General features: G+C 44.4%; 2 protein-coding genes across 3 annotated transcripts; one reads left to right on the forward strand and one right to left on the reverse strand.

Moving 5' to 3' along the window:
• Positions 1 to 5,232: 5,232 nt before the first annotated feature.
• On the reverse strand, positions 5,233 to 24,370 carry SEC16B (SEC16 homolog B, endoplasmic reticulum export factor; the record flags this gene model as incomplete). Its single annotated transcript, XM_082002727.1, has 25 exons — positions 5,233 to 5,301; positions 5,593 to 5,661; positions 5,781 to 5,878; positions 6,462 to 6,468; positions 6,941 to 7,048; positions 7,225 to 7,371; positions 7,711 to 7,781; positions 8,343 to 8,582; positions 10,706 to 10,778; positions 11,475 to 11,588; positions 14,472 to 14,676; positions 15,177 to 15,278; positions 15,528 to 15,639; positions 16,245 to 16,362; positions 16,480 to 16,561; positions 17,246 to 17,343; positions 17,943 to 18,173; positions 18,734 to 18,869; positions 20,125 to 20,186; positions 20,779 to 20,936; positions 21,291 to 21,432; positions 22,165 to 22,279; positions 22,398 to 22,503; positions 22,992 to 23,098; positions 24,141 to 24,370. The coding sequence occupies 25 exons, from the start codon at positions 24,368 to 24,370 to the stop codon at positions 5,233 to 5,235; spliced, it is 3,000 nt and encodes a 999-aa protein (XP_081858853.1).
• A 31,762-nt stretch (positions 24,371 to 56,132) lies between these two features.
• On the forward strand, positions 56,133 to 240,871 carry RASAL2 (RAS protein activator like 2). 2 transcript variants are annotated; one of them, XM_082002903.1, is made up of 18 exons: positions 56,133 to 56,649; positions 140,186 to 140,313; positions 149,159 to 149,285; positions 188,237 to 188,343; positions 201,866 to 201,975; positions 212,031 to 212,184; positions 213,727 to 213,825; positions 214,640 to 215,194; positions 217,533 to 217,677; positions 220,961 to 221,105; positions 221,986 to 222,222; positions 222,926 to 223,127; positions 225,840 to 226,039; positions 227,016 to 227,877; positions 232,255 to 232,389; positions 233,762 to 233,964; positions 234,454 to 234,541; positions 239,386 to 240,871. In XM_082002903.1, the coding sequence occupies exons 1-18, from the start codon at positions 56,481 to 56,483 to the stop codon at positions 239,548 to 239,550; spliced, it is 3,831 nt and encodes a 1,276-aa protein (XP_081859029.1). In that variant the 5' UTR covers positions 56,133 to 56,480; the 3' UTR covers positions 239,551 to 240,871. The 2 variants fall into 2 exon arrangements, with proteins under 2 accessions (XP_081859029.1, XP_081859030.1); XM_082002904.1 differs by having other exon boundaries at positions 225,861 to 226,039.
• The last annotated feature ends 47,487 nt before the right edge of the window (positions 240,872 to 288,358 follow it).

Here is a 288,358-nt window from a genome sequence, read left to right on the forward strand (position 1 = left end):
CTAATCCTCTCCCAGGTCTCAATGTCATATCAATTTCCTGTTCGAAGCTGAGCACTCTCCATCAGGGTTTTTAAACTAATGAGATGCACCGAGGCCTTCATCTCTGGGAATATCAAATGCAGTGGGATTCAATTTCATTTGATTTTCATGTGGTTTTCCCTCTGTAATTAACACCAGACAGTATGCAACTTCTCTTCATCCTACCACCAGATACAATCTCTGCCCAAGACAAACATGTCAAGAAAGGTGATGCTTTTACCCTACACTGCCAAAAGCTTCTAACAACTTCCCCCCCACCTCCCCCCCCCCAATATAATCCACATCCTCGAGGTAATATTCAGAACGTTAGATCTCCGAGAGCAGCAGCGTAGGTCCCTGAGGGCTCGCAGGTATAGCAGCCCCTCCTGCTTCTTACTCACATGGATCATACTCCAGTAACACTGGTGCATGGGCACAGGCTCAGAGAGGATTTTGTAAGTCAGTCTTTCCTACCATCGTTAGGGGGCTAAGGATCTCCAATGTGTCTGAGCGGAGATGGGGAGGTACGAAACCATCTTGCATCCTTCACAAAGGCAGCCCGTTAGTCTTCCCCTACCACTGCAAATGTCCCTTTTCCTCTTATTTCTGCCACAGCCCTCCCAGGCCACGCTAGCCAGGTCACAGAACTGATTGTCAGCTCCCCAGGCACATAATGCTAAGGTCTACCACAAGACAATACCCACTTTTTTTTTAACCTAAATGAGCTCAGCTGTGGCATACCTGGCAGGACCTGCAGGAAAGGTAACACTCCTTTTGATCACAGGAGTTCGGAACAGTCCTTCTTTGGAGCAAGATGCTGCACAGCAACATAGCATGGTGCAAAAAGGGGGCAATTCTCACAGGTGCTGGTTTATGAAGGTTTTGAGGGAGGATGTGTGTAATGCCCACTACTACAACCGGACACTGCCGAAATCATACGGCTCTGACCCAGCAGAAATCCCTGCAGAAGGGCCTCTGTGATCTCTATGGCCAGGTAACGCCTGCAGTGGGAGGTGGAGAAAAGCAAAAACAAAAGCAGGGAGAGTTAAGTCTGCTTTACTCCAGGAGTGGAGCAGATTCTTCTCCACAGATAAGTAAGAGTCACCAACTACCTATCCCACACAGCTTGACCCTGGGACCTCATTTCAGAAGACACATAAGGGTTCAGAGCAAGATCTGGAGTTCTCTCTTGAAATTAATCTTTTGGGGAGCAACTTTGCTGCCATTTAAGCACAGATACTAAATATACCCTGTTTAAAGGCACAGTGCACTGTGTGATATATTCCAGATTAGTATGTAAAAAGCCTCATTTTTCCCAAGACAACTGTTTTATTTACCAGACCTCAGTTGCTACCCCAGCTTTTCCACACAGGGTCACCCGGATTAATGCAGCAAAAGCCCGCTTCCCACAGATTTAGAGTTCCCACAGATTCCCACATGCTCTTCCCTTACATGTATGTAACAGCTTCCATCCCATTCCTTATGCTGATTCACAGCTGGTACCAGCAGCCCAAAAAGGACATTTTAATAGATGTTGTGTTGTGTTGCATCTGTCCTCGCCCCGATCCCAGCTCAGAGCCTCGGAGAACATCAGGTTCCGTTAACTGTTTGCCACTTGAAGTTGCAACCAACAAACTCTCCCGTCCCAGCAGCATCCAACATGTCCCCACGAGTCCCTCCCCTGCTAAGGCTCAGGCCACTGTGCGAGAGCCTGCTTTAGAAAACATCAAGCCAGTCTCAACAGTGCTGTGCCAGAAGCCTGCAAGTTCAAAGTCCTGAGCAGCACTTCGGAGCAGAGTTCACAAACACTTTATTATCACTTCATCACGGAGTTCCCCGCACTGCCCGGCAGCTCCAAAGGGGCCCTCCACAGCCGTGACAGTTAGTGCCACAGGACCACCAAGGTTTCATTAATATTCATATCCCATTGGCACTCCAGCAATCAATGAAAGCTTGCTTTCTACAGCAGATCATTAAGCGAGGGGAAATGAGTGACCTCTTAAGACCAGCTATGTCACAGATGTCACCAGGAGCTGAAGGGACAGAGACAGGGTCATCACCCAGCACTTCTTTTAATAAATAACAGTTCTAAATGAGCGTGGCCTAGCCGTACCCAGTGGGACCCACGTGAGAATGAAACCATCGGGGAAGCGGATGCCTGAATCGAGGGCTGGGCAGGGCAGTGCCTCCTCTTTGCAGCCCTGCCCCAGAGAGGCTGGGCAGCAAGGATGCTTCCACGCGGCGAGGAAGCAACATCTCAGCAGCAAATCAGGTGTGTAATTCTGAAATAAGTCACAGTGTTTTGGGCAGAGTTAGCCCAGCTCAGTGGGAACACTCACCTCCCTCTACAAGCTGGTAGTGCTCAGGAGCACCCCAGGCCTTCCTCAGAGCATCCCAGCTCAGGGTATTTAGCAGAGCGCTCCCCCAGGCAGCAGCTACAACACTGCACACAGCAGAGACTTGATGTCATATTACAGACTCTAATTGCTGCTATCACTCAGAGGAACAATTAGCACCAGGTTAATGCATTCCCAGGGCTCTCAGGAGAGGATGGGAAAGGAAAAAGGAGTCTTAGTCCCGGGTTGCCGTGAGTTCACTGGGAGGCCACAAGAAAGCAACTCACAGGCAAACTTCCCAGGCACCCGGTTTTCCCCAGGATATTCACCACCTCTGAAACACCCAAAGCCGCACAGAAAAAATAAGCTCCCTCAGCACTCCTAGTCCAAGCAGACAGCTGCCCTACCTCTACATTTCCACAGAAAGAAGCCAACAGAAGAGCACATCTCACCCAAACCAAGCCACCCTCCCTGCTGACACCAACATCAGCCACAGCCTCTCCTTTTTTTAGCTCCTTCATTGAAGCCTGACACCAAACTCTTGCACATGGGGTGGGCACCTGCCAAGGCAGATTCAGTCCCTTAACTCTTTCATGACTCTTGGTCTGCATATCCCCATGGTACTGAGAGTGTAAGTAGGATAACAGGCCATCTGCAAGCAAGGAAACTCCTGTACCCCCAACATGCATGACTGCGCACTGAGCTGCCTCTCCTAAGTGGATTGCAGCACACTCTGCTTCAGAAAAAACTTTGCTACCTGACTCCTTACAACCTCTGGGAGGTCAAAAGTGGAGTCAGAAACTAAAAGACTGAAAAGTCATCCCAAAACCACAAGATTTCTTTCTAAAAGTATTTGCCAGACCTGCAAGCTTATACAAGAAGTCCCCTATGTTTTTAATTCTCCCTCAAAAAAAAGATTGCCTAAGGACCAGGACAGGGCACATTCGATCTCAGAAAAGCAGGATGTTTAAGGCCCAAGATGAGAGCTTTATGTACTGCTCAGACCATTTAAATCAGCTCAAAACACCAGAGAATGGCAAACAGCCCTTACAAAGCCAGGGAAGCAACATATCGACCCCACAAAGGGTTCCCTCATGAGCACTGCTGCCCAAAGCATCCTGCTGCTGGGACAGAAAAGTACGCAGACAGAGGGTTACAGCACACACAGCTGTCAGGACTCCCAGGAGAGCTGTGGCCCCAGTGCAGCCTGGGGGTCCCTCTCCCCACACTGAGAGAGACAGAAGGATCCCAGGACTAGACGCCCCAGGAAATCTGCTGGAATTGGGTGTTGTAATCGGGCAGACTCACCCCAGCGCAGCACCCCAGGCCTCGGTGAGTCACATCCACCTGTGCAGCCCTGCCAGCCAAACCCACAGGCATCCGGCCCTGGAAGGAGGGAGAAGCCAGTGAGCAGCGCTCAGAGCGCTGGTTTGCAGTGTTCCCCAGCCAGTAAAGCAAAGCAACCCCGACGCTACAGAGGCCCACGATTCTGGGGGTGTTTTAAAGTAATTCACCTGCATTCCCCTGCACCACCAACCCCACACTGACTGTAAGTCCCCTCTGCCACTACTCTCACCCATCAGGGGTGGTGAGGGATAGGGGCTCCCCGGGTGCTCCCCTGCAGGGCTGCACAGCCCCGGCTCCCTGCTCAGCTGGGCCCCAGGCTGTCCCGGCAGCCCTGTGCCAAGGGCTGCAGGCCCAGCCACTGCCTCAGCCCTCACTGCACCTCCCCGGGCCTGCCCAGGGCACGCTGGGCAGAGCGGCCCATCATGAGTGGGTCCCAACCCTACAGCCTGGCACAGGCAGGTGTCAGCCCCACAGCTTGACACAAGTGGGCCCCAATTCCACAGCCAGTCACGAGCAGGCCCCAGCCCCACAGCCCATCACAGGCACGTTTTGGCCCCACAGCCCATCACGAACAGGCCCCAGTCCCAAGGGCAGGTTTCAGCCCCACAAGCCATCACAAGTGGGCCCAAGCCCCACAGCCTGCTGCAAGCAGTTTTTGGCCCCACCTGTTGCCACAAGGGGGACCCCCAACCCCACAGCCTGTCACGAGTGGGCCCAGGACCCGCAGCCCCATGCCCACTCGGTATCGGGGGTGGAGGCGGACTCCAAACGCCAGACAGCACTTCACCTTCCAGCCAGGGCTGGCGCGAGGGCCCACCCCCTTAGCTCCGCCCCCGGCGGAGGGGCAGTTCTAAATTAGCATACAGCGCGGTGCGCGCTGGGTAGCGCTCACCCTGCGCTAGAGGCAGAGAGCGCAGTGAGTATATATATACAGCCCTCGAAAAAAGGCTCTGCGTCCGGGGGAAGCTCACCGCCGAGGCCACCTACTGGGTGCGTGTCACCCCCACCCTCCGCCTCGGGGAAGGTCTGAGAGACGGGCCACTCCCAACGGCTCTAGCAGAGCCCCGCCCGCGAGTGGGTGGGTGAGCCACCAGCAAGGGGGGGCGCCGCGTGTAGCGTAACTACAAGGGCCGGGCGTGGGCAGGAGAAGCCGGGCGGGTTTATATAAAAGCGATAAACCCCGGCGGATGCTCTATGGCCCGCGCGGTGCTTTGAGACAGACTCACGGCCGGCGATGGTTGAGTCCAATGGGTGAGGTGGGGCATCGCCCTACAACCCAATTCAGACTACTCTCCCCCGGACGCCACTTTTTACCCCCCCCCCGTCTGCCGTTTATAGTGACATTTAAACACCCCGACCCCCAAGCACCTACACAACAGGTGGCTGAGCCCGCGGCCCAGGGCAGAACTATGCATCTGCCACACCCTTACAAAATAACCACAAACAACCATTCTGGTTAAAAACTTTCAGCAAATGGTCACCGCTGTTGATTTCTGCCATCCCTCCCCCGGCCTTCTGCAATTCTCTCCGCTCACAGGGGGGTGGGGTAGCGCCGCTGGGAAAGCGGCCGGGGTTGTTTGGATCGCGCAGTAGCGGTGAGCTGAGAAGCAGAGAGAGATGGTGTAAGGGAGAGTTCTACCCCAAAAGGCAGACCCGCTGGGCTCAAGATGCAGCCACAAGCACCCCCTGCCCCATTTCCCTCCTCCATCACACCCCCCCCCCCACTGTCCTCCCCCAGTTAATTTTCTTATAAACACCAAACCTTTGTACCCAGGGCTGGTATCCCCAGTGTCCCCCTGCCCCTAGCAGATCACGGGCAGTCTGGCATCACCCCCAAAGCCAAGAGCCACCCCCAGCCCTACCCAGCCACACGCCAGGAGGCTGCTCTCACCTGAGACACCTGCACAGGGTTGAAGAGGGGGACTGTGCCCACTGGTGGGGGAGATCCATGGGAACTGGTCTGGAAGGGGTGAAGGGAGAAAAACTTAACAGCCACCCCCCCAATTTCAGAGCCACCCCGAGCAGAGAGGTGCCCTGGACCCCCCATCACACACAAATACACCTCCCTCCTCTCCTCACCTGCTCTCCCGCTGCCTCCCCACCATCCATGTCCCACGAGCCTTTCATCCCAACGGACACTGCAGTAACAGCAAAGGTATTTTCACCTTGCATTCCTCCTGCAACCAAAATAAACCTTAAAATTAAGAGGAGCATCTTCTAAGAGGCTGACAGGGAAAGGGGCGAGGGGACCCGCACGGCACTTACCGTGGTTTCTGGAGGGAGGCTGAGCTGAAGGGCCTGTCTCAGCTGCGAGAGGGGCATCGAGTGAGGATGGCAACGTCTGCTCCTGAAACCACATCCACCCCCTTTAGAGCAGAAGCTCCTTGCATGGAGAGGAGACCTCCGCACCAGATACTACACCGCATTTTGGGGGTACCTCTCTGCACCCATCCTGCTGGAGAGGTACCCCAAGAGCTGCAGGCAACCAAGCTATGGAGGGGCTACAGGGTCAGGGCAAGCAACCCCTGTCACAAAGCTAAACTGCCCAGAGAGCTTAAATTTAGGTGGGAGGTCGGACACCAAGCCTGTGTACAGTATAAGTGGCCACCCAGGGTCCACGGGTCACCCTCTGTTCCTCATCTCCTGCTAGTTTTGGAAGCATATCCCAACATTTCCTGCTCCAGGCACTGTAGGGTCATTCTCAACCAGGAGAAAACTTCCAGGAGAGGATCTCGCTCCAACATCTGCCTTCAAGCCCACCGTCCAGCTGCAGTTGGGGATGTGACACCCCGAGCACTCAGCCAGGACTGGGGTAACAACGCATGGCTGCTTCCCTCTCCCCGCTGCTTCCCTGTCTCGGCTGCTCTTCCAATTAAATATGTTTTCCTTCCCTTCAGCTCCTAAAACCTGCTGGAGCAGTGCCGCTCGCAGCTACCGCTCTGGTGGAGGGCAAGCGATCCCCGCAGAGTTTGCTGAGCTCTCAGAGAACATCCCAGATCAAAGAGGCTTCATAAATTTACAATTATTATTAATCAAGGATTCAATTCCAGGCTAAAAGGGCTCCTGGTCCTGCTCTGTCCCCGCACAGAGTGGCTACAGACATGAAGCGCTGTGCAATGGCACGGCCACTGGCATGAGGACGGAGGCAGAAATAGTGGAAGGTTGGGGAGACAGGTCACTCATCCTCATAGCTGTACCCTGGATGTCACCTGGGGACAGGACAGCCTTGTGTCCCCTACCTGCGGTCCCGGCGTGGGGGAGTCCGGGGCTGTCTCAGACACGGCTTTGGGAGAGGTTTCCTTGGTGGGCTTTGACCGAAACCAGCCAAACCACCTGAATCCAGAGCTCTGGGAAAATGGAGGTTGTCATAAAGGAAAACAGTGGAAACTGATGTGAAGAGGAGGATGCCATGGTCACCCAGATGCCCACTGGGAGCGGGTAGTATTTTGCCAGGGGCAGGCACGGCAGGCAGAGATGGACAAGCTCAGAGCACAAGGCTTCACATCAGCTCTGGCGTGCTCACCTTGTCCTCACCCGGCTTCACCGCCTCTGCTGGTGCCAGCTCTTCAGCAGTGTCCTCAGCCGCACTCTCCGAGGAAGGCCGGCTGTCGTCTTCCAAGGAGACAGTGGAGCTCTCCGAGGCAGTCCGAGCCCTTGCCTTTAACCCCTCCTGGCATCAAAGATGGGAGCTGCTGCATGGTGTTCCCGGAGGAGCCGCCCCAAACACGATCAGAGTGCCCGCCGGACACCTCCATGCCAGGCTTAACGGACAGCGTCCCCGGGGACCCCCGCGTCCCTTACACAGCAGGCGGGGAGCAGCGGGCAGCTGGGCACTCCGGTGGTAGGAAGCTGGAGAGGGCTACCCTAACCCACCAGGTCCCCCGAGGGGACAGCTAGCACCTGATGGGGGCTTGCTGTGTGACTTAAGTACATGAAAGGATGAGCCAGTGAGTCCCAAATTCCCCCAGGTCCCCCCTATGGGATAGTCTCCCTGACCCCTCTGACTCACCTGCTCTGCTGGGAGGGATGGCTGCACCCCCCCAGGGGACAGTGGGGCACCCCAGGGCTCCCCAGCTTCTCCTGTGGAGCAGAGGGAAGGACACAGGGTTTGGCCCGAGGAGCTCCTGCCGCATGTCAGGTACTGTCAGCGCTTCTATCATCCCATCCCAGAGAGCAAGGCCATGTGGCCAAGATGCCCCCCCAAGAGGTGCAAAAGGCCATTCTGGTCCCTGTCCCTGCCCGGTCACAAGGCTGCACGGGTGCATCTCAAAAACCCGGCTTGCGCTGCCTGGCGCGAAGCTGGTTTTCCCATCCGGCAGGGAAGCGGCAGCGCTGCCACCAACCCACGACTGCCCTCCCTCGCTGCTTTGGGCAAAGCCTTGTGAACATGAAGACCCACCTGCCCAGGCTGGCCGGCAGCGGTGGGCTTGGTTTGCATGCACAGCACCGGGCCAAGCGTGGCTCCATTTCTGGGGCAAGGTTGGGGGGAAACAAGGCACTGGGTGAAGGCAGCGCTAACAGGGAACAGCGTTCACTGACACACGTGCCATGGGGGATCACACCTCCCCAAGGGACACCCCATCCCGCTGCCACTAACTGGGGACAGGCATTTTTGCAGCGAAACAAGGCGGAAGCACTTACCTGCCTGCGGCACCGGCTCAGCAACAACCCCTCCCAGAGGAACGGCCGTCCCTGGGCCGAGTGCGGGGGGCTGCAGGTCCTGCCCAACACCGGGCACCGGCAATGCTGCGACCTGAGCGGCTGCCGGGGGCCAGAGGGACACGTCCTCATGGGACCTGGATCCATGGGGCGGCACAGGCTGGGTCCACTGGCCATACTGGTAGCCTTCGCTCCAGGGAAGCTCTTGCCTGGGCTCTCCATCTGCGAAAAAAAACTCCACACCTTAGGAGTTTACTCCAGTGTTTATAATTTCATCAGGCTGTCGCACAGAATTCTCCCGTTTTCCATCATACATCAGCGGGAGCCGGGGGATGAGGAGGGACCCCAGGGACCACGCGCAGGCAAGGGAGAGGAGGTAGGGCAGGGTGCGGCAGCAGGGACCTTTCAGAGGCTTCAAGGAAGGTGGGCTGTGAAAGACGGGGGGAAAAACCTCCTGGGAGCATGCCTGAGGCTGCAAACAAACTCAGAAGGGGAATGCTCTGGAAGCAAAGAGACCAAGCACGAGCAGCACATGCCAGCAGTTCAAAGGAGCCAGGGCTTCCAGTCTTTTCTTCCACTCCTGCTGCACACCCTGAGCAGGAAAGAAAATTCACCGGGAAGCCATAGCCTTCATTCCTGCTCCACAGGAGCGCCCACGGATGAGTTTCTTGCTTTAGGCAGGTTTATTCAGGGTTGGTTTTCTTTTTGTTTGAAAGGCAGGCTGAGCAAGTGGGGTTTGTTTTATTTAACACACACGTGTTGCTCTGATGTTAGACACGGCGCGGGCAGCACACTGCTGTTCGTCCCAGGTGCACGTCCTGCTTGTTCTAGCCCTGCAGCCTCCGGCCAAAAACATGCTGGGCACTGAGCCTAGGGACAGACTATTGCTGCTTTCGGATGCTCTGCCTGCCGGAATCACCTCCAGCCCGCTCAGGATCAGCTTCGCGCCCGTGAGCTGCTCCCACGCAGCCTGGAGATGCTTGCGGCAGCAGTGGGATCGCAGGGAGGATGGATGGATGGATGCTCAACGCCACACTGCCCAGCAAGCTCTGCTGGGGAAAGTCAGGGAGGAAAGCCCCGGCTGTAAGGACAGAGAGGGAGGTTGCTGTGACTGTGTGCATCCCAGCTTAGCACCTTGATTTGGGCTTTGTCTTCCCAAGATGGATGAATTCAGCATGAAACCAGCTTTCTCTGTGTGCAGGTCCCTCAGATGGCAACTCTGTACAGCCTTCTCAATGAAGAAAAGTACCAAGCATCAGGAAAGTGAGCTGCCAAGACCACATAGAACAGACCTGGCTGCTTGGAAAAGCCATCCCATCATACCTGCAACTTTTTTTCCAGAGAAGGATGATCATAGCCTCAGCCCTGATAGCAGCAGAAGGCAATCAGGGTTGATGATCCTTTTTACTTGCCTGGAAGAGCTCTTTGAAAAGGAATTTGGCAGCAGCAAGGAAAGCTGATAGGGAGAAATGGCTTGGAGAAATTTGTCATGTGTTATCCTGTCTGTACCAGCCTTTATTCTCCACCCACAGGTGCCGGCGTTCCCAGCAGAAAGCTAGACCTGAGCAGTGAGCAGCAGTGAGGAGCAGCAGGCTGTGCTGGGATGTCCTGCTGATGGAGGTGGCTGTGAAGCAACGCCAACGGGTCACCAGCCCCTGGCTTCTCAATGGAGCATCTCGATGGACACGTTGCCTAGCTAGGAAAGTCTCCAGCTCTTCCCTTGAGAGCCACCCAGGGGAAGCTCACATCCCTCATCTTGATGTCTCTTGACCCTCTGGGTGGACCAGCACTGGAAGAGACTCTTGGGGTCTCCAAGAGGCAAAGCAAAGGGATGAAAGAGGTAGCAGGGAAGGGGAATTACTGGGGCTTCACCAACAGGCATGCTGCAGCCCGGCACAGAGGGACAAGCTGTGCAAGTGTGAAATCCCCTTAGTTCAGCTCCAATTTGCACCCTCAGAGGACTGCCTGGGAATGGGGCTGTCTCCCTCGAGTCTCAGCTGGGAGGCACGTACTTCATCCAGCCGCCCTCCCTCAGCCTCCCTTCTCCCCCCACAGTACCCGCAGGGACTCCTGTGGCTGTGATATTAGGACAAATTACTCAGGCTTTGTGTGGAGGGCACAAGCACCAACCCCTTGGTTTGCAGCCCATCCCTGGCAGCCCCACACCAGAGGGATCCACCCAGGCAGGAACAAAATTTTGAGCTCTGGGGGATGTAAGGAGCGAGGAATAGCTGCTGAGAAATGCTCCGGGGAGCAGGGAGCTGCCTCACAGCCCGTAGCAGCACAACTCCACGCGCAGAGAAGCCCACCGCAGTGATTGCAACCTCCTGCTTCGTTTTCTTTACCTGCCATCGACACAGCAGCCCAGGAGAGCCCAGGCTGAGCAGTTGCCACCTCCGGAGAGAGGTCGTCTTCCACCTGCAAGTAGTCAGAAGGAGAAATGTGATAAAACAGGTGGAAAAAAGGATGGCACAGGGCAAAGACTAACGAAAGCACAAAACCAATGCAAAAGGGTTGCTGGCGGTCTGGGGCTCATGACTCCCCCCAGGCCGTGGGACCCCAGGTGAGACCCATACCAGCACAGTCACAGCTCTTTCCCAGCAAGTGAAGGGGGCTGCAGCACTGCTGCGCTGCTAAGAGCAAGCAAGAGGGGAAACTGGAGAAAGAAAAGGGCACAAAACTGAAAGCAGACACGAGACCTGAAGAAAGAGCATTAATCCAAGAACCAGACCAGAGTTAAGGGACAGGAGAGCACACATCTGCAGGGTGATGGCCCTCAATATCCTCACTGCAAGAGGAGATCTTCATTCACCCACCAGCCCCTACTGCCCTCCTTGAGCCAAGACAAGGAGCGTTTTGCCCCCATGAAGCTCTGCAGCCCTCGCTGCTCACACCCTCGGGCTCTGCAACCCCCCTGCTCCCGCTGAAGCTGCAGGTCCCACAGCAGAGGCCTCATCCCTGAGCTCACAAGCCAAGAGGAAAGGTGCCCGGATAACACCGGCCTTCGAACCTCCATAGCCATCCCCTCGGATTCAGGGCAGAGGAGGAGGATGCTCCTGCAGACAAACTACAACGCAGACCGGCTGCCCCCCCAGCATCCCTGCTCCACCTTACCTCCCACTGCCGGCAGCAGGCTCGGAGCTCTACCAGCCAGTCTGGCTCCAGCGTCTGGTCCTGCTCTGGCATCTCCAGGAGCAGCGGGTCGGAGAGCTTCAGCCGCTCGGCTAGCTGTGGAGCCGGGAGGGCAACAGGGCTCATCACACATCTCAGCTCCACAGGGAAGAGACCGACCCTGGCAGCAATTGCAGGTGGCCAGGCACACAAGCCCGGGGGAAAATAGCACCAGAGCTGCTGCACTTTATCATATGGGGGTAAAAGTAACAACAGCCTCTTATGCAAGATTTATTCCCTCTCCTGCATTGCTGTGGAGAGGCGCTGGCCCATCCCGTGCCCCACGGAGACCCCAGCAGGGCTGTCTGAGCCACCTCCGCAAGTGCCGTTGTCAAAGAGGCTCTTCATGTCAGAGAGGCAGGTAACTATTATCATCCTTTTCTCCTCCAAGGTAAATGAGCACCTTTAATCCCACTTGACAGCCAGCCCAAGGCACCAGCAGGTTTGCAGGACACCCCACCAGGAGCCCTGGAAACAGCCCAGCTCCCAGGGCTGTGCACCAACCCCATACCTGACATAACGCCACAAGCATTACCATCGCTCATAACCATGCAGAAAACAAATACAGGGCTGGGAGGGACCCACTGAGGTTACCTGCTCCATCTGCCAACGTTCTAGAAAATCCTGTGTGCCCAACACCAGCCCATGCAGCCTGTGTTTGTCTGATTTGCACTTAAATCTCCAAGAAGATTTCACAGCCTCCTAGGCCTGTCCTGATGCTTAATGTCCTTAGAGCCAAAGAGTTTTTTCGTAATATCTAAGTGAAATCTTCCCTGCTGCAAACTAAGCCTCTCGATTCCTGCTCCCACAGAAGCTGCGGGGACAGTCAGGCACCATTCCCGAAAAGCAGCCTCCTGCGTGCCAGCGGACTGTTATCACATCTCCCCTACCCCTTCCTCCCCCAGCATATCTTATCTGGAAAAAAATAACCCCAAGGCCTTCTTGGGAGGTCATTTCCCCCTCAATCTCTTATCACCCTGCTCTTCTCCTCTGCACTTGCTCCGATTTGGTCCTGAGCGCAGCATCCCCAACAGGGCCCAGTGCCCCAGCCAAGACCCCCGAGACCCGAGCATGGAGGGGTTATCACCTCCTTGTCTCACACATGCCATTCTTGCTCTCACAGCCCAGAATAACATTGGATTTTTTTTTTTTTTTTGCAACAGCATTCTGCTATCATGTTGCTGCTTGGTATTTTTTCCATGCTCCACTATCTCCCCCAGGTCCCTCTCTGCAGTATTGCTGCTGTGTGTTTAATTTTTCCTGCAAGAGAGGGCTTGCAACCAGGGCAGCACAGACCCACCTCAATCATGTGGGGCTCCAGCTACCATCAACAGCAAGAGGCTCTTCTGGGATGACCCATCCCATCAGCCCAGGGAGCAACGGAGGGCTCCCTGCAGAGCTAAATCCCAGCCTGGAGAAATTGCTTAGAAAAGGGTCCAGTTTTAAGACAGCTGGACCAGGGGAGAGGACACTCAAAGCACCGCTCTTCACCCAAGTCTTCACTGAATTTTTTCTTTCTGGTAGCAACCCACTTCGTGGAGATTTCTCAAGCTCCCTCGCACTCATTTATCTTCTATGCTTTGCTATGAGGCTGCCACATCAAGTGCCACCAAAAGCCATCCAGAGGGGACTTAGCAGCTCAGCCACCCTCTGCAACCACACGGGTCTCAGCTTTCCCCCCAGCACCAGTCCCCATTTCTTCCTATTCCCTAAGTTTTTAAGAACAAAGTCTAAACCAGCACAAAACACTTCCCGCCTCCAGGAGGTTACAGCGAGACACAACCCACATGGCTGGAGCCCGGCTCGGGACACGGGACAGCCACGGAGAGCGGAGTAACCCAGCACCCAGCCAGGAGCTTACGCTGCCAACAGACCCACCGTCCCGTCTTTTTGCAAACACACACGTGTTCATCCTAAATCAATTGCAGGAAAGAGGAAATTATAAGCATGATTACTCCTAAACGAGGGGAATGTTTAATCCAAAAGCTAATGTGCACTTTGATCCAATATTAATGCACCAGCACCTGGTTGTAGATTGTCCCCAGCTTCAAAAGAGGGGAAGTCTTAATCAAACCCTAATGTGTATCATAATTTGTAACACAGTCTAAAACATCAAAGACAGGAGTGTCTACGAATGCACTAGTTTTTCAGATGAAAGTGTTTTCTCCCAGGAGAAGCACTATCCCCAGCAGAACGGCAGATCTGAGAGCCAGTTAGGCAGTAAATAGGTTTCGATGATGGAGGGGCGGGGGGCTGCACCAGCCGAGTTTTGGGCGATTTCTACAGCACCTGCTTCAGACAGGCATCCCTGCTGCCCCTCAGCTCACAGCTTTTGACCCCTTCCCGACAGAGGAAGGCTTTGAGCAGCCTCGGCACTGCCCCAGTGATACACGCGGAGTGGGCAGACCCGCTCTCCTGAGAGCCCAACCTGCTCTGGGGACCTGGGACACTTTGCTTCTCCCCTCCCTGCCCCAGCACCCCACTCATGAAGCAGAGGGGCTGGGCTCAGTGCTACAAGCTGAGACTCACTCCTGTTCTCTGTCATCCCAAAAGAGCTGCCAACAGGTAAATGCAATTGTGGGATGATATGCTGGAGGAGAAATGTCAAGCACTCACACTTCAGCTCCTTAAGTCTGTGCCATTTAGAAGTTCAAAAAGCCCCTCCAGAACAGAAAACATCCTTTTCTTCCAAATAACTCTGCTCCTACTTGGCCGTCAACTCAATTCCTTTGTTTTCTACCCTAAATCTGTGGGTGTTAGAGGCCTCACGGAGGCATTGGCTTTGCTGTGCACAGCACATGCCAGGCAGCAAACTCTGGGGGGATGCTCAGAGCTGGCAAGCAGCCCCAGCCATGGGAAACCCCGAGGATCCTTCCCACCGCACCGGGTCCTGAATGGGTATCACACCCTGCCAATGATGCAGTGGGGTATGAGACTCACCTTCATCACCTGCTGGGCCAGGATGGGGTGGCTGGCCGGATCCTTGCCCAGGAGCACGGTGGCAATCTGCTCGCAGTATTGCAGGGCCTGGGCTGGGAGCCCGTAGTCAGCCAGGCGAGAGGCGTAGAGGAGCTTGTACACCTCAGGAGAAGGAAGCAGAGCAGACATAGGTGAGCAAGGAGGTGCTCGTGCCCATGGGTCCCCTCTGCCATGGCACATCATCCCAGCATGACTTGTCGTGAGTCTCATCGCCCAGAGGTCATCTGCAACTTGAGGACATCCCACTCATCCCCGTGGGGCCACACGGCCTCGCTCCCCGAACCACAGCACTGTCTCAAGGTCAGACCTGCCCAGAGCAAGCAGACGGGCTGTGGGGAGAGAACACCAGCCCACCATCTTCACTTATCCACCCGAGGCAGCAGCAGCCAGGCGCTTATTTGCATTATGAAAAGCCCATCCATTACCCAGAGAGCAGGACAGCAACCAGACCTGAGCAAGCACCTATCAAACACATCATGCCTCAAAATGTGCCCTGCCCTGACCTGGAGGAGCCCCTCGGCCAGGGCAGCCTCCCCATCGCTCCCAAAGCCCAGCGAGAGAACAAGCCTTGGAAAGCAGCCTGAATCCCTGGCTTCAGGGGGATGGATGCGTGTTTTGGGGCAGGTCTGAGCTGCTGCACCAGAGGTGCTTGTCCACCTCTGCTACCTGGAAGGGGAGCAGGAAGGATTCAGGCTGTCGTAGCTGCTGACAGTACTCAAAGATTTCCATCCGCTGGATGACCTCTGTTCTGGCAAACTGGGCGAACGCCTGACTGCGGAGGAGAGGGGTAGGTTCAGTGAGCAGGCGCAGAGCTGTCTCCCCAGGCAGCCCCACACAGATTCGCAGCTCCACCACCGTGCCAGCCTGTGGCTGGAGAGGCCTGGAGCAAAGCTCACACCGAGAGCAGTAAAAACTGACAAACAGGGATTGCTTTTGCACGAAAGTGAGTTCCCAGGGATGGGGATAAGGTGGGACACGTCACCCTGGCAAGGGCACTGCCTGCCTGAGCTCACTCACCGGTGGTTGCTGCCCAGTAGAGCCATGCGGTCTGCCTTTGTCCCGAAGTAACCAAAAGGGACATCTGCCATCAGGTAGCAGAAGTGAGCGGCTTCGACTGCTCCCCTGCCAGCTGGATGGGAGGGAAAAAGACAAACACTTCGTCCTGAGAGAGGTCACTGCATGGTCAACATTGCTTTGGAGACCCCCAAGCAAACCCAAACCCAACCACCCTACTTTCCTGCCCATTCAGACCCTGAGCCCTCTGTTATCTATCCCTGGTTTTTGTCTGTTTTCCCCAACTGCTGTTCTCTGTATCTAGGAAGGGGGTTCAGTTCACTGGTAGGACCAGGGAACCCTGAGCAGACTCCAGCTCTGCAGGGTGCCATTATTGGCATGAAATCCCCAAAAGTCCCCACGACAGGGAGCAAGTCTCAGTCCCTGCAGTTACATATGACCTCCCTGGGTCCAGCTGCTCCAGGTGTTTCCAAAAAAGCAGTTAATGGATGTGTCTGAGCCTGACTCATCTGCCAGCACAAAGAGCAGTAGGATCTATCAACCTCCCATCCCTGCCACTGCACAGGCACTGCAGCTCTCCAGGGGTACAGGTGTGCATGCCCCAGTTAACACCGATTCACATCTGTGCCAGTGCAGATGTGCACAGTGACGCTGCAGGTGTCCACCCACTACTGCTACAAGACAGCAGGAACATAAATGCTTACAACGGCCTCAGCTCACCCAAAGTGTCTCCCATGGTGACGATGGCTCGGTGGTTCAGCTCCACGTCTCCAACTTTGTTGGACAACATTACAGCCAGGTGGGGCCTCCAGTCTCCCCATGTGGCATCCCCACAGCACTGCAGGGAGACAAGAGGAGAGTGAAGGTGAGCAGAGATGGTCACCACAAAGGTGGGTGTCACAGCAGGTGACAGCACAGGGGCACACGTGCCAGGGCCAGCCTCTTGCTCACGGACCAGTGCTGCCTGGGGGATCCTTCCTGACATGAGCTGGAAGAGGGTCTGCAGGGGGTCATTGGTGGCCAGCGTGCTGGTGAACCTGTGAGGAGATAGCAAAGATAGAGTTGCCATGCCAGCACCCCAAATCCTCATTCACCTCCAAGGGCACATTCCAAATGCCCCAGGAAAGCAGTGTCCTGAGGGGTTGCCCAGAACACAGAAAGGATCATCAGCGCACCAGGCTGATGATCTGAATCACCTCCAGAGCAGGCAAGTCTCCAGGACAACACTGGATAAAACCTCCTTAAAAGGATTCATGTTGCACAAGACAGAAAATTTATGCTTAACTCTCCCTGAAGGGATCAACCCAATCCAGACTAAGTACATTAATTCCACCAGAAAACGTTCATACGAGTGGGCTGAGCAGCTCAGACCAGGCTGGATCATGAAGAAGATAACCCAGCTCCCTCTACTCTGGATGCCTTTGCTAGGGCAGCAAGGGCAAAGCCAAAGACTCAGAATAAATCCACCCTACATCCCCAGGGAATGGCTTTCCGTCTGCTTTCCAGCCCCCACCTTGGTTTCTCCTGTCCATCAGGAAGCTTGAAAGACTCAGGCCCATTCGGATGGACGCCTCCTTTTTCCCTTTGCCCCCCCTGCAAGGGTCCAGCTGAAATTAATGGGTTTTTTTCAGTGCACTGGGGCTGAGGGCACCCGAAGAGATAAAAGGCTTGGCAAAGCCAGTCACAGAGCATCATACGTTGCTTTAACCTCTCCAACTTACCCGGTGAGCACCCAGCTGTAGGTCCGAGGGTCCATCTTGCTGGAGAGGAAGAGAGCATGGCCCCACAGCTGGTTTCTCATGGCCCAGACCAGAGCATCCTGCAGCCAAGGTGGAAAAGAGAAAGGGTTTGCACTGACTTCACTTCCTGCCCTCCTTTTCTGCCAGGGGACCCCCTCTGCTCACCCAGCTCAGAAGAGCTCTGATGACTGCTCTGGCTTTAACTAATACCTCCCCCCCCCAAAAAAAAAAATCCGTATTCACAAAGGTCCCTTTGTCTTTTTACCTTGCATGATGACAGGAAATGGGACCTTCATAGCAATATTGTCATCCCTGGATTTCCAGGTCTGTGCTATCTGGTAGCTCTTGATGCCACCACCATGGAATCCCAGCCTGGGCACCCAAGATCCTCTGCATCCAACCCTCCACTCTTCCTGTGCCTTTGATATCCTTTGAGATCATAGCTTCAACTAAACTCATGGAGCTGGTGAAAGCCTCGCATCTTGTCTTCACTCAGGGCCCCATCCCAATGGTGGGAAATCACTGCCATAAGCCCTGCCGTGCAAACACAACTTGAAGGGTTGATCCCACAACCACGAGGCACCTCTTAACCACACTTCCCTGTAAAACCTGCCTGAAGAGGCCAAAGAGGCCAAGAAAAAAAGTCAGCCCTCTGTCCTGGACCCTGCTCACCACTTACTTTCTTCCTGCCATAGTAGAGGAGCTTGGTGAACTTCTCCACTATCTGTGCCTGCGTCTCCACGATGGGAGGGACCTCCCCTGTGATGAGGTCCAGCGTCCCCGGCTGACGCAACATCCACTCATCATCCGTCAGGCCGATCAGGTTTGCTGCAGGGTTTTGTCTCTTGTACTTCTCCTGGTGCCTGCAGTCTTGCATCAACAGCTCAGCCGTGTCTGAGCCCACCATAGACTGCGAAAGGGAAGGGGAGAAGCAAGGCCCATGGAGGCTGCCCCGTGTGCAAAGGCTGACAGCGCTTCCAGTCCAACACCCTTACACTCGTATCCTCATCCTAGCACATCTCCCCAACAAGACCAGCCTCAGCCACCAGCACGCAGTTTTGGAGGGCAAAGGATTCAACACAACTAGCAAGAGCTTCCCAGCACTCACTCTGAACATCATCTCTGCTTCCAACAAGCAGCTACAGAATAGATTGGGTTGATTTCATTGGGTTAAGGGAATAATCCCCTTAAGTATAAGTGCTGGCTCCTCAGTGAAGGTGGCAACAGTCCCGCTCAGAGCTGCTATGGCATTGGGTTGTTGGTAGTCCACAAGGATGAAAAGCAATCCAGGAGAAGGGTTTGCTCCAAGTACGTGGGCAGTGTCAAACTGATCGATGGTACTGTGGGAATGGGATGCTTTCATGATACACTCCCCTGAAAATAGCGACTGGATCAAGAGGCACTTAAAGAGCATATAACTTGTCTCACTTGTCAGATCAAAAGGCTCATCCCCTTCCACAGGGCACCTACCCCATTCTGCCGGCAGAGAAGGATCAGGAGTTTCCAGAGAAGAGCTGAATCTCTGCCTCTCTGTGTTGAGAGATCACAGCTCGTGGCTATCTTCTGCTGGCAAAATGTCATCACATCCACCTTGTGCAGATCTTCCCTGCAGCAGCAAAGAAAGGCATCAAAAGAAACACAAAGCAAAACAGTCTAGGACATTCAGACTCAAAGCATCCCCAGGTTCACCAATGGGGATGCCAAAGACTGAAAGTGAAAGATGAAGGAGAGAAGATACCCTGTGCCAATGACCACATACCTCATTGGCCACACCAAGCTCAAAAATGCTTAAATTTTATCATTATGACTCTCTGCAGATTTCTGTGTTTCAGGGATCCAGAGTGCATCTCAAAGCCTCTCTGTCCTCCTGATAATATTTTCATCCATTCATCTGCAAAGAACCTCAGTTTTGCTTTGCTGTGTGTTGCTGTTACAGCCGTGGATGTCCAAGGCTGCAGGAGCAGGAATACATACAGGCAGTATCCTTTATTTGATTAACTGGCATAGTGCAGGGAGGAAGACACACTTTATGGGTGATCACATAAACCCTTTGGGTCTGAAACAGAAGCAGAAGCCTTTAAGCTATGTGCAAGCCAGGCAGAACCACTGTCTTACAATAAAATAATCAGACTGTTGGAAAGAAAAGGTGGCCGAAACACAAGATCAGCCAGGGTAGAGGGCCTGGGGATGGAGGTGCTGATCCTGACTCCATCACACCAACACATCATATGGAGATTCCCAACGTCCCCTTTAGCCAAAGGGGTAACCTCCAGGTTTTCTACCCAGCTCTTTCACTCAGTAAATGCTTTTCCTCCTTTTGCACACTCCTTTTCTCCCCCCTCTTCGGTTACGAGTGACCAGAAGACAGGCTGGAATAACCAGTACGATACAGAGCCAACCTGATGCCATACACCACGATTCATCCCCAGGCTCACATTGGATGAAGGTACATACTGGGTCTGACCCTGCCATGCTCAACAGCCTCGGGGAACAAAAACCTTAGGAAAAGGTAAACCACAGGTTGTCCCAGGGCTTTAGACATCCAAACAGATCTCCCAAAAATCAGTTTTCTGGGGCATGAATACAAAATAAGGTCAGACATGCAAACCACACTAAACCCACAGCCTATGAATATTCAAAAAAAAACCCCCACATCTCCCACAATCCAAGCCAACCTACACCACAGCAAAGATGGGCTCCCAATCTGAACCTAGGCTTGGTCTTTGCAGATCTCTCAAAACCATGGGAGCCCTAAAGTCTGTCTTGGGGTCATGTCTCCTCCCAAAGGAGAGGTGCTCCTAGGCCAGCCGTGCCAGTACAGCCAGAAGGACACAGCTCCTGGACCTGCTGGTGCAGCATACCTGGTCAGGGGCCCTGGGAAGGCCTGTAGTTCCTCCAGCTCTTTCGTGTCATGAAGGATTACCTAAAAAACAAGAGCAAATTCAGCAGCTGGACTCCAGCGATCAGGCCGGCCTCAGCTAACCTTGGCCAAGGGTTCAACAGTGCCGGTGAAGCCTTCCTCTGTGCTGTCCTAAGGTAACCCCAGAGCATAGACCCTAAACTATCACATGGACCCCAATGCTAAGGTCCAGGAAAGAAATGCCTGTTGCAATGGCATCTGCTTCCTTTGGGAGGCAAAATAGGAGGCTGAAAATGCTGCGGTAGCTCAGGGGATGGGTGTGACTTCTGTATTGGAGCACTTCAGAAAGGTGAGCAGCATTACCCTTCGGAGAGGAATGGACCACGTCTGTCCCTATCAGAGGGCATCACTGTGAACAGATGACAAGGGTTACAGGGCTGAGGGAGCGGGATGCGGGGCCCGAAGGCTGGAAGCGACGCCCAGGCACAGGCTGGCACAGCACAGACTCAAGAGCCCACGTGGGCTGGAGGTAAGACGGCAGCAGGGGACAGGAAGGCTGCCGAGGAAGCCCTTCGGGTGACGAACGGTGTTTGCATCCCTCAGGACAAAAGGAGCCATTCCAGCGAGGGGACCGAGGGCGGGCTGGGGTGCATACCTCCAGGCTGCGTAGCTCAACGTGGGCTAGCTGCCGCTCGGCAGGGCGGTGGGGACACACCAGCACCAGCTGGCCTCCGGCTCCAAAGCACACCGCCACATGCGGCAGCGAGAACTTGAGGGGCACCACTGGGGCCGGGGTAGACACCAAGGGCCCCTCTGCAACGACACACAGGCCACCGTGAGTCCACCCACCCAGACCCCACATCTCCTCCACTATGGAGTTCACGACCAGGTCCCAACCTGGCCCCCCGACCTAAGTAACCCTCCCCTGACCCCCAGTGCAAGAACTAGCCCCTAAAACAGAAGGCATGCGTGGCAGCTCCTGCACCTACCAGGGCAGAGCCACTGGACCATGCACCCACCCCGCAGCCCCCCAGGTCATGCCCTGCAGCTGCACAACCTCCCCCAGGAAAGGGCCAGGCTGCTAGACAGCAAATCTCTGAACACCAGCCATTTAATTTCCTTGCTCCCCCCTTGTCAGAGCGGGGCCAGGGCCCCGTCACACCTCACCTGCCTGTGCCGGGCTCCAGGTCCCCGACGGCGCGGGGTCGTAGCAGTCGGCACTGTCGTGGAGGTACTGGCTGAGCTCATAGCTGCTGGAACTGAGCCCCGACTCGCGGTACTGCCGGAGCAGGCTGGACTGGCCCGAGGGCTGCAGGGAAGGGAGAAAATACAAACCTGGCTGAGAAACAAGGGTCACTGCTGCTGTTCTGCTCCTCCATGAAGATGCCCAGCGGGAGAAGCACAGCACAGATGATTCCCAGCCCAGCAGCTCACACCCTTCAGCATCTTATGTTCATCATGGCACATACCCTGGTCATAACCCAGTGGCTTTTAAAATAATTTATATCTGCCACCGATCTAGCCCAACAGCTTTCCTAGCCCTAACACAAACTCCTTAACACAGCCAGCAGGCAGGGCTTGAGAATCAAGAAAAACTGCTCAGGAGCAAAAAAACCACAGCAGCCTTTGATATGATCTTTTTAATTTGCTCTTTGGCAAAACACAGTGATCAGGACACGGGCGTGATGGAGCAGACTTTGGTGGACAGAGCTGACAACGACACACAGCTTTCAGCTACCTATGGAGGATGCAGAAGAGCGTCCCACCAAGCCGGGATTTCTGCCCTGCCCCTGGCCCCGTGAGGGGGTGGCATGCAGCTCCATGCCTGGGGGAACAACAGCCCAGCAGGTAGTTCATAAATACTAATGACCCACTATAATAATCCCCAGAGACTGCTAAGCACCAAATGCGACATAGCAAAGCAGCCCTTTTCTCCTCAGCCTCCTTTCCCAGCTGGAAGAGGGACACATGGATTGCTCCCAAAATCTCTGGGGAGATTCCCAAGACTTTTATCCTCCATCCCTGCCCATCTTGAGGTTACCTCTTGGGGCTGGCCCCCGGGTTCCCCCGAATTGCTGCTGAAGGTTTCTCCCCCTGCCCATTCCCGCTGGGCAGCCAAGACGTAGCTCTCCTCATAGGAATCGTAGGTCTGCGTCCTGCAGACAGGAGGAAAAAGAGACACCCCAAAGGTCAGAGATTTTCAGACCAGCCGCAAACCCGGTAATTTTGCAGCAGACAGTTGCACCAAGTGGTGCCCAGACCTCCCACCCTTACCTGTCCTGCCCCGGGGGGGTCACAGCCAAGTTGGGGTGGTAACCCCTGTAGTAGTGCTGGTCCCGGTAATTGGTACTCTTGCGGTAAGGCTCTCCCTGTCTCGGGTCTAGAGAGAGAATCAAGATTGAGCGTTGTCCCTCCAGAGCAACAAGGCCTAACGAAGCTGCAAAAAGAAAGGAGTCGGACAATTTGCCATGCACACCCCACTTGCTTCCAAATTAACCCGGCAAGTTGGAGGTACGATATGTTTGCCGACATAGCACTGATGTCCTTTCCTCCCTCCCTTTTTCTTCAGCCCAGGAACTCCAGAAACAGCAAAAACAAGGCCCCAGCCACCCTGGTCACACAGCACCATCAGGATCAAGTTCAGCCCGGAACAGGGAATGAGGCAGGTTTTTAGCCATGCAGATCAAGATTAAACATTCCCTTTGGTACACGTAATCCCTGCTCAGATCTCCCAAACGCACACTCGTGGCAGGAGCAAGCCCTGGAGATGTGCGAGCCCTGGAAGAACAATCCATCCTGGAGAAAGTATCACCTCTTCTCCTGCAAGCAAGTTGCCTCCATCTCCAGACTCAAAGGAGAACGACATACCTCTGTCATCCTGCCAGGCCACCAGCTGCCACTGGTGGCTGTGGTAGGTGTAGTCACCCCCATAGCCGGCTGTTGGATACCACCAGTGGGGGTCTTCATATCCTTGCCTGAAACATAACACAACGTAGTCTGAGAAAGGGCACCACGCCAGATTCTGGACCACATACTCATGCCCCAGATGGCAATCTTTGGAGGCAGAAAGGGTGATGGAAAAGCCAGGTCCTCTGCCCAGGTGCCTCGCTTATGCAGCAGGAGCAGGTCCAGCATCGCGCACAGGAGGAGCAGCAGGAGGTTTGGATCTTTTCCCATCCTGTTCTACAAGAAAGCTTTTGCTCCGCAGTTTCAAGAGATGCTCAATGGTGTGGACTTGTCATGGGGATCAACTTGCACCCACTTCTTAGGGGATGTCCCCCAAATACACCTTCTCCACCAAGCTCTGGAGCCGCCGTGTCCACCCCACAGCTCAGCGCAGGTCTATGCCCCAGAGCCCCGGCTCCAGCCCAACCTGCTCACCCGGCGCTCGCACACCTCAACCCTTCCCAAGTCACGCAGCCATTCGCTCAGCCCCATGCAACGTCCCCCGTCCCGTCAGCGCAACACCCCGCGCACCCGCGCCGTCACTCGCCGAGGGCCGTAACTCGGGCGAGGCCAGCCAAATCTGCGGGCGCGCTCGAAGCTCTCAGCGCTGAGAGCATCCTCTGGCCCATGTTTTACCCTTCTGCCCTCCGCTCTCTCGGCGGCTGAGCTTGCAGGCCCCCTTTTTGCTCCTACATGGCCATTTGTATTTTTATCGTTCACCTTGCACTTGGTAAAGAAAAACCGCATTTAATCAAACCTTCAAGAAAAATGCACCTCGGGCCCGAGATGAAGCCTGTAAAACGGCAACCGCAGAAGTCACAGCCGTAAGAAGAAAGGGGAGCAGCAACTGCTCCGCAGCCTCAGCTGTAGAAGTCACTGGCTGCTTTGATAGCCGGACGTCACCTAATCACACGCTGCCTCTCATGGCTGCGCACCACCCCGCCCGCGCCGTGGCGAGGGCAGCACCCGCGTGGGAAGCCCGGGAGGGCGGTGGGGCGGTCGAATCTTATTTTGAAGGAGCTGACGGGGAGGGGGCTGCGCGCCAGCACGGCACGGCGAGGCAGCTCTCACCTGGTGTACGGCCTGGGGGGGTAGCTGCTCTCGCAGCGCTCGGCACGGGAAGCCGGTCTGCGGGCGTCCCTCCAGGGAGGGTGACCCTCGTCCCAGGGCTGGCCGGGGGGGTGACCCCCGTCCCAGGAGCCAGGCCGAGGTGGGGGTCCCGCGCGGAGGAGCTCCCGCCTGGGCCGCGGTGGGGGGCCGCGGTGCGCCTGGGGCAGCCGGGCTGGGGCCCAGGGGTCCATCACAGGCTTGCCAGCGAGAGCCTCTCTGGTTTTGGGGTGGGGGGTTAAGTCCCAAATGACTTTAAGCGACCTGCAAGCAATGAGATAAACCACAACGTGTTTCTTCAGCAGCTTTCCGGCCCCCCTCGCAGCCCCCCGTGAAGCCTGTTGCTACCTGCTCTCTGCTTTTAGGAGCCTGCTGGAAACCCACCATCCTTTCCAAGATGGCCAGAGGCAAGGAAAAGCTACCTCCCCATTAGCCTCAACTTTGAAGCTCCCCTTAAAACAGCAGGATGAAGCGGTCCGTTTCCGAAAGCCACAGGCATCCCGCTCTTCCTGGAGCGAGAGGTAGCGTCCTCAGCCAGCACCACCGCTCGCGACCTCCCCAGGGAGGTGACAGCTCAGCTTTACCTCCCTGCCAAGGCGGTGAAGCCTCGTTTTATACGTGGCAGGGGAAGGAATATTGGCAAAGCTACGAGCAGGACAAGGAGAGCTATTCTTGAGGAAATGAGTGGGGACAGAGGCAAGGAGAAATGGAGCTTTGCTCACGTGAGCTATGAGATGGGGTGGAAACGGGGATTTCCTCCTGCCTTTCAGCTCCAGCAAGAATACGGCAGTTGAAGCAGACACCAGATTTACCTGTAACAGTCCCACGCAGAAGAGGAAACCCTAAGGAGAGCCCGGGGCAAAACATGGGTGAAGCCCCAGCTGCTGTGGGGACATGCCACCCTCAAGCCCCCCACATCTCTTGCACCATCGGTCTCCAAACTGTCCCCACAAGGGCTCACGAAACCTCCTGAGCGTTCCCCAACATGGGCAGATGTCTGGATGCTGTCTGAACCACTTGTCATTTCTCTCACACCCAAAGTCTAAGGCATTTTGGGGTCATTTCAGGGCTGGCAGGGGGGACACACTCAGGTCTGGTCAGAGGTGGCTCCATTTGTGCCCCTTCGAGGTGAAATCAGGGTTAAATCCTTGCCCCAAAGAGCCCCCGGGCACAGGCATCCAGACACCCATCGTTCTGGTTCCCACTGAGGACCCCCCTAATTTTTGGCCAGGGGTTCCCGCCGCCGCCAACCCCCCTCAGCAGCCGCACACACCTGCTCGGAGGCCGCCGGGGCCCTTCTTCCGCTCCCCGGGCGCCGCTGCCAAAGTCCACTGCCACATGGGCCGCCGGCCGCCGCGGCGGCCAAAGGGCAACCTCGGCTCCTCCGCCCTGGACCGACCCCCTCAGCTCCCGGCGGGGGCTCGCGCTGCTCTTTGCACCCCTGAGGGTCGCCTCCCCCATCGCTCGCGCCTCCTCTCACCCAAGAGCTGGAGCACGCAGCCCTCCGAGCTCCAAAAAAGCCCGATGTTCCCCCTGCGTTCTACTTCTTAGAGCCATGAGATAGGTATCCTCCTCTGTACAGCCTCACACTTCCTAAATAATAATAAATAAAACCTGCTGGCCGAGCTGTTGGTTTAATCTGGACCCAGCCACTGCTCGAGCAAATAACACCCATCTCACCGGGGCAGAATTCGGGCAGGATGGAGCTGGGGTCCACCCCAGCGCTGCCTCATCTAAGTCCTTATAGCGCAATAACGGCCTCACTCTATAAGCAACTGGGGACTCCTGCCTGGAGACCCTCTCCCAAACTCCCCCAGGTACCTTAAAAACCGAAAAAGGAGTATATTAAGGCAGATGGCATCACAGAAAGCCCAAGTAAAAGCCAGATATAAGAGCCAGCATCTGCCACCCAGCAGCCTAGCGATGTGCCACCTTCTCCCCCTTTGCCAGGGAAAGCACGCACGGTTTCCTAAACCCCCAAAGCCTCCGTTTGCTGAGTGCCAGCAGGCAGATTTCAGCTCAAGGGCAGCACGAGCATGGGGTGACCGGCAGAAAAACACCTTTATTTCCTTATCTTTTTTTTTCCCCACACACCTTCACAGTCATGGCTTTCCCTGGTGCTGCGTGAGCACTTCCAAATTACCTCTGCCACGACTCCGCAACACTGATTTGGGGTTCACAGACGGGATCGTATTCTTTGCATCGCAGTGGCACTGTCAGAAAAACCTTATTTTAATGATGTTGGGATAGTACATATATTATAGCTTCAGAGCTTGAAATTTCCACCCTACTGGGAGAGTAAGAAATTTTCCCTGGTGATGCTAAGAAATAAGCACTCACTCTCTGCAGAATTCAAGGTTTCAAATAAAAAAAATACCCTCAGCACTCAGCTGCACTGAGAGCCGACGGGAAGAAATGCAAACCAGGGAAGTGCTGTCTTTGTGCTGCCGAGGTGCTTCAGCAGAACGAAATTTAACATCTCCTATCCATTTCACAGCTGCCCTTCAAAACTTTGGGAGGCTTTGAACAAAGTAAAAGGTCTGTTATGGACAGGTCAGGTCTCCTGGGAAAGCTAGAAAGGATCCTTAGAGACCATGAGGATCCCACTTTCTTAATAATTATATATCATACTTCCACTTGGCTGCTGGCTACCGATTTTAGGTTTCTAGCCAAGAGGTGACCATTGGATGTTTCCAACCTGTTTTCTAGCAACCACACAAATTTATACTGGGAACCTGCAAGGGTTCAACCAGCATCACGTGAAGAAGCTGACAGCAGCCCCAGCTTTTAGGGCCGCAGTTTCCAGCCAAACCTGGAGGATTTGGGTTATGAGGAAGACTCAGGAGCTTGACTTGCGTAAAAGCAGCTGCAACTTATGACACTTGTGTTTGAGATGAGTGGGAACTCTGTACCGCTCCGTGCTAGGGAGGGAGATGCAAGAAAGACGACCAGCAACATCAAACTTCAAGCAAAAATGGCTTAAGAGGGACAGCTGGGGAACATCAATTTAAAGGAAAAAGAAAAGTGTGTTGGAAGAGGAGAGAGCTAGTGGAAGGAGCTGGGAAATGAAAAGTCAAGGAGAAAAAAGAGATAAAAGGACCAGATGGGCTAGAAAGAGGGAAAGAAAAGGGTAACCTTAACTGCATCGCTTCCAGCCAAGAAATTCCTATGTTAAAAGGATTCATAGCTTTCTTGGAAATCCAAGCTGTGCCATAGGACCACCATCGAGCTTACAGAACTATCGCAAAGCAGGCAGCACACACCACAGACAGCTTTTGTCAGACAGAGCTGAAGGGACAGCAATATCTCTTAAAAAAAAATCTTATTTTTCCACTTTAAAAGGTTTCACTGCTGTTGTCACAGTAACAAGATTAGGTGGAAAACATTTTTCTTCATGCCCTCCAGGTGTTTGCGCAGCACGTGGGGGCTTTGCTCGCAGCCAGCCCCAGACGCTCGGGCCGGTCTCCCTCACACCAAACCCAACGGGTGAGAATAATTAGCCAAGCCTCATCAGAACTTTCTAACCTTAGAGGAAAAATCCAGGTGCCTTCGGTACCTGAAGCTATGTTTAGGTGATTTATGCTGTTTGTAATTGGTTCTGAGATTTATTTATTTTTTTAAATAGCAACAATAGGAAGCTTTGTTCACCTCTGAGTGTTAGCCCCCCAGAAACGGGAGAGATTTATACACACACTTTTTTTTGTGGAGGTGTCAAGCATCATGTCTCAGCGCAGGGGAGTTTGAAAGAGCTGGCTACAGTCACGAGTAAAAACTGAAGCCAGCTCATCTCTCACCACATCTGCGGGGCGGAAATGCAAGGAGTAAAATGAGCTACGTAAAACATGAAAACACAGCTTAAATATTCCATACAGCGACGAGACCAGCCCTGAACACGCTGCCAGCTTTTGAGACATTTAACAGCGTCTTATGTGTCGCACACACCAAGAAAACTAAAACCACCCAGGAAACCTGGGAGCTCAGGCTGCCAGCCGGGCTGAGCACCTGCACCAGCATGGGGACAGCCCTCATCCTCCATCACAACGGCAGCTAATTAACTAATGAGCTTGATCCCAGGCTTACAGGAAAGGAGCGGTAAGAGCCCCTGCTCCATTTGGGGCCTTCCCAGGCCAGGGACATTCCAGGGATGGGATGGAAGGTGCGGATTCCAGCCGGCCGGCGCGGCACCGCTCCGCATTTTCCCACAGCCAGTTCACGTGCTTGACTTCTCACCGATGGTTCTGCACCTTTCTTCCCCGCGTCAGGTTGTTTGCGGCTTCGAGGGACCGAGCCACCCCCCACACACAGTCACACTTAACAACATCCAGACATGCCTATTAATTTTTGACACTTAGGCAAGAATACTAATTGCATTCCAGAGGTACTCGGCATACAGCAAATGAAGAAAAAGCATTTTACACCCTGCATCGTACCCAATGAAGAAACAGAGCTGCAAAAAGCTATTATTTGTGAAAAATCGAAGCACGTCTGTAGAGCGTGCGGTACATGTCCCCAGTCTGGCTGCGATGGAAAGGTAACTCCAGCCTTCTGCACGAGCCCCTGTTCGAAAGCAAGCCCCCAAAAAACCTTCCAGTCTTCACCCTACTTCATTCCCACTTCAGCAAAACCTCTTAACTCTTGGCTGGGGGTACTAAGCCCTTGCACCCCCCACCCCTAAAGGAAAGGGTCCTGCATCCCACCGCGGCAGGAGGATCCACCACGGCATCGCGCCCGGCTCGACCCACCACTGGAAAGGATTGGGGTGCACGAGGGCCAACAGAGACGCAAGAGCTAAACCCAACCGCGCTGAGGAGGTTGGAGGGTTTTCAGTATTCAGGTTCTCTCGTTCTTCTGTGCAACACCCCTTATGTTTTCCCAGCCATAAAATTGATGTTTATCTCGCTGCTAACTGCCTTACAGAGATCATTACACATGGCAAATTCAACCATTTGTAGATAAAACGAGCACGAGCAGCCTGGAAACTGTCACACCGGCCCCGTCGCCTTGCCACAGCGCAATGCATTACAACCTTTAAGCTGAAAATTAACATATAAAACCAAGAGACCTGGAAATATTTGCCGGGCAAACACTGAAAACCAAGCAGAGGTAATTCTTCCACCCACCCCACACCACCCCCTGCTTAACCAGGGAAAAATAATTTTTAAGTGAGGTGAATTCTGAAGCTGCCCTTGTGGCATTAAGCAAAAAATACAAGAGGAGGTTGTTCTTCCGTGTCTAAAATCTCTTTGCTGTACGAAATGTCCCTCTGGATCTGTGTCGCTGGAAAATACAGAGGGAACAGAAGGCAACGATGGGGACATAGATGCCAAAACAAGCCTCAGAAGAAGCACCAGCCGCTACGACCACATAGATGCCATGAACGAGCAGGGGAGGGATGCTGAGCCCACATCTGGATTGGACCATGCAGCCAGGGCTACCAGCCCTGCTTGTGGCGATGCCCTCAGAGATCTCCATCTCACCCCACACACCTTCAGGCTCCTTTACTGGTGGCTGTGGGGGGAGCGAGCTGAACACAGACCCTTTCCCAGGGTCTCCAGCAAGTGCCAGAGCAAGCAAAGCTGATAGCTTGGAAACCTTTAGCCCTGAGATTATTCCAGGGTGTCCTTTTGAAAAGATTGCCATCTTGTGTCTTTTCAGGCACTTGAACGTTGGTTGTCTCCGTATTTGAGACCACAGGTCTTGTTCAGCAGCTTTATTACACACAATCAGGGACAATAAAGACCCTTGACAGTTACAGATGGCTTTGCTGTGTCCTGTTCTTAGTGCTACCTTGTAAAGTTGGACAGTAATGTTTCCCTCATTTTTTTTCATCTCAGTTTATGACTCCTCTGCCATGAAAGGCCACTTATGCCCTCCACGGTTACATATACTGTATCCTTCAAGGCTGGTAAATCACAGTCTCAAGTCATGTCAAATTTTGTGAAATAAAACTAAATTGCAGTTGCCCTCTAAGGCAAGAAGCTGCAAAATTGAGAGAGAACAAGCTCTGTTTAAAGCGCAAAACCTGGCCAGCAGCCTCCCACAGCACGCAGGGACAAGGATCACCAAAAGCCTCCAAGTGAAGCTGAGAAGCCTGATACCAGGGAGCCCGGGGACCCTCTGTGCCACCCCAGCAATCTGCCTCCATAGGTACTTCTGTGGTCTAGTGTCAAGTGTTAAAACTGTTCCAAACTGGCAGGATTTCTCTATATAAGCTGACCCCCCAGCTCCCTGCAGCCAGAAATAGAGGGCTGGGAGCAGGACAGAGCCAGGCTCCAGCAGCGTTTATTCATTGAGGCTCAGTCCCTCAGCTGGATTTGCGCTTGGAAAGAAAACTGAGGAGCTGATCGGATCATAGCTTCTTGCTGTAAGGGCTTTTGGTGCAGACAAAAGTTAGAGAAGTACTAACACAGCAGGGTTTCGCTCAGCTGAGCCCATCCGGGTTCACTGAAAGTGCTGGGCAACTGCACCAAGAATTGGGGAAACCGAGGACAAGAAAAACCATTGACCCCAAACCCACCCTTTGCATTTTTCAGGGCCACAGCGACTTGACTTTCCCCTTCTGCAGAGTTAAACTTCCGTGACAGCTGAATTAACCTGGAGGAGAGCCAGTTCCAGAGCGCAGCACGCTGAAACAAGAGCAGGGAAGACCCGTACGACCGCTGTTCTTGCCGACTCCCCTCCCCGCGCGGCTAATCCGCAGGGTGCTCACGTTGCTCCACGCGCTGCGGAGCCGCCATCACACCATGGCGCAGCACCCAGTCTGGCACAGACAACGGGGCAACTCTTCCACCACGTGCCGTCACCTCTGAGCAAAACCCTTGCAATAAGCAGTGTTATTTTGGAAAACCCTATTTAGGAGTTTGTTCCGCGATCTAAGCCTCAGGAGGCTTCTTCGCTTCGTGACCTCACACCACGTCGCATGAGCCCAGAGCACGAATAAGGTGCAAGCTCTCCCTGTGGAACAGTGCCCTAGAAGCAGGAAAGATCCAACCCACAAAAAAAGAGGAAAATTATGAGCAGCCATGGCAGAGACAAGGAAAAATGCAAAACATCTCATGCCAGATCCTTAGCTGATAAAAAAAACAACGTGCATAACATACAGCTTCAGGCTGGGCTACACTCACCCATCTCTGAATGTTTAATGGGAGCATACACATCAGTTAATCAGCAGCACAAGACACAAAGCATTTTGTACCTCCTCTCCATGTGTTGTGCAATTAAAAGGCTTCTCATTCTGTCTCAGAGAGAAAAGTCAAGGGACTTCAGCTGTGAAACATCCATTATTCAGAAGTGTATCCATTATTCAAAGTTTTTCTTAAAATCCTATTGTCAGCTTGAAAGGAAAAAGAAAATGAGTTTTTGAAAGCTGTGCTCCGTTGATAGTCCACTCCAATTTTTGCTGATTGTAAGTACTAAAACTCCAGACATTTTGAAGAGCTGAAGAAATCCTTCATGGTTCCAGAGAAAGGCAACACCCTGTGGGTAGTCACAATTTTTTCCCCCTCACTTAACTCTACCTAGTGGGGATGTGATATACCCTGGCCAACAACATGCTCCTTTCCCAAATTGCTCAGCAACCCCAGCATGAGGCTGACAAGCACCTATTCAGGAGAAAACAGGAACAAATTACTCACCAAGCAGCAGCAGATACCCACCATCGCACCTGACCAGCTTATTGACATCCAGAAGCTCAGCTGAATGAAGGCTGGGTGGGATGCACAACCTTCTCACAGCACCTAGGAGCTTCAGTGTGGGGTGCCAGGACTAGGCTGCAGAAGGTCATATGGGACATGAGTACCAAGGGTGCCTTCCACCGACCAGATATAGGTGCAGAGGGGCAGCCCCACAGAGCCAAGGCAAGGGAAATCCCAGCCCTACCACAGCTCCTGCTGCAAAGGAAAATCCCAGCCAAACAGTGCTGCTCCAGGAAAGCCGTCACATAGGACCCACCTAGATGGTAGAAGACCTTCAGCAAGAACAACAAGCAGACAACTTCCAATACCACAATATAAAAATAAGTAGCAAAGCTGAAGATATGAGCTGGAAAACAGAGCCAAGAGTGCTGGAAAGCCCCCTGGTCCAGGCATCATGCATTTCTGTAGGGATGAGGTAGAGCTAAAGTCTAACGGGCAAGTCAGAACAATGTCCAGAGAAAAAATCCAGGTCACACACTTAGTTGGGTCCAGCACAGCAAGGTATAAGGCCAGGCTGGCCATACTGAGCTACAGAAAAGTGTTTCAACAACACAGGTCAAAAATGAAGAGAAGCTCCCAGGCTGAGCATATATAGGGCACCAGGGCCATGGGTGGGGATGCTCAGGTGAGGCCCATCAGGGCCACTAATGCTTATTAAGGCACTCAGCGGCCTAGAAAAAGCTTATGGGGAAGTGGAGCAGAATAAGGTGAGTTTTTGCTGTAGGCTCAGCTGCTGAAGATGATACTAGACTGAAATGTTTTTTTAAGCTACATGTCAGATCAAGAAGTGCAGCCTAAAACCTAAAAAATGCTCCAGAGCTATAAGATAATGAAGGTGCTTATTATTTTGTTGAGGAAAAAACCAGCTACCCTTGGAAGGCTTCCCTATACTTCAAGAGTTAAAGTTGTAAGGCACGGGGGCCTCTAAGAACTCTTTTCCTTGGGCAAAGGAAGATCAAGAGAAGATGTGACAGGTAAGCAGCAGTCAGTGGGACTTGTTTCTTTAGGACTTACTGTAATAACAATAGTATATAAAAAGCCCTCTGCTGTTGGACTTAAAAATCAGTTTGTTTAGGTTTTCTGTATGCATAGCATATAACTAAATCGTGGAAGCCCTGTAGTGTGACCTGAAGACACCAAAGATACTATTTCAACTAAGCAAACTGATGGAAGGTTGATGATTGAAGGCTGATAAATGTAGTAACCTAGGTATTATATGCCTTAAAGCCCTCATACACTGCTGGAAGCTCAGTGGGTGCAACAGGGCAAGGGTCCTGCTCTTCCATCATCACATTAGCTACTACCATCAGTCTACAAAATTTAGATGTTGTCAATAACTTAGGGGACAGCTTGAACATATAAAATGAAACCATTGTTCAGGGGTCCATGCTGAACTGCCACCTTTAAAGCAACATGTTTACCTAAAGCATGATGGTGCTCCAATAGTGGATGCTTGTGGAGTGCTTCCAGGACACTAAAATGAGCTGGATGTTGCCTACAGGACAGCTACAGCCCACAGCTTATTTGGATAAATTCTTTCCTGCAATAGACCATTTTCTGGTATTACCAGTGAAATAAGTGAAAAAAAACTGCTTCTTTTCTTCTGCAATGAGGAGCTGTGCATACCGTGATGAATTTGCAAAGCTTTTAAGGGATGGATGAGAGTTAAATAACTTCCTCCAGCGTGTAAGGCACCGCAGAGCAGGACTGGAGTTGCTGCTGTAATAAAGGCACACTAAGAAAGCCGGGAGGGTTATTGTAGCGGAGGAAATGCTTTGTAATCAGAGGCAGTGCTGAAGTGGCTGGTAGCCAGAGTCTAGGCAATGCCGGAACAGCACGGCGCAGACACATTTAAGTATTGTCACATGAAATGGTTTGACTAGTGTGTTGCCACAGTTCATCGTAGTTAAAGTTGCTCTCATTAAGCTTAAAAGAGTGTAGCTGGCTTGTTCCCAGAGCTTCAGGTTCCTTTTGTTTGCAGTGATGCTTATGAAGGTAACGGTATCTGTAATCGCTCCTCCTGGGACCAAGCTGGACTAGTGCAGGGTCAAGAGCACCCTCCTCCATGGTGGTGGACATGGTTGGGTGGGCAAGGGGGAGGGAAGGTAGGAGAGCAGTCTCCATTCCTTGCTGGTCAATGCTGGAGGCAGGATGGGCCAGTGACTTCATTCCCTGTTCAAAACATACACGTAAAACTTTATCCATCCCTCCATGTCTTTCTCATTTTGGTCCTTGTTTCAGATCAGACCTTCCTGTCAAGCTGCTGACTGGATGCCTGGTGAGGCACTGCTCTAATGTTCTACAGCAGTGGCTCCCAAAATGGGGATCGCTGGGACCCTGATTAGCTCAGTTGCTCTTCATAAAGCTCAAACTCTGAAAAGAAGCTGGAAGTGAGCTGCTTTTCCACTGCTCCTATAACTGATAACTACAGCCAACACATATTAAGCTGTTGTAAGTGAAGGGAAAGTGGTCAACAGCCTACTGATGGAGCTGGACAAATGTGTAAGAAGTCAGGTTACACCTGGACCATACGTGTGACTCTCTGCCACAGAGAAATGTTGCGGGGTCAGATTTTGAGTTCCGTGTAAATTTACTTTGGGGTAAAAGATAAGATTTTTGGAGGCCACAGGCAACCTGGTCAAAATTATTGCTGCTGCAGCTGTGGTGATAGAGGACACTCACAAGGTAAGCTTGATGCTGAGGGATCCTCAGGTTTACCACACAGCACACACACCTACAGTCATGCAAGAAATGCCTGGCAGTACGATGGGATGTCCCGGGCTGCGTGAAGGCACGAAGCGAAGCGTCAGCCGTGCCGCTAAGCGGTGGCTGCGAAGGCTTCCCCCTCTGACTCGGGCTGCAGAGCTCTGAGCCCTGGCAGGAGCCTTTCCAGCTGGTGGTTAAGCCTGGAAAGGAGGCAGGCGAAAAGCACACAGCCTTCAACAGCTACCCCTGCTCAGCTGACACGCAGCAACTTCTTAAGCCACCATAACCAAGTTGTGTCCCTGACTCTTTCGGCTTGTCCACTGTTGGGGTGGGAGCTCGGAGAGTCTCCTCCTCCAGCCGAGTCCTGGGGAAATAGCACATTTAATTCATGGAGGTGATGACAACCCTTCCTGCGACTTGTGCTGGAGTGTGTGATTGAAGGTTTCGTTCAGCTGCAAACACAAAGCCCCAGGTATCTCTGGCCACCAGGGCAAGGTCTTGCAGGGAAGGAAGGAGCAGAGTGAGGATGCATGGGAGAGGTCTGCATCTGAGTCTGGGCTTTCCATCCCCAGGATCTACTGTTGGGATGGAAATAACTCAGGATCACCCAAGCTCCTGGGTATTCCTCTGCCTTCTTACATCCCTGAGTGTGCTGGATGGAGGCTACATAAATATTTCTGAGGAGCCGAGACATTATTTAAGGATTAAAATATTATCAAATCAGGGAAAAAGTGTTTTGAACACCTTCAGAGGTGTTTGGGGGGAACTGCAGATGAAGGCACATCAGGATCCACTAATCCAGTTCTAAAACATTATCCTGGAACATGGTCTTTAAGACCACAAACTCTTTGGTATGGGAGTGAGTGGTTTTATATAGCTTTGCCATTGAGCACATCGCAAATCTGGCCTTGCAGTACCGAACCAGGAGTTAACGACTCTCTGGATCAAACCCAATGAAAAAAAGATTAAAAAGGGTGAGAGGAAAATGGGATTTCTTGATTTAATATTTTTCTTTCTTAGGGAAGCAGGACTCTGGAGGCTTCTGTGCCAGGGGCCTAATTGCACACAGAAACCTTTTTTATCTACCAAAAAAAAAAGCTTTGCTAAAGTAATCCGAAGGAATCTGTTCCACACTTACCTCTTCCACTTTGAAGACTGTTCCAAGATGCGGATGGATATTTCCCTCATGGCAATAGTGGAGGACAGAGGAGACAGAGGAAAAAAAATATTGGGAAATCATCTTCCTGGTACCAGCTTGGTACGTTCCTCTGTCAGACACATTCTGCAGAAGCAGCAGCTTGCTGGGAATTGAGGAGATTTATTTTTCTGCTGCAAAACCCACCCCCATAATCCTGCCCTCCCGTGCCCAACATGCAAGGAGCGGGGAGGAAAGGTGACAAATCTTGTGGAGGTCTTGCACCTTGTCTCCGGGCAGTACGTGCCCGCTGAGGAGGGCTGAAGAGCTTTCGGGTATGAAAAGCTCTGGGCTGGGCTGCTGTACTTTAGTGTGGTTTTTTTGGGAACGTGCTTAAAACCTTAAAAAAAGAAAAAAAAAAATGCAACAAGCCAAATTCCTTGGGCGGGGACCCCCAGGGTGGGGTCCCACCCACGTCACCTCTGCATGCACAGGGGGCTTAAGCACAGGCATTGCCCCTGGACCCTAAAGCAGCATCCCCTTGGCCGCATCTCTGCAAACAGAGCCCAAAGGGGTTGCTTAACCTCCCCGCCAAGGGCTGCAAAACCTTCCAGCAGGCCAACAGCATCCCCTCTGCTTGCACGGGTGTGTCACGAGGCAGAGCAAGGCAGGGCTTGTGTTTCAGTGCACCTTTGCAGGGCTGCCGTGAGGGTGTCCCTGCGGACAGCCCCGCCGGCCCCACCGACCGCTCTGCTGCGTGTGAGCTCCTCCACCTCCTCTCTCTGCTCCGGCTGTAGTTCATGCCGTGGCTTATACCCCACCTTGTTCAGAGCCAGCTCGTGTTTGGGGTCGCTTCCAGCTGCCACTATCACTGGAGACCAAAGGAGAACCCACCACCCAGCGTGAAAGCTGCTCCGCTCGGAGAAGCGCCGGCCATCTCAGGCTGGAGGTGTGTATCTTATTTTCTTTTATTTATAGCAACGGGAAAGGTGGAGCCCATGACTTAACTCCTTCTCTGTATGTGTTTAGAATGTATATATGTATATGGCACAACAGAAAAATACGTCATCGATTTCTGATATTTCCAGGCCACAAGAAGCCCCCCTGCCCTCAGGGATGTGCTGGGTACCAGACCTGTTCGAGGGATATCTCTGGAAAGGAGCTCTGGCCCCTTGCCTGGACTCAGCCAAACCCGAGGCGCTGGATACGCCCCAGCACAAATCTTTGATTTTTTTGTTAAAAAAAAAAAAAAAAAAGGAAAGTGAAATGATTTGCTAAGCAAGGATCTGCGTTTGCCGGCTGATTATTACAAGCAGAAGTACATTAACTCCAGGCTGTAGAGAAAATGTCGCGCCTGTACCGTTCAGACAGAGCGTGTAATTGCCTCCGCTGTGGGGCGGGGGGAGGACTGCATGAATCGGGGTGTAGACATGATTTCTGCAGGCTGTCCCCACCTCTGCTGTTGTCTTACCGTATGAATGTCGGGAAGTTGCTTAATCTCTATGGCTTCGTCTAGCGACAGCTCCATATTTCAGAGGAGCAAAGAACTTGGCGCTTCAGCTGGCAGCTGCTACTGAAAAACCCGGTGAGTTAGACATGGTCGCGAAGCGGCGAGGCTGTGGGCAATGCCACCGCATCCTCGCAGGACACCTTCGGGGATCGGCCACAGCACCGGCGTACAAAGATCCGCAACGCAAGTAACCCCCAGGAGGGAGGGGGCTGAAGGTCTGCTGAATTATGCCCACTGCGAGGTGCCATGGGGGCTTGGTATGTGAAAAATTGTGTTTTAATAGTTTTTACAGCTTTTAACAGCCGTCTGTTTGGGGAAAAACTCCCCCCAAGCATCCCACTCCTGTGGGTCGTGAGGCAGTGGCTCTGGCCAGAACTAAAGCCCTGAGCAAAGAGGCAAAAGTCTCTTGCAATTTTGGAAAACAAATGTTCCTACCTTCTGATCAATGACACACGCTGCTGCCGTAGCTTTCGTGCCAGTCACACCAATTACTCTGTATCCCTGCCAAAAAACCCCTTATTGGATGGGTGTCAGGAGAGAAATCGTGCTGTCCTGCTGCTCTCGCCGAATTAAGCATTTGATTTTCCTGTGTTTTCAGGAAGAACCGTGAACAGCTCAAGCTGTGTCTAATAACAGTCCACTTAGCAATTGCATTAACTGCACACATTTACCCCCTTCGTCTTCCGTGTTTGATTCCTGACGCGGAGCCTATGGCCTCTCCACCCGGCAGAGCTCTGCACCCCTCGCTCGCGCCCGCAGCCACGACGGAAAGGCTTGAGGAGGACAAGCCCCGTGACACGCATCCGGACCCCTGCCCGCAGCGAGTGATGCGGGGCCATGAGGCCGCCCCTCAATTCTTACCTTCCTGCGTTTTTCTCATCTCCCTTACCCTGCACGGGGGCAGGTCCGCGGGCCCAAGGGCCGGGGAAGTTTTTGGCAGCAAAGCGCCGGGTTGGCAGAAGATGGCAGCATCAGCCCAGCAGACAGCAACCGCTTCCTTCACTAGGCAGGGATTTCTTTTAACTGGGAATACCGATACATTTTTGCAGAGGCAAGGAGATGTTCTCACGCCTTTGGGCTTCAGAATTGTGATCGAGGCACAGGGACACAACGCTCCTGGACTGGCAAAGCTGAAGGAGACGGCTCAGCCTGAAGGGTTTAGTGCGAGAAGGCTCAGGGAAGCATTGCCCGTCCTGGCCTGTATCAGGAATAGTGTGGCCAGCAGGAGTAGGGAAGTGATTGTGCCCCTGTACTCGGCACTGGTGAGGCTGCACCTTGAATCCTGTGTTCAGTTTTGGGCCCCTCTACTACAAGAAGGATGTTGAGGTGCTGGAGCGTGTCCAGAGAAGGGCAACAAAGCTGGTGAGGGGTCTGGAGCACAAGTCTTATGAGGAGCGGCTGAGGGAACTGGGGTTGTTTAGTCTGGAGAAGAGGAGGCTGAGGGGAGACCTTATCGCTCTCTACAACTACCTGAAAGGGGGTTGTGGCGACGAGGGTGTTGGTCTCTTCTCCCAAGTAACTACTGATAGGACAAGAGGAAATGGCCTCAAGTTGCGCCAGGGGAGGTTTAGATTGGATATTAGGAAAAATTTCTTCACTGAGAGGGTGGTCAGGCTTTGGAACAGGCTGCCCAGGGAGGTGGTGGAGTCGCCATCTCTGGAAGTGTTCAAAAAACGTGTGGATGTGGCGCTTCAGGACATGGTTTAGGGGACAGGGTGGTGCTGGATTAATGGTTGGACTTGATGATCTTAAAGGTCCTTTCCAACCTAGTGATTCTGTGATTCTGTGATTGAAAGATGCAGGGCGTGAGGGCCAGAGGGGTTTTTTTGGAAGGGCTGAGGACGTGCCTTCAGCAGGGGAACAGTCCCTGTGTCCGTGCTGGGCCGGCACCCCTGCCCACGGTGCTAGGCTGGCCCATGTGCCTGTTGGAATTACTGCAGCACAGAGGAGCTCTAGGCTTAGGACAGAACTCAGTCCTGCCCAAAACCCCTCTATGCTTTGGGTTTTTTTTTTTAAGCTTTCAGGCAAGCTTAATATTTACTGTAGCTCTCCCCAGGCTAGCATGAGTCCTCTTTGTATACCACCTTGAAAATGCAAAATATTTTATGTTGAGTATTTTCAGAGAGGGTGTTAAAATGTGGTGGTCTTGTTGGCTCCAAGAAGGTGCCCTAAGTGAGCCTCTGCTCTACCTGCACTGGCCTGCAGTTCCCAGGGCTGCTCCTCTGCGTTTAACCTAGTGAGGATGTAATTATTTAGTTCGTTAAGCACGCTGCCCAGATCAGTCACCAGCTCCCCAGCAGTGAGGGGAAGAGGATGTTTCTCCTGATACAATCCCTGGCAGACCAAGGTACCAGCAGAATTTAACCTGCAGTAATGGACACCCGCTGGGACCTGCGGGAAAGAAAGGGACAAGCGTTAACTCCCTCCCACCCCACAGCAGCAGGTGAGTTTTAGGGACGCTGCCCTGAGTCTGCAGCAAAGCCTGAATAACCAAATCCTGACTTCTCGTGTTGTCACACTAACCGCTCCGCTGACCCATCTCTCAAACACTGGTGCTCAGAGTCATGGGGTCACAGTCTCAAGCAGATGAAACTGGGGACAGCGACTGGTTTTGCCGTGGCTGTGTGGTTTCTCTTCTGGGTTGTTGCCCCACGGCACCTGGTAGAAAATGGACAGCATGCATAGAGGAGCAGCTATTGTGCTGGCACAGTTTTGTTATGCTTCAGTTTGGTTGATTCTTATTCTTTCAATGTATGTTGATCATTACAAGAGACTTCTGTGGATTTTTCTCCTTGGTGCAGGTACACGAGGCCCTGTGGGTTTTAAGCTTGTCATCCCTTTTTCCCAGTGCAAATAATTGGGAATACAAACACTTTTTCAGAGCTCTGCTTTTTCAAGGGCATAGCAAATACATACTGACCACCCCACCGCCACGGCAGGGTGTGCACCATGTGTACATGGTGCAGATGTACCACGTGCATTATTGGATGGGTGTCATCCTAATGTACATGTACATTAGGGTGGGCTGGCAGATCCTGGACATATGGGAGGCGGGTGAGATCTGAACATCATGTTGCCTTGCATCTTGGATTTAACCTTCCTCTTCCCTTCTGTCTTCTCTACCTTTTGCAACCCGCAATGTAACCTTTGTCTGTTTGTATATCCTGGTTTTAGGCAAATTCACTGGGATGGGACTTAGATTTTCCAGCTCTGCTGCTGCTTCTGCAGTTCCTCTGCAACTAGAATTGGAGGGGGGAGGGGCTAAAACCGGGCTCACTAGAGTTGAACCTAGGGGTAGGTTCAACGTGCCAGAGTTGAAATCTATAGCCCGGCTCAGGTGCATCTACACCAATGCACGCAGCATGGGCACCAAACAGGAGGAGCTGGAAGCCATTGTGCAGCGGGACAGCTATGACGTAGTTGCCATCACAGAAACATGGTGGGATGCTTCTCATGACTGGAGTGCTGCAATGGATGGCTATAAGCTCTTCCGAAGGGATAGAATGGGAAGGAGAGGCGGTGGGGTGGCTCTGTATGTTAGGGAGTGTTTTGATTGCATAGAAATCGAAGATTGTGAAGACCAAGTAGAGTGCTTGTGGGTAAGGATGAGGGGGAAGGCCAATGAGGCAGACATCCTGCTGGGAGTCTGTTACAGGCCACCCAACCAGGATGAAGAGACGGATGAGACATTCTATAAGCGACTGGCGGAGGTCTCGCATTCGCTGGCCCTTGTTCTTGTGGGGGACTTCAACCTACCGGACATCTGCTGGAAGTATAACACGGCAGAGAGGAAACAGTCTAGGAGGTTCCTGGAGTGTGTGGAGGATAACTTCCTGACACAGCTGGTGAGTGAGCCCACCAGGGGAGGTGCCTTGCTGGACCTGCTGTTTACAAACAGAGAAGGACTGGTGAGAGATGTGGTGGTCGGAGGCCGTCTTGGGCTTAGCGACCACGACATGATAGAATTCTCAATTGTGAGTGAAGTAAGGAGACGACTCAGCAAAACTGCTATCATGGACTTCCGGAGGGCAGACTTTGGCCTGTTCAGGTCACTGGTTGAGAGAGTCCCTTGGGAGACAGTCCTGAAGGACAAAGGGGTCCAGGAAGGCTGGACAGTCTTCAAGAAGGAAATCTTAAAGGCGCAGGAGCAGGCGGTCCCCATGTGCCGTAAGAAGAGCTGGCGGGGAAGGCGACCGGCCTGGCTGAACAGGGAGATTTTGCTGGGACTCAGGGAAAAGAGGAGAGTTTATCACCTCTGGAAGAAGGGACAGGCAACTCATGAAGAGTACAAAGATCTCGTTAGGTCAAGCAGAGGGACAAAATTAGAAAGGCAAAAGCCCAGCTAGAGCTCAGTCTGGCCACAGTCGTAAAGGATAATAAAAAATGTTTTTACAAATATATTAACAACAAGAAGAGAGGCAAGGAGAATCTCCATCCCCTACTGGATATGGCGGGGAACATTGTCTCCAAGGACGAGGACAAGGCTGAGGTACTTAATGCCGCCTTCGCCTCAGTCTTTAATAGCCACTCCAGGTATCCACAGGATATTCAGCCCCCTGAGCTGGAAGACGGGGATGGAGAGCGCAATGTACTCCTCATAATCCAGGAGGAAGCAGTCAAGGACATGCTAAGCCACCTGGACATCCACAAGTCTATGGGGCCTGATGGGATCCACCCGAGAGTACTGAGAGAGCTGGCGGAGGAGCTTGCCAAGCCACTCTCCATCGTTTATCAGCAGTCCTGGTTAACAGGGGAGGTCCCAGAAGACTGGAGGCTTGCCAATGTGACACCCGTCTACAAGAAAGGCCGGAAGGAGGATCCTGGGAACTACAGGCCTGTCAGCCTGACCTCTGTTCCAGGGAAGATTATGGAGCGGTTGGTTTTGAGAGTGCTCACAGGGCATCTGCAGAACAGCCAAGGGATCAGGCCCAGCCAGCATGGGTTCATGAAAGGCAGGTCCTGCTTGACCAACCTGATCTCCTTCTATGACCAGGTGACCCGCCTAGTGGATGAGGGAAAGGCTGTGGACGTTGTCTACCTGGACTTTAGTAAAGCCTTTGACAGCATCTCCCACAGCATTCTCCTGGAGAAACTGGCGGCTCGAGGCTTAGACGGGTTTACTCTTCGCTGGGTGAGGAACTGGCTGGATGGCCGAGCCCAGAGAGTTGTGGTGAATAGCGTTAAATCCGGCTGGCGGCCGGTCACGAGTGGTGTTCCCCAGGGCTCGGTTCTGGGACCAGTCTTGTTCAATATCTTTATAGATGATCTGGATGAGGGAATTGAGTGCTCCCTCAGTAAGTTTGCAGATGACACCAAGCTGAGTGGGAGTGTTGATCTGCTGGAGGGTAGGAGGGCTCTGCAGAGGGATCTGGACAGGCTGGATCGATGGGCAGAGGCCAACTGTATGAGGTTTAATAAGGCCAAGTGCAGGGTCCTGCACTTTGGCCACAACAACCCCATGCAATGCTACAGGCTTGGGGAGGAGTGGCTGGAGAGCAGCCCGGCGGAAAGGGACCTGGGGGTGCTGGTTGACAGCCGGCTGAATATGAGCCGGCAGTGTGCCCAGGTGGCCAAGAAGGCCAACAGCGTCCTGGCCTGTATCAGGAATAGTGTGGCCAGCAGGAGCAGGGAAGTGATTGTGCCCCTGTACTCGGCACTGGTGAGGCCGCACCTTGAATACTGTGTTCAGTTTTGGGCCCCTCACTACAAGAAGGATGTTGAGGTGCTGGAGCGTGTCCAGAGAAGGGCAACGAAGCTGGTGAGGGGTCTGGAGCACATGTCTTATGAGGAGCGGCTGAGGGAACTGGGGTTGTTTAGTCTGGAGAAGAGGAGGCTGAGGGGAGACCTTATCGCTCTCTACAACTACCTGAAAGGGGGTTGTGGCGATGAGGGTGTTGGTCTCTTCTCCCAAGTAACTAGTGATAGGACAAGAGGAAATGGCCTCAAGTTGCGCCAGGGGAGGTTTAGATTGGATATTAGGAAAAATTTCTTCACTGAGAGGGTGGTCAGGCATTGGAACAGGCTGCCCAGGGAGGTGGTGGAGTCGCCATCCCTGGAAGTGTTCAAAAAACGTGTGGATGTGGCGCTTCAGGACATGGTTTAGGGGACATGGTGGTTCTGGATTAATGGTTGGACTTGATGATCTTAAAGGTCCTTTCCAACCTAGTGATTCTGTGATTCTGTGATTCTCTGCTTGGACCTCTTGCACAAGTTCACTTGCTGAAGTCCAGTGCCCACACTTGTAAAATGGGGACAAAGACCCCCTCCTCTGTAAAGAGCCCGGAGATGTATTGGTGAGGAGAGGCAGCTCGTGCTAATGTAGTATTTAAGGGGCCCATTTGAAAGCTGTGCTTATGTTGTTGTAAGGTGTTGCCCAAAAAATATGAAAAGCAGTGGTGCCTTGTGTGGTGGAGAGTCCCAGGGCAAGCGGAGAAGGGGCTGGAGATGCTGTCGGATACCCAGAGCAGGGCTTTCTCCAGTGCAGGAAGCTGTGGAGGGCTGATGGCCCCTGAACTCGCAATGAATACCTTGGTGTGCAGGTACCTGTCCCTGCACAGCAGGCATGTGGCAGCATGGCCACCACCTGGCAAAAAGTAATGTCCTCTGCTTCTCCTGAGCTTCTAGCACCAGGTAGAACCAACGCAGACGTACAGATGGGGCTCCTGTGAAAGCACGTGAGCACCCGGGCTTCAGGCTCTGGGGTGTGCGGGGATATTCCTGGAGATGGAGGGGGACGGCAAGCAAGCCTGTAGGAGGTATGACCAGGTAGATGAACTGCTCTGCCTGGTGGCTGAGCTTCAGGAAGAGCTGGGCGGATTGAGGAGCGTCCAAGAGTCTGAGAAGGACATCAGCCAGTGGAGCTGTGCTCTGCCATCTCTGCTACACGCAAACCAACTCAGCACGGCCGCTGCTGAGGTAGGTCCAGGAGCTGTTTTGCGTGAGAAGGCGGGCAGCACTGAGGGGTAGGGAGGGCTGGAAGCAGGTTACTGCCTGGAGCTTTAGGAGGACATCCTCCTTACCATCTTAGCTACCATTACGGAATAGGTACAAGGCTCTGGGTATGATGAAGCACGTGGGACAGAAGAGGAGGAACCTACGCAGGCACCCTCACCAAGGTCAGATTAAACCAACCCCTCGGCAACAAGACCTGTATTAAGACCAGTGCTGTGAAGAAACAATGGTGAGTTATGGGGATGGAGAAAGGAAAAGAGAAAAAGAAAAGGTGCCTCGGGGCCTTCCAGGGTGGCTGGAGAGGTGTCGGTGGCTGCCGCCCACGGCAGTCCAGCCCCAGGGCACAGGGGCCCACATGGCCGCGCGTCACTGGGGACCGGGCATTGAGTGCTGACTGATGCTTCCAATATCGGGTAAGTATTTAAATGCTGGGTAAATATTTAAATATCTAAGTAGGTATTTTCAGCTCCAGTGAACCACACTGGTGGAAAACTTTGCAGAGGAGTCTTTCGCATCCCAAAGGCTTGGGGGTTTTTTTGGTTTTTTTTTTTGGGTAGCAAGAGAGCATGCCTTTGCAGCAGCACATGGTGGTTCCCAGCAGCTATAAATGGCTGCGTGCTGCTGTTGCTGTGTCATCCCACTGGTTTTCCAGATAGGGAAACCAAACATGCATGAACCACGCTGGGGTCACAGAGCGAGTCAAAGCTCACAGAGCCAGGGGATGAGAAACCCCGATCTGCTGACTCCCCATCCCATGGCTTAACCACAAGCTCATCCTTTCCCCTCGGGGAATCTCCCGCTCTGAAGCTGCCTTGCTGTTTGCATATGATTTTCAAAGAAAAGTGTTTTCAGAGGAAATAATGTGCTGCTTGGGCTGAAAAATCTTGTAACTCTGTCCAGAAAGTGGATGGGGATGCATATGGGGGAGGAGTATGAGGCAACAAATTTGGGTCTGGAGAAATCAGTGTGGGTATTTGTTACTGTAGTGACCCTAAGAGGAAGACCATGGTACAGCCAGCAGTTACTGGTCCATGGAGCAGTTATGCTGTGAAGGTGCTGTGCTGCACATACACCGTGGCCATCCAGCCCGTGCCATGCCATACGTGTCCCTTGGCATGGGGTAAACTAGGGTTTACTGCCCTGATCAGAGATCCAGCTGATGCTGCAGAACTCAGAGTGCCCTGCATCTGAATGGATGTGAGACTTTTCTATGCTATCCCCTTTTTCCTTCTGGGATTAGCTACAAGAAATGGTATCTTAGGATATTAAGGACAGTGCCTTTCTCACCAGGGTCAAGACCACTAGGCCTGGGTGTGTTATGGTGGCTTGAAGGAGAAGGGAGCAGGCTCAGGTTGAATGCTGGTACCATTTTCAGATATGCCAGGGCATGTTGTTATAAGACATCACACACAACCTGCATTGGAGTCCTGCAAAAGGATCACGTACCGGCTCTTCTCCAGGGCAAGTGGATTTTAAAATATCAGCTATGGTCACAGAAAAAGATACAGTGCTGAGACTACATTTTTCCATGGAAAACACACAGGAAGGAGGAAAAATATCCTATGTATCTCCCAGATGCTTAGTATTACTCAAAAATTAGCACTCGTGCACAGAGAGCCATAAACGTTTTGGACTGTACCTGCAGAGACGACTGGGCAGCACATGTCTGGAGAACGGGGGCTTGAAGGAGCGTTAGCTGCGGCTTGGGAGTTCAGGCTCCTGAAATTAAAGCTGCGTGTCTGCAGGGCAGGCGTGGCGTGGGCTCTCCCTGTACACGCTGTCCTTCGTGGCCGCCCTTCCCAGGCATCAGCCCCTACCTGTGAGATGAAGCGGATGACTTGAAAAGCCTTTTGCTGCAATTTGCCAAGGGGATTCTGTCAGCTCATGTCATCCGTCAAATAAGCGTATGTCCAAAAGTAATTGCTGCTTGTCTTTGCTGTATGGGGCTGGTTAAAAAACAGGGGCACAGCCGTGGAGTGTTATTGTTGTAGTGTTATCTGGCCAGAAAAACAGTCGCTGCTTCCCACCAGCCTCAAGCTTCCCTCCTATACGCCATGGAAGGTCTCATGTTAATGTACTTGCCGTGAAGGCAGATACAGTCAAATGAAATGTATGTGAACGACTGCCCCAGCCCGGGATGACTGTCTGGGGAACGGACCGGTGTTTCTTGGCTCGCAGTGTAGGAAACATGATGGTCAGCGCTGCATTTTTCTCCTTGAAGCAGTTCAGATGCAATTCAAATGAATCCCTCGTGGAACCCTCCTGGCTTCTGCTGGACTATGACACAGATGGGTCTGGCTCATTGCGTGCAGCGAAAGGCGCTTAATTAGAGCAGCAGCTCAATTTATTTGTTTTGGATCATCTTTATTAGCCATCACTTAAGCTTGTAATTAAGGGCAGAATAGGGACTGTAAAAATGGTGCCATCCTGCACTGCTTGCCTTCTCCCTGTGCCGCAGCTGCCGAGCGTTGCTCCTGTCTGCTCAACGCCTTCAGGAGTCTCTCCCCTCCTGTATGGATGGCACTGCTGTCATCTGCACTCCAAATGCATGCTTTATTCCTTTTTTTTATTCTGGGACACTTTTAATTGACTGAGTTACAACATCTGATGCCCCAAAGGCCAGGCAGGCACAGCACGAGCAGCGGGTATGACTCCCAGCAGGATGTTGCTGCCCGTCTCTTAAAATAAATACCCAAGTACTAACACCCAGGGGAAGAAAGCACCAAAATCCTTGCAGAGACTCTGTCAGGCAAAACAAAGGCAGAGGGATTGAGACTTGTGGCTCACGTGCCAACCAAGGAAGCCTAGACTACCTTCTCAGGCGAGAACGCTGCTCAGAAATGCAAAGCTACATCATTGCTCCGATTGTGGCTGTTGATATTGTTGTGTGGTTATAACCTTGTGTTCAGTGGAGGCATTTCTGTTTGGGTGTTTCTTCTGAAGTGCCTGAATTGTTTTTATGGCTTTCAGTCTGCCTCTGTACCACTCCAGTGTCCTGAATTTCCTCCCTGCAGCCCTAAATCCTAGTTGCATTCTTTGGGCTGAAGGGCTGCTGTGACAAGCACCAAGAAGCCATTTTCCATCACAAGGCAATTCTCGATCCGAGACCTGGTTTTTCTTTTGTACAACCCAACTCTGCGATTCCTACGCTTTATTTGAAATGCAGCTTTAACCAGGACAAGCACGGGCATGTAGCTTTAATGATCTCTGCTTTTTTAACAGGGACCGAGTATAGTACAGCTACACATGTCTCCGTGTGCCTAGACCCACCACAGCCATAAACCCTATGGGGCAGACTCTGCTCCCAGGAGGTTTACAGGTGACAGGGATGCATCTCCATCCCAGCATCTTCGCAGGCACCCTCCCTGTGGGAGGCAGGACTTGTCTTTGAGAGCTGGCAGCTACAGTCGCTGCTTCCATGTGGTCCACAAGGGAAGTCCCCAAACGGGCATCCAGCCCCTGTAAAACCATGAGTAACTACTGTTTGTGGTGCAAGGTAATGTGTATCAACCGTCTGGGTCTGCTCACAGGACAGGGGAAAAACTGGACGTTGTATTTGCATGTGTGTGGGCCGTTAAGGAACGGCTGCCTTGTGCTCCAGAGCGGTGTTTTTTATCCTTTTTTTTTTTTTATTCGAACATCTAAAGGAACAATAGGTTAGAGAATTGGGAGGGGAGGAGAGCTTATCCATTTTGCTCCTCTCTTCTGAAATGTCAGCGTCTGGCAGCGCTCTTGATCAGTTCTGCTTTAGTGGATGCTGCCACTGCCGCCGCACCCGGCTCCAATGATAAACATTGAAGGGCAGCGTGGGGGACCCCACGGCGGTATTTTTAATGAAGTGCATCTCCAGGCTACACCCAACGAGGCTGTTTGTGTCCTAGGACGGCTTTTGTTTGCAAACAACAGCCTCTCTAGGTAACCACACAACAGAGCACAAGTGCCTACTTATTTGCATCTGTCTCTGCTCACAACAGCAAAGGAAGGGAACCCATCTGCTTGGGCAACGCAGGATGAAAATATAGGGCTGAATAAATCATTCCTTCCTTGTTGGCCTCATTTCTTGCCTAAAGATAAAACCCCAGCCTTTTTGGCCGAGCACAGTCCAGTAAACGTGCCCTTTTCATTGCCCCCCACGTCCATCCTGCTGCCTCCTCCGCACTGACTCATTGCAGCATCTGCGGTTATCGCCTCCCCGGTGTCCCGGGGACCAGCTTTATGGCAAAAAAAGGACCAGTTCAAAGGCTACATTCTTCAACGCCAGTCCTGTGCTCCCTGAAGATGATCCGATCCATGAAGAGAAAGCCGGCAGGTCTGTGAGAGTCTTGCCTTCGCTTGTTAGAGTCAGTTGGAGAGTTTTACAGATCGTTTCTGAAGGCTGCTGGAGGCTGGTTATTTTGTTCTAAAGTAGGGGTGGTAGCCTTCCTCCAGACAGGCGCCCACTCTTTAAAAAAAAAAAAAAAATTATTATTTTTTTTAAGTGATTTGTTTGGGCTTTAAAGCCAGCTGACTGTTTTTGACGAGCTGAAGGGTTTTTTGCACCTGGGTGTTCCTGACATACAAGGCGAGGGCACACGTTCCTAGAGCAGAGGATTTGAGCACTTCCAGCAGAGGGGAACCTCCACCTTCTTTACAAAGGCCCTGCACAGATTTGTGAGTGCTTTCGCTCAGACTTCGGGTGCCCTCACAAAGCCACATCCAGCCATTCCTCCAGTCCATTACTTGAGCTTTTTGTCCAACGGTGACACGCCGGAGCCCAAAGAAAAGATATCGAAAACCAGAACTTCCTTTCTCTATTCCTCTCCTCCTCAAATCCCAGCAGAGGCGGGGCGGGGAAAATCAGTGCTGCTCGTGCCTTGACATTTGCTTTTGATAAAGAAGGTGTGGTGAAGACAGATGCCACTGTAAGAGCATCCCGTTGGCATGGTAAAATGCCATTTTCTCAGGCTGCTCCTTTAGTCTCCTTTGGGTAGTTTTGCTCAGGGTGAAAGAACGTTTCTCAGCACTTAGACAGAAATTGGCCGGTTTGCTACACTTCCGATGCGTTTTAAAATGGTACTCCACGTGCAAAGGGGCTGACTCAAACGAGGAAAAAAAAAAAAAAAGTTTCCCAAACAGAAGAGTCCTGGACAAGCCTATGGGTGCCCACACCTGAAAGCAAAGAGCTCGGAAGGGCTCAAATGGTTGCCTCTGCATCCCAAGGTGTCCACAGAATTACCAGGGTTTATATTTGGACCATGTTCTCCCAAGACTGCATCATATTCCCTTCCTCAAGAGTTGCTCCTAAAGGGTGCTTTTTCGGGAATCGTACACGTTTCTGTTTGATTCATGTGATACGCAGGAGTGGCCCTTTCTGTTGCATTCTTACGGATCCCTTCCAACTTGAGATAGTCTATGATTCAGGTGGACTTGGGTTACCAAGCGCATATGAAAATTAGGCCCCAGCTGAGTAAACAAATATTGATCTACCCAACCTCAGGTCACTGTTGAGAATAGTATTTTGCAGGGGTGTATTGAAGGGGCAGGATCCCATCAGACGGTACAAACGCAGGGTGCAATTCAATCCTGCTCCAGGGAGTTTGCAACCTCGGTACAATCAATAGTAGCATCTGAAAACGCTGGTCTCATTTGGTTTACAAAAATCTGTGTCTCTGAGCAGCTCCTCCGTTCATAGCTGTGTATCAGAAAATAATTAATAAACAGCCCAGATCACCTGAAACAAGAAGGAGCGATGCTGAAATAGCCATGTTTCAGGGGCACGGAAGGCTAGAAGTGGATCGGGATGGGAGGAGAGGAACAGCCCATCTGAGGGAAAAGCAGAGCAGTGGGGTAGACCTTCCCGTGATGATTAATGCCGACCTACACGCAGTCATCATCCAGGACGTGAGCGTTCACTTTATACGGCGACTTGCACTGCTGAGCATGCGTTCTGGTCATTTTCCAGGTACTCAGGCATTTGACTTGAGGGTTTTTAAATATGCTGAATGAGAAGTGATGTCTTGCGAGTGCTGGAGTGGAGGGAGGCAGCAGAACGGATTTTTCCCACCGTGGTGAATTAAGTTGGACGTGCTGCCTTCCCAAGCGGAGTCTCTGACCCTCACGTGTCTCTGCAGGGTCACAGCTTATTTGTTAACAACTTGTAGAGAAAAGCTGGAGCCAGCCGGTCTCTTTTCGAGGGTCTGAATTTTCCTCCGAAATCCACATTGTGATTTCGGAGGAAAATTCAGACTGTCGAGGTCGGCTCATTGCAGGCCTCATCCCTGAGCAGCAAAATCTCTGGGGTTACTAGGCAAACTGTTATTATTTTCCTAGTCGGACTGGTTTTCCCCATTTTCTCACCACCAGATTGGAAGGACAGGAGCAACCCTGACCATCGAGGCACATTGTCACCAGCCCAGCAGACAGCGAGCGCCATGTGTGGAGAGGACAAGATCTCGCCAGTCCCCATTTTTAGGACCGGTTTCTGTTCCATGGCGCATCAGGCTGGCCTCGACCCGCTGCCTGCCCCAACAGAGTGGGACACGGCGGCTTGAAAGGGGCTATCAAGTGAAGAACAGCTGAGAGCTACAATGATCTTGGCGTGTGTATAAATAGAGACGGAGCTGTTATCCTGATGAAACGAGACCAGATGTTTCTCTGAAATCCCTCTTCTCCGCTAGTGAAAATTATAGTTTAGTTACAACAGGGCTAAGCAGGCAGCAACTTATTTCAGACCTACTAATGTTGGGAAGTCAAAGGAAACACCGGAGGAGCAAAATGCCTTGCTGGGGCAGTGGGTGCCGGGGTAGCCACCCTGCGATGCTGCAGGGGTGGATCGGGCATGGTTGGAGTGGCTGCAAGCCGGAGAAGCCCTTCGCTGCCTTGGTTTTATTTTTCTGCTTCCTATCTATCTCAGCTTTAATGGCCTGAGTTTAAAGCCCATGCTGCAGCCGCTTTTGTGAGGTAGAAATTCAGTGTCAGCATATGTATCCTGGAGGCACTTGGCATGAGATGAAGGAGGGACGGCAGCAGCAGTTAAAACTGGGCCTTGGCTCTTTAATATTTAACTTTCCCCAGCGCTGGGGTTTTTTTAATCAGTTTGCGCATTATCTGCCATTCCCGTTCAAAGAGGGTTTTAGCATGGAGATTTCAGCGCTTAATCCCAGGGGCAGGGAAAGCGGAAGAGTCTCTCTGAAGGTTTCAGGGCTCAATGTGGCCTCAATTACACCAGCCTAAACCCGCAAAGAGTGGCCACGATGGACTTTGCTGGGACCGCGTCGGGCTGGAGGTAACAAAATTAGGCGTCAGTCCCGTACCTGGCCAGGAGACGCCTCTGGTCCCTAAGGCTCCATTCACAGGGAGTGACCAGGAGGATATAAGCATTGCCGGGCTGGCTCAGAAGAAACGTTCACCTTGGGCAATAACCAGCGCCTGGCCGTGGCCAGCTGCAGATGCTTAGGAAGGGATATCGGAAGAGGGAGAGTATAAAGTGATCCTTCCTCCGGCGTACCCTCCCGGCTCCCGGTAATCAGCAGTTGAGAGACTTCCTGAGCCGGAGGTTGCATGAATTTGTCTAATCCTTTTTTTGAATTCATTTATACTTTTGGCCTTCATGACATCCTGTGGCAATAAGTTCCACAATGTAATTATGTGTTGTGTGAAAAAGTACTTCCTGCGTTAGACCGGGCTCCTGAACATTTCTCTATGCTCCTTCACTCTCGTTTTGTGAGGAACAGGGAAAAATAATTCCAGGTCCATACCAGACCTCTCTGACCTCTTCAGACTTCTCTATCTTCATTTGCCCCAAGGTTTTTTCTTCCAAACTGGAGCCTCTTAATTTTTCTAGTCTTTCCTCTTCGTATGGTATCTATCCCATCACTTCCGCTGTCCTTACCACCCTCCTCCATGTCTCTTCTCATTTTATTATCGCCTTTTTTTGAGACCAGATCACTGAAGTGAGACTTGCTCATTCCTGAAGATGCGAATTTGTTCTCCTGGGAGAAGGTCCACTCAAAAGCTTTATTTTCTCAAGTCAGACTGATGTAGTTCAATTTCTTCTACAACACATACAGTCTTTGGCTTAACAGAAATACATATTCAGCTCCCGTCAAACACTTTGATTTAACCTATTCTGAGTAAACCTCCAGCCCTAATTTAACTAGAGCCTGTGGGTTAAAGTGATGGCCACGAGTAGATCAACTAATGGGTCTGTTTTACACGACGGGAATTTCATGCATGTGCTTATATTACCGCTCACTTATGCCTGCACAAATCCCCTGTGCGCTGCTGGTGGAGAAGACCCCCAGCCAGAACAGCTGAGCTGATGAGCATGAAACTCGGGAGTCTCTGATTTCCAGGACATCTTTATTTATAAAAATATGTCTATTTTTGTTATTGTCATGCCTGCAAAACCAGCCTTCCTATTTTAGTCATCCCTACCCTTTATTATTGTTTGTATTCTACCAAAACCCAAAAATAAAGGCAGGAGAGTGCTTTTGTTTTCTGCAACCGTGTGAATTTCAGAAACCTCACTATCCAGTCGTTCCAGACCTTGCTGTTAGGATGGCTTGATCATACTTGCAGATACAACCGGTCCTCACTTGATGGGAACCAGTTGCTGGTGTCTTGCGCCGCTCCTGCGTAATTGTCGTCCCAGGATTGTGTGGCAGCTTTTTAAAACTCCACTGTTCCACTTTTGGCAGCAGCTCAGCAGCCACATCCTTCCCTTGCAACGTGCCAGCTCCTCTTCTTGTTCTCAAAGCAGTTTCATCCCCCTTTCCCCCTGCAGCTGCTTGTGCGAGCTCCCTGAAGCTGCAGCAGGTAAAGACCCCAGACTTGTGTGAGGGACAGAGAAGTCTCTGGGAGGCTGATGGCAAGAAGGGGGCTGCGGGGACAGAAGGAGGGGAGAACCTTGAAGAGTTTATTGGCTTGTGGCCACTAAATGATAAGCTTGGAGAGTATGTACGTTGTTCTATTAGCAGCAGCAGTGGGAATGAGCAGTGGTAGAGAGAATGCAGGAGGGAAAAATCGGTTTTCCTACTGCTTTATGGTATTATTATGGTCGATGTCTGCTCTGGAAGGAGTAGCCCGCACACCTTCAACTCCCAGTCCTTCGGAAACCACGGTGCAGAGCATGTTTTGGGGTGTGAGAGGAGCCAGGAGAGGTTACTGGGTGTCCCAGCTCTGCTGCTTCTGTGCAGAATCACCTGTCACAGAGATGGAGGGAGGAATCCTCACCAGATTTCAGCCTGGTTTAACTCTTCTTGGTTATAAGGGTAATTTAAAAATCCTTATTTCCCAGAGAATTGTGGCTGACACCATCAAGCTGACAGGATCTCTCTTTTCCCCTGAGCCTGTATCTCACCTCCAACAACTTCAAGAAGCGTTGAACTCACTGGTCTGTTTCAAACAAAGCAAACAGAGGGATAAAGATCCAAGAGCTAATTAAATCCCTGCAGGAATAATAAAAACTGGCAGTAAGATAAAGCAGGGCGATCCTACAAGCCTCTCCACTGAGGGTGTCCACCCTCTGCTAGACACCAGACAATCCACACTGCGGCATGAGTCTGTAGGAAACTGGGTTACACCAGTTCTGCCAATCACGAACCAACCAAACATTTTGAAGAAGGTTTGTTTGTTTTCAGACTCAGCTTGGAAATCGCAGCAGGGCGCATATTGCCACCACACAATGGAAAAACTGCACTGCGAACTCATCCCGTTTCAGAAAACAGGGCTCCCAACTGGGTAGAGAATGACCCAATTGTAGGGCAAGATTCAGGTCACGCTCTCAGTGAAGCATGAGAGAGAAACCCACAGGAAACGAGGTTTCATCAATTAATCATAGGGCTGGCAGGACTTTTTTTTCTTCTTCATTGAAACAGTTAATACACCTTCCAACGTGGACGCAACTACACCAGTATAAGGGTACTCCAATTCAGTTGGATCAGGAGGGCATCGCTCGCTGCCGCTTCGCAAGTCCTCAGCTCCCAAAAGGAGCTTTTGGGAACTCCTAAGACGAACCTTCAGGTTTGGGCAGCTAACCGCAACCTGCCAAGCCGCAGAGCTGCAAGAGTTACGGCCCTTTCAGAGGGAAGTTCCTGCTCTTCAACAGAGCTGCAGTAACTCGCTGTGTGAACCCTCTTACTCTGTTGTAGTGCAAAATAAACCCGGGCGACACAGAGCACGGTTAGAAAGCGGGGGAGCTGTATCTATTTTAAAGCAGCTTGGCGGCAGTATAACTGCTATAGGTCCACGCTAATTCAACAGCTAATTCAATAAAGAAAAAATTGTTAGCCCCTTGACACTAATGCAGGAGCTGTGTACAGAGATGAGCCCTTAGACACAGCCTGTGCCAAGCTTTAGATTTCAGTGAGAAATGTTGAGGAGATGGCCGATTTGCTAAATCCTCTATGCACCATGGAGATAATCACCGAATCTACACGCTTGGATGAATTTACCCAGTGCGTATTGATCACAGACGGGCACGAACTCAGACCACGAGATTACAGGGAAGGACCCCAAAGTAAGCTGAACCCCTTTGCCTACCCTCCCTGAAAATTCAAGTTACAATACCGTGATTTAAAAGACACCGTGGCATGCATGCTATGTTCACAGATATTTTATTATGGGTTTTTAAGAGCATGCACCTTTAGCAATGGGAACTTCAATGGGAAAATTAAAACCTTGTGTCATCAGGGAGATCAGGAAATAGGCATTCAGAAAACAGACCTGCAAATCTCCTAAATGCAATAAACTTTAATCAAGCCAGTCGTCCTCCTTTCTCTCCAGCACATCTCCTTCCCGTGTACCTGAAAGAAAGAGACTGTGTAGTGCATGAAAAGATTTAACGGTCTCGACTAGGCATGCTCCTGAAGTGCAGTGTGAACGCTGACAAAAGGTCTGCACCCCAGAAACCCGGGGAACCCCATTTCATACTGCTTTTGGAGTCTAAACCCACCATTTTCATCTTGAAGCCTGTGTTCAGTGTTGGGCCCCTCACTACAAGAAGGACGTTGAGGTGCTGGAGCGTGTCCAGAGAAGGGCCATGAAGCTGGGGAGGGGTCTGGAGCACAAGTCTTGCGAGGAGTGGCTGAGGGAACTGGGGATGTTCAGTCTGGAGAAGAGGAGGCTGAGGGGAGCCCTTATCGCTCTCTACAACTACCTGAAAGGGGGTTGTGGTGAGGTGGGTGTTGGTCTCTTCTCCCAAGTAACCAGCGATAGGATGAGAGGAAATGGCCTCAAGTTGCGCCAGGGGAGGTTTAGACTGGATATTAGGAAAAATGTCTTTACTGCGAGAGTGGTCAGGCATTGGAACAGGCTGCCCAGGGAGGTGGTGGAGTCGCCATCTCTGGAAGTGTTCAAAAAACGTGTGGATGTGGCACTTCAGGGCATGGTTTAGTGGGCGTGGGGGTGTTGGGTTGGTGGTTGGACTTGATGATCTTAGAGGTCTTTTCCAACCTTAATGACTCTGTGATTCTGTGTGATTCTGTGATTTTCAGATTCCTGCGACTAAGCAGGTCAGAGAAAGGGATGCTGTGAGATGCATGTGGCCTAGACCCCCAGCAGACCCTCAGTGGGCTCATCCCCTCATTTTTACGTCTTTGGGATGCTTTTAGCAAGACACAAACTCCACTTCCAGCCGCCTTTCCCGCCTCCCCCCGGCAGGCTGGCTCCCACCGCGGAGGTGAAGCCGTCCGGCGGGGAGTGCCCGCAGGGAGGGCGGGCACGCTGATGGCGCCGGGCCTGAGGGGAAAAGCCCTCGGGGGCCATTTTGAAACCCCTCGGGGCCCGCGACGAACAAGTCCCGCGTGAGGAAGCGGCCCTGAGCGGGGATGCGGGGGCCAGGGGAGACCGCTGCCCCCGCCCCTGAGGGGGGAGATGGCTGCGGCCGGCCCCGCACCGCCCGCCATCTCCCGCCGCCCCCCGCTCCCTCAGGGCAGGGGTGTGTGTGGGACGGGGGGGGGTGGGGGGTCCCGGTTCGCTGCATCGGCGGGCGATTACTCTAGCCTGGCCGAGCCCCGCCGTCCACCGCCTGCCCCGCCGGCGCGGGCGCTCGGCCCGCCACTGCTCGCGCCTGTTCGCCCGGGATGCCGCCGGCGCTGAGGGCGCGGCGGGGCCGCCGCTGCCGCCGCCGGGCGCTGGAGCGGGCGGGCAGCGGCCGCCGCCTCCTCCCGCGCTGACGCAGGGGGCGGCGGGGCCGAGGGGCGGGGAAGGGAGGGGAGGGGAGGGATGGATCCGCGCCGCGGCGCGCGCTGAGGCGAGGCGAGGCGAGGCCGGGGCGCAGCGCGGGCGGCGGCGCCTCGTCGTCCGTCCGCCCCCCCCCCCCCCCCAGCATGGAGGCGCCCCCCGCGGCGGCGGGCGAGTCGGCGGCCTGGGCGGCGGAGGAGGCGTTGGCGGAGCCGGAGCTGGGCTCGGAGGAGCTGGAGGCGGCGGCGGGCGGCGCGCTGGACCGCGTCCTGCTGGAGTCGGTCTGCCAGCAGCAGGGCTGGGTCCGCGTCTACGGTACGGGGGGGCCGGGGGAGGGGGGCGGGCCGGGGCCCGTTGCCGGCTGCGGCGGCAGGTTGGAAGCGGGCAGCGGCGGGAAACTTCCCGGGCGTAACTTTTTCTCCCCCCCCGCCCCGTCTCCTCTGCTGCCGAAGGTCCCCAATTTCCCGAGTCGTCCCCCACCCCCCCGGTACACGCGCGCTGGGATGCGGGGTGCCCCGCGCTGCCGCACCCTGCGGCCGCGGGGGCCTGTGGCGGTTCCACGGGGGGGACAGCCGGACACCCCCACCGCAGCCTTTTGTGTCGCCGGGAGTCAAGGACAGGACGCGCGTGCTGCGCCGGCTCTGATTAGTGTTAATGAGGTATTAATTACACGATGGGTCCCGTCGCCCCAAACTTACGGGTGTGTGCTAAATCGGCACCTTTATTATTTCTAAAAAGGCTGTTAAAAATCTTTCAGCAGTCTGGCCAGCGTACCGGTCCCGGTGTCTGTTCGCCCTCTTCTTTCTCAAAACTCGCCCTGGTATGCAACCTTTTAAAATTAGCTTGATTTATGTGGCCGGGCTCTGGTTTGTTCAGGCTCCCAACTGAAATGCAGTCAGGCTTTATCTCCCGATCAGCACCTAAATAGTGGGAATTCTGTTTTATCTTTCCTTCTTCTTTGTCTTGGCAATCTAACGATAATTACTCCCACGTTGCAGAGTGAAGATCACGGCGGACAGTATCTTGTGTTTTCCCTCCTGTAACCAATTTGATGGTCCATCCTTCAAAAGGCAGCGGTTGTGGTGTTTGCACGTGCAGTTACTCTGTTACCATTGCTTAATATTATGTAGAACTTGTAAAAACACTTTCTTTTATTGGTACTTTTTAACATCAGATCCTGTCACGGCAGCGGCTGTCCCTGTCTTCTTCCTCCCCTGCCCTGAATCCCAAAGAGGTTCTCCAGGTTTGCCCTGATCTAGGGGAAAAACTAGGAGCAAACGCTCTGTTAGTCATATCGTTGAGCTGTTACTGGCTGTATTATTCCTGAAACACAAAGATGACATAAATAAGTTATCTGCAAGAACTCTGCTGGATTTCTTGTCTGCTGGCAGTTAATTATTGTGAGTACCACCAGCGTTGGCCTTTGCACGTATCAAATGAGGAAGATCAGGCTACAGGTTTTCTGGAGAGCGCAGTCTGTTCAAAGACCTTTGTGTTTATTTTGGAAGCTTGAAAAGCTGGTGCAGTGGGATGAGGTTGTCTGTCTGCTTTCTGTCTGGGTGCATCAATGAGCTGAGTTATACTTAGTGCAATTAATTGTAATAGAAGTTTGGGATTTTTAGTAGTTTCCACTGTGTCTAGCTTTCTGCTTCTTGTGTGGCTTTCTTACTCTCAGCCTAATGCTGAGACTATAAAATGTGGCCTTCTAAAAAAAATACCTCTCAGGTGTTGTCAAGGGGAGCTCAGAAGCAAGCATATCGCCTTCAAATTGTTTGTTTAGAACACTTTCCAAAGGTAAAATGAGAATATACTTCAGAAGAGGATGTCTGGCACCAGCCTATCTGATTGTTACCCAAGGTTACATCTTACATGAGTGGAAGCAGGAATGTGGTTTCAAAATTAGCCACAGCAAAAAACATTGCTTGTTGATAAAGTCATATGTTGTGATGTGTTTGTAGTCTGACACTAACATGTAGATAAATGGGAAAAAATTCCCTGTGTCAGAGCAGCTAGCTCACAGGCTATAAAAATCAGCATAGACTTCAAGCATGTAAAAATACATCTTGTAGCCCAAGGACAATAACTAATTATTCCTAGTCTGTGTTTAAAAACAGCTTGTTATCTCTCTCCCTCATAAAGAATCTGATGTGCTAGTGTCTTCTCTCCTTCCCTATGAAACTGCAATCGGATTAGCTAGTATTTGTTTATTTCCTCCTGCTCATTAGCCTTTTTTTCTTGCATGAACACATCTGGAGAAGTTTGCGGACAATGAATCGAGCTGAAACCGTGCCATGTTTGTGCTCAACTAAATATGGGTTACAAACCTATGAGTGACAAGTGTTATTTATAGGATTAAAAGTAAAGCCTTGCACAGTTGTTTGAGGAACCACAGCAGCATAGCGAAAGAAAACAGGAGCAGAAAGCTTAGCCTTATTGTCTGTATTGTCTGATAAACAATGAGAACACTGACACTAATTACTTCACCATGAATGGCTGGGGGAGGGAAGGAATATCTAACACATGAAGAGTGGAGAAGCATTTTCTAGCATGGCAAGAAATGCACCTTTTGATGTCACAGCATTTCTTTTCGACGTGTCTTTACCAGTTGTGGACCCGCTGCATTGGGGAGCTGTGCCAAATGAAAGATGACTGTTGGAAAAGTGACTCGAGTAGAGGAAACACTTATTTGAAAGAAAAGGAGTTCAGCAGCTGCTTAAAGATGACTTTCTTTTATTTCTATGCGTCTCTGTTCTGCAGTGGTGTGCCATCCACTTTGTCTCTATCCAAGGAGGTAATTACTGGCATGGGGGGAGCTGGTCCAGTTGCAGAGCCTGTAAAACTTCATCTGTAAGTACAGAGAGAAGAATTTAGTAGTAAAGTACCATCATTACTGGTCTCTGTGGCTTGCCAGCAGTATGACAGTGATGTGAACACAGTAGGACTTTACAATGTCTGGGATGTGATTTCAGTGTGACACTGAGGTCTTGTCTGACTTCACGATGAGATCTAAATCATAGTCTGGCTATTTTTGCATTTCCTGCGTTAGCTGCAGTAGTTCAAGTGTGGCTTTTTCGTTCTGTGTTCTGGAGGTTCGGCAGCTTCTGGTTAAGTGAATTAATGAGGACATTATCAAACGATGGAAGTACAGTTTCCTTACTGAAGGACAGCGTTTGTAATGTAAGCAGTTTCCTCTAACTTGATGTTTGAATAGTGAACAGGAACAGCAAATCTACTTGTTGGAGTGATAGGTTTAATTGCTCGTGAAACACAAATCATGTGAGTCTTCTTAGATGATGTTTCCAAGAACTAGTTTTGACACACAACTAATGTTTCTGTAAAATACGTATCAACATGCGTTCTGGGTGATGGCTTCCTTTCAGACTCATGGCATGTATGTAATGGGTAGGAGGGAAGAGGTTGTCTTGCCTGGGTTAATGCTATGATTTTTTTTTTTCACCCTCTGTAAAAGGGACAGCTGACTTTTGAAAGCATCCACCAGTGTTTCAAGGTCTTTTTCTCTACTCTTTGAAACAGGTTTTGGGGGGAGGAGACAGGGGAATAACTGAATTTACAGCATTCTCAGTGCTAACTGTGAAAATAGAGCAATTATTGCCAGGCGTGGCTGACTGAACATTCATGGATTTTGTATCAATGAATTACAAAGCTAGCATCGCAGCATTGGTGTTAAATGTTGCATGTGATGGAGGCAGAATCGGATTTTGTCTGACTTACAGCCTGTGTCTAAACAGGTTGTAAACTTCTGTAATGGCGGTTGTCAAATTTGTTGTTAATATGCCTGCTCTAAGGTCACTGCAAATGCTCATGCACTAAAATAACTCATTTCAAAATAGGAGTTGCTGAAATACATAGAAAATAGCATGGGGAAGAGCTGATCTTTCTTGAATGTTCATCCTGCGAATGGACATTGCTGCTGCAGGGCCTTATCTGGACTAGGAAATGTCTTTCTCTTTTAGCAGTGGTGCTAAAAGATGATAGTAGTTGTACAAACTTGAGTGTAGATCGGACGTGGACATTTTCATCACCTTGTCCTCTAATCCTGCGAGCAGTCTGGAGGCATTCCTCACTGCCAGAATAGGCCTCCTCACCCCCCTCCTCCTAGCAGAAAGAGAAGACTCTTCAAACACAGGCTTGAAGGGCTCCATGTTTTTTCATGGGTATTGATCTACAGGTGGTGCTCTGCTGGCTCTGACTCCAGAAGAAGCACTAGACCCCTTGCAACCAGCCAGAAAGATCTTTTGGCTGCCTCAAACTTGAGTTCTAGGCTTTTAAGGGTTGGCCCTCAGAAAATATCAGACTCATGATCAGCGCTGAAGCTATGGTAATGCACATAGTGTCATGTGGAGATTAAAAAAATGGCTCTGTGTCAAGCACTGAATGGAAGCATCTCCTAATCGTGTGAAATTCTGTCCAAAAGCTGAATTGCTGTGAGTTACCCATTCAGCAATCCATCGTCTACCTTGCTCAACTCTGTTCTGTCAATGACTCCAACTCTGTTCTCAGGGTTTTCTCTTTACAGCCTGCCTCACTGTGGCTTTGTATGTAGCTTAATACCCATTCCATTTTATTTTTTCTGTTCTTCTTCCACTTCTTGCAGTTGTACCTAAAAATGCAAAGATTATCCATTTCCAAAAGGTCTCTCTCTGGTTGAGCACCAACAGGCTTTGGTAATGAATAGCATCTTGTCATTGTCAGCCAACCTTTCCTTCCAGCCCTGCTCATGCTGCCAGCCAGCTTTTTTCCTCGAGATGTCCATGTGAGGATGGCGAATGTGAGCTGTGACCCTCCCTGGGGTCCACCCAAGCTGGTGGAGATCCCACCAGGTGGCGGCATCTTCATTGCGGTGGTGCAGGAGCTGCTGGAGGACGCCTGAGGCTGCCCAAAACAGGCTGGGGGATAGCGTCCTCTCCACTTCTGAACCTTATCGCTCATCTCCAGAAGCCCAATTAAAATGTAATCTGGAGGCTGTATAACAGGGGATAGGTCGGAAAGGTGTATTTAATGTAAAAACCGAAAAAACCCTCGTAACAAATTGAAGCGGCGAAGCAGTCCGATAGTTGAGATATGGCTGTTACAGCTGTAGAGGGTTTTCTTCCGCTAGTGCAGGTAGTGTAGCTGGGCTGGGTTTTTTATACTGCTGCGCTTATGAGCGTGTACAGGGCTGCGGCTTGTTTGCTGTTATGAAGGACTTAACGTGAGATAAGCTGAAGGTGCAAGATGAGACCCTTGGAAAACTGGAAGGGAGCTGAAGAGCTGCACGACATGCCCGTACAGGCAGTCTTGTGTTGGGGAACAGAGAAGGTCAGTGTTCATGAGCATTTCTTTCCCTTCTGATCAATAGGCTTATTTTTAACTCGCTTAGAAAGTTGGTGCAAAAGAAGATAAACCTTTTTGGGCCGGGAAATGTCATTTCCTGTGTACTTGGACAATGCCTGCTACACTGATAAATGACCTTATCGTGGCCTTCAGGTACTGCTGCAGCGTATCAGGTACAAACATTAAATAATGAAGGCATAAAGCCTTTTTTCATTTTGTTGAGTTGATAAGTAACAATGACTTTTAGTTGGTGCTCCATTGTAAAAGATAGAGTTTAATCCAAACCAAGGTTTTAAGTGACTGCATTTTGCTACAGATTAAAAACGGACAAGTGTGCTGTGGGCAGAGATACCGCTTTCCCTTGGCAGCCAGCAGCGGAGAATATCAAAAGATGCGATGGAAGTGCTTTTACAGGTGATCTGCTCATACCTGCTGTATGACAGCTCCTCTGATAGCTCTTTTTGACAGCAGGGAATTCTTACAGGTGTGTAGGAGGTGAATTATGGGTCCTCGGTGCTACCGCAGCTATTGAATCTCTGCTGACTTGTGTATTTGCAGCAGGGATTTGGAGTGCAGCTGAGGGCTAGATATAGCCTCTTTTCTTCTTGGTTGCTTTACTCCCAAACTTTATTGCAGAATTAGCCCTTTGATGTAAAAACTGTTTGCCCTCCCTCTTTTTAAGGAATGTTGACATTAATTTATACATAAATGGATTTTTTTTTAAGAGCTTTTAGCTGGGCTCTTTCAGATGGCTGTGTTGTTGCAAATGTTGCCTAGGTTACTAATTTATTAAGTCACTTAAATATTTGGAGGCATCAACAATACTAGAGTGTGTTGGGGAAAACGAGGATGACATTATTTTAAAACACCAGTTTCCTGACTCCTGTATTTCAGTCACAGGATTTATCTCTGGCTGAACATTTTCATGTGGTGCTGTTTCCTATTTTTAAACAATAGGAAAAAAAGGGAAGATAAGAGGAGCATAACTGTGACCCATTGACTTATTATGAGATCATGGGTTCCTTTCAACTGATATTTATAGATTTTTTTTTTTTTTTTTTTAATAAAAAATAGCCGAGATTTCAGCATTTTCTGGCATATACGCTTTCTTAGTCCCAAGGTCACGGAGTTAAGTTCTCATCTGAATTCTTTCTGAGTTCTCTGTAAAGGCACACAGTAATCATGGAAATACAACTTGTATCTGCAAGGAAGGTAATTAAGTGAGAAGAAAAATTACTGCATTTTGGTTTGTAAACGTCTCACAAAGTCCTTTGTGTGTTTTGACACCTCCCTATCTCAGAAAGCATTTATAAAAGTGATCAGGCGGGAATAACATTTGTTAATTCTTTTTAATAGGGTTTCAAAAGGTCACAAAACTGTAGAAAGGCTCTTCTCCAAGAATCGGGATTATTTTTAATTATAAAGCGAGTTGGAATAGTGCGAGTAATGAGCTCCTGGAGGTGAAGGGGGTCTTTGCACTTAAGTAAATGTAAAACCAAGTCCTGTATTTAGATCCTTTATTATCTAAAGGGATTTTTTTTTTTTTTACAGCTGGGAATACCCCATTAAAAATTAGCTCTTACACTGCAAGCACTGGCAGGCACTTAGTTAAACACATTAATTCTGCAAACTGTGGGAAAACGACACCCATTTCAGCAGATGTGCAATGCGTCTGGTGTAGATTTGCATAAGAATGCATATGCTTCTCTGTTAGTTTCTGGCTTGATTAAAACTTGCAGGCACCTTTTCCAGTCCTGTAGTGCTGTGTCTGCATTCTTGGACATTAGTGGTTTAATTGAAAATGCCCCATTTTCTTCCATGTTAAGATAATTCATTTTATTTACACAGTACTGCGCTGTAGAGGTGCTTGGTGTTTTACAGACAGTGGCTGCTTTGCTTGCCTTTTGGAATGTGTAGACTCAACCAGAGAATAAAGGAAATAGCAGAGATGAAAAATGGCAAAAGCGTTTGGAAGTGGATGGAGGATTACATGCTAGAGCGTTATGAGGTGGGAGGGGATTGTGCATATTCAGTCCTCGCTTCCAAGGAGGTGTGGGAATGGAAATCAGTACTGTCGTGAGAGAAAGAGAAGTGTTTAGGAACCTGTGACTAAAAATGATCACCCATCTCTTAGACTTAACCCCCCACAACGTTAGGCTTTCATATAACAGTCCAAAGGATTCAGCAGAACCTCTTCACCTCAGTCCTGTTCCCAGTCTGGGAGGCATGACAAAAGCATTGAAAATTCTTTCGAGTAGACCATAGATACTGTAGCATTAATTCTGAGAAAGCTTTCCATGCTGTGGGTAGCAGAGAATTTAAACAAGGTACTGGGAGGCAGGATATTGGAAAAGGGGATGAGAACTTGGATTTCAATGTGAAGTTTCTGACAGGGAGGATAAAACTCATTAGGAAGCAACATTTTGTGTAGATTTTATCCGTGTGTGACAAATGTTGGATGCCCACCACCATGATCCAGGGCGTTGGGAAAAGAGGTTTTGTGTCAGGACTGTTTTTAGGGGTTTTTTTTTCAGGAAGAAACAAAAGACAATTTAGCACTATTCTAGACAAAGCTTAATGCTCAAAGAATGCAGGTCTGGAGCTGCACTGCCCCGTTTCCTCCTGGCAATGGTTTTGCGTAGGCCTGGTAGCCAGCAGAGCACTTTTGGGTTGGCCGGCACCGGAGGGAACATTATCTCACCAGATGAGAAGTGGTTAGCGTTGCCTGCGTGCAGCACCTCTAGCTTTGTCGTTTTATCAGTTGCAAGGTATTTAGAGGCGTGGGAGGGAAAAGGAAAGGAAGGAAGAAGAAAAGGAAGGAAATGCTCTTAGTAGGGAGCAGGGGTCTGCAGGGCTGTGAGCCGTCTCCGGATGGCAGTGGGCCAACGTGCACCCTTAATAGCTTCAAGCTCTTCTGCGAGAGGACTGGTGTTCCCCAACTCTGGAATAGCAGGGTTTATGCTTAGGCTGAATAAGCTGGAAAGCCTAGAAATTTGTCATATCCATTTTTTGGGATATCCTTCACAGAAGAACTTGAAGTGACTACGTGGAATATAACAGCGTAACTATATTTTTCCTCTTAGGAAAGACATCTCCTTTTGGCAGTGAGGGTTTGGAGGAAATACGGATGGGATTGGTACTTCTGGAGGGATTTCTTTTCCGTGGTTGGTACTTGCATGGCAGATAGAGTGAAAAACCTGCTTGCTTTCTTCAGTTTCTCATTACTTGAGTCAGTGGATTGGCTTGAGATAAGCAGAGGTAATTCACACCCTCATTTAGCTGACTCTTAGTGCACCGATACCCATCTCAACAAGATAGGGTACGGCTGCTGCACGAGTCAGCACAGCGTGTGGTACGAGGGATTTCAGTTTTGGGGAAAATGTGTGGCACGTAGTAGTGGCTGGGAGGGCCAAATCTAGTCTTTGAATCTCTTAAAGGAATTAAATGATCACTTTGCATCAGTTTTGTGTGCTATTTTGTCATGGCAAATGGTGACCTCTTTATTAGCAATTCCTGTGCTGCCCACTGGGGTGAAAGAAGGAAGGATCGGTTTGACACTCGGACCTTTCGTGGTCTGGCTATGTGAGCGCATCCAAAGCATTGATGATTTTATTTAAGAGTGCTGCCATGAGCTGGGAAGGTGAAGGAAAGAGTCACAAGTTGGTCAGATAACTTGCCCAAACACATACAACAAACTTGGCAACAGAAGTCAGATCTCCTGAGACCTCTACGGTGCTTTGCTTGCATGCCTGGAGTTGCACTGCTTTGCGTTTGGGATACCTTTAAGCCTGCTACTTTACTTGGATCCTCTTGTGACAATTAATCCTTCTCAAGTACCCTATTAGCTGTCAGATCTGTAGGTCGGCGAGGCATGATGCTCTCAGAGGGGAAACTTTCATTCAGGTGGTTCCCCCCCCCGCCCCCCCAAAAAAACACCAACAAACCCGAAGGTGAAGTTTTGTTGACATTCAAAATGTAATAAACTTGTCTCATTACAGTGATAGCAGGCTGGACTGCTGGTATGAAGGGGTTTGGGTAGCTGGCACCAATGAACTTCTCTTAATTTGTGGACAGAGCCGAGTGTTTGACTAAATCACTATTTCCAAGTAGGTAACTCTTCACTGTAGGCTGGGGGAGGAAAATATATTGCAGTTTGAGACTAGGAAACTACAGAGCAATGATTAAACTACCTGAAGCTCTAACATCCTTTCCATGGCATTTGGGACCCTGTGCCACAGGGTAACGCTTTTATGTAAGTTTTGTTGGCTTTGCCAGGAGAGTTGACTGATCCATAGTAGTTTTCCATATTAGTTAGGTATTTTATCTTGATGTGCACGTGTACAGTGGAGTGCGGGCACTAGGAAAGAAGGGGAGACAAGCTTCCTGAAAATATGTTTATTTACATTATAAGGTTATACCTCAGGCTGTACTGCCAAGCTGCTGCCTCTGCTGGGTTTCCTAGCTTGCTTGAGTATACTGGAACATGGACAACATACACCAAAAACACAATGTGCTCATGCTTGCTAGGAAATCATTAGACTTCCTCATCAAATAATACTGAGCATTTGCTATTTTGAGGTACGTCCCTGTAATTATTTTCTATCTTTTTCTTCAGGATGGTGGGTAGTTGATAGGTCTCTTGGTAAAGAAGAAATCAGGAAAAATGGAGTGGTATCACCAAAACGGATAGAGAGCTATGGCAAAAGGATATGTTGTGTTTAAAAAAAAATAGTAACAATTAAAAAAATTAACATCCTTTTAAATCTGATTTGAGAAGATTTATCTTCTTAGATGGCATAGGCTTATGGGGTCTCCTTCTCTCTTGTTCTCTGGCAGCACTTGTGTCGGATGTCGGTGAGGTGTGGGGTGATTGATTACCCCATTGAATGGATTTCATGGGGTTCTTCCTTAGCTCCTTCCATTAGCTAAGGCCTTGCTTGCTGAAGTTTTCAGATAGCCTAAAGTCCTTCGAGGTAATGAGTTTTATATCCCATGTGGGAAGGTAGCAAAAAAGTTTTATGGTCTTGCCATAAATATTTATGTCCATTTTCTTTCACATGCCCTTGGCTGGTGACTTCTCCACTTAAAGAAGCCCCCGTGGTTGTTCATGTCAAGATCTGTAAGTGACAGAGCAGTGTGAACCGAGGCCATTTCAAACTCAGCTATCCTCATTTTGATTTAATTTCTCAATTTATAACCATTAAATCATTATAACCATTAAATCAAATTAAGGAAGAAAGCCTCTTTTTTTTATCAGGCTAGACAAGCTTTATAGACAGAAGTTAAGCATTTTCCGCTCTAATTTCTTTTTTTTTTTTTTTTGGACTCACTAATAGGGAAGTCAGGAATGTGAAGTAAACAGCCTCTGTTCGCCGAAATGATGAATGTGTAGGAGAAAGGAAGGATGATAAGAAGGAAACAAATACTTTTGATTCCAGCCCAGTGCTGGAAAAGGGGAGTTTGCATGCTGTAAAAATGAAACTATGTCTGAAACTTTGTTGGAAAAAAAATAGAGAGGAATGCAGTAATAATAATTAAGCAGCTAAGTTGTATAAAAAGGCATTTATCTTCCCTATATTGGCACAGCTTGCTTTCTGCTATTTCTTTGACAGAACACATTGCTTTTTCTGTGTTAAGAAATAGAAAAGAGTGAAAATAGGAAACTCTCTCGAAATGCAGTATGGTAAGAAATAGAAAAGAGTGAAAATAGGAAACTCTCTCGAAATGCACTATGGCTATCGATGATAAACATATGTTTAGTGCAAGAGCAGCGTTCACCTGAGGCATTGTGTTTCAGAGTTATCTGGATCCTGACTTCATTGGGGTGTTAGGCCAGTTATCTCAAATTGTACATTTGGGTAATTTGGGTTTAATAGCTCTTTTGGCACCTTTAACCTGATGCTTGGGAGGAGGAGGCAGCCAGTCATATGTAATTTTTACATATATGAGCCAGTAAGCAACTGTGAATTATCGATAAGCAACTAGAAGGAGGTTATCTCCTTAGTCCTATATTCTAACTTAAACATCTTAAAAAAAAAAAAAATATTTTAAGCCCTGTCTATATGAAGAATTTGTAGTGCAATAGCTGTTACTATCAAGAGACAGTGACTGTCTTCCTTTGCAATGGTGCGACTCTTCTCAGAATGGGTTTGAAGCCAGATCAGCCCAGGACACAGCAAGCACTCTCATGGGAGTGAAGGTAGTTTCCCATATGAGTAGGTAAGGTGTTCTTGTAAACAGGTGCCAAGAATTAAATTGACCTACTTCTTCCTTGCTGAGAAACTACTTGCTATGATTGTGGGTCACATGAGCTTTGGCATTTCACTAACAATTTAGGGGAAAAAGTTAGAATGGACTGATGGACCCTAGATTTCTGTTGCCTTCAGGCTGACGACCTTGGGTAGCCGTCTCGCTGGCTCTGCAGGATTAGCTGAGGCACCCAGTAGCCTCCTGTCCCAGCCATGAGATCTCTTGGCTGCCATACCCATCCAGTTGTAGAACATAAGCACCACATCTGTGTACAGATCAGTCTGTACCTGGATGCCTCTAAGATAACTTTGGGGTGAATCTTAGATGAGAACTGTGGTGAGAGGGGTGTGTTGGGGGATTGATACGTAATAACATAAACCTTTGCTGTCAAGATTGCTATTGTTGCTGATAAAGTTTAGAAGGGTTATTGTGAGTTCGGTCTAAAAGGCATGCAATTATGTTTTAAACTATAGTAGCTTTGCAGGAGACTTACAAAGAAAAAGCTATACTGTATCACTTACTGTGTACTTGTATTTCATCCAAGAAATGGCTTACCAGTCAAAATGTTCTAGCCGTACTTTTGATGTCCTTTTATAATAACCACTCGATTCTGCAGCTGACACAGTATTCTTCTCTGTTTTGTTTCCAGACTTTATTGATGTGGCTTCTTGGTGACCTACTTTGTGTTCACTGCTTTAAGGTGGCTTTTTTTCATTCCTTTCCAAAAGGAAGTACCTTCCATGAGAAATGTTGGAAGCTCACTAGCCAGTCTTTAATACTGGCAGATGAAAACTTGGACCTGACTGATTGGTGGCCTTCCACTTACGCCCAGGACAGATGATATGACTGACTCTTAGGTACTTTCCTCACTAAGCTCTGTTGTTAATCATTCTGTGACCCAGGAGGTGGATGTTTGGAGAATTAGGGAAGGAAATGCCTGTATTTCCTTGGAGCTCTCATTAGTCATGAGTGAATTGGTTAGCCCTGTGACACTAGAGGCATTGCGTTTGCCTCTTGTCCTTGCAAGGAGCCAGCAGTATGTCATGTGCTTATTACTTAAGGAGTTGCATAGCTGGAGGAAGGAACATCCCAGTTCTTACTCCTTTTACTCATTCTGGGGTATTCGTCCTTTGCATTGCTCCTTGTGGGTTTTTTCAGTAATTTCCACTAGTGGTGATTCACTTGGAGGCTTAGCTGTATCTCTCTTCAATTAGTGGTGCTTTTGCTTTTTATCTGGGGCATGAGGTATGTGCTTGCTTATTTGTGGAGACACTTAAAAACCAGTTAATGTGATGCAGATGTGCAGTTTTCAGCTGCTACATAGCATTTAGCTAAGTCTTATGGAAGGATTAATACCTTGAGGTATTACATATCATTGGAAAAGAGTAATTCACTTCTGTAATTTTACAAAGTAGACATATCTTAGCATTTGTAATAATCATCTCATAAAACTTGCTGCTTCCCCACCCCATTTCACTGGGGTGTCATGTTGGTATAAACACTGGTTACTCCAAAGAAAAAGTCCACACCAGTCCTTTTCCTGGAACCTTGATGACTTCTTGGTTTCCAGAAAAAGAGTAGCCAAATCTTTGGGTTTTTTGTGTGTGTGTGTGTTTCTGTTATAAAATGAGCATGCTATTAGTTGTAACTGCACAGTTTTTGCTTGGAAGGACAAAGAAAACCACGAGGGAAGTAGTTTTTGTGTGTGTAAATGTCAAGGGAGTTTCCACAAAGGTGATATCCAGTTCCCATTAGGATCTGGAGATGAACTTGTCTTCATTCCACTGGTGTTGGGTGTGCAGTGCCTATTACCCTCTTTGGAAAACCTTTTGCAGGAGGTGAATGAAGAACTAAGCAAGAGATGTGCACCGGCGGTGCAGGTAGCAAGGCACGTGAGGAGAAATATCTTCTTGTAGCCCACTGTTATAGGTAATAATCCTCCCTTCCTTGTTGGCTTGTATCATGTTTAACTGGACACGGGCATGTGTGCTGGTATAAACATGAGGTGGAAAAGGAGTGCTGGAAGAGTCTGAGCTGCTAAAAACGTGGCGAAGAGGAGCTGTATGTGAGTCGCTTGCCTCAAAAGGCAAGCCTAGGGCATTGGACTGAGTGTTACCAGGACTCTGAGGTTAAATGAACCGTATGTGATTAGTGAGAAAATGAAGAATTCGGCAAATGTTGTGAATGCCAGCTGCAGTGTGGTGGCAAGCTGCGTTACCCAGTAGATTTCTGGATAGACCTGCTATTTCTCCACATTTCCTGCCAACAGGATATTGGGTGAAAGGGGGATGGTGCTGTTTTTGTTGGAAGTAAGCTGGGTATAGAGGCTGTGCTAGTCCAGAGGCATGGCATGTGAAAGATTTTAGTGGTTTCCAGTTTTTTTAGGATGTTCTTTTTGTCTGGTGGAAATATCCAGCAAGACAGGTGAAACATTGGCATCTGTGAGGGAAAGCTACTAAGTTTTATACTTTGTTTTTTTTAATCTTACCAGTTATCAGCAGATAGGAAACAACAAATGCAAATCTATTCCGCAACACGTGCAGATGTGTTTTGTTGCTTGAAAGCTAAGCAGGAGTTCTGATGAATTATCAGCATCCGATTCCAGAGCTCCCACAATCTGCAATCTCCTTAATATTCTGACGAGCCATCATGGGTATTATTCCTCTGCATTTTTCCTCCTTTTTGTACTCTTCAAACCCTTACTGCAATCTGAATGCTGTTGGCTTAGGATTGAAAGAGATACTGGCTGGCTCCATGCTTTGCTCAGTTTTCCGTTGACAGCAGAGTGGGAGAGTGGATAGTGTGATCCTTCACGCCCCACCTTGATGTAGTACAAATGGAGCCTGAATTAGGAGCGACTTTGAAAATTGAAGACTTATCTCCTGTTCTGTTCATAATTGTGTCTCTCTAAGGGTACAAAGGCACATAAATTATTCACGCCAGGAAGAAATCCTCAATAAACTTTTCTTAAGAAATCGCAGCACTTCCAGGGAAAAAAAAACTTTTTGCCTCTGAAGATTTTGAGCAACTCAGCTCCGGATTCTCTGGCAAGAGTATTATGCCAGTGACAGCTTATCTTTGGAAATAACTGCAGATTAATGTACACGTGCCTCTTAAAATGTAGCTTGCTTACCCAGATGGCAATTAGATTCAGGTTAATGGTAATGTAAAACAGCAGGATCTAGACTAGCTCTCCAGCCTAAGGGCTGGCCATTTTTACCATCCAGCTGTTTTCTAAATGATTTATTTCCTTTTCCCACGTGGTTTCTTTGCCTCACCCCTCAGTTTCAGTCCTGCTGCTCGCAGTACGGTGTGGGTGGCAGGACAGGGGAGGAACAGCTGCGCTTAGCAGCTTCAATAAATGACTTTATTAGAATTGTGTCTGTGTTACGCTAATACCAGACGTCTTAGTTCATCTTGTAGCTTCTAAACCAGATTGTCATCATTTCCACCCTGCTTACAGTGGGGAAGGACATCTCTGACTTAGCGCCCCGGATAAATGGGGATGTTTTTTGTGAATTGCATGCCGCTGTTCAGGCTTTGTTCAGGCTTTGTCAGCGGCCGGAAATGATTGTGCCTTTTTCCCCACTTCTTGTACGTTGAGTGTAATATGCAGGAGGAATGACATGCTCTCGAGCAGCTCAGAAAAAAGCATGAAATACCTTGCTGGACAAATGATGTGAAAATGTCCTTATGTTGTGTTGATTTAATGTGGAAATTTAGAGGAATGGTACAAATGTTATCTTAGGACACAGCAAAACCAGTGCTAATCCTCCATCTCAAACCTTCAAGCTCTTTGGCACTCTGCTGAGAGAGAGGAAAAACTAAACCGCAAAACCTTACACTTTTCAGGTTTCCCGATGAAGAACAGGCTCATGAGTAGGGAGTTGACTTTTATTTGTTGCGAAGTAGCTCATGTTTTGTATGGCAAGGTGAAAAACAATTTGTTGCTGCCTCTCCTCTAATTCTTTGAGCTTTACAGAAATCGGGGTACGTGCCAGATGGAGTAGTATTGTGTGCGATCCCAGGGAAGCCACGCCTGCAGTGTCTTAGAGATGGAGCAGAGCCAGCCACGGAGGCCAAACTCAACTCAAGGACCCACCTTGCTACCCCAAAGTCTGTATGAAAGGTCCGGAGGAGGAGGTGGTGCTTAGCCTGGAGAGGCTTCGCCAACAGACTCGCTTGCTCCGGAGGAGGCTTCAATTTGAAAGCCTGCCTCTGGGCTTCACTTTGAGGCTTCTCAGCTTTTCATATCTGCTGGTTAAATGCAGGCTGCTCTTTGCATTTGTCTGGTCTTTGGATCGAGGACGTTGGAAGCTCGCTGCGGAGCGCTGGGGAATCGCTGCTGGAGAAGCACTGTGCCCAAGTGGTGTTACTTCTGAGAGTAGCAGGAAAATCTATTTCCTCTTCTGCATTTTCTAATTTCTTCTACATTTTACCTGTAGCTAGTTATTTTCCAAACTAGTCTTTGTCTGAAGTACACCTGCATGGGCTCTTTAAGCACAATTTCTTCTGTTTTAGAAGTACAGGCCAAACAGCATATTAACATAATCTAATTTATTTTGTGAAGGAAGGGCTAAAAAGGGAGCAATTTGTGTCAGAGGTCTTGTGAACCTTATATAACATCAGTACTTAAAAGTATTTCACTGGGTTCCACCTTTATGGTAAGTAAATGGATGTTTTTCTGGCTGGTGGGCACGAGGTATGCGCTTCCATTCACACATCTTTGCCATTGCATTTTTCCCCTCGCTTCAAATACCACTTGTTTCTTTTGAGTAGCTTGTAGTGGCAAATAGAGTGGGTAGAAGAAATGGGGTTTAATTTCATCTTTTCTAAGGTGTGCCCCTGTCTTGAAGAAAAGAGATGTTGGTACTTATAAGCAGAGTAATGTATTTTCAAATGCAGTATGTGGTTTTGTTTTTTTTTTAACTGTTCTGCTTTTAACTGGAATTCTGTGGGTGAAGTGCTAGAATAAAACCCAGCAGCTGGATGCTGTACACCCACTTTAACGGTGAAGCAGAAAGAAAAATACCAAGAAAGCTGTGGAAACAGGCAGCAGCCCTAAAAAAAAACCTAAACTTTTTCTAATCCCTGCCTTATTCTACTGTGTTACTCCACTCTCGGGAGTTCACAGGCAGCCTGAAAGCAGAGACTGAAGTGCTTCAAGGGAGATTTGACAAATCCACCTGTCAGTGTCACCAGACAACTGATTTATCATCTTTGACAAGTAGAAAATTGCTTTGACTTGTCTGCGGGACAAGTAAAATTTAGTAATAGTGATGGGGTATTTTAAAAATTGTCATGATCATGTAAATCCTGTTATCTCTGCAACCCAATGCTAGCAAGTTCTGAACTGTAAAATGACATTAACTTTCTTTGGGGAGGGGGGGGAAAGAAAAGTCTAGTATTAACAGATAACTGGACATTTTTCCCCCTCAGTTCATTTTTAAATCCTGTTGCCTTTCAAAGGCTGACGCTTCTGTCTCTTAGTCCTAATTTCCCTGGTAATAGAATATTGAAGGAGATGTCTTTTAAGGAAAAAAAAAATAGCATGTAGCTACATCACATCATGAAATAAAAAGGAAGCAAAGTATGCTTAATCTGACAAAGCATCAGTGTTTCGACTATAAGCTCATTATAAGGCTTGTGTAGTGCGAGCTGACTTTCAAATTAATTTCTATGTATTACCATAATAAACATTTTAATAATATCCTTTCCTTCCCTCATATCCTCAGCAGCTGAATATTTCAGTAAGTTATCTGGTTTCTCGTAGCAGCCTTTATCCCCATCATCCCTGCATGATCTGTTTACAAGGATGCTTATAGGTATTTCTAGTTTAATTTAATGGTCCAGGTTATGCTGCTTCAGCAGTTTCTCTCGGTGCGTTTATGATTTTATTTGGGATGTTTCCATGAAATACTTGGGGAATATTGAGACTTCCTTTTTTTAATTTCTAATTTTATTTGATACTAAATGCCAGAAAAAAAAAAATACATCTCATTCTGTTTAAATCTTTCAAGTGTCTGAAAAATAACTTGCTGTAGCTAACATCCAACACCTCGGAAAAACAAGGCCTGCAGTGTTGTAGGGTTTTGTTTGGTATGTTTGTTATTTGCCTACAATAATCGGTAAAGCCTGGTGTTTTGCTGGCTGCTCTATCCGGAAGGTTGGGGGAATCTAGAAAGTAGGAGTAGGATGTTGTTGAAGTGCAGAAATTGGTAGGGATTAGGGATCTGCAGAGAACCCGAAACTGCTTCCAGTTTCTTAGAAGCTGGTGAAGTTTCAGGTTGGCACACCTCTTAGGTGTCGTTTGCAGCTTGGTATTCTGCTGTGGCTTTTCTTCACTCAGGGTTCATGAGCAACTCTCTAGAAATGTCCAAAAAAAATATCTAGGCATGGTTATAACATACGTCTGCTGGGATCCATCATTTCCATTCAAAACCTGTCTTAGTTACTGGCTCCACAGTTGTTGTTTTCCACAACAATCTCACCTTCAGTATGTTGTCCATGACCCCCCCATCGCTTTCAACACTCCTGCTTCCTGAGTTTCCTTCCCATCAGTAGCTTTGGATGTTTGTCATCTTGCCTCGAGTGTCTTTTTTGTGTCTCGCACTCCACCCAGCTGGTCGTCAGCAAGTAGGAGAGATGCGGCGCTCCGCTTGGAGATCTAGAAAGCTGTGTATGGGAAGGTTAGATGAGCATTTAAATCAAATTAAAATCTCCCAGCAAAATATTGGCTTAATCATGAATTCTAGTATGTAAACTGATTTTTTTTTTTTTTTTTTTTTCTCTCTACCTTCAGTTCCCCCCCACCTCCCATCCTTCGTTTGCCCCTTCTGTTGCCTGCTGTTTGGGCTTGGGGCACACATTTTTAAAAATAAAGATGCATTCAGTGCAGTAGCTACTGACCTAAGAAAGCTGCAGAAGAAGAATTTTAAAATTATCAAAATCTCCTATCAAAACCTCAGTAACAGAAATAAAGCGTTGTTAAAATGTATGACGGTTTGGCAGTGATTACATGCGTTAGTACTGAGATAGACAGCAAAATCCAGATATGCCTTTGATTTTTTTTTTTTCCCCCCCCTCTCTTTTTTTCGTTTTTGAAGCTTCTAGTTGGCTGCTGGTAAGTGACAGTAATACTGCTATCTTCAGGCTTTTCAGTGGCAGCTTGTTAAGAAATTATGTATTCCCAGAACTGCACTATTTTAAAAAAAAAAAAGGGAGGGGGGTGGAGGATTGTGTGCAAATGAGGAAGTAAACAGAAAGGCTTTGGAATTCCAGTCTGATGCAAAGAGGAACAGTTTCATTACTGCAGGAAGAAATTGTTTCTAAGCACTAAGAAACTTTTGAAAAATAGGAAGAAAAATAGCCACCCTTAAGCTTGTGACCTGGTACACACTTTAAAATTGTTTCGACATCAACATGGATACAAGCAGTAAAGATGGAAGATAGGAGCTAAAAGCACCTCTAATGAAAATACTGATAGGACTAGAAGAAACAGGTTTTGCTGTAGAGATGAAATGCCTTTGCACTTGCATTTTAAGCAGTGTTATGTTTTTTTTTAAAAGTGTTTATGAGGAAGGCAAAGATAAAGCAGTAGGAGACACGATAATCGCACGGAGAAGCTCCTTTACTTCTGGCGTGTCACACCAACCAGTGGGAGTCGGGAGATGTGATGAAAGCAGGTTTAGAAGATTATTTTGCTAAACTTGAGCCGTCATTGTCTTTCCATTTTGTTTTAGTTGTAATTTTGTTGTATAAAATCGGTGGAGGCGTAAATACATACAAATATTAAAGGCTTTTCAACTTGCCCTGTTCCCTAGTGATTGGTGTAGGAAGCAGCCGCTGCCTGTTGACCCTGTCCCGCTGGATGGTGTTACGTGCCTCGGTGGCTGTCGTGTGGAGTTGAGGAATGCGCTTTAAAAAGTTGCTTTTTGGAATACCAATAATAATAATACAGGCCTTTTTCCTGATCTCAAGTATAAAGTTGTTGATTTCAGTGTTTTGACCCTCATTTCCTGTCGGAACGAGATATCTTGGTTGTTTTTTTGGGGATTTTTTTTTTCCTGATGTGGAGAAATACCAGTGCCAATGAAGACAAAATCTGCTTGCATTTGAAAATTGACCAGCAGGAAGCAACATTTTTTGCTTATTTTAAGCTATGCAACACATAATCATTCCATGTTTTTTCTGTCCTCGGTTTCAACTTGCAATATCTCAGCTTCCTCCCCATTCACTCCAAATACATCCACATATGGGGAAAAAAAAAAGAGTTGCCTTTCCTCTTGCAATCTATAAGCCTTTAGTTACACTGATGCCATTATTATCACCAGGCTGAAGTTTGCAGGGTGATGCCTAAGTGAGAAATAAGCAGAGTGTAAAGGAATTACTTTGTTATCATGCTTAAAGCTTTTTCTCAAGTGGGAAAATAAAATGCCCTGTTGGAAGTTCAGTAAGCATCCGATCACCGGTGTGTGTTTTTAAAGATACATAATTAGACAGCAGGCTGACAGTGTGATAGAAAGAAGATGCACGGCATCTGCTGCCCTGCTTGAAATTGTACACATTCTGTTCAGTAAACTTGGTTACTTGGGTTAAATTTTACCATAGTTTTACTTATCCAGTTAAACATTTTAAGTAAGTTTTGGCAGATGCCTTAGTTAGTATACATATGATTGGTTTCTTCGTGTCTTCATTTTTGCCCTGCAGCCTTGTTAATCTGATCCTTCTTTCAGATAGCATCATTAAAATACGCAAGCTCATTAGAAAAATGCTGTTTTTTTAACATCTTCTTAAGATAGCCTGCGTGCATCTACTTTCTATAGTAATAGCGTATTCAAGCTTGCCTTTTTTTCTTCTTTTTTTTTTTTTTTTCTTTTTTCCCTAGTGTATGATCAGCTGTGTAGATGAACCCAGAGCAGGGATCCCTGCAGTTCACTGTTGGGGCTCAAGACTTTAGTAGCGACTTACCTGAAGCCGTGCCTGAGTAATGGCTCTGTCAACATTTGCTGAAGCAGATAAATTTTGCTTTCTTGGTCACAGGGTACCAGGTTCACTTTTCTGTTTACACCTTTGACTCTTTCTTTGCTGACTAAAAATGAAAAAAAAAGAAAAGTCCATCTACAGTAACCTCTAGCCAAGTTAGAGACAGAGGTACCTGTTTTAATCCTGCCTTCATTTGAACACTGTTTTGATTGTATGGGATGGAAAAGGTTTAATTGCTCTGTGTCTGCTAGGTACAGGGGGGTCACAAACTTTGTATCGCTGTTGATATGCAAAAGAACAATATTCTTCAAATTTAAATTGGGATACTTTTTTTCCTCTCTCTCGTGATCAGAGAGATTGGGGTATTTTCTCTCCCACTTTCCTCCTCCTCCTCCCCAAATTCTCATTGTTTCTTGACACTGAGAGATGAACAAGATATGTCAAAAACCTATTTCAAGTTTGCTTGCAGTGACTCGCCGGACTCTGTGGATGATGCTTCGTAGAAAGATTACCTGGGAATCTGTGTGCCCTCTTCTAGGATTGACCCACTACCTCCAAACTGTTCTGGCTCGCTGACCTTGAATAGTGTATTTGTAGGGCATTTGCTGCCCTTACGAAGCAAATGCAAATCTACCAGACCCCACATTTCCCAGCAAGAGGCTTTCTGTCAGTCTAATTCCCTTGTCATAGATACAGCAACTTCAGTTGTCCCTGAACCCTGGCCCAGCTCTCTCAGATTTACTAGAATAGTCTCATAGTTTCAATAATGTTCCTTCCATCTGTGGAAGCAAACATTTATTGTTTTATCTGCAGGAGGAATTGATCAATATTAGTATTTGCGAAGATAAATGACATTTTATCATGGACCTGTACCAGTAGTCCACCTGTTTGAGACAAAGTGCAGGGAATAAATGAGCAAGTTGACTTACAGGCTCAGAGGAGAGCCAGCACTGCTCTACCTCTTGAAAGGGCATGGTTTTAAGTGATTTTTTTTGTCTTAATTTGAGCTGTCTGTTTGAATTTGGGTTTTGTTTTTGTGGTCAAGTGCTTATCCCAACTCCTTTTCCCCACTTTTCTTGAGCATTGTTTTTTGCCCTCATGGGGAATAAAAAATGATAACGTGATTCAGCTTGGGGACACATACTGGTTTGAATGCTCTACCATTTGATTAGGCATCCTAGATGAATCAAACCTGTGGCTTTTTTAACCTAGCTAGCATGGAGCTGAACTTTGTTTCAGCTTGGGAAAGATTAACAAGTCCTTGATATTTGTGCTGATTTCACAGATGGTGAAACTTTATTTTCCAATTTTACAAGCTGATTTTACAAATATTAGGGGGGAAATCATCCTACTGTGTAACGAGCATGAATAAGCATGAAACCTTTCCTGTACCTTTCCAGTATCTTTTCTGCTGACAGTTTTTCTTTTTATAGTGATTTTTGCGATACTTTTATATCTACGTCATTGCTGGCTTGTAACAACTGTGAGGAATCTTTTAAAGAAGGACAGTTGTTTGTGTGTGTGGGCTTGAGAAACTATTAATTCACAGCCACTTGTGTATGCAGGAAAAAATACCTTTTTTGGGGGGCATCAGACATTTCCAAGGTCACTTCACCGTGCCGGATTCCTCTGCACCCTCCAGGTACGTCCCGAACAGCGCAGCTTGCGTTGGGTCCTCTGGTGGGTTTGAGAATTGTAAGTCACCGTTGTAAGACAGAATCAATGCACATACTCTGCTGCAGTGGAAAGTTTAATTAATTATCGGCTTCTCATAATTTTTCTCTGGACTTTGAGACAGAGCTGGACACAGGCACACACGGGTGCATGCTGTCGGCGGCTGCTGCTGTGAAGGGGTGCTGTCAGAGTCAGGGACTGCGCTCACATCCCTTCCGTTGCTTGCTGATCCTGGGAGGAGGTGGTTCCCCAAAGATATGACCTGAGGTGCAGCCAGTGGTCCTGGGAGGAGAGGTGCTAACCCTGGTTTTACTGCTGGGCAAAGGGTGTTGTGAATTTTACTCCATTCATTGATTTGCCGCTCCCAAAGAAATTAGTAGTCTGTCGTTGTTGGATCACCTGTTTACTAGCCAAAGTTTAGGAATAGAAGGTAAAAGTAGTATGTGTACTGTCAAAGTAGCTGCTAAACATTTGATTATAGGGTTAGAAAGAAAATCGTAAGAAAACATAAGTGCAGATCACACTCGAAAATGAGATCCTTCCTGGCAGCTTGCTCTCCTGCTCCTATTGGGGCTTGCTGGCTTTGGGATTTCTTCAGATTTATAACTTACTTGCTTCTATTGCTAAAATCACTGCTGAGGGCAGCCTTCTCCTTTAGCCTAAAATAGAATGGCCTAGTGCCTGTCCTCTGTCCAGGCTGGGCTTTGCAAATTCAGGCACGAGTGGGAGCAGGATTGTTCTCCTTGTGCTCTCAGCTGGGATAAGAAGCAGGATGAGAAACTTGCCTTGATTTTTCCGCTTCATTTGCACATTGCTCAGACTTGTGTTGGTTTCTTGCATGTCGTGGCATTTGTGGGGCTTCAGTCTGTCTTCAGCTGTTTCTCAAGGTTTGGGTCTTTGGTTGTCCATAGACCTCATACGCTTCCTACCTTACATCTCGCTGCCAGTGTTGCATGAAGGCTAAGTGACAGACTCATGACAGGTTTGCCATTCCCTGTTTGTTTTTTTTCTTCTAAGCTACCTTCCTTCCTTTCCCACCACCTCTTTTTAGCATTTTTAGCCACTATAGCTTTTCTGCTATAATTAGCTCTGAACATGACTGTTGTTATCTTTACGGAGTTTAATTTTTAAAAGACGGGTTGGAGGAAGTAATGCTCATTTGGCTGAAATCCTTTTATTGTTCTAGCCGAGTGGCCAGCTTGGTGATCATAACACACAATGCACGTTTTAAAAAGTTATCTGCTTGTTCTCGCCAGGTCCTCAGCTTAGGCAAAGGACCTGATGTACCTTGTGATGCACAACTTAAAAGATACGTTATATACACACACGCACATACACACCCCCAATGCATAAACTGGTTTATTTGGATTTAGTCTGGATTTGCATCACTATAATTTGTCTGTCATATCTAGGTCATTGGTGAAAATAAGCTCAGGGTATTATGCCCAGCAACTGTCAGAGCTATGTAAAGAAAATCTGATTTTTGACTAGTAACTTTTCTTCAGTAGGGAGCATGTTAGCTGTAGGTTTTGCAAAGGTCGGGGCTTGGTTCTGTGGAGGAAAGAATTTTTCCGTGCTTTGAAGCTTGTGCCAATTAAGGCTGAGATGTGGTGGCGAGACGGCGTGGTGAAAGCTCTGCTGCCGTGTTTCCGTGGGCTGCCATAGCCTGTGCCCTGGTAGCTCCGAGACTGCGCGCATCCCGAGGGACTCTGCTCCGTCTGCTTTGCCTGCAGCTGCTCATTGCTATTCATAAGCTCAGCTACGTTCCTTTTTGGTGTTATTTTGGTTTTTAGTCAGTGGCTAGTATAGGATAACTTTTTTCCTCCTTTCACCCTTTTCCTTTTAGCACCCGTACGAGTCAGTTTTGTCTCCGTGTTTACTAGTGTGAAATTATTAAAAAAAAAAAAAAAATTAAACAGGATATGGGATCACTAACTTTGACTTCACCTTGCACCATCTTGCAAACAAATCAGCGGCTATCGTAGTGCCCTTCCCAGAACTGGGTGTGGTGGTTGAAATAAAACATGTCAGGAGTACAAAGAGAACAGAGTCCTATTGTTTCGGGGCAGGCAGAAAGATGACTTCTGAAAGCTCAAGTGTGGTTTTTGGTGTTTTGTTTTTTTTTTTTTTTTTAAAGTAGGATATTTGTGCTGCTCTTGCCACTTTTTCTCCAGTCATCCTCTTTTGTTGATTATCTAAATAAAGTATTTCTACAAGGAGTCTTCAGGGCTGATTTCTGTAACTTGACGCTCGTTTCGAAGTATCTGCTCCAATTTAATTGAAGAATTTCAGTGAGTGGTAGCTTAGCTTTGAAGTGTTCCTCTGCACTGAGGAGGGATTTCACCGAAGCAGAAACTCCCTAGACAGTCGCCTTGATATTTAGCCTCGGAGAAATGTTCGTATCCCTTTCTCTTCCTCATTTTACACTCATGCTTACATCTATCTTGAATTTGATTTTTAGTTTTCAAGCCAGGCTTTTCCTTATGCACTTTGAATGCAATGCCGTGCAGGATTCACTCGTATACATTAGACCCAGCCTAGATTCAGTGCCTAAATAGCAAACAAGACCTTGGCCTCCTGTATATCTGATTTAATTTTCCTTTCTGAATAAAACTGTTCTTATTATCACTTCTTAACTGGCAGTAGTCCCAGAAGGTTTGTAGACGAGATGCTCACGCATGCCCATGTCCCGCTTTGTGACTTTTACCCACGTACGGGGTCTAACAGCGTGGCTGGTGTAAGCGTATTGCATACGTTCGTCTTGGAGAAATGCTGCGTACTGAACAAAATAGCTGGACTTGGCCTAAGGATGACTGGCTGAAAGCTTGAGGATTTGTTTTATGCAGGAAAAAAGCCTCACGGACTGTAAGGTAGTCCCTCGGGTCTCGGAGTGTGAGTGGCCCAAAGAACCCTAGATGGTGGTGCAGCATAACTGCAGATAAAAGGAAAATCAAGCCTAATAAAAGCGTAATTTATGATTGTGGCGTCTTTGTGCCAAATAACTACGTGCGGAGATGGTCATTCTCAATAACGTAAGGAGTGGGTCTTTGTGTTTATAATTTCATTTACTCAAAACACTAGTTGAGACTGAGTGTGTTTGAAAGGAGGTGATTTTGGGGTGGCTTTTCCCCCTGAAAATACGCCGGAGTGGAGCGTTACTTTCTTCCTTTGCAAGCAGCTACTTCCGTGGTGCATTGGGGTATGCAGGCACAGCCCCAAGTGTGGCATTTCATCAAATCTCTTATTGATGACAGTTTGCATAAACTAACACTTGACAGCGTGTAGCAACATTTTTCTTTTTTAAACTTCTGGTTTTATTTACAATCAGCGTTTTTCAGTGTGGGAAATGAAAAGGGTTTCCCTTTAAGCCCTGTTGTTACTCCTTTCATATCTGATCTTTTACAGATATCCTTCTGTGGCTTTTCTGTTTTCACTGTGTTTGCTTTTGGAGAAATTCTGATAAAAATGGTTGACTGAAAAAAAAAAAAAATTAATGCAAGTATCCTGCTTCACTATGGAGCCAATGATAAAAATTTTAGACAGCCAACAACTTATCAGAGCAGTTGTTTCAGGTTGTTTACCATGGTGGACTAACGTTTGATCTTTGAATCTCCTTTGGAAATATAAAAATACAAATTTTAAAAGCTTTCTCTCTATTTCGGACCGAAAGCTTAGACCATGTAAAATGTAAGTGTGCTACAGCAACATGTGCTAGTCAAATGAGATAAATATTTGATGTCCTTCGGCTCTGGTAACAAAAGGACCATAGTCTGTGGAATCCCTAATGCCAGCTGTGCTGAAAGTTGCTGACTGTTGGCCCATGGCTGTTTGCTGCTCGTACAGTATTACATTATCGTAGACACAGTCCAAGCTGTGTGCAGTTTTCTTTTTTTATAAAGAAAAAACAAACACGCACAAATATAAGCAAAGAAGTATGTGGAAAATGCAAAATAAAAAGCAGGCAACAAAGCATGTTTGTTTATGAGAGTTTCTGTGTGAGTAATCTTGGTTCTGACTTCGTCTGCCACGACTTCATTTCTTTATGCTTTTTCCCTTTCGTTCATCTTTTTAGCAAGTGCTGCAGCTTTGCCTAATTCCTTGAAGAGAGAGGTAATAAAGTGATAGCATTTCCAAGGAATGCAGCGTCACATCTCTGACTCTGCAGCCTTCCTCATGTTTGCACTTTGACTCCTTGGTCTCTGCTACATGCAAATAATCCTCCTCCTTCTTAAAGGGCTTTTCCTATGTGTTTGAATTGCATATAATATAGATACAGCAGCTCCTGACAGGTGCTATTTTTAATTTCTCCCTGTTGTAACGGGGAGAGGCGAGTACCGGAGAAGCGTTTCCTTTTTTTCTAACCACTGTTAGAAAAACAGAGCAATTCATAACATGTCCAGGATGCAGGTAGGACTGCTATTTTGTAAAAGATCGGGTTTTTGTGCCGTAGAGTGTTTAAACAGGGGTGATAGCCATGCATGGATTTGATGATATCTACATACTGGCTACTCAGAAAAAGAAGAACTTGTGATATTCTTTAGAAAAGTTAAGTATTTCCCCAAATACTTTCCGTTCTCCAGAATCACGGTCTTTTAAGTGTAGGACTAAGATACGATTGAAGTAATCTGAAGTTGTAGAAAACGTGCAAATATTTCTTGTGGCTAATTTTGGTAAGCTTGACCTGAGAAGGTAAACAGCTGTTTCACAGTGTCATTTACACAAGAAAACAGTGAGTAACACGTGTTTCTTTGAAGGGTGACTCTTTAGGCTACAACAGAATTTCATTAGGGGGCTCTTGGTATTACTTTGCTCTACAAAGTGCGTTGCGCTCCGGTAGTAATTGTCCCTGTGCGGAGGAGGATGGCTGGTAGGGTTAACGTTTGAAGGGCTGTTGGTCGGAGTAATTCACTGACACGTCTTCCTTACCGAAGGAGATGCTGCCTTCTGAAGTCAGAATCATTTTTACAACAATAAAACTGTTAAGAAGTGCAGCGCTGTGATTTTTACTTTGCTAATGCAGTTGGGAAACCCTTCGATTTAGGTGCAAGCTGAGAATTTCTGTCGCTAATCTGCTGTAGAAAGGCAAATTAGATTTAACTGATGTACTTCTAAACCCGGCCTGGCTGAAATGAAGTTCTTTGTAGTGAATTTTTTTTTTTTTTTAAATAGCACGATTTATTATTCCATAAGTAGGTAATCTCTTGTTGCTGATAACCACATGGCTAGTCTTCCCTTCTGCCATCACAGTTCCCTTGCAATAGCAACATCCTTTCGAAATACCATAGATTGAGTTGTAACCCCTTGGGGGGCTGTATTTAGACTCGCTGTTAATAGATCAGTTCGTTCATGTAATTACTGAGGTTTGACAGAGCAGCTTCTGTAGCTCAGTGCACATTATCGCTTTACATTTACTCTCTTTGAATTGCAGGACAAACCTTCATCCTTGGCGAGGAGTTTACGGCTCTAGAAAACGAAGAAACCGTTTTGTAGCTCCCAACAGACCTTTTAATAAGTTTTAGCGAGTTCCGTTTATCCATGAGATAGTAGGAAAATGTTTTCCTGTCTGATTCTGTCATGACTTCATTGGGTTGAAATGACACGTTGTGCTGTAAGCCGAAGTGCCTCTCCTGCTGGGATGCCTGCGTCGCTGTCTTTGGCGCTTGGAGTAACAAGTTAACTCCCGCCCGCGTCGGGAGCGGGCTTCACCGAAAATCCGCGGTGAAGGATCACGCGTGAAGCCGTACGTGGCTTTGCAGCCACTCCGTTCACTTGACTGCAGGCAGGACCGATGATGCTGGAGACGAGATTTTTTTTTTCTGAGGCTTTTTCTACGATTTTTAGTTCCGTTTCAGCATTACGGAGCGATATGAATGAGGCGCTGCGGAGACGGGGAAAGGCGCTGTGGTTTTTATTAGCAGCAACTGTGCAAGCAAACTTAATTTGGCATTCTTAAGTTCGTTGGTGTTTTTCCAACTTCACCCCTCAGCTGTTGCTAACTGCATTGCAGAGGACTGTGTAATCTAGCAATTTCTCATTGTCTCCAGTCCCTGCCATTTATAAGTGGGGATTCAGATTGCATAGCAGATTAAATGAGCATTCCCTTTTATTTTTAATTTTAATACAAGTATTTCCCTAAGTCCTTGGAAAAATATACCTGGCACTTACTAGCCTGAGGATATGTGCTTATTAGCTGAGGTGAAAAATACCTGTATGATCTTGTCCTGAATGGTTTTAGAGGAAAGAAACAGCTATATACATGTGATTTATTCCACTTCCTATATTTCATCTCTTCTCCCAACCCCCAAAACAACCAGTCTGGCTTTTTCTTTCTCTTCTTCCTCCTCTCTCATGTCCTTCTTGTATAGTTCATGGTATATCTCATCCTGTCTTTTTTGTCTGTGTGCTTCCCTTCTTAACACTGCCCCACTTGGAGCGGTGTGCCATCTTGCTGATATTTCTACCAAAATTCATATCCTTTTGATCATGATGTTCTCTAGGATGTCTTTTGCCCGAGCTCTTTTTCAGCCCATGAGAGAACTAGGAGTGTTTTCAGCAGCTTGCCACTGAGAGGTCAAGGCTTCTCTCCGTGCCAAGGAGACAGTCTCTCCTGTCTCCTCATTCAACTTCCAAGTTTGTACTTTATTCAGGTGAATAAATGCATGAGGGGATTTGTGGTTTTCACTTACCTTGCCCCTGCTCCCTTAAAGCGATCACTTTACATAAAACCATTTTGCACAAATTATTCTAGCTGGTTATTGACATATTGGTGGTGAATCAGCATTTGAAACCATACTTTGGAGGTCCAAAGTGCCTTTCTCCTTTCATGAAAATAGTATCCCAGAGCTGTTTTACAGTTGTGGGGAAGGCTTCTCTCTTGGTAAGTAAATTTTTGGCTGCATATTGCTTCCGTTGGTTGTGGTCCAACAGCCTGTCAAATGGCTGACTTACCCTCTCTTAGGAAAACTTGGGCAACTTTGGTATAACACTCAGCTACACCCTGAAGTTTTTCAGCCGACTGTTGACTCAACAGTTACACTCACAAGAAAGCAATGAGGGGTCGAGTCAGCTCTGCTTTAATAAACAAGGTAACTGTTGCTCATGCGTGAAGATGTTCCTAATTCTTTCTTAAAATGAGCATCTTTTTCATAAATACTGCTTCATGCTTTCACCCTCTCCAGACAAACCCTTGAAGAGGAGGAAAGAGGAATGACAGTGGGTTTTCTTCTTGCTGGGAGGTCACTGATTGTAGTTCAAACAAAAGCCCAGGACTACAAGCGCATAGGAGGGGCAAATTCAGTAATTTTCATTTAGTAACACAACTGGAATCTGATCCGAAGATGTGATTTGCTTTTTGGGGCTACTATATCTTGTAGTTTTTGTTCTGACACCTACCCTAAAATACAAGTGCCTGCCCCGTGGCAGAGGTGTGCGTATGCTCACGTAAAGATCTGTTCGGGAAAGCAGATGAGGAAGAGTTGTGCAAAGCAACTGAAAACAACTGCCTTTCTGTTCCACTAAGCAAAGGACAATTGCCCCGTTAAACTACGCATTCGGACTTTCACACAGCCAATGTATAAATCTGTGACTTTTTAAAAAATGGCAGTTTTGATTCCCACGATGACATGGGGCTGAAATGCTCATTTGAGGTTTTGTGAGGAAAAATACATTCCTTTGCACATGGATTGCCATGGGCTCTTAAGGTTATTTCGGAGAGCAAAATGCAAGATTCTCATGCAGTTCTGAACTGTTCTGTTCTCCTTACAAATGCGCCCAAGTTTAGGGATTAGGAGTGGGTCTCTGGCAGCTGTCGGCCAACTGCAAAAGCGTATGATCTCGTACACAGTCACTGCGATTAAAAATGTCTGATCTGCGGTGGGGGAAGAGGGAGATCCTGGGAGGAGAAAGGCAGAGACAGGTCAGTTTCTTCTGCTGTCCTGGAGGAGGACCCAAGCACCTCTCTCACGCTGCCAAATTCCTGTTGGGAGGAGACCATTCCAGGTGGAGGGTGGTTCCACAGTGTCCTCTTCCGCAAGTGCACGCTTCCTTTCAGGGACCATGTCCTGAGCATGGTTCTGCTTGTTGCAGATTTCATAACATGCCTAAATCGGTGTCGCGGCTCACTGCTACTGGAATTTTTCCCCCTCTTACACCAGCTCCAGAGCTCAGTAGCCCCTTTTATTGATTGGGGATGGAGGTTAGAGGGATGCTCAGGTACTGAGGAGTGACTTGAGTCAGCTGGTGGGGTGCACGGAGCGTAGGACTCTTTCCCTTTGGAGGAGCCAAGCCGCTTGGCGGGTGCAAGTTGGAAAGGTGGCAAGTGTGGGAGCTGGGGAGGCAAAAGCGCAGGTACCTCTTGCATTTTTAGAACTCAACCTTAAGACTTAGGGGGTATTTTAATATCTTAAGAGCCGTGAGAATTAGTTTAAACAGGTGAGAGAGAGACAAATTGTCATCTGTTGAGAAAGGTTTTTTAAAAAGAAAATGATTTTTTTGGTTGGTTGAGCTTCTTGGTAATGAAAACCTGTATGTTAAAGATTAAATTTCTGTGTCCTGCTCTGAAGATACTGACACCTGCAATAAACTGATTCCAGACTTCAGGAATTAGGAGTAAGGCTGCAAATGAGTAAGTTTGATATCATGATGTCACCGAGGGGTGCCTGAGAATGAAGGAGATGGGTACCTTTGAGTCTCTTCTCCCTTGCAGAGTAGACAAAACTCCAGTTATTGTCAGTTACTTTCATAACTGCATGTTTTCTTTTTTTAGAAAGATAAGGTAGTTTACTAACACAGTAATAGCAGTATTTTGTTATTTTAACTTGGCAATATCCTATGATAAAAGAGGTAATTTATTAGCATGCTAGTGAATGATGCGGAGCACCTATAAGTAAGCTAAGTGAGGGGGCACTTGTTCTTTTGTCTTTTTAGCATCCTTTGGCTGGAGATCCCCCTCTGAAACAGGGGCCTGGCGTAGGGTCTGGTGTTTTTCTTTGCACTGCTGCTGACAACAAAATCATTAATCTCGCCTCCCCGGCTGAGCCAGTGGCAAGAACTGGGAACAGTCCTGTGGTAACAGCGATCAGAAGTGAGGTGGATGTTCTGCAGGTGCGGATGGCATTTCCTCCCTGTGCTGAACATAGGTTTATAGAAATACACTTCTCTCGCCTATATGCACCCCAAAATTGTTTTTCTAGACAGATGCCAGGTCCATTTCCAGTTTATGTACATCTGTTTACGCTGGGCTAAGGACCACAAAATCCTGCGTGAGGACCAGGAGAGCATCTAAAGACAATCTGAAGTGCACATTTCTTCTGTTTTGTCCCCATTTCAACTGTTGTAGATATCTCATCTTTTTTTAGCTTCCCATCCTCAGTGTCCCTGACCTCCCCCTTTCCCTGCTTTCCTCCTTCGATTCTTTTAAATATGTGATTTGATTAGGAAGCTGCTATCTCTTCATTGTTCATTTCATTTAAAAGCACCTTAACCTCCAGAATGAACCACTGGCTGTTTCTCATTCGGCTTCCAATAAATTTCCTGTTTGTCTGGATTCTGGGTTATTCACTCAACAGTTAACGGAGGCAATTATGTCGCTGAAAGCTCCTTGCGGCTGAGATCTGCCAGGCTGGCGCACACAGCTATGTGTCAGCCACGAGGCTTTCCCCCTTTACTGGCAATGGCATGATTTGTGCGGTTCTTTTTCATCTTTCGTTTCAGATTTCCTGGCTTCTGAATTTAGCTTCTTGTCTTTTTCTTTTTTTCTTTCTTTTTTTTTTTTTTTTAATTGGTCTGGCTCAAATAGCAGCCCCAAAGCAGTCTTTAACATGTCTTTCCTTGCACGTTTATGCAGAAAATTGTCTGTGTCCCAGGGGAGGGAGGGCAGTGGGAGAGGAGAGAACAATCTGCAAATTCTTCCTTCCCAAAACCTTTCATTGACAGAATTTAAAACTTCACTCTTCTTCACAGACTGTTTAGTTAGTGCACCCTGAAATACTGGATAAACTCCAGCAAAGCTAATTTGTTCATCAAGGATGTAGTGCTAGAGGGGAGAAACACTTGTCACAGTGAAGCTTATATTTTGGGGAAATTTTCTGCCTTATCCTTTGCAGGTTTTGTGTGTAGACAGAACAGGCAATTGCAGGCAGTAGCAGACTGCCTGTTTTGTTTTGTGACTACCTGTAGCTGTCGAGATTGCCCTGCAGATCCCAACAACTGCTTTTCTAAGGACAGACACGAGACCCCTTCTTTTAGACTTGCTGTACTTGACCTCCACATCCCTCTGTCAGAGGACCTGGCCTCGTTTTCCTGTTCTCTGTTCTGCTATGGAGTGTGCAAGCATGGGTTAGAGATGCTGCAGGGAGAAGGGGACTTCTTCCAGAGGAGGTAGGGTGCTGGGGAAGAAAGGGAGACCCGTTTGGGGGAAGAACGCTGGGGTTTGAAAAAATGGAGACAAGACAGCTCTTGGAAACCTCAGTGAGGATTGTACCACACGCGTTCAGACCTCCGCAGCCGTGGGGAACATGATTGTTGAGGGGAGGATGAACCTCAGCCTCATACTGAGAACTTGCCGAGCTGCTGGTGAAAAGTTTGATTTTGCAGATAGCAAAATGTAGATCAGATACTGGGCTCTATTTTAGAGAATTCATGCTGCATGCAGAAGAGGGTGACTCCATGCTTGCAACTTTTTTACCCTGCTTTTTTGTCCTGTCAAGGAGTTACTGAAGCCATTTGTTTTTGACATCTTGAATCCAAGAAGATGGTATGTCATTTTATCAGCACGTTTCTAGAAGTGTATGTAGTTCTCCCCACATACACCCCCCCCCCTTGCTGTGGATGTCTTGTAAAGCATTATTGTTGTATCAGTCACAGCAGCATTAATAATGCCTGCAGTTACTGATAATTACCCTGTGTTTCAAATTTTGCTAAAGCAAACCAGAGTCACAGCTGCTATTGGCATTTAGATGTAGAAAATAAATATACTTCTGCTCTCAAATAAGGACTGTCTCTACAGAGAAATCTACAGCCATCTCCCATGTAGTCTCAGTACTCTTTTCCCTGGCTATCTTGATTCCTAGTTTATGTGTAGAGAGACATGGGACTGAAGAGGCTTAAAAAGTTGAATTTTTCAATTAGATTGCTTTTTCCAGATTGGACATAATTTGCAGGGGTTGGTGGTGGGGAACTGGTGAATATCTGTAGAGAGAAACTTTAAAAAAAATAAAACAAACACGTGAATTTTTTAAATTCTTCTTTTAATAATCCAGCAGTTCTTTCATCTGTGTTTTTTTCCCCCTAAAAGAAAGTCTGTGAATGCAGACTGTGCAAATACTTTGAGAATGATCAAAACTATTAATGCATCATTGATTTCCTCCATTGACTTGTTCGTTAGATATTTAATCTCTTCTTTTTAAAAAGTGTGTATTTTTCTGTTTCAAAAGCAACCTCCCACTGTCCTTTGCATAGCGGCAAGCATCTCCCGCTGGCTTTCTGTTGCTTTGCCAGCCTTGAGACTTTGCTTTCAAGGGCAGTTGAATGCTTTGGACTTTTTTTTTTTTTTGGGGGGACTTTTCCCATCCTTCTGCTGGAGCCAGTGGAGTTGGGGAGCAGACTCCCCCATTGCATGCTCTGCTTTCTGCCTGGCCGTGGCCGTCCCAGCTGATTTAATCTGTCTTGCCTGAACAACGCACGCTATGATCCCGTGGCTTCGTTGCCAAATCCGTGGCAGGAGCTCTCTGAAAGGAATCACAGCCGTCTCCTGGATACTCCCTGTCCTGCATGCCTTTTTCTGTACCTCCTTTCTCTTTACTTACGCCAGTTGGAATAATGTTTTGTTAGCTGGTCACTGATGATGAGGTTTTTTCATAGTAATGGCTGTTAATAAAGAATTGCCTGAACTGCATCTGTTTCGCAGAGTTCTGTAATAATTCTGTTTTTAAGAATACATTTCATTTCAGAAAAAAAAAATTACTTAAATGATTAGCTGTTCTAGGGTCTGCACAGGGACTCTGTTTTTGAACTTGTTAAGTAGAACGCCTGAGAAACAAAGTGATTTGACTCATTGCTTATATTTAGTATCATTACCTACTGCATTAGGTTCCGTTTTCTTCTGAGTATTAATGTTTTTGGTCAGGAAGGTTAACAGGGAAAACGCCCAGCAGAAGGTATTTGTGTGCTTATCGGAGAGCAAATGCATGGAAAACAACAGGTCACTGTGCTGGGTGTCAACTCTTTTCTCTCCCTCTCTCTTTTTTTTTTTTTTTTTTTAAAAAGAGTCTGTAGAAGGAGGAGTATTCAAGGGTGGGGAAAGGATGTCCTTCCTTTTTGGTAAAGCCTTTAAAATTGGAGGTGCCAGTGGATCTTTAGTACAAATGTGACCTGAAATCACAACACCCTCTTTATATCTTGATCCAGAATCACGTGTCGTAAATGTATGAGATTCCAAACTTAAAATATATCCTAGGATCCTAGCTACCCAAAGTTACAACTCCTCTGGTTTCGAGTATGTTTGTAATTGAAGCAAAAATTCTAAGTACTGGTTTTATATGCAGTATTAAAAATATGATTGATCTTGTATTTTGTTAGGAACAAGCGTTCACTACGTCTTTCCGTCATCCACATGGCAAACAAAGGGGAGATGCCCAGTTTTAAGGAGCTGCTTTTGAGTCTTTACTTAGACCTCTGAAGATCATTTGAAAGTCCTGTCTGCCAATACAGCCATAAACCTGGGCAGGCACAGCTCAGGAAAATGCACAACTCGTTGTGTTTCTGGAACCAGGTGAAGAGGTGTAATCGGCTTTCACCATAGAAGTATAAAATACACCACTAAACTTGGTGTGTGTAACAGGTGAAAACCCCTAATGCTGAGGAAGTGGCGTTGAAAATCAAAGGGAGTGGAAGAGTTTGAGCGCGGTTTTCCTGGTCTAAAGCCTGTGTGCTGCTCTTCGTTCTCCCGATTCCCATCTCTGTACCTTACAGTGTTGTTTATCCCCAAAAACCCCTTCGAGGGGTTAACAAACCAGGCTCCTCTTTTTTATGTGACCCTAAATAGATGCTACATTCAAGACAATTTTTCTTCCCCTTATGGGGTGTGAGAAGCAGCAGAGCTGCTATCGTATTTTTCCCTCTCTGAAAACATGAAGGGCTGAGACTCCTCAGAGGGCAGTTGGTGAAAGCAGCAATGTTTTCTTTCCCTCGCTCCCAAGCGGTCTCATCCAGGGGCTTGTTATTTTTATTATGTGGAACCCCCTCCGTAACCAGGCTGAGGAGCCACTGCTGCCTGAAGTAATCGCTCTTTAAATTGATAGAAATTTGAGGCATCTTGCGGCGTCTCCTGAGATTCCCCGTGGTAATCGCATCATCCCGCTGAGGAACCCCCGTTAATATTCATGCAGTAATTGTTTCAGTACTTGGCAGGGACGAGGGCGTTTAATGCGAATTCTTCTTTGGCTGACGCGTATTGAAGAAATGGTTTGTGTTCTGTACTGTAGCAGTGATTTCATTACACTCGAACAATGAAATTCTGGATGTCTTTCGGTAGATGCGCACATCAACACTTGTGTTAAGGCAGTTAGCTGGTACATTGGACTGTGTGAACCTTGTGTTATCTTATGTACAGATCAGTTTCCCAAAAGGAACTTGCACGGTGCTGGTCATGAGGTGAGCTTCCTGATCTCTCAAGGGCTATCCAAGAGATTGGAGATGGTCCTGAGCTGTCCCTGGATGTCCATGTATATGGACATATGTATCCAGGCATGGTCCTGTGGCATGGTATATGTCTGCGTGGCTGGGAAGTCCAGTTGATGTGGACTCACGTTTTGTTGCTGGAGACGGTTAATGTGTGTTTTGGTTTTGTTTTGTTTTTTTAATCATCACATTAGAGGTTGATCACAGGGCCCACTTGAAAGATTACCAGGGAAGAGTTCGCCAGAATAACAACTTGCATGATTGCTTCCCTGCCTGATATCTCAGGAGCTGTCAGGAGAGAAGGCCGAGAGGTGAGCCAAGGTCTGGACAAAGACGTCTGGCAGGGCACGGGCCAGCTGCGGCACACGGGATGGCTGCCGCTGGTCGAGCGAAGGGATGCGAGCACGGAGGGATGCTTTCTCAGTCAAACTCTTACGTGCTAGCGTGGTTTTTTTGGTTAAATGGAAATGAAGGTTTGAAACTATGTCCAGTTCTGTAATGAAGCGTCGTGCTTTGAGCTTGGATAGTGGAACAAGAAGCGGCAGCCCTTTGGCAGAAGACTAATGGACTCGCACACTGCTTGCCCTGTGCTCTCCTGCTTCTCTGTAATTGGACTTCTCTCTCATGTGGACGGGTGTTGTGAAACTTGTCCCATGCACCCTGGGAAGATTCATGTGAAGTCTCTGATTTTTAAGAGCAGCTCTATCTCTTTTTTTGACCTCAACCCTTTGATCTTGCAGTTACATGCCTTAAGGGGTAGCAGCAATTTAATTTTACTTTTATGAAAATTTGGTTTGTCTTGAAAGACAGGGTGGAAAGAGGAGGGGAAGAGGTGGACTGTGGAATCTGCTGTTGCTGTATTGAGAGAGTAAGATCCGGGAGATCTTTTAGTAGCCAACTTTGCAAGGTGGTAATAAAAAGGACATTTGTTGAATAGGCGCAGATCTTTCAGTTAGATGTAATAAAGCTCTTCTTTAAGAGATAAGAGAGATAAGTGGTCTTTGATAGAAAGATAAATAACATGCATCTGTCTGAAAAGGCATAAGACGGCAACTTTTTCAGACAGGCACTTCTTACCGTCTTGGGGCTAAGTATCGCCAAGCTGCCAGCTTCTCTTCACTCAGCCTTCTGTGCTGGCCACTGTGCGACTCTGAGAAACCGCACCGCAGTCAGGCACGATTTCATTACTGTTACCAGTAAAGATACTGGCTGCTGAAGATCCCAGACCAAGAACTACTAAAGCTTTGGTGTACTTTCAGAGCCAAGGAAAAGTTTCTAGTGCTGCAAAGCCCCAGCCTTTCCTGCCTTATGCGGCTGGGGAGAAGTCCACCAGACTTGCATTTTCCCACAGGCGGGCTGCTGCAAGCAGAAGGGCTGCTACGGCCATGTCCCGGCCAAGGGCAAGGATGGTTACTGTTCGGCTGATCCTTGGTGCTGGACCAAAGCTGCCCTGTCCATCCTCCCTCTTCTCTTCCAAGGATGCTTGGCTGCAGCAGGCCTCCCTGATGGCCGCACGCCTGCAGGTGCGGAGGGCCGCTGCTGCAGCCTGTTGCAATAGGAGAGGATGGGCAGTGACCTGTGTCTGGCTCGTTCCCTCCATAGACCAGGTAGGACATGCTCCGGAGCCACCCAGCTTGGCACAGGCTGCGGCAGGACATCAGTGAGGGCAGCGGTAGGCAGAAGCGGCTGCTGCCGTCTCTCTCGAGGGCTCTGCTTGCCCTTGCTCATCCTGCCTGCCAAGCGCATGGGCCTGCTGGAGATCCAATGAAGTGGTCAAAGCCATCGTCACCTTCCTTTGGAGCATTTTGAGTCAGGAGAGCTTGACCTGCCTGCTCTGTTATCCATGAAGAGAGTGTTTGTTGCCAGCTGTGGGGCAAATGTTAGAGTTCTCCGTGTCTGTGCAAAAGGCTTTGGTGGCACGTCTGCTGCATGCTGGTGGTGTGTCCTCCGGTCTGCTCGGAGGTGGAGCTGCCATGAGTTAAATGCCTCAGAATGGTGGAGAAAACCCACTGAAGACTAAAGGAGCCTGAAGCTGTGTGGAGTGAGACGGAGATCTCTCTAAAACACAAGTGTTTGTGAAACACCGTCGCAGAGGATGCAGTTGACTCCTGCCTAATCCCTACACACACGCACGCACTCCTGCCAGGCTGACCTTGTTCCCAAGGGCCGGTGGCTGGCTTGTGGGACAGGGCTGGTAGCCCTAGCCACGTGGTCTGACCCAGACAGGAGCTAAGCATCCCTTCCCTGCGTGTTGGTGGCACCTACACTGCAAGGCGCAGCACTTGCAGCTGGTGGTGCCTCTTCTGGGGCTGGTTTCTGCATCTGCTTCCCCCTTCTTTGCCTGCTGTCCCTGGAGCGACATGAACGCTGGTCAAGTCTTTCATCCAGGCGCTTGGGAAGCTTATGGGATGCTTCATACTAGCAATCCAGGAGACCTCTCCAGAGGAGGAAGCAGCGTCTCCTGTTTGTCTTGAGTTATTCTGTCACAACAATGGCTTCAGAATTTGCCTAATTTAAAAGCTAGTTTTAATCTGATGGGAAGATGTTTGTGTATTTAAAATAGTTATTCCTTGCTGGAGCCACTCCCTCCTTTTGTCCTTCGCTGCTGGACTTTTCGGCTTCGCGTAGCTAATATGCCGTGCTTGTTTACAGCAGAGATACTGGAGCATGAAGAAGGAAGTCGGTACGTTTAATACTGATTCGGTTCCAAGCTTCCCGTGCGTGTGCGTGCACACGCGTGTGTGTGTTCAGCGTGTTCATCCAGACGCTGTGCAGCCTCAGTAGAAGAAGCCAAGAGGCTGGCGGAGACGCAGGGACTAGATGCAGGGTTTTGTGTTTTTTTAGGGCTTTTTTTTTCCTTTTTTTTTTTTTTTTTAAACTCTTCCATCCAGTTTGGTCCTGAGCAGGTTTAGACAACGTGGGTAAAAATTCCAGTATGGCAAGCCTGATGAGGAAGATGCTAGTGCAGACAAAGCCGTTGAGTGGTGAGTATGAGAAACATCTTGCCTGATGGGAAAGATAAGTGATCAGAAAGTGTTGGTTTAGGTGCCTAGGAGGAGAAACACGGTAGCAGGCAGAGAGCTGTTGGCTATTGTTGTTGTTTTCATCTTCCATTTCCAATGTGAGATGGCTACCTGGAAATGCCGAAACCTTTGTCCGTGCAGAAGGTGGTTATCCAGAGGAATGCGCTAGTTATGGGGCACTGTCACTTTTAAAGCATGTTCTGTAACCTGCCCCAGGATTTCTGCCTTAGCTTGGCTGAATAACAGCAGCGGTCTGTAGAAGTAGGATGGCTTTTAATTTGGGAGGTTGTAGGAGGGAGTGGGGAGCTTGCAGGAGACGGGGATCTCAGGAGCATATAAACTGTTGTGTTGGCTGCGACTGTACCAGAAAGTGGGCTTGAGAAGAAAAAAATACTGATAAGCTGTAGGAGAAGCAATTTTATTTCTTTATTTTTATTCTTTTGATTTGGTGGTAAGTACCTAACTGGATTTCAGTAAGGTGCTCTCGTGTTGCAGTGGTCACAGAAATCGTCAGCAGCAGCGTTGTATATTTTGGATTTTAAAATATTCCAGTAGCAGCACCAGCCTGTGCCTGGGGTTTTTCATTTACATTTATGGTGTTTATTCAGGTCTTAATTGTGCAAATTAGACTAATTATGGAGTGTGATTATATGCATACCTGGTTGAGTGTTTTTAAGAGGCTGGCTCAAATTTCAGGAATTTATTTTATTAGCCTTGTATCTTTCTGGTGCAAGCGTCCTTTCTTCATGCTGCTGCTCTGCAAAGCAAACATCATAAACAGCCACGGCAGGAAACAATTTTTGCAGCGGCATATCTGAGTGAATCAGTCTTTAATAGGGCAGAAGGCTCTTCAGGCACTCGGGCTAATGAGGGCTGATTTGGGGAGTTATCGGAGACTGAAACAACCCTCCCCAAGCACAGCACCTTCTCTCTGCTCCAGGGTTTGATAAGGAAACCGAAGAGGAGATCTCCCCGATTTCTTTGTAAATAACTTGGGACTTTAGGTAAATTAACTGGTCTTAACAAAAGAAACTGAGTGACGATAAATAAATTATATATATACGTTAGGGGAGACTGGAATGATTCTAGTTGAAATTTCGCTTGGAAAAAAGGCAGTCTGAGAATTAATGTAGAGGGTGGGGTTTTTTTGTAGAGAAGTCTAGCAGATATTATATGACTAGTTCATACATTTACCTTGCATAGATTTCTTCAGAGAAGTTTTAGCCCATCAATGTTTGAAAGCACAATTCTTTGATGAGGGGGACAGAGCCAATAGAGAAACATGTAATAAGCATTGGCTTGATAACTTTCAGCATGATTTCAGAATCGCTGGCAAATTTGGTTTGGGGTTTTTTGTTTGGTTGTTTGGTTTTTTTTAACTTAAATCTCATTATTTACGCTGTGGGGATGTGTGTTTAAATGCATTTTTTTAAATACCTGCAGGGTGTTAGGAAGTTCAGCATGCTAGGAGAATGGTGTGAAATGCAGCTGGTGGGAGGGTGGCCTCAGGGGAGGCATACCCATGGAAAAGTTATTTGGATAGGGTGTATAAATACAAGCGCTCATTCTGCCCTGCGGAAAGCGTGTGCTTGAAGCCAGTTTGGTTTTTTCATTTGGGGAGGTTGGGTGCTGAGACCTCAGTTCTATAATCCCAGCCTACTGCCCAGATCTTCATACTAGTGCGTGGATAAAAGGAAGACTGCGGCGAGTGGTCAGATGGAAAAAGAAATGGCACAGGAAGGAAACGTTATAAAGTAGCATAAAGGACGTTTACAGTATTTATTTTCCAGCGTTTAAAGTATGGGGAGCAGCAAGAATATAGATCTACACCTTATTTTGTGCTATCGCCTGTAATTCTGGCAGAACAGTCACCAGGCTGATGAGCATTTTGTCTTTACTATGTAGGGTCTGTGTCTGTATTTAACTCTTCTCTTGCCATTAAAAAAAATAATCTTTTCATTCATTCTTCTTTCTTAGTGAGAGATTTGCTTATAGCATACCTAAAAATGATCTTGGGTTTGCGTGTCCCAAATTTATGTGTTTGCTTAGCCACCAACAACTCGGAAGAGCTTTCAGAGATTTTTAGGATTAATGAAAATCGACTAAATGAAAGAACGTGAATCTTTAGAAAGACTTCAGAGTGGTGACATCTGCATAAGAATAGGCATGGTCAGAGGCTATTTCAGCAGGAGTTATATTCCACTTTGAGACAGTTGGTTTTTTAATGACCCCTGTGTATAAATATGTTTCAGGCTGGTTGAGACAGAAAGCTTGTGAACACTTCGTGAAGTGGTAGTGAAACTGAACATCCTACGGTTTCAATCTTTTTTTTAAAACCAAAAGGTAATAAGAAGTCAAGGTCAAAGTAGGCAAATGGCATTTTGGCAGCTTAGCAAATGCTGGTTTATTTGTCTCTCCTCTCCCGAGATCCCTACACTTTTAAAATACTGTTTAATTTGCCTGCCTACTGGCCTACAACCATAGGAGAAAATGCAAATAATTTATTGGATTTGAGATAAACTGAAATTAGCTTGAGCCATGCCCTAGCTGAAGAGACATTTAAGAAATTGGCTGTTCTTTAACATCATTGTCTGCCTTATAAAATATAAAAATACAAACTGTATGGAAAACTCAACACGTTAAGGAACAGCAAAGTAGCAAAAACTTACAAAGAAGGACGTAGCTACGCAGTATCTGTTGCATTGTAACGGTATGCTGCATTTTCTTTGAGTTAACATTTGAAACGACTCCCACTATTTCAGCTGCATCACCACAAACGATACTGCTATATCATCTAAACATTGTGCAAGATGATGTTGGATGCAAGAAGCTGTTAAATAAAAGTTGTCACATCAAAGCTCTCAAATAGCAGAAAAGTAACAGCCTTAATGGTTGCACCATCTTAACATTACTTTCTTTTGGCAGGTAAATAGTGGTAGTCTAACAGGAATCTCTGGTACCTTGGATGATTTATTTTTTTTAAGTGTGAGGAATATCTTATATCTGAGACTGCTGAGGATGATACATTGGGGACCTTTACAGTAAATGGCCGTACATAAAACAGTATAGATTTTAAAGGTAGTAGCCCCTAAGCTGTAATATCAGAACGCCATGGCTAAGGGAGCTTCAATGTTAACTTAATCACCTGAGTGCAGTGACATTTATGCTGCCAGTTTGAGTGAGCGTGCTGTAGAACATACTTACTAACCAAAGCGTCTCGCTTAATGAAAATCTTGCAGTACAGGTGTCAGAATATTCTAAGTCTGGTTTGGATTTAGTAATGCTGTATTCTTTTGTCATGGAGCCATCAGAATCCTGTCTTCAGAAAGTCTTTTAATGTTCTTTTTTTAAAAAAAAAAATCTGTTTAAAATTAATGTGGCATTACCTTGTATATTCATTGTTCTTATAAACCTTCTAGCTAAGCACAGAATGTTGTGTGTTATTTCCTCTGCAGACAGGTAATTGCAGTAGGGAGAGGAAACTGAGCAGGGTCAAGTACAAAAATCTTAAATAGTGTGTATAAGTTCCTATTTCTGTTTCCTGGAAACTTAAGATATCTTTTCCTTTTAATTTTTTGAAATAATGAAAACATTTTAGCCTGTAAATAGCAAATTTGCCCTCAGTAATAAATTACTTAACATAAGGTATCTTCAGAGACAGTATTAAAAGTAAACTTTTTCTGTTCTTTTTATCTCTCTGTCTCTTCTTCACTAACCAAGGGGCTGCAGCAAGGCTACTTGTATTGCTCCGTAGTCGCTTTTCTTTGTGGAAGTAAATTTGCAGTTCCTTTCTGACGTGACAAAATAGGGTATTTCTTTATTCCTGGAGTGCAAGTCGTATTCTCTGACGATTCTGCGGACCAGGCTTTCCTTTCTAGCTCTGCAAGAGATTCGGGCTTAGATTCTTTACAAGGTAGTGGAGAGTTCCACATTGTGCAGTCTTTCCAGCTTCAAGAACTGGCGTAATAACACTCTTCAGTATCCTCCCCATGTTTCTGCTCTGAGAGTTCAATAGACGGAGCACTCTGTCAAGGGTATTTCTGAGTTTTGGGGGTCTGTGTTCCCTCCATCACACGCTGTAGATATCCCAACTGTGTGGGGACAGGCTTTTTTAGAAATGGATAGAATTTTTCCAAAGAATTAATTCCAAACTGAATTAAACTGTACCAAAGGAAAGCCACTGTAATTCTGAACAGGGAAGGTTCTTTAAATGTTTTGTTATCCATGTTAAATTATCTTAATTGCTTAACTTAATCATTTTTTTTTTTAAATATCCCTGTGTTTATCCACCTGAAGTTCACAGAGGGTGGTTGTAATATCAGCTGTAACATGAAGCTATTTTGCATTCTACTAACCAGCTCTCCACTAGTACCCTACTTGTGTCTGTAGATTTTAAAGCTTTAAAAGTCACTGTATGAATCTTTTGACATCACCAGTTACTTTCTGGGACAATCACAGGCAGCAACTAGTTCTTCTCTGAACTAAATTCATCTTTTTCTTGAGTAAGTGCTCAAAGTGCTGCTTTACATCAGCTGTCAAATTTGTATGGCCAGGTAATGGCAACGTTAGACCTAATGTCAGAAGAAGCTGCAGTGGAATTCCTTTGCTGCTTCTTTACTCTTTCTGGAACCCCTGGAGTTAACAACTTCAGATAATAAATACATGTTTCTTCCTTTTCTTTCCTTCCCTTTCCTCTCTATGTCATGTTTCCCCTCTTATTCCTGGCTCTGAATGTCTTGAGTTTTAAATATACATTTATTCCTCCTTTTTCTTTAGTGAGAAATTGTGGTGTGTGTCACTTATCTGGTTTGTATTGCTGCACTGGCTTTTCTTTCTGAATTTTCCCAGTAGTGTAGTTTGTGGCGATTGGCTTCAGTTAATTTACTAGGAATCCTTGCATTTGATTATATTGCATTTAATAATAGAAAAAGAATGTGAGAGCAGTGATATACACGCACACGCACACCAGCTTTGGTGGGATTACCCAGAAATTGCCACCTTCTGGTTCATTCAGAAATTCCCTTAGCTATCTAGTTCAAAATTTAGAGATCTTAATGGTAAAGGAGCTGAAGTTCTCATTTTAATATTCCTCTCACTGCCAGCTTTAAAAAGTATTAAAAAGAGAAGATTTGAATTAGTGTTGGAATAGGTATTTTTTGCATTGTTAAATCTATTGAACTGTAATTTTTGATAGTCTAGAGTTGTGACTGTAAGAAGGGCTTACAAAATTGGACTGAAAGCAGAAGTGCAGGTGGGTGAACTCTCCTGTTAACTTCAGTGATATGTGATCTCTTAAAATCCCTATAGATTGGAATGGAACGGGTATGGACTATTCAGGTGTGAAAAATACAGTGAATACAACAGGAAAGCTTGTGTGATTTAATCCAGCTATTGGTTGTGTTTGATAGTTGTTACCTGGGAAGAGCAGAGAGGAGAGCGAGTACAAAAAGTAACTTCTAGGAAGTTCCAGGACAGGAATAAAACCAACTTTTTTTCCAGTGAATGTGACAAAAAGATTCTGAATAAGGAACTGTTGTGCAATCATCTCTGTATAAATCTTGCACTATTTCTGGAAAACTTTTTGTAGCCTTGAAATTCCACTGTAGACTGATTTCAGTAACAAAGTCAGTTTAGGAGGTATTTGTCTGCGTCCTCCCGCCTTTGCTTACAGGTTCCTCAGATGTGCTGCCTTAAACTGTGGAGTTGCAAACCCACAATCACCGAAGCGAAAGGATTTAAACAGCTCAAAACAACAGAATAATCCCGCAAGGTCACTTCATAGCCAGGGCTTCGACAGGACACAACAGCAGCCCGCTGTGAGCAATGAGTTTCGGATTTGCTTGTGCTTGCTTTTGTACTTTTGCAATCCAGGATGCACAAGTAAATATAAAGTTGATTCTCTCTGGACTTGACAGTCTTAACAATACTCCTTCTGTCAAGCTGACCGCTGCAGCTTTACAAACTCGGTCTCGTAAAATCTGTGTACCTGAATTTCCGCCCAAACCACTAAGACATGCTAAATTGGGTGCATGTTCTAAGAGCTGAATGTGGTTGGGCAGGAAATGTGAAATTTTGTTCACTTGACAAAAGAACGCTTAATTTAGGCATGCTGAAAGTTTGCTAAATGGTTGGGATTTGGGGGGAAGGTGTGGGATATCTTATACCCTGTCTTGTGAGTACCCAGTGAATCATGATATCTGCTATGGGAACAGAGCATTCCTCTTCCCGGCTGGTTGGGGAACATCTTTCTGCGTATGGAACAAAGCAAGTAAGAAAATACAGAAAAACAGAGCTCATGCCTTTCTGTGCATGGGAAATAGAGCCGTTATCTAAACTTTAGTGACCCAGGAAAAGAAGACAGGGAAACTGAGACAAGACATTGTTAAAACAACTTTTGATATCTAAAGAGTGTGTAAGGGTTATTTTAAATAGCAACAATTAAACCTGTCTGAAGTGTAAAAGCGATGGTGTATTTACGTAGGACAGTAAATATCTGTAGCATTATCAGCTCTTTTCAGGCACTTTGGTATCAAGAATTTCTTGGTCATCTGTGAGAGCCTGAGCCAAAAAGTCGGATGGCAGGATACTCGCCTTCCCACGGTGACATCGCTGTGTCTGGTAGATGAGAGTCTCGTGCTCTGCAGAAGTTCAGTGAAGTTACGAATGATACAAGCTCAGACCTGAGACTTCTTGCTAGTTTAAGAATTAACTTTTTCGATAAAGAATCTTAGAATATTTGTCTTAATGGTCCTAGACACTAAGGTGTCTTGCACACTTTTTATTCTGGCTCCCCTGTTCATCAGTTGTGAGAAGTTCAGAAGTAGGTTTGGCAGATCAATTTAAAACATTAATACATGCATTAAAAAAATCCCCCAAATCAAACCACAGCTTATTAAACTCTTAAGGTGATTTGTTAAGGATTATCTTGAGGATTGTCTTTATATATTTAATTGCAGCAAATTATATTCCTTGAGGGGTTTATATTTTAAGAAGATAAGCTCTGATTTATCCCTTTTTTTTAAACTCTGTTCCAGTTTATTCGAGAGTAATAATCAAGTTTTCTTCTGTCAGTTATTTTAGACAGTCAAGAAGATAAAAGAAGGAGTTGATAGGCTTGACAGCTTTTCAGTGAGGAGAAACATGGTTTTGTTTTGGTTTCCATTGTCCTCATGTTCCTAGGCCTGTATTTATACAGGGAGGCGATTGTTGGCCTCTGTTGCTGGAAATCCTGCCAACTGCGTGATGGTAAACCCATGCGACTTCTCCCCAGGTCTCAAAATTGTGTGTTAATCCTGTGCCACCAGCACCTTTTAGTCTGAAGCTGTTCGTCCCTTGCTGTGCCGCTGGGATGCAGGAGGGCAGGAGGTTTGCACGGCCCCTCCGAAGCGGGAGCCCAACGTGTGGGTTGGAGAGGAGACAGTTAAGTGTGCTCAGCCACCTCTCCTGCTTTTTCACGTCTGGTATGAGCAGGAGCAGAGCTAACTGGGTCCCTGTCCCCCTCGGCCCCCCTATAGTGTGGTTACAAGTGGGGAGAGAGTTGTTATGAGCTTTGGGGGCTTTTTCCTTCCCTTTTAACCATTTATACCCCCAAATTTTCCTGGGTGGTGATGGTAAGAGGAGAGCCTTGTTGGCTTTTGCAGGAGGCCTGGCCAGTTAATCTTTGTTTGAGAGATGAGAAGGGTAGGAGAAGCTTTGCTGACCCTAAGACCTGATCTGGGTTTTCATGGTTAAAAAAAATGGATTGTTGTGGTTTAACCCCAGCCAGCAAGTAAGCCCCACGCAGCCGCTCGCTCGCTCCCCCTCAGTGGGACAGGGGAGAGAATCGGAAGGGTAAAAGTGAGAAAATTTGTGAGTTGAGATAAAGACAGTTTAATAGGGAAAGCCAAAGCTGTACACAGAAGGAGAACAAAGCAAGGAATCCATTCCCCACTCCCCATGGGCAGGCAAGGGTTCAGCCATCTCCAGGACAGCAGGGCTGCATCACGCATAATGGTGACTCACGAAGACAGACGCCATCACTCCGAACGTCCCCCCTTTCCTCCTCCTTCCCCCAGCTCTATATGCTGAGCATGTTGTCGTATGGTATGGAATTGCCCTTTGGTCACTTGGGGTCAGCTGTCCCGGCTGTGTCCCCTCCCAGCTTCTTGTGCACCCCCAGCCTGCTCGCTGGTGGGGTGGGGTGAGAAGCAGAAGAGGCCTTGACTCTGTGTCAGCACTGCTCAGCAATAACTAAAACGTCTCTACATTATCAATACTGTTTTCAGCAAACAGAGCCCCATAGTAGCTACTACGGAGAAAATTAACTCTATCCCAGCCAAAACCAGCACAGGGATGCATCAGTACAGGATAAGAAGTTGGACGTTATCCGAACAAATGGTATAACCCCAAGCTTGTGCAGAGGAGACCGACGGGGCTGCTTCTCCCTCTGTAGCGTCGCTGTGGGATCTGACGTCGGCACTGTCTGGCTCCAGCCTCGCTGGCTGCGAAGTGAGGAGGGAACAGGAAGCCAAGGCCTTGTATTTCATCCAACATGGTGGTGTTGGGAATGCCGAATTGGGAGGATTTCCTGGCCTTTCTTGTTTTTTTGGAAAGAAGAAAACAAAACTTTAAGGAAAAAAAAAATCCTCATTCTGCCTGCCTCTTCCCTTGCCGCTCCCCCCCACTTCTGCCTTGTGCATCGCCAGCCCGGGGTGGAATGTTTCCAGTTTTCTTTTCGAAGATATTTATAAATAAGTTGAGCTCCATATGTTTGTTTTTTTCCCCATATGATTTCTTTACTGTAAGTCATTGTATCTCTGTATAATTGATCTATGCATGGCAACTTGCGTCTAGGGAGGGAAGTCGCAAATGGGTTTGGCCTGTGCTGTGCAAGCATGGAGAAAGGAAATAAAAAAAAAAGTTTGACAATAACCCAAGCAATGGCAACTGGGGATAGAAACTTTAAAAAGAAAAAAAAAAAAAAACCCCAAACATTAGTTCTAACTTGTTTTGAAACAATAAGAATAAATGTGCTACGTAACTCCTATGAACTAAAAAAAGAGCGGCGAAGAGTGGGCACAGATTTCCCTCCTCTAGCCTCAGCCTGCCCTGCAAAATCGAGCTTTACTTTTGTAAATATCAACAGATCAAGCAGGGCAAAGGCACCTTAAGTCGTATTTTATTTTTAGCAAGAAGGAAAAGCATCTCAGCGGTGTTCCTTCCCATACGTTATGGTTATAAATCGCATCACCTTGCTGAGCTTCAGAACAAGTCAAGATTTCAGGTTCAGTGTCCTCAGTATGTAGATTTTGTTTCCCAGCGCAAAAAGGGGTGAATTCTACTTGTCCCTACGTGGTTTGGGGGAAGAGGGAATGTTTGGCTGGATGTATGCTGCAGTTGGGAGTATCTGTGGTGGAAGAACATCAGCCACAGCAGAGCGGGGGGAGCAAATGCCCTGCCATGCCCCGTGTAAGAAGATTAGGTTAATACTGCAGCATGGACTTAGCAAAAATTAGAAAGGATAATGCTGCGTTAATTCATAGAGGTCTAGTTTCTGTAGCACAATGACAAAACAAAACTAGTAATAGTCTAAAAATAGAACCCTGAATAAAAGGGTTATATAAATATATAAAAATATAAAAATATATATTATATATGTAAGTATATAATAAAAACCCCCTTTCTCCTCCTCCTTTTTTTTCTCATTCCCTCTCTCCCCGCCTCGTTTCCTGCTTGGGCACCCAAAGTTGGAAACTTAGAGTAGGTTTTGAGTGGGATATTTCTTTTCCCCTCCGTGCCTCCATTTAAAAAAAAAGAAAAAAAAATTTTAAAAAATCGAAAATTAAAAAAAAAAAAATAAATCCCTGTTTCTGTAGCTGTGACTCAGTCCTGCGGTGCCTATCTGCCTTGTGTCAGGCTTGGGGCTGTCTGGGGGAAGCAGAGTACGCGCATACCCAAACCGTGATGCAAGCTTTGAAATTGCACCAAGAGCTCTCGTAGCATCAAATGTGCTGGATCACGCTGCGTTTCCAGTAACAGCCAGAGCTCTCTTGGCTCTGAGTGGGAAAGTGGTCATGCAGCCTGGAAAGGGGAGAGAGGCCAAATTGCACATTCATTTGGATAATTAGGTAAACAGTAAATACGAGAAGTCTGTCTCCTGCTCAAACTCCATTGTTTTTTCCCTAAAAGTCTATATTTAGATTTGGCAGCCAGATTTATCACAATAATTGGTGCATTGTTTAAACAAGGTCACTGATGTGTGTGCGTGTTTATCTCTGCTTAACTGGATTGCTTATTTGAAGTAGAAATACCTCCAAAAATATCATGCAGACCTCTTGAAAACTTGCGTACTCAACTCCTGAGGCACATGGTCTTTATTAGAAAATAGATGCAATTATTCACGTTCGGTTTTGCAGCTTGAAGTCCCAAAGGATTTGTACATAAAACTGTGGAGATTTGATTACATCCTGATTTTATGTCTCATTGGTATATGAGTGTTTCATATGTGTAAAAACCTTTTTATAAGGCATAGATTAGAATAAGTTACTAAGTGAAGCCATATGAGTGGCGTCTCGTCTATTGGAATTGGAATACACGTGTTCATTAATTTAGTCTAGCTTTGGTGGTTCCTTATGTATTTATAAAACCTGACGTGGCTTTGTGTTTTATATTTAGAGCAAATACTTTCGGTTTGTTGGCAGGTTGGTTTGAAAAGTCAAGATACAATTTCAAAGTCGGACTTTATTGTTCCCAGTAGTTCTGTACCGCTCGGTGAGGATGGAGCACAGTTTACTAACTGTGCTGGGGTGGTCAAGGTAAAAATAGCAAACAGCAGCTCATTTTTACTTTTACATACTTTTATTGATGAAGTGGGTAAACACGAAGGCTTTGAAATAAGCTCAGGGAGTAGTTTGAGGAGGAATGTTTTAATCGGGTAACTTTTTTGACAATAGTTGCACGTCAGGAGTGAGTGGGACAAAAGTATCTTTAATGAAACTGCTGCCTCCCATGCCTTTGGTTGCAGCTGGATGTGGGTAGGTCGTTTCACAGGGCTGGCAGTAATTTGTTTTGTGGATAATTAGTGGCTTCTTTCTGAAAGCGAGTTTCTTTGTTGGTGTGATGGCTGTGATAGTAGCACCCTAAAGAAGCTCGTACAAAATAAGAAATATCAACTGGAGAGGATTTTGCTCTAAGTAAGAGCATGCAGTGCAGGGGTTTTGGTTTTGGTGGTGGTTTTTTTTGTTCCCTCCCCCCTTAAAACTTTTGGATAAAATTTCCATTTTTGCAATGGAAATAATTGAGAATATTCTTTTAAAAAGCTTGGTGAACAGTGTCTGTCCTCTGGAAGTGCTGCTTGCGCAGATGTACAAACTGGGCTTTGCACGCTCGATTTGGAAAGGATTGATCTCAGAAACAGGCAGTTTTGTCATCTGGTAAGCCAGCGTTCACACCTAATGAAACAAAACCACAGTCACTTTGGAACTTGAAAGAGAGGTTGTCTCTGGTACAGCAATAATGAACGAAAAGACACAAAAGAAATGAAGTGCTTGTGTTGTGGGCATGGCTAGCTATTATTTATATGTTATTCTCTATCTTTCTCTTTTGGGGAGAGCCTCTTTTTTACATGTTACCATCAGACACGTTTTAATATTAACTTTTAAGGGGTTTCATTTAAATTCTGGCTTCGGGCTTGGTGTTAGGATGTACGCGGTGTTAAAGCAAAGCAGTGTCCTGCACCGGACATCTTTAACGACTCTTTAAATTACAAAAACTGAGATAGATTGAGGGTGTGCTCCTTTCTTTCCCCCGGTCTCGTGCTGTTTTGGTGCCTGCAGGTCACCTTGCTTCATCTTTTGGCTCTGCACGCTGTTGCCAGTTGTGAAACCTCCTCCAGCCCTGGCGCCGGGCTCGCAGCTGGCTCGGGCGGGCTGGCAGAAGGTTCGTCTTCATTTCAACGCTTCATCACTGTCCCCGTCTTCTGGCTTTTGCGCCGATTTAAGACTGTTCCCGACAGACAACCTGTGGAGAAAGAACTCTTCTGGTTATAGAAGGTCATTTAAATTTAATAACTGCTCTTTTTTCCCCTCCCCCCTTCTCTTTTTCCTTCCCTTTTGGTTATTTCTTTTACTTCTTTCTCCAGTGCTACAGGATTTGGAATTTAACACAGACCCTCTTTCCAAGCTGGTATTATATGTTTTCATTCCAAACTTTCGGCATTTTAAGATACTGGCATGTTTCATCTTTTCTCCCCGTGATCCATTTCTCCATTTAGATGAAGTTTTAATATTAAACTCCTACTTGTCATTGACTTGTCAGTTGTTGCATTTTAATTGCTAATACTAATACAGCATTCTGGAGGGGCTCTGAGGTGGGTGTTAGGCTAGTTCTCATATGGCACAAGGGATTTCACTGCCTAAATTAATTCTGGATTTGTGAATTCTTCCTCCTGGACAGTTTTATACCCGGCTCCTGCTGCCCATCTCCGCAGCTAACACTTTAACGCTGTCATGTACACAAGTTCTCAAACTATTGCTGTTTGTAGTCCGGTCTAGCAGGCAGAAACACTGCTGGATATCAAAGCTGGCATGAACCGCTGTGCAGACTGGATATAAAACTAACCAGAATCTCAAGTTTGTCTTTAGTAATGTCAAAAATTAAGTTTGTTTGGTGACGTTCCTTCAGTTCACGCACAGATTCCATAGGTGCCAGACATCTTAGGAGTTAGATACGGCAGAAGCACGTTTTGGTTTGCGTGAGCTAATTGTTCACTTTTTTGTTGTGGACTGGACTCTTTAATTCTTGCTAGTTTGGCCATGGAAACCCCCAAGCCTGCCTGTTGGCATTTTCTAGCAGTGAAACAGACTCCAGAACGGGTAAGTGCTTGGCACAGGGCACTGGAAAAACATCTCTGCCAACGTCATGTTGCTGCCCGTCTTTCCACCCGAGCTACCGCAAAGTCTTGCTACTTAACACCAATGTGGGGAAGGGGCCATGACAGGAGACAGACTATTATTTAAATAACTGTTATTTCTAGTGTTTACATATAAATTGAAATGGAATAATTATAATTATGGATGTTGCTGCAGTTTGTTCCATATTTATACCATAATAGTACACTGATACACAATGATATTGGAGAATATTGTTAATTAGTTGGTGGTTATCTTTTGCTGCTAGTTGGCTTTACTGCAGGATTTCCAGTGTTTGAGAAGCTACATTTTAAAATATATTTACAAAGCTAGTATTGCGTGAAGGATTTGCTGAAATAGTTTAGTTTATCCACTCTGTCATAGGGAAGAGCAGGACAAAATAAGGCCAGCAGAGTTAGAGCAATTAATTTTTAAAAAAAGTATAGAATGAAATTATAAACTCAATTCCTAATGTCCTTGGTGGGCACTATTGTTGATAGGTCTTATTTCTGCAACAGTCTGCACTGAGGATGTGGTCCTTTACAGTTACATAAAGTGTGGGAAGTTTGAATATATGCACCTGCTGTTTGGGGATAGTTACCAAGACCATTTTGAGATGTTTATCCTTTAACATGCCTATGTACTATGACTTTTTCCTCTCTTAGTCATGTTTAAGCTGCAGTTGGTTTGGTGCACACAGGGATCACGTCTAGCAATACTGTGTTCTGCGGGTAAAACCCTGCTTCACGATTGCAGGAATAAGGCGCTTTTTTTTCCTCCCCTCTCTCCACAAAAATCCAAAACACTTCAATTGGAAAAGGAGTGGGGAGACAGAAAGGTAACTGTGCCTGCTGAAAAACAATGTCATGAAAAACCTAAATCAGTAGCTTGCTTGTGGTGTTTCAGATCGCATCAAGTCCAACCTGTAATCACGAAGAAATGGATTTCAGAGTGGAGATGAGAACTTGTCTTTAGATAGTCGAAGGAAGGTCTTGCAGAAGTCATCAGTGAAGTAGGTCAGTGCATTTGTCTGTCTTCAGGGGCTAAAGTTTGTGCTCTGTTGGCTCCGGAGGATTTCCTCCCAGCTTGAGCCCCCTTTTACGTGTCGGTGGCTTCCCAGCTCAGGACGGTGGTAAGCCCCCGGAGGAGCCGGACTGGTGGGAGCAGCTGTGTCGCAGGGCAGGGCCGCGGGCTCGCCTGCCTTACAGAAACCTGTAAATCTCTCCAAATTTCTCAGGCAAGTGCCGCCACTGACTACAAATGGGTCATCTTATGCTTACGACTTCCCGTGCTACCTAGTAGTTGCCGGCGTGTTTACCTTCGGGTTGTACATTTGCTTATTTGCAGCAGCGCGCGTCGCTAAAATACACGGCTGGCTCAGGGTGGCGTCGCTCACAGCCGTGTGTGGGCTCGCTTAGAGCTTAGCTGCGCGCGCTTGGCTAGCTTCTGAATGTACGTTTTTATGGCCCTTGAAACTTGGCATGAGCTGTGTTTTGTCGACGACAATAACAACAAAAGATTGCTAGCGAAATTAAACTCCGGCATCTCTGTCCTACAGGTTTATTAGCGATGTATTGAAATGGGATTTTCTCGCTAACTTTTCCTGGCATCCATCCAAAACCCAGCATCTCATAAATTTATATTATCTCTTTCTGCTCTGCTCAGTTGACAGGGCTGTAGCAGCTTCTCATGCAGATCACGGGAACAGCATGGAAAAATGAAGCCAGGAGACTTTCAGGTCGGGAGTTTGTATCAGCAGAGACATTGCAGGAGAAGTTTTGCCACAGAACTAGAGGGCAGAAATCCTGAAGAGTTTTTTCAGTATCTGCCTTCAGAAACTAGACCACCGCAAACGCAGAGCTGAGTCTGCGTTACTGCGGCTTTGGCTATAGTGAAAGGTGAAGGGCTTGGAGAGGCAGGGCAATGACCGTGCAACACAGCACGCCTTGGCACGGACGCTGCAGATCGGGAGAATGAGGTGCTCTCTGGCATTTAAGTGTGCTGGTATCACCCTTTAGCTTGTTCATAGATGCATTTCATTCTCAGGATAGCGATAGTGAAAATTGAAGACGTGGCACTTGGGGACATGGTTTAGTGGGCATGGTGGTGTCGGGTTGACGGTTGGACTTCATGATCTTAAAGGTCTTTTCCACCCTTAATGATTCTGTGATTCTATAAAATAGCATACCTTGTTGATTTATTTGGGACAGGTGAGCTTTCTGTGTGGTCACTGATACGCATTGCCAGCTCAAAGCTGCTCAGAGAAGCACGTGGCAGCTTTGCTCTCAAAAACTCTAAACCAGGCTTGGTAAGTTATCTGTGTTCCAGCCCTGCTGATTCCAAACTCCAGCACGCTTTGCCCTACCAGTCACTCTAATCCCAAATGCAACACTTTTTAAGGTACTATTTAATTTCCAAACTTTATGCTTTAAATATTAAGTGGTCAAGTAAGGCAGGTGCACTGGTCTGCGCTGAGCCGGGGAGAAGGGATATCTACCTGCAGGAAATGTTGCAGGGGGAAACAGATGCATCTTGGTGATAGGAGATGGGAAGGGGAAGTTAGGTCATTAATTACTTAGTCTTGCATAAACAAAACTTAATATTTTGAAAAGTTTCTAATTTAAAGGGAAGGAAAAATCTTTCATCTTCTCTGCTATTTAGCTACATGTCAAGTTGGGTCAATTGGAAGACTTCTGTGATGGTTTCTGCTTTATATATTGATTACTCCTCCATAAACTGTTCCAGTGCAGTGAGCATTAGACTAGTTTTAAAGGGGAAAAAAAGCTAAGGGGAGCTAGATTGCAAAATCGAGGATCCCTGCCTGACTGCATCCCTTCTGGGATTTAACGCTGTCATGTTAAATGTCCCTTCTGGTTTGTCTGGGGAAGACGCAGGGTGCAATTTGTTTTACTTTTCTACGTGTTAAAGAACTCATTTGATGACTGGGAGTTGGGGGACTTAGTCCGGATCTTCTGAGAAGTGGTGTTTTCTTAACCTGCTGTCTTTAGGATTTAGACTAGAGACTTGGTTGAAAACCCAAGTTTGGTGAATAAACGTTCAGGGTTTGTCATGGAGTTTGATTTGGGTTTTTTGTTGTGGTTGGGTTTTTTTTTTTGTTTTGTTTTGTTTTTTTTAAACTCTCTTCCATGTCTTGGCAAATGTTTTAAAAAATGAGAAGCTGCTAAGTTTGTGCTTTGTCAAAAACTGATTTAAAATGGAGTAGTTCAGTCATGGGAGTTTCAATTCCTATTTTTCTCCATATAAGCTATGCTAAAGATGAACTAAAATTTTACACGTTGTAGTGCCTTTACTCAAGCACTAGACAGCTTTCAGAGAGCGATCGAGCATTAAATATTAATTTTTATTATCAGGGACAGGTTCTCCCTCCAGCTGCTTGGCAATGATGCATTTGCTTTGTGTGGTGTGTTGCTTTTTTTTTTTTTTTAATTGGCTGGTAGTATTTATTAAACAACAGATACTCTGAGGAATATCTGAAGCTTCATGCAGCAGAGCTGCGTACTTTTTTGGAAAGCTGAATGGCGGCGAGCAGACTGCCCACGCAGGAGGTTGTTGCCAAAGAATTATCTTCATATGCTCGGTGAAAATGTAATGCAGTTTGTGTACATTTTCTGTGAAATGTTGTTATCAAGTTAAGAAAGATTGTTTTCCCAATATAATCCTAAAGATGAAATACAGTTACATTCCAGCATAGCAAATCTGCATTTTGTGCATAAATTACTCAGATATCTAGGAGTAATGAAATATATGCTGTTAAACATGTCAAATCGGATGATTAAATGACTGGATTCTTAGGAAGAAAATATTGATTTTCTGAAAAAGCTAAATGAATGGTTTGGCACAATGAACTGCAAACATTACCAGAAAAAAAAACTTCTGAGGAAAATTTGCTAGCCGAGGATCACGTTTTTATGCAGTAGGTATTAAAAACAGGAGGTATAAGTGAAAATATTCCAGTTTTTCTCAAGTTAATTGACAAGCTCCTTTCTTCTGCTGAAATAATTATACCTGCTGACAGCTGAGTGGGTGGCTCTGTATGGTTAGGGATTTCGCATAACCAGTATGTTAGCAGTCACTGCTGTTAAATTGATTTCTTTAGGATAGTGAGACCACATAAATGCTTCCCAAGGTAAACTGCTGCTCTGAAAGGACTTGAGTTTTCACATGAGTAACTGGACTGCGGATCAAGGAGAGAGTTCTGCTAGGTGGATTACTTCCTTGCATTTTATGTGTACACAAGGAATGGTGGAGCCAAGTGAGACCAATTTTAACGCAGAGGCGTTGGATTAGTACAGACGAAAGGTTTGTTTGGGCATCATCTTCGCTATTGATGGTGTGTATAAGAAGGAGAGAGTCCAGTTTGACTCAAAGCCCAGGCTAAAATTTTTGAGCTAGCAATTTAAAAGAATTGTCTTATTTGTAGACTAAGCAAACTCGTGTATCACTGATTTTATGTCAATAAACATGCAAGCCTTGTATGCTGTTTTTAGAAGCACTTTGAGAAAGACCATTTTACCCTCTGCAGAGTACACTGTGAAATCTCAGCTAAGTGAAGGCAGCTGGATAACTGTTTTCTTTGATCACAAAGTGCATTTGTCTGAGCACCAGTAACATGAAATCAGAAATCAAAAGTAAAGACCGTTCTTAACATTATTCAAACTTTAACTAACTTTGATGTTCCTGGGCTTCATGTTGAGTGTTTTTTGAAGCCTATCTTTTTCTCTGCTGTTAGTTTTGTACAGAACTGTGGTCCAAGCCATGGCCACACCAATAAAAATATTTTTAAGTAGAAGTTAACCCATAACTGGTTTTGCACATTGTTTCATGCGGTAACTTGATATGTGGTTAACCTTTCTGTGCGTTGTCTTGCTGAAATGGGTGGTCTGTGTAAGTCAAGTGATTGATGTAATGCAAGTTGTATTGGGAAGGAGATGAAATGATCTTTCCATACAGTCAGGTGTCTACAGGATGGTGGTGAAAAAGAGAACTAGGATGAGCGGAGTCCTAGTGATCATCCCTGTCCTCATGCAAAGACCAGTGTCTCGCCTAAAATCTCATTCTGTCCAAAGTGCTGTTGTGCTAAATCCCTGCTTCAGAATAACGTTGATGCAGCTGGTGTCATATTATCTGAGTTGAGTCTTTCCTGTTGGTCATACCGAGTCCTCTGATACAACAGATAAGGGCTTTCAAAATGCTGTTTCAAAACATGATTTGTATGGGTGCTCCGCTTGGTCATTGCATTTCAACAGCAGTTAGAAAGCGTGCTAGAGATCTACAGCAAGCAAATCCCAGGAGGACTTCAGCTACCAGACTGTCTGTCTCCATTTTCTGTCCTCTCCTGCCCTTCTGTGCTCCCAAACCAAAAGTAGATGTAGATGTGCTAGCGGAAACTTGTGCACACAAGGCTTGCAGAGCCAACCAGAAACCTACCTCACATTCTCAGTTTTCTCTGCTGATTATGGCTTGTGCCATTAGAGTGAACCACATCGTCGTCTGTCGTATTTATTTATACTTAATTCCTGAAGTTCCATAAAGCCTACTTGACCAGACTGGCTAATTCAAAGCATTTGTTCAAAGCACTACTGCCACACTAGTAGTAAAAGGCTCAACAAGGAACAAGAGGATCTGTTGCTGAAAGGGGTGGGTGATCCAGTGACAGCAGCCCCCGTTAAAGTTGGGGTCCTCCATGCTGTGTTTGCCTCACTCTTCAGAAACAAGGACTCCCAGGCCTCTGTGCTTGGTGAAAGGAATCAAGAAGGAGAAAAATTTCCAGCAGTGGATGATGAGGGTCAAGTCAGGATTTATTTAGAACTCAACCCATGCAAGTCCATGGGACCAGATGGGCTGCCTCAAAGATGATCAGCAACCCCTGCAATCAAGAAACAGAAGACAAGAGCCAGCTAACTTTTCTCCTGGTGAGCTTTCCATCTCATTTTCACGATGGGAGTACTTGTGTTTCTGCACATATTCACTGCTCCTCAGCTTCCTTGAGAGATCATTGCTCTCGATGGAAATTGTAGCAGAGTTCTTGATTAGGTACAGCTTGTCATTCAAGACTCGTGCTGAGCAGCATGACTTCCTACAAAGCACAAGAGTCAGCATCGTTATTTTTGATGCAGAATTTGCTTTGCAATATCTGAGCTGTTCTTGCTTCTGAGGTTCTTTGCTGTGATGTCTTAAATGTTTTAGATAGTCGCTTTTGTTGCTTCTAACTGAAGAGTGTAACCTGCTACAGAATAGAGAAATTATTTCTTGACCTGATGGAGGTTTTCGGGTAACTCCATCCCTTTTCTAGGGAGCAGTGACCCTTTGTCAATTTAAATACAAAAGTAAGGAAGTTTTTTGCATCTGCAACTGGCAGGAATGTACTTTGGCTGACAAATGCAGCTTAGCTTAAAGGCGAGATCCCACAGTGGGTCAGTTAAGCTTTATTGGTCTGCCAGACCAGATTATCATTTTATTTAACCAGAGAAGTAGTTTTCGTTGCCACTTGATTGCCGAGGGTCTGTCAGCGTTTCCATTATAAACCCCCTATTTTCAGGGATTTGAGTAGACTTCAGATGTAAGTGTTCTGGTCTAAAACTTGGCAAGCATGATCTGAGTTCACCAGCGGATATTTTCTTTATGAGATTTTAAAATAGTCAGCTGTTTCTTAAATTGTAGAGAAGGCAAGGTTGTGTTCCGCCCCCCCCCCCCTTGGTTAAACAGATAGCACTATTTTTTCCATTTCACTTATTCCAACTAGATTTATAAAAATAAAACCCTATTCTGTTGTTAAAAAAAAAAAAGGGTACGCAGTGGGAGAAAAAGGAAAATCTGCCTGCTGTCCTGTTCAGTTTTGCCAGAGGATCATGCCTCAAAACCTTCCCTTTGCTTTGGTCTATGTTTGATGAAGTCCCACCCACCCTCTCTGTCCCTTTTCCCCTCCCCTTTACTTATTTCCCTTCAGTGTATTTACACTCTCACTACATTAAGTTGCAGCGTTTCTTCTCCTTACTCCATTCCTCCCCTTTGCCTTCCTCTCTGGGGCTTCCAGCGCTCGATTCTGATGAATCTGCCTATTTTACCCCTTTCTAAAAGGCAACTCTGAGATATTCTTGAGTGCTACGACGTACCTGTGGTAAATATAAACTCTAGGAATTGTCTTTATATTGTGCATTACTCTGTTTATTTGATCTACTTTACTACTTAACTGAAGAACATAGCATACAGTATCGCAATATTTAAACCCTTTTCTGAGACTTTACTGTGACTCTGAAGCGAAGTACTTTCGCATTTATTTTTTTTAACCAAATCTTTAATGTAGACTGAAAAAAGTGAAGTGTGATTGGCGCAGAACACCACTGTGGGTTTTCATGGCTGGGCTCTTTTAGTCATTTCCTGAAAGCTTGGTGCAGAAATGTGACAGCGCAGGAAGCGGCAGCGAGCTTAGCAAGGCTTCGCGTGCCGTTAGAAGTCAGTTTGCTAGAGGTGAGGGCACGTCCTTCTTATTGAGATGTAGAAATACCTGGTTCTGGGATTGATGCTCAAGCTCTTCAGGAAGAACCTCTGCTGTCTTGCCGTCACAGCGGTGACTAAAATGACTGGGGCACTAAAATGGTGAGTGGTGAACTACAGCTCTGATTCTTAAGTGACAAGGAATTTAAGTTGAGAGCTGAAATTCAAGCGTTGGAAAATGAGTGCTTTCAAAAAGCACTCTAGCCTGTCTCCCAGGACCTTTAGAAGATCATTGTCGGAACAAGATGCTGGCACTTCTGCCTTGAAGGACTACCATTGGTACCACCAAATGAAAAGCAAGAAGATGAATAAACAAATGAGTTCTGACCCAGAGAAACCTCTCGGAGCGTACAGGTGGCAGACACATCCTCGTCTTCCCTGGAGGGTAAGCAAAAGAGAGCGCTTGTGCAGCCTGAAAGGGGAGTGCAATGATCCAGGACTTGCCAAGAGTTCTGCAAGCGTGGATGCTACCAGTGCTGATGATCTCCATGAAGACCCAACAGAGACACTTTTCCAGACAAGGACTGGACCGTTTCGAGCTCCCTTCAACCGCTCGCTCTCTGAACCCGTGCCACACGTCGGAAGCAGGAATGCGAAGCCGTTTCTGCAAGCCGTGCATTCGGTGGGCTCTGAACAGCAGGGCTATTTCGTCCGTGGCATTTTCTCTTCTCTTTCAAGTGGCTTTTCAAAGATAATGAGTCGAAAAGGAGAGCCTGGCAGTGAGTCAGTAAGTGAAGGGAAGACAGACCATAATCAAATTGATTTGAGTACAGGTAATGAACTCATTTTTGTTGTGTTCTATTTATGTTTGTGTAGCAGGTAAGTCTAGTGAGGCATTCCTTGAGACATTCAATAGTTGTTTAAATTTGTTTTTAACTCAGTTTTATTAAAACAACGTTGGTGACTTTGATATTTTATCTTAATTTAAAAAAAGCAACTTGAAATAGGGCCTTTCTTGATAAGGAAGTGGTGTGTGATGTTTTGGCACGTGCTTAAAAACTTGGAGGTCCTTTTAAAACAAGCATCATCTGGTGGTAACAGTAGTATTTCTCTCTCAAATGCACCCCGTGTGTGTGCTGTGTGCACTCCTGCAAGCACGGTGGCCTCTGCGGTGTTTGTAGTGCCCCGATTGAGATATCAAGCCTGCTGCTGTAAATGAAGTACTAGGGGGAGAGAGAAATAAAGCTGTCTTTTTAGCAGTGTTCAAGACAGTGGAACGGATCTAGTTCCTCATACCGGATCCACAGTTTTGTAATTAACTGGCTAAATTGATGTCTGCTCTCGGATAGATGCCAAGGACAGCAGTGTTGCAAAGGTTTAGCCAGCTGGGATTGAGGTCGGCAAGGTGCTGGTCTGAGATTTCATTTAAATCTCTAGTGGGGGAAAGGGGAAAAGGGGATAAATTTTGCCTTCTGTTGTCTTGGTCTTTCCTGTAACTTTCTAGTGGGCTACCCAGCCTGAACCAAGTAACTGATGATGCTTGGGGGGGGGGGGGGGCGGGGGGAAATAGAACCTCAAAGTTGAAATTGCTAATAAAACCAAAAATAAACCTTCCTTTTCCCCAAAACCTCAGCACTTTCCAAAGTCCTCCAGATTATTGTATTAAAAGCCTGATAACATCTGGGTTCAGTTGAGACTGCTGGACATCAGTATTTAACAAAACTCAGCTTAGTAGTAGAAGTAGTAAAAGAAGAATATACTCTGTCTACAGGGGTATTCAGTCTCTTAGTTGCAGTGGAATGTCCCTTACAGGCTTATTTTTGCTACTGGAAGCAGTCACATAGCTTTAAAACAAAAACAAACGGTCAAAAAGAAGAAATAACTGGGAAAAACGATATCCTTTGCTTAACCCTGGTTACCTACAGTCACTGATTTGTGTTCCTCCTAGACCTTTCTCAATTGGAATTTGGCTTGATGGTGCTTGTTAAATTGCATGGAATGTGTGGAATAAACAAAGGGATAGGATTTTTTTTTTCTGTTAAAGATTTCTTGTTTAAGGCGTTTATTTAGGGTTTTTTCCCTCTCCTCTAATCATTCACATTAGAAACAAAGCTTTCTACTGCAGGCTCCCACTGTTGCTGTGACCCCCTGGGAGACTGAATTACTGTTGCAGACTCTTTGGAACAGTTCTTCTGTTTGGTCTCTTCTGCCCACCAATATACGTCAGCAAGCTATATTGGGAAGGTATTCTGTGTGATATAAGCATTTTGGATCAAAATCTCACAGTGTATTAAGGGCAGAGCATGCTGTAGTTCCTTTTTTTCCTCTGTTCTGGTGTGCTTTGATAGCGACTGGTTCTCTCGTAATTCATAAGTATTGTCACTTGACTAGGTTATTGGGATGCTTTGCTTTTAGTAGCTTGAAAAATAGACAGAGGAAAAAGATTATTTGTGAGAAGCCAGCACTTGGTAAATACTTCATGTTAGTTATGCGACAAGAACCAAACCTTTTGGCTGTTTGGGGTTGGAGAAACCTCTGCCTGAGCCTGACAAAACTGGTTTTGCAAAGAGAATCACAGTTTAGGAACTGAGAGAAAAACAATGGGGCTCTAGATTAAAAGTTAAACTCTCTCGAGGGAGGAAGTTGTAGCTGGGAAGGTATTTGGGGAAACAAGGTTATGCAGTCACCCACAAAATTGCCTGAAACATCCAGGTCCTGCTTGGGCTGCTGTCGTGGGACCACTGAGTTTTTGGGGGGATGGACACCTCCGTGGAGTTTCTTTTCAGCCTTTGTCTTCTCAAAGGTTCAACCTCTGATCTTCAAGTAGACAACAGCTTAGTTTTAAGAGAACTAGTTTGCTCTAGAAGACATGCTGCCATGTGGCATATAGAGCCATAGGACAACTAGTTGTTTATCACTGGTTTTATTTTTCCTTAAGAAAGAGCTGCTTTTGCCAGAGTTAGCTGGAGCTGCTTGGTAGAGTCTCCTGCCCCAGACAGTACTGTAGGCTGAGACCTGATAAAACGGTGGCAAAATTTGTGAGCTCCTGGAGTTCAGATCCGAGGGAGGTAACTTGGAGACAAAAGGGGCAAGAGAAATAGACCTGGTCTGTCGTGTTCTTCGACTGCAGTCTGGATGCTCAGAAGCGATCAAATCTTCTGTTCTCCGCCCGTGAGTTTAGTTTAGCGGGGGTCACTGAATTGTCCACTGACAGTTTTGGGTCTTGGGCGAGTGGAAGGTATCTTCGCATGCCTACAGTCCCGTCCCACCTACTGTTCAAGGAAAAAATCCAAGAAAATGCCTTCTTTTTTCCTCTCCGAGAGAGGCAGAATTTGGGAATCCTCAGGCAACTGAACTCTGTGTTAAAAGCGCTCAGGCACTTCACTAGCCAAGAGATGTGTGAGACATGGGGTTCCTCCAAAGTATTCAACCAGTTGGAACGTATTGCATTGTTTGCAAGTATGCAAACTTGGAAAAGTTTGATCGGAAGTCTCCCAGGAAACATCTGTTTGGACAAAAATCCTTGTTACTGGGACCCAAACCCAAGAGGACCTTTTTTGTGTTGTTAAATACACAGTGGGAGAGGCGTGCTTTGGAGTTCAACCAAGAGAATCTGGAGGCACGTTTTCTGTCTCCCTTCTGTCCAAGGAGCCAAGCCCTGTACTTCCACAAGCTCACTTCATTGAAAGTATTTCCACTTTCCTTTGAAATGCTTGCAGATTATCAACTTCTTTAAAGTTACCTTCCTTCCGAAACTTGTCTGGCCTCTTGTGTGTTGTTTCATCTCTGCACCAGAATTGTAGAGGCTGGGTTGTCTGCATGGGTTTGCGTAGCGATTGGTGGACTTTGCTACTGATCTTTGTAAGTCTAGGGAAGAGCAATTCCCTTCTTTAAGAAATGGTTACCTCCCAAAAGAGGATTGGTTGGGTTGTTGGCAACTTGAAGACGGAAGTGGGATTTTAAGAAGAAAAATAGATCTGGATAAATATTTTCCAGTTGGTTTCACAGTCTAAAAAGCATGTTCAGACACTTCTTCGTCAGTTCTTGGCTGTAGAAATCCTGCTGGATGGACTTACTCATCCTCTTTGGTGATGAAAGGATGCTGGACCTCAGGAGAGCTTCCTCCTTTGGCTCTGGGCAGGGCTTTGGCGAGATGCAGAGGCTCCCCGATGCGTGTGGCATGCTTTCAGCAACACGCTACAGCGTGGCTTTCAGGAGGAAGAGGACAGATGGAGTGGACAGTTGGTGGGAAAAGCAGAGCTCTTCCCAAGTGTGCTGCATGGGTCTTCATGGGAGAAGCCTGGGCCAGGTTTGGGTGTGAATGAAGCGCTTTTGGTGCACGTGTGCTGACTTCTAGAGTCAGGCATTTTGAACTAGCGTTTATATTAGAATATGCAAAGCCTGAAGGTAAAAGGGTTTGCACTCAGTATTAAGTTATTATTTATAACTTAAGAAATCTAAGAACATTAGAATTTCTAGTAAATGTATCCGCTTGAGGAAGGAGCTGTGTCATTCTGATAAACTTCTTGTGAACATACCATGGTTTCGGTAGAAACAAGATGAAGAAGGAGCTATGCAGACAAAGCCTTGGATCCAAGGGTTGTAGGTGAGCTGCTGCACCGTTTTTAATTGTTTCTGAGTATTACCAGTGACCCTGTAACGCTGTTGAGAATGGGGTTGTGAGAGGGTTCTCAGATAACATTTATTTCACTGTTCCTTCTTACCTGGGTCTCAGGGAAGTGGAAGTTTACTTGTAGATTGACAACAAAATAATTCTTCAGTAGAATCAATTACCTCTGCCTTCCCTGGGTATCTCTGGTCTGGTTTGGTGGAGGGAGAGGGTAAATACTGATTTATTTAAGCATGCATTTAGCTTTCTTAGTTGCTCTCTTGTTACAATTTTTATAAAGATACTTCTTCAAAATTATTTCCTTCTCTTTCTTCACCTTGCTAAAAACGTTTCTTCAGCCTTTTCATTTTGAGTTCATGTTTTAATTCATTTTGTAGAGGTTTTTTGTGCCTAGAGTGAGAGAGAATATTTTCTATCCTTGCTTTTCTGGAATTGATTTGGGTTGTGGGGTGTTTTTTTTTTTGTAATTCACTAAAGTTATTCAAACTCTATTGTTCTTTTTAATATCTTTACAGTCTAGATTCATTAAATTTTATTTCTCATATCTTTCCATATAATCTTATTTAGAGACCTGTATTTTCACATTTATAACTGAAACCTGAGGCAGTTCCACATTCAGTTTCTTTAAGTGATTCCCAAAATACAAAACTGTTCCTTCCCATCTGAGATGGGAATTAAGTATTTATTACTCATTGGAGCAGCTTTTCTATCTTCATGTTTTTAAAGCCACTTTCTCATTTTAGAAGTCCTTCTACTGAATCATGTTCCTCCACCCCCAAATCTCTTTTGCTTTTAAGTAGTTTATTTTTGGTGGGGCTTTTATTAGGGATATTTTACACAGTTGAGCTTATTTTGTAATGAATGTGTTCGTTTAAGTGCTATGCAAATGTTAGTTCATATGCCTTCTGCTATGATCCCCTATGTTTCGTTGCAAGGTGCAGTCTTAACGTTAAAACTCATTCGCCTTTAATTGTCAGAACAGATTCAAGACAGATGCTTATACCTGATCCCTACGTTGCATTAAAATGACTGTCGTTTTTTCTAGAGTTATAACTATGAAAATAACACGTTGCAGTCTGGTATCGGTCTCTCTGTTTTCAACTGCAGTGTGGCTTTGCGGTAGTAAATATTGTGTTATGTGGTATATTGAAAATTACAGGGGATAGGGATGCACAGAGGAGTGTTTCTGGCATTTGATGGCTTTGACTATCACTTGAACACGCCACCACCACCCTGAACCCCGAGGTATTTCCTTTTGCTGGGGAGCCATGCCTGGTTCATCCCAAGCATTGTCATGTTTAATGTGGGCAATAGGCTAATAATATTAATCTGAATATTTATGAACACAACACAAAGTAATTAGCCATAATATCTGAAGCTAATAAAATTATGCTTATCTGTGTTAATTACACTTAATGAATGGTGTCTCTAAGCAGGTAGTTGTGCTTATTTCAACCTTGACTGTTGATTTTCATTTCTTTAATCCCTAGACCATTTTGTTTGAATCCAAAAATTAGCATCCAGTGGGATGAATGAGGACGTTTGTATTTGTAAGAGCTATTTTCAGCCTCATGAAATCATGGCAAGTGAATGGCAGAGACTTGCATTCCAGGTTGCTTTTTTTTTGCTTTTGCGGTCCCTATCTGTGGACTGTTGGGACATTATACTTCATGCTGCTTGTGCAGAGGAGGCTGACAGCTGGTGCTTGCAAGAATATTATCTGTGATTACCTTGATCATGAGAAATTATTGCGTGGGAATTACCAAAGGAGAGGGTAATTGTATACAGGAGACGAGACATCTCTAGGACTTTCTTTGCAGGGAGATAGGAGTTTGAAGAGATGCAGCTTGCTTAGAAACAGCCAAAGAGTGAAAGTGTGGGGATTAGGAGAAGGGGCTCCTGGTGAAGTAAAGATTTGGGGTTTTGGTGGGAGAAGCTTGTCTTTTGATAACAGGCCAGACAGGGTTGAAAGGAAGTGGCTGGAGGAGGAAAAAAAAAGTCGTTGCTTTCCAGAGGAGGAGCTATGTCTGGAGCAGTTGGATTCGGAGTCTTTTGGCAAAGCTTCACATTTTGACTGTTGAGTCTCTGGAAAGAGAAACTTCAGCTGCGAGACCCAACGGGGCAGGATCCGCGGGAGGGCAGTGGGAGATGCTCATGGTCTAGGGGGTGTTTGTGGCATGTCGGCACCTACCCCGCAGCCCAGGAGGGCAGCTGGTCCTTCCCATCTCCCTCGAGGGGTAAGCGAGCCCAGGCTTAGGAAGTATGAAAGAAACTATATTAGACTTTTCTCAAAATTCTGTATACTTCCTAAAGATAGACTTAAAGCGCAGCTGTTGGAGCATGCAGAAAGGGCAACTGTGCCCAGTGGTTCAGCTATCCTGGAAGACTCAGTCCCTGTTAAGCTTATTCGACACTGGAATTGGGAACCTTAACTCTTGTAGACGTGTACGTTTAGAGCCTGTAGCAAGAGGGTACGTTCTGCTGTGGTAAAATTCTCTGAAGGCAAAGCTCCCCGGTTTGCATTTCCACAAGTGCTGCCCATCATGGAACTTGGCGTGAGATGAAAATTGCCTGCATGCTTACACAACGAGCATTTCCTAGGCACGTTGAGCCTTTTCTCCTTAAAATAACAAACCCAAAGGAAAGTATTTGCTTTTTAGGTCTTTGTCTTTTTTTCCAAATAATGAATGGTGTAGATTTGTAATGCTAACAGTATGTGATTTAGGACTCAAAGCAATGGCATTTTAGAAGTAAACAAACATGCACAAGATTATCTTTGTGCCCTTATCTATACCATTGCTCTACTATAAGAGTTACTTGATCACTTGCTTTAACTAATTAACTTGTATTATTATTTAGCCTTATGCTTTCTGTGGTGATACTTTCTCTGTGTTACTCAAGAGACTCTTTAAACTCTTCTGAAATAAATACTTCATAATCCTGTAAAACATCACTTGTTTAAAGGAAGCTGTTTATGTAAACAACAGGCTAATGCATGAAACTCTTGACATGTTAGCATTGAAACCAACTGTCCCTCAGTGGTTTTGTTCTTACTATGAGGAAAGCTGAAGCTAGACATCTGGTCTTCTGTGGGCGAGAGAGCTTTTTACAAGTTATGGGACTGCTTGTTCAAGTGAAGTTAAAAAATATTTTGTACCAAGAAGGTGAAAAAAATTACTGAAATAGCTAGTTTCTCAAAGAAGCTTGTCTTTTAGAGAGCAGGCATTCTGGCTTTGTCACTTAAGGGGAACATGCTGACCATTTTAATGTGTGCGTTGGTATAGGAGCATCCTTCTCAAAACCTACTTGTCTGAAAACTGATGCAGAGAGGAGCCAGATCATTGACAGTGGCGTGTGAGAACAGGTAGTGAGCAAACACACTTGTCCAGCTCAAACCTTTGTATTTGTCAGCTGTCACCACACATAGTTATTGATGCTGTCTGTAGGTTTGAGACCTAGGGAATTGGAGTTCTGTGTTGTTTTAATAGTTTCTTGTCTTCGTATGAGGCTTGAATTCTAGTTCTTCAGATTTGTTTATTTTGCAAAGCTGTCTGATTCTCCTCTCCCCTCGTCACAGACAAACCCCCCTTTCTAAAAAGTGAAATACAAAAATGTACGCTTCCAAGTCCAATGGCAAGTTGTAAGCAGACCTGCTTATTCATTTTATGTCTGACTTTAGCTGCTTTTGTATGTTTTATAGGAACTGAAGCATTTTTCTGCATCCCATACTCTGACTACTCCTGAGTAAAACCTTAAAATCTTCTGAAATTATTGCATACTTCTGCGATTATGGTATGGTGAGACTTCTAGTTGCATCTCCCTCATCCTAAGCTGAGTTACTGCAGATTTTTGATGTCTTTGAGTTTACAATGCATTTTGATAGAAAAAAATAAAAGTCCTTTTAATGTAGTCACTCTTAAGAGCAATTTTCCTCGAACAGTCTATTTAGTGACACAGATGCTTTGGCAAGCGGTTTTGATAAATTACTACCAAAAAATCTGCCAAACTTTGAATTCTAGCAGTGTGTCTCCATCTATCTCACCACTCCGTTAGCTCTGGCTGCAGTTGTACATGAGAAGAGGCTTTGTCAGCGACACCGCTCCAGGTGCATGTGAGGGGAAGAAGGCAAATACATAGATCTGAGTGGCTCCCAGTTGCCTACAGTCATCTCCACCCAGGCAACGCTTTTTTTACATTACTGATCAAGTCTCTTGGCCGTGTCCTGTATAAATAGCCTTAGTAACCAGTTCCTCTGCAAGCTCTATTAAGCAGTGAAGGCTTGTGTGCTCAATATACTACAATGCTCACGTTCTCAGGCTGGGGTTGCTGAGTGCATGGTGCTTAGCAAGGGCAGGCTTCTGGCTGCAGTGTGGTTGGCAGTAGGTTTCCTGTCAGCCCTCCTGCAGCTTGATAAAATGGGTATGGTTCAAGCCACTGATGTTTTGAGATGACAGCCCTTTCCTTTATTGAGGTAGTACTAAATGCCACTGAGACTTATTCTTATCAAAAACAGGATGAAGTTTTGAAAAGGAATCGGAGAGGAAAGGGTAATCGTTCAGAGTCTGCTGCGACGGAACCGAATTGTTTGTCTCGACATTGGTTTTCGTGGTTTCTGACCGTGACTTCCACCCCCATTTGCACGTGTCACTGTCATGTGAAGGGTTGACTCTTATTTACCATGTCTTAATGTTAGAGATAACCTGTGTCAGTCAAAGCCTTTAATCCAGCAGACTTGTAGAAAGCACGGGGTACCTTGGAAAGCACCGAATACGCTGGCAGGGTGGGAGGTGAGGCGCTTGTGACTTTGTGGGGTTAGGCATTAAGAGGTTTATGTATCTTTTACTGTTAGTACATAATCTCGAGGAAATGGCTGAGCCCTGGTACTTAGAAGAGTCAGTGGGATAGCAGTATGTGTAATTAATAAGGAAAGAGCAAACCAACGTGTCAGTAAAAGATGGTGCAAAAGTTTCTTTATCTTGGTCCCGCAGAGACAAATCCTGCACAAAACCAGGCTGGTGCCCTCCTACGTGCACCTTCGGTGCCGGTGAGCACAAGCTGGGGCTGGGCGTGCTGGGGGGGTGCGATGGGCATCCTGCACTGCCGATAACCAGGCGTCTCCGCTTGGGCGCTGCCCCGTGCTGCGTCCAGGCTGGGCCAGCTCCTAGGTCTTACCCGTATGCCAAACAGCACTGCTAATGACTTATTTTTTTCCCTCCCCTCATACAGATATGTGATGACTGCCACTATTTTAGCTGTGCTAACAAGGTAGTTTTTAGCTGGCTTACCCGCAGCAGCGGGGAGCTCGGTGCAGGTTGCCACAAAAATCTGCCTGAGGAGCTCGTTAAAATGACAGGTTGTTAGCTCCTGCTTAGATACACTCTAATAGCTGCAAAAGGGGAAGACTTCTTTCCAGGAAATACATTCTTCCTTCTTCATCGTGGAGTTTCTTCTGAGCTTTCTGTGGGTTTGTCTGGGGGGAATTATATATGTAGAGCAGGAGTTTTGAGTTACTTTAACAAAAGACACGAATGGCTCCAGTGTACTAATAGAGAAATTTGTATTTGCGCAGCAACCAAAACAATTCATTGAGTGCGTATGTAGCATCTTGAATTTGGTGGATGGTAGCTCTACAACAGCCTCGCTGCGCTGTGCAGCGTATGTGCCCAGGTTCCTGACACCTTCCTACTGTTACTGTGGAAACTGTAATTTCTAACTCCAGACTTGTATGTCCCTGAAACGGGGTGGTGTTTTTTTTTTTTCTGCTGAGGCAAAAGGCGACAAAGTCTGCAGATGAGAGAGACATACCCCTGTGCAGTATGAACCCAGCTGGTGCGCTGGCTGCATTTGACTTACATGCTTGTGCTTGATGGGGAATCGCATGTTCAAATGCATGTGGATACATTTATTTTAATGGTGAAACTCCAGGCAGTCAGGCTATAAATGAACTTAACACGCGTGAACCTCAGGAGACCTGTCCTGAGAAATGGTAACTATAGGATGCAAGGGGAAGAAAAACATCCTTACTGAGTCTCGTTTTTTCTGAATCATCCAGTGTGTGGAAGGGAAAAAATAGTGACAGCGTAGAGCCTCATCAGTTGTACTCGATGATCACTGTAGGTCCCTTCCAGCTGAAATATTCTATGTTTCTGTATTTAATCAGACTCCCTCCCTGCCCCTAACAGGCCCAGGCTGAATTGAAAACACATATAGCAATCTCTGCTCTGAGTAACTTCTGCATGGCTATATAATTTCAAAGAGAAATGCTTTCAGGGTGATGATAGGTTTTGTCTACATCTGTAATGTCTCATTTGTCTTTGGATACCTAACAGCCTTTGCTTTGTTTATTCAGAGAGGAGCAAACATGAAGCTGAATGTACTTTTCAGTGATCAATGTAAATCAACATGAAAAATGGAGATCATTATAAAATATGTACACACATATATATTAAGGAAGGTTTACTAGATTGATTGCTCCTAAACCTAGAGCTTGACTCCTCTTACATGCAGAGAATTCGCAAAGAGACAGTCATAGCCCAGGGACAGTGAAGTGTGGTCACTGATGGATAAAATAAAATTCAAGCCTGTTTGCATTTTAATGGATTTTAATCACATGAGAGTTTGGGAAAGAAAAAACAGATTTATCCTCCCCGGGCTGCCTCCCCCCCCCCCCCCCCGCCCCGTCATCGTGTCTGCTTGCCTCAGGGCGAGCAAAACTGGCCTTAGGTATCAAGATACAATTTTCAGTTCGTGTACTGTTCTTAAAAGGCTTTTACAAAGACAAGGGATGTGCATGATCATCATTAGTCACTGGAAACGGAACAAATAGTACTGGTCTGTAGATGTGACAAGCAAAGAAGAGCTTAAAGTTTTTGGCAAACTAAGTAGTAAGGAGGAAATGAACAAGATGCCAAGCATGGTTTTTATCACCAGAGATTTACAAAAATAAGTTTGACATCCGTCAGGGGCTGGGGTGTGTAGGGTACCATCCTGCTCGAATGATGGAAGTGGCACAGTCTGTCTTGAACAAACTGCATCTCTTGAAAAAAGGGAGTTGTTCCTTAATCTTTCACTCTTTGGTGCTGCCCATCGTGTTTGTCATCCCTATTGTCTGTGACAAGATCTTCCTATGTATTTTGAATGTTCTTGCTCCGGACTGCTAGCGTGGGCCAGCTCTGCCTGCTTCCCCGCTCCCTCCTGCTGCCTGTACTGCTGTAGCCTCATGCATCCTTTGTCAGCTGCTGCTTCTTTCACCTGAAACTCCATTCCCTGTGTGACAGTATTGGGTGGAATTTATCCCTCGACCCCCAGAAACAGTTTTTGTTGAAGAACACCATTGCAAAGACAGCTAAGCAGGGGTATTTTGTGATAATACTGTAACTTAAAATAAAAGGGCGGGGGGTGGAGTGTGTTTAAAATGCTGAGATACTTCATAATGGGCAGAAAATAGAGAAGCTTAAGTTTTTTGCCCTGTGTTTTCTTTTGTTCTATCACTAAGTGGATGTTTGTGTCTGTTTGTGCTCTGATTTCGTGTGTGTTTTGAAATCTCATTGTACTCAGTGGTGGAAAATTGGCTGCTTAAGTAAAGGCATGTTAAGGACAGCTATCTACAGTAGCTGGAAGGAAATGCTTCTCAAATGTATTGTCCAAGTTGGTTGTAGTTAATAGTCTCTTGGGTACGTGAACTTTCCTTACCTTCTCCACCCATCTTCTGGCAGCAAACAGAATTCCTAGTACTTCGATTTAAAAATAAATTAATTAATAAAAGTCTGTGCTGCCCTTGTAAATTGTTTCCCAGTAGGAGCGACACGGATTTCAGCAATAACTTGTAAAATCACTTGTGCGGGTAGATTATTCCTACGGCGGGAGAACCCCACAAAACACTAACATAAAGCAAATCTCTTCAAACTGGATGAAAATTATTATATTTATATAAAGATTCCCCTTTACCTTTCCTGCCGGTCTGGTTGGATTTACTGTTACAAAATGCAGTTGCGCAGCAGCAGGACTGCTAATTAGATGTTATCAGGCCTCTTTCTGCAAGGTTGTGACCTATAAATTTCTGTTTAGTATTGCTGTAGGAAAGACATATTCTCTCCACTGGTTATTTATCCTTATTGGGTTCATTTGTTCTCCTTTTAGGATTTTGGATTCGCTCTGGGGGCATCATGATGTCAGGTTGAAAAACATATGGCAGAGAAAACATTTGGGAACAAGTGCCTGTTTGCGCTTAGGGAATTTGTGGCATTACCACTAAGCATCAGAAAAATCGGCTAAAAAACAGCGTAGTGAATAACAGAAGGTTTGGTCCTCACAAGCTTTAGATTTTGCAGGTTTTGTGGAACGTAGCAGGAATAAGGAGGAAAAACTAATGAGGCATGGGTTCTGGGGTGGAAGGTGTTTGGGGTGAGGATGTGGAGTTGCCTTTCTTCATACCCGAGCCTGCTGGAGAGAGAAGGAAACCCATTAAGTAGAGAGAAAACCCAGCTGAAGAACACCAGAAATACTGCACCCTAGCTACAAATCCTTTTAATTAGCTAGCCCATCATCAAAGGAGACATTAATCATGCTTATTTGGGTTTGCCAAAAGCATAGTAAACCTGCTCCACCTGTTCTGGTGGTATCTCGGGAGCCTTGATCTCAGCATGGCTAAGATGTCCAAACCCAGCTGGCCTACAAGGATATATTTCCCCTGACACAGTGTTCGCTCAGCACTTGCAATTTCTCTGCCCTGGCACTGTTATTTCTTCCCATGTTGCCTCTTTCTTTCGCAGTTAGTTTCCCTCAACGTCATATAGAGTAGGCAAGAAAAAAGAAATTACCCGCAATATTCTGAAATTTTGGATCAAAATTGAGCTTTGATCTGCAAATATTGGGGCAATAAGGAGAGCAAAGCGCTCTGAGTCAGGAGGCTCCTGAGCCTTGATCTGAGCCAGCAACTCGGTGTCCTGCCTTGACCAAGTTGGTGGTGATCTCCTTATGCTTAACTGAAGTGGATTTTTCTCCCGAAGCCAGCTCTCCCTCCCTAAAAACAGGTACAATAGCTGGGTTAAGTTACACAGGAAAACTAACCTCATATAACCTTTAACTAAAGGTTAAAGGGTAAAGCTGATCAAAGAGGTATTACAGGTTGTTACCTCGCCGTACTGGATGGATTAAACGTGGGATTCAGATTATTTGCAGTAAGACATCTCTTTGCATAAATCTAAATATGGCTCAGAATCCCCATTGCATTTATGTAAGATCCGGTCTCCTTCCTCTAAAAGGTTTTGTGTCTGAACCCTCTTTAAAGGATGAAAAAAGTCCAGTCCTTTGTATATTAGCATTGCGTTACTGACACGCATGAAGACTTTCCAGACATCAGGGACAAAAATGGAATGAGGAGCGTTCTGGTGCTTTTGTATGGGGTTTTGTTTTTAAGTAGGTCAAATCAACGAATTGGTGTATAATAGCTGGTTCCAGGTTCTTCTGAAAACACTTTGAAGATGCCAGAAGGAAGCAGAGTGGATCTTTTTAAATAGCATGGGGAGTACTGGAGGGCTTCTTTTACATTATATTTGAATCCCTTGAGGTGGTCCCTGACTAAGTCATTTGTTTTAAGTGGTTAAAATAAGAAAGCTAAGTTTAGCCTATATGCCTGAATAACGTGGATAATATGCAAAAAAAATGCACATCGTTCTAGTAGATTTTAGTGGCCTGTGAACTCTCTCTTTGACAAGGGAAATAAACTCGTCTGTCTGAGATGTCAGCGGTGGTTGGAATTCCTATATTCTCTTTTCCCAAAAGCCTGCTGAGGAAAAAAAAACCAAAAAAACCCAAACCCAAGCCCACCCCAAAAGCTCCTAATCACGCATGTATACTCAGCCTTCGAGAAATGTTCAGATTGAAAACAGCTAGAAGAGTACAGCAGCAACAGGGTGTGCAGTGATGGCAGGGTGACTGAGCATTTAAAACTCCTAGGTACGGGAGAGTTTTGTGATTATTTTTTTTTTTTAATTTTTATTATTACTGTTTTTTTTTTTTTAATTCTTTGTTTTTCCTTTCTTTGTCTCTCTCACCGTGAACCACCACCACACATGGGGAGGGTTGTTTTTTGAGACCACAGAGGCTATGTTTCTGTAAAGGTAAATCTATGAGGAGGGGAATTCAGCAATCCTGCCATTGCTCTGAGAAACTAGGTTTATGGGCTGAGATTGTTCAGAGCAGTGACAATGAATATATCTGTTTTCTTGAAGGAAAGCCAAAGAGGAAAGCTTCTAAAAGAAATAGCCTGCGTGATGTAATTCAAACTGCACCTGAAAGATGGCGTGTTTGTTTTTCAGTTGTTCAACTTGAACTTCTTGTGGTCACTATCTCGTCACCTTGTCTGTTCCTGTGGCTCGTTCTTGTCTCCGCAGAAATGCTTCTCTATCTTCGCTCTTCCCATACCTCCCTCCTTGGCAGAAGAAAGCAAAAGGGTCTTGCTCTCTTGAAACCGGTCTGTGGCAGATGAATGTCAGCTGGTTGATGCCTTGTTTTCAAGGGGGGAGGTAAAGCTGTCCATGAACCTTTGGTAATGGTGCTTTTGCCAAGCTGCGTGCACTGCTTGTGGTACACCTATGTTTAGCTTTGACCACAAATACACTAGTACATTTTTTTTGTGCACCCAAAAAAATGTGCAGGAACTGAGTGGTGTTTGCTTTAAGTTGTTTTGTTTGGTTTTGTGTGGGGTGTTTTTTTTTTTCCCCCACAGCTGCCATGGGCCAAGGTCCTTTTTAAGTTCAGGATGCTTTTCCTCTTGTCTTCTTCCTGCACTGCTGCAAAGAATAAAGAATTAAGAGGGAACAGCCTAGTCTGGATGCTCAGTGCTGAAGAGGCTGTAAGGTGGAGATTAGGGGTTGGTGAGAGCAAATACTACAGAGAAAAGAACAGAGAGAAGGCTATAGAGCTGGGTAAGAAAAGGACCATGCATAAATTAAGAAAAACTTAAGAGGGTTTTTTTTTTCTCCCACGAATAATTAACTTTTCTGCTATTCTCTGTTTCTGCTTACCTAAATCTCTCACGAAAGCTTCCCTTTGCTTTGGGGAGAAGTGTCACTTGAGAATCTTCTCAGAACTTGGCAGCTATGTAATACAGGCATGTAATCTTTTATAATCCTCTCTACAGGTTTGTAATAACCATTTCTGTTTTGAGATTCCAAAGCATTTTGTAGGCCAAGTGGGAATTTAATTGTGAGAGAAAAATGTACTTAATATTCAGAAGCAAAGATGAGTGGTCCTGGGCAGGGAACAAGAACTGAATAGGAAGGAAGGAAAACCTGCTTAGTATTGTAGGAGGGGTCACAGCGATGGTTTTGAGCAGCTGCAGGTTATTTGAAATCTTAAGTGTCCTGGGAACTAAATTGTTTGTTTTTTACCCTGATAGCAGCTTCTGTCCTGGTGATGTCATGAGGCAAGGCTGCACAATGAGCCGCTTGTTTGCAGGCGCGCACGGGAGGCTGGGCTGAGCATGAAGAGCTCCTGCGTGTTTTGTAAGGTCACCACCTTGATTAGCTTGTGTTTTCTGGTTCCACTCGTTGGGCTACGAAGCGCGCAGCTGATTGCGTGGTTTGAGGTTGCTGGCATCGGTCCATTCCAGAAGGTGCTGATGTCTCCCCGATAGACGCATCTTCCACGCTGTCTCTCACGAACCTGGCTGGGTACAGACCATGAGAACAGGGACGGAGAGGGAGGCGCAGCCGAGGGGAGCAAGAATGAGTTACCCTGTGGAAGTTTAGCAATCGGCTACGCAGCACGTAAGAAGCTTAGAGGAGCTCAGCGGTGTCCAAGCTAATTGGCAGCTTTAAACTGCTATTAAGAGCTCCCACACCTTTTGCTCACAGAAGCTGCACGGTGACAGCGAGCTGGTGCAACTTTCTGCTTTCTAATCAGAATTACCCTGCCAGGCCAATTTTAGCTTTATGCCTAATTTTTGCTTCTGCTGCCAGCTCCTTAGCTCTCATTTTTTCAGGACTTTGCAAGAAAGCTCGAGCCCGTTGGCACACTCAGCATCTGCTCGCTGAACTACTCGTAAGATTTTAAGACTTGCGGTTTCTTTTTTGGAACGACTCCATGCTTTTCCCTTTTGAAAAGAAAATCTTGGTGAAACTGCTCACATGGTTGTGGCCTAACTGAATTTGTGCTCTTGAGCTTCCGCAGAGCGCTTGGGTACCGGGGAACACTGAGCCCTTTGAGCAAATACGGGGGTCTGAGGGTGGTGAATGTGTTGGCACAAGCCTTGTGAAGGGTTTGGGTTTTGAATTGCAGTGTTACACGGAAACGAGAGGGGAGGTCTTGGCTGATCTCTACCGTAGTCTCAGCCTCGGTGTGAAAACTACTGAGCTTTTGATAGGCAAAGTGGCGACGTCGCGAGCGTAGGGCAGATGTACTGACTCGGGACCAAGTTAAACCGGCAGAGCCATCTGCGAGCCCAGCTGGGCAGTGAGCCTGCTGTACCTTGCTCGCTGCCGGCCGCCTCTTGTACGAACAAGTCAGATCTCTCCTAGGGGAGGAATGAAGGGGTGGGAATGATGTTAGCAACGGAGAGGAGAGGCAGCCAGAGCTCATCCTTCTGGGAGATGCCAGGTTTCTTGAACAGTAGCATTCTGTATTTTGTCTCCTGCTGGTTGCAAAGGAGAGAGCCTTTGGCTGGCTGTTAGGTATTCGCTCACCTGATGGCTTAGCCCCTTCCAAATAAAAATCACTCCTTACACTTTTTATGCAGATGATCTGTAGGAAATTCAAGAATCTGGCCTGGTGGAAAAAACATTTGATGCCCACTCTTGCAACTTTAAAGGTTAGTCTTGCTTTCTCTTTGTTGAGGTGAGGCTGCTGCATGTGCAAAATTCAGAGCAGAAAGGTGACTGTTCTCCCGCCCCATCACAGATCTCATCAAAGCTTTCCAGCAACTGGCAGAAAAAAGCTGTGCTCTGATCTGTTTGCAGAAGACATGCACAGTCCCCATTCAGAGGAGGGAAAAAAACCTCAAAACCTTATCCGTAAGCAGTGAGTAGCACACACCTTCAGACTTCACATCTCTAAATTTTAAGTTTCCTTCGCCCAGAGTAGGCATACTGATGGTAGGGAAATAGAAGCACACACAATAAACATAAAAATTGCCGTGGTGATATTTCTGTGAGGGAACAGGGCATGAAAACTGCACCTGACTGAACAGTTTTTACGTGAATCTGTCTGTGGCTTATGAATTTCTCCACTGGGATAATGGCAAACCGGTTTGTAGACTGTGCCTGATCGCTGCTGCTCAATAAGAGAGTAGTGGAAAGTTAATAGGCTAGATTGGCAAGGTTGGCCTGTAATAGAAAAATTAAGGATCTTGTGAAGAAATTGTGTTGCAGTGCCAAATGCTTTGGAATCTGAGAAAGTCATGGCGCTGGTCACAGCTTCTGCCAGCTTCTAAAATACCATTTTCACCTACTTAAACCTTTTATGGCATTATTCTGGGCAGAATGGATTTTCCAGGTAGCATTTTGGCTGTAACCAGTTGGTGTGAGAGCTTTTGAGATGACTGAAATCTGATGGTTTGACTAAGCTTTCTTTACCTCCTACCCACGATATTAGGTTTCCATACAAGAGTTTGGTTATCATTGCATGCAGCTGCTGGAGGAGAGCAACTGGATTCTGCTGAACTGAGGGCTAGTCGTTGCATGTATAATGAAGTTTGTTGAGTGTGGCTATTAAATATAACAGAAAGAATTCACACTAGATACTTACCTCTGTAATAACATCCTACATAAATAGCGTGCCTCTCATCCCAAAGGATCTGCTCATGCTTTCTCCACTTAAAATAACACCTACTTCACCAGAGATCTGTTGCTGACCACGAAAATGTAGGTACCTCTTAACTGAAATGGAGCTGTGCCACACAGTGATTTAGGGGGTAAAGTGAGCAATGCCATATCTCACAGTAGCTGCATAAAGCTCCCTAGAAAACCCACAGTTACTGCCCATGTTGTGGTTTGAAATAAAATGGCAGGATTAATCTATTTCTATAAGGTGTACTGGTCATATCTCTAAGTGTGGTGTGATTCAGAGAAGAATTAATCAACCCTAAAGGCGTCATGTTTTCTCTGTAGCAGTGAGTCTCTGAGTTACCACACACAGCATGTGCTGAATTTTCCTTATCGCATTATACGATTAGTCATGAGTGTTGTATGGTCTGTGTCGGGACATTGTGGTAGTTATCCTTACAGACCTGGACAATGAGTGTCCCCTACTTTTTCCAAGTAAATTTGTGCATCACCGTAGGTTTTCTTTGAACGGTTGTTTCTGATTGTGCCTGTCTGCAGCCCTGCTTAGATCAGTAACCGTTGCGTATGGCTGTGAGTTGGTTTGAGAAATAAGAAATGTAAACAAAAGCTGTAGACGTCAGCATGAGAGAAAGTGGAAGTTGTCTTGATTGTGCTTTTCCCAGTAGACCCCTCAGTTACTGACCTCTGTCGTCATCTGCTCTGTGGAAATGTTGAGAGCTTGTCCCTCTTTTAGCTGAGCCGGGCTTGCTCTGCCTGGTCTCAGGGCAGAGGGCTTGAATTCTCTTCTGTTTTAAATCCAGATCCTACAGATCTTCATCTGAACATCACACAGCTGACTGAAATAATTGTAGATACACACACAGCTGTACGTCGCATAACTGTGCTATTGCTGCTTATTTTCACTCGTGTTTGTGACTTATTTTGTGGAAATCCTGCCTTATTACAAGATGCAGTTTTAAGGGAACGGAACGTGTTGAGACATGGTGTATTTCCCTTTCTGCCATATCTTTCCCTTGAATCATAAGCTTCATCAGCCTTTAGAGATGCTGCAAGTTTAGCGAAGGAATTTTAGTTGCCCTTTGTCTTTGAAGCTTCGTGTCAATAGTAAGGCTTGAAGCTGCAGCTTCTGTGCAACGGTTCGATAAAGGTTCAAACTGATGATTATTGGAACTGGGCTGAGTACTCAGGCACAGCTGGGTAGGTTGGGGTACTGACAAGCTCTCAGACAGCAGCACTTACCTAAAGTTCTCTGAGTCCTGTCTCTATGGTAAGTACATAAAACACCATGGAAACATTGACACTGGGCAAGTAGACCTGTTGTCAAAAGGTGTTAGGGCTCCTATTAATCTCTCTTCAGGGGGGGAAAAAAAAAATCCTCCCTGCATACAAACTTGGCCACTACATTAGTTACTCAGCTGCTTGGCAGCTCCTTATTGGAAATACTAGGAGCAGAATATGGACCCTAATAAAGTTGATGAAAATTTGGCAAGTACTTCAGTAAGCCTTTGATTGCGCCATAGGAAGAGTGTGGTTCAAAAAAAAGCAGCTTTGACACATGCCAGGGGTGCTCTTGTCATCACTGGGATGGAGGTTTATTTTTGCGTTTTTATTGATGGTAGGTAGAGAGTGCTTTTTGGCAAAGAGACCGAAGGCATGAATTTACCTTGAATGTAGTTTTGTTGGCCTGATTTCTGCTAATTCTGTACTTTTCACTAGTTCGGAAAAGGAGAGGAGATGCCCTTCTGGTTGTAGAAGAGCTGTTGGGGACTAAATGACACTAGAGTGCTTGTCATCTCTTGGAAGTAATTTTCTGATTCTGCCCATTGCCTCATTTTTGGAAAGTATTCTCCACTTGTGAGTGCATTTGGATTTTGAAAAATAGAATTGTTGCATACTTGCAATGGAAGATTCAGAAATGTTCCCATCTGATAGCACTAGTGCTATTCCCTAAATACTACTTAACTGCCATCAGTTTTCATAACATGTTTTACCCCTTCTGTAGGGATCAACTTGTCCCTGGCTGCTCCTTTCCTTGTTCCCTCACCCTGTAGCAATCAACATTGTTGTTGTTGTTATGTGGTTATGGCATAACTGTTCCTTTTTCTCTTTTTCCCCTTTTTTAAAATAAGCTCTGTAGTTAAAGAATAATAAGGTACAAGTTGTCATTTGGCTGAGAGAAAGGGAGTTTTGTGGATATTTATGACGTGTCTAATGGCATTTCGGAACCCTGAGGAAAAAACAACGCAGTTTCCAATCCTCAGCTATATCGGATATGGCAGGCGGGCAGCGATGCTCTTCTCAGTTCAGCAGGGGAGGATGTACCGAGAAGGGGATTTTTTCCAAGCTCTTACTTAACTGATACTAGCATTTGAAGGCGCATAAGGCGTGACCTTAATCCTCTGTGTGATCTGCTTGCTTGAATGCCTTGTTGTAATGATGCAGAATGGAAAGGGTTGCGTCAAACCAGAGAAAGAAATCTTCTGTCACCAGAACTCGCATATTTAGGTGTGTGGCTGCATGAGCCCATCCCATAGGTAACATCTGCAAACTCAGAGCATTCAGATGCACCTTCCTGATCTCTGCACCAACTCCTGTCCAAAATTACATGCATCAGTGAGTTACCTTCCAAAGCACAAGCCTTCCTCTATGAGCTGATAAATGGTAAGTGAGAAAAGATAGCCCTGACTTTTGGTCTTTCCCAAAGTTGTAAGTGGTCCTAGTTACGCATGGACTTTTTGCCGTTCACTTCCATAGCGATTCAAACAGTGGTGGTAAATTAGTTTTATGGGGCATTAGTGGAAGAGGTCGATGGGTTTTGTTACATTCACGTGAAAAGTTTGAGCCAAGAATGTAAAATGAAAACTGAAGATGAAGAGTACCGGAAAGCAGAACAGGGTTTGTGAAGCAACCGAGTGTATATGCGATAGTGTGTAAAGTCCCAAAGAGTCTTCAGTCTAAACTGGTAACGTAGTGCAGAGCACGTTTCGAAGTTACAGCTGTTGTGAGAGGCTCCGGAGAGGTTAACCACCCAGGAAGGCTAGCTGAGAAATAATTAAATAGGTGGAACAAATGCACCAAAGCTACACTGCAGTTTTTGTGGCAATGAGTTTTCTTACAGCGTGTATTCGGCGTCCGTCTGGTTCACGAGGTGGGTTTGCAGCATCGGCCTCGGGGAGAGGGCTGAAGTTCCGGGATCTGATACATCGGAAAACTGGCTCGCAGCTGCTTCTCTTTGTGGAAGAGAGCGCTTGGTCAGCCTGCAGGGGTGGTGGGGCTGTGTCCCGACGTGTTCAAAAGGATACCAGTACGAACGCAAAATATTAATGCTGTGGTGTTCTCTAGTGGTGATTGACAGCTGCAGACAAACGAGATGGCATGTTACTCTGCCAGCAGCCTGTGGAAAGCTGTTCTGACGTAGCCAACCCACTTGGCAGCAGAGCCGTGGCTGGCCCGCAGCATCTGATGACTCAGTTAAGTCCTGGAGTTGTTATTGCAGTGGAAGAAGTCGTTCTGTTCTTTAATTCCTTTGTGCAGCCCATAGATCAGTTGGATGGTATCCTGCCAAGGCCTGTATTTAGTAGAAATTGTAATGCAAAAGTCTTGGGGCTGGGCAAGTCGTGACTGTGGATTCTGCGTTGGAGCTAATGGTCCAGAAGAGTTTTCTTTTGCCATGAGAAAGTCCAGTGGCAGTTCAAAACATAGTTTAGTTGATTATCACTCAGCGTAGCAGCTGGAGGCACTCTGTTGCTGCTAGCCCACCCATGTGAGCAGCATGGGGCATGCCTTCATCCTTTCTGGTCCTTGGTGATTTATCATGTGCTTTCATTACTCAAGAGACTCGATCCCCAGAGCTCTGGTCTTCACGTTTCTGTTGCACACTCATGCAAGGGGCCCGTGGCTTCGTCCTCCTCGCTCATCTTCCCTCTGTCAGCCCATTGCTCATGGGTTTGTCTTGCTTGGGTGCGAGTAGGGTTCATGTGCTGCGGTTGGGGAAACCAAGGTCTAAGCAGGAGCAACAGTGGTTTTATTTTGCATCTGCTTAGGTTTTTGGTTGGGTGCCATCATAAATGTGAGTTGCAGTTGTGCCAAAAAGCTACCTGAAGGGTTAATGTCTATAAGATGGACAAATATGTAACTTGTGAGAGAGTCTGTTGTGCTCCAGGCATTTGCACAAATGCACTTTTTCTTCACAGAGATTGTGGTGGTTCCCCTTAATTATGCTTATGCCTAAAGTAGTGTTTTGAGCAATTTTGAGATACACAGCAATGCTTGTCACTATTGGAAAACAAGCTTTCTTAGGAGAGGTAACAGTGGGGAGCCTGATTTTGAATCTCAGCTTCTTTCCTGAATTCTCTCATCTGAAATTATGAAAGCAAAGGTGCACTTTGCTATTATTCAGAGCAGACAGAGCCACACAGTCCTCCTCTTGTTCACATTGTGGGTTTCAAGCATTCTTCTGAATGACCACAAAAATCCTACTTGCAACATGAAGCTTAACTACCTACTGAAAGCCAGTTTTCAGGTTACTTCTCCAGTGTTAGAAGTTGACATGTTCCTTCCAATGCGGAGACGAAGTCGCTGTTATGTGCAGGAAAAGAGCATGAAGACGTTGCAGCTTTTTTAACAATTAGGTGGGATTTGGCATATGCAGGGTCTGCAAGGAGTGCACTCAGCTGGAGGGGTTCGTTACTGAACTTTTAATGCTTGTGTTTGGACTTGCACTTTGTTGCTGGGTGTTTGGGGATTCGCTGGCCTCTAGTGGTGAAGCTGGATAGGAGCTACAAGAAGCATCTGTGCTTCTCTGTGCAAGCACTGGGTTAGTATGTGTGCTAAAAGGAACCTAACGTTACAAAACACTTTGGTTTTGAAGGCTCAGTTTGCCTAATGGGCTCCTAAAATAGTTGAAGGAGGTCCTGGACTCCTATGCAGCAAGCCTCTGACAATATTGTGATTTTTGCAGTGTCTGTTTTAAAACTCTCAGTGGTAGGTCAGGGACTTCAGGAATCCACAGTGTATACATTGAGAATGGCTGATTTTTAGATCAATGCAGGTAAAATTGTATAAAACTAGGGTGCAGGATAAAACAGAAACTTAATGCTACAAAGCAGCCAGAACTTAATCTCAAAACTTTAGAAAGAGATGACTCGGAACTGTTTTCTAACTTTGTATAAATGATGCTGCCCATGGCCCTGTTGCATACATCCCTTTTTCTATTATTTATACAGCATTTCTGTCTCCTGTAAAGAGATTTTTATAAGTTCACTGCACATTTGAATTCCTAGGGTGGCCTTATTGTACCCAGTGTTCTCATAACACCAACAGCATACCTTGCTGCTCCACGGCTTTCTCAGTTTTTGGGCTTGGCTCCTTGGCAGTGAAGTCTGTCTTTCTGCTGCTATGCCTTGTTCGTGTGCTTTCCTTGCCCAGTTTTGGAGAAAACTTTAGTGAGAGGCACAATGTGATATGTAGCTCAAGCCTGAGAGACTTAAGGTATTTTGTTTTGGTTTGGGTTTTTTTTGTTGGGGTTTTTTTGTTTGTTTGTTAGTTTTAGTTTGAGTTTTTGTTACTAGAGTGGCTGTGGCTAAAGGAAAATTCTGGAAGACTGCTATCTGTCACAACTTAATCAGTTTCCCTACCGAAAGATGCTAGTAAGCCCATCTCAATTAAATGCCCATCCTTTGGAATTTCTTTCTCCCTTCTTCAAGCCTGCCTTCCTTGATACCCGCATCTTCCTGTGTGTTTCTATCCGTAGTCTCAAATAATCTAGTTTAAAGATTTAGAGTACATCTAGGGCCCTACCCATTTAATCACATTTTTGAGGAGGGAGCGGGGGGAAGATGAAGTTTGCGTGAGAGCTCTTGGTCTTTTCTTTTGATTATATTTCAATCTTTGACAGGAACATTTATATTCATCTTGGGTATTGCCATTTTTGTAAGTCATGCTATAGATAAATAAGTATTCATAGTGTAGCTTACGTAGCGTTCCACATGGGTGCCTCACAGGATTAGCATTTTGGCTTTTACTAAGCTGAAACAGGTACTGCTAAGTACGGATTGCAGTTTTGGTTCGCATCTAGCTGCAGAACCACAAGAGCAGAGGTGGTGGTTAATGACACGTGCTAATGATTGTGGCCTGGCGGTTTTCTGTTGGCAGATGTGAAAGGACCACCTACACACAGACTGTCCTGCGGCCAGTCCCCCTACACTGAAACGACGACATGGGAGAGGAAGTACTGCATCCTGACGGACAGCCAGCTGGTGCTGCTCAACAGGGAGAAAGAGGTGAGAGAAGCTCACGTTGGCCACTCAAGATTTACCTTTTGGCCTTTATTGGTAAAACAAGAAGGCGGCACTTTTCATCTCCCCTTTATTGTGTGCATGAGTCTAGTGAAAGGGGGGAAAAGGGGAGCTAACCTATTCCACGTATGGATGGCACGGTATGCACGGTTATAATCCAGCTGGCCCAGATGCCAGTTGCATGGAAGAGGTGACAGCAAACTGTGTACATCCAAAACTCCCTCATGGACTTTTACAGCCTGCATTTAAGTCTGCCACTACGCCTTCCTATGTTATAGCTGCTTTTAATGGCAGTTAAAGCCACCACAGCTATGTAAACCTACCTCCTCATGTCAGTGCCAACATAAAGGTAGGGAAAAGTGTGTTAACGGGAAGGGAAAAAGGGTTGGTTTGTGTCTGTATTGGAGTGCTGGGCAGAGAAGGTGTGTGCAGCCTTCACACTGTACAGTCATCCTTGCTGCAGTCATAAGGTAAATTGATTGAGGCGGAGGTTTGCCCTCTCTTGCTAAATGCAGCAAGGAAGATTGGGTGCCCCTTGGCATGGATGCTCAAAGCTATTGCAACCGTCTTTGCTTTAATTATAAAATTACTCTGTGTGTGGCGTTTGTATATATAACGTAGTATTTGGCATTGTGCCTTGCCATGAAGGTCATGTCAGTAGGGTTAAAGAATAGGCATGTTTCGGTTGATTGGAACACTGAACAAACAAATGGTGTTAAGTCCCTTCTCCTAGACTATGCCATGATACGTTTTTTCTTGTGATATTCGATGTCTACAGACTGTCATGAAAACATGAGCTTTATGAAGCATTTAATAATGCTCGTGGTATTGTTTGGTTTAATTATTCTGCTGTAGATTTACCCTGTTTAAATATTTCAGGAGGAGCTATGAAATAGGAATGATTTCAGGTTACTGAAATAGATTTTGTTACATATAAATGCCCATATTTGAGTCTAATACCATGGTTTAGTACATTTGGAGATGACCTGAATTTTCTGTTTTTTCTTGATTCTTTTGAAGCTTCTGTGGATGCTTGTGTACAGGCTGAGAGTATAAGACCTGTTTCTGATGTAGCACTAAATATTGTTCATCTTCAGTTATGAACAGGTTTATAAGGGCTGAAATATTTCCTTGTACAGGGAGAGTAGGAGGAAATGGTTTAGAGAAGGACTTGAGTTATTAGAAGGGAACAACATCAATGCTAATGCGTAGGAGAGTGATTAAATGCAGGGAAAATAGAAGGCCGGTATCATGATGTTGTTTACTATGTAATTCTTTTTCTAGTCTGACAGGACTGTCACCTAAGAAATTAAAGTATATACTGAAGAAACTTAAGGACATGTGAGAATTATTCCTAAAACTGTACTGTACCAGCGTAGCTGGGTTAAAAGGATGCATCTTATTAAAGAAGTGTAATTGAAAACAACACTAGCTCGTATCACAAATGATTGTCTGAAGGTGGTAATCATGCACTTATGGGTTCTTAATTTCTCCTGCCACATACAGCTAAAAGCGTTTTGCTGGGAGTAAGATGAGTCTTTTGCTTAGATCCTGAGGAGTAAATATGGGAAGTCTGTATCACTGCTGTATTAAATCAGTGTATACTATGCATAAATGTACTCTGTTGGTTTGGTTTGGTTTTTTTGTCAGAAGCTGGAGGAATTCAATATCAGGCTATACAGAACCTGGGTTTTAAGTATAGCGGTTACCCCAAAAAATCAAGCAGTAGAGTACATCTTTGCAGTGTGCTCTCAAAGGAGCCTGCCCGCGCTATCACAGCGAGAAATAATTTGTTTGGGGAAATGCTGCATGCAGATGGGCCAAGCAGACATGCCTTTGGTGCAGGTATGACTCCACATGCTGATAATGTGATTTGTTTCAGAAGCTAGTATCTGGATTCGGATTTGCCATTCTGATTTTCAAGTAATTTGGGACTGCTGTAAGTGAAAGGAAAAAGGGAACTCCTTGCAGAGTCATGAGTACCCTGTAGGAAAATAAAATATTGTTTTAATCTAGCTTCTGAGTGTGTATACATGGCAGTGTACATACAATCCCTTAGAAACACTAAACATGCAGGAGTAGAACTACTCGTTGAGAGAGACACAGAGCTGATACTCTGGATTTGCCCCTTCTAATTTTTCTGGAACAGAAGTATGCCTTGTAGCTTTCATGAAAAAGGGAAAGGGAGGCAACTCGGTTAAATTTTACTTGGCAAGTCATTCGGAGTTGGAAGAGCCTGTATGAAATGTGATCTAGGAGAGTGAACAAAGGCCTTAGGCAGCAATGGGGAGAGATGCTTGTAATGATTGAAAAGTATGTAGGAGGGGAATTGAAAAAAGCCCATGGGTGGGACCCACAGGTACAGCGAGCCTAAGCAAAGACCAGGTGAATGAGGAAGAGGGAGGTTACTTAAAGAAGAAAATTGAAGATTATGTTTAGAGTAAAATTATTGCAGTGGTGATGCTGGAGGAGGTTTTATTTAACCTGAAATGAGGTGAGATAGCAACAGGAAGCTGAGGATGGAGAGGTTCCTGCTCTGAACATGGAAATTGCTGATAGAGTGGGTAGGTCAGAATTTCTTTGGACTGCTGAAAAGGATCTTAGAAACGATATGAGGGACAGAATGATACCCATCAGTAAGGGGGTGGGTGTGGGGGAAAAAGGAAGAGATGTTAACAGCAGAGTGCCCTTGCAGCCAAAAGGAAGCACTTGCATCATCGCAAGGCTGGTGTAATTTGAAAACTGTAAGTCTGAAGCGTCTCATTTTATTCTCTGTGCATCTGCTTTGCTACTTCATGGAATAAAAATCCAAGAAGCTTAGCCTGGGTGAAATTGAAAGGGAACAGAAATGTCTGATGCTTATAATACTTTGTGAAATCATTATGCAAGTATGTATGTCAAAGCCAAAAGGTAGGAAAACATATACAGAATGCAAACAGGTAAATGAAAGATGTCTTAGTTGTTTCAGGTATATTGCTAAGTTCAGTTTCTTTCAGATAATGCTCTTAAAATACAGCACTATGGATTGCGCAGTTTTTTAAGACTGAGGGAACAGAGTAGTAAGAAAACTTTTCTTGTAAGATCCCACCACTATGGATTTACTGTCAAGGCAGTTTAGATAGAGTATGTGCAAGAGATTTTGCTCTGTGCAAGCACAAGAATAGGTTGGAAATCAGAGAAATTTTGAGGTACAATTTGATCAAAAAATATCTGTAATTACTTAGACAAAAATAGTCTGATGGTATCACCTTGTGCAGCGTAGAAAAATATTAATTACTTGACACCATATTGACTTCATAAAATGAAAATAGGTGAGACTGGAGAATGAAGATTATTAATGAAGGGAAGAGATTGATGCCCAAAAAGTAAGTAGAAAGAAAATGAAGCCCTGTAGGGACGTGAGAAACGACTTAGCAAATAAGGAGACATGAGTGACAGATGTGCAATTACTACAACATATCACGGTGTGGTAATATCTATCAGCATCTTCCAAGACTAGGAGAACAGGTCTAGATCGATTCACTTACAAATCAGGTTTGTTTTTTTTCTATGAGGAAGACAGCTTCCCCCTGTCAGGAAGAGGTAGATATTTTCATGGTTTGTGAAATCTGTTCCGTAGGGTATGAGCTGTGAGGGCACAGTAAAAGTGTCTGCAAAATCAGTATTTAAAGAGAGAAAAGGAATGAGTTAGTGTTTATGAAGTGCAGTTTCAGATAGGTAATCCATTGCACAGCACTTTCAATGAGGTATGTGACAAATGGCTGCATCTGGGTTTGGGCTGCTTTTTAGTTAGTCTTTGTCTGTAACTTGGCTGCTGTCCTGCAAAATCTTTTAATTTTGTGTTCAGTTGGAAGTGAAGTTGAAGAACACTTTTCATTGTGTTAGACTCTTCTTTTTTCCTCCCTGCACCCAAAAACCTCATCTTTCTTCTTGGATTTAGAGATGTTTTTAATCACGGGCAAACGATAGTAAAGACCTGTGTTTGCTGTGACAAGATCTACTTACTGCTGCTGGTGACAGAGGCCAGTAGCAGGACCTCTCTGATGTGTTTTCCTATTCTTCCATCTCCTCTGACTCACACCAGTAGTGGAACGACAGCGATGCTCCCGAGACAAAACAGCAAGAGCAAACACTGATGCTTGGGGGCCCAGGGGAGATTCTTCAGAAATGCCTTCTGCTGTTCTCAGAGGGCTTGTCATGGTGGTATCTTAACAGCAAATATGTTTTACCTGTAAATAGGAGTTTGTCAAAGCTGAACCCAGTCGTAAGAAAAGATTTGCTTCAATTCCCACATGCATTTATTTATTTTCCGAAAGCCCAAAGAAATGTTTGTTGTCAACATTTTAAAAGTGGATTTTTATGTCAGAATTTTTAGCCACCTTCTAACTTCCTTGAGGAAGGTAAAAATTCAAGTGAATTATTTACCTGGTCTTTGACGTGATTCCAAATTTCCTGGCTATTAGTTCAGAAGAGGTTGCAAGTTCTCAAGTTTTTGTCATGAATCAGTCTTTCCAGTCTGAAAAAAATCTGTTTGAAATGAAGAAACTTTTTTCCTACTTCATTTTTTTAAAAGAGCCTATCTCAGTTTGCCTTTAAGAGGCATTAAATGCTTGTAAAGCTCTTACTCCTATTTCTTCTGAAATCTCTTCATCATCAAACTACCAGAAATCCCAAGTATAGGCTTTTTATACTTCAAAAGCATGTTCAGTGGCAGGTGAGCTGTGATGCTGTTCAGGAGTTTAGAGTCCAAGCTCTGAACCTGTTGTTGTTAAATTGTGAAATTTGCCAGTGAAGCGTGGCCTATGATCAGAATTGTCAAGATTGCCAAAACTATCAGCACGGTGTCATTCTCTTCGATCCTTTGCTGAACTGCTTGCTTGGAATGGCAGAGGCTGGAGGAGGGTTGGGAAGATTGCACGTCTGGCTTGGGGTTTACATGTTATTTAGTTGTGCACTTGCTTGTGTTTTGGTGCCACCCGATCTGTAAATCTGTTTGACCTACAACGGAGCAGTTTATATACGTGGTTCGAAACATGTCCAGCCCCCAGAGATGCAGAGCTGCTGACTAAGCTCATTTTGCATGTTTATGACGCTGTATTTTTAAGAGCAGGCTGATCTTATGCTAAGCGATAAATGCTGGTCCTGCAGTCTTGGAGTTAGTTCTTTTTTGTCAATATAGACTGAGACTATGGTTTTGGAGGAGTGATACTTAAAATAACACAGCACTTCTAAGTCAGACTTAAAGGAGGATCGTTTTTAGCTACTTTGCTACTTTAATCTTGCCCATGAAATTGTAGGATGTTTGTATGTTCTCTGGTGTAGATAAGCTATGTGGCATTAAAATGTTGTTCCTTATACAGTTTATAGGATTATTGAGTGAAATAAACAGTATAAGGTTTTTCTCAAGCCACTATAAATATGCTCACAAAAGCAGGTATTTTGCTGGTGTGGACTGTATTGCACTAGATCAATGTAGCTACACCAGTGAACCTTTTTTTAGTGTGCAGCCTAGCTATGTTTTCCTAGTCTGGGCAAACGTTAAGTACAAAAGGCTAAGTGACCCCAAATTAGGACCTGAGCTCTCAGACAGTCTTCCTGTTAATAGCTCAGTTCCTCTTTGAAGATAAATCCTATCTCTGGTATGCAGAAGTAGATTTGGTTTTGACACCGACTCCGGTGTGCTGCAGCCTGTTTGCTTTTCCCAAGGACACAAAGGACAGCATGGCCTCAATCACCATTCTCCTCCTCACCCTCGGCAGCAAGTCAGGACACCCATAGCATCCTCTTGGCTGTCATCGCTGTTCTTATATACACTGTTATCAGGGTAGTAGTAGTGCTTTTTTTTTTTTTTTTCGTGTCAGTGGATTAAAAGTACATTTCTGTCATCCCATGTCTGAAAGCACAGATACTGAAGAGGTATATTTGAAAGAAAAGGGGCTATATTCATTTCTCAGTTAAAAAAAATCCAGTGGTGGAGAAATCTACCCCACAGGAGCTGTATTGGTAGAGCAGTTCGGTGTAGGTGCAACGAGTTCACTGAGAAAGGAGGATCACTGGGTGGTAGCTTGATGCTTTTAAGGTGTGCTGAAGCAGGCGTGTGGTATGACCGGTAATAGCTGTTCTGGAAATATGGCTCGTAGCATCCCACCAAAAAAATGCTGTGAAGGAAATCAGGAGAGGCAGAAGAGGCGGTGGAGCAGAAGAGCTTTTAGAAGGGAGTAAGACTAAATGGAGCCTCCAGATGAAAACTGAAAATCTAATATGTGATCTTGATTGAATGAACGTGGCATAAACTAACAAAATTAGTCTCTGCTTAACTTCCTAATGTGCTCTCACACGGAGATCGTTCAGCAAAGGAGCTGCTGTAAAAACCTACCAGCAAAGAAAGTAGTCTTAACAGAATAACCACTAGCGATTTGGGGAACTTGTTTTGAAAAATGAGCACTGCTTGAAAGAGAAAAATAGACTAGTGTAATAATAAATAGCATTAAAAAATGACCTTAAGAGAATGCTAAGTGCTTAAAAGTCAGGAAATGCCAGAACTAGTTTGAGAGAGCCATTGTAGTGCAGCCTGTTTCTAAAATAGTACAGTATCTTGTACATCTTTTACAACCTTCAGTACAAATGAATAATATCTTTTTGTTTGCTATTAATACTTGGTTTTCAGAGATGATTGAAGATATGAAAGGATAAGCAGCACAGGAAATATAACAGGCACTTCTATTTAGCTACAAGCTGTCTTTTACGTAGCTATATGAAAATAAATTGCCATATTGCATGTATCGCAGTGGTACTGTTGAAGCCAATGTCCTCATCAAAAGCGCGCTGAGATGTTTTGGGCACTGAGGGGTTGTGCCTGCCTGCAGCCCCTGGAGGCTGCATCTCTCCCTCATCCCCAGGGTTTCTTCCAGCTGTCGAATGTAAGGGCTTAAGGTGGCCCCCACCAAGTTACAGGATCCAGATATGCTAACAGGCACCAGACCAACAGCTTTAGGGATAAACAATTTATCTCTAAATAATGTTGAGGTAACAAATACAGATCAGGAGTACAACTATCTGCGTTGTTAGAAGAAATGCAGTAACTTGGTAGCACATTATCTAGGTCGAAATGACAGCAGATCCAGTAATTCAGCAATACTGAGCTAAACTTGATATCCAAGCAGGCAAAGACCTGCAAAACTATGGTCATAACCATGATTATCAGGCAGGCCAGCAGGAAGCAGGGCATGGCTTCCTCAGACAAGCAACTCGGACCAGCCAGCTGGCTCAGGGAATTCCCAGTTGCCCGACTGGGATGTCTTGTTGGTGAGATATGGAAGCACTATCTGGACTTGTTAATCGACCATCACATCCTCTCTCTGGCCCCGCTCTGTGACAATTCTTTGGGGCACGTGGGGCGCAGAAGTACTGTATAAAGCAGTACTGGCCCCAGGTGCCCACCCCTTGGTAGTGACTCAATCTAGGAAACGATGGTTACCATGGGCCAAGAGCCTGTTTAGCTTGGTTCTGGAGATGTGTTTTTCTCATGCAGTCTCCATCTTTGGTGACCAGCCTCTCACCAGTTTGAAGAATCTTTGCTATCTTTTGTCTTTTGAACTCTTCAGAACAATGTCTATTTTCTTCAGAAGGGTAGAGTGAAGGATGTCTTCCTCCTGCTGGAAGAAAAGTTTTCTTCCTGTTGGAAGGATGTCTTCTGCAGCCTGGGGCGATCTGGATTGAACCTCTGTTGAGCAGGTAGCTGTCTGAAGTTTTTGTCTGTCTGCCTTTCTATATGCAGCATAACTGATGCTTGAATTATCCCGTGCTGATCATGTAAATAAAATCAGGATGCACACAGATGTCCATATAAATTCATAAAGTAGTTGGGTTCTCTTCCTTATCCTCCAAATGCCTTTGTAGGTTTTTTGGGATTTGAGTACATCAGGCTTGTTTCTTATTCCCAGACATACATGCTGTTGGACAAATAGACTATATCGCTTAGGCTCTTTTAGAGCTTTTGGCTGTTGTCTAAATGCCCTGCAGCTCTAGTGATAGGTAGCATAATTTGCCACTTTTTTTTCCAGCGTAAGCAACTCTCTAGCAAAATGTAGTCATCCAGGAAGGTGTTTAAAGGCAAGGTTAGCAGGGAGCAAACCTTGAGGTGTCAAACTCTGCCAAAATTTCAGAAGAGAAACAAGATCTTTATGCATTCAGTACTTTTCAAGATAATTAGCGTACAGAATTTTATTACTATGAAATAGTGAGGACACCAAGCCTTTCTTAGAGCCTCCTGAGGTCCCACTTTTAGGATGAGTTTGACTTAATCATAGAAGATATCCTCTTTCTCCATGTGCCCGATATGACCAGCAGAATGTCCATTTTTCTCTGACATGCTGTAGCTGATCACTGAAGATGTGCTGAGACTGAAAAAATGCTTTTGTAATCTGAAAGTTTTGCATGTAGCCATCTGACCAGCAGCCTCTGCTTCCCTTTCCCAGCATGGAAACGGGCAAGGCTGGGTGGCAACGGGTCCTGTACTGGACAACCAGTTTCAGAAGGCAGGACTGCCTTGTTAGCCGGATAGCTCGGCTGTGTTGTGACTTGATACCTCTGGAGCGCAGGTTGCTGCACACCTGCATGCAGCCCTCTCCGGGCTGTGTGTGCATTAACACTCCTCACTGCTCCAGTTCTTTCCTGGTGAGCCTCAAGAATTTGGTGGTAAGGCCAGGCATGCCAAACTGTGCCTGAAAGTTATTACCAGACAAGTAGAAAATTAAGTTCTTATCAAGATGGCATATTAACAGCGTGGCCCAGTGGCAAATTAACATGGCTTGCCATCTTCTTTATGCAGGTGCCTATCGATGGGGTCCAGGAGCCACAGGTGGATGCTACCAAAGGGCGCTGCCTGCGCCGGACGGTGAGCGTCCCCTCCGAGGGTCAATTCCCCGAGTACCCACAAGAGGGGGCCACCAAACTAGGTAAGTGGAAACCTTGGCCTCACCAAGTTGATTTTAATTTATAGCTGCAAGCTGTATCAGAGGGCACAGCTTCCCGGGCAGCATCCTGGCAAAGCAGCCTGCCGGGGTGGCTAGTGTTGCAGCTCGATGGTGGTGGGAGGCCGTACGACCGTGGCGTTTGTAAGTGCCTGTCAGCAAAATGACTTCCAAACATCACGATTTATCCAAGCATCAGTGAGGTTATTATGGGGCACCAGAGGAGCTGGGCTGTTGCTGCACACAGGAAGGTTTGTAGCTGCGTTTGTAAGATTACTAGATAGCCCTGGGATTGACAACTGAGAGCTGCTGAACGCGGGTCAATAGGAATGCAGCTTTTGCAGATAGCTGTACGTGAGTCTCGATGGTTTTTAGAACTGTTATGTTTTACCTCACTTTGAGTCTCCCTGGAATTACCTTTGCTTCATATTTTCATAACAAGTACTGGATAACAGGGATTTTTTATGACTTACTTCATGCCTGTTCAGGGTGCAGTTCCTAAAAGAACCAGCCAGCTGCCTGCTGCTGTTGGCTATAATTATGAATGTTGAAATCTAGGGAAAGCAAAAGAAAGGGCAGGTATTAAAAATGACAGACAAAAGGTTTGTTGCAGTAGTTTCCCAAGTCCAGATTTGGCCTAGTTCCCCCTCTTTATTCCACCCCACCTGTGGTTGCATAAAGACCATCGTTCCAACTCTTTCCAGAAGAAAGGAAGAGTGCAGGGAGGCAGCAACCACACACAAGTGAACTCTTCTTTCTGTTCCCAACCTATGCAAGAAGCTTTCCCTGGCGTAGGCTGGTAGGATCTAGGAGCAGTTCTTCCTTAGATCAGCTGTAGAAAATATCAATCCTGGGAGAGGGTGAGCTGCATGCATGTCTAAACAGTAAAGCAGCCTTGATAATGTTGTTATCAAAGGTGAAGAGCAGGTAAAGTATCTTTCATTTCACAGGCTCAGCTGGTTTTTATGCCAAAGAATTTTATTCTGTGAGTATATTGCACACAAGTCACTAAAATCCCACTCTTCTAGGTAGTTAATTAACACATTGTGACTGTAGTACTTATTTATTTGTACTTGCCAATAGCACTATGTAACTCGTCCTTATTTGAGGAAGGCAGATAGGGTTCATTTTTTTGAATTGATTCCTGGATTAGAAGCCTGAGAAGAAACAGGGCAGGTTGGTGATTTAGGAAGGAAAACTGCAAAATACTTGGGGATGAGTGACATAAACAGACTCCTATTGGATTTGTTTGTGGCATTTCAGCTCTAAATGATGATCTTGTTTTGCTGTATGAACAAATGTTCATTCTTGTTTGGAACCAAAACCAGTATTAAAACATGTTTACACAGTGTTATAGGCAAAGCACTTACTCCATGCTAGTGTGGCTAGTGAGATGAATGACGAATCATATTGCAACCAGTCTGTGCTAGGCAATGAATATTATTTGCAACTTTGCAAGATAGGAAGACCTTTAAAATCTAGAATTTAAATGCCTTCTTTTTCTATACCATGTGCAAAAAATGTGTAGAAGAATTTCTGGACTTCACTCAGCATCTGAGCAGCTGGAAATCCCAGCATTACATTTTTAAATGTAACCTTGTAACTTTTCTCATTTTTCTTGAATTGCCATACAGAATGGATGACTGTGCTCTTTGGGTATATGCCTTACTATATATTTTGCTACAATTTTAGATGCATGCGGCATCTTGTAGCGTGCTACTTGATGTACGCCTGACAAGAATATATTAAAACTACAAGAGAAACTCATATCCGCATGCTCCTCTCAATATGAGAGCTGCAACTTGTAGAGTGCATAGACATCACAAAGTGCGTGGCTAAAGGAGCGGGCATGCAGTGGGAGGGGAAGAAGACATGAGCTGGAGAAAAATTGAGCAATGCTGTAAGGAAGGGTGAGGGTACGTAGGAGGGAAGGTTATATATAATCTCTGATCGCAGTGCCCTGGGTGGTTCCCTTGTTTTCACATCCTGGTTAGAAATGTCTCTTATCATGATTATGGAATTCCTGCTCATGGCAAAAAGGGGGTTGATAGGGAACAGTGGGAATGACTTTGTGTCAAGATGTTGAGCCAGAGGACAAACCAGTGAAGGAAACCACTGAACATCTTTTTATAAAGAGAAAGAAATGGATGGTGGCAGCCAGAACGTATCACCAGCAGTACAGATAACAACTGGACTAAAATAGCTTTGGAATGGACACCAAAAGCTGAAAAGTACAGCAGAGGCAGCTAAAATATCTAGTAGAGAAATTGCTATGCAGAGCTGATAAGAATATCTAGCTTGTCCTAGGGAAGCATGTGCATAATATGGCAACTGCAGGCATTGCATCTTATGATGATATCTGAAATTACTACTTGCAGAAGAGCTCCCTAGGGCTGGCTCTAGTGCAGAGGTTAAGGCATAGCAATGGCATTTGCTTTTTTCCCCTAAGTAAGGTTGCCATACCTTTCTTGTGATTTATTTATTTGGTTTTTTTTTTTTAAAAAGGAAAATCAGGTGATGGAACTCTTTTTCATCTGTAGCACTACAGTTTCACCTTGCATGAAACATCAAGAGTGTCTATGAGGTCAATCTTTCTGTTAATGGAGCAACTGGGATGATTGCATGTTCTTTGGGGGCTCTGCATAATCAGAAGTAGTACCCATTCTGCAAATTTTTGTGGCATTCTTTATAGCATTGTGCACACATCCTTGTAGCACCATTCCTAGGAAGTGCGTGGGAGAGAAACTACCCACGTTACAGCTGAGAAGTTGAAGCAAGAGATGTGTAACTCACCAGAGGTCAACATTAAGTCAAGTGTGCTTTACCCAAGGGCTGTTGTAGTCATTCTTGCCGTCTCTTTCATTTTTACCCTTGCTGCAGGGTTGGCTCAGCTGTTCATGAGGCAGCTGCTGAACCACCGTGGTTTACAGTCCCATGTACTAAGATAGACACCAATTTCCACATACTTTAGTACAGTAAGCTGTAATTTGTGATGGTTCAGCAGCTGCTAGGGGAGCAGCTGAGCCATCCCTTCTGTGTAGGCAGAAACCACTAGTCACCCTCGAATGAGAGCCGGAGGGGTGGACAAAGATAAAACACAAGATAGAAAGTGACTTGTTCAAACAGTGAAAACTAATAAGATCATTTGAAAACTGTAACTACTGCTAGCTTAGGAGCTTGCCCTGTGCTTGCAGACCGTGGAGAGGTAGTTTCTAATGCTGAAATTCTTAACTCCCATCTGGAAGGTACACTATACACTGAGTTGTGTCAGCAAGCCATTCGTTAAATATATGCCATGAAATTCTTTGGTACGTAATCTGTATCATGGTAGTAATACCTCTCTGTGAGTGAATAGGCACGCTCTAAATACGTGAGTCACTTACTAGGATTTCATCTTGGCACCACTTACTCAGAGGTGCTTCCATTCAGGGAAGCTAAAAAGCTGTAATTTCTCCCTAACGCCAGCTTGACCGCCTCTTCCCTTCTTGCAAGCTTTACTTTCAATGGGCTAATTCTGTTGTGAAGTGTGATATAGGCCCTAGAGACCACCACCTAAGTGTTACAGTATGAGGCGAGATGAAGAAAACTCGGGCTGGTCTCTCTCTCTGTTGCCTCCATTTCTCCTTCAGAGCCTGTTCTTTTTCCAACAGGTGTATTTTTTTTCCTGTTAGGGAAATTATATCCTTTGTAAAGGATCATTGTTTATAATAGCATATTGGAATTAACCATTCATGCAGTAAAAGCATGATTCATATTTCCAGCATTCATAACGGTTTGACAAACTAGTAACATTTATTGCTTCCTTTCCCAAAATAATCCTCTTCTCTCTTACTCTGCTTCCTTCTCACCACCTGCTCACACTAAATGAGAGTTGTTAAGCAGAATACATAGTGAAAGTTTTGATTCTGGCATCTGGGTTCATCTTTGTGGCATTAATAAGGGATTTTTTTTGCCTGCATATGTGAAATTATTAGGAGGGATTGAAAGTGAGGAAATGGTTTGGGTTTTTGTTTTGGTTTGGTTTGTTTTTTTTAATTTATTTCTAAATTATTAGGAAAGAGCATCATCAGGAAGAGAGTTTTTTGAGCTTCTCTGATGCGTAGAAAGGCTAGTGTTGATGCAAATAGATTTTCTTTTTATATTTTGAGATTAAGTCATCTGAGAAGAAAATGAAGACTGTTTCACTTGTTGAAACAAGTTAACCCTGTTGGTGTTTTTCTGTTGCATCTATGACTGCTGCATATGAAGGCTCTTGAGAAAAGATTGCTGAAAGCAGGTCAGAGGTGAAGATGCTCTTTGCAAATTTTCGTTTTGCCCTCACCTTGAGTCACTGGCATTGAGAAATTTTGTTTTGTATCCAGTCACTTGGTCTGATCAATGGGAAAATATAGTTTGTGTTGCTGACAAAGGTGACTGGAACCACACAATTAAAGCAGCTGCTTTTTTTCTTTTGTTTTTTCTCCACTCCCCCCCCAAATATATACTCCAGTTTCTTGGCTGGAGAGAGAATAGCCACCAAGAATGAGGACAGTCTGGGTAAGCAAGCCTTACATTACACCTTTTAGGATCTTCTACACAGTCAGCTCTGCATATACAGTGTCTACTGTGTGTCATTGTCTATTGACCCTTGCATAGCTCTTTAGCTCATTTTCTAGACCTTTGTGCTGCATCATCTTCACTTTATCAGAGAACCAACTCACCTTTAGTGCCTTAGCCCTCTCTGTAGAGCATTAATAGCTGTTACTCATCTGCTGACTAGTGTTGCGGCTCTACAGCTCTTCTCCCATCCTTTGGTACAGTTCCATCCATGCAACCTGCTCTTGTCGTCTGTTCTTCTCCTCGGAGCGAATCTCCTGTGCCCTGATGAATTGCCATTCTCTGAGCGTCTCTGCAAAGATTGCCTCTCCAACCACTACCATGGCAATGGTAGAGCAGTCATGCTGATGTCCAGTACTCAGCACTGCTGACATACTGGGAATACTGGGTCCAGTATTGGGCCCACCACTTGAAGAAGGATGTTAAGAATCTGGAGACAGTCCAGCAGACATCTACTGAGGTCATTTTGTTTATGAGCATGTGACCCATGAAAAGAGGCTGAGAGCACTGGTCTTGTTTAGGCTGGCAAAAAAAGAGGCTAAGGGTTTGATCTGATAGTCTATGGTTACTTGAAAGACAGTTAGTGGTAATGGAGCCAAACCCTTCTCAATAGTGGTAGATGACAAAACAAAGCGGGAATGGCCACCAGCTGCACTTTGGGAAATTCAGATTGAGGGATTAAGACAAAGTTTGGCACCAGGAGGGTAGTGCAGCACTCAAACAGGTTGCCCAGCAAGGCTGTACAAACTTTATCCTTCAAGGCTTTCATGGCTCAGCTGGACAAAGCCACAGCTGACCTTATCAGGTGTTGGCAAGGCCTTGCTTTGGGTGGAAAATAGGTCTAGATAACCTCCAGTGTTTCCCTGGTTCTCTATTTTACTTTCTATCCTTTTTTTACTCTCTCTTCCTAGCACGTGTTTATCTGCCTGTTGTCATAAAGCAACTGTAACTTGTCTGGTGCAGAGACTTCTCTGATTGTTTTCAACCTGTTTTTTGAATGAAGTAAAACTGGTGCTGCATCTGTCACACCCCCCTGCCCCTTTCTCCAATAATTTGTGACTCCCGGCCAACAAATGCTGAATTTGAGAGAGAGATAAAGGTCTCAGAGGTACTAAGTTCCTACAACTTTCATAAAAATACTTGGCTAGGGATCATAATGGGAAGGAGACTGGAAAACTTCTGATGAAAGCAGTATTGCAGTGTGTGCTCCGGTTGGGAAATACGCGCTGAAATGCAAATAGATAGGAAGCTAGGCACCCTTACTTTCCTGATCACACAACTGTTACGTAGTGGACATCTAATCTGGAATTCTAGCTCAGTGATAAATCACCTGAGTTGGAATTTTTCAAACCTGATTTTCCTCAAGTTAAGCACTTAAGTGAGAGGGCTGAGTTTCAAAGCAACTGCAGCTATCAATACCTTTTACAGAAAGGCTTGGGCTGCTAAAATTCATTTTAGATCTCTACACTCACTATTCAGGAGTGTACTTTAGAGCTAATAAATAAAATCTACCTTCATGTGTGGAATTACATGTAGAGTTTGGAAATTTGGTGAAGATGGAATTTTGAGTTTCAAACATTACTTTTAACGTCCGGATCCTCTGGTTCAGTTGCATAGTTGGCAGATTTTCATCTTGCTGATCACCCCCTTTGCATTTCCTCAAGCTCATTTTTTTAGTAAAACTTCCACTGAATTCAGAAAATTCTATGATCATGCAAACAAGGGAAGAAGTGATTAAAAATGAAGCATCAATCTGTTTTTGTGCCAGATCCATGCTGCATTGCTATCAGGTGACCAGTTAGCTGTGCAGAAATCCTGCCTCCGTACTGTTTTAAAAGTTTACATCCAGAGGCTTGGAAATGGAGTGAGCAGCAGAAGATTTGTTAAGTGACGTCTGGTTTCATTGCTGCCTGGTATGTACCTCTTACAACAGTTCCTGCAAGCGGCTGCGGAGCCCTCCTGGGTGGGGATGATTGCACCAAGAACATACACAGCCCATGCTCTTCCTCCAGGTAGAAACTGGGCAAGAGAGAACAGACATCAGCTGAAAGGTTTTCTGGGGTTATTTCAATAACTGCTGTTTCTAAGACAAGGTTGTCTGTAACTAAAGCAATCAAAGCTGAGCCTTGCTTTCTGTATATTCTAGATGGAATGAGTACTTTGTGATGAAAGAGTAAATAGATTTACTCTGTTGTCACCACATAATTACAATCCTTGTGCACTAAGGTTTAGGATGAATACCTGAAAAGGGTTACTACTTTGGGGGGGAAGGGAGGAGGAGGGAGACAGTCTGTTTTGGAAGAAGAGAAATTGTTTGTGACCTGGTCAATGAAAGCATCTGCAATGCACCAATCTTTACATACTCAGTAAAGATTTACTTAGGAAAGATGCAGGAATTTGAAATAATGGACTTCCTGTAACTTCTAACAAAACTGTATGCTGAAAAGAGAGCTGTCCCTTCACCTTCCACCACTCAACTTCGCCTACAAGGAATATCTGTTAGAAAGTGAGGGTGAAAAAATGCAGTTTACAGCTCCCTGTATTTCAGCTGTAGGGATTTATGATGTGTCTTGATGAAAGAATTTTCCCACTAGCACTGTCTGCTTTTTTACCATGTTGCTATGTGCAAAATGTCCATCTCCTGTCAACTGTTATTTGTGGCAGGGATGCAAAATAGGGCTTTGGGTTTAGCCCTCAAATTGAGGGGTGTGTTGTATAGCAGTATCTCTGGCAGGAAGATGGATTCAGATGTGCTGACTTTACTGGTTTGCAGCTCTTTGGGTTTGCCCAATTTGGGCTTGCAGGAGCGTGTTTGAATGTACGTGCACAATGTGAATCTTTGTCACGTGTACGTATTCCTTTGTGCAAACCCAGGAGTCTAAAGGATCATTACTGTCCATTGCCTTTTGCGTTTAAATTGTCAACTCTCCATGAGTGGTTTGGGAAATAGTCCTTTTTTCTTTTTGACCTGTGCTTTGTTCCAAAAATCTAAACTGCAAGGTCTCCAACAGTTGAAAGGTGATACTCTAATGAGATCAGTACAGAAAGCACTTGTGTGGTTTGACGCCGCTCGGTGGTGGCCAAAGAACTGGCTGTGTTTCTGTACTATGCACATTTAGCCGCACGGCTCTGTTCTTCCCTGCACCTCGGCCCTGACCTGACAGTGTTGCCAGAACCCTTGCACGTGAACCTTTTGTGAGCTGAGATCTGTAGCCTTTGGCTCACGTAATGGCACAAACGAGGGTTTGCTAAAGACTTTCTCCTTTGCCTGCTTCACTGTCTAGTGCATTGGGTCACGGTCTCCTAGTGCTGTGACCGTTGGGTATGATTAGTAGGGGTTGTAGCTACGCCGAGATCAATTGAAATTCTAAACTTGTAACTGTTTTTAGATGACATTGTTTACCCATCATGGTCTGTCCCAAAATGCAAATACATGCAAACTGTGTGTTGCAGTTTTAAAAATCTCCTGTAAAATACAGTTGCTTTTGGGCATCATTAAAGAACCAACAGGCTACACAGGGAAACACCTACTATGTGAAAAGTGTCCTGCTATCTTCCGCATCCACAAAAGAGGTTAGGAAACTTTGGGAAAAGCCCTGAAGTAATCTGAAATTTGGACAACGTACAGTGCAATTTGCCTGCCTTGGAAGGATGAAGAATTTAGACGACGCTGCTTGAAATTAAAACTGACTCCAGGGAGGCTCGATGTAACAAACAGGATGCCTGGATCTCAGTGACATTCCCTCTGGGCAACTGGAGTTATTTGTATACAGAAAATTGCCAAGCTGCTATCTTTTTCTTCTTCTGTAACGCAAGCAAAGCCAAAGGATTTTGTTTTGTTCTGAATGCTGCTGAAACTTTATTCCCTTGGACACAGATCTTCTGTGCTGAAAGCCACGTTTCGTCATGAAGCAAATTTTATCTGTTTGGATCTTAAACCTTTTTAGAGCAGCTATTAACAGGGATATGAATACATAATCTTAACTTTCTAGTATTGACACATAATCCATTAGGGGTTTTTTTTTCCCCCCCCTTGGAAATGTATTGTTACATCCCTGCTCATAACTTCTAGGACACACAAAAGATCGCTTTAGAGATTTTGGAATTTTGTTATGTGAGCATAAAGAACACTTTGTAAGTACAGCATGTTGTGCAATGTTGTAATTGCTAAGAACTGGTAGCTCTTGGACCATCTGGGGCAGATTTGTTGACTATGTTCTAACCAAGCCTCAGTTTATTATGAAGGAAGCTATAATTTTCCTTAGTTTTTCAACAACAACAACAATGAAAACTTCTTTATTAAATTCTTTGGAAGAATCTACCTTAAATCATGCATGAACTTACTGTGGATTGCTAAAATTTGTAGGTTCTCTTTTATAGTTGTTTGATCTTGTGGCAAAAAGTAATTACACTTCACCCAGCCATGTATACTTGCCTTTTTTCCTTCAGTAACAACTGGCTTAACACTTAATGGAAAATTAACCTTCCTTCCTACAGCCTGAATTACCTTATCTTAAGTCTTGTCTAGAGTTAATATGAACTGCTGAACTAAATTTTAAAATGTTGATGTAATTAAATGTCTCAGATTTGTTACTATTTACGGTATTAGTTGCTAATCAGTTTATTGCTTTAGCATAAACTGATACTCAACAATGCAAATACTTATGAAATTGGATTAAGTGCATCTAGTTGGAATTTTGCATAAAATTAAATATACAGAGTTCTTTCCGCTGCGCAGGGGTGTGCATGCTCTTGTCTCCCTGCTTTACTACCCTTTTTGGTGCCGGCTCTATCACGTGCTTGCCAGGTGGATCAATTCGACTTGACGCAGCAAAATCATGTTCACATACATGTTGTATTGATGGGTTAGCTTTGAATCTGATCTGGTAGATGTTCCAAATAACCCTGCAGCCATGTGGTGGCTCCAACACAAAGGAGATGGTGGGAGTGTGTTGCTTAAGGACCGTAGGAGAGCCGAATTGTTTCCACTTCTGTGCAAACCCCTAGTAGCAGCCTGGAGTTACAGCGGCCTGGGTGTAATATGAAGCTGCTCTCTGTGCTAGCTTTGATCTAGCCAGTGCACTTACAGTCAGAGTAGAGCCAAGGCAGCCGAGATTTCAACAAGGGCTGTGCAAGATTTTCAGAAGAGCTTGTGTTTCTTCTACCACCGCTGCTCTGCTCTCACATTCTTACAGCTACTGTTTCTTGAACTGCTTCTGGTATGTCTTCGTGTGTGGCAGTTGGGGCTCATGCCTCGCTTTTGAAAACTATTTCATTAGGGTTGCACATTTTTCTGTCCTAGGCACAGCCTTAAGTTCCCTATCTCATGCTGGCTATGCATACATTGTGTTAAAAGTTCATCCACTTCTGTAGCATTCATGTGCTTCTGTAATCTTTTTATAGTCCAGACTTCAAAACAAGAAGCATACACAGACAGTATTTGATGGACAAGCTTGTACAAGCAGTGGGAAAAACGTGAAGTCCTTCTGGAGGACCATTCAAGTCATTCTTCCAGGAACTTTAAAGAAATAGATCTGTTTTAAATAAGTGCACTATGCTGAGTAGTAAACCCATCACTTTTTTGTATTTTAATGAAGCTTGCGACTGTCACTTCTGCTTTTTTTTTTTTTTTCCCTTGGTTGTGTGGTGTTTCTAGATTTGAACCAGTCTTCTCTCATACCTCCCCTTCTCCTTAGCATACTTTCTCCATGTCATTGTATGTTGGATGTTCTCATAACAAACAAATATGGACAAGCAGGGCTGGCTGGTATTCTACTATAATAACTGGTGATCTGCCCTCTATCTTATCTTTAGAGCGCCGTAAACCTGGAATCCCTGTATTTTTGTTTGGCATTATGGATTATTGTTGTGGTCCCTGGCAGGTTTCCATCTGCACATCTGAGCCGCCGGTCCTGAAACGTCTCTGAAGGTATTGAGTGAAACGCTTTTGTACGTGTGCAGAAAAAGTGCTGAAGAACATTTTCTCATCGCTGTCCTAGGATTCAAAATTTGGGGGGATTTTCTTCTTTATAATTAGTTCTGGTTGAGGATGGCAGAACTTTCTAAGAAAGCTATAATGGGGCAAGAAATCCATTGTCAGTTATATATTGGGTTTTTATATGCAAGCCCTCAGGAGATTTGTTTTCCAGCAGGCAGTGATATTCTTACATCTTCAGAATACTCTATGAACCTGAGTTAATTTATCTCCACGATATCTCTGGCAAGTAGACAAGTAGAGTTTTTAAAAAATAAATAAAAGAGGCAGAGTTTTTGGTATTTCCTGTGACATTTTATGATAGTTACACTTCACTGGGGCGTTGACACACATCCTGTGGGTGAACTACTTTTTATAGATGCATAAATAAAAGTTCATAATACATGAGCTGCCTTAGGTATTAAATTAGACTTAGTCAAGCATGTACTGGGTATTTTGCTAACCTGCTACCCCTTTTGTAAATGATCACCCTTTCATAGCACCAGGGGAGGAAAGAATTGTAACCCTGATTTTTATCTGCGAAAGAGACAAAAATGTTTCAGCAGCACAGCAGAGAGATAATTTACTTAAAAGAAAAATAATAAAGCCACAGAGGAAAAGTGGGCTATTGAACTCTGCTGGAGTTCATCAGAAACTCTTCTAACAGGCACCTCTGTGTCGCAAGCAAATCCCCGATTCCCAAAAGATGCTTGCAGATGGAGAGGACTATACATTCTAGCAGTGATTAGCATCCATTAGGATTCAACCTGGTGTCCAGTAAAGTGCTTTTGGTTACAAGCTAATAATTCTTGATGCATATTTGAGACTGCTTTATCTTGTGTATTACCCAGTGAAGAATTGAAGGGCTTTCTGCCTTTTTTTCTTTCCTTTTTTTCATCTTGGGTGAAACTTTCATCTTGGATGGCACTGCAAATATTTGCTTGACTAGCAACCTTTTTTGCAGCGAATTAGATGTAGTTTAGGTGAGAATGCTGACCATTGGCAGCTCTAGTCATCTCACTTGATACTCATTGACGGTCTTTTCCCGCTGTTAAGAGGCATGTATGGACTAAAACCGTAGCAGGGTCTGGAGCAGTAACCTTCCTGACCTAAAGATACCACTGTCATGCAAATGACGAGTGCTTTGCTTTTGCAGCCAGCTTCATTACTTCATTGCAGGTGATGTTGGGCATTGCTGGTTTAAAGGCTGGGAAACCCTAATGGAGCCTCCAGGGGCTGGTCATTTTTGATCATCGTTGGATTAGTGCTCTGGTCTTGCTTTGACAGTGAGGGTAAGGTGTTAACCGTTCCGCGCGGGACCAAACAGGAGGGATTTGAGGAATGTTTTTTGTCAGATTTTAGAGAGACTGAATTTTGGAAGAGCTGCTTTATTCCCGCTTCTGGTAAAGCGTGTGGTGGTGGGTTGACCCTGGCCAGCTGCTGGCTGCCCACCCAGCCGCTCTCACCCCCTCTTCAACAGGACAGGGGGGAAAAAATGAGATTAATAAGCTCATGGGCCGAGTGAACAACAGAGAAACCACTTACCAATCTCCCCCACGGGCAAACCAGGCTTGACTTGGGGAAAATTAATTTAATTTATTGCCAGTGAAAATAAGTTTGGAGGAAGAAAACTTAAAACACCACCTTCCCCCCCCCCCCCCCCCCCCTTCACACCTTCATTCCTGACCCCTCGGCCGCCCTGTGCTGGGGTCTGCTGGAACCAGCTGGAACTGGTGTGAGGCAGCCCCGGCCTCTCCTCACAGAGAGCCCCAGCCTTGCTCTACCCGCACGGGTACCTCAGAGGCAGCCGGGGTTCGGCATGGCGTTTCTGGGTACGTGGGCACGTAGGAAAAGCACCGCTTTCCTCCGCGCCGCCTTCGGTCCCCGTATTTGTGAGGAAAAAGAGGATCCGCACTGAAACGCCGTCCTCATGGCGTCTTGCTGCTCCCTCCTGCTTTGGGCGGTAATGTGATCGGTACAAGCGTATGAGCTGGATTCAGTACTTTTTCCTGATACAGGCGCTATACTCGGCACGTATGACAATAACTTAAATTTATTCAGATTTTCAGTGCTCTAAGATGTTAGAAAACCTATTGATGTTCCGTAGTTTTTAAATTAATTTCTGAGACCTTTGCATAAGACTAAGTAATGGAAACTTTGCTGAATACAGACAGTGGTTTTTTAGACAGATCAATCTGGAATATGCTGGATATATGAAGAGAACGTATATTAAAACATTTTTCAAGTAGCTTCTCTCCCTGCATAATTTGGCATTTAAAAAAAATCTTCTGCTAGCTGAGTGTTCTCATACGTATTTCTAATTTTAAGTAGTTCAGATAGATCATAGGAAGATAGACCTTAAGCAGACATCTCCCCTTTAGTCGTAAATGTTTTATACTAAAAGAAATGAATTTACATTTAAAACTTAGATTTTTAAAAAGAAGATTCAACTCTCAGCTACTTTCTTTTTATCTATTCTGCTTTAGTGCTTCTGCTCTGCTAATAGGTTTCTTCAGCAGCCGCCTCCGGAGATAGAAGCTGTAAACATGCCTGGTCTGAACAGAGGCAGCAGAGCTGGCCAGGAACCAGTTAATTCATTGCACTGACATTTTTCTTGAGCTTTTGGGTGGCAACCTCCTGTTTTTCAAATTCAACAAGGCCTTTTTAATGAGAAGTACAATCTTACATTGTCAGAAGATTGGCTATTTGAACAAAAGTCACATGGTGAGGCACAGGTGATGATATCAGAGGGGTGTTTTTTTTATAATCTTTATTCAGTGTCACAGTCTTTTGGAAACAACTTTTATTCCTAGACTTAGCAAATTGCATTTCAAATTCCTGAAACTGGTTAGATTTCTAGAATACTTCAAAGTACTTGTATTGTTTCCCCGCCCCCCCCCCTTTTTTTTTAAATATCTTACTAATTCACTGTCTCTTTCTAAGTCTTCAGCAGGTGTATTTGCTTGAGTCAGACAGCTCCTTTGGCATTTCAGAAATCTTTTGAGGTTGGTACAGCAAGTTTTAGGATTGGAAAAAATAGATACCAGGACTGAACCTTCCCAACTCACTAAAAATGGCTTCTTTGGAAGAAACAGGCTGATTATGGCCTTATTTCAGAGCTGGATCCAAAGTTTAAATCTTCTGTTTGAACCTGATTTAAAAACAGAGGATGCCTAAATGATGTGAAATGAAAAAGCAAAACATGGAAACAAACATGAGAAATGTAATCAGACAAACTTTTAAAAAAAGGAAAGAAAGAAAGAAAAGAAAGAAAGAAAGTGCCAGGATTTGGCCATAAAAACATTACAACTCTTTGAAGAGACATACAGGCTAACTTTAATGTCCCAGTCCTTAATTTTTCCATCTTTTCTATCACGCCCTGTGGTATATGTGAATTGTCTGATGTTGCTCCACCCTCCACAGAGATGATTTTCTGTGGTGCTGCAAAATGTAGTTGGTACAGTGCTCTGCAATGAAGTGTTCTATGTAATTACCATAGTATTTGGGTTTTTTGCAGAGCAAGGGTGGTGGGAGAGAGGAGATTGCAATCACTTATAAACTGCTACTGCTTTTTTCGAGAATCCGGCCCAACTGAGATTATGGGACCCTTTTGCCCAACCGTTTCTGGTAATTAAGCATTTCTAAGCAGCAGGTCATACCAATTTGTCTTTCAGAAGGAATGTTTATTTTGTTATACTGCTCTTAGTGACAGGGTTTTTTGGGGTGATACCTGTTTTTTGACCTGCTATTCTGTTCCAGTGCTAATCTTGATGTGAGATCCCTGGGTGTAGTTTAGTGATTGATATTAGAGGGTGAGGGAGCAATTATAATTTTCTATTATTTATTTTGCAGTCAGTATTGTTTAAGCATGCATTCAACGAGTTTCTTTCCCAGGGGCTATGCTGTGCTTTTCACGCAAATTTCTCACATGAGCCTTGGCAGGCAGTAGGGTGACAAAAGTCACTGTTTCTTCCAGGGGAAACACTGTGAGGATGTGGGGAGGTTGCTGCCTAAGAGAAGGTACAGAAGGTCATTTTAAGTAATCCAGTGAGAAAGAAGGGGATGGGTAGCATTTTAGGAGAAAAACACTGAATCAGAGGAGAATATTGTGTTGTAAACTAGTGGCAAAATTACAGTAAAATAGGTAGGAGAGAGCGTGCAGCCTCTTTAGCTCTTCGTGAGCAATTTTAGCCTGTTTAGCAACAGGCTGAACAACTTTGCATTCCTCTTGTGTGTGTGCTTGTCTGCTCCGGTCCCTGACCGGCAGGTGGGATCTGCCGGGAATCAAACCCTCAACTTTTAGACTGGTCCAACTTGACATGCTATTCTCAGCAGGGGCATTGTAATGTATAAGGGACATTATGATGGCAGCAGTAACCAAACTGTGTAGGTTTTTGTTTCTGCGCCTTAAAAAGCAGCTTTTGTCTTTTTATTTTAGAGCAACGCTATACCTGTAAATTCAGCTCTCGGCGCTTCTAAAATCGAAGAAGAACAGAGCTCAGGAAAAGGCTTTTGGTATCAGCCTTCACCATTTCACTTTTCAAGGCCATAGATCTTAGACTGAATTTAAAGGGAAAAAACCCAACAACAAAAGCAGTGCAGGAAACGAAGCGGGAGGGAAAGTTCATTGTTTCAGTGGCTCTCCGGGGCTTTTTTGGTACTGTGTATTTCCTAAGCTGTAGAAACATTTGAAGTGGGGAAACATCTTCAAAGCGCAGTTTTGTCAGATGCATTCAGACATTCCTTGTTCAGGCTGACAAAACCATGTTTTCATCTGGACTGGCTTCTCGTAGTCCAGACGGTGTACACAGTGATATCAGCCTCTTAAGTTTCCCTGTAGCTGATTTGAGACTTGGAGTCAGCTGCTTGAAATCCCTGAATTTTCTCAGCCTCAGATGTGTTTTTGTTTAACAGGAGTCTCCTCCTGCCCACACCCCCTTCCACCCCACCCTGAGTGCTTGCGCCGTCTCTCGGCTCCCCCACCCTCCCTTGGGACAGGAAAAATGAAGTGTCTACCCATCCCGGGTAGATTATGTCGCTGTTTGCAGGGAGGACGGCGTGCATCCCATGCGCTGAGAGGGGAGGCGAGCGACCGAAGGGCGGCTATTGTTCAACTCGAGCCAAGGAGCTGAACTGAGAGCCTTGCGCTTGGACGGCTTCGGCTCTGGCTTTTCTGCATTCCAAACCGTCTGAGGCAGAGAAGACAGAGCGCGGGAGAGAAGTGTGCAGAGGCTACGCTGACTTTCTGGTTGGCATGGTGGCAGGACCATGGTAGAGGTATTAGGATTACCGCAGAATGCAGTTCACAGGTGAGATCCCTCCTGACACGGTCCATGCAAATAGGGGACTGTATTGCTGCAATATTTCCAGCGAGGCGGGATCGGGTAGGAGGCACATAGGTATTTTGCTGGAAATTTAAAGTGACTAGGCTTATAGGAACTAGAAACTTGTAAGGAGTTTTTTTGCCGTGTTGCATGTATATAGCAACTCTCTTCTTCATTATTTCAATTTTATACACAGGTTTTTAAAGAGATATTTACATAGATTTAACGTGATGAATGGAAAAGTGGATTATTGGTACTTTTCTGCTCAGTAGTACAGAAATTACACGTTAGTATTTGAACGTGATATAGATTCGAAGATGAGAAACAAGTTTTTGTAATGGCTTTCAAAGTTAAAAATCTAATTTATTGCTACTTAAATCATTAGGTTTACTTTTCTCCCTCTCCCTGAAAGCCTTTACTTACCTAACATAGGTCAGTACCTTTTAAAGTGACGTTGCATTTCTGGATAAGGCCAGGCATCGTTCTTCAAGGGCACGCTGTGGGAATATTTTCAGTATTTACTTGTGGCTGGCATTGCGTGATGTTTTCAGCATATGATATTGCCAACCTTGCTTCCTGTCCTCCAGCGAGTGATGGTAAATCAAAGCAGTTCAGGGAATCCTACAGGTTGCTCATAAAAACAAGAGGATTTGTTTTCTTTTCAGTATAAAGGGCACTGCCTTAGTAATGCTGCTTGCTTTTCTGGCAGCTTTTGTCTTAAAAGGTATTGCTAAGCGATAACAAGCTGGAAAGCATTTAAGTTTCATGCCTTTTGATACAGTGAGACATTTTTCAGTAGCTACAAAAGCAATACATGTTTAAGGAAACCGGGAATGGAATATCTCGAGTTAAATTTTTTTGTACCTTGGAAACATCCTTTAATAGGTACTGATTATGAAGTCCTTCTTAGTCATTTTCCTCCTCATCTGTAGACCAGGGAGAATACTAATTTGCTAACTTGGAGAGACTGTTTTTGTTAGCCAGAACCAATGAGGTTGTTCTGTAGCTGCTTTTGAATTACATGATTAGAAAATGAAAACCTTCTGCCTTAGCTTTTTTTGGACAAGCATGTGTTTCTTTCAAAAACAAGCAAACTTTTAGCAAACTAATCAGAAAAGCTCAAGGCAACACAATCCTGGTCCTTTCAAAGTTTCATTTAGGTGATTTTGGGGTGGTTACCAGGAGGTACCCTTTAGAATTTCCTGTCTCTTTGGGGCTCTTTCATACAATTAACATGTTAATAGGGTAGTGAATTAAAAATACAATACCGGGAAGTTCTGGAAGGCAGACGTGAGCAGCAAACTTACATTCCTGCAAGTTCTTCATGTTGTGCCTAGCTTTATCTGATACTCTGAGTGCTCTCGCTCTTTGTCTCTGTAAAAATCTGCGGGGAGGGGGAAACGATGTAATTGTAATGAATACTTGAGGTGGCTTCTGTCAGAAGGATCTGTTATGGCTCTTTAAAGCTCATGGGAACAAGTCAGCGTCGTTTTTATATAAGCAGGAGGAAAGGGCATTGTGGTATACTGAGGCTTGACCTGCTCTTTGCCATTTTCTGGTACTGGGAGTAAGTATTGCACCAGCTGTGTAATACTGGAAGTCAGAGAATTCTGTGATGCCATAAAATACAGGGTATGGACAGCGCTTGTAAATGGCTTGTTGGCATCAAGAGACAGATTAATTTTCCAGCCTGTAGAGGTATGTACCTTTTCAAAGCTTTAATTCTCCACAAAGGGAGTACTTCCTTTTATCTAGATTTCTTGGCTAATTGGCATCAGACAGCACAAATGTTTTTTAGGAGAGCTAATAATGGTGGGATTTGAAACTGGGCCAATGGCAGAAGGGAGACCTAATGATCACCTTCCATTTAATTTTCTACATATATGGGTGACTGCTTCTAGTGAGGGAGAGGGAAATCTGCACAAGAAGTCAGCAAGCAAATGATGCAACTACTGTCAGTGCTTACAGTTTCAACAGTATCATCTCCACATGTTAAATGGTCAACGGACTTCGACTATATATGTGTGTGTGTATATATGGATTTAATGGGACCTGGTGCCAAAATTGTTGTGGTAAACATAACTACAAAAATTGGGTTGCCGAGTTATGTAATAGCTGGTTATCTGAGCAGATGATGGCAGCTACAAATAACTATGGTGAGTCTGTATAGAGTTTCCTTCCATAGCTGAACAGTGCTGCTCCTTCGGCGGTGGATCTGCTGTGGTGACACACAACATGGCATTTTTCTTCTCTTGGACCTGCAGCATGCTCAGCATGGTCTTTAGGAGGGCAACGTTGTGACGTGGATACCTGCCAGAGAAGTGAAACGGCTCTGCTGACACGTTTGCTTAGAGTAGGCCTCTGGGCAACCTTCAAAGTGGCGCCAACCACAACCATTCAAATATGCAAGTCTGGCTTAGAAAAGAGGAGATTGAAAATAATGTTTGTATTCATTTTCGTGCTTGTTTTGATCCTTTTTGGAGTAGGCTTCAGTCAGACTTCTCAGGCTCGGTCACACTCTAACTGTGAAAGCCAGGTCTTTTTTCTACAATAGAGGCTGTAATTGCCTCCACATTTGTTTGATTCCAGGAATGATGGCTACAGGAAAAATGCCAAATGTGCAAAGTACAGCGTAAGTCTAATGCCAGCTTTCACAGCAGTCACGCTCTTAACATACCTGTCAGGGTATGTCCTAAGATCACTCTAAAATGTCGACTATATTCTCCAGGGGAACTCTCACCAGAGTCCAAGAAGAATCTTTAAGATATTGCATCAGTCAGAAATTAAGCTCATGTCCACAAGATGGAGGACTTGGTATGTCCTTGTAAAAATTCCCTAAACTGTACAGTCTCTTACCTTGCTGTGTTTCCTTGCTTCACCACTAAATTTGGTCCCTAATTTGGAAACAGATTAAAAAAAAAAAACCTTCCATGTACTGCCTTTCTTGTACTGATCTCGAGTGTTTGTAAAGGCCTTGGGCTTTGGCAGTTGCCTTATTTTGATGCTTACCTAGAGATTAACATAGTATTCCTATAAACACAGGTGGAACTGGGGAGTAAGAGGGAGGGAGACCACATGATTCATAGGCAGGGGTAGGAAATCATATAGCTGGTCATAACCACTCAGTTCTCCAGAATGCTCCTGCTTTTCTGCTGCATACCTGGTAAGTGCAAGCTGTGTGCTTTCAGGCTACTAGATACTGACATTTTTTTGTTGGTGGTTTTCTGTCTCGTTTTCTGGTGTTAGAGGTGCAGGTTATTGTGAATTAGTGTGGGGGTTTTTTTGTCTGTGCCAATCAGGGAGAGTTTAACTCCCACCTGATGATGTCAGCAAAGCTGCGGTTTCTTGACATATAAAGGGAGCAAGCAGTGACCTCAGGGTGGAGTAAAGCTCCCTATTGGCACAGCACCCTCAACCCTGCTCTGCAAGAATCGCAGGTATTCAGTTTGTGTTGAAAATAAGCAAGTTGAACTTGTTGTGGGAGTGCTATATAAAGCTGTTACCTTGCACTAAACCTTGTAGGAAGAGAGTAAATAGCGCTGAAGTTGATGGGATGTGTGTGACAATTCCTATGTGATCTGACCAGAAGCTTAAGAAATCATATGGTCAGTAGAGTGTCATATATTGATCGTGTTGAATCGCTTCCCAAAATACTTTGAAGCCATCTGTGTGGATCTTATGCATCCTGATGGCGCCAGAATGTTGCAGACTGAATGAGAAGATGTTTTGTTCTCTCTCATCTGAAACTATTTTTCTCAAAATTGTAGTTTTCGATTATCTATGTGATCATGTCTAGTCATAGAAGGCAAAAAAACCTAAACCAAACCAACCACCACCCAAACCCCAACCCTCACTAAGATGTTCTTTTGTTTGTTTGCTTCTTGGAGATGTCATCCAAGTACCTTAGTTTAAATAAGAAAAATTGTTCCTGGCTGTTTCCCTGCTCCGGTTGAGAGTATGTGCCCAAGGAAAAAGAGTAGATAAGAAAGTAATAGTAGAGACCCACAATGAATGATGGTAGCAATCCAACAAAACTGCCTTAATTATTTTCGCTTGCATGTTTTGCTGAATTTGGGCAAAATTCAGCACTTGTGAAGACATGAGTTGTGCCGAGTATTTGACCTGCAGGGTGAGCAGGAGAAGCTGTTGTCCTTTTCCATGCTTGACCGTGGCATTCATGGGGAAGTGCTTCGCTGTCCCAGTAGCAACTTGGAGGACGGCTTAGTGCGAGGTGTCCACTTTCCCTAAAAAACCTGTCTGCTTGATTTCTCTTTCTGATAATTCATAGCACGTCAGCATCTTGAAGTGCACAGGATCGAGCAGTTGAGTCCTCAAGGATAGTAATAACCTGTCAGATTGACGACCCTTTGTACTGTACCTGTCCCTATCAGTTGCATTACAAGCACTGGGAAGAACTATTTAAAAGATGCTTTTTCCCTGGTGTTCCAGTATAATTTCTGATAAATCCATCACATGTTAAGTGCTTCTCCTTGTCTGTCTTCCTAATAAAGTTCCTTTATAATGATTCAGAACAGAAGGGCCTTTATGATCATCTGTAGAAGAGCAGTAGTGCTGCACCTGAACTGCTTAAGCAAGACTTGTGCCTTTAGAGACAGGGCAGGGAGGAGCGGGTGCTTCAGTTCACTGCCTGCCTGCAGTGTCGTTTCTATGTGGTTACTTGTTGTTTTTTCTTCTTAATACCTGGGAAACTTAAAAGTACAGCCAGCAGAGCTGTAGATGAGTCTTCCTGGCTTGGAAAGGTTGATTTTTCTTGGACTATCTTGAGTGATGCAAGTCAGGGGGGTAGAAGGAAGCAAGCTGTGCTCCTTTTTGGTTCTTGGTTTGGGTTTGTTTTTTTTTAATGTGAGTGAATATTTGTACTTGTCTCTTGCTTTCTCCAAAATGTTCTTTTCCTTCCAGTAGCTCTACAAGAATAGTGTTCGTTCTTGTTAAATTTTGTCTTGGTCATGGTTAAGCTGTACTTATATTTCAAGTTCGCATTTCTTGGAAATTCTTGTTCAGAAAAAACAGTGTGATGCTGATACTGCTTGAGACACTGGCGATTTCGGTCCTCCCAGTATCAAAGTTCAAAAGTTACTCCCCATCTCTCTTTCATACTACTTTAAAAGACAGAAGAGCTCTTCGATTTCCAGGCTGGATCTTCAGATGTGTGAAGCAGGTGATATAAATGGGCTCAGCAGTGGTGGACGAGACCCTGAATATTGATCTTTTTCATGTTCTTCATCCATTCTTGAAGGTTTGGCACCTCTCAGGGCTTGTTAATTTTTCTTTCAGTCTTAGCATTAAGATAATATTTCTTACGTGTTACTCCTAAAGTTATTTAACAATATGTCTAGCAAAGATGCTAGCTCAGAAATCCTTTTTTAAATTTAAGTGCTTGAGACTCAATTCATTTCAAGCTGACACTTTTGCAGTGTTACTGAGCAAGGGCTTCCATATCAATTTTTGTGCTTGACAAATCTGGGAAAGTGTGGGTTTGCTTTGTTTTTACAGTTCCATGTTTTCACATCATTTTGAGTCTGCTCTTTCTTTTGAACACCCAGTGGTTTTGGTTGGAAGGAAAGAATATAGAAGGTATTCTTCATGAACACATTCTTGGGAAAAAAGTCATCGCGTGAATACCAGCATCAGGAATTAAGTTACTGCTCGTTAAATGTATAGCTGGATACGTTCATACTTTAATACAAGATGTCTGTTTACACGAGGCATATGGCTCACAGTTTGGAAAGGCACTCCAGAGTGGATGACTCTGTAAATAATATCTTGGCCCTAATTTGGAATTAAATATCTTAATGTTGTTAGAGTAGTCATTAATAGATGCTTACAAACTACCATACTGCTAGCAGCCTAAATTTAGCCAAATCCCTTAGCTATGCTGAGGATACCTGAAGTTGGACTGAGTACAAAAATGTAATTAAGTTGGTGTGGAAATGGGGCAGGGGAGTGGAGGGGGGCAGGATGTGGAACATAGTTGCTTCATCAGTGAAGTTGTGAAAATCCAGCAGTTCTCCCAGCAGAAATATTTGTGTCAGAGCTCTTCATGCTTCTGGTTGAGTCACTGTTTTGTTACTGTTGTCAAAGTGGTTTTCCATGGGAAAGTGGACAGCAATAACACAATGGTTTGACCTATAGTAGTAAAACTTTCCTATAGCTAGTTTTTCCTGATTTTTGGAACTGGCTTACTTAGGGTTAACATGCTCAAGAACCAAATCACAGTAATTTGCCTATTCTTCAATTACAGTAAATTTTTAAACATAATTTAAGACTGCATCTTTCTTTGCTGTACATGAGCAGCATGACGGTTTCTGTGCTTACCTCCTTGGCCTTTAGATAGAGCCAAGTTTCTTTCTTTATACAATGCTGGACATTCTCTGTGATGCGGGTGCAGGTACATGTCTCACTCACTGATCTTCAGCTGGTGGTTTGACTCTCAGTCTTCCTGCTCTCCTCAGGCATCTCTTTATTAATACAACCTGGAGGAAAACAGTATAGGGGTGTATAGTCTTAGACTCAGCAAAACTTAATTTTGTGGGCAGGTGCAGTCAGCAGCATGAAGGATTCGTCTCCAGCCCCTACCACATTACAGTCTTGCATCAATTTTGCCAGGAAAACACAATACTGGGATCTAGAGAGGGAACTGGGGCAGCCATCTTTCTAAAAAAAGCCACCTTGTTTATGTTGTGTTAGAAAGTTCATGAGGAAAATATTATGGAAAAATTGAAGGCGTGTTTTAAAAGTAGTTTAAAATTCAGCTCCTTAGCAAGTAGCTTCATAGGCTTCTGACAGCTTTTTTTTCCTTAACCTGAAAAGCATGTCTGTAATTCTAAGTTGTTGAGTGTACTCAAAATAGTTCATATGCACCAAGGAAGCACAATGTAATAGGAGGTCTCTTAAGACATAGCTTGCTATTATGGAAAAAATTTTGAAGCCTTGATTAGATTCATATAGGCAGTTAGATGTATCTTTATATTGCAAGGGAACTGTAAGCCAACTTCTGTGCTGGTAAGAGTCGTTCTTTGTGTCCAAGTAAACTGACTTAAGTGAATTTTGTCTGAGATGCCCATGACTAGACTTAATATATTTTGCAATTTTTGAGGTGTTTGTGGTAGAGACTTGCTGCTCGGTTTCCATAATGGCGAACTGGGAATAGCCAGCCGAGAGGCCAGATGATTTTGCTAGGGAGGCTCAGTGGGCACTGAAGAGCTTTATAAAGACAAGCCCCTTCGGGTTTAGTTTAAATTTTCATTTCAGTTGCTGACCTGTTTGTCCCCAATACCCTGCCAAAACTAGGTGTGGAAATAGCTTCCTGACATTATTTAAAATGTCACTTGTACGAGGGAGCTTCTAGCCTAGAGAACTTAAAGGTTTGTTGTTTTTCTTACCTTCATTTTGAGCCTTTCTGTCCCTATTTGTCTTTACAGGCTGTCAGCAGGCACAGCTTTTGCTGCCCCTGGATTCCTCACTGCTCCAGCAATTACTATTTAGGATATTCTTTGCTCTGCCTACCTCCTGAGTAACCTCTAGGTTAACATCAGTGATCTCAGCTGGGTTTGGAAGGATACTGTTGTGCACTCTGGAAAGTAAGGGCAAGTATTACCCTGGTAAAAGATAATATTGCATCAGTGCTGTGGCATGTAGAGGTTGCCATCTTCAGCTGGATGAGAGCTGTTGAGAGTGAGTGCTAAAGATCACTGATTGTGCTAAAATCACTTCATTAAGCAATCTGAAAGGATAAAATACTAGATGATAATGTATTTGTGTGGACTGATACTTCATCAGCGTGGTTTCACTTTCTTCAACAGAACAGACTGGCTTAAAGAGAGGCCCGAGTGTCCATCAATTTTGTTTTTGCTGATAAAAGGGCTTTCTGTGTACTTCACTATGCTGCAACAGGGCTATCCACATCTTCTCACATCTGACATACATCTGCTATTGATTTACATTGCAACAGAATGATTCTGTTCTGCTGCTCATAGCTTGTTCATAGGATTGTGTCACGGTACTATACACTGGCTTTGCTTATGTAGCTTAAGCCAAAAAGTTACCCATGTTACAAAATACTTGTGAATCCTTCCACCGTGATTCCATAATACACAATGAGTTATCGGCCTTGTCCATCCGGGTGCTCTTGAACTAGATTATAGTGTGGTTAGAAGGCTGTTATATTGTAACACCACTTCTCAAAGCAAAATGACTTTCATTATAGACAGGCATTTAAAATTATTTAATGCAGGAAGCAGAGCTTTTTGCATAGAGAATTGACATTTTTAGATGTCTGGAAAACTTATTTTCAAGCTAGCTTGCTTGTTCTGTGCTGTGGCATTGAATAGGATTGGAAGGTTATTACTACTTGGCACTTTTCTGGGGAAAAATGACTCAAATAACTTTTCCTATTTCCTAATGGACAAGCATAGAGGTGAGTAGTGTGGTCTGGTCATATGACATTGATCCAGGAGTTAGAGAAGTGGATGTTTATTGTTTCTTGTGGATTAACTAGTGCTGCAACCTCGGCAAGCTATTTTATATGTCTCTGCCTGCCTAATTTTTGTGAAGAAATTTGCCCTCTCCCTACCCCCTATGCCCCGTTCTGAAGCATTTCATTTTTCAAGTATGCAAATATCCTGTCTTTATTCAACTCCTAAATTAACTGTGAAACATTTTAATAAGAATGACTTGGGTATACAATGTCTAATGTATATTGCTGTGAAGACATCATCTACTGACTAGAGCAATATCCATCCATCAGTCCGTCAGAGTCTGTCCCTAGTGCAAGAAAGATCCATTTTTCCTCTTCTTGTAAGTGCCTCATACAGAGAACATTAATACGTTATGATTTATAATACTACCGTGACTTTGTGCTTACAAAGCATCTGCATCAGAAGGCATCTATGCTCTACTATTTGCATAGAATATGAATTATCATTTACTAAAATTCCTGTAGAAAAATCTGAGTGCTCATGCCTCTCTGTAGTTTCACTTATCAAGAATGCTAATCTTACATACACGGGATGGCAAAGCTGCTTAGCTTCATAGGTTTCAAAATCATAACTGTAGGAGGGTGACGTTTCTGACAACTGCAGAAAGGAGCAGAGGCTCATTCACTGATGGTAATGCAAAGAATTACCAGTTGGGGATGTATACAAGTTTTAAATTATTAGTTTATATAAGAGGTTCCAAAACACCAGGGCTTGGTTTAATTTTCAGCCTTGTGGACTCAGCCTTTCAGACAATCTTGTCTGCTTTTGGAATTTAGGGGTGAGGGAGATGAACCCAAAGACTTTGAAGGAGTTTTCTTGTGTTTTCACCTGCTATTCTGTACAGCTGTCAGTGCTAATTTTGGAAAAAGGCAGTTTCTCAAAGCAGAGATTAGCAGCTGCTTACTTCTGGTTTGGGGATTTTTTTATTACTACTTCCCTGATCTCTCCCACCTTTCTATATTTTCACATTTTGCATATTTCCACTCTGGTTGATAGAGCAATTTGTATCTGTATTTGCATTGGTTCAACAAACTCTTTTTCCAGTACAGGTAGGTCTCTTAATGTGGAAATAAATTAGTCATGTTTTGAATATTCCTCTCATGCTTATTGGCAGTTTATCTCCAAAATTGGCTGTCCTGAAAAAATTGGACAAGACTTTTTGAAAGCTTTTGGTAAGCTCTAGAGCACAAGACCTGCTTTGAAGATGGAAAAAGACAAATTTAAGAAGCTATTCACAGTGTTTCTTCTGCCTGTGGCAAGCTTTAGTGGGAGACCAGAACTACATCCCTCGTGCAGTTGTGGAGCGAGTTTAGTCTCTGGTTTTCTTGTACAGCAAAAGGTTTAAAAAACAAAATCAATGCTACAGAGGAGTTTCAAGATATTTTTGAAGTGATTGTTTGAAACTAAGTATTCAGAGGATGTAAACAGGGAGGACATTTCTGATAGCAGAGTTTGATAATGGAGAGTGTCAAAGCATACAAATGTCAACCAGTGCCCAGTGGCTGGGAGATAAGGCTGGATAAGTTAATTCTTGGAACTAAGGAGCAAATTGCTGAGCACAAGTAGACTTAAGTGTTGGAATAGCTTACTGAGGGAACAGACTGGCTCTTTATGTCTTTGCGCTGTCTGATTACAATCGGATGTCCTTTTTTCTGGAAGACGTGTCTTTGTTCAACTAGAAATAATGCCATGAATGGATGAGAGTCACTGGGTGATGTTCTAAAGGTGTTTCAAGTCAGGTTAGATGACTGTAAACATTACTTCTACTTTAAATTTGATGGATTTGTGTATCTAAATGTCAGTGGTTCTTCTACATCTATCTATCTATTGCTTTAAATTTCCTGGATTTCTAATGGGGGTGTGTTCGTGACTGACTTTCTTAGAAGGACTTTTCAATTCATGCTTTTGTTCTGATGCGTGTCTCCACCTTCTGACAGTCTGTTGCAGACAGGCTTCCTGCATGATATTGTGACTTGTTAAACCACACAAAAAGGAGATAAATAGTAGGGGAGTATTTATGCAGCTTTTTTCCCCCCCTCTGTGTTGGCCCCAGGAATGTTAATGCACAGGAAAGGTCTGCTTATGAAAAACTTTAATGCCCTTTCAGTTCCTAGTTACATCTCCTGACTGAAGTCTTTGCCAGTTCTGCCTCCATTTTTTACAAAGTTTTTAATGTTCTCATATTTTCAAATACTCCAATAAGGCAGTTTCATATTTGATATTTAATATGCTTCCCCTGTTACCGTGAACATTATAAAACATTGAAAGGGATGAATAAAGCTAAATTGTGATACCAGATGAGGCAGTTAGGAAGGAAAACAGGATCTGTACACACTCTGTACTAGAAAGGATGCAAAGTTGGTAAGCATTCGTGGGAAATCAATACTCTTAACTTGGTTTTCTCTAGAACCTATTATTTACGGCGTTGATAGTTAATATTGCAAATTAAACCAGTTTTTAATGGAGGGACAGTCAGGTGGTTGTGGGCAGAGTATTTGTTTTACAGAAAACAAGAAGGAAGGAGGTGAAGTTGTTGTTTCAGATTGACCAACCAGATAGAAGAAAATAGCTCTCTAATCCTTTCTCTAATTTTTTTTTTGTTTAATTTTTGTTGCAAGTAGATTTATGTCATCAGTTTGCACAGTCTTAACTCAGAGAAGATTCTACTTGTAGAAGTTGGACAAAATGTAATCCTCCTACACACAGTAAAATTTTGTTTAAAAAATCAGCTGGTTTTTGCATAGATGAGAAATATATTTGATGTTTTTCTATCATTGGAATTTATATTATGTAGGAAATGTTTCTGATTTTTTTTTTTTTTTATCCCTCTGTTCCTGTTGGGGGTGGAGGTATGTACTTTTTCAGTGTGAACAGGAGGACTGCTTGGCTAAGTCTTCCATGCAGCTGTGGTACCTCACTCCTGAATTGTCTGTCCCGTGTTCCCTCATTAATTGTGAATTTTGAATAGCATCTGCCCTGCTTGGCAGGTGTTTTATGAAAATATCTGTCCTACACAAACAATAGTTACTACAGTTTGTCTTAGTAATTGGAATTTTCTTCCCTGCTGGGACTTGATAGTTCTTTCTTTCTTCATTCATTGGTTGGTATCTAATTCTTCGCTTTGCTGATCTAATGGCTTTTTGTTGTTGCTGTTTTGGCTTGGGTTTCAGTCAGTGGTCAGCAAGTGTCCTAGTTTGTAATAAGGATTGGCAACTGTATAAATTATTTAAAATAAGGACAAGTTCAGAAAATGGTGAACAAAAGGCAGCTGTCTCTTTAAAGAGTGCAGTTTGATCAGAGCATCAGCTCTGTCCCCTGAGGACAAAGGCAATTTTGATTTGCGGGGCCCAGGAGTCCCTCACTTACCGGGATTCGTCTCTGCTCGTGCATGTGTAAACCTGTAAAATGCTCTTTTGTGTAGAATAAATCATATGCTATAAATCCTGTACAATTACATGTGACCCTCCATAAAGTCACAATGACAAGTCTTCATTGCGAAACTGTGCAGAGCAAGCTTACTGTCTAGACAGAGCAGAATTATTTCCCATTTATCCTTTTTTTTTTTTTTTTTGTTAAATAACTGACCGTTAGCATCGATGACTTTTTTTGAACCCCCAAGAACGCTGCTCTTTCCTTACCTCTTTCTCATTTGCCCTGTTGCAGTCGTGGCTGAAGCCCAGCGGGGCTGTGACTGCTGCTTCGTGCTGATGAAGAGGAGCAGTTCCCCGCTCTCTAATGCTGCTGTTGGCAGTCAGAAGCAGATTCCATTATTGCCGATCAATGCCGCCGCCATGCAGGAGGAGGGGAGAGGGAGGGGTGGGAGCTTCCTATTCACAGATTGATCAACCTGCCATTGCCTGAACAAATTCATTGTAAGAAAAGCTGGGATGCTGTTTTAATAGCTGGAGCAGGAAGGGGCTTGTAAACAGGGGAATGCAGGCTCTTCCGTAATGGGGAGGTTATTTAAATTGCCTCTAAGCTTGCTGTTTTTTCTTTTAGCATCAGGCATAATACCTGAGCCTTCAAACAAAGCCAACACAATAAGGAATGCTAAGGATATATTACACTTAGCTGATGAGCTATTGTGCTGACTGTTTGAGCTTCTTCAGCACTGAGACCTGTTTCTTCTTTTTACTTAAACTGATTCTGTCATAACCTGCTACTTCTTTTGGATTTTAAAACCTCAGTTTCCCCTGCTCCCCCTTTTTGCCTTCTTTCTGTTGCTGCTTGGACTGAAACCTGACACAAAGGGACAACAAGTACAGATCCCAGTCAACTGCTCCCACCCAAGCCTGCTTTGTCAGCATGGGCTCTCAGATGTAGGGTTGAGAGAACAGGGCAGGATCACGCTCTCATGTTGTCAGTGTAGACAGTAACTGGAGTACTGGAATCCCAGGACCATCAACTCCTTCCCACCCTTCCTACCCTGCTTCGTTCACTTACTGTTTTCTGTATGGAAAAGTTTTCTGGATGGAGAATGAGTCTTCTTTCTCCTGGTGATGTGGCCGAATGGCTGGATAGCAGCACAGAAGATGAGAAAAGCCTTCTCTCGTTTCTTGGTACGGTAGGGTACTAACTGTATTATATTTTTTTTAAAGCACTTTACTGGGAAGCCTTTACTACTTTCACTGACGCTTAATTTCTTCAGTCCTTCAGTTACCTGATGTTATTTCTTTTCAAAAAGCTTCTAAGTGGTATGCAATTGGTAAAAGTTGCTTACGATCTGTTTGAAATAGTTGCAAACACATTGGGCAAAGGTCAAGTTATAAATGGGCATGTGCCACGCAGAAAATAATTTCTGGGCTAAACATGTTACTGGTCTTTTTTTCTTCTCTGTGTCATTTGACCAGCTGATCACTTTGTTCAGTCTACTTCCACTCATTTCGGTCACTTTGCCTACAACTTAACTTCTGAACTGTGTGATGGTAGTAAGATACATCAGAGGAGACTGCTGAAAGTTTTTCTTCTTAAGAGAAATGTTTAGATGCATTCAGAGTAAAAATTTCAGCCAAGGGACCAGATACTTCTCTAGCCTAGAAATTAAATCTAGGAAGCACAATCAGACGATCCTGTGCTTGGTTTCTGGATACTTACACATTAGTTCACTGCATGCAGGTAGAAAATTGAAACTATTCTTTTATCTATAGTCCAGCATAAATACCAGTAAGAGGTTGAAAATGTTTTAAACAGAATTCACACATAGAAGCTGATCATTGTTTCATCTTTTCCTTCGAGCTGTTGCTATGCCTAACTGTTGTTATTTGTTTTTGTTCTTTTAATCCCATCTCCACAAATGATTCAGTCTCTCTCCTTAATGGTTTCTGTTGTGCCCAGGATGCAATCTGTTTTCTTTCTGTTCTGATAATTTCCAGGTACTGAGTTGCTCAGATGGGCTGCTTGATCTGTGTGTCCCTTTTCCTTTCCATGGACTATTTTAAAATAATGTTTGTTATAATATCTGCTATGGTATCCTTTTTTTTTTTAACTTTCCCTTCGCCCCCCAAGATACAGTAGTCACCATTATGGATCTTTGTCTGTCACGTAGGCGACAGCCGATCCAGATGCTGGTTTTTCCGCAGTTTTGTTGTCCTCTATCCAGACCCCAGGCAGGTACCTGGTATGGCTGTGCTCTTTTCAGTAGGTAGAGTTTACACTAGTCTGTCTATGGTAAGCAGTTCTATTACTTAGCAGGTCTAGAACAGTACAGAATGTGGGACGAAAATAAGGAGCTCCCCCCAGAGTCTTATTTCGATTTGCTAACACTTCATTTCTATGTGCTGTGGCCTTCCTTGGGAAAATCACACCAGACGTGAACTGGGACAAGAGTATGCATGAGCTGGGCACTGGTGCTGCTCTTGAAGACACTGCCATTTTTTCCCCCCTTTACATGTTATGCCTGCATTCACATTTTGTTCCACACCAAGAGATCCTCAAGATGTCTCCTAAATCTCACCCCAGAACCACCAGGAAGTATTTATTCAGCTCGGAGTCTGCAGGGTGTTGCAAAGCTGAGCTATTTAAGGTAGCGTTTTTTGCTTCCAAGTACATCTTTTTATTTAAATCTTTTTTCTTTTATCTTAAAGAGATACCAATTCCCAAATGGTGTCTTAACTCTGGAGCAGTATTTAAGGTTCAGTGACATCCCTCAGATGTCTACAGTACATCGGGATTTTTTCTTTTGTGTGTCCATAACAATTCTTATTCCTAAGAGGCAAAATCCTGCCATAGTGAGCAAGAGGTACTGGAGCTTAGAGCAGCCTTCTGGCCCACTGAGAATGAGGAACAGGGAAGAACTGTCGAGCTTTGATGTGTCCAAGAGCCAGTCGCTTGTGAGAATATGCCAATAATCAGAGCAAAAGATCCTTTTTTAGAGAATGCCTTGATTCACAGCCCTTTCACAGAGAGTAAAAAGATTGGTTTTGAAAGCTGTGGTTCAAGGCTGTTGCTCGATAATGAGTATAATAAATATTGATATCATACTAATGTGTGTCTAAGTCATAAGCCTCTAAACAAATTACATTGCGGGAACAAGTTACCATGCTGATGTGCGTTAATTGTCTGTGTGCAATCTCTGCAGCAAACACAAGGTAATTTGAAGTAGCAGGAGCAGTCCAAGATCATTAGGAACTAACGAGGACATCAGCATCTCCAGGTCATGTGCAGTAGCTCCTTGTGTCTGCTTTTCTGTTGGCACAGTTGTCAAACCAATTTGTGTTGCTGTGCGTGGAGTCAACCATTAAAGGAGGTTTTAGAGGCTGATGCATGAGGAGGTTAAAAAGGGGCAACTATTCCAAATTTTGTATGGCCATGCACATCATGCAGAGGACACGCTGAATGGCTTAGGGACGTGCATCTGTTTCATTTCTGACTCAAGTTTGCAGAGCTGGAGGATATGTTCCTCTGCCTCAAAGCGAATGCATCAGTCTAATAACAGCTGATGTACTCCCTAAATGCCATGTACAGTTTCCTCGTAACATTCTGCAAAAAGTAATTGTGAGAGTCATTACTTGAAAACCAAAAATTATTATCTCCTATGATATTCTTGCCCTTTCTTCCAGGCTCATCTGTGTATTCATCTGCTTTGCATGTTAGGTCTTGTATTTCAGACTGTAAAGTCCTTTAGGAATCAATGACTTAAATGCCTTTTAAGTGACTTAAACTGTCATTTAGGTTGCTTGCTATGCACCTTTTGAACTGGGCCCTAATTCAATTACACTTTTTTTTATACACCAGCACAATGCAAGTGTCTAACACCAACAGAATTACCTGTCTGTAAATTAAAAATCTTTGATAGTTACCTGGATCATCTTGCAAGACTTGTCTGATCTACTCATTCCCTAGTAAAGCACAGTATCTTCTTCTAAAATCCCTGCTAATGGACTGGGAGAGGTTTCGATCATAATTGGTACATAGCAGTTTTTTGATGATGGAGTTCTGTAGCAAGTGCGCTTTACAGAGTTTCCTTTGTATTTCCCTTTCCAGGCTTTGTAGCTTTTGTGAAATTTAGTATACTGTGACCTGGTTGCATTGTGTCTGATGCATCTTCTTGTGGCTTTTTCCCCCCAGTCTAGTTGTCTTGATAAATGTGGAAAAGCTATCACTGCAAATGTCAGTTTTCTCTTTTAAGTTATACCTTGTAGAATTTGCATAATATATTTTAGTCAGAACACGAGCTTGGACTTCAATACTTAAAACAGATCAGGGTTTTTGAGTTTGCTTTTACCCTAAGCTTCTTACATAGGCATTCAGTTAAATTTTTATGACAGTCTCTGAGTTGGGCCCAAGTCTGAATTCTCCCCAGATGAGCAAAATGAGAGAGAATGCTTACTCCGAGATAAAACATTAACATTTTTATTTTTATTTATATGAGGCTTCCTATTTCATTAGGTAATACTCATCTGAAAGACGCTGTTCAGACTTTTATTCTTATTATTATTCCTTCTTATATATCTCCTAAAGCTTTCTGTCTTTCTGCTTTTTATTACTGTCTTGAGTTTTGTCAGCTGGTCTGTATTTTCACTAGGGTAGAAGAAACCATAAGTAAATACTGACTGCACCCAACGAGATCTCTTTCTCGTTAGTGCTGCCACATGAGTACTCTAAAACAACCTTAATGAGACGAAAACAGTCTCTTCTGTCTTAATGAGGTTGTGAATGTCATAATGGTACTGAATGGATATGCTGTACTGATATATCATAAACTGCCTTGGAGCATGTTGAATTTTTGTACTTGTTGAAAAGCTTATTTATTTTTAAAAGGCTTGAAAAGTGAGTTAGATACTACCTTTTTAATAGGCTTGACATAGTAATTTAGTTGGAATGAAAATACTTGAATTAGCAGCCCAGATAAATATTCCCGCTAGATGAACATTCATTCATGCATATAAAACTTTTTTTAAATGACATGTATATGTGTGTTGGTTTGTAATTTAAAAAAAAAAAAAAAAGCATATAGGAGGAGACCAAAGCATCAGGGTCAAACAAGCACCTTCATTATTTATGCACTATGGTAGGTGATCAGCAACACACAGTTAAAATAGTTAGTAAAAAAGTAGCAGAGTAGAAAGGCAGTGTCTCTGTTTTGGTTTGTTTTCCTGCCCTACAAGCTAAAAGTTTCTGACTTTGTAAAGTAAGAAACAAGCTCTGCAGTTCCTGTTGTCCCCTAAACAAATACTGAATCTCTGGGGGTTTTTGGCTCTGTGGTAAACCACTCCACTGGTGGTTACATCTATGAATAACACCTTCAAAAAGTAGCTGCCAACAGCAAACTCAGAGGTGCTCCCACTCTTCCAGGCTTCGATTTGAGCCTATTACTTCTTTAAGTACGTTTGTAAAAGAAATACTAAGTCACAGAAAGTCAAGTGCTGCAGGTTTTTATTCTGTATTTATTTCTGGTTAATCCATAAGACTAATTGACCTTTTGACAGAGTAGAAAATAGTGATTTCAAGGCCTCCTTCAGCCTTTAGTCCTTTCTAGTCCATTGCCACATCCCCAGTAGGGTCTCTTTGGTGTGTCCTCTTTGAGAGAAACACTTGTCTATCCTATTCTTACAAATCTTCAATAACAAAGATTATTTTTTTCCAAATCCTTCCTCAAGATACTCTTTTATTTTCACCCCCTAGGATTTGGTTATTTATCTGGGGATAATTACTTTAGTATAAGTTTATTTAAAAAAAAAAATAATTACCCAGAGTCCCACAGAGGGTAGCTTACTTAATTTGCATGTCTTATTTTCTTAATGTACTTTTCCTTCCTGCCTCCTGTGTAGGGTTTTTTGCACTCTTACAGTGCAATGTTTCAAGTTAAGACTGTAAACTCTTTGGGGCAGAAATGGTGCCTGCTCAGTACTTAGTCCAGCTGTGCTGCATCCTGGTAAGAGGCCTCCAGGCATTACCATACTTGAAATGTACAGTAATCTGTCCAGGCAGATGAATTTCTAAAATGGCCCAGATAAAAGGTAAATATTTAGATTGTTTCTGGTAGCTATTGGTGTATGAGTGCTAGAACATTTAAAACAATGACAAATTTTGCTTAAAAAAGGGGTATAGTACGTGTGGCTTATTGATCCTTCAGACAAGAAGCTAATTGCAGGATTATTTGATTATTCAGCTAATGCTCTGACCAGCAGCAATTACCATTTTCTCATGGGGAATGCCAAGGTAGCTATATAAAGGGGGTGAAAATATTTGGGTGGGTGTTTTTTTTTTTGTTCCAGCTGGGGACATTTGAATACAAGTGCACCTGAGACGCAGTCTTTGGGAACGTGGGGTTCTGCGTAGGTAATTGGTCACATTGAACTGGTGTTGTATTTTTCAAATGCCTGTAATTAAGCTAGACTTGAGAGGCAGAATGAATTAAATCTTTTTATGAATCATATTCTTGATCCCCTCTAGTTGCAGACCAAGGTACCATCATATCACGATGTGTGCAGACAAAACAAAAGGAAGTCCCAATCTCTGAAATCTTATTATACCTTTCTTTTATTTTCCTAACCAGTAGATAATACACACCAGCAGTCCGCCCCCTCCCTAGTAAAGACAACACAAAGATATCAAGTAAATATATTTGGAGAATAAATTTGAGGATGGATTTTTTTTTTTTTCCCCTCCATAGAATCTAATCTTGGGAAACAAATATTAATTAATTTTTGTTAGTAGTAGGACTTTTTTTACAGTGGATGGTAAATGTAGCCTTTCACAAATCCAAATCTTTCTTGCATATCAGAGTGAAGGATGTTGTAGCAGATAACTGGTTATTATTAACTGCTAAAAGTTAGATCTGATAAAATTGTGGCTTTGATTATTGATTGTGACTTTTGATCGACTGATTATTATGAACTGCTAAAAGTTACAGTTGATAAAAGGCTGGTGTGCAGAACGTGACCAGGCTGAGATCTTCATTATAGAACTGTAGGACCTGCCAGCCTGGAGTAGGTGGTCTGAACTGTTTGCTGTGTTGGAGACCAGTACCAGCCCCTTATGAGTTATGAGAGACAAGAGTTATGCTTGCCCTTGCCAGCGTGCTTACCCTTTTTTGCATCTCCAGGTAGGTCTTTGGGACTGCTTTAGAGTGACCTCTTGGGCTTCATAAGCAGGAACTCGGATTGGGAGATGTTCTTGCCAGTCCTGGGAAGGTGCCAGTCTTTATGCAAGTTCCAGTGACTGTGCAGTAGTTTCATTGCATTGTCTTTTGCAAAATCACACACACCCCTTTAATCTTTGTTTCTGTGACCTTATTTTGCGAGTTTAGTAACTTAACTCTTTTCACTCTAACCCCTGAGGAAGTTTATTTGTTCCTGTTTGTTTTTCCTGCCCTTCTCCAATCCATTTCTAAGTCAGAAAAATGGAGATAGAGTAGCAAGCACTGTCCTGCAAAGCTGGGAGGTCTGTTTCATCTCTACTTCTCCCACCCTGAGAAAAAGCTTTTCACAACAGAATACAAATTCCCACAACAGCAAGGTTTCGAATTTCAAGTGGCCAGAATACCCCAGCAATAGGAAGTTCAGATGCAGTCCGAGAGCCGCATCCTGACTGGAGGTCAATGAGGCTACGCCGCTGTGGCCAAGATGGTTGCCTTCAAAGGAGGTCAATCATCACCACTACTTATAGTAGTAAATGGCACCTGTCTTACACAAACCTGCCTCTGGGCAACGAAACAAGCTTTGGTGTTGCAGAGGGTAGAGAGTGGCGCAATATGAAGGTGTGGAGATCTACCTTCATTGTATCCTTGGGCAGTTCCCTCTTCAGAGGCATCTGCCATAGCTGAGCAATTGGCTCAGCTAATTTGGAACTGACTATTTCTATGTAGTGTGTAAATATTTGCATAAATATTTATTTACATAAATATTACTGCATATCACCAATATATGAGGTGATAAATTAAAAGTGTCCCATAGGGATGTTTACAACTCATTTGTTTGATGGATTATTTCTTTAAGGTTGAAAACAGGAAGATCTGTCTACCTTTTTTTTTTTCTTTTCTTCCCAGAAATTGAGAGTGGATGAAAAGGTTTTCAGAGTGTTTGTCCATAGAAACTATGTGATTTATCTGTAGTCTTGGTCCTTGAGCGTGAGCAATGCAGAAAGCAGTTGTAATTTAATACTAAGCCGATGAGAGGTGCATTGATTTTTACAGCAGGTGAAGATTATGCAAGAGTAGCCTCTGGCATTACTTGGGGAGCAGGGGAGGGGAACTGTCTAATTTTTTGCCTGGTGGTGACAGAATAGATTTTTTTTTTTTACATGCCTCAGCAAAAATACTGTTCTACGGGCATCACAGAAGGTTGCTTTAGCTTTTGATTTCCAATTAACATATCTCAACTGTTTTGCTATATCTAGGTCGTCTTTTTCCTAGGGACTGAGCATGTTGTTTATTTGCTCTTGTTTTTTGGAAGGAGAAGAGAGGGAAAGTTAGTTCCTTGGCACCTTGTGATTATTTCCTTTTCCCTTCCCCATTTGTACACTTCTGAGATGGTCTGAGAACAGAAGAAACTCATTTTACCAGTGGAATCTCAGAATTTTATTTGCCGAGAACCTGATTTGCTGCTGGGTGGATGTGGGGGGAAGAAGGAAGGCAAGGAGAGCCAGGCATGTTCCTTGTTGAAGCTTTTAAACTCCATTTGGTTTACACTTCAACTTTCTCCTAAACTGCCCCTCCTGCAGAATCTATTGTTGAAAATAGTGGGGAGTTCAGGCTCCTGTTTCCATTTATGACTCGGCAAAGTTAACAAACTGTGTTAAATTACTGAAGCAGCTTTGATGTGATTTCCTGTGTGTGAGAAGTAGAGCAAGTGAAACCTATTACATTTACGCATTACTACTCGATGTAAAATAAAAGGTGCTCGCTTTAGTCCCCAGTTCCAAGTGAATGTATCATTCCCATTTGCTTTCATTGCATTTATAGCGAGAACAGCAGAAGCAATCATTTAAATCCTACATAATACAGCTCTCTTTGGGAGAGCAGTACTTACAGGTGCTGCAGAAAGTAAGTTTCCCTTCGTAGAGGCAGGGGGAAGAGCCTGGCAGGATAAAAAAGCGCATCTTCAGGTAAAACTAGCAACCTCTGCAAAGGCTCCTGAGGTGGTGGGGCTGACCATAATTTAAAAACCTTGGTTTAGCACTGGCCCCGCTCCAGGTGCTTTGTTCTCTAACGGTGCCCTGACAGGGACTTACCCGCCTGCACTGGAACAGGCGATGCCTCCTTAGCTGTAAGAGAAAGTGCCTGATGCTGCTCATCAGCCGAAGGACAAATCTCCCCAAAACCGTGCTTGCTCTATCGCGGTTATTGCGAGCTTTGACAGACTGTGATTTACGTGGTCGGTGCGAGCAGGGCTTATGCATCGTCAACGCGGTCGGCAGCGAGCAGCTGTGCCCTGCCCATTTTCCAGTGGTAGCTACATTATGTGTTAGACTTTGTTTGCCCAGTTTTAGGAGGCTGTTTTCCCTCTTTGCAGTTCTATCCCCATCGATGTTTACGACCAGATTGAGAGGCTGAATGTTAGCGGTTTGGTTTTTTAAAAGATAAATACCTACGGTGCGAGACACTAATACTGCAGGGTCCAGATTTCTTAGCCTCTCATTCAGTATGCTCCATTTTGTCGTTCTTCAAGCATCCATGAGAGATACGTATTATAACTCTGGTGAAATCAAAATCCGGTATGCAAAGACATCACGAGTAATGTTATCCCTGAAGAAGGTTTTCTCATTTTTTCTTCAGTTATTTTGAGGAAAACGCTGCTCTCGTGGCACCAGCTATCTCTGTAAACCTTTTTGGCTGCTGTGAATCGGGATATACAGTGAAATTTTCTGTAGCAGAGGGAAGCCGGCAGTTGGGCGTCTGTTAATAGCCTGAAAGTAACTAATGAGGATGTGCAGTCGGAGCGATTGATTGAATAGCTGCAGTCCTGTGTGTGTCTTTTTCGCTCGCTCGCTCTCTGCAAGCTGTGGGAAGGGAGGGGGAACAGAGAGACCTAGCTTTCTCTTAAGTGGAAGTAGCACGGATCCCCAGGGCCAGGCGGCCAGAAATGGAAGTTTAAGCTGCATCTGTCTCTTGAAAGGAAAACGGCAGGAGTCAAAATGTCACTGTCTGGAGTCACGGCTTACTCCTTTTCTTTAAGATTCAGAAGATAACAATGGACTTTCTGCTAGGAAGTGATTTTTTCCCTCCCCGTGTTGGGGGGTGTTTTGTGAAGCTGGATTCCTTTAAGTCTGGCAATTGAGCTGGAGATGGGCAGCAGTTGTGACAAAGGTATCTATGTATATGTATGTGTGTCTAGATATATATAAAAATGCATATATGTATAGTATATGTGTGTGTAGAGATTTTTTAATAGTGTGCATACTTTATTATACTATAATTCCAGAATTTATACTAGAAAAATATATAAGTGCATCTTTTATGAATATTTGTGCTTGTCAGATCAGCCTGCATGGATTTAAGATGCCCAAGTCGTATCTTAGTAAGGTCATATTGCCAGAATGAAGAGAAGTTGACCTATTTTTTTATCTGCAGAGATATATATGTCGTATTACCCAGGCAGTTATGAGTCTTCTGCTGGTTGTGTGGTTTGAACAAGTAGTGTGATCATGTAAGACCGAACTTTGACCTTTGTCAAATTGTGTTCAGCTGTGACTAAAATTGAGCTTCCCTGTGTCTTGATTTTAGTTATCTGTTAATTACTGCATTGCTTATGTAAAAAAAAAAAAAAAAAAAAAAAGTTCTCTGAATGCTGTCTCACAAACAGCAGTGTTCTATTCTATATGTTTAGTATTCTATACTAAATATGTTTGGCTATTGATCTTTACCAGCATTTTTATTTTAATTGCCTATTGCCTACAGTCAAGTCAGATTCAGTACCTTGAAACTCAGTGGAAATGCCATTGTAATTTAGTAAGTAAATAAGATATAGGAAAGTAGGTGAGTGTAATTCAGCACTTTAGCAATACACTTGAAACTTTGCTGAGGCGTCTGTCTTGTAGAGCATAAAACCTGATTATTCCCCACCCCCATGCACCCATTCACCTTCTTTTTCTTCTCTTCCTTAGAGGTCCCAGCAGAGAGATCTCCTCGCAGACGGAGCATCTCCGGGACCAGCACCTCTGAGAAAACCAACTCCATGGATGCTTCGAATACTTCTCCTTTCAAAGTGCCAGTAAGTGTGCCTTTCCTGCAAAGGAGGAATTTTTCTCATTCAGTAGGAGGAGGAGATTAAAATGTCACAGTGTACAACTAAGCTCCGAAGCAAAAAAAAAAAAAAAAAAATTAGCTACTATTTCCAGTTGACCAAGAGGTATTGCTATCAACTGTCATATGTATTATCAATGAGATTTCTGGTAGATCCATAACTTGCGTATTTTCACTGGATTGATCTAAAGTTGCTAGTAGTGAAACATCAGCATTAATGTGGGCAGCAACCTATATAAACACATTTGAAGATGCTGTCAGGGACTGCATTACCTACTAAATTTTGACTAGGAAAAAAGTTCCTTTAGGTTGGTGATAGCATGTTATTTTTCCCTCATGCCGATGAAGTACGTAGAAAATTAAAATTACTTTATGGTTTACTCGGAAGCTGATGAAATTTCTGCAGGTGTGTTAATTGCTTTTACTTCTTCCATTTGTGTCATTAGTTCGCTTGGCTGTGAGTCTGCATGACACTTTTTCACCTAGGATACGGATTTTCTTGCTTGTGTCAGTCCTTGGTCAGTGTATCCAAGAGCACAAAGGCCTTTCTGTTATTAGACCGAGGGCAAATGCTTCAAGTTAAAATGAGGTGCTTAGTAATTTTTTAACAATATTTGTTCACGGTTTAAAATATCTAACTTGAATATTGCAAATATTTTCATACCCCTCTCTCTATTCTTGGCAAGTAATCTGCCTACTTTAAAACCTGTGGAAAAACACGAGATGAATTGTCTAGTGAACATTGTTTTTTCCTGTACTCTCTATGGACATGAGTACCATTTCTGTACCTTAGTGTATATGTTCTTGCTTTGCTTTAGATAGCATTCATCCGTTTTAAGCACACCTCCTAGCTCACTTCAGATACAGACGTGTGTGAAACTTGGTTTTTGATTAAATCCTACATTGTGTCACTTTAAAAATAAAATTTAAAAAAATAGCCAAGGATTTAATGAAAGCTATTTAAATTATAAAAGGATTAAGGTTGGTCGGAGTGTGTAGAATATATGGTGTTTAAAGCAACCTGTAAAGTCATGATTTATTGGAATTGAAAAAGGGACCAAGGAAGCAGTGAATATAGTGGGTATTCATACTTGGTCCCTTTTCAGAGTCATAGGATAACATAGATTGCAAGGGACCTCTGGAAGACTCTGATCTATCCCCTCTTTGAAGCTGGACCAACTTACATTAGGTTGCTCAGGGCATTCTCCAGTCAGGTGTTGAAAACCTCCGAGGATGCAGATTGCATAGCCTTGCGGGACAACATGTTCTGATGTTTGACTATCCTCGTGAAGAATATTTCTTTTGTAGGCCTTTTCTTGTCAGAACAAAATTTGAACTTGTAACATGATTCATGGTCTTTCAATAGACATTTTCATCTCGTTCAAAAAACATCTGAAGTAGCAGTTAAAGCAGAATATATTGCTTAGCTTTGAGAAGAGAAATTAGCAATGTGTATAAATACCTGGTAGAAGGGAGTAAAGACGACAGAGCCAGGCTCTTTGGACAAGAGGCAGTGAGCATAAATTGAAACAGAAAAACCTTTTTTCACTGTGAGGGTGATCAAACACTGGAACAGGTTGCCTGAAGAGGTTGTGGAGTCCTTGTCCTTGGAGATATATTCAAAAGCAGACTGGGCACACAGTCCAAAGTATCTTGCTCTAGTTTACCCTGCTTTGAGCAAGGGGGTTGGACTAGCCAATCTCCAGAGGTGCCTTCCCCCCTCAGCTATTCTGTGATTCTATGAACTCTATCACTTCAGTGACCTGTTTTCTGGGTGGTACTTGGGGGAAAAGAGAGTCTTGGTCTAGTTGCATGTGAAGTTATCACAAGAATATTCTGTTAGGTCAAGTTCTGAGATTTTTATGCTAAGCCTGTGGCCCATATCGTTCCAGGAGTGTCTCTGAAATCTTGAGAGCCTTCAAGTGTCCTAGCTGTTCTCATCTTCATTTATAAAAAATTCTCTGTTGTCTTCATCTATAAGTCAATGCCCTAGCCTTTAGATGTATACATGCATTGTCATAGTTTTTATCTTAAGAACTGCAAGCTATGTATCAGAAGCGTTTGATTACTATCTGTATTGTTTATTTTATATGCCTCCTTTTTTCTTTGTTCCTCATTTTTGTACAGTTTTTTTAACATTGATCCTGTCTTTTAAGTAATTTTTAATATTTTTCTAGTTCTTCTCTAATAGTTTTCTAATACTTCTTAACTCCTGTTCTCTTTCAAAACAAGAGCATAGCAGAATGCTTCTCATTTCCCCTGGCAGTGTATTGGGCTTTTAGGACTCTGGCAAATAGGCTCACAAAGCAGTACATGGCTGCCTTTCTTGGGCATAAATGAGCAAAAAAAAAAAATTAGAAGCTATTTGTGCCACGTGTAGCTGGTATTATGCTGCTTTGTCTGCCTGGCCACCTGTATACCCAGGAGCATAATGCACCCTCCTGTCTGTCTTATAGGGACACAAGGCTTCTGGCTTTGTAGGTTTTGCTCTGAATAACCCATTTATATGCTGTTACTCCTTAGCAGGTTGCGGTGCAGGTGGGGGCTGAGATCACCCTGTTTTAAAACATGCCAGCTTCTGATCTGTTTAAAAGAGCAAGCTGCAATTAGAAGTCAGGTTGCTTAAGAATACAGATGAGCTCAGGCCAAAACTGCTGAAATAAAATAGCCTGTTAACTTTGTGGATTGGCACACATCTAGTAAGTGGAAGATGGGGAGGAATCATGTTTCTTCCTTTGATTTATATGAAGAATTTCCCAGCACTCAGAAGCAGGTAAGAGGACTTGGGCACCTCATGGAAGTCTCTGATCAGTGGTCTGAGAAAAGCTTGAAGTGAAGGATGTAAGGGATGCCTATAATGGCTTTAAATTTGTGTGTGTGAGGTCATCTTTATTTGACAGGGATTTATGGTACATATGAAGGAGAATAATAATAATAAGAGACCTTGTGTTTTTGTTTTTCCAAACATTGACACCTACAGTACGGGTTGGAGGGCTATAGGCAGCTGCAGTGTCGTGCTGTCTCGGTTATTCTTTCTGTGGACCTGACTCTGTGCCATACGTCTTCTACTCACTGCTTGGATTTCTAGCAGAAAGCAGCTTAAGGCAGGGGACAGCTTAACCTTCTTCCATACTGATGGAAAATTATGCTGAGACTTTCATAATAAGTTGCTTTAACAGCTTTTTAAGTTTGCCCCTCAGAACAGCTATTTAAAAGCTGTCTTCTCAATAGGACAGTGGCTTCCAGCATGTTCTGTGCAGTTTTTTTTCCTTTCACACACCAGGCAGTGGTACTCGCTCAGAACAAGGCATCTGTTTTTTTAATACTACTAATTGGCATTTGTTTAGCATCTGGAATTTTGATTCATAACAGCATAATGGCCTTTAAGTGAACATTTCCTTGACGAGACATTTTTTAAGTAGTCTCTTCAGTGGCAGTGGTCAATGAAGGATTTATTTTAAGGGGCTAACATGTAAAGTTCAGGAAATTTGCCTTCTTACCTCCTGCATGTGCACTGGAGGAGAAGACATACGTTTAAATTTACTCTTGTGTGAAAAGTAGAATTTTGGTAGTTATACTCTTTCTCAGGACTAACCACTACATGGACCAGCATGTGCAATGTGTTTGTCCTGGTTATCTCCCACCAACGGGAATAAAGTGGATTCTGCTAACGCTGACATTGCACAGCACAAGGCATACATACAGAGATAAGAGCTCTTGGTGCTTGTCCTTTTTTTTTTTTTTCTCCTTTTCCCCAAATATTCTTGTCTGCAGTTAAAACATTAGCCTCCATCTAGGTTCAGTTGTGTTAATTGCTGTTTGACAATTTCCAAGGGTGTCCGGGAGGAATATTGAGAGAGAACAAAAGGGCACGAAAGGTAGGAAAATTGAGATGAGGAGGTGTGTGTCTTCTTACATATAGATAGATAGATGTGTGCTGTTTATAGATACAAATATATAGGAAAAGTCTTATTTTTAATAATGAATATTATTTGCCTGAACAAATAGGAAGGCAGACGGAACTGGCTAGAAGTAGGCATCGTGACGCATATGTGGGCGAGAAACCAGCTTTTCCCTTCCCACACACACTATGTCCTGGCAGAGTGTCTCAGTGCATCCCGTTCCCTACTGTTGCACTGTTGAGCCCTGGTAGCACTGCGGCAACCTACCACATTCCCTCATTGCTCTGCCATTGGCATTGAGGGACCAGGGTAAATACGAGATTATCAAAATCTTCAAACCTTCTGCAGTGGCAGCGTTGCTAAACCACTCTTCAGAGTCGCATTGCGCTCTCCAGTTTTTGCTTCTTTGGGGTAGGGTTGTTAGCGAGTTGTTATTACAAGTAATATATGATTCATTCATGTCTGCTGGCTATTAGGAAAAAAAAGAGGAGAAAAAGGCAAAGAAACAAGTGCAAATGAGATAGGAAAGGCAGAACACAATCTTTGAAATAAATAAAATTATTTTTATAGGAACCCTGTGTGCGTATGATGGGAAGACTGATCCTTACAGATTGCCTTCCTTGGTTTGTTTCTAGTCGAGAGTGTAATTGGATCTATAGAAACACTGTCTGCCTCTCTGCTCTTTAAGAGTACTGCTAAATGGAACAGAAGACAATGCAGCCGGCCTAAGTGAAGGTCAAAGCTTGATGAGATCTTGTGGCTGCCCAGCCTCATCTTTTATGCAGTCAGCAAGATTGTCGCTCCTCCAGAGCGCTGCTCTGCTACCGTCATGCTGCCAGGTTAGGACAAGGCTGATCTTATATGTCCATGTGACCTGGCAGCATACAAGTACATATTTTTAATTCTGTGTCAGAGCCAATGCAGAGATGGAATTGTTGTTTAACATTAGTGTGAGGCATCATGGCATCCTTCATGAAAAATTGGCTGTGCTCAAATCTGTCCTCCCTATTGCAAGAGGAACATTTTTCCTTCCACTTTCCACTCTTTTCTTACCATAACATGTTCGTTTGAATCTGCTTTAATTTTTTGTCATTTGCCTGCCATGTGATGGCTTAGGTACACCGGCTATCATTCTGCGGATTTTGTGTAAGAAGGCATAAATGGGTGATTGGCTATCTCCAGCATGCTCATCGAGTTCTCATCCATATCTTTATGCTGGAGTAATAGGCTCTATAATCTTCACAATATCTTTCTGACAAAGTGGATTTGTTCATTACATCAAACTTTAGAGTTGAGTCAGATGATGGGTATATCCAATCGGTGACACCGTCTGGTGGACCTCAACAGCAGGAACATTTTTCTCATGTTTGGTGTAAACTTGACTTTATCTAATTCCCCTGCAGTTAATGTAGGGGAACTCTGAATGGTCACATTCCAGTCATCCTTGGTTTAATAGTATTTAAATGTGTACTGTCTCGTTCTATTCTTCACCTCCAAATCATGGCTTAGTCAAGTTATGCAGAGTTTAATTAATGCATCCTCTGCAAATCAGTCCTTCTGGCCCTTTTATCACTTTTCTTTCTCTTCTGTTTTTAATTCCTTTCAATTGATTCTCTGAGTTCTGGTACTAAAGTTCACAGGAGTGTGTGTTATCAGCTTCTAATTGCTCACAACACTTTGTGTTATTTTTCTGTCCTCCCTGGCCCTTGCTTCACCTCCTAATTTAATATAGCTCAGTGTAATTAATGTGCTGTTTAACTTTTCTTCCACATCATTAACAAAGATGTTAAACAGAAGCAGTCATACCACTATCCCCACCACATCCCATTGGACCCGTTCTTCTACCTTGATACCTTATCACTTGTCATAATTACTCTTTTTAGATACTCCTTCAGCCAGTTCTCAGGTTTGTGTTATTAGCCTTGACAAAGCTCACTTCCATTAATTTTTCAAATGAGTATGTATGTTGTTTTATCAAAAGGTATTCTGAAGTGTCAGGCTGCTTACTGGCTGCATGCCAGGGGACTAAAGAGTCAGGGTCACAGAAATTATTGCCTCCTTCCTGGCACGAGGGAAAGACAAAAATACCTCATGGTGAGGTAGGCTGGAGGCCATCACTTCTCCACGTACTTCACCAGCTGCAGCCAATAACTTGTTTGGTTAAAAGCTCTGATAGACTAAGTGACCTGTTTCTTATAACTTTTGTTGTTTATTGCCATTGTTTTCTTGTTCTCTAGACACACTTCTGACCGTTATTCCTCAATTCCTGGATAGGGGCTTTTAAGGACGCTCTTTTCTTATGCTAGTGCCTGGTGCAGGCAGCTCCCATGAAGGCAGCCAGGCTCGGCAGTCAGGCTCTGCTCCCAGTTGCATCCGTGCTGAACTGGGATCTGAAAAGCTGATGTAGCTCTTCCCAACTATTGGGTGGCTCTTGTTTCTTCATGAATTTTTTAGTATGATTCCCAGTGACTTGGAAATTTGATTCCTGTAGTACTTTTGACTGCATATCGTGCAGAGTGCCTGCAATCTTATGATACATCTATTAATAAAATGTATTATCAATGTATCCCTGTTGTGGTATCCTCTGCATTTCCTTGGGTTTCTTATTACTGTTTTTAAACTTGTTCATCCTATTCTGCATCCCTCCTGTGGCTGTAGACAATTTTTCATTGGAAAGTTGAAATTGTTATCTGGCCAAATCTGCAGTGCTGTCCCATCAGGGGAAAAATATCTTCCTGATCCTTGCTGTTGATCAGCTTGTGTCCTGAAGCATGATAATTGCTCACTCTTGTTATTTTTAAACCTGACTAATGCAGCTACATATGTTATTCTTCCTTATATAAACACGTAATCCTTTTTTAATCTTGCTGAAAAAAATTGTCTGTATAATATCTTGTGGTAGAGAATTCTATGGGCTGATTTATAAATAGCATTAGAAAAGGTCTCCTGACAATCAGTTAAGTGTGCTGCCTCTCATGTTAAATTGCCCCTTGGTTTTCTTATGTAACAGGGTACATGAGGAGCTCAGTTAATTTTCATTATATTTGTTTTATACATCTATAATCCCTTCATGCTTTTCTTTCTAAAATAAAAAGTTGATCTTTAAAACATATAATTTGTAAATCCCCCTCTTGTCTGCCTTTAATCAGTTTATACTTCCGGAGTGTAGTTTTGTTCTAGTTTTCTTGCTGAGATGAGAAGATTGGAAGAGTGTGGTGCATTAGTGTGAAAGCTATGGCAGATGTACATAATACCACTTCACTTTTATTGTGCTTTATCCTTTGTTTATACATTCAAACATGTTTTTTATTGTTCTCTGCCTGTGCACAAACCACTTCTTCAGTGACATAGTGCCAGGCTTTTTGGATGAGTTGATGGTGGAATTTGACTGTTGTGAGTCACTGTCTTGTTCGTTGTATTACCAAGGTTGTATAGTTGTTTTCATCTGCTTTTCTACTGTGTGCGTGGCTGAGATGAGAGCCTTTTCGAAGGTAGTCACTGCTAATATTTTGCGTGTTACTGGGCTTGTAAGCAAAATTCTTTACCTCCTTGCTTGTTACATTGGGGTTTTGTTGTTCTACAGTGGAGAACAAGTCTTACGAGGAGCGGCTGAGGGAACTGGGGGTGTTCAGTCTGGGGAAGAAGAGGCTGAGGGGAGACCTTATTGCTCTCTACAACTACCTGAAAGGGGTTTGTGGTGAGGTGGGTGTTAGTCTCTTCTCCCAAGTAACAAGCAATGGGACAAGAGGAAATGGCCTCAGGTTGCGCCAGGGGAGGTTTAGACTGGATATTAGGAAAAATTTCTTTACTGAGAGAGTGGTCAAGCGTTGGAACAGACTGCTCAGGGAAGTGGTGGTGTCACCATCACTGGAATTGCTCAGAAAATGTGTAGACATGGCACTTCAGGACATGGTTTAGTGGGCATGGTGGTATTGGGTTGACGGTTGGACTTAATGATCTCAAAGGTCTTTTCCAACCTTAATGATTATATGATTCTATATATAGTAAAATTCACCACGTTTGCTCTTAATCCCTGGAATATTCTGCTAGTTGTATCTTTCCATTTTATGACCTGGCTATCATCTTCTGCTTTTTTGCTTCCCACAGCTTTACAATGTTACTGTCACAGCATAGCATTTTCACTTGGCTACAATTTTTTTTTTTTCTTGATAGCTGCTTGTGAGCAACTTAAGAAATAAAATGGTTCATTGTACTAACAGTGCGCAGTAGTTGGGAGGCAGTTCTGCTGTCATCCATAGTCACTTGAGCACTATCTTTGTACCCATCCAATCCTTCTCCTCAGAGAGAACAGGTCTCATTGCTCTGTAAATGAAGTTACCCACCTGCTGTGATTAATAATGCATTAGTGCTCCTCATTGTGAATTACAGATGTTCAAGATGCCTTGCAAGCCTCCAAAAGGCAATAGGTTTGTCCTCAGAAATACCTACTGTAGGTAACAGTGCTGCAAACCACAACACTGTATATGAACCTTTATTGTTGCCTATTTTACCCTGTTTTTTTGTGCTTTAAAACTTCCACTAATACCGTTGCATTTTATCAACGGATAATTTGTGTCATAGTTATGTATAGTTTTATTAGTTCGTGGCTGAATTAACCTTTCACTTTCAAAACAACACAGACGATAATTATTTATTATGCATGGGCTGTTCTCTCCAAAGTGAAGAATCAGTGCGAATAGGGAACGATAGTCAGAGTTGAGTAGTTCATACTGGGGCTGTCTTTGCATTTGTTGGGCAATTCATGTGCTGCTCTACTAGTCCCCATATTGGGAGGGAAGTTACAAAAGCCTGTTGAATTTATCACCTCTCCTGTGCCTATTTCTTCCTGGCAGAGTGAGAGAGATGAGTTGCTTAACTTACAAATGAGATGAATAGAATTCTCGGTGGGATTGAATTATTTTTAGATGATGTATCACTGGGATTTCTTAGCCCAGTGTTTGATGCTTTTGCCCAACATGATGAACCTATTCCACATGCCTTGATTGAGTGTGTGCTTGTGCGCTCTTGCTCTCTCCCCGCCCCATCTCTTTTCCACGCCTGTTCCCCTAAACCCCAGAAGCACAGTTCTGAGGGGAATTTGTACTGAGCTTTGTCCTATTAGGTGTGGACCATCAAATCTGTCTCTTGAGAGATTAAGGCACAATTCTGCAATTATTCCCTCAGTGGACTCCTCTCAGAAAACTGCATTTACACAGTACTGATCTTTTAAAATTGTATCCTAGCTAATTTATTCTACCAAATATTTTGTACTTTTTTTTATTAAGAACATAGTCTCATAATTTCTGGCAGTTTGGGTAGTAAGTTTACATCTTTTTATCTGAGGGTGTTTGTTTAAGCAGTAAGATTTCCGCTGCTTTTAAAAATGTTCCATGGTGACTCTTAAAGCTCAGACACATTATTACATGTAGGTATAAGAACCAAACAGCAGTGTGTTTTGTGATGAAATTAATTATTAATTAATGATTTCTCTTAATTAAATGTAATTAAGAGAAATACCTTTTTTAATTATTATTTATTTATTTATTTGTAATGGTACAAGCTATAGTTATTAGCATCGGCAGGGATTTCTTCTCTATAGAAGGAAAAGGAAATAAAACTTTCAGTTAGATGGTATTGTCGCAGATAGAAGTTTATTTTTCACCACTACATCTTTTTCATATCTGCATTGAGTATTTAAAAGCATTTCCTTTGGCAAATGGAAGTCGAAAAGGTCTGCTCAGTTCTGGCACATGTGAGTTTTTCATGCTGCTCCCAGGTTGTCCATCTGTAAGCACTGGCCCTGGGTGAACTGCCAGCAAGGTGCAGAGAGCAAATATTGCAAATGTTTTCAAGTCTTTTGAGAATGACTGATAAATACACTCTTTGAAGAATTTTTATCCTTAAGTATGTTCTTACCCTAATTTATTGTTTTTTTAATAGTCAACTCTAGATAGCCTTATTCAGCCTCAAATAGCATATTTATTTGAAGGAAGAGGTTACATTCAACTAAACCAAGAACATGTTTCACTAATGTTAAGGCAATGCTAATTTAAAATTGTGCATGCACACAAAAATGAATCTTCACAGTCCCTCTCTGAGGGGGATTTGGAATGATTCAATATAAATACTTTTGGACCCTTGCTGAAATGGGTCAGCATTGTCTTATTTGCCCTTAAAGGGAGAAAAACATGTTATTTTGTGTTTGCAATTTGAGTAGCCTGAGAGATACTGGAGTGAAGCCAAGGTCCACCAGATCTGAATCGCTGTAGTTGGGTTTGTTACCTTTTATGCTGAGAGGTCAGAATATATGAAAGTGCCTTTGAAAGGGCTATTCATCCTCTACTTGAATTCCAGCAATGGCCCCAAGAGAAGCCCAAGAGCATCTATTGATTACAGGGTTTTTTCAAAGGCACTTTTTCAATACCAGGACCAAGAAAAGTGCAGGAGTATGGACAGAGTTTGAGTGGCACACACAGCTAAAAACACTTCTTCCCTTTTGACAGTACCTTTTTCCCCCACCATGATGTGTAGATTTGTGGGGGGGGGGTTTGTACTATCTAGATATCAGGCCTGTTCTTTTCCACTTTATTTCCTATTTCAGGAGACTTTAGCATCTTTCACCCCTGAGGAGCCTGCTGGCTGGCAAGCTTCAGAAATTGAAGGGCAGCCTTAAATGTAGCCCTCCCCTCAGATGAAGACCACAGGTTCCCTCTTCCTTTGTTCCCAGCAGCACCATCCCACAGGGCATCCCAATTTCTCCATGCTGCCCATGGACAGGTGTGTGTCAGGCGCTGGTGCATGTGAGCAGTTTGTTTCCTACACAAGTATTTGGGAGAGGATGGGTGAGATCTTTCCAGCATATGCTGGAAAGATCCTACAGCCAGCATCGGGCATGGATAGGCTTTCAGTAATAGATCACCATCCAAATCTCAATGGAAGAGAGGAGGCGGGCCATCTTGCTGTATTTGCTGAAGATGTCATGGGTGTGGGCCTGAGGAACTGTGGATTTGGTAGGATTTTTTTTTTTTTTTTTTTTTGCACTTGACAACTGAGCAGGACTCATGTGGTCGTTCATCAAAAGAAGCAGAGTGAGAATGAGTGCGAGGAGAGAGAGAACCCATCTACCAGTGTGTACAGTGAGGGGAATTGTGCAGTTTCAAGGAGGAGTGAATTGTGTGGAAGAGGGACAAACTGAAGGTAAAGGGACCAAGAATAAGGTAGAATGAGGAAAGGTAGAAGGCGGGTTGAAGGGTGTGCTTGTTTAAAGGGAAGAGGATACATTTTGTTTCAAAGAACGGGAAGATAAAGGCAAATACGAGACTGGAAAATCGGTTTAGAGATGCTTGAACCTGACCAAATGCAGGCTTTGCTGTTTGGAAGCAACTTCTTTTCCAACAGTTAACCTGGCATCCACTGATGAGAAGAGTGTGATAGCCCTTTCCTTTGAATACTGTAGAATCATAGAGCAGCCCAGGTTGGAAGGGACCTCGAAAGATCACCTGGTCCAACCTTTTGTGGGAAAGGGAGCCTACATGAAATTATGTAGCACCCTGTCCAATCGTAGATAAACCTCATTTTCTTCCTGAAGAGGTGAAAGAGATGTGTGATTTTTCAGATTAAAAGATTACAGATAAAATTGTCTCTTGTTGTGATGGCCTAATTCTTACGAGTCTGAGAGATGAACAGTCTCATACTTCAACCTGGCTGAGTCACCTGGAGCCAGTAAAACACTCTTGCTTTGTCAGTGTCCTGCATAGGAAAGAAGGAGAGACCTTGTTTGTCTTCAATTTGCTGATTTCTGTATTACAGGAGGCAGCTGTGGGCAACATCTGTCACCTGTCCCAAACACAGCTTGTGGAGGCTTGCCTTGCAAATGTGTTCAAAATTAGCTGTACTCGACTTCTATCCTAACAAATCATGGATGATCAATAAAAAATCAATAAAAAATCAATGAGAGCGCACCATCCCCAGCTGGCTATCACTGTCAATAGACCATTACTAAAGTAAGGCTGTAGATCTGCCGGTTTAATCCACACTAAAAGAACATGTACTTTGAGCAAATTCTACCAACCTAGACAGCCTATAATACTCTTAACAAACATGGTTTCGCTCCCATGTGTTTGGTTAAATCTTCCGACAGCAGTGCACAGGGTACGGTGGCTCTGTGTAGCTGTTCCCTGAAGGAGCAGAACAGATTCGGCCAGTAAAATGTTGCTTAATCCTACTGGATTAAGAATCTCTGTATTTGCTTTCATGCAAATTCTTTTTTTCATTTCATTTGCTATCATGCCCAAGAATGTGTGTGCATGTATGTCTACAAGCCCTGGAAATATTCTGACACACTGTGGCTTATTTAAAATGCTTATTATGCTCAAAGTAATTTAAAGGGCTATAGGAGAAAATCAAACGTGCAGGTGTTTAAATATTTCTGTGATTTCCCCACACATACAGATGCACACACCCCTTTGTGTGTCAGTGGTCAGAGGTGTTACGCTACTGGTAATACAGCAATAGCTCATGATGATATCTACACGGCGAGAACTATGAGGAGAGGCTGAGGGCTTGTTTACCTGGGAAAGAAAAGGCTGAGGGGTGATATAGGGCAGCCTACTGCAATGGAGAGGGGAATTACAAAGATGATGGAGCCAAACTTTTCCCCATCGTGGCAGGTGCTATAATGAGGCAGCAGCTGCAGGATTGCTCCTTGGGAGGTTTTTGTTGAAGGCAAGGAAAATTTTTTCTCACTGGAGGGTAGTGCAGCACTCGACTGAGTTGCCCAGAGGGGTGGTAAAATCTCCATCACCAGAGGGTTTTGAGATTTAACTAGACAAAGTCAGAGTGAGGCTGACCTAGTGTTGGCAGTACACCCACATTGAGCAGGAGGCAGGCTAGGTGATCCCCAGAGGCTCCCTCCAACTAACATGTCTTTGATCTGTGATTGTTTGGTGAGCAACTGTGGTTCAGAAGACAGATTTCTTTAAGATTTTGTACTTTTAGATCACAGATAGATTTTTTGAGTTGAGTTTTGCTTCAAAGCAACACCAGGACTGGTATCTAAAGTCACTAGTATGTGAAATCTTTTGAAACTTTCAGTTCTGGCTAGTGATACTGTTGAAATTACATATTATTGTAAGACTTACCTGCTATAGCTAAATTAAAGAGGACCTGGGTGCAACTGTGGATGCAATAGAAGCTCATAATAAAAGACATCTTGTACTTTTAATCTGACCAAGCATTAAAAGCATGGTGAGTAAAGGGGAGGTAGGAACAAATATTGATATCTAAGACTACTCCTTATTAAATGATAATTGTGGGGTTTTGGGTCTCTTATATAATAGTTGGAATTCGTTGAAGTGCACCTGTAATGTGAGTAGTGCTAACTACTGCAATTGGAAGCTATCACATACTGGAACTGTCATTGGCATTCTAGCCCTGCCTTTCTTCCTGCTCAGAGGAATCCCAATACAGCACGTTCTGGAAACGTTGTCAGCAGGAATCAGTGCTGAGTTTGGACTCGGTGACAGTGCATTGATTGATTTATTACTGGCATCAGTTTCTCTGTTTCACTTCTGCAATTTCTCATTTTAGGGCTTCTTCAGTAAACGTCTGAAAGGGTCCATCAAGAGGACAAAGAGCCAGTCAAAGCTGGACAGGAACACAAGTTTCCGTCTCCCATCTCTCCGCAATGCTGATGACAGGTAAGGTTCAGTGCATTTCCCAAAATGATCTCTTGTCATCCAGAGGCGCTTCGCAAAATTTACACGCAGCATGTGTATGCACTCACAGAATGAGAGCAAGGAAGGGGATTTATTGTTAAACTGGCAGGTGGGTAGTTTTGGGGCTGAGTAGTATGTTAGAAGTTGTTTAGTATACAATGTACTGCTGACATAGGACTGAAAACTTCTACTGCTCTTAACAGCTGATGAAAAGTTCAGGTTAAGCATGTGGACTCAAATACCTTTTTCTGCATGTGTTTCAAATAAGCTGCAGACTTTAAATTTCATGATTGAAAGCCATTGGATTGATCAGCTTTAAAGAAACTTGCCTTGATGCATGCAATACTTATCCACAGATCAGTGCAGTGGCCAAAGATGAGGGATTATGCTGGTGCAAGCAGATCAGTTCGGCTAGCACAGAGACGGACTGTGCAGTTCAGGCACATTAAGAATCCTTGCTAATGTCAGTTGATTGCATAGTTACTGCAATATTACTACAATGAACAGGCAGCCTGTTTTTCAGAAAACTGGAAAACTCCTTAATTTCTGACCATTTTAGTGCTCCATTTGGTATATTCTTGCTTGCTTAGTTTGGCTGGTAATTCAGTCTGGGAATGGATTTTGTATGAGGCAAACAAAAGCTCATACACACAGCTTTTCCTAACTATTTGTGAAGTCTCTTGATTGTTTTCATTAAACATTACTGTCTGTTGCATTCCACAGTAGCCTAGCAGGAGAACTAGACTGAGTGAAAAATAGGTTGTGCCCTGTACTTAAGGCCACGGCAGGCTTCTGTGATTTTACATTGTTTAATGCATTTTCCTTTCTCCTTTAGCTGAGTTGAATTCATTAGTTGTATCTGTCATGCTGTGCTGTTTCTATCAATGGTGCTATCTTCTCCATCTGAAAAGCAGCATCATAAAATCATGGAGATAGCAAGGCTTTGGATGTTAGAGGTCTTGTAACTTCAGGAGTTACAGAAAAGACTGCTGCTTACCAAATATGACTAATGATGTGGATGATGTTGCTCCTATAGTCATAGTAACGTCCAACCAGTCTGTTCCGAGTCAAGTTTTGTTTAAAAAAATCTCTATTTTCAGGGAGTTGCAACATGGCTATAAAAAGCAACTCAGTGAGCATAAGCATGTTATCATTTATTTATTATCACCATGTGATAAAGTACATGTTATTTTTACCGTTGTTTGTAACCAGCTTTGCTTGAAGTTTTGTAATGCAAACATCTTTTTTCCGTAAATAATGTATTTGTCTTTCTTTAACTTGGTACTCATGGTGAATGTGGACTGATACATCTTTTTGCAGTGTACGGGAAATGCTATCGTTCTGGGAAAGACAATAAATTCGGCTACAACTAATCCCTACAAGTTTGGTTTAAGACATGGTATTATACACAGCAAAGCTGCCTTCTCTTTAAAACCGAATCCTCCTCTACTCCCTGCCAGTGTGGGCATGAATTGTCAACTAGACCTGAATGAAATGTGGATTTTCTCTGATTGCTTGCAAAGCATAAAATCCAATGCATGCGGTGATGGCATTAAGCATAGCTGGTCTGTTCTGTCAGTCCTCTCAACTCTGCTTGGCATGGATTTAAAACAGGAGGATCCAGGAGCAAATGAACTGAGAATTTACAGTGGCAGAGTCCACACAGAGATTTGGGGGACAGGATGTGCATGATGTTAGACAGGGACAAGCCAGTGGTTGCTCTTTACTTTTGATCTGATCACCCTCCTCCTTTGGTGTGCTACACTAGCCTTACAGCAATGCATCTTGCATCTCTAGGGCAAAAGATGGGACAGTATTTTGGGGGTTTTGACTTGATACGGCCACTTGCTACTAACGGAACAAAGCATTTTTTATAACCGCTGCATGTGATCTTCCTCCTTTCAGAGGTATGTGTGCTGAAGTGAACAGAGGGCACAGTTTGGAGGCAAGGGAGATCATTTGAGAGTAGCCAAGCTATGTGGAAAGCAAGCTGAGATGAAGCTTATGTGGAGATAAACCTTTGCACAAATGTGGATTGCTGTTCAAAAGCATGAGCCTCACCTCAAGCTGGTTGAAGCCTCGTGCTGCAGGTGAGGGTCACAAATTGCTGATGTGCTTTCTTTCCAAAAAGAATTTAACAGCACTACTCAACCTTCTAGTTAACTTTTGTAGTCCAATTTTTGTTGGAAAGATTGAAGGTTTAATGGAGTTTTCTTTGCGTTTGTGGTCTAATCAGACAGTGCGCCAGTTGAGTATACCAACTTTGAAAGTTTATGGTTAGAGATACTACTTTTATAATGGTATGTTATAAATGAAACCATACAGGAAATTCAGTTCCATTGTGAAGTGAAACTTGCCAATAATTTCTCCCTTCCCTCCCATACGTTTCACTCTGTATCTAAGGGTGCCTGAAAAATGCAGTTGGTGGGTAGAATAGCAGGAAAAACAACTTAGAAACCATGTGGGAATGAAGCAGTGAAGATGAGGAACAGATTAATATACTGGGAGGAGACAGACTGGAGGAAAGAGAGGACTAAAAAGATTGATTTGTGTTTAGAATTATGCTGCTGTTTGGGATTTTTGCAGTGAGACAAATCAGGGACAACTGTTTGTGTGAAAGAAGATAACACATAGCTGACTTCATTCATGAGAAAGAATTGCCATTCTCTCACCTTCTGCTCTCCCTGCTTTCTGTATGAATCTCAATCTGTTGCAGCAAAAACTTTCCTGTCCTACCCCTTTCCCATTTTAAGCAGGTGATGCTAGGTGATGTCATGGTGTTATACAGGTTTTCAGGGCCAGTTGACTGATAGCATCTACCTTTTCTTGCTCTGACAAATACAAGAGCCCTGCCTTCAAAGAAAGTATCATATAACTTTATAAATTAAAACCCTGCAAGGATTAGAAGGAAATAGATGCTGCTGTCATGTTGCTTTTCTCATGCTTTTGAGGTGTTTGGGTCCTGTTAAGAAACAGGAGAACGTTTATAGATAAATACCTATAAAATTCTAGAGTATGGAAGAGTAGTTATCCTGGTGCACATCAAGATTTGGGGTACTGTAACACTGCATTGCCATTCCAGGTGGTGACAGAGGATGGATGCTGTTTGCTCAGAGTTGATTTAAAATAGAAAGGATTCAGGAATGCTGTAGGAAGGAGCAACGGAGATAAGTGGCAGATTTTATCGTAATCAGATTTTCTGTTTCAGCAGAAAGCAATTGGCCAAGCTATTTTTTCTGGCTTTTAAACTCAGTTTCAGTGTGACAGGGTTAGTGGATGGGGAGAGGAGAGAGCTGCAGTGCCCGTCCAGAAAACGAGCCCCACTGTGAGTCAGCGTCCAGGTCTCACGTATGAATCCACAACCTCTCGGTCTGTATTACTTCTATTACTCCAGGTTCAGGTTGTTTGCTAGGCGGTCTGTTTTACTTGAAAACTCATGGTCTGTCTTCGCAAGGCACTAACGTGAGAATTCTGCTCAGTTGTGACCCACGCCAGATGTGAATGAAGCTCTTCAGAGGTGTGGCCAGTACAGCATCTCACCAGCTTATCAACAGCTCTCGCCATGAGGCTATCTGGCACCATGTTACTGTATCATCTTTCACAGCTTTTCTAGCCTGTTTCCCACTGCATTCTTTGAGCTTTTCAACCCACACATTTGTCTCTAACATTTTTTTCAGTGTCAGTAATATCTAAAATGTGTAAAAAAGCATGAGAAAAGACTTAAGGAAAATGACATTTGAAAGGACAGACCAAATTAATATTTTCAAATTCTTGGCCACAAACTGAGAGGACTTTTAAGTGGACCGTCAGTTCTCACCTCAGTTTTGTTTTGGGGGCGGCGGGGGGGAGATGGTTGAGACTGGCTACATATGGTCTCACCGACTGCAATAAAGCTCTGCAGACAGCTGGGAGGGTTTTGCCCTGTTGGGATTTACTGCCACGTGGGAATCCTCCTGCTTTACTAAAAGTCATTTTATGGCATTATCAGATAGTCATAGATGATCGCAGGATCCGTTGTGTGCTTGTTCAGAATGGGCTCCGGCAGGTTGCAGGGAAGTGGGTAACCATGGCTCTGGGGTTCATGGTGAAACGGTATCGCTGCTCAAACGACAGCTTTTTCTACTTTCGGTAAGTTCTCGCTCCTCCCTCCTCGTTTCTTTGCAGTATGAAATAACACAGATCATCTAAATAATAGAAGCAAATCTTGCCATGTTTTTTCATATTCGATCATACTAATTTAATGCTGGTTTTCAAAAACAGGTGGGTGATTTTTATCCTGATTTAGACGTAAGGATAAAAATTATGTTACACAATGCGTTATTAAGGCTTGACTCACAGCTTGTATTTGTTCAGCGTATCTGTTTCTATCTGCATATTGGAGTATGGGGAAAGGGGGGGAGTGGTTTTGTTTCCGGAGAGACGTCTCACTCCTGTTTTGATGAACATATTTCTTTCAGCCAGTTTTTTCAATCCTCATGCAGTTGTTTGTTCTTCAGTGAAAACTCAATGTTAAGCCTATTGTAGCAAACCTTCACCTTGGTGCTAGACTGCTCTGTCCTGCCTGCAAGCTCACTTGACCCCTTCCCATAAAACATACTACTTAGTGGCTGATGCTTTTCTGCAAACCCTGGGCACCTCCACGTAGCATCCGCCTATAAATCGCGTAGCAGTGAAATGAAACAGAATCGGTTAAGCATCTCTGGTCCAGCAAAACAAAAGAATTTGAAACGTTAATAGGAGAGACCACGCTTACAGTAGAGTGAGGAGAACGCTACCACTGTGAAATTCAGCTGCCTGTTTGGCTGCATGGTATGAGGTGTCTGTTAGACAAGCTGTGATCTGTAGGGAGAGCAGGCAGGGAAGGGCTTTGCAAATCCAGGATTCAAACAATGAGGCTTTGGGTAGGGCCTTGAAAGAAAAGACCAGCATCTCAACGGAAGGCTAAAGCAATATGCTTGGAAAATGCCAGCGTTTAATTGCAGCTCAGTAGAGCTTGCATCTAAATAAGTTACCCTAAGTTTCTGATTAAAAAAAAAAAAAAAAAAAATTACTAATGAAACTGGTTAGACTTGTAGAATTGTTGACCAAGTAATAAGATGTTCTGCTAATTAGCAGTTGGAAAATGAAGCGGGGTGTGGTGCCTACAAAATGAACGCTTGGACAGGGAAACCTGATGCTGCAGCACCGGTAGAGCACACCGGTACTGCAGATGATGTTGCCGACGTTAGGGTCCAGTTCAGCGGGGCTGGGATTTTGAATAGAAGCACTGAGCAGAAAGTTCACTGCATTACAGTCCAAGTTCTCTCCTGTGGCTTTGCGAGTGGCTAAGTATTGAATTCAACTTTCTGATCTCGGGGAGTGTCTCTAAACACACGGGTATTGTGCTGGAATTATTTGAAGCATGCAGACGTACAGTGTCGCGTAAAACCAGTGGAGACGTGGCTTCAGTCGGGTGCTTGGGCTGAACAAAATACTCTTTTCAGAGTTCTTTGCCTTCACACCAGCTTGGTAAAGGGAACAGGTTATGGGACTCTGTTCCTTGGTAGTTCATTTCTATACATTTATTTTGTATCTTTTGGATTATTGATGTCCACAGGGTTGTTTTCCAAGCAATATAGTGCTCTCCCTGGTAAGCTCAGTAATTGAAAGTCTTTTGTGCTTTGTAGATTGGCTTTTAAATAGGTCAAAATCAGCAGGAGAGCTTCATAACCAGAGCAATTAGGATTTTAACCCTTTGTCCTACATGCCTTATAGACAGAAGAATATAATAGAAGTTGACTAATAGGCTGCTGTGTGCCATGGGCGGCCACTGAAAGCCAGAGGTTTCTAGTTCCCGGCTTACAACCGACATCTTCCTGTAGTGGAAAATTACTGAATTATGGTGTGCAAGGAGAGAGGGTCAGCTTGGGGTTGGGCCAGCAAGATGGTGGTGTTGAAGAGATCTTTTTCAGTAGCAGTTGCATGCTGCTGCCAGGTCAGTGGTTTGGGGCATTGGCTGGGCTCTGGTTTAGACGGAAATTATGCAGCTCTGAAGACCAGTACTCCAAAGCATGTGAAAAGAGGTGAGAAGTTTAAAATGTTCCCTGATGTGCTCCTCCTCCACCTGCTTTTCCTATTGGAAAGAAATTATGGAGAATACCTATGTAAGAATTGTTTGGTGCTGTTGGTAACTATTTGCTCTGAACTTCTATGTTGTTCCTTTGCAATCTTTTTGTTGTGTGCAGTAGCTGATAACAAAAGCAGCAGGAGAAAAGTTGATCATTGGAGGTTAATTGTAATTTAAAACAGGATTTGTGTAGTTAATGGAGCTGTTTAACAGAAACAGATTTGTACAAACAACCCTTCCCCCACGTTTTGCATGTGCGATCTTCCTGTTTACAGTAATCTGCTTCTCTGGGATTACCTCTCTCTTAACAGAGGCTATAAGCAATACTCATTTTACCAGTAGCTTCCTACCTAACACAAGACAGACCCTGTTAATCCAGCCCTTTTGCTGGACATTGGGAAGTTGTTAGTGGCATCTATGCAAAAAGGGAAGCCAGCAAGCAATTTTATTTCATTGTTACTTACAGCTTCAGAATATCAGATGAGGCTTTAAAGCAGCAGAGAACTATTATTTCTGTATAATTATTGCCTATATTGATTGGGATACTGCTGATTTAGGCACAAGTCAATGATTTGCTTTGCAGATCTAGCAATAGGTGAAATATATACCGTGGTGCTTACAAATGCATGTAGTTGTGTTTCTAAATGCATGTGGTTGCATCTAACCAACAACTTTACGACATTGCTGTGGTGTTTATGGAAGATAAAGTGCCAATTCTAAGCCACTTAATCAGTTTATTGAGCTGTTATAAATATGGTAACTTCAAGGGATTGCTCGAACAGATAGACATTCCTCTGCCCCAGGACCCTGAGTCAACAAAACTAACCATGCTCCAGCTGGTCTGCAACAAAACAAAATGCTCAAAGGTAACTAGTTAAAAGACCAATGAAGCAGAACAGATGCTACTAAAAGATTTAACTTGCAAGATGGGATGTGGAGGCATGGAGTACAATTGCGGTGTGTACCTGCCTTTTGCCCTCACCCTGTCCCCGAAGGCTATTTGGAGGCATTCTTGAAAGATGCCTCGCTCTCTCCTGCCATCTTTAACTGTCCAGGTCTCATTAAACTTGTTGTAGGAAAGGAAGAGGAGAGACTTCTTTCTTTCTGGAAAGGTCACCTTTGCCACATCTGCGGAGCTCCCGGCTGCCGGCCCCCCCCTAATCTCCTTACAGGAGGCTGCACCATGGCAACACGCACCCGGGAGCCTCTTCGTGTCACCCGTGGGGCCGGGTGGGAGCACAGCCGATGAGGAGATCTCTTTACCAGTGTGGCTGTGACTTTTCTTCTTGTCCCAGCGTATCTGCCTGGCATGATGCTCATCTGAAATTTGTAACCTAAGGCTTGAGAAAGAGCTCCTCCTGGATTTTTGTGCCTTTCTTCCTCTCCTGGCAGGATTTGTTGTCTGAGATGTAGCCCAGAGAACGAAGTTTGAAAAGAAGGGCTGTGACATGTGGCACCGCTATGATTTGGGGATGCACTGCTAAGTGGCTGTACAGTTGTTTCATGTAGGTGTGCTTGATTTGTTTTACTCCAAGTGCAGCCTCTGCCTAACTGGGATTTGTAAAATCTCTTTTTCCTTTCTCCTTTATTTGGTAATTATTTTTTCATTTCCTCCTCTTCCCCCTCTTTGTGACCACTCCATGCTTTCCTTCTCTAACAAGGCAGGAGTTGGCTCAGCCAGCTCCCCTGCATCGTGCAACCAAAGTACTTTGTTAGGACTGGAATTGCTGAGAGTTTGGGATAGGGACAGAAGCCAAGTGACCTCAGCAGTGCTTTCTTAAGAGGAGAAATTAGAGAGGATTTTGCAGAGATGATATTAAAGTGTTGTATTGTGGTGTGTTTATTTTAGACTTGCCCTACCTTAACTGCAGCAAGTGTTCAATTATACATGGCTGAGGTTTTATGTTTGCGTTGGTACAGCTGCTGCTGTAACCTGTTATAACAAAGCATGCACAGTGCAGCCAACACATTTGTACCAGTGCTGCTGTTTTGCATTTGAAATCGGTGTCTTTGTAATATCCCTCTGATGAAAGGTTTTTGCTGCCTGCACTTAGGTCATTCAATATATTAAATGGGAACAAAGTTCTCCCTTACTGTTTAATAAATCTTACCATACATGAACCTACTAGAATACCTTCAGCATTTTATTTTGTACAAAAGCAGTCAGATGAGCTCTGCTTATTGCTCTGCTTGTTGCTTTTCATGTATCCTTCGTGATACCAAATTTTTTTTTTAAGCAGCTTTAGAAGTACTGAAGATGCCTTTTCCAAATATGTTGGGGTGGTTTTTTTTCCCCCTTTCTGTTTCCCTGTAGGATTGCTCAAGGGTAGGAGGAATTTGATTTTGCTAAGGTTACAAAATATGAGGATTTTTTTGTGTAAGATATGTGAGGGAATTATATTAAAACTACCTATTTTTCAAAAGTAAGGAAGCTGTTGGAGGTAGCTGTGCTTTTCACTCCTCCGTAAATATATTATTTTAAACATTTTGCATTTGATACTGAATCTTGAACTGAATAAAAGAGGAAATACTGTGAGGACAAACACAGGTGAGAAAGCATTGCTTCAGAGCGTTGCTTTTCTCTGCATCATGTATAGACAACTGATGCCTTTCTGCTTTCACATCTGTTCTTTGTGCTCAGTCACACTTGCTGGATGTGCAGCCATATTTATGGACACACTTCCATGGGTCACTGGACAGGCATAGGGACCAGCATGAGCTTCAATATCTTAACAAAATCTCGACCTGCCAGATAAACAGCTCCTTTTCTGCTAAGTCGGGACTCGGTGCTCTTTCTCCTTGTTGGTCATCTGTGAAAGCTTTGACTGAGTTCCAGCTAGAGGAAAAATGTGTGTGCACATAGTGTTACGTTTTGAAGTAGAAATGCTAGTTGTGCCTGAAGTATTATATGACTGTATTGCAGAAGCTTATAGTCCAGGTGTCAGCTCGGAGTTAGAAGGAGCACAGGTGAAGCCATTGTCACCTATAAAATGTGCATGTTTTACAGTGCTGTTTGACAGCAGAACTCCCTGCTACGCACAAATGTCACATTAAATCAAATCGGAAGAATACAGAAAGTATTAGATCACATTTTATGATGTTGCTGTTGATTGCAAAAAGCTACGGCATAGTGGAGGGAGGGATATGTCTTTGAGAAGTATTCAAGAACTGGTGGGGACAAAGAGAAGACTGCCTTGATAAAAAGGTACTGTGAATGTGGGAGATGCCAGCTCTGGTAGAGCTAAGGGATTTACAGGACAGTCAACTGAAAGAGAGAAGCAGTATGTGTTAGTGAGGGGAAGTTAAAAGAGAATGGACGTATCAAAAAAATTGGAAACTGTTAAAACTGGAAGAAGCAGCTGAAGAAAAAAATGCAAAACTTTAATGTAGGTAACTGACTTAAGCATTGTGAAGTGGGAAATAATGTGCATCTTTGACTTTAGTGTAAAGGCTTTGTATGTCAAGAAAAATCAAGTGTATTGCAAGGGGGATCATCGGCTCTAATGACAGTAGCTATCATTCTGCATTGGCCTAGAAATTTAGAGATTGGTGTGCTTTTTGCTGTTAATACACAACATTTATCTAGGCATCTAGATAGTAGTAAATATTTTGAGTAATATATCCAAACCTATCTATGGGGTTTCTTTAAATTTCAGCAGTTCAGTTCTGAGATTTTTGGTTTGCTGTTCTTTCACTGATGGCTCAGCACCTACAATTTCTAGGTCAGTGGGAATGGACTTCCTGGGCTTGTGTAGGTGGATATTTCCTTAGGAGTCTGGGATTACCAGCCTAATGTTATTTTCATAAGGCTTACAGACTAATTGTAGAAGTTTTTCTGAATAAACACCAAGGTGCAGCTTTCTCTGGGATCTCGCCAAGTCTTTTAGTAATTGTGAGAAAAATGTTTCCTTTCCCCCTTGCTCTCCTACAGGTCACGTGGATTGCCGAAGCTGAAGGAGTCGCGTTCCCATGAGTCTTTACTGAGCCCAGGCAGCGCCGTGGAGGCCCTGGATCTTGGGTCAGAAGAAAAAGTCTTTGTCAAACCACTTCACAGCAGTATCCTTGGACAAGACTTCTGCTTTGAGGTAAAGATCGATCTCTGTACACGCAGCCGATTATATGCTGTCAGTCGGTCTGAACCCTTGCAGTACGCTGTTCTGTGACTTTGTAATTGGAGAACGGATCAGCAGCCGCTGCTATCCTGAGGTTCGGGTGGGGGCTGTCCAACCAGCATGCGATTTCAAAGTCCTTGAGGCTAATGGCATCAATCACTCAATGGAGAGAAATCTTTTGCAATTACCACGTCTTCTGATTGAAAAATCTCTTTAATTTGATAAATACCTAAGCATTTGTAGTTTGCATGCAAATGTATGGTTGAAAATTACTATTGTTCATAAGCTGTGTATTCATCCTCTCCAAATTCACCTACAATTAAATTTAGAAAATATACTGTAACTCAGAAATGTGATTTCCAGTCAGAGCCCCCTCCCATTAGCTCAGCCCACTCTCCAGTTGCTAAAGGAGAAGCCTCGGTAAGTAGGGATGTGTCCATTGCACCACAGAGCAGGATGCAAAGACCCTTTTGCTGTTTCAGCACAGGCTGCAGCACAGCACTATGTGGCTCCTAGCTTTGCTTCAGAAACAGGCTGTTTGCGTGAGCACAGTCCTTACCTTGAGGACCAGCAGCCTATTTGTGTGTGCTATTTGGATGCATCTAAGGCCATCGTAATGGGCCGTGGCAGGGGCGGGTGACAGTCTGTCTTCAGCAGGATTAGTCAGATGTGTCTAAACTTCTGGAACAAAGATCTGTTTGCAACCTGGAAAACTGCTCCGGCAGAAAACCCGCACATCAGGCCCTGCTCCTTCGGGATGTATCCAGCAGCTGTTCCTGTTCGCTTCAGTCTCATTCTTCTGGTTGGAAGCACTTTCCAGCTTGCTTAGGTTTGGGGACTTGAGTGAAAAAACTGGCAACAACTTGGCTCTGAGGCTGTTGCCTTAAACTGCTTTTTAATTGTGTGCACAAATGAATGGAAAGAGTAAATGAAGCTTGTCAGGCCACGTGAAAGTGAAAAAAACCAAGGTGATTCCCTCCTGCATGAAAGCAGTGTATGGCACCGAGTGTCAGGGCCAGATCAGAGCACAACTCCTTTGGGTTTGTTTTAGACCATTGCTCTGTATATGAACCCTTGAAATATTTTGGATTTACTGAAGACACCATTTCTGGTGTGTTTTACCTTATGTTAATACGTTGTTAGTTCTGTCTGTCTTTATGCTGTTAGTAACCAAATCATCTGCCTCTGGGACTTAACGGCAAAAACTGCAAGCATTTAATAGCTATGGATCAATTAACAAGTGGTTGATTAAAGCCTTGTTTAAGTCTTTAAGAGGAGCCTCTGGTGCTCCTTGTGTTTCTTTAGTTTTATATTAATTTGAACTGACTTTTTTTTCTCTCTCTACATTTTATGGGCCTCTTAACCTCTCTGCCTTCTAGGCTTCCATATTGTTTTCCTGCCTTTTTCATATTTACTTTGTTGCTCAAGCATTGCTTATCTTCTTCCTTGCTTTTTGCAGCCGCTTACGTGTATCCGAGGCTTGCCTGAACTCAGCCTGTCGTTTATATGTTCCAGGTAACCTACTCCAGTGGCAGTAAATGCTTCAGTTGTTCCTCTGCAGCAGAGAGGGACAAGTGGATGGAAAACCTACGCAGAACAGTGCAGCCAAATAAGGTAATAGAAACTGTGGAGATAAGATTACTGGGGGAATGGAGGTGGTATGATTGGATTTTAGTCCAGTGTACCAGCTCTTCCCACAGATGCATCCTCAATTAATTTAGTCTGGGGAGATGTCCGCTGATTAGTGTATGAGAAGCTGCTGTGTACTATTCTAGCGAGTGCAGTAGGTCAAACCTTTAATGAATAAATACGTGTTGGCGTGCTTCCTGATCCTTGCCCCAGTACCTACTTAGGATGTTTCAGACTGGACTTCTGATACAGTGGACCTCAGAAGGATGGGACGTGGCTTCATAGGTTTCATGTTTTACTGTGGGAGTACAGTTTGGGGGGGAAATACCAAAAGGAATTTGAGCCAGAGTGAGAAGGGGGCATCAAGTTATTGATCAGCTGGAAATATCTGAGAAGTCACCTCCATAGTTGGCGTACCACCTTTGAGGGACAGGCTAACAGTGCTCTTGGAGTTACTCACAAGAGTGAAAAAACAATGCAGTGTGCCACACCAGTCTAGCAGCTTTTGAGGGGCTCCTGTGCAGAATGTTTGTTTTCTAAAGCATTTCAAATACAGCTTTTTGAGAAGAAAAATGTTATAGTCCCCACCTTTGACATACAAAAGGCATCCCTTTGCCTGTATTTAAGAAAATGTCTGATTTTCTAGAGATTCTGATTCTCTCAGAGAAGAATCTGATTCTGAATTCTGACTCTGTCCCTACCTTGGACACAAAAGGCAGCCCTTTGCTGCTGCTTTAGAAGACAAAATATGCAATTTTCAGGGATTTTGAAGCAAAGCTGAGCTCTTTCTTCTGCACAGGACAACTGCCGTCGAGCTGAAAATGTGCTCCGTCTCTGGATCATTGAGGCAAAGGACCTGGCCCCCAAGAAGAAATACTTCTGTGAGCTGTGCCTTGATGACACTCTCTTTGCCCGCACCACCAGCAAAACGAAAGCAGATAACATTTTCTGGGGAGAGCACTTTGAGTTCTATGGTCTCCCGCCTCTTCACAGCATCACAGTTCACATCTACAAGGATGTGGAGAAGAAGAAGAAAAAGGACAAGAACAATTATGTAGGCCTGGTCAATATTCCCATGGCCAGTGTAACCGGTCGCCAGTTTGTGGAAAAATGGTACCCAGTCAGCACACCTACACCCAACAAAGGGAAATCAGGGGGACCTTCCATTCGGATTAAGTCCCGTTATCAGACCATCACCATCTTGCCCATGGAGCAATACAAAGAATTTGCAGAGTTTGTTACCAGCAACTACACTATGCTGTGCTCGGTGCTGGAACCTGTGATCAGCGTAAGGAACAAGGAAGAGATGGCTTGTGCTTTGGTGCACATTCTTCAGAGCACTGGGAGAGCTAAGGTAAGAACAACGTGGTTCCTGGCAAAACAACTCCCCCTCGCTGCTCATAGGTAGTACCTCTTCAGCTAGAAAGTAGGAAGCCCGGGCTGGCATGACCATAAGCAACATCAGAAGGTGCCTCATGGGGTAAGACTGAGAAAAGGGTCTCAAAAAGACTTGGGCAACTGCATCTACCAGGAAGGCATGTAGGTAGGCACAATACGAACTATGGTTAAGAGCTGATACAAAGATTAAAGATCCTGTGCACAAAGTATAAGCAGGAGGACTATATAACTTCATGTTATTGTGAAAAGTTAGGGCCTGCACTTGAGTGTTCAGGAACACTCTGTATCTCTAAAACGATGATACAGGATAAGAAATAAGTAAGCAAAAGATTAGTAAACCAGAGAATTACTTCTATAACAAGTCTCTGGTACAATAAGCAGCAGGGTGCCATTGTTGATTCAGTGCTAAGTCAGCTAATCAATGCTAACATTGATTTGGTCAGTGTTTGAACAGCCATTTGGAGAACCTGTGCTCGGTTAATGGTTATCCCACCTGCCCCAAGAGTGTTATTAGGACTTGTGTGTGTACAGAGATGGTTCTCTGTGAGGCAGCAATTGGAGTGAGCCTTGGTTTCTTCAAATAGGTTGTGGGAGAATGTCCTGTAGGTCTCAGGGAAATTCTGAGAAGCATTAGCAAACACTGATTTACCTGGATGCTGGCTGCCAAGACAGTATGTGAGTAGTACCAAGCTGTAGCCAGCTTCTTCCAGTAATGCCAGCTAGAGCCAGTTAAGCACGACCAAATACAAGTTAGAGGGTTGGAGATGTGGAATGATGGCCGTAAGCAACATCCAAGGGACAACCTAATTTAACTTGTGTTTGCGTAACCATATGCCACTCTCTACTGTTCTTCCCTTGACATACGCCTCTGGAAGGCTGGTGCTCTGTGAGAGTGTATGATAAGAACTCATTCCTTACCAAGCTGTTTGTCTGATCGAGAGAAGCTGGTAACTGGGATAGGCCCTGTAGAGTTGTAGTTTAATCCCGCTGGAAAGCGGGCTCTGGATTCCTGCAGGGCTAGCTGCAACTGGTAGATGAGTTATTGTTGTGACTTTGCCTTCCTAGTGCCTGAATGTTTGAACCTCTGTTTACTGGAAGCACTGAGCAGCTAAGGCTGCTACAACCTAAAGCTGCAAAGGGGGTATGTTTCCGGGTCACACTATGTTGGTGGTGATGCAGCTGGATGTTCCCAGTTTGTGCCAGGTGAAAATAATTCAGATTTTGCTGAAAAGAAACAGCAATAATGGATTGAAAAAACAAGTGCTAAATGTATTTTTTAATCTATATTTATCACATATCATTTGTTCTCTGTATTTTACACTTATATGCTAGCAGTGCATTATGACTTCTGTAGTTATTGGGGTTACGAAACCTTATTACAGCCTCCTCTTTGAACTGTTTGGAGGAGGATACTGTTTGCAGCAGAACCAGCAAGTCACAGTTATCACTCAGACCTAATTCAGGGTTGGTTTTTTTGTTTGTTTTGGGGGTTCTTTTTCTTTTTTAACAGTTTAAAAAAATAAAAAAGGAGAAATATGCTTCCTCTCCTGGAGAACTTTATGATGCCTGGTCTTGCAAAATACCAAGTATTTCTTGTGAAATGCTGAGTGTTCTTGACTCACATAAAGTTATCACTTTAGGAAAGAAGTATTACTGTATAATTAGACCCTATATCAAGAGATTATTTACTGTATCAAGACGTGCTCGTAGTTCCTGCCTGGGCATTTGAATGCAGTTCAAGTTAGGCCATATAGACCCACAGCAATTATGTTAACTTTTTTCCCCAAAGCCTGAACCACTTTTGGTTTGTGAATTTGATTTATATAAGCCATTCTTTTTAAATTTCACCAGGCTGTTAAGAACTTGTGCCAAACTTCCGTTTTGCTTTTTAAACCCAAGTTTGTATGCAATATTCAGTATTAAAAGATAAATATAATGTCACAGTTTCTTTCAGCAGACAAAGCCATTGATAAACAAACAGGTGAGGGTTTCTCTTCAGGAGCTAAACTGAAATACAAACTTGGCCATAAAGGTTTTCATTTTAGAGACTTTTACTTCTCCCTTTGTAACTTCTGATCTATATCATTTTAGAAGTATAATAAACCCAAGAGGAGCCCTAGCTATTTCCTTGGCCCATACTACATGTAGCATCTGCACCTCTTGTCCAAAGCTGAACAGTTATTTCAGTAATCCTATGGCTCCTCTGTTCATCCTTCCTTCTTGGCTTCTGCAGTTAGCCTGGCATGACTGAGTCTGGTTAAAATAACCTCTTGCCATTTGACCTTTTTCTTCAGGACTTCTTGACCGATTTGGTGATGTCTGAGGTAGATCGTTGTGGGGAGCATGATGTCTTGATCTTCAGGGAGAACACACTTGCTACCAAAGCTATTGAGGAATACCTAAAGTTGGTAGGGCAGAAGTATCTTCACGATGCGCTAGGTAAGAAAGTGCCTGTCTGTCACCCGTTTGCATTGCAAGAGCTAACCCTGAACTTTCTACAGCATGACTGAAGCCTCGTGCATCTAGGAATGTGGGATGGGAAGGAACTGCCTCAGCACTCAGCCCGGGTGTCTGGTATCCAAATAGCAAAATACATGCTATCTTACTCTTGAGGTCCTTCCTCCACGCAGAGGAAAATGCTCTTTGGTGCCTGCAGGAGTAGTGCCCAAGGAAAGGCAAACTTGATTTGATACAGCTGAGCCCCTCTTAAAGTTTTTGTCACTACATTATGTTTTTCTGGGTAACCTTGTGTGTCTGTAGTTGTGATGAAGAAGTGCAATACTGCAGTTGTTTTGTGGGCAATGGTGATTGTTCCATCTGATGCATGAACAGGTTTAAAAAAGGGATTTTGACATGTAGTTTAACAGTGGAAATTGAGACCGATACCTTGTGTTGTGTCAGGATTGCATGGTATCACATGCAGTACAATTAGGTGGAGATTTCAGAGGGAGTTATGAATGTGAAGCATGTATTTCACTAATCTCCCTGTATGCTAAAGAAGCTCCTGCACTCACTTCAGGCTGAAGTGCTACCACCCAGGGGGTTAGATATACTCAGGGGTATCTGGTTGACAACCAAAGTTCTCATCCACAAGTGTGTATTGCTAATGCGTCTTCGGTCAGTCTCTTTCACTCACTGTTGTAGTTAACAGCAAATGTTAGCTGTGGTGTTCACCAGTGTGAAGTGTGAGATCCCACCCTAGCGCTTGGGTTGACTGCATGTAATACAAGACAATTCATTGCCAGATGCTTCAGCTGCAACTGTTGGTCATGCTGGCACGTTCCAGAGTGACCCTTGGACTTGCTCAGGCCTTACCTTTGCCACAAGCAATTAATTCATAAACATTTGTGTTAATCTTTTAAGTTGATACTTTGCCCCAACAAAAATCCTTAGACAAACACGGCCAGGGGGAGTGAGGCTCCAGGGCTACTGAGCAGCACAGGGCAGGAGGTGGAGATACAGACTGTCTAGGGAGCCTCCTGCCTGCGTTTATCCAAAGTGCTCTTTATTCACTGCCTCATTGAAACTATCTGGCCAACCTGAGATGTCCTACTCCATTCTCCCCGTGGGGTCTTAATGTCCAGGGTTATGTGCCGGGGTGGATTCTAATAATTGTATTATTGTTCCCTCTCCACCAAAAGGCTCTGCTGTAGTCATAAGCCATTGCTTTGGGAATTAATGTCCACGCAACTAATATTGCAATAAAGAGGACCGAAAACATGCATGCTGTCTTCTGAAGAAGTTCACAGCCTCGCTAGAGCTAGCTGTTTACCAACTCCACACAATCTTCTTACCCACAGTTGCACAATGAGCCACCCATCCCCCTGTTGTTTCTTGGATGAAAGCTGTGGAAATTGATACAAGAGAAACAAGATCAGGCCAAAGCCCAGTCCCATACCACATCCTTTCAAAAAAAAAAAAAACCAAAAAAAAAGGAAAAAGCAGCAGCAGCTTGCTTTCCCAGCAGTCTCGCTTGTCCTCAGCGATCCCAGACGCTGGCAAGTCATCAAGGAGATAGTTGGCTAAATTAGTGCTCCAAGGGTCGGTATAGTCAGGTCTGTGATTATATGCGTTTTGGCCATTTCTTAAGTGTAATGAGCCTCTTCTGGTTGTCTTACGGGTGGAACCGCTGCACACAAGTCAGAGTCCTAGGCTCTTGCTTGGTATGGAGAAATAAGCAGCATAATACTTTGTACTATGCTCTTCAGGAGACTGAATGATCAGCTGTGGGACCAGTAGATTACATTTGACTGCAAGCCCCTTAATGTGCAGTAATTACATAAAAATATTTTAAAATTAATGACTTCTAATACATCATTTGGAGCATTGGTGCTGAGTGATAAGATTGTAAATCATAGACATGAGAGATGGAAAAATCCCCCAAAGGTCTTCCAGCTCGTCTGTAGCTCAGGGCAAGATTGCTCATGACAATGTAGCCATCTAATTCGTTGTCAAGTTTTAAATGTCATTTTGCTCAGATGCCATGTTCTTTGAAAGGATTAGCAATATTACACTTGATGTTAGCTATTTAATACAACTGGAGGAACATCTTAATGTATGATTACAGCAGGGTCTTGGGGACCACAAAGAGTAAGTTTCAAATGTGTTTAAGGAAAAAAAAATTATCCAATAAGCAACAGTAAAACCAGAATTGTCTCAACAGAAGTGATGCTGAGAGTTTTGCAAAAAGATGCCCTCAGGAGAAATTTTTTGGACCTTAACAAAAAAAAAAAAAAAGCTTAAGAATATTTGCTGCCTGGTTTGCTTGCAAGAACACTGCTGACCTGAGATTCAAGGAGGGGGGTTGGGTGTTTTAGGCTTTTGAGAAAACAAAGACAAAAAAGCAAAATGGTTTTGTACAAACAAGCCTTGTGGCCTTAGCTTGGAGCCAGGAAGATCATCTGAGGAGATGAACTCAAAAGACATTGAATCATTAAATGAATGAATAAAGAGTTTTTCCTAGTGAACAACAGTTTAAAAATCACTTGGTGTGCTAGCATATATAGGAGGAAAACTAGTAAGTAGTTCATTCCAATATGTCAAACAAAGGAAACCTCATCTACTTTTTTAAGTGTTCAGTTTCTGTTGTGATGCCATAAGAGCAGTGTGACAGAAATGCAAAGGATTTTGAAAGATGCAGGCTATGTAAATGTTGCAAGGTGTTGATAAGAGGTTGAAAAAATGAGCAGTATGTAGCTAGCACTCAGGTATTACTCTTATTCAAAATCAAGGTGACACTTCTTAAAATTAAAAAAAAACCTGTTAAATTTAGAAATAATAAAAATAAATAGCATTGTCGAGTGCATTTCCTGAGGAAATTATGAAGAAAAATAGCACAGCTTCATTTCTAAGACTGGATAATTTTATAGTTGATAATACAGTTTGAATACAAAGTCAAATCCTATTCTTTAGGCTATAAATGAAGTGTCTGCAGGGGTTATAAGCAAAGCCATCCTGTTATTGCACCTGTATTTGGAGCAAGCGAGGGCACGGGAGGCTGAAGCATCAGAGCACCAGCTGTCGGATCTGGTACGGCAAGTGCTCTGTTCCAAAAGGTCTGGGAGGAGTCGTGTCCCCAACATCTGGTGTCTGGAGGCTGTATTGCAGACACGGGGAGCAGAAGAGGCAGTTGCCAAGGAAAGACATAAGCAGGATTTAAAGGTGTGTCAAGGAGGCTTTTCATGTAACTACCCTGGTTTGTCATCCTCTTCTCTTTGTCCAGGGGAGTTTATCAAGGCTTTGTACGAGTCAGATGAAAACTGTGAAGTGGATCCCAGCAAATGTTCATCTAGTGAATTAACAGATCATCAGAGCAACCTGAAAATGTGTTGTGAGCTGGCCTTCTGCAAGATTATCAATTCTTACTGGTGAGGCATTTCCCCTCCCCTTCTCCCCCATTAGGTCATTTGCTTAGAGGGTGCCCATTCCTCCTCTGAAGATAGAAAACAACAATTGTACAGGGATACAGCATAGATCCATCTATCTTCTGAGACTGCCTTTGTTTCCCTTCCTCACTACCTTCCTACGTGTGACACCATATTGCAGGTGGAACTTGTGCCCAAATTGGGGACTTCCAGTCCCACACACTGTACCTGACAGGAGCTTCTGCTGAAATGCTTTGCCAAAGGAACACATACTGAGCTGTGGCTGAATACAGTGAGAAGATAACAGCTTAGCTTGAACTTGGAATAAAAAGCTGGAAGTTTTGATGTCTATAGAAAACTTTCTGACCCTTTAGATCTGTAGACTTGAACAGGAAATCACAGGGAGGAAAAGTTGGCAGAGAGATTTCTATGAATCTCTGTTTCTGAGTAGTAGTGAAAGAAGAAGGGCCTTTGTGCCTCAGGATGAAGCACATGCAAACTATTTAGAGAGCTTAACAAGCAAAATAAGAATGTTATTTGTGGAGGTGAGTTCAGTTTGGTTTTAGTACTCTAGCGCCCTGTTTGCTCCAGGTTAGTGATGGATAAGTAGTTCTTAGCTTGTAAATCAGCGTGTCTGAAAATGGCTTCACTTAACGTATATGAGCAAGGGATGCCTTAAAGACTACTTAAGTATCACCAGATTAAATGGGAGTCTAGAATAGATGCCCAGTGACATTTCCTAGCCTAGAGAAAGAAAAGGGGCTGGGGGGAAGAGACGAAGATGTTTTCTCACAGATAATTATTTCAGGTGATTGGTCACCAAGTTCAGCTTGTTGCATCTTATTGCCCATGCGATTTTATTTTCTGGTTTCTTGTTTTTCAGCGTGTTCCCTCGTGAGCTGAAGGAGGTATTTGCATCTTGGAAGCAGCAGTGCCTGAGCAGGGGCAAGCAGGACATCAGTGAACGCCTGATCAGTGCCTCCCTCTTCCTCCGCTTCCTGTGCCCCGCTATCATGTCCCCCAGTCTCTTTAGCCTCATGCAGGAGTATCCTGACGACCGGACATCTCGCACCCTCACACTTATTGCTAAAGTCATTCAGAATCTCGCCAATTTTGCTAAGTAGGTGGTGGCAATAAAACTGAAATCTCTGCCTCTCGGGGTGCAAGTCACTGCAGGTTACTGTGGAGCCGGGAGAGCCCTGCTTGGTCGTCATGTTTGCAGGCAGCTGATTCTCTGTCAAATTGAAGTCAGCTTTAGAAAAGGAGGAAACTTCTCGCTTATATGTGAATGCTGTTCCCCTTGAGACACCTCAGTGTTGAGCTAGATAAATTCTCCTTTTCACATGCAGATTTGGACTGTGTTGAATTCAGTAGAGGGGACACAGTATAAAACCAAGAAGAGACGTGCATTAGCATGTCAGTGTTTATGCTATTTCAAAAGAAAAAAAAAAGCCTGTTCCCACCAAGGATCATGATTTTCCTCCTTTCTTCCTCCAAAATTCCCAGCTGAATGAAACAAAGGGCATGGCATGTGTCTTGGCGGGGGGGACAGGGTGGGTGCAGAGAAGGGGAGAAAGGGTGTCTGGGGCGGGGGGGGAGGGAAGATGTGTCGAGCCCTTAATCATAATATGAACAGTGAATTACTAGTATTTAAGTAAGTCCAAGAAAGCGGTGAATCAAATTGTCCAATTTTCTTTTTCCTCCTAGAGTAAATCTTCAGAAAGGCAGGTCTATTAAGCCTTTCAGTCGTTGTCTGTAAGCACTTGTACTCTGTATTTTGTGTGGAGGGTATTGACTGGGTCTCCCCCCGCCCTTTGTTGCAGGTTTGGTAATAAAGAAGAGTATATGGCCTTCATGAATGACTTTTTGGAACATGAGTGGGGAGGAATGAAGCGTTTTCTCCTGGAGATCTCTAATCCAGATACCATCTCAAACATGCCTGGATTTGAGGGCTACATCGATCTGGGCAGAGAGCTCTCGGTTTTGCATTCCCTCTTATGGGAGGTTGTGTCCCAACTTGATAAGGTAAAGTAGGCTGGAGGCCCGGGAGGGTGAATCCAGTGATTGTATCGTAGCAACAGTAAGCACTAGGAAACATCAAGGGAGCAGCTGAAGCCTGCTTTGGGGAGAACTTATTCAGAAGCTTTTGAAAGGAATGTTTGATAGTGGTATTTCACAATTGTACTTTCCGTGATTTCACATCAGGGCCTAAAGAAGGGCATGTGAAGTGGTTGGGCTTCAGCAGCAGTGCAAACACTTCGCAAAGCCTTAAGTAAGGCTGGATTGTTCAGTGGTGGAGAGGGCAGCGCTTAAAAGTAGACCTGGAATTCCCTGAGCAACCGGTCCTTTCTCATAAGTGAGCTGGAAAAAAGGGAGGGTGTTCAGACACAAAATGAAAATGTGGCAGTGCCCTTTTTGATGCTAATGGAGGTGTTTTGCTGCACACCAGGCCCTACCCTGCCCAGCTCTGATGGAGTAATGTGTTGGCCAGGCAAAACTGTTCTCATTAAAGACCTGATCCAAAGCCTGCTGGGGTGTTCTCATTTCTGTAGTCTTTGGATTAGTTTTTAGCGTGCAAGAGGATGCCGTATAAACACCTGCTCCCACTCTTAGTTTTATCCTGTAAAAAAAGCGAGATGCTTTCTGCCATGTATTGTGGTGGGGTCATATGTGTTGTCTACATTCTGTTCGGCTGATCACAATAGACATTGCCAACAATAAGCATTGCTTCCATTTAGCTATAGAAGGAGAAAAGGCAGTAGTTTGCTCTTCCTTAGCTATGTGGCTTTGCAGGATCCAAAATCATTAAAACCTTGATATCAAAGGTAGTTGATAAAACCCAGAAAAGCTGAGCTGTGAGTCACTGGGGTTTTTTTTGCAAGTTCTTGGAACTGTTCCATATTTCAACTCTTAGAGGTGCATTATTTTGTCCATATTCCATTTGTATTATTCTTTCTTTTGAAACTGGAGAGGTGAGGTGAATTGCAATGCACTCTTAATACTTTCATTGCATTGAGGTTTGCCAAAATAGTTATTTGTTGGGTATCTATTTTCTCACAGTACATTACTTAAAACAGAAAACAAGAAACTGAGCTTATTGCATCAGAGTAAATTGCAATGTCCTTGACTGAAAAAGGCAATATGTATTATTCTTAGTTAATCATAGTTTGATAACAATTTATGGTCTTGTTTTTCTATTTCCCTCATACATGCACACAGTGTACATTCAGAATGTCTCAGGCAGCAAAGTCAGCTATAAAGACGGTTCAGCTCAGGAAAACAGGCAAAGTGAGCCCTCAAAAGACCAGTTCCTCCATTTCTACAAATTGGGGTAAACCCACCAGCGCAGGGGACACTGCTGTCTCCCTCCAGCCGGTCAGGCATCAGGTCAAGAGAAACCCAGCTCCAGTCTTTAGAACTGCAAATGGATCTTCGGACTTGGTGCTAGTTACTGTGAGCTGCTCTCTGAATGGAACAGTCGTAAATGTCTTGGGCAGTGAGGAAAGGGAGGAGCAAGACCTGGATAAACGGTCAAAACAAATCTGATTTATCCTTTCTGTAGGTTAGATGCATGGATCTACCCTAGCAGGCCCTGGGGAGCTGGTATAGTGGTTTGCTAAAAAGAGAATTAAGGGGTGAAGTTACATTGCAATACTTCTTTACTGTAGGTAAGGACTGGGAGGTGATGAGAGAAGTCACCTCAGAGATTTTAACAGACACAGAAGTGCTATACGAAAGCGTCTGTAAAGAGACCTTTCTCTGGAGCCAAACTGACTGAATACCTGCTTACAGGGAAAATAAGGATACCGTTGAAAAGAGCATCGTCTTTTTTAGCAGAGTTTTACTTTCTTATAAACCTCCAGCACTTTCACCTTCTTCCTGCAGTCCTGAGGGCCCGGAGGTGTCCTGTAGATGATAGAACCGGCAGTGACCCAAAGCGGGGAGAAAGATAAAAGAGCCTGAATGAGCACCCTTCCTTGCTGGAAGGTCAGCTGCTCTTATCCTAGGCCTGGCCAACACTGAGCTAACATGTAATTGAACAAGAAGCTACACATTTCATTCCAGGCTGATGTGATAATGTTGGGATGAGGATCATTGATGTTTTCATGCAGTTATTTTTCACTTTTAGGTAGGGAAGAACAGCTTAATTGTTGATAGCGGGATGCTACAGAAGATGGCATCAGTGTAGGATGCCAAAAGCAAAAGGCTTATTTAATGAAAACCTTCCCTTTCCCCATCTCCCTCAACCCTTGCGATTCTCTCATGATCCCCGTGAACACCGCATCCCTTTGTCTGTTGGCATGCATTTCCTTTACCACATGACACCCTTTGCCTGGAAAGTTCCCCCCACTAGCTGGATCTGTAGTCTTTGAATGCCCTTTAATGAGTAGATACTGTAGTTTTCACTTTGACCTCACCCTGGACTTAGTTTGCTTTGCATGATAGTTTTGCATTGGAATGGCAATAGTTTTGTTTTATTGAGCATGATTTTTATTTTTGGGGGTCAATCCTAATTTCTTTTCTATTTCCTTTTCTTTCCTCAATGTCTGCTGCACCCCGTTTCGTCTCCTCCATCCATCTCGTCGCCGTGGTTACGCTGCTCCGTAACACTGCATTACGGTCCTGGCACACCCGCACACAACCACCCACCCTCCTTCCTTCCACCTCCACCCTTCCGCCTCTGTGCATCGTTATCAAAAAAACTGGCGGATGTCGCGGTGCTTGTTGTCCAATTAGGGTGAAAATTCCTTCCTACAGGCGACCGTGGCAAAACTGGGACCTCTTCCTCGTATTCTTGCCGATATCACCAAATCAATGACCAACCCTACGCCAATACAGCAGCAGCTGAGGCGTTTCACTGAGCACAGCTCTAGTCCAAACGTCAGTGGCAGTCTCTCCTCAGGGCTTCAGAAGATATTTGAGGACCCCGCTGATGGGTATGTAAGAGCTAGAGCTCAAGGGAAGATGCGGGATAAGGGGGTGGTTAAGCCTGTTAAGAGCCTGCTTCATTGCCTGAGCTGTCTGCCCAGGCCTGCTGTACGAGCTGGGAGCTAAGGCCTCTGCCACGGGGAATACATAGTCCCAGAGAGAGAGTGCACAAGGTGGCACTGGAGACCTGAAGCTTTTGACTTACCCAGGATGCAAACATCTGTCTGGGAGTCAATGACTTCAGCTGCTGAAAAACCATTTTGCAATTTACTGCCAGTCTGAGTATCCGGATGCATAGTCAGCCATAATGTTTCCTTCTGGCAATCAGGCCACTTATTTCCTGCTAATGAAAAAACTGGGCTGTAGGTGGAACTTGCTACCAGTGGAATAGCAAAAATAGTCCCCGCTCTGTTTAGTGCAGCATTTCTCACACTGTAATAGCTGTTAATCTAAAGCAAAAAGCTGTGACAGGGCAAAACTGCCAAAGAGTTTGGATATTGTGGTCTCCAAGTAGTTTCTGTGCTGTCAGATATGAGGGCCAGTTTTGTCACGTGGAAGTGTCTGCCTTCTGAGCTTATATCTAGAGCTACAAGAGCCTTCACACAACTGCTGAATCTTCACACACCCACAATACATAATGCTGGCGAAGGGTTAACTGGGATCGGAACTGTTCTAAAATCTTTCTGGAGACAGAACTGTCTAAGGGGGGAGGATTCGGTGGGAATGGTTTGCATTTCACCTGTGAAACAACGAAGATGAAGCACTACTTGAATCAAACCTAATTCCCAAAGATAAGTGGTAATTAAGTTAGAGTGTGTTCTGACTTGAACACAAAGAGCTCATAAAAGGAAATCGGGTTCCTTGAAGATTGCGGGGCGGGGGAGGGGGGGGGAAGTGTTAAATCAGGTAGAAAGACTTCTCTGGGACAGATCTCTCTGGGTCTTGGCTGCTTAAATACTAACCAAATTCTTTTCCACTCTGCAGTGACTTGCATAAGCTGAAGTCTCCAACCCAGGAAAATGTAGATGGATATTTTAGGGGCAAGACCTTACTGTTGGTTCAGCAGGCATCCACCCAGAGCATGACTTACTCAGATAAGGATGAAAGGGAAAGCGTCTTGCCCAACGGACGTAGCATCTCTCTCATGGACCTCCAAGATCCTCACACGGCTCACAGTGACCATGCTTCTATTATGCACGATGTGCCTTTGCGCTTGGCCGGCAGCCAGCTCTCTGTCACACAGGTGGCAAACATCAAACAGTTGTGGGAAACTCAGAGCACACCCCAGAGTGCTCCCCAGGTGAGAAGGCCTCTGCACCCAGCTTTGAACCAACAGGGCAGCCTCCAGCCCCTGTCATTCCAGAACCCGGTTTACCATCTCAACAACCCAACCCCACCGATGCCGAAGGCCTCTGTGGACTCCAGCCTGGAGAACCTGAGCACGGCCAGCTCCCGGAGCCGAAGCAACAGTGAAGACTTTAAACTTAGTGGACCCAGCAACAGCAGCATGGAGGACTTCACCAAGCGCAGCACGCAGAGCGAGGACTTCTCACGGCGCCACACGGTCCCAGACAAGCACATCCCCATCGCGCTGCCCCGCCAGAACAGCAGCAGCCAAGCACAGATCCGCAAAATGGACCAAGCCGGGCTGGGCGCCAGGGCCAAAGCACCGCAGTCCTTGCCGCACAGCGCTTCCTTACGGAGCACGGGCAGCATGTCGGGAATGTCTGGGGCCATGGTGACAGAACCCATTCAGAATGGGAGCCGGTCCCGGCAGCAGTCCTCGTCCTCTAGAGAGAGCCCTGTCCCAAAGGTGAGGGCAATTCAGAGGCAACAAACGCAGCAGGTAAGGAAAGCCTTTTTCTCAGCACTTTCTGCTTTGATGTTTAGCTGATTGCTGGATTGACCTTCAAAGCTTTTTGACCTTTGACTTGAACTGAGTTGAATAAAGAGCACTGGCACTTAAGCAAGTGGCCAGTAGCAAGTGTAAGGAATAGTCACGCTTGTTACCCTTACAAGATTGTCAAGCCTAGCTTACTTATTTTTGGATGTTTTTGTACTAAATTAAAGAAAAAAAAGTTTTCCATTTACTAAGGTAGCAGCAAGCCTGCTCGAAGAAATAAACCTTGAAAATTGCCCTGAATAAAAAAAATAGAAGAAGCTTTGTTCCAGATTGTAGTTAAGATTACCCCGTGAGAATGCATTTGCCCTGTGGCACTAATTTCAAAGTGTACCTACCTAAAAATGGAGAAATAAACAAAGATAAAATATCATAGAATAAACTGCTGCCAAAATAATAAAGAAGTACAGTTGTCCTAAGTGTGGAGAAATTTCACCATGATACAACAATCTATTGCTGATTCCCAAATGAATACTGCTTTTTCATTAATCAACCCAAACTATGAATAATGCAAGCACTTACTGGAAAGGAGTGCTTATATATACCAACTCCTAATGCACTTTATCAGTTGTTCATAGGTGACTGTAAATCAAGATTTTACTGTCAAAAAGCCAACATTCCTTTACCTTAAAAAAAAAAAAATCCTGTTGGGATTTGCTGTGTATGAAAATATTTTCCTAAATTAGTTTAATGTTAACGAGAAAATAAGTATTTAAATGCTTGGCACTGCAGTGAAAGTAGAAAATGTCTCTACCTGGAGGTCAGAGAGAAGATGGTGGTTTTTTAAAATGCCATATTAGTGCATACAGTCTTATCAGCTGGGCAGGGTGAGGCTCTTGAAGCAACACCTGCACTATTCCTTGGGGTTACGTGTGTTCTTCTGTGGTCACTGTGAGGGTAGACATGGTCATGTTTGATTTACCTTACCTAGTAGAGAAGGAAATTTTTTAAGCTCCTGCTTTCCACAAGACCTTCTAGGAAGAATGCTGCTCTGCACACAGGCACGAGTGAGGAATTTCACTCCAGAACGTTGCAGCCCCTGAGGCTGAGACTGCACCATGCCGCCGGTGAAGCTGCATCCACAAGGAGCAGGGGGTTATGATCCTCCTTGCTGACGCAGCCCTGTTGGCAAAAGCGCTGGTGGAGACACGGTTATGCAGGGGGAAGGCTTTTGGCTTGTAAGGTAAAGTTGACAGAGGAACTTAGTTGCCAGCGTGAGCTCCTGCTCTGCCAGAGTTTTTACTAGTGTCCCTGTTGGTGTAGCTTTCTTGGCAAACTCCTGAATGTTAGAGTCAAAAGGAGGAAAATCTGGACGGTGCCTGGGAACCCAGGAGCGATCAGGGCTTCAAAACTACTTTGATACCTCCAGTTCATTAAAGTACAAGGAGACCAGAAATACTGAATCACAAAGCAAAGCGTAATATGCCGAGTTAGTAATACCAAGAAAAGTAACTCCATATTATTTGAAATGCATCTGTTTGTGTCCTCCTTTGGAGCGTGTGTTTTACGTTTGGGTGTAGGAGGTTGATAGGTAAAGTATATTGAATAGAACTAAGCCTGGTGCAGAGGTGGTAGGAAATTCTTAGGCCAGTGACAAGGATAAATTTGAAGGATAAACTTGCTTTGCAGTTCTCAGGTGTCCCGTGTGAACCTGTATTGTGTGATCTGCTGAGTGTTGCTGTATGGTTCTGTGCAGTGTCCTAGCCAAAATCTCTAGGGAGCTGGTACCTTTCCTCAGGGCTTGTTACAGGAAGTACCTACAAAAATACTTGAAGAAGGCTTTACTTTGAGGGTGTTAGGATAGGGAGGAGGAAGTACAGGTGTTGTGTCTCCAGTCCTTGTGCATACACCTTACAAGGTGGCTTCTGCCCTGTCTGTATTTACAAGAAACGTTGGGTTAACTGTTTGCAAACCCCTGGCTCTTCTCATCTTAGATTGCTGATTACCAAACTGCCCCCAAGTAAATCAGTTACATTTGCTTGTTTAGCCTCAAAGTGACATCTCAGGCTTCCCTCTTCTCCAGTTCCTTTTTACATTCAACTTCATAGACGCCTGTGACTATGGCTGGCTTCAGGGCAGTCTCCTTGCACCCTCTTGTAGGCGATATGCATCTACTTAATTTTTCCACTCTACTTTCCATACAAATTGTTTTCGCTGGATTCATTACTTGCTCCTTGCTTGTACTTTATTCAGAGAAATCAATTTGTTCTTTCCTTCCCCACACCCTTGAGAAATGTCTTGAAGTGTGCCAAATCGAGTGGCCAAAATTTTTTTTTGAGGCAAATTCCATTGTGACCTTTTAATTGCAAATCGTGTTGTGGAATTCTGTTCTTATTTAAAAAAAAGAAAAAGAGAAAAGAGAAGCTGGGCATGTTCTTTCTGGGCATGTTCTTTCTAGGCATGCTTTGTAGGCGTTATAATTATTAGACTCTGTTCTCTACAAGTCCCATTTGTTTCTGAATATAGAGCTAGGCCCTTTGTTTGCTGGGAGAGGTCAGTTTTTTGCCTTCCATTTCCATTGAGTAGGTAGGTGGGAACAGAAGTGTCAGTGTGTTCCTCTGGAAGAGAGGCAAAGAGGGGAATTAATACATGTTCCTAGCAGGCTTTTCTTTTTTCCCCTTTATTAGAGTGTAACTCATAACCCATTAGCATGTGAAGTGCTTGCCATCCACTTGGTCTTTGTAGGCTGAGTTTGGCTGCTGAAGATGTTCTGTCCTACAGGTTGCAAGGTTGTTTGGCAAGGATTGCTGCTGATCAGCAGTCTGTTACAAGGCTGGTGATGTAGTTTACAGTCATCCTTCTGCTATCTTATTCCTCCATAAGTCCAGTGAAATATGACACTGTTCATCATAGCTGTTCCTAATTCCTCCAGCAATTCCTAGAGCCGAAGTATTTACCTCCGAGAAGAGCCTGTTGGTGGCAAAGCCACAAACACTTCGTAGTCTCCCTTGCCGTGGCTGCCTCACAGCAAATACCATCAAAAAAACCTAACTTAAGGAGCTTTGCCAAACTGTCACACTGCACTTTAAAGGGACTGTTAGCCTTTCTGCTGTGAAGACTTCTTTCTAGCCAAAAGGCCTCTGCCTAAATCCAGGGATTGTTGCCTAATCCCTGCTCCTTTTTGCCTTTATACACATCCTTGCTGAGGCTTCTTACAGTGCTGGAGTCTTCATCGCTACTCAGGACAGCTGAGCCATTGCAGGCAGATCCTCTGGCCAGAGCTGGCATAGGATGTATGCAGCACTCGCCAGCCCTGTTCGCGTGAACAAGAGAAATGGAAATGGAGGTTGATGTGATCCCTCACCTGACTTGTGTAAAGAAGCTGTCACTCCCCCATACTGAGCTCCTCGCTGAAACTTAGGCTTCAAAGTCCCCCTACCACAGAGCACGTTTCACTTTGGTGCAATGCTGGAACGAGGCAGTGAGCTGAAGAGCTGCTTGAGGACAAAAAGAAGCTGCAATTTGGGGGGGGGGGGGGGGCCCCGCGGGGAAGCTGATCTTTTGCATTTCTCAAAAAGTTAAGACAGTGTTCCTCTTTCAGGGGTAATTATGCTAATTCCTGTGCTTATAAACTTGTCTTTGTCCATGAAAATTGCTTGGAATTTGTAGCAAGCCATATTTTCCCCAGCTGGGCAGAGAGTTTCTTGTTTCTTTTCTTGGCTTCCTTTTTGGATTCCTTTCAAGAAGATGGCCACTGATGGTGTTTTACAGTTCTCCTAGTAAGCACTGCTGGCCGTGACTTCCTTCCACAGCCTTCGCTGGGTGCATTGTGCTACAACCAACCATCTAAATCTGATAGGCACTACAGTGATAATGTTACACCTCTTTGCCACTTCTAAGTACTGCTGTGCTGTCTCATATCCAAGCCATTGCAAAGCCTGTCTGCAGCCTGGCTGAGAAAGCTGCTCCCAAGTTAAACTCCTTGGTACTCCAAAAAACCCTAATCTGTGTTACCTGAACAGACTGCAAGTGAAGCTTTGTCACTCTGTTTTCTTTGTGAGAGAGCTCACAGGTTGAGAAAGCCTTACTGAATATCTGGCAAAGGGGAAGGGTGGTTGTGAACAGGATTTGGAAACAAGAACTTGTGCAGAGAGAAGCTTGCTTAGAGGGGAAGAAAAATCTCTCAAGTGCATTAGTTTTAGAGGGACTCAAGTAAGTGCTGTGGGTGCAAAGTCAAGGGAGGATGAAGTATCTCTGCAAGAGAGGTTTCGGGGATCCTTTAAGACTGACAAATTTGTGGTCATTTTTCTCCTCCAGATAAAGTGGATTTTAGAAACTGATCTCAGTTTCTCTGAGAAATGCTTACAGGTATCTCTGCTCCAGGTTCAGTCACCTGTGGACTCTGCCACAATGTCACCAGTGGAAAGGACAGCTGCGTGGGTTCTCAATAATGGACAGTATGAAGAAGTAGAGGAAGACGCAGAGCAGAATCCAGATGAAGTCAAGCACGCTGAGAAGGTAGATTTTATTCTACATGCAGGTGACTCGAGGGCTGTCAGTGAGTCCTGTCCACCCCACAGTCGAGTTCAGAACGACTTTCAGACGCTGCTGTGACAGAGTCATGCTTTCAAACACAGGTGGTATTGGCTATAACTCCCTGCTGTACATGCTGTCACACGTATCTGTACGACAGTGTCGCGTACTATAGATTAACCCATGTACAGGCTGTAGCATGTCAAATGGGTGCAAACTGACACAGCTTATAGGCTGGTACTTGGCACACACTTGCATCATGAGTCACACTGCCTAAGTGTATTAGATCCTGCTCGAGTCATCATTTTTTATGACAACACTATAGCTACAGCATACTGCCTTTTTTCTACGCTTGCAAAATTTTTTAGTGATCATTAAACTCCAGTTAAAAAAAAAAAACAAAACACACCACAATTGTTAACCTGACTGAGTATAGCTTAGGGTATGCTAAGTGATTGTACAAGGCTCTGTAAATGCAATTCAGTTTTCATCAGTAATAGCACGCAAATTTTGTCTTGGGTTTCACCTGAGGCAAATGCTGGTACAGTGTTTCTGGGCTACACAGAAAAGTCTGCGCTTTTTTTTTTTCCCAAGCATGTTTATTTTCAGGAGTAGATACCATTTTTCCAAATACAGTTACATCTATATGTTGCTACAGTGATGATGTTTAGTAAGAGGTTTGGTATTTTGAGAGAGCAGGGTGTGAGGAGGAGGAGAACATTTGGTGGACAAGAAGCAGCAACATAGGGTTATTAGGAAAGGTGAATGAACCCAAAACAAAGTGGAATATATTGAGATTCATTGCAGCATTGCAGAAGTGATTATCCAGAGAAACAGTAAGTAGAATAACAAAACCTCAGCCAAGTAAACTTACAGGCTCTGTAGTGCTCTGTAGTGAATGATTTGCTCTTCCTTCACAAGTGGTTTCGTACCTTGATTAGGTTCTGAAGAATGAGTTATTTGGGTCCCACAGTGGTTTGTTTTGTAAGCTTGGTTACCCCAGGACATTTTTACAGTTGACCACTAGTAGCGGCTTCTGTTTGGCAACTCCTTGAGTCTGGAGTGACTGGTGATGTTATCAGTCAGGACTGAGGAGCCATGTCAGGGCCCTCTGAGTGCTTAAGTTGTGCTACAGAATGACATCCTACAGCTTGGGATTAGCTAAATGCTCAATGGGAGCCTACATGCTCCTTCTCTGTGGTTGCCCACAGTTGTTTGCTTGTTATTTCCTTTAATTCTATCAATATACTTTTCATGAAAAAAACAATGTCGTTCTCTGAACAGCAGCAGAAGATCATAATGATCTGATCTCTTCCCTTTGCACCTGATTCTTTCCTCCTTTCCTTCCAACCTGCAGTATGAACAAGAGATAGCGAAGCTGAAGGAGCGCTTGAAGGTGTCAAGCCGACGGCTGGAGGAGTATGAACGGCGGCTCCTGGTGCAAGAGCAGCAAATGCAGAAGCTGCTGATGGAGTACAAGTCTAGGCTGGAAGACAGTGAGGAGAGACTGCGCAGGCAACAGGAGGAGAAAGACAGCCAGATGAAAAGTATCATCAGCAGGTGAGGCTTTGGAAAGTTTGGGACTGTAGGACAAGAAGCTCCCCTGTGTCATGTGTTCTCTTTGACACTGAAGAAGGTAGTTGCTTTCTGACATCTCTGGACTGATACCATCCTGCCTCAGAGATGAAGAAACAGAGATGCAGGTGTGGAAACTTGCCTCAGATTGTCAGGAGAATGAAGGAAAAAATTTAGGAAGTTTTAACCCTGGTTTCTGTTGCACTTACAGCAGGACTTTTTGCTTTGTTTGGAATCTGATGTCAAGGCAGCGGCTTTTCAGAGCAGTTGCATTTTTGGCAATGTCCATTTTGAGAATAACAAGGTTAGGAAATTGGGAGTGTCAGTTGGATAGATAAGCTTTTCCGAGCACAGCAGAATTCTTCTCTTGCAGAGCCAGGACAATCAGAGAAGTGAAACCAACAGGCCAGAGTACCTGAAACACTCTGGAATAGTATTAAACAGTCCTGATTTGTACCTCTTTTTGCTCATCAGACTCATGGCAGTTGAAGAGGAGCTGAAGAAGGATCATGCAGAGATGCAAGCTGTCATCGATGCAAAGCAGAAAATTATTGATGCACAGGTAAGAAGCTCAGGATCTCCAAGAGCCAAGTGTTCTCTGTGTAGAACCCATTACTTTCCCCTATCCTCCTGCCCCAGCATTGTTATCTAGCTCCCAAGTCAGTATTGGTCTGTGGTGTTCCACATGTGACTTAATGCCTTCTAGGAGAGAATTGGGTTTTTTAATTAATAAAGACTGTGCTATCAGACACTAGGCTTTTGGAAAGCCTGACGACAAATCACAGGACTGCTTTTCCGGAACCTTTTCTGCTTTGTGAAATCCCAAAGGGGTAAAGAAATAGTGGTGCATTGTGTAGACGATGTTCTGAGTGTGGGCCTGGGAACTCTGGAAAAGCTGTTCTTCATACCAGCATAGTTTAATTGCCATGTGCATGCATCTCAGCTATGCAAGCTAAAAGCATGGCTTTGAACGTTCGACTCGAGAAAAGAGAATGCTTGCAATGGAGCATTGCCCTGTATAATGTCATATGTGGCATTTCACCCCATCTGACTGTCCACATCAGTCCTGGAGAAATGCCCACTTTGCCACAAACCTGCAGTGCTTGCCTCAGTCAACCCACATTAGCTGTGGAAAGTGGGACCTCGTGGGCAATGCATGTGGGTGTATTGTGTGGGATCATTTCAGCTTTTCTTCTGTGTCTGTGCTGATCCCAGAGAGCAAAGCTTGTACAACAGAACCTGAGACTGGTTTGATATCTGCCTGCCATGTTAGTTTTGTGATACTTGAATTTGGAAGACATCTTTCCTGCTTCTGGGCTTTTCAGTAGTTCCAACTGTAAACTTTCCTTAGTAGGTAATCTTAGGAAGATGACCTGTTTCAGGTATTACCCAAGTTATTTCAGAAAGTCGTTTCCTTACACAGGGAGTGGTGAGGCAGAGGGGTGTCCTCAGCTGAACATTGTTAAAGATGGTACCAGTGTATTAGAATACAGGCCTGTGAGCACGAAAGGGCATATCCTGGCCATTTTTTTCCTTGTTGAATGGCCATCAGTAATAGAAATGTTTGAGTTCACATGGAACTGTAGGGAAAATATAAAGTAGAAAAAAGCTTTTTAAAAACCTGGTAACACTAGGAGCATATTTATAGCAGATTTCTTCTCAGTAATTTGAAAAGTTCTGTTTTTTTCTGCTGCCCCGTTTTCCCACAGTTCTTCAGAAAAAACTGTTCATGAAAGCTGCATTTTTTGATCCATGCCATTTAATCTGAATAAACCACTTGTGTAAAATAACATGGCACTTCTGTTACCTAGCCTTGCAGAATAAAAAGAAAATCATACGGGAATTCCATCACATATAGTTCCTAGCTATTGTGCAAGATGCAGTACATTGAAACACCAGTGTAGTCACCCTTTCTAGATGCAGCTCAAGATTAAATCCTTTCTGACTTGCACTAAAAATACAAAGTGGGAGAGTGCAGTGCTGAAGAATGAACAGGAATGTAGTCAGTCACTCTATATTTTATATTTTCTTGGTGGTGGTGGAACAGTACAGCAGCCTCCAAACTGATCAAGGAGTATGGCAAGTGGAAGCTGGGAGAAGTTGAACATGCTGGGCCATTTTTTGGAGATAAGGGACAGTTAGGGCATTTTGCAGTTACACACTGACGGAATGGCAGCCCATCCAAACAGCAGCCCAATTTTTGAAGGAGCTGATGCCTTTTTCATCTGCCTCCAGAAGGTGAAAGGGGCACTGAGCAGACTCATAAAAAGTGATTTTTTTTTTTTTTTTTTTTGGAGTGGAGGATTTGAGAGGTGGTGACTGGCTAAGAAATTTACCCTCCCCTTTGTTACCTGTCTGTGCCGATAGGTTCTTGGCCTCGGTGTGAGGTTATGGTGATAACTCTCAGCTAAGTGGTTATCTCAGATAATCAGCAAGGCAGAGAGTGGGCCAGTCTGGTCCCCCAGTGTCACCGGCTGGCAGAGGGGAGTGCTGCCGGCTTGTGAAAGCTTCAAATCCCCAGGGCTGGAAAGGTGTGGTCCTTGATCACACTTGATCAAATCATGCATCATTTATTGCCTGCAGTAGAAATGGCTAACAAAACAGTAGCATTAATGATTCTTCTTTTAATCTGACACCTTTTGCTTTTAAAGTGCTGTTAGGTACTTGGGCAAGCAAGGTCATCAGCAAACCTTAACTGCTTCAGCATCCGCCAGTTCCTGGGGGAAGCGTAGTTATCATTGCCCTTTCATGGGTACCTGAGCGAAAGAGGAAACTGGTGAAAGGTTCAGAACAGACCAACTAGAGGAGCCCAAGTGTTTGCTGGGTTCTGTTGCAATCCCTCAAAGTTGCACTTGGAAGATTTTTCTTAGACTGTGATTCATTTGGCAAAGGGACATAGCAGCAGCTAGAAAAAAAAAGGTCCTTCTTTAAGCAAGATTTCTGGAGTGGAGTGTTGGAACCTTGCTTATCACACCTATTTGAAGACTTAAATGGCTGCTAGGAAACAGCAGTAACCTGGGCTGCTTGTGCTTAGTTACATCACCACGAGATGCTTTTTCAGGATTTGCTCTTTTGCCTTGTGGTCAGGTGCAGCACCCAGTACCGCACCCATGCACAAGGACACCCTTGTTCTTGGTACACGTGCCATTCGCACTGTCCCCGGGCAGCGCCTCACGTGCACTCTGGTGCCAGAGACTGGCGCTGGGCCTGAGCAGGGGCTAGGTCTGGCTAAACTCTCTCCTTGGAGCAGCGGAGCTGCGAAGAGTACTAGCCCAGTTGCTATTGCAAGTGACATCTCCGCTGTGTTAAATTACAGGTCATAAATGGGGATGAGATAATTCAAACAGGCAAGTAAACCCAATCAGTTCTCTAGCTCAGCAGTACCCAGTCCTGGCCCAGTGCACTGACCTCCTACCCATTCCAGCTCCTCCCGCTCCCTGTGCCCAATTGACGTGTGTTAGAGGCATGTTTGCTAGGTTGTATTTTCCTTTGAGTGAGAAGATGCCTCTACTTACCAAGCTCATGCTTTTAAGATTGATTTTCCAAGCGTAGATTTCCAGCTGTTTTGCAAACTGGCGTAGTGAGCACTCATCAGTCCCAGAAAATAACCAGCCTTTCATTTTTAACTCTTTGGAAAGCTATATTCTTTGGAAAGAAATTTTAATTTTAAATTACATCTATTCCAGGTGAAATTGAGTCTGAGGAGGAGGAGCTTTAACTTGCTGAAGAACACATTTCTGCTCAGGCAGTTGTGTTTGGCAGGATTTATTTCAGCATGGGAGGAAAGCCTAAGGCCTTCAACTCCTCCATTGTCCGTTTTCCTTGCTTGTGTTGACTGGACCAGGGCAAGCGCTAGGACAGGCTACAGGCTGCCTTGCTGTCTGCTGATTTCTCGTGCCTCCTCCTCCTCCATTTGCTCTGCTGTAGAGAGCTTGGTCTCTTCGGGGCTGGAATACAAGCAGTACTTAAATTCTGCTTTGTTTTTGCACCCTAACGCTTACCCCTGTGGGGAAGCCCACTGAGAAAAGCAAACATGACTTGATTACTGACGTACCACACAGCTGATGTGCTGGGACCAAAGTCTCAAGGGGCTGTTGTAGCACTTGGGTCTCCTCAGCACTATGTCTGAACTATCCCTTAATGTTTGTGCCTTCTGTGCATCATTTTTCCTTCCATTTTGTTTCTCAGTGCATTGGACTGGGAATAGTTCCTGCATGCAGCTTATTTCATTCAAGTAAATTAGACATTTTTCCTTCTCAAAGAAAAAAAGCCAATCGGCTGGTAGCACAGGGAGCATATTTACCTGTTGCCACCTCTGTTGCTGCTTTCTGTGGCTGTGGGATTGTTTTTTTATTTTTGAGGGAAGATGAAAATTGCTGTTTCCAGTTGTGCCACTGACTCTTTGGCTTGACCCTCCAGTGCTGTATCCCAGTGCAGATAATCTAGCTGTTAGTAGGCTGGGTTTTGTTGATGGATTGGATTTTTGTTGGGTTTTTTTTTTTAATAAATTTAGTACACATCCCTTAGCTTTCTGAACACTTCTGCTGGAAGTGGAGGCTAGCACTTTCTGTGCTGGAAGAATCAAAACTGGGATGTGGGAACCCTGGATTCGTTGGAGCCCGGGAGCCCCTCTGAGCTGGAATGGGTCTAGGAGCAGTGTGTTCAGTGTTTGTTCTTTGTGTTCTGTCGATGGCATCTCCCCCTCCACCCACGCTGCCCTCCTCCCCTTCACCTCAAACAACCCCTTAGTTTTTTAGCTTTTGGCTGCTTCTTCTCTATGTTGCTATTGCACCCTCACTCCTGCCATTGACTGCAGGCTGCCAGTATCTGCTTTTTTTTATTTATTTATTTCAAGCATACCATGAGTTTATTCTGAGCACACTCCATGCAAAATACAGAGACAATGGCTGTTAGATACCACTTGCACTTTTCTCTGCCAGATGAAACCTCCACCACCTTTATTTTCTGCTGCCTGTTTCTGTTTTTCTAACATATTTAAAAAAAAAAAAATTGGCTATTGTCGTTATTAACACCAACACCCTTTCCCTGCCCCACCCATGGCAAAATACTACATTTCCATCTGCCTCGGTTGGAGGCTATCTGGATAAAGCCGCTGTGACTGGATCAGTTTGACTCACTGTCACCTTCCGTCATGCAAAAAGGCCGGGAGGGCCAGCCCAGCCTGTGAAAAGCCTGTGGCAGGCAGGGGCCACGTTACCCCGAGAAAACAGAAAGAGGCAGACATCCCATCTTACCAGAGAATGTTAGCCAAGCCGCCTCTGCCTAGAAACCACCTGAAGACACTGTCACAGCCCTGGGTCCTGGAAGTTCCCCATAAAGCAGGCTTGTGGGACAAAGTTGTTTCATTTGTGAAGGAGCTCTGACTTTGTGGGGTGTTTGTTGCAGGAGAAGCGGATCGTGTCCCTGGATTCTGCCAACACGCGGCTGATGAGTGCCCTGACGCAGGTGAAGGAGCGCTACAGCATGCAAGTCCGCAATGGCATCTCCCCCACCAATCCCACCAAGCTTTCCATCACGGAGAATGGTGAATTCAAAAACAGCAGCTGCTAACGGGGCAGATGCTGCCGGCCATCTCCCCGGGAGAAGGGCAAGAGGGAGCAGACTCAAGAAACCTTCGAAACAGCCCCCCCTTCCCCTTACAGGTTTACATAATGCTGCTAATAAAATAGAAAAAGAGAAAGAGGAACTCTGAAAGGTGGGCTTTAATTCCCCACTCAAGGCCAGGAGAACCGGGCTCCCAAGAACAAGTCCTTCCATATCACTGTAAATAGTGGGAGCTCTTGGGTCGTGTACAGAAAATGCCGATGTAATATACCAAAAGGAAGTGAATACTGTAGATTTTTTTAATTATTGCTATTTTTATTATTATTATTTTTTTCTCTTGTTGAAAGCACTGCAGTCCTTGGAGGAGGAAGAGGGGAGTGTGAGTGCATGTGTGTTGTGGGTGAGAGAGATGAGCAGTGGGTTACATTAGACAGCAGCTGTATATATCAGCCTGACTGACATAAGTACATGAGTGGAGTGAAATAGTAGTGAAATGAATTCTGTAAGAAAACTCATCTGCGGGTTTTATTCCCCTCTTCTCTAGCTCTTCTTTAACTGAATGCAAACTCGATAGCAAACGTTTTAGCAGGAAAATTGGCTCTTGCTGGATCCTGCACCTACTTTCAGTAGGACTCTGGCAAAATATTGTCAGTCTTCTTCAAAAAGGTAAAAACTTGGAGCAGCAAGCTTGTTTCCCTGCATTTGCACACAGGCAGGCTTCCCATCAGACAGACAGAGGGAATCTGCAGTTTTTCAAGGTAGGATTCTTTCTTTTTTATCCCAGTTTTAATGCAGTTTTATATTTTCTGTTTTGAGAATTTACAGACCTGTAAATACTTTATTTTTTTTAAATTTCTATCCAATCCCCACTTTATGCACCATGCAGTGGCACTCTGAATCCATTCTCTGCACTCCATCGGGAACAGCCAGGTTAAAGCTCTGAGGAAAGGGCTAACCGAAGGGTGCCTGTGCCCAGCAAAGTAGACTTCCATATGGAAAATTCCCTTTTTCCTTGAGGATTTCTGTATTTTAACTCTCGTTCAGTTTCACCATTGCAGCCACTAGCTTAGCCAGTCTAGTTCCAATGAAAGATGCTTTCTGCACCTTTGTGTGAAAAGACCTGCCATTTCCACTGAAATTTGCCTTTCTCTGGATACTTTCAAGGTTGTTTTTTTTTTAACTTCTGTACACACCAGTTTTTTCTTAAGGAGTTTTGAGAAAGCTTTCACCTCCATTTACTTTTGGTTGCGTTACATAGCATACTGACAGGCTGTATGTGAATGCATATATAATTACAAAGCTACCTTCTTGCGGAAGATAATGAGATTCACAAACTGTAAAAGATAACAATAAATGACACGGTATTGTCAATTCTCATGATTTCATCAAATGCCACAATATTTAGTCTGAGGGTTCTTCTAAAGCCCCATACACTTGAGTCAAGTAATAGTGTGTGAATCTTCACTTTCACTTTTTGGTATGCATTTCTATCCCTCAAACTCTCAAAGTAAATAAAATTATTGCAACAGCACTAGAAATTTTGAATTACAGAAATATGCTAATAACAGTGAGTGTGATTAACCGTTCAAACTAGTTATGGAAATGAGAAATTGGAAAAGTTGACTTCAAAATGAGACAGGACCTCAGCGTGGGTTGTGTTCAGCAAGCGGCTCAGGCTGCAATTAGGAATGAGTTCATGAGGTGGCTGTGGGGGTACCTGGCTGAAATCGTATAGCCTGGGATATGGAGAAGGTCAGAGCTGATGATCTCATTATTCTTTCTGGCCATAGTTTCTGAGTCTCTAAAATTGTACTACATTAAAAATGAAGGCGTTTCTAAGCCAATTTCTTGAGTTCCTGGAAGTGACCCATGTTGCCTGGAACATGAAGGATTGGCAATACTGAGGACCCAAATTCAGTGTCTGTTGTCGAGTTTGTTTGTTCTTTGGAAATAAATGACTCTCACCTCTGTGGGCAAATGCAGCTTGTGACAGAGCACAGTATGTTAACTGTTATTTTTGTGTTACGAGGCTTCAGTTAAGCATCATCGTGCAAGTACGTTACATTACTAACTATGCATAAACACAGAGACCGCATCTCCTGCACTGTAGGATGTATAAGAAAAACGTGTATGAATCTCTCTTAGCAAGGCCTTGGCTGTTAGTTTACATCTCGAGACTTGTCTACACGGAGTTGGGTTTTATATTTGATGCTCAGTTCTTTCAGATCAAAGTTTCTCTGGCTGCTCGGATGTGACTTGGTACGACAGGCCAAGGAGCATCTCTGTCTTGTTCTTGGTGTATCGTAGCCAAGTCAGCCCTGTCTGACACACCTGGGGTTGTGCTCTGCGTTTGCTCAGTAGTGATTTCTTCTCAATATTTTCCAAACCGTCTTCCACCTCTGGGTCTCTGCTGACCTCTGATACTTTCTTCCTCAAACTGTGCCTTTAGGTTCTTTCTTCTTTCCCTCTTTCTTCATGCATCATGGCCGTAGGCAGTCTATCGAGTTTGTATTAATCTGTCTTGCGAGCAACTCTCTTCTACAAGAAGCCTTTGCAAACCCCTTTTTGTTGAGTATTTTTGTGTGAGCTGCATCTCCCCTTTGCTATGTACTGTAATTACACAGCCGCATCGTGGGACATTTGTTCCCAGAAGTAGCCTTTTCTGATAGGCACGTGCATTGCTCACTTACTACACAGTGCAAATAGTATGGGTGTTCCGTGGCTGAGATGTGAGAGCAAGTGGTCATAGGAATACATTGACTAGAACAAGGCAGAAGCAGATAGGCCATCCTGGTAGCGTTTAGTCTAGTGTTCATTTGGGAAACACATTTCACCAGAGCTCCCCAGCTTTCTGATAACCTATTGAAGATCACTGGCTGGGCTGTAGGGTTTGATGCCAAAGACTCTGAGGTGTCCGCTTTGGTTTCTGCGGAAAAATGCAATAGCAGCAACATTTCAGCCCTGATTTTTTTAGAGGCAAAACAATACCTGCCCCGAGACTGATACATTTTGGTGAGGTCTTCACTGATTTATCATCCTAATAACGTACCTTTTCCTGTGTATTTCTTAAGCTTGTAGGCTAGGAAAAGTTGCTATTCTAAGAGACCCTGACCCATCAGTATCGTCCTCACAGCTTGTTGCTAGGCTGGTTGTTTCTCTTCTATTTCAGTTTCTACCCTGAAGTGCAAAGTGTACTCCTCTGACTTCCGCTGTAGAGGAGAAGCTGCCCATTGACCCAAAAGGGGGGTGAAGGTTGTAGACTCACAGTGCTGCGACACTAAAATTGATTAGCTGCAGAACAAAACGTTCTGCTCCCGAGTTCTGTGGGCAGCTGTCTCTCCTAGTTTGTTACCAGGCAGCTTTCTAGAGAAATTTTAAGCAGCTTCGAGCTGACAATATGTGAAAATGCCAGCTTCTATTTTGTCCAGTCTGATAAAATTCAAGTGGCACTAAACCACGTGGCAGCCAAAAGGTCTGTCTGTTTTGGAGCAAGAGCCCTAACTGGGCCTGATCACATCTGGTTTAAGGCTAGTAGCCAGTGGGTTTCTGCAGCAACGAGAGAAGCAGTAAATAGTGCGAAGTCTGATGATGAGCATTATAGACATTAGGTTTTGGTTCATACTTGGAGCAAATGCATCAGGCTGTGTCTAATGCTGTTACAAGGAACTGCTGCTCTCGTTTGGAAACAGCTTAAGTAGTGCAGGAAAAAAATTAATAGCCTGTAGGAGTAATACTTGTGTGTTCCTAAGACTGAAACAGAAAAGTTGTCCTATCCTGGCACCTCAGTCCTTGCTGGCCACGTTACTCAACGCTGTTTTAGGGTGATTCTTCCCAAACCACAAAGCCACCTGGGCTTGCAAGCTCTCGGTCAAAGCTCATGGCCAGCATGGCAAGACAGGGAAATGGAGCCGTGTTCTGCAGTGCTGTGGCCCTTCACCACGTTGCGTGCAGTGTCTGCAGTGTGTGTGGAGAGCAGAGGTGACCAGAGTGACGTGGGGTTGGCACTAACGCAGAAGAGAGGGAGCACGGCCGTGGAGTAAATGCCCATTCTTTGCAAGTTTAGGAATTCAGATCCTTTTTTTTAAGGGAAGTAGATTTAGACAGGAATTGCCAATTGTTACTTCCCTGGTGTGTTAGAAATGGGCAGCTATGTGTAAAAGCACAGATTCGTACAGCTACACATTTTGCAACATTCCTCTCCAGTGGAATAACTCTAAGCAGGGGATCCAGAGGAGTGTAGAAAGGGATGTGTATATCTTCTAGTCAGAGACTATGAGGTGTATCCAGTAATAAGTTCTGTATCCATCTAATAAGTTGTCCAAAAAATGGGTTTTATTTTATGTTCTTGCAATTGCTTTGAGTTGGCTTAGGCTTCTTTTGGTTGGTTTTTTTTTTTTTTTTACACGATGTATTAATGTCATGTTTTAATGCTTGCTTAAACCCACCAGCTTTTAACTTCATCTGAAAACTCAGTGATTGAAGTCTGTCGATTTTACAGCAGTGCCCATGGAATGTGTCAGCAATACTTATCTGCTAAGGTCACCATGTGTGTATGAATTCTGTTTGTGTTCTGCAAAAATATCCGTCTTGTTCCTGGAGAATGATTCCTGTCTGAGTTGAACCATTAAATGTATTTCCATCAGTGATCAGGACAGTCAGCCACAGGTATCCAGCTGAGTGTGACAGAGCAAAAACGGTTAAATTTAGGCTGATGCTTTTAGGTATTTCCTTCTCCACAGTAAGTTAACTCCCATGAGAGCGAGCATGTCATTACAGATCATGCCTGCCAGGAATCCTACCTGTAAAAATAGATTTTTCTGTCTCAAGGGCCTTAATAAGAGTGTTACTACACAGAACTGTTTTACAATGATAGCTCTAAATAATTTATTTTTTATTTCAACAAAGTACACCTTAAAAAGTAATAAACTTGTTTTTCAAGCCGTATTTTTATGCTAGTAGCACTGGACTGTTTGGTCTCTGAGATCCATTTCTGCATTTCATTGCCTGGGTTGTTCTAAAGAAGATTTATTTTTGTTCTGTGAATAATTTTTGAAGGTTCTTGTAATATGTACAGATATAGATACATTTGAGGTCTTTTATTGATATTCCTACAAAGAATACAAATAAACTTTAACTTTAAACAGTTTGGAGTCAGTAAAACTATGCTGATTTAAAATCCTGCTCTTTCTGCTCTCTGTGCTTGTGTGCTGCGTACCTGTAGAGGGTGGAGGGAAATGCGGGCTGTGTAACTTCTTTGGGACCACGTCGCTCCCATTTGACACCTGCAGCGACCTAAGTAAACTGAGGGGGTCCGTAGCGGAGCAGAGCAGCAGAATTAATTCCTTTCTCAGGTTTCTGTGGTCAGGTGTTCTGCTGTGTCCCGGAGCTCTGCCTCCCTGTGCCGGTAACCTCTCACACTTTCTGAAGCTGTCCGCTGGCTGTGAAATATCTGGCACTGTGGGGGGAGAGAGAGAGCGACAAGCTGTGGAGACATGGAGAATTGCTCTCTGCTGCTTTTAGGCATGGGATTTTTTTCGGTAATAGCATCTTAGGTGGTGAAAAGAGGGTTACCTTGTGTTAATTGATGCGTTTATTCCTCTCACGCTGGACCAGCGAATGTGATCAGCGCAGTTTTCTTGTTCTTCCTAGTTTACAGGTTCTCATGCCCCAGCCTGGAGCTGCAGTGTTTGAGGCAGGGATGCACAGAGGAATATTTATTTACAGGTTCACAGAAAACGTTGGATTTTAAGCAATTTTTATTTATGCTTCATAGGTGTATGAAATCTTTTATATAATGAATGGGGTAACCTTTCATATTGAACTTACTGATGTAAGATCTATACTTAAGGGGATATTTTGCTAAAAGTCTTTTTTTTTCATTTCACATGCTTTTTTTTCCCATAGCTTTGAAGCTTGCAAAATACACACAGCAAACTTTTAGTTGTTCCTGTCTGCCTCCACCCTGGCCCTACACTTTGTTCTGTTCAAGTCCCCTGCGTGTTCTGCCTTGTTTTTGCTTAGGCTTTAAGTTTTTCATGCCAAAGAGTTGTCTTCCTGCATGTTCGTACAGAACCTAAAGCGGCGGGTGCCTGATGCTTCTGGGTGCGAGGGCAGCAGAAATGGTGTCTCTGAAGGAGGCGGCTCTGTAAATTCTCCCACCCATGTCCTGCCCGTTCCCAGCGCTCACCCAGCAGCGTCACCTGCTCCCCTGTGGCAATGCTGAGCGCTGCCCAGGGGAGGGGGCAGCCCCTGAGCACATCAGGTGAGGCAGAGGCAGGTGAGAAAAGGGATGGGGTGGGATGGGATGTAGACCTGGCAGGCAGAGTGGCCTCAGTATCACATTTGCTCTCATGGTTTTGGGAAAGGCAGCGGGGGGAAATCTAAATGGGAGATGGATGGGCAGGGGAAAGCAGGGTTGGAGGGAAGGAGGAGACAGCCAGAGGGTGTGCCTAGTGATGCAGAGGGAGGAAAGGGAGGTAGGGCGGGAGCGTTGCACAAATGCCAGCGAGGATGGCACTGGGATAATACAAATAAAACTGTGGGAAGTCTGGGCTCTTCTGTGAGCATCCACTCAAGTGTTGAATCCTGATGAGGATTCAATCCTGTCCAATCCTGTTAAATTCCACTCTACCTTTGGATGTGCTCCTTAATTCCACTGTGTAAAACCCCTGTATGTGAACGTGCAAAGTCTTCTCCTGTGTCTAGGGCTCTGGAGCCTCTCCTCATCGCTCCCGCAGTTCACCCACTCCAGCTGGGAAGTTCCTTTGGAGCAGCTTCCTTCCAAGAGTCCTCCTGCCCAAAGGACGCAAGTGTAAAAACCTTTCATGATTTCCTATGTGCAAGAATGTGTGCTGCTGCTTTAAGTAAGCAGCAGCTGCTGCTTAAGTCCATTAGCAGGTGGAATACCAATTTGCTTACACTGAGATACGTGTCTCATGAGAAGAAGAGAGTCCTTGCTCTCGCTAGAACCCATCTTGCTTTGCTGTCCTTCACCTCTCTCCTGGTCCCACAGATTAAATATCCTCATATCTCAAGGAGATGTATTAAATTCCTGATTTTTGCTGTGAGAGGTAGATCAAATATCTTGTTTGTAGGCATGAAACCTGGCTACTCATCGGCTCTTCCTGCAGCGAGTATGAATACCTTGTCCTTACTCAGCTCCACGGGAAGGTGGAATCCTGTTGACATGACTGGAAACGTGAGTTCTGTGGACTTCAACCCACTTTTCAGTACACCCGCTTAGCCCAGCTCAGTGGCACAGCTAAAATAGAGGAAGTTATCATCAATATTGCAGACTTCAGGGTAGCTGTCGGGAGCAGGGCACTTGGGATAGGTGCTCCCTGCATGCTCCAGCTTTCATGCTGTAGTATGAGCCTAAGGGCTGCCCTGTTACTACTGGGGAGAAGGAGATTGTGAGGGACAAACACCTAGTGTTGACACCCGGAGTGAAGGACAATCCAGTGATGACAGAATCTAATGCAGAGTGAAATGTGATCTGCACAGAGATGAATGACACTTTTCACTCCCTTTTCTCCGCTGACCAGGCTTCTATTTACAGCAGGATACAGACGTTGAGAGCAGTTCCTGTGTGCTTGGCAAGGAGGAAGGCCTGCATGCGGTGAAGGAGGAAGAGCTACAGCTAAGTTGCAGGCTATGTTTGTTCACCCCTGTCCCTTGGCGCTTCTCTCCCTTCACTTAGCTCACCTAAGTCAGACAACGTGCAGGCGCCACGCCGGACCCTACCTGAAACTGTCAATTTATGAATTACTACTGTAGGAGCGGCTGTTCTATTGATGGGAGCTACATCTTTCCTCCCTAAGTTAACTACTGTTTTGTATTCTCCTGGTCTTTAGAGTCATGTCAAAGAAAATCCATTTTCAGAATCACGGGCCCAGTATCTTTACAAGCAAGTACGAATACTAATGAATATCATCAAACAAGTGCAGAGTACCAGACAGCATGTGGTGTCTTGCAGGGACGGGCCCTCTTGGGAGTATGTGCTACGTGCAATGCTGGTAACTTGATAATCACTAGAAGGCCCACAGAGGTGGGCGTCTGTGCAAAAGTGTTGGCTTTGCACTTCCAGGTGCAAACTAAGCTTGTTGGGGAAGGAAGCTGAACACAGTAAAACTGTGGTAGATGCTTGCCTGGAAGACGGTTGCCTTGAAGCAGCCTACTGCCTGTGCAAGCTCCTGGCTGGGGGCTCAGCATCAGTGCTGCTTCCGCTGTTACGCCCCTTCTTTGTCTCGGCTGCGGTAGAAGGAAAGGTTCATCTCTTTGGAAGATGTAGAAAAGAGGCGGTTGAACGAGACCCCGTATGGAAGAGCACAGTGTGGATAATGGGGTGGCAAGGGCTCATTAAAGGTTAAGGGGCTTCTGTGAGCCCTTGGCAAGGTGGGGGAGAACAGCCAGCTGTTCCCCACCCAGGAAGCAGCACCCGCAGAAGCACTTTCCATCCAGGGAGTCTGGTTTCATCTCCATGAAAAGGTCTGTGTAGGAGCAGCCTGTCTGGGCATTTGGGTCAGCCTCTCCTGACCTGGGACCTGGCATTTGGCAGGAGAGAAGAGATACTCGCTGGCTGCTGTTCTCCCCGCTCTTCCTTAGAAGGCAAGCCTTCCCCAGCTGAGCCGCAGGCGCCGCTCCCCTACTCTAGCAGGTAGCCTGAGTGTGACACCCTGCGCGCATTCAGCAGCTGACACCGGCGCAGAAAATGGTTTTGCAGAGCCAGCATTGTCTCTGTAAGGAGGAGTTGTCCTTACCGGGGATGCTAACTAGGAATGCCCAGTAAAAACCTTCTTTGTAATGGCCTTGAAAAGGTGCTGGGTGGATTTCAGCTCTCATCACGGAGAATTAACTTCAGCCTCCAAATCAGCTGAAGAGCATGGAAGCATATATGCCCTTAAGCTTGCACCTAGAATGTGTGCCCCTTTTTCCCTTTACCTCAGGCGTGATTACGTAGTCTGTTTCCCGGTTCAAAGCGTTGCTCTCCAGCAAGAGCTCGGTGTGCGCTAGTTCCTTCAGCACTTTCAAAGGACTCTTCAGGACTCAGGACTTCCCTGGTGGGAAGGCAATGAAAGAGGAGGACTGACTTCCCTTTCCCCAATAGTACCAGAACCCACTGCAAAATTTTATTTTATATTGTTGGGTGTATTTTAGGAGCAGGAATCACTGAAGAATTTAGACCTCATTGAGCCTCTCATAATTGGGATTAAGACTTTCAGGTTTTTCCCCATCATTGGGAAACCTTGAATGGTAGCTTCCTCCTGTGCCAGGGTCTGTGCTCTCCTGGGGTGCATTTAGAAAATCATTGCTACCGCAACCAGTAAGGCTAAAAAAGCTGATAAAATACATGGCATCTCCTCTGGGTTGGCTGAAGGGCAGAGAGATTGCTACTCCTTCAGTAACAGGTTGGTTTTTTATTGTGGTGTTTTGTTGTTTTCTTTTTTTCTTGAAAGAAATACATTCCCTGCGGGCAGATTGTGGCTTTGGCAAAATAGGGAGCTTAAAAAGGCAAGTCCATCTGCCCAACTGCTGACTTGACAACTGTGATGCTGGAATGAGCTATGTGCCGAAAAGGGAAAGATGGACAGACCTGGGAGACAGTATCCTCGGTCCCTCTCGCAGTTCATGACTGCGTGCACAGCAATGCTGTGTTCAATCACGGCTGACGTGTTTTTATGAGACGTCTGCCAATGCGTCGGTGGTCTAACAGCTGCTAGGAAATTTTCCTGAAGGGCTAGACTGGGTTTTTTGCCGTAACAACTGTCCTCTAGAGAGTTAGCATAAAATCACTGGTGTTAATGCTCCCACCTGTATGCAAAGAGTTTCCTGTTCTGGTTAGGGACAGAAGCCGAGTGTTAGCTGGAACGCTTGTGTCAACTGCTAAAATGTACCGGCACCAGAGGAGTCTGTGAAGGGCAAGCATCGGTCACCTCAGAGATCAGAAATCCTGGGTAGAAAGAGCCATTTATGGCCATAGTGGCTTTTCAAGTGCTGTTCAAAACCACTAAAATTATTTCATTAGCCACTAACTTCTGGGACCCGGAGTGCAGATTACAGCCATTCCTAGAAGAAGCTGGGTGGCAGTCCCAGACCTGTCCTACACAGACGTTTGTGTCGTGTCTCCCAGCTTCAGTGGCGAGCACAGCTGCTGCTCTCTGCCTGCCCAGCCTAGGAGAGGAGTGGCTGCAGTGCTGTCGGTCAGGAATGAGCGGTGTTGGTGGTGGGGTGGAAGTCAGCTGCCTCCCTCCCAGATGCCGTGCTCTTTAGCTGCTTACATCCACGGCAAGAAGCTGCAGTCAGTCACAGGGATGCTGAGAGGAGGAGGAGTAAAGGAGCTGGGTGAAGAAGCAAGAGCAGTTTGTGACTGCTTAGAATAGAAACGAGCTGACAGGAGCACGTATGCCCCATCGTTTGGGGACACTCGCGCTGCCTGCACCAGCAGCTATGGACAGCCCCTCACACTGAGGCTGTCTGCTGGCCTCGGGTAGCAGCTCTTGTTCTCAAGGACAAAAGGTCAGAAATGAGACTGTGCCCATAGGACCACTGAGATTTGTGCTACCAAGGAGCTTGGATAGTTGGTTCAAAAATACTCAGGCATCTGACTTCAGGTGGATTTAAGTATCCCAAAGATCTGAGTATTTGGCTGTTTCAAATCTCGCTGTTCTGAAGACTTGGACTTGGCTGGATGTTTCCTTGGTGATTTTGCTCTGTGCAGCTTTCTTGCATTCCCGCCTTTCTCTGCAGCTCACCCAGAGGCAGGCCTATGCCTATACAGATTTATTTTCTCTAACAGTGACAGGCCTGTGTTACATACGTCATGCTCCCCAACAATACATGCCCTTCCGGACTGGGGAAATAAATGCTAACCTAGTCTCTTCCTGATCCTAAACAATAAAAGCAGCTCTAGCTCCAGATATGTTCATTACACTATTTGGTATAAGGTAAAAGGGCTTTTATTGTCCCACAGCCCTCAGGGCATCAGCAAATCAGTACTTTGGGTGCTGACCCCACAAACACAAAGCAGGATGCAATTAAGTTGTGCCTGACAAATTTGGTGGCCTTCCTATGATGGGGTTACAGCACTAGTGGATAAGGGAAGAGCAACTGACATCATCTACCTGGACTAGTGCAAAGCATTTGACACCATCCCACACAACATCCTCACCTCTAAATTGGAGAGACACGGATTTAACAGATGGACCACTCACTGGATAAGGAATTGGCTGGATGGTCACACTTAAAGAGTTGCGGTCAATGGCTCGATGGCCAAGTGGAGACCAGTGACGAGTGACGTTTCTCAGGGGTTGGTATTGCGACTGGCACTGTTTAATATCTTTGTCAGCGACATAGGCAGTGGGATCAGTTGCACCCTCAGCAAGTTTGCCGATGACACCAAGCTGTGTGGTGGTGTCAGCAAGCTGGAGGGAAGCGATGCCATCCAGAGGGACCTTGACAGGCTTGGGAGGTGGGCCCGTGTGAACCTCATAAAGTTCAACAAAGGCAAGTGCAGGGTCCTGCACATGGGTCGGGGCAATCCCAAGCACAAATATAGGCTGGGCAGAGAATGGGTTGAGAGCAGCCCCGAGAAAAAGGACATGGGGGTACTGGTGGATGAAAAGCCAGACATGAGCCGGTAATGTGTGCTCGCAGCCCAGAAGGCCAACTGTGTCCTGGGCCACATCCAAAGCAGTGTGGCCAGCAGGTCGAGGGAGGTGATTCTGTCCCTCTACTCCGCTCTGGGGAGACCCCCCTGCAGTGCTGCGTCCAGCTCTGGAGCCCTCAGCACAGGAAAGACATGGACCTGTTGGAGCAGGTCCAGAGGAGGCCACAAAAATGCTCCGAGGGCTGGAACAGCTCTGCTGGGAGGAGAGGCTGGGGGATGTGGGGGCGTTCAGCCTGGAAAAGAGAAGGCTCTGGGGAGACCTTATTGCAACTGGACAGGACTTAAAGGCGGCTGATAAGAAAGATGGGGACAGACTTTTTAGCAGGGCCTGTAGCAGTAAGTCCAGGGGTAATGGTTTTAAACTAAAAGAGGGCAGATTTAGACTAGATCTAAGGAAGAAATTTTTCACCATGAGGGTGGTGAAACCCCGGCCCAGGTTGCCCAGAGAGGTGGCAGATGCCCCATCCCTGGGAACATTCCAGGTCAGGCTGGACGGGGCTCTGAGCAACCTGATGGAGTTGAAGATGTCCCTGCTCACTGCAGGGGGGTTGGACTAGATGATCTTTAAAAGATCCCATCCAACTCAAACTGTTCTATAATATGATTGTAAATAGTTTGAAAATTTACATTGACAATAAAGTTTTTATACCTTCCAGTGCAACATTTGCAGTTGACTTTGGTCAAAGATGGGATGTGCATCGTCATAAAGAGCCCATTCTGGTGGATTTGTCAGAATGGCAGCCCAAAGGTCTTGCATCAGCTGATTATGAACATGGAGGAGTCCAACAATGTGGAATATGCTTAACTTTCAACAGGCCCATCAGGTTTGTGGCAAGCTGGCTGCCTTCCTCATGGGAAAGGTCACCCCAGCAGTTGAAGAGAGAAAATTTGGTGAGTCAGGAGTTTTGCAGTTATTATTCCAACCTAACTGTAATTCCTCCATCTGAGGGTTGGCATTTTCATTGTCAAGACTCCGCATGTAACTTGCAAGTTTTTAATTTCCTTTTAGTCTCTTTAATGCAGATGTAAGTGGCTTTCTGAGTACGTACCACACCAGTGCCAAGCTCTATGCCAGGCTCTCTTCTCATTTTTCTGGGTTCCACTGCATTTTTTTGCTTTTAAGGGCCACAACTATCGGAAGGGCCTCTACTAGAGTGAGTCTGGAATGAATTTGATAAATGAATCCTATGCATGCATGACACGAACACACTCAATGCTACAAGTGTTTCTTTTAGCCACTGCTGCCTTATCAGCATGAAAAACAAGTATGTTGATTATCTTGGGCAAATACACTTGTGCAGATGCTGGGAGAGGTACAAGCGTTATCAGCAAACAGGTTCAGGGATAACATTTGCAATTCACGAGGTTTCAAATCGCTGTTAGTAAAATGCTCATCTTTCCTCAAAGCCTTGGGCCATCCCTGCTAACTCACTCCCATCCTCTCTGAGACCACATCAAGATCTGTCACTGTGACAAAGTCCACGTAGACTTCCCACACACAGCCCTCTAATTTGTGTCCTTCTGAAGTACTAGGAACATAAAAAGGAGGACAAAGCAGATGCTGACTGGCTAAATAATAAATCTGTCCTTCCCAGCCGCAGCCTGGTCTGAAATATTTCTCTCTCTCAGAAGTCATATTTATTAGGAAAAACTTGCTAATGATTAATAGCTGTGCATTAATGCACTGGTGTTGTAAATAAATAGCTTAAAATGAGGAGTGCACGCACAGCAATAGTCATAGGCTTTCCGTGTATCAGCATGGATGTGTTGGACAAACCACGCTGAGAATTACAGGGCATTTCAGTCCTTGCTCTTGCAGGGCGCAAAACAGCCCATAGCAGCAGCAGGCCTTTGTGCAGGGGGAGTCCCTCCAGCAGGAGCTGCACTGAAGGGTTGCTCTTGGGCTGTCAAACCACCACCACATAATGCAGTGGTTTCCAGTCCCTCTGAACTTGGGCTGTTCGGGAGTCAATAGATATCCAGTATCCAAGTTGACCTTCCTTTTCCTTTCCTCCTTCTTTCCTCCTTCTTTCCTCCTTCTTTCCTCCTTCTTTCCTCCTTCTTTCCTCCTTCTTTCCTCCTTCTTTCCTCCTTCTTTCCTCCTTCTTTCCTCCTTCTTTCCTCCTTCTTTCCTCCTTCTTTCCTCCTTCTTTCCTCCTTCTTTCCTCCTTCTTTCCTCCTTCTTTCCTCCTTCTTTCCTCCTTCTTTCCTCCTTCTTTCCTCCTTCTTTCCTCCTTCTTTCCTCCTTCTTTCCTCCTTCTTTCCTCCTTCTTTCCTCCTTCTTTCCTCCTTCTTTCCTCCTTCTTTCCTCCTTCTTTCCTCCTTCTTTCCTCCTTCTTTCCTCCTTCTTTCCTCCTTCTTTCCTCCTTCTTTCCTCCTTCTTTCCTCCTTCTTTCCTCCTTCTTTCCTCCTTCTTTCCTCCTTCTTTCCTCCTTCTTTCCTCCTTCTTTCCTCCTTCTTTCCTCCTTCTTTCCTCCTTCTTTCCTCCTTCTTTCCTCCTTCTTTTCTTCTTTTTTCCTTTCTTTTTTCCTTTCTTTTTTCCTTTCTTTTTTCTCCTCCTTCTTTCCTCCTTTCTTTTTTCTCCTCCTTCTTTCCTCCTTCTTTCCTCCTTTCTTTTTTCTCCTCCTTCTTTCCTCCTTCTTTCCTCCTTCTTTCCTCCTTCTTTCCTCCTTCTTTCCTCCTTCTTTCCTCCTTCTTTCCTCCTTCTTTCCTCCTTCTTTCCTCCTTCTTTCCTCCTTCTTTCCTCCTCTTCTTCTTTTCTTCTTTTTTCCTTTCTTTTTTCCTTTCTTTTTTTTTTTCCTTTTCTTTTCTTTTTTTTTTTTCCTTTTCCTTCCACTTGTTTGAGGAGATGTGCTAGGAATAACAACAAATGGAAAACCATGAACAGGACCTGTATGGGACTGTTAGGGGGGGAAAAAGATCCAGGGAAGTAGACCTTCCCAGCGTGGCATCTGTGCAGAGAATGAACTTGTTACCAGATCTCTAGAAAAACTGTGCAGAGAGAGGGCACATTAGGAAGAAAGATTTTCTTGCTGTTGGGAGACGAGGGAACGCCATGCTTGCAGAAGATCTTCCCAATCCCGAAGTCCAGAATCTGAAGTGCAATAAAATGCCCTACTGCTGCAGGGAAAGTGTCTGCAATCTTTAACCTCTGCTTCATATCACTGGGGAGGAATTTTGAGTGGCCTTGAAAATCTCTGTCGAGAGGGTCTCCTGGATGATCCAGCGCCTCCAAGGCATGCTTGCTGGGCTGGAGAGCTGACCCATGAGTGTAACAGCATTTGTCCCCAGGCCGCAGCATGTTTAGCCTGGCTGTGTTGTGTGCTCCTTTCTTGCTGACACTGCAGAAGTTGTCCTGTCCTCCCAGGGCACGTGCCTAGATCCCGCTGTAATCCTACAGGTGCGGTACGTTGGCCTCTGCTGCCTTCCACGTGGATGGATGTTGTTGCAGTGCGATGCAGGCACTCCACCTGCTCCGCTTCATCCCTCCCACCCTCACACAGCTGTAATAAAAAACATTAGGGTTCGTTGTTTGGCGCACACAAGTGGCGAGTAGCGTTGCATCTCTGTAATACCTTGTAAATACTGGGCTATACATCTGTGGGGTTTGGGGTTTTTTTAATTAACTCTTGGCCTACGCTGACTTCTCTTGCTTTGACGGACTCTAAACCAAGATCTGAGCAACCGAGATAATAATGTGAAGGATCCACACTAATAGTGATAAATCTAAATTCTTCCTCTTTTGCTTTGAGAAAGCCTACCTCATCGACTGGGTCCTTAGGGCCATGACTCTGGAACTTGGGAAAAATTTTCAAGAATTGAGAGGTAGAAGAGGTGATAATATTTGTTTGTAGCCTCCACACACCATATTTCTGAAGGTTCTTCACCGTGCCACCTACTTTCCTATGACAAATTTTCAATCCAACAAACAAGCTGGGATCAAATGTCAAGACTGTGAGTAAAGAACCACATTTCTGTGAACGAGGGGTGGTAATCTCTCTTGGTGGGACGTTGGGGGCTTTCCCCATAAGGGATATGCAGTAGATCTAGCTACCTGAGCTTTGGACAAATACTGGATAACACAAGGAAAGCTGTTGCTTAGAGTAGAGATCAGAAGATTACTACCGGACTGGAAGGTGAGTAAGAATCCGTCTGAAAAGGAGGGTAGTAAATTGTGCTGAAACATGAACCACTGTTACAGGATCTTCTTTAGCATTTATTTTTACCTCTGCATGAATGGCGCGAATGTGCTAACAGGGCTGCTTAGGGTGCAAATTTGGGAGCTGTCTTCAAACATGGGAGGACTAGAATATCTTGCAAAATTGACTAAATGACTGTACAGGCTCAGATAAAAACAGGGGTTCGGTTGGGGGAAAAGCAAGGAAACTACTGAAAGCAGATATAGTATAATTTATTTATATTATTTAAACATATATAAGATAATAATAATATAATATAAAGTATAAGTAAGCAAATTCCAAATGGGATAGTGGGACGGCTGCCGGTTGGGAGGGAAGGCTTGGCCCACACTGCATCTTTCCTTACAGCAGATTTGAAATCATCAGCACTGGTTAAATTACTGCTTCTTCCCTTCCTGTATTTAAAAACAATTAAAGAGTAAGAGAAGCTGGGGAAGAGATGATGCACCATAAGTTGTGATATTTTACTAAGAAGATTTGGGAACACAATTTTCAAATAGATTGTGCTCTTAAGTAGTATGGGCCAGGGCCCTTAATCCCTGACACACACCCCAAAATTTATCCCAGGTAGAGAAAGGCTGGAAGGCCAAGAAGTGCTTTGGTGGAAATTGCTGCAGTTCAGAACTTGTTTTGTACTGTTTCTGCTATGCTGCCAACACCAGGATCTTCCAGATCAGTTGCTTCTGCAAATCACACCTCAAACAGACCTGGCCCTCTTCCACCTCTCTCGTATCTGCATTCCCTGAAATACGAGCTTTAACAATTCCATCTTTTATATCTGCATACACCTTCTGGACACCTTTGAGCTGATAGAGCCATTTTCAAGGTCAGGGTGTGCAGGGAATTTAAATACATCTCTATACTCTGGACACCTGAAGAAGGAGAAGTCCCTTTGGGCTAAATATCGACCTGATACACATATCAGCATACCATAATAATGCGGTGGTCCAGAAACCGGAGCCACCCAAAGCTGATTTTTAGCTTCCATTGTCCTGTCTTCTCCCCATGTCATATTTTCAGAAGAAATGGCACACAGTCTCAGTCACTGTATTTTACAGATACCAGAAATATAGGCACGAGGTAGGGAGCATATAACCACCCAAGATTTGGGATGGCTATCTCACGTCTCTTCCTTAACTCATGGATCTGCAAAATAGGGCTGGAAATCTTGCGAAGACTGAGACATCTGCTCCTTTTATCTCGGATCCTAAGGTAGAAAGCAGATGTTTAACTGTTCAGAGTAAATCTAGCTTAATGATATTTTTCAGCTATTAAAATGGTTTTAATATTGCAACAAGATTTTAGTGGGGATCCCACTGGTTTTGTGCTCCCCAGTCCAGCTTATTATGTTTCAGTAGTGTCTGTTTTCAAAGATTACTGTTCATGCAATGTCAAACAAGTCACCATCACCTTTGCTGGTATGTGGAAAGTGGCAAAAATCTGTCAGTAACAGCCCTTCCATCCCCTAAAGCTACACTTTTTATGTGCTGACCTGTATCCCATTATCTCTGCACAGACATTACTTCTGTTTACCTGCCACATTCTTGCCCTGCAGGCCAGTTTTACAGCAGTTCTCCCCAACAGTGCAGCCTTCAGGTGCAATCCCAGTGCCTGTAGTAATTATATTTGAACGTTAATGTTTCATGAAAACATCAAAGCATTTCTGCCCCTCAGCTTTCCTGCTGACTTTGGTAGAAGTCGAGAGTGGGGTTTTTTTCCTGTTTGTTTGTTGTGGTCTAATAGTAATCTGCTTGGCAGCTTGATACTTGTTTCTATCCAGGGTTTAATCTACCTGGTAGACTTTAAGTGGAATACAAACTGTGGTTTTGGTCATCTTTGGAAGATGAGGGGCTATGAATGCCTTTTTCTCCCTCAAAATTCTCCTGAATGTTAAGGGAATGTTTGGAGCTGTGTCATTAGGCTGTAGTTAGCCAAAGATTTAATCAAAGGCCAGAAACAAGGGGCCTGTGCTAGTGACAGAAGGGAAAAAACCGAAACACTTATCTTCTGGCTTTGGTCTATGATGTAGAACAGGGAAGACTGAAATTACAACTGTTGTGGCTGTTAAGAGAATTCTTTTTCTTAGGAATTTGACTGCCATCTCTCTTACAGGTTTTGTTTTCCCTACACAATGGTGTGCATGTGTAAACCTTCCATTAAAAAAAATCAAATTTCTGCATTATAAAAGCACTCTAAATTGACAATATCCTAAACCACCAATAACACTAGTCAAAAGGTAGGGAGATGGGCACAGACTGAGGTTACATTTCAGCAGAGGTGCTGCTGGCTTTGCTCATGGTGCACTCAAAGTACCCGATTAACATGCAGAAAGGGATCTTGGCTTTTCTTTATCCCCAAATTGATACGCAACAGATTGTATCTGCAGAGAAAGGTTAGGGTTAGGGACGTTGCTCTCTAAATTATGCAGAAGAAGGGAGAGATCAGGGAGAAGGAACACATTTGATTCCTCCAAGCAATATTCTAGCAGCCGCTTGCCCAGCTACCCGAGTTTGGTCAGGTGTTGGGAGTCACACCCAAGCAGCTGGTTATCGGATTCTGCCAGGGCAGAGGTTCAAAAGAAGATGTACTGAATTGCCCAGGAAAGGTGCACCTCAGCTCACTCTCTTGCCGTTATTGCACATGCGAACGTAGCTGTTAAAAATGAAAAAAGCTCATCTAGCGATACAGCCTCGCTACACAAGGGTGGAAGGAACTACTGACAGCATGGTGTCATATAGCAGGGCCTCAGAGTCCAAGTGTAAGAGCTGAGGAAGTCGGGCTGTTCGGGCAAAGAAAATGGATTTCTTTGACAATCGAGTGTTATTTCGAAGCGCAGCGTTCCCAGACTCCCTTGGCATTACAGATTTGTGCTAGCAAGAGGTCAAATTGTGAACTATTTTGATGAATTCATACCAGGGCAGTTCTGTGTCTTCCCTGTGGTGTTGCTGGTAGCAGAAGCAACATGGGGATGGGGGCCCATGCCTGCAGCCAGAGCACAACCTTCTCTTTAGGTTCCCCCAGGAAGCCTCATTTCGCCTGTCCTGCACAACCCACCTTCTCCACCTTCCTGCCACTTCACAACGTAATACAAGTGTACCAGCGCCTGCCGGAATTGGCTACTTCCCTTTCTCCTCTAAGTAAAACCGTAATAGTGCTTTACTCAATGCATTGTACAAACTGTTATTGCATACAAAACGAGCTTTATCTGGTTTTGTCACTGATGAGCTGAAAAATTAAATAGCTGCTCTAAAATGTGAAATACTGGTTTTGCAAGTTAGATTTTGCATGGGAGAAGAAAGGCTGGCTGAAATTACTTCATGTTGTTCATGTATCATTTTCAAACCTTAATTGATGAATGTGATATGGTTTGATATCTAACAATATCATACCAGTTTTGTGGTGGAAAATGTTATTAAAATTAAAATAAATATGAGCTTCTGTACATAGGTGTGAGAGATAGCGCACCCGGGAATGCTTGAAGTGAATAGGTTGGAAGCTTTTCAGACAGGAAAAAAGAACAGTTTTGCTTACATGCAGCACATGGTTTAAAATCTATTTCAGACTTTGCATATGTTTTGGACTATTTAGGTGAAAATGAGGCACTGCATCTAATTATAATCTTAAAACTCCCGGACAAATGCTACAGGCTCAACACTTTGAAAAGTAAATACAACCACCATAATGATACTCACAGGGGGTAATAAAGAGGTAAAAATGAGACACACTTTCCGAAAAAAGTGAAGAAAGAGCACCTGGGGCAGGTAGGAAGGACAGGAACAGTGATGAGAAATAGAATAAAGGTTGCTAACAGTACAGAGTTATACCCAGGGTCCATCTAATCCAGAACCTGCTCCCTAGGGAGTCACAAAGTGGTGTTTCAGTGCTACCCAAAAGGCTTAATGCATCTCACTGATAGTGACACTGAGGGGTTTTTGGGGTGGGTGAGGGGGTGGTATCTTTTTGACTCTCACTTGCCACAAATTTATGCCTTAGAGCCTGAGAGTTGCTGATGTGGTTTTGAGCATTAATTCAGATATGAACTATTTATTTATTGGCCAACCAACAGAGCTGGAGCTGGCTTTAAGTTTCTCAAGGTCCCTGTCATTCAAACTGTAAAGTTCACAGAGAGCACCGATCTGTTCTTGAAAACTCAGGCAAGAAAACCTTCCTTAAAAGCATCCCCAATTCTAAAAGGAGCTTCAAGAATTATGTCAGAGAGTGGTGTTTCATCAGAGAAGTAAAAAAAATGGTTAAAAGGCAGGTGTAGGAGATAGAAAGAGAAGTTTTACACTTTAAACACTCCTAAAATCACTGCAGAGAGAAAAGAGGTCATGGTGCTATGCCCAGCCAGCTGGTTATTTGGAAGATGGTTAGTGAAGGGAAACGTTCAAAATGTGCAAATGCCAAAGAGGATAGCGATGGCTGATGTATATAACCTCAGAGTAACGATTAATCCCCAGCTTTTGAAGGCACAGGCTACTAAGGAAACAACACTGTGCAGAGCTGTGACAGCTCAAGCTGTAACACAGCAGTGTCCAAACGAGGTATCTAGTGCTCAGCTTAAAAAAAAAAAAGTGTTGTGTACTTGCGTGGTATTGGGTACCCAGAGCACGGGCAGGGGAATGCTTTGGAAATCTTTTCATTACCGCTGGGTGGAGCTGAAGCCCTTTTTGTTCAAACTGCTCCCTTCGTAACTTCTCTTTCGTCGAGAAAAATTGTGAATCAGGCTGTTTACAGATCGATTTGAAGAGCTCATTATACTATGACCTCATTCTTCTGGAAGGGGAGGTCAGTGAATGTATTGCATGGGGGGGGGGGGTTCTCCAACAGTATGCAGTTGTTTGGACCTAAATGTCAGACACCGCCAGGACTTGCGATGAATTTGTAACGCAGTCAGACAGTCATATAAGATCATCGTTGTCTTTAAATGCCTGCAGTAAACCAGCCAGAAGACTCTGACCTGAATAAGTGAAGGGAAAATACAGCTGAAAGAAACTTATCAGAGTGAAGAATATTTGTGTTAAACAGTAAGTTTTCTTTGTTTCTCAGTCCGGCTTTTCTGCTCTAAATGATTTTGAGTCACAGCACCAGATATATAAAGGACAAGATGAGAGCCTGGGTGAGGACAGACATAAGGAAAATGAGACTTGTTTTGAAAGCAAATTCCAAGCAGATGGGCAGGGCAGCAGGAGGGCGAATGCAGTTGTCCAGATCACTTGGTGCTCGTTACTTGTTCTTTGTCACATCCCGCTTAGCGGGGCTCCAGTTCCTTGTTTTCCACCTGCACCCAGACCCCCCCTTATCTCGTTATGATTTCTCTTCTCAGTGTTTTGCTAGCTGCCCTGTTCTCCCACAGCTGGCTCAGACCACAGCTGGCTCTCTTGAAATCTGGCCGTTTGCACGATGGTGATTTAAGAGCTTTCTGCCCCTACCTGTCCTCATCATCCCTCTCCCAGAGGGTGGCCAATGCGCAGCAAAGGTGCGTCACAATGGGCTATGTCTCTGTCCTGCGCGTGCCATAGATCACCACCTAGACAAGCAGCTTATAACGCTAGCGAGGTGAGCTTCCCGAGATGTGGATCCTGGTGCTCAGGATCTCCATTTAACGATCCCTGTTGGATTTAGCTGAACATCTCCATGCCACAGCGCTCTGAGAGCAGAAACATCTTCAGCGGGTACAGCTAAATCAAGCAGGGGCTGGGGCTTCAAGCTGTAGTACTATGAAGCTCTTCTGACATAGCTGTGCCAGAAAAAGTTGTAGGTGTAGATGTACCACCGTTGACCAGAACGTGCTCCTGTTACCTTGATTTATGTTGTTCAGGCCATGAAGAGACATTCACATTGCAAACAGCTGTGACTATGGGAGACCCTACTCTCCTCTCACGGCCTGTTACTGCTCTTCTCCTGGAGGCTGCAGCCTCCTTTATGTGTGGGCAGAAGAAATTGTGCCCTGTCCCGCTTCAGGCAAGGTCCATGGAGTGATTTAAAATGGTGATGAAAGTGGTTAGTGCTAACTCATCCAGCTTTGTCTGAAGCGTGAGAGAATGCTCACAGGATTTCTTTTGTGGGCCCAAGCTGTGTGGTGGTAACTCCCAGCTGGCATACGCTGATGGACAACTGTGCAGCAGAACATCTTCAGTCAACTCAGCCAGAAGGATGTCTGTCATCAGCCTTGGGAGATGGGACAGCTAATTAGGCAGAAAAGCTCTTTCTGTTGGCTGCATTGCTAATAGGAAGCCCTGCTGACACAGCTTTGCTGGTTACAGGTACAGCTGTGAAGATACTGTGGCATCGAAATATCCCTTGTTTTCACTTTTGAAATAATTCTGAACATTTTCAAGGTGTCTGAAGTTTTCCTGTTATTCACTACTTCCCTGACGAGTCTTACCTCCTCTCCGCTCCTCTCATTTCTTCTCCTTTGTAAACCCATGTCAGAACGAGCACACACCATGCACCCCAACCACTGAAGGCTTCTGGCTCCACCTGACATCACGCTTGAACACACTAAACAAGTCAGACATCCCTGATTTTGGCCCATATTTCCCCTGTACTTTTTTTGCTCTACCCTGGGTCTCTGCTGATGTAATTAGAGTAGACCAGCATAATATATCATTAGACCATGACATAAAACGTATGTTGTAATACAGCTTATTGATTGAAACTGGTAGAGGGATCTTCTGATATCATAAACATGCTCGGATATGAGAGTGGTGATGTGATTGTAATCTTTGCATCTATTCCCTGTCCCATGTGATGATGAAAAGAGACAATTATTACACTCATTAATAATTTAGGAATCTAAGCAATAGCACCTGGAAATTAGGTGTCAATTTTGCAAGATTTCCACAGAATGAATAAGGACGAAAAATAGGTCAGGCGAAGTTATACTTTTGTCACTTTAGAGAGGGGAAGGAAGTATTTTTAGCAAGAAGAAAATGCTTTCTCTGCCTAACTATGCAACACAATGATGGCTCTAGGCCTGACAGATCACTGATGCTTTCCACAAACATTCTGCAGAAGTGTTAGTTGGTCGGTCAGTACCTGTGCTGCCAGTCTATCTGCAGTGATTTGAAGGGTCAGCTTTATATTATCCTCTTGGCTGAGAGGTATTGTAATTCCACAGGGCTGTGTTCTGGTATAGGTTTGTTTAGTATATATATACTAAATTAGTTAGTTAGTGTATATATATACTGTTTATATATTTTATATGTTATTTATTTAGCGTATATACATAGTATATGTAATACCCAAATACTATTCTGTTCTGGTATAGGTTTGTTTAGTTTCTGATAGTAATCTTCCCCAGCAAGCATCCTAAAACAGTGGTTTTCAAATTTTTTTTTTCTGCGCTTTCAGTACTGAAGAAAAAGAAACTATGAGAGAGACATACTCACATACCCTGTGAGGCAACAAGGGCATGTTAGCACTACAGAACATTTGTGCTGATAGGCAGTTGAATAGGCTATGACAGACGTAGCTCTAAAAAGAGTTGAAGTGCTGCACTCTGTGCTGTCTATTCTGCTGTAGCTTTTATTACTGGAATATTTCTCTCATTCAGTTTTTAATTCCCCCACCTCCCTTTAGGCTGACAATGTGGATCATGGGTCTTTAAAATAGCTTTCAACAGAGTATTATTACTGTTTATATTTAAGAATACTATTTAAAATTTGAAGCCAAGTTGAAGACTTGTGACATAGGCTGTGTATGTTTGGCATCTCTCAACAGTAATAATGTTAAAAGCAAAACTTCTATTTGTAAAAATATGTCATTACAATCCTAGTCAAGGAAAGACCGCTTTTAAAATTAATCAACTGTGTTCTTAAATCAAACTGCTCAATTATTTTTCAGTACAATATGTATATAGCAGCCAATTAATTGCTCTGCCTTATGTGATTTTTTTTTTTTTTCCCCCTGAATAGCTCAAGGAACTTTGCAACTATTCTTTTCAAGCTTTGTGGCAAGTAGGGCTGTTGTGGTCTGAAAAATAAACCGTCAAACCACATATTACCAAACCACTTATTACCGAAATAGAAGCCACATGCCTTCCTCACTCTGCATTCATCTCTACAATAACAGCAGCATGTCAATCTCTGGAAAAATAGTGGGGAGGACCTTACAGGGCATAGCAGACTCATGTCTGATCAGCTGCATTAGTTTTTATGGACATCAGGGGTTGAGGAGTCACATTTTTTTCATCCTGAAGCATCCCAGCAATGTGAAGTTTCTATGTATTTACGTGCATGCAGGGTGAATATTTATCCAAACAAAGGCCGGTGTTGGGAGTGGTACCGGAGTAGTAAAGTTTTTATTCTTTAAATAAAAAGAGGATGGCACAATGACTTTAACTGGAGATCTCAAATGCAAATGTAGTGTGGAGACAAACCAAGTTAAGAAGGTAGGCCAACTCCTACCATCTTTCCCTTATAGGGGAACCTGGAAGGTTTTCCCTCCACCCCATCACCTAAAACAGTGCAATCCGTAACTGCATCAGGATTTACTTTCCCAGGCTCTGATAAGCTTGAGTCATTTTATATTTCATATTTTGAGTTTGTCATATTGCTTTGTGTTCTGGCAAGATAGAATGGTATTGAGTTATGTTTCTAAAAAAAACCATCTTTTCCTGCAGCTTTTGGATTTTACTATAGGGAAGTATAGGGCATTAGAAGCTCCTATATTTCACAGCTGATACGTGCTTTTACAGCCTCAGCTCTTCTGAACAGTAGGAAGCGCTCTACATTATAGAAATCTCAGTTTTACGTCGATGCTGGTGGGCAGGAATCCTGCTGGATGGTTCCCAACACGTGTGTTTACATTGATAGTGATCTTAGGGTTGTTTTTATTTTTTAAACCATACTGTTATTTCCGTACTATCGTATGCAATTTGTGGTGCTGAGGTGCCTTTTTAAAGTTTCTAGAAAGGGAATTGTGAGTGCAACTTTTATAGCTCCTCTGTCAAGAAGAATGTACCAGAATGACTATTCATCTAGGAATATCAGTATTCTCAATTGGCCCTATGAAGGAGCACTCAGTAGTGGCTGGTTTTATTGTAGTAGAACTATGAACGGTTTTTATGCATTTTATTACAGGACCCAAACAGTTAATTTCATCCAGTCAATATAAATATTGTCTCAATTAAGTCTCGTTTTAGCATTTGGTCAACCTCAGTCCTTGGGTTAACTTTCTGTGCCAGTAGAGTTTACATAATACATAAATACACTGGTATCTGTAATAACGTAGTGTATTCCTGAAGTCATTACAGGCTCTTAAGCACTTAATCAAATTCCTTAGGATTATCTTCTGCATCCTCTTCTGTAGGCAACTGGTTTATATACCAGTTTGATCATTTTTATCTGGGGAGTGCTTTTTAACCTGAGCACATATGGGACTTTTTGTTCTGCTCTTACAAATCCCATGGAGGTTCACCCGCTCTTAGGAGTACAGCTTGCCACATGCTCACATTTGAAAGAGTAGCTGGGCTTCTTTTGTTTTAAAGTAGGCCCCCCAGTAATATTTTATACTGTTGATATAATTACTCTGCATAGCATAACAGCAACTGTATTTCAGTTCATTCCCATTCATTTATTTACATGGCTAGAAATCTTTTTTACTCTTCAACTTTGGAAACATTTTAGGATACACAAGAAAAAATGCTATCTACCATAAATAGAGCATTTTCTGACTATCTTCATGCATTTGTTTTGGTCGTAAATTCCTTTCCAATTCGTAGTGAGTGCAGTGCATTACTGCAAATTGCTTGCTCTTGGCAGGCGTGACACTGAACCCTTGCACTGATCCCCTTCCACGTGTTAGAATTTTTTTTTTACTTCCATTGCAATAAAACTGTTTAGCTACCCTAACGTTCTGCCTTCATACTTTGGGATGTGTTTTTAACCAGAAACATTGTAGTTCTCATCGTTCTTGTTAAATACTTTCTTGTATGAAATACTTCTGTATGCTGCAGCCACCAAATGTGCTCTGTTCTCAGCCGTGTCCAGCTTGCAGTCGCAGTTAACAGTCTGTCCTTATGTCTGTATGTGGCAGGATCTGAGTCAACAGGAAATGTGGCGTTGTGCGTGGTGCTTAAACATCCCTGGCAACTTCAACCTTTTTTATGACGAAAGGTGAAAAAGAGACTAGTTCTGAGATAGGACTGTATGCAGAACATAAAGGTATGCTTTTAAAGTTGCACAACAGCTTCTCTAAATGAGAAAATTGTACTGAAGTATTATCCATCTTAAAAGTCTCATTACTTCTAGGTAACCCATCTTATCAAATTCCTCTTTCATCTCTCCTGTGGTATTTTTCTGGTGTCAGACTTCTCTCTGGCACATAAAGGGCATGCAGCCAGCAGTTTAGACCTCTTACATTGAGGAGGTGACTGCTGGCGTTACCTCAGGTTGGATAAACAAGCATGCTCTGTTTATGTGTTTTAAAATGTAAAAAGTCCAGCAAATAATTAATGACAAATTGTTCATTTCACTTCACATTAGGGAACTGATAATTCCTCTATACAAGCACAGACTTTTTTGGGTTATGCAACCTCTACCTGAAATTATTTTTATCTCCTGTAAGCAACAGGCCCAGATTAGAGTGCATGGCAAATACAGAACTAGCCAAACAAATATCCTTTTTTGCAAATCAAAAATCCAGTTTGTTCCCTGAGCATCAGCACACCTTCCACAGCTATTTGTAATTGCAGTTGCATAGCAGAGTTAAAAAGGGGCTAATACAATACAGCTGGGTTAAAACCCTTGTGTTACTACTCTACAGCTTTAAGATCATCTGAAGGCCTAATTTTGCTGTGTTATGATTGTGTATTTCCTTCTTCGTTGCTTTGTTTCATCTAACTTTTGTTTAAAACATTTATAGTTTATTTTTCAAAAAAGTTTTATGCAATTAAGAAATCCTTGTGCTTCTAAGAATTAGATTATCCACTGTCAGAAGCCATCGGATCCACCACCAGTCAGGACTTTGAGCCAAGCGGTCATGGATAAAACTCCAGGGAAGACCACTTCTGTATCAGGTTTAGAGATGCTTTGATGTTTTTCTGTTTGAATAGATTCCAGCTATTTGAATCTGAACTTTGTAACACTTTTATTTTGATTTAAAAACACAGGAGAAATTAGATAAAGGAACTTTTTGTTACTGTTATTTATGATTGCACTTACTTTTCTCCACAATAAGCAAGCAAATCATTGAAATCTGGGTTAATCCGAACTGGAAAACTCACAGGAGGGGCCCACACAGTGTAAAATCCACTCTGTACCCTTCCCTCTAAGTTAAACGTTGTGCAGTCCCAATTGTGTGGATTCTTCAAGAACTGAATGGATCCCGGGAAATCTTGCAGAGTCAGTTATCTCTGAAACTTGAGCTAGATGAAGCATAGTAACCTCTATGAGGACTCGGAAATTGGAAGATAAAACCAGTAGAAAATTCCTTCCAAATTTGAACTGTTAGTTGTGTTAGCTATTGGAGTGGGTAAGGACACTAGACTTCAAATGTGAGCTTACTTGGTAAAAGTGCAAAGAGTATGGGGCCTTACTGTTGCATGACTTAAGCATATTCATATTCTACTTTCCTGATACCATTTTGTGTAAATCTTGAAAAATTGTACAGCTTCATAGAACAACAGCTGCAAAAGCTGTCAAAGACATGTAACTGCCTCTTTCTTTTTGGTAACACTAAAATAAGAACCTGGAAGTTGCCAGGTGTTTTTACAGGGTTTTTTTGTAGTCTTAATGGCCACATCCTGACCCTGCTGAAGTCACGTAGCCAAGTTTACACTCTGCCAGGCACAGGTCTGGGCCTGCATTTAAGGCCAGACTCGCCTCCAAAGCTTAGTGTTTACACATTAGCTTGTGCTCGGGAATAAAGCTTTGTCTGATCTCTTACGCACTAGCACAGCATTTTAGCACAGGCCTGGGCTGTCATTCCCATGTCAGGCATAAGTAGAGTCACATTGCTGTTCAGACCACAGCAGATATTCCAGCCTTGATTCTTTGTCAGCATGTGTAGATGTTTTTCCATTTCCACTTCAGCCAGGCTAGCAGCTAGCCATATGCGAAGACGAGGTGTGGGGAGTAGAGCTCAGCACAGGTAATCCTGCCCTGAGACCCTCTGGTATTCAGGACAAAGCCAAGCACTTCTAAAGCTGTTTGGCCATAGAAGGATTTCCCAGGTGTCAGGAGAGCCCTGGAAAGGGTACAGCTGTGTAGAAAGCTGGGAATTGCCCTCATTTCTCCTTCAACACAGGAAAGGGCCGGCAGTGAAAAGGCCATGGCTGGAGCACTGCTGCGTTCTGCAGATCCCCTGGGGCCACGGCAGCTAAACAACTTTAATTTGCTCCTTGGGTCCCATCTGCTGTCTAGGAATCAAGTAATCTCTGAGATGACTGTCTGCCCTCTGTGGGGGTAGACTGGGCAGCATGGCAGGGTCTGGGTGATGAGCCTGGACCGTCTAGGCAAGCATGCCGAGCTGCCACTGGACTTTGCTGTGCTCTGATTTTGCTCAGCAGCAAGGCACTGTGATGCCAAAGGGCTCTGAGGCAGAAAATTCTTCCTCAATGCCCAGCCTGCTCCTCTGAGCAGAGGGGAGAGGGAGCCTGAAGGGACAGCATGATGGGCTGCCCACTGAAATGGAGTTGCTGGGTCAGGTTTGAGATGTACCAACTCTGCTGGCCCCTTTAACTAACAAGCTCAAAAGCTATCAACTTTTACAGAATTGGACAATTAATTGTGTCAGCACGATGATGAATGATCTGTGAGACAGTTTTATTATTTGGAGTCCAAGGACCGTCTGCTTTTATTTTCTGGCAAATGTTTATACATTTTCATGGATAATTCTTCAGCCTTTATTTGAGTGTTTCAAGTATGTCTGCCACCCTTATTTGTACCACTGAAACCCTAGCTGAAAATAAAGCTGACAAGCCATCACCAACATGTTATTTTTTACAGTGAACTGCAAGTGGTGATTTGTATGTCCACATCTGTCTTCCAGAAGTGCCACAATACATCCTATACAACTGCCGTTTAGATGAATGACACCAGTTTCTGTCTAGAACTAGAAGTATTGCAATAAAACACCCGGTAACTGAACTATTAAATGCAGCACACTCCAAAGACTATAAAACATGCACTACTACAGTTAGTGTGTAGTTAAGCATAAGAATCACACTTATTGTAATAATCTCCTGCAACAGGAAATAATCTGGGATAAGTAGGCTTCAGGAAGGTGATGCACAAGTTCGTTTACAGAGGTGCTGATGTGCGTCATACACCAAATGCTGTAAGGTATGCATTTCTGACAATGTTTTGGTTCTTACTGAAACCTTTCTGAGGCAAATGAAGGGTCCTGCTGATAAAAATAGCATCATAGAGAGTTTCTTCTTTGTTTAAAAATGAAAGTTCTTATATTATCTGGCTTTAATTTCTGATCAGAAGGTATTAGGTATTATAATACCTAACAGAATTAGGGTATTGATTTCCAGAGTTATACTCACAAGGGTCCTGTTAGTATTTTTTTAAACTGTTGCCATAGCCTCAGCTGAGACATGATAACTAGCCAAGTGCATACACTTGCCTTGTTACAAACTTAAAGAAACTGGATTAGATTAAACCATCTTCACTGACTAATTTATTTTACTGTACTGATGAATACAAAAGGTATAATTATAAATAACATAATTTTCCCATGAAAAATCTATTTGTGTACATGGCATTCCTCAGAATAATTGTATTAACGACAGCTTATTGAGAAAAGCAATAAGAATTTATGCACATATTTGCGTAATTCCAAAAGAATTAATGTGGAGGAAGATTCCTTCTAATTACAATTCTATAGATTTTGGCTTCTTTTATTTGTCTTTCCACATCCTATTGCAGTATATAGTATGTTAGCTACAATGGAGGAACATACTTAAGACAGTCTTCTGCTTTGATGCACAAGATTTGTCTCTTGGTCAGAGACACTTTATGCCCTGATCACTACTGATACTGTTCTTGATGCACAGATGAGCAGAAAAATCAGAGAATGAGTTCTTTGGGAGGAGCTTTAATTTTTTACTGATGAAGAGTTATTAATCACGTCTGAGAGCTCTGTATAGAACTTTGTGGACATTAAATCAATCAGTCTGTCTCTTTTGTCTAGCATGTGTGTGGAACCAGTTGTGCCGTAACAGCAAAACCACTGTGCTTGTGACTGAGGTGAACAGCATAGAGGCTTCAGGGCTTGCTAGGCTCTTCTTCTCTGAACGGACTCACCTCCTGCCTGTCAGGAATACTCTACCTTCATAATAATTTATCATTTTTAACTCTCTGTGATGCTTTTTTTCCATCAGACTCATTTAACTGGAGATTTTGCTTTCTATTTTTTGTATGCAATACCACCCCTAGGTACGCTGTCTGCATTGACTCACATTTTTGAAAGGTTCTGTATTTTTGTCTGTTTCCCATTACAGTTGTATAGGAATGTGTAATTCATTAAAAATGCACAGAGACAATTCCAAGTTCTACATATACATAAAATCCACAAGCTTAGATAATATTTCTTGATTTTCATGTTTAGTGAAAATGGCAGTTGAGAAAAGACCTCTTTGTCACTTAGTACACTTTGTACTGAAGTCATCTCTTCAGTATTACATTAAAGCCTGTGGTTCAAAACTCTTGGCCTAAGTGAAAAAGCATTAGCTCTTTGTCACAGTTACAAATCTCACCGAGATGCTCATATTCTGGGAACAAAAGGCCCTAACATAGCAGTGTTGAACACAGCACTGGGTTTTTCAAAGACCTTCACCTGTGAAATCAGCATTCTTGTGACCTCTAAGATATGGCTGTCGCTTAGTGACTTCAAGTCAAAGCTTTCTTATGTGTTCTTAAAGGTTTTTAATAATATAGGATTCTGATCCTCAGGTTTGTTCCTCTTATTCTACCATACTACCACAGAAGTTCTGGAGAACAGAATGCCCTAGGAGGGGAAGCCAGGACCTGCAAGATGACAATCAATAGCGTCTGACCATCATTTGAGGCCCCAAATACCCTATGTGACTTGCTGTCACTGATGGGGCTGGCACCTCAGATTTCCTACACAGGAGCTCTTGAGTCTAAATGTTACTCACCTCATGTAATCACCAAATCACACTACCATCTGCTGTTGTGTGGGTAAAGCAAAAGGGTTTTATTTATATGCATGGGGTTCTTCCTAGTTGAAAGACTATAGCTTTCTTTCACAGGGGGTCACTAAACGGTTTTGAGAAATAAGTTTTGAAATGCTTACTGACATTTCAAGGAGCCTGATGTTCCGGCCACACCAATGCTGAGTTTCTACTTAGCATAAAATTCCATGTAAATACATTGTGACTTCTGCCATACAGTAAATCTGCTGCCTAGATAAACCAAAGCAATACTTTTCCTATTGGTGTCATTAGGTGAGCTCACTGGGCCAGATGACACAGAAGGGCAGCTCAGTATTTCCCAAGTGAGGAACCTGATGTAACACGCTGTTAGCAAGTGAGACGGCATCAAGGCAAGTATTAGGCAATGAGACGTGACAGTGTATGGAATGCCAGGATATCCCTACACGGTGTGAGTGAGTTGCTAGGCAGTGAGCTGACAGCCCGCTATCGCAAGCACCTGACAGATGGTATGTTTCTTGACGTACTTTCTTGGGATGCAAAAAAATAAAAAAGCTTCAGCGTAAATTAGACAGGACCAGAGCTTTTTCAAAAAGTTAATCTCCCAAATCTGATTCAATTTTCCTAAGTACTCTCGCTTTTCAGTACATTCCAGGGTTGCTTCTTCTTTTGATCAAACAGAATAGACAAGGGAGCAAAAATAGTAACAAAAAATACTGTGGAAAATACCTTGAGATTGTAAGTGCAGAGTAAAGATGATTGCAAGCTGTCTCCCAGTTGTAAGACTCCCCCAAAAAATCTTTCTTTGCTAATTCAGCATACTTGGGAGCTTTGCAGATGTTGCAAATGGGGAGAAAACCAGCAATACTGTTCAGCGTGATTCTTTTGCACCTTTTAATTGCCAGACATAATCTGGATAGCAGACACTGCTGCTCAGTGAAGCATTTCTTCCACATCTATAGTTTTTCCCTTCTTTGCATGAATGTGTGTGTGTGTGGATTAGTGCATAGCCATATGGGAGGGAGCTGACGGCAGAACAGTTTCTTAGCGAGCCATGCTGCGTAAAGAGACAGCAAAGGGAGCAGGAAATGATGGAGGAGGGGAGAGGACTCCAATGACACTTAATGGAAGTGATGCAGAATTCCCCCAAGGACCTGAGGGGCTGAGCACAGGAAGGCTATGAGCCTTCTGCATGCCTTGCAGACCCCAACTGGAGAGGAACTTTCAAGTAATTTATCAATGTGAACTCCAGAATGTTTTTTTCCAACTTCATGGGATTTTCCACTGGACAAGGAGGAGAAGGATGTGCATTACTTAATGTGAAACTGAAATGAAGGTTGTTTGTTTGATATTTCTTCTGTAAATCAGCAGGCTGGATCATAGCTTTATGTTAATAATATATTAAAGCGGGGGATCAGCCACTTTGAAAGACATTGTTCCTCCTCCCTTCTTTCCCTACCAAGAACCTGGAAACTCCTAAAATGAAAGGTAGGGGAGGGTTAAGTGGTAGGGGAGGGAGTGGGTTGTGTGGGAGCAAGCGAGGACATAATACCATTGACTTTTTCCAAGATCGGATCCTCTTCTACAATATTTTTGAGACAGCTGCAGTCTTAATGACCTACCATTCAATCAGTGACCCATCAGCACTTCTCAGTTTAAGCAAGCTGTTGCTATATCAGCATTCACGTTTCTGCCCAGAACTTCCACAGTATGTAAAAACCCTTTCGGCCAAATTAGCCCCTGCTTTTCTCTATAGAAGGAAATCTCAGAGACTGAATTCTTCAGATTGTCTCAAACCAACAAGAAAGCGATGTCCCACTGAAATCTGGCATATCCTCTGGGATCTGTGGGAGTCAAGGACAGTTTTCCCCAGGCAGGCAGCTTTTCCAGCCAGCTCCCTAGCTGCATGGTCTTTCTCTGAGACACTACATGGGAACTATGCAGAAGAGATAATATAGTCCTCTGCCAATTAATTTTTCCTGGCGTATCTCCACGGGCCTGAAGAGCAGAAAACATGTGAAGAAGTAGGAGGCAAGATCTGGCCCTGTGTATTTTCCTAAAAAGCTAGCTCTGTCCCTCACAGCTGCTGATGGCTCTTTCCCTTTATATTTTTCTTAATAAAAACAGAAGCATAAAGTTGATTTTTTTTTTTCCTAAGGATGTTTCTTGAGCTATTATGTGTATTCTGTTATTGTTTTGCAAGGGTTGCCTGCTTTATCACACACGGGCATTTTTATTCCCTTATATTCTTACAGGTCAGTAGACCAGCTAGTAAGTTTAATTGCCCTCATTCTGTTCTGCTGCTTTCGAAAGGTAAGAGCTGTAAACTGGGTAATATCTTGTCAGTGTACTTCAAACCTCCTGCCTTATAAGCATCCATCCAACCAGCTGCCTTTTCTCATGGCTCATTGTGCAGCAATTGGTTTAAATACCTGTCTCCAGTTACGTAACAGAAAGAAACCAACAGAAGAAATTGATTAAATTGAAATGCAAAAGCCTTGAAAGATGTTTCCTACCTGTATGAATCCAAACCGTAAGCACTTAAATCAAATGAGGTTACAAGGGAGAAATGGAAGACCTTTTTCTTAAGATCTTTTCTTAATGATCTCTTTCCAAATACACAGTGACAGAAATTTCATATATGCACATGCTTGTTCCCTCTGCCTCAAAACAAAATTGGTACCATCTGACTTCTTAACATAACTGATAATAAAATAAATAAATAACTGATATAATATTATAAATAACTGATAATAAAAAAACCACAAAGGATAAAACCAAGGCCAGTTAGTCTTGAGGATCTTCTCTACCTCCAACAGCAGCCTATATTAAATGCTACAGGAGAAGGCATAATGTACCTGAACTTTATGCAAAATATATAAAGGAGAGAAATTTCTCTAGTCAGTGATCAGTTTATGCTGTGAAGCATCACTGACACTAATGCTTGCAGTTCTTCTCCCTGTCAGCATGTTCTTATTACACATGTACATGTCTAATCCTTAAAAAAAATCTTCTAAGCTTTTGTTTCATTTGCTGAACTATTTGTTCTCTAGCACAGAGTTCCAGAGCTGAAGTGGTAAATTGCATTAATAGGCATCTAAAGAGAGTTAATACAAACTGTCTCTGCATTTGACAAGGTGTTTTCTCTTTCTCATAGTACGTGACAGGGTGTAAGATGTGTTTCATTTGCTTCCCAGCTTCAGCGGAGCCTCCCTGACGTGTAAAGATGTAGAGAGGTTTCCTTTAGGACTCGCACTGCCTGGCCCCTCTCTTCCCAAGAGGTAGGACAGATGTCTCAGCCTCAGTCAAGGTGGGAAGCTGCTGCAGAAGCGGAGGTCATGCCGGGAGCCATGCTCCCATGCTTACCTGCAGAGAGCAGAGCAAAGCTGGAGCCAGGATAACACGGCCCTGGCTGAGGGAATTGTGATGGTGTGACAGTCTGGGGAGTAAATTCTGCCTGAAGGCCTGGGTGCTCCCTCTTCCCTCAGCAAGTCCACCATGCTGCTACAGGAGATGTGTAATACTGTGTGCTGTTGAAAACATTGTGCACTTTTTGATCTTTGGGGTAGACATTGTCACTGTCTATACATTTATGTAACTCCGAGTGCACTGGCCTACTGGTTTCACTGGAGAGCGAAAGATATATATAATCACTGATGATAAGACAGATAAGAAGTTTGTCTCCAATTCTCATCTGTAGATTAAACACACTGTTTTTAGTTTCTCTGGTTTTACAGTCTTCTGTTGTGATTCTTTTAGGTTCTTCTTCCTAATCTTCTTTTAATACACTTTTTAAGCCAGAAGACAAAATGCAAGATAGTGTTTAAGCTACTGATCTATTGTTGAAAATACTATAATGTTTTCCATATGCTTTGTTTAGTTATATTGCGCTAGTATCCTATTCGACTTCTATTGGAATATGTCCATAACTGAGGTCCACTACATGCTTGATCTTAAGTTCATCTTCAAAAAACCTCCCCCACCCTAACTGTGCATTTCATCATGTTTCTCTCATCTCCATAAAAGCCACCCAAGCTGCTGTTGATGTAGACAGAGGTTGCCAAATTCAATTTACTTGGATAGTATGTAGAAGTCATGATTGTCCTGGTAGGAGCAACTGTAGTAGTTTCCATGCAGGCAAAGGCATCTCCCAATCCTTCCTCTTTTATTCCCCTATCGTTGTACAAACACACTCACCAAAGTAGTGTGTCTTGGAGTGTCTTGGACACCAAGGAGCACTGTTCTCTGGTACCTCTTCTTGACCTCAGCATCATGCTTTGACCTGCATGGACAGTCCCAAACCTCACCTCTTTACCCAGTTACTTCTAGTCCCATTGGCTAATTGGTATCCAAATGCTATCCAGGGTTCACAAATTATCATAAGTGTATGACTATTTGGGAATCCCAAGTAAAACATGCATTCAATTCTGGCAGGCCTCTTCCTGAAAGGGAGATTTGAACCTTGTCTTGTAAATTATCAGGCTGAGAGAGTGAGGACTGTTACTTATGACAAGTGACATTGTAATGAATAGTCTTTTAAATGCCAACTATTTAAAAAAAATTATGTGACATGGGCAAAGTAAGCAATGAGGAGCCCATTAAACTTTCTCTGCATTGCCTTTCTGCAGAATATTACATCGTGTTCAAAGTGTTAGTCCTTAGCTGAGGTTACTCAGTGACCTAAGCTCAGAATTTCTATATGAGAGCCTTAGTCCTGGTAGCAAAACGTACCACACTCATTAGACACAAATGAGCTTTCTGCTATATAGGAACATTTCATCTGTGCAGGGGACAGAGGCGGCCAGGGTGAGACCCTAGAAAGGATTCCTGCAAGGATTAAAGACCATTCGGAAACTCTCTAATTTCTGACTCAAGTTCAGTATGTACCTCTTCAATTTTATCTTCTCTAGTGATAGCTAAAAGTATCTGTAGCTATATCTAAAACAGAAAGTGTAGCAAAACAATGTAGCTTATTTACAGTTCTCCTCCAGCAAGAGAACAAGATAATAAATCTGTCCCATTTTAGTTGCTGTTTGTCATGTGCTAAGTGTTCAGATAGTGTGTTGGCAAAAGCGATGTCATAAACTGTAGTACAGAATAATATACGCCAATTCTGCATTATGTCAGAATAATCAGTAGCAAAATATTTTCTCATGCAACTCTTAAAGGAGAATTTATAATGGATGTGTAATTTTTTAAGGTGTAATACTCCTCTGAGTCTCAGGTACGTGTTTTTTCTGATATTATGTGGCATGTAGCAGTAGCTAGAGAGGATACTGTAGAGTGACAAACCTTTAGATTTTAGCAGCATTGAATGTTTACTTTGAATGTTTTTACCTTTTTAGAATTTACCACTACGTATTTATAGAAAGTATTAACCACAAACTTCATCCTAACAGTCAGAAGGTCTCTTTATAAAATAGTATCATGGATTAGGTTCCTTGTTCTTGTGATACCTGGCTCCTCTTTTGAAAAATAAAACTCTGGAAACAGATTTCATCCTCTCACATATTTAGCATGTCTCTGGTTTAGATTTCTAAGGCTCAGATTTCAATCTTTAAATGACAACTTCCAAACCATATCAGTGGGAAAGGATGATATGCAAATGAAAATTAGCTTATAGGTGTCAGTTTTGGACACAAAATGAATTCGACTGCAGTAGAAGTTTAGGTGAACTTTTGCCTAAAATACACCCATTGTACTTTTGGAATTTGCTTGCTGAGTGTACTTTGAAGCCTTTCCAGAGTATACAGGAAAAATCTCTTCAAAATTTCAGAAGTTCAACAGCTGCCTCCAGCTGAAACACAGTTATAAACCCTAGACTTTCCAGTCCAAGTGCTCCATGTCAGGTGATATTTCTGAAGAAACAGGCCTTGCCTCCATACAAACTGACTTCTTATTTACTTTAAAAATGTATTTATTGTTGTGGTTTTTTTCTTTTTTCATTTAACAGAAGCCATTCTGATGAAAGCTAAAGTGATTTTTCAGCATGGATACCATGGGGCTGTGAAAATGTCATGATTGTCTTTTCTGTTTAAAATGAAATTTCAAAAACTCTCTACATTCCCCATAATATTTATATTGGTATGAAAACTGTTTCACAGCTTAAGAGAGAATTTGGATCTAGAAACCTGGATTAATTTTCCACATGGGTTTCTCGGTTCTAGTAGAGAATATTGAAACCTTATGTAGATGTTTTTCTAAACGTTGTTTTGTCTTTTTCTTTTAACGTAAATGATCTTGAATAGTGTTTGCTAAGTCCTAACATTCAGCATTTTCTAGCTGTCCCATCTCTATAACTGAACTCAATCATCCTGTTAATGGCTGAGATACACAGGAAAAAATGCAGTACCTGGAAAACATGGAGTACCCAAGACATTATCTCTATGTTTTTTTGTTCACCTGAAAATGAGTAACTAAAACCATATTATAACTTGACTTCCTAATTTTCATTTAGGCAGGTGTGGAGCATAACATCAGAGTCCTTATTCCATCTAACTCCGGCTCCTGACAAGCCACTTTACATGCAGTAGCATGATACCAAAGATATAAGACTTACAGAGCAAGACATATAGACTACAACAGATGATGGCTTGCTGCTCTGCTTATCCCAAAAGTATCCACAAGACATTTAGTAAATGATTCTGAAAATAGTGGCTATAAAACGATCTATTTTATCTATTTTAGTAATTTAAGTAATGGTGTTTGTTAAATCTAAAGCTGAACTGTCTGACTATCCACATCCTTCATAGCAAAAGCTCTTCAGTAACGGATGGCAAGGCCTTCAATGGAGCTGCACCTATTTATACTAGTAGTCATCATATGCTTTACACTCTTAGATTTTCAGACAAGGATTATTGCTTGTGGGTAAAAAGGACATCATAGATTTGCTTTGTTCTGCATTATTTCTGAAAATACTTCATGGTGTTTTACAAACAGTGCAAAAAATTCTGTTTTCCCATCTTTGCAAAGCAGTAGCAATTATAATCACAGAGGATAGCAGAAACATAGTAAACCAGCCAAAAGAGCAAAGGCTAGAAAGCGTAAGTACTGTGTCCAGTTACCTCCTATGAAGCTCAGGGGAATGATGAGGTGAAATCCATAATTTCTTCTATACAGGAGGAAGAAACAATCTAAAAAAAAATATATTTTTGAGGAAACTCCTAGAGAAAGGACGAAGTAAATTTTTTACTATGTTTATGATGGTATTATCATTGCGTTGTACCTCTACCCCACCAAGTAACAAAATGCTCAGTACATCTCTAATACCTTTCAAGGATTTCAAGGGTCCTAATAAGCACTGAGAGGTGGATTGTGACTGACCATTCTTTGAGTACAGTGGATGATGGATGCAGAGTAAAACGCTTCCCTAATTTATGTGACCCACATGAGGATCAGGCAGGCTATAGTCTTGCCCAGAAGGAAGGACCACAGGACCTGCAAAATTGCTCTTCTTTGGTTCTCCTCATGCGGAAAAGAGAGCAAGCTATGGCTCTGTCCTTCCCCCTTCTCCATGTCCAGACATGGAGAGGTAAGTACACAGCACGTCTCAAAGAGGTATAACTGGCTAGGCTTCCCACGGCGCAACTAAAGAATTCTAGGAAGTTTCCTTCGTTTTAAAGCTGAATGCTTCCTGATTTACCCATATAACATTACCTCTTAATGACAATTTAATTAACTGAATGGTATTAACTTAATCTGCTCCTAATTTATTACACTCTATAATGAAACTACATTGAATCTGTGGGTGCAATGTTTCCTGTTGTATGGTCAAATGTAAAGGTTCCTGGAAACATAAGTTGAGCATCTCACTAATAACATTTCCTATCACAGAAGCCATGGAGAGCCGAGGGACGTGTGGTTCTGTTTTTTTAACTTTTTTCCAGTTGTTAAATATTTTGCTTTAAAATTGAAAAAGACTTTTTTTCTTCTCCATATAGCTGTTTAATCACTGCTTGAGGTTCAAAAAAGTGTGCTGGAGCAGATGGCAAGAACATAGGATTTAAGCAGGGGACAGATGTAACCGTATTAGGGAGCCTGGAAGATAAATCTCTTGAAGTCTTGTGGCAGACGTGATCATTACTTTGTTTACATAGATGAAATATTACTAGTTTCAATTAACAGTTGCTGTTGTCCATATTTGGGATCTTTCCTCTTCAGATGGTCATTAAAACCTGTTGTAAATCATCATGTTTGTGCTACTTCCACACTGTGCATAAATCATGTAGGCATCCCAGCATCTCCATTCTTTATGGAAAATGTGTAGATAGATATTTATACAACATAAAAAATTGTGTTGGCTTTCTATTAGGCAGTTTACAAGTACTGTCTAATGACGTACTGTCTCCTGTGATGAACAGGGGTACTAGGAAAGCAGAAAAAGAAGGACATCTGTATTCAGCCTCTGCACTGCCAATCCCTTCTTTGCCTCTAGTTCCCTCCCCGGTGCTATCAGCATTGTCCCTGTCGCAAACGGCTCCTCTTAAGGGCTCTAACATAAAGCATGTTTCCGACTGTTGTACATCTGGAGCGTAAGAAGGCAACACAGTAAAGACCAGTATTCTCTTCCTGTGGAAAAATCTGTAGGTTGCATGAGAGACAGTGAGGAAATAACATGTTATCTGTCTGCAGGTTCCTCGCTGCTGAGACGTCTGGAAGAGCCGTTGTTGACCTTGGGAAAACAATGCTTTGCAGATGTAAGGAGGCAAGTCATCTTAAAGTGTGTGTATGTGTGTATACATTTATACACTCACTTTATTTAGATCTATCTATATATTTATATGTATGTTTGGGTGAATTCAGAAGCTGCTGCTTGAATAGGCTCTTTAAAAAGTTTAAAAATACTAAGAAAAACCCAGAACCAGTTCAGACTGCTATTATGTTGTTAGCAATTCCATCTCATCCCTTCATTATTGCTTGAACTGAGACACAAGTAGACATGCATACCTAGGGTGTTCTAGCATTAATCACAACACCTTTAGGAGCAAATATTAGCACATCAGTTGAACATACTGAATTAGAGCAGCTGTGAAGCGCACATCCACTCTTCAGTACAGCGTTCTTGGTAACGTTTTCTTCCTCCAGCGGTAAACTCTAAATATGTAGGGTGTCTAGTGTGTATTTGAACCAGATTTCTCTGGTACAGACATTATTATTATTCATTAGAATATTTTTTTATGCTTGGTTTCAAGTTTAACTGAACCAACTAAAAATTGCAATTTGTTATGATTGAAGCAGGAAGCTCATTCTCCCTATTAAAGGATAAAATAATATGCGTGTATCACATATTAAGCATAAACATCCTCCAAAAGGAAAGAGGAAGCAATGTTACATTTATCTGGTTCTGACTCCTATTTTACCTGTGACAAAGGCAAGAACAGCAGGGAGAATCACAAATCAAAAAAGTAGGAATATGTAGGTGTAAATGTCACAGACTACTTACCTTACTAGAACATGGATATTAATTGCACAATGTAAAGCACCACATTTATAAAGTCATACTGCTATAGATAAGCACTCCAAAATTAGGGAATAACAAAATTAAGGTCGCAGGTCCTGCAACTGTGCTTCAGCATTGTGATGGGGTCTTGACATATGATTACCCAGTTTCAACAAAAGATTATACAATTTTATATTGAGAAGTAAATTTAGCAATATATTAGATTTCTTAGTGTCTCTCACCCTGAAGTACTGTGTGAATTAACTGCAGCAAGACACATGGAATAACTTAGTCAAAGAGTAAGAATAGCAAATAGCACTTATAGGCTATATAAATAAAATATTTTCTACTATACACTCATTCCTTAGGGAACTATATGCTTAGCAATTACCTGGTTGGGGCATCTCATCTCATCTCAAACTGATTTTAACTAATGACTTTTTATGATAATAACTATTTCTAGATTCAGACAATGTTAGAAGAACTTTAGTTAGTGCCAAGTAATTAGTAATTAATGAAGTGCTAACTAGGTGCCAAAATATAAGCTATACTCTTTCAAATCACTAGTTACTAAAACAAGATTAAGTATCTTTTCTGCAGTATTCAGGAAGATTGGCTGAAAGACAACTAAATTAATTTGATTTTTTATTAATGTATAGTTTTAATCCCAGATCTTTATATGCAGCATGATATGTTCAATTATAATCAATTTCTCTTTTTTCCTTAAAATTTTTAGAATATTTTGTATTGGAATTTATACAAGCAGAGCTGATTACATTAAAGTCACTTACATTACACATTTTTTAATCTAAAATGCTTATGCTATCTTCTGTTAATGAAAGTGTAATAAACGGTGACTGTACTCTGCTGGCATTTTTATACTTAGATTTTACAATAGCAAGTGCTATTGCGGATTGCAGTCTCAAGATTTCATTACAGCTGTTCTTGCAAACATATTAGAGTTTGTGCATAGAAGCATACACATTTTATGTTGCCTAATGGAAAAATGTTTTTGGTTTGTGAAATTAAAAATGTATGGATATATTTCCATCTTCTCAGTTGGCAGAATGTTGAAGATGCAAGCTGTTGCTTCCAAAAAGTAATGTTATATCCTATGTAGTCTGCAGGGTTTCTATTTACAATGACGCTAGTTACACTCTTGCATAGAAGTGTAGCTTCTTTGTTGAGCAGTGAATTGTATAAATAATCCTTGCTAATAAAATTTGGGACAAGTATGTCTGAAAAACAACTTCTGAGACCCATAGTAATTAATTATTCAGAAGAATACTTATCTGCAGGATGGATAGACACATACCATTTCTAAATTTGTTCTCTCAGGTGAAACTGGTGATGGCAAGTGTGAAGTCCTGTGGGCTGTAAAATTTTCAGCCACATTCATTTGGAATGATTTGCATAACCATGTTTGTTCAGGTTTGGCCCTCTGCACTCGTTCCCTCGCAATCTGCCAGTCACAAGTGACAGTGGTTTCCTGTTACTTTTGACAGAAGCTTTCTTCATTATAACCAACTATTTTGCCACATATTTTCATCTAGTCATTTCCTTTCTTGTTGATGCTTCCTGTGATTTGAATATTTAACAGCACAGCTGCAATATTCAACTGTAATAATGAATTCTAAATGCCAATACTTAGTATAATGGGGAAAATCTGTACCTATAAAATAATAAGGAACATCAGCTATGTGTATAGAGTGGGCAGCCGAATATTGGAAGGTGGCATCTTGGAAAGGATTTTGGAATCACGGGGAAAAGCAGCCAAACATGGGGATCTAGTGTAAAACTGTGGCATTTCAGCACTTAAGTGGAATTGGGCATTTCAGTTTCACAGTCTAACGTACGTTCTCCTTCCTACTCATTCTTTAAAATGCTTTTTGAGATTAAATGATGGCAAGACATACAACATTTGCTGGTTTTCTCCATTTCATATTTTGACATGTTGTGTGCATGACAGTTTTCCTATACTGAGGAAGAATTTCTACTGAACTATTGCCCAGAATGCCTGCATATTTTTTAAACCTTTGGTTCAAACCCCTCTACAATGTATAACCAGATTTCTTTCCTCCCGTACGTACTGAGTTGTATTGGTGACCATTTATCAATACTGAATTTGTCACTATATTGTCTTCCTACAGAGTTGGGTCACTCCAAGTATCTTCACAATCTGCCCCACAATTGTGAGTAATTTTGTGTCCTCTACAAATGTTGTCTCCTTCTGTACAACCCTTTTTCTAGATTATTTTTAAGGGTATTTACCACGCATATCCTATCACAAAACCTTAAAACCACCTGACTCTTTTGGCTTTCACCAGGATTATGAATGACCATGCATTCTCCTATTTCATCTCTTAGTTTTTGATCCGATCCATGACATTGCTTCTTCCTCACAACCCACTATGTAGTTTTTCTGGAAGCATTTAATGAGAGAATTGTAAAATGTCTTTCAAAATTTGTCACCTAACCCCTACAGCCACCACTTAACTAATGTGGAGAAGCTTGTTTTATGAGACAAAGTAGTTTGTCTCCTGCTTTAGTGAAGGAGAATAGCTTATACAAAATTTACCTTTGCTTTCCCCTTCTGAGGTGTCTTTACTTCTTTAAAAAATTTTCTTTTCTTCCTATAATCTCTTCTTATTTCCGTGTTAAAAGTTGTTATGGTCCCAAAACTGGTGAAACATTTTTTCCGTTCACAGACCCACCTGCTGAAAACCTTGCAGAAGGATGGCATTTGGCATTTTATTTTCCTTTCATTTATCCTGGTTCGGAATGAGTTTGACACTATGCCAGATTACCATGGTAAAAAAAACAAGAGGAAAGAATGTTCTCTTTCTAGACACAAAGCTTTATTAAAATTGGGAAAATGGCACTGTACCTAAAGGTAATGCTTTTCCGCTTTACTGTCAAACTTGTGCCTAGTTTCTCAAATCCTTCCTGCCTTATTTTCCTGTCATGGTTTTAAAAGCTAGTACCATCTTTCCAGCCTGCTGTACTCGTTTAATCCGGTCCTCTCAAATATGCTCTGGAGCCTGGTATCTATATTCTCGACAGTCTGCAACTCTATTAAAAATCAGGCACTACGCATAGCAGGTAGCTATATATTGGATGGCAGCAATGGGTTATCCAGTATATGAACAGATTACTGACTCCATCTCCCAAGGATGTGAAGGAAGCAGCAACTATCTTAATTCCATGACAGGATGAAAACAAGTCAATTCACAAGTTAATGAGATTAGGTATTGTTTGTGAAGCATTCTGAATATGTATAAATGCTAGCTATTAATTATTGTAATAACTCACTCGGGCTGGAGCCTCCCTGGCAGGGGATGTAAATGGAAAAGTGGGCGATGCCAAGTCCTGTCTCCGTGACGGCAGCATTGCCAACTCTTGTGATTTTATGTCAATTCTTGCAAAATCTGGTTGTTTCCTGAGAGCTTTCACTCCTGAAACGATGCAAAAACCTAGAAGGCCCTGCTTTCCTCTTGTAAGCTAATCATTTCCCAGCGGTTGTGGGAGCAGAGAAACATCTAGAAAGTCCTTGCACTGCTTTCCTTCTAAATGCATGGATTTCTAAGCGATGTAATGCTTTTCTTTTGGACCCAGTCACTTTCCTGCCCCAGTTGTCTTTCCTAAGAAGGGGAGCGGCGCCTCAAGGAGAGCTGTTCGTCTTTCCGCGCCTCAGATTCCCCCCTCATTTTCACCGGCGGAGGGGGTGGACAGGTACCCCCCCCCCCCCTTCCCCGTCACCCAGCGCTTGGGGACAGACGTCGGGCAAGGGGAGGCGAGGGGGTGGCGAGCCGGAACGGCGAGGGCACAGCGGAGCCGCCCGCCACCGACCGAGAGGCCCCGTGAGGGAGGCAGAGCCCGGGGCCACCACCCCGCCGAGGAAGCAGCGCCCGGCTGAGGGGGGGGGAGGCGGGAAGGAGACGCCTCACAGCGAGGCCGCCCCGCGCGCCCCCTCGTCGCTACGGCAACCCGCGCGGGCGTGGGGCACGCCCCCTCCGCAGCGCGCGCGCGCGCCCCGCGGCGGCCGTAGGACTGCTGGGCGCCGCGGGGAGGGGGGGCGATTAGGGAGGAGCGCGCCCGGCCCCGCACAGCCGTTGAGGCGGCGCTTGCGCAGTCCGCGCCCAGCCTTGGCGCTCTGCCACACTGGAGGAGGCGGGCCAAAGGGGGGGGGGCTCGGAGCGCATGCGCGGTTGGCGGCGGGCGCTTCTCCCCCACCCCCGCTCGCGCGTGTGTATGTGTGTGTGAGTGAGTGTGTGTGCACGCGCGCGCGTGTGGCGGCGCTGCCGGCTCCCCCCAGCGCAGCCCGGGGGCGGTGAGTGGCGCTGAGCCACCGCGGGCGGAGGGGAGCCCGGCAGCCGCTCCGGCGGCCGCAGCGGCTTCGCCGTCCTCGCCCGCCCCCGCTCATCCATCTCCCTCTCTCGCAGGTGAGCCGGGCTGTCGCGGGGAGGAGGAGGAGGAGGAGGAGTAGGAGGAGGAGGAGGGAGCCGCGCGGCCGGCGCCCGCCTCCGCGGGGAGCCACGGCGGGGCTTATTGTCCGGCTCCTCGGAGGAGGAGAGAAAGGAGGCTTAACCCTGGCTCGCACGCCGGGTCCTGAAGGGCTGCCGGCCGGGGATTGGAGGCGTGCGGTCCCCTCCCAGATCCGGGGAGGGTCCCGGCCCCCACCCGCCACCCCGCCGCCGGCCGGCTCTTCGCGGAGCCGCGCGCTCCGCCGCCCACCTGTCGCCCGCCTCCTCACAGGGGTGCCGCGGGGGCGGCGGCGGGGAACGGGGGGCTTCTCCCCTGCGGGCCGGCAGCGAGGCCGCCGGCTCGGCAGCGCCCTCTCCGCCGTCAGTGCGCGCGGGGTGCGTGCGTGCGTGTGTGTGTGCGCGCGTCCGTGCGTGTGGTGTGGGGCGACGGCGCTGCCCCGGGCCCCCGCGGCCTTGCCGCAAGATGGAGGGATGCGTGGCTGTGGAGCGAGGCCGGAGCGCGCCTCTAGTCATGTATCGCTCCCTCCGCCGCTACCTGCGTGAGGGGCCGGAGAGCAGGTTGTGTCCTGGGTGTGGGGGGAAGCTGCCCCCCTTCGCTGTCTAGAGAGGCCCCGGGGGGAGTAGCCGCAGCCCGGGCGAAGGGGGGTTGTTTGTGTGCGTGGGGGTGGGCAGAGCCGTGTTCCCGCGTGGGTCAGCGCGCTCTGAGCCGCGGCGGGGCCTGAGGGAGGCCAGGGTGGAGCGGGGAGGCGCGGTGGCTGTAGCTGCGAGATACCGCTATCCGGTCAGCCCTTCCCCGTGGGGCTGGGACACCTTCCCCTGGAGTGGGGTCGAGTCACCGTGACACGAGGTGTGGGGCAGCAGGACCTCGGCCTGGGTCAGAGCACACATGGGCGGGGGTGGGGGGAGCGTTCAGGTATCAGCACGGCGTAGTGTTTCTTTTATATAAAATGGGGTAAATGCAGAGCACCAGGAGTGCGTTGCCTTGCAGTAGACCGGGATCTGCTTTAGAGGGTGGACAAATAGTTGCTGTTTCTTTGACATCAGGAGTATTTGGCATATTTCTTTCTTGGCAGCAGATGGTGGAAAAGCAATTATTTAGATAGATTTTAAAACCAAGTTGAGTGGTGATGATAGGTAATAGTTGTCCCTGTAGTAATAGTAACTTGTCCCTGTGTGTTTAAATAGTAGTTACTGGCCTGGTGAAATTCTGTGGGTATGTTTATTTATTTGAGAGATCCTTGTACTGACAAAAGGTACCTTTGCACAGGTCTTATTCTTCCCCCTCCTTCTTTTCCTATGCTAAACTAAGGGGCTTTGCTATCACAGATAGCTAGAAGAAATGGAGGCTATTTCTTTTCGAATGGGATAGGAGTATTAGGCAGGCAGTCAAATGTTTTGTGGGCCTATGGTTTCTGAGTTTCTCTCAAGAGTGGAAAATGTCATAGGATGCACAATGATTATTTTCTTTTTTTTTTTATTGCTACCTGCCTCTGCAGTTGACTTCATTTTATTAGTATTGTGGTGGTGTTTTGTTTCTAAGTGAAATAGGTTTAACTTTCTATTTGCATCAAATGATGATTTGCAACCTTTTTTTAATGTATAGACCTGCTGTGTTTTTTAGTGGTTATGCACATTTTTGTTTAATGAACTTCACCTCACCGGTAGTTGTTTTTTTTTTAAATCTTTATTAGGTCTCAGCAGGCCATTAGAAATAATACATGGACCAAAGATTGAAAACTAGATACTGCTGATATTTTTGTTTTATCTTCGTGCAAATGGTTTAATTTTCGATCCTCTTAGAACAACATCAAATAGAGTGAGGAGAAATATATTGTTTCCCAGAGCTTTCTCTTGACAACTTAGATGTATTTTTTCATGTATTACTGTAAGGTTTAGTATCTATGATAACATAGCCAGCAGACTTCCATAGGCATCTTTACATGAACTGTACTGGCTTGGGCCTTGCTTCTGTAAATTGATATGATCCACACGGGTGACAAACTGCTTGAATGAATTGGTACCATCAAGTACCACAGTATAGTGTAGTACAGAGGTTGATAATTGCTTGTGATCTTTACTCGAGTGCCTCTGGTTACTATGAAAAATATTTCACGTTTCTGGGATAAAGAATGAAATTTAATTTTTATTTGTTGGTTTTGTTATTTGGTTTGTTTTTTTTAAGGGAAATCTCTTGCAGAAGCAAAACTATTATTACTGCTTTGTACAGCTTCTGCACATCCCTGCATAGGGACTGTCTGCAATCTTGCTCAGAAGTTTACTAAAGCTGGGTCACTTGAATTGAAAGAGTGCCCTCTGGTGACATCTGTATTTAGAGTTTGGACTGTATGTAAAGAAGCACTTCGGCTAGTCTGAAATCAAATATTCCTTCCAACAAGGCTGTATACGTATTCTGTGCTGAAATGCTAGTGTGGCATGGCTGAGATGGGGGATGAACAGTCGCTTGCAAATTCACGTGGAAGATGTACAGCAGTCACTTGGAGTCTGTTAGATCCCTTGTGAAATAATCTACCTTGTAATTTATTTTGTGGGATTTTGATGAGAAATGTTTGATTCCGCAGTCTAAGGGGGGGGGGGGAAACCAACCCTCTTCATGAGGTTATCCTGTTTACTGCCAGTTTTGTTTTTTTTCCTCTGAAACCTGCCTTTGTGCAGAATTTTTTGAGAGATCTTTTCCCTTCCACACTTGTATCTTGCTGGTGACTATGTAGATTGAAAGTCCCAATGTTTAGATATTTTATCGATCATGATGCTGCTCAGCACCAGTGAACAAGAGTGAAGATACAGGGCTAACTCTTGTCGCTTCAGTTACTTGTGTAAACTTTGATTTTAAAATTGTCTGTGTTTGTAATAAATGTGTTTAGGACTTCAGAAAGCTAACAAAGTCACAGTGTGCTAATGTTCTGCTTGACATGTCTTTGAATATTAAAAGCTTTGAATTGATAAGGATACGCCTCCATCTTAAACAGTTTCTTCCCCTAATTTTTTTTCTTTTAATTGAGATTAGGGATTAATCTTTTCCTTTATATTTGCTTGGAGCTGAGTCATTTGGGCTCCTCCTTCATTCAGTAAATAAAGCTAAGTTGAAAACTTCCTTTAGGGGTGGGGAGTGTAATTGATGTCTTATACTTGGACAAAATGCAACCAAAGGCATATATTTCTATGCTATATTTGTGATTTGAGTGTTGTTTTACAGCTCTCATTAGAAAAGATACTTAAATGCATTTTCAAAATGGTGAGAAAACATTTCTGTTAATAACCTTTACATTAGATACCTGCAAATGCTGCAGTAGAAATAATCTTTTAATACTCATGCGTGCGTAGTATTTATTGCATGAACAGAAGCTTTGTGGGCTTCATGTTTTGTCTATTTATGAACTAATGAACTTAAAAGACTGCTGAAGCAAGAGAGTCTTAGTGTGAGAGCTGGGTGTTTTAAGTAGGTGCTCTGTATGCTCAGTCCCCTAGAACGTGTGGATGTGTGACTGCAACTCTTTCCCCCCCCTTTACAAATATCCTTAAAGGCCTGGTAGGACTCCAGGGAAAATGGCATTGGAATCCTTGTGGACAAGCTGGTATTGCCCAGTATTCTGCCAAGCAGAAAGGGGACATCTGAAATCAGAGCTGGAGCAAGGCAGTTGTGGGATGTCAGAGCTCTTGCAGGTCTTGCTGCTGCAGTGGCAGTCCACTTGCTGGGCTAAGCTGGTGGCAGCTGCTTTGTGCAGTCAGGAGGAGCTGTGTAAAGCAGAGAAGGTGGGGGGGGAAAGGAGGGGGTGGCCCAAAGTCACAGAAGGGAAGGACGTATTCAGCAGCATGGTATGTTCTGAACATTGCAGCTTCTTGGTGTGACTTTGAAAAGTTAGCATGGTGTCATTGATCCTG

This window comes from Phaethon aethereus (assembly GCF_964289735.1).
Source record: "Phaethon aethereus genome assembly, chromosome: 8".
In the NCBI taxonomy this organism is placed as follows: Eukaryota; Metazoa; Chordata; class Aves; order Phaethontiformes; family Phaethontidae; genus Phaethon; species Phaethon aethereus.

Excerpts from the sequence above, each read along its gene's own strand:
- RASAL2 (XM_082002903.1), top strand. The coding sequence starts at position 56,481 with ATGGAGGCGCCCCCCGCGGCGGCGGGCGAGTCGGCGGCCTGGGCGGCG. Across the intron at positions 222,223-222,925 it reads AATCTCGCCAATTTTGCTAA|GTTTGGTAATAAAGAAGAGT; the intron begins GTAGGTGGTGGC and ends CCTTTGTTGCAG. Across the intron at positions 234,542-239,385 it reads AGAAAATTATTGATGCACAG|GAGAAGCGGATCGTGTCCCT; the intron begins GTAAGAAGCTCA and ends TGTTTGTTGCAG.